Source organism: Ochotona curzoniae, unplaced genomic scaffold (genome assembly GCF_017591425.1).
Source record: "Ochotona curzoniae isolate NIBS_2020 unplaced genomic scaffold, NIBS_Ocur_1.0 scaffold_1852, whole genome shotgun sequence".
Classification (NCBI taxonomy): Eukaryota; Metazoa; Chordata; class Mammalia; order Lagomorpha; family Ochotonidae; genus Ochotona; species Ochotona curzoniae.
This window is the reverse complement of record NW_024467087.1, coordinates 29,562,598-29,808,933: the sequence shown is the minus strand read 5'-3', so window position 1 is coordinate 29,808,933 and position 246,336 is coordinate 29,562,598. Positions and strand designations below refer to the sequence as shown.

The 246,336-nt window shown below is 38.9% G+C and overlaps 1 protein-coding gene across 3 annotated transcripts; it reads right to left on the bottom strand.

Annotated features, from left to right (window-relative positions):
• Nucleotides 1-2,989: 2,989 nt before the first annotated feature.
• On the bottom strand, nt 2,990-125,438 carry AMMECR1 (AMMECR nuclear protein 1). 3 transcript variants are annotated; one of them, XR_005885826.1, is made up of 7 exons: nt 124,814-125,283; nt 64,956-65,066; nt 25,528-25,642; nt 11,708-11,798; nt 10,242-10,338; nt 5,504-7,507; nt 2,990-5,343 (listed from the first exon to the last, which is right to left on the bottom strand). XR_005885826.1 is itself a non-coding variant. In XM_040999735.1 (6 exons), the coding sequence occupies exons 1-6, from the start codon at nt 125,275-125,277 to the stop codon at nt 7,393-7,395; spliced, it is 993 nt and encodes a 330-aa protein (XP_040855669.1). In that variant the 5' UTR covers nt 125,278-125,438; the 3' UTR covers nt 2,990-7,392. The 3 variants fall into 3 exon arrangements, 2 of the variants coding, with proteins under 2 accessions (XP_040855669.1, XP_040855670.1); XM_040999735.1 differs by having other exon boundaries at nt 2,990-7,507; nt 124,814-125,438; XM_040999736.1 differs by lacking the exon at nt 64,956-65,066 and having other exon boundaries at nt 2,990-7,507; nt 124,814-125,313.
• Nucleotides 125,439-246,336: the final 120,898 nt, after the last annotated feature.

The window sequence follows — 246,336 nt, the reverse complement described above, 5'->3', positions numbered from 1 at the left end:
AGACATTTTTTTTGCAGTAAAATATACTTACGTTTAATTCAGTTTTCCCACAAACTTTGTCAAGTTCCCTTGTACTCAACCGCTTCCACAGAATTATACAAACAGGTGACCCCTCTTCTCTGTGCAAATCAAGGCTTCATTGCTGCTGGGCAGCCAGAACAAATGATAGAAACAGTGCAGAAAACAAGTTCAACTGGCATCCATTTTTCCAATTAGAAACTTATATGATTATCCAGACAGCTTGATGTGTACATAATGTTATAGCTGGTATACATTTTACTTTACAGCAAACAAATACTGCTTTAAGTCTCATATTTTTAACACAATGAGGTGCCACCTAAGATTTTGAATAAAAGACAACCAGAGGGAGACTAATAGGTGAACAAATGGCCTGTCCCTTGTGACTTGGACGTTCCCTTTTGGAACAGCCCTGTGAGCTCAAGGACACCATGGCAGCTGGTGAACAGCAAGGCTTGTCACACAGCCACCGCCCAGCTGCATGATCCATCCAGACTTAGCAGGAGCTGCATCGTACCCCTCTCGAACCAAGTAATTATCTGTCATAAGAGAAGTCTGCAAGTTTTGGTCTGTGTTCCTTGGGCGGGTCTATTTAAACACTTTGAGAGATGTAGTCAACACCTGCCAAACATAATACAGTAGCCACTTTCTGTGGCTTCAGTTACCCACAGTCAAGTGCATTCCAAAAATGGAGAACTCCAGAAATAAACAATTCCTAAGTTTTAAATGGTGTGCCATTCTGAGTAGCATGATGAAATCTCACACCATCCCTCTCTGTTCCACCCAGGACATGAATCATCCCTTTGTCTGCATATGCACATTATATAGGCTCCGGGGCCATTAGTTCCTTACTAGCTGGCTCAGTTAGGATCTAGATTGCCGTGGGTTTCTGATGCTTGTATTCAGGCAACCTTAGTTTGGCTTTAAAATGGTCTTGAAATGCAATATTAATGACACTGCAATCTGAATAATATACTGTAAAGACCTATTTTATGATGAACGATTATTGTTAATCTCTTAATATATGCAAATTCAAACGTAGCTATTTAATATATAGGAAAACAACACAGCCTATATAGGGTTCCATAGTTTCAGGCATCCACTAGAGATTTGTAAATACATTCTGCTTGTATACGTGGAGGGGGGACATTGCTATACTCGGGGAAGTCATTTTAAAAGGTGGCTTTTATTAAAGTTCTTGGGATAAGGAAGTAGGCTGGTTTCAGAATAGCGCTTGGTATCTAAGGCAATTTCCTTCAATTCTTGAAAGATTTCTTCAGCAGGCTCAGGGTGTGGAGCACAAGAGCCTGTCCTGTAGGGCTGCTGATATTAAAGAAGGCCTTTAAATATATCCACCAACATTACTCCCAGGGCTTGCCTCAGCTGCACCATCCCCCATCGTCTCCTCCTATAGGTGAAAAGCCTAGGCAAACAGATGGGAAACTGCTGTCAGCATTTCAGCCACACCCACAACCTGTCTTGGCTCACACAGTTGGAGCTGCAGCCAAGTGGGAGAAGCCTGTCTTGAGTGGGCCGTCCTTCACTGGATTTCCCGGCTGGCAGCTCAGAATCCAGGTGTGATTTTGGCACAGCAGGCTTGCTCCTAGCTCACACCATCGGGACCCCTTGGAGATGATAGTATTTCTCATCCACAAAGAGGAACTGCCTCGTCCCACGCAGCCATGCTTATCCTCTGAAGCAGCAGAGCTATTTAAAAAGTGTTCAATGGGCCATGAAATCTAGAGAGAAAATGCTTAAACTCTGGGAAGAATTTAGGTAGGTGGAGTGTGATTACTGAAGTTGAAATTTGTCCAGACCATTGAGTTAACCACTAATGCTATAAAAAAAGAATGCTGTGGGCTCATTAAATTATTTCATTGCACCTGAAACTATTAATATTGCCTAAATCATTAAAAAAAATCTTATGTCCCATTAAGCACAAATGATGAAAATGGGTAAACCCTGAACAGATGGCTGCTTTAATGGAGCACTATTCGAAAACCACAATAGTTGCCTAGGATCTGCATTGGCAGTTTTTAGCCGCTGTGACTGACACAAACACGTATCATAAAATTCACATGGCACCAGGGTTTTGGAGCAATGCAACAGAAAATTTTCTCCCATACATTCAACTAGCAACTAAACCTGAAGTGTACATAAGGAATCTGAGATGGCAAACTATTTCGAAAGAGCCAGAGGTATTTCCACAATGTCCAAGGTAGCCTTTCCCATAGACAAAGACTTCAGGCAGCAGCTGACAGCAGTAATCCCCTCCCCCAATTCCCAGGCTCCTTTCTTGCTGCACACTCTCATCTGGCCCTTGAAAGTTAGTAGCACCAGTTGCCCTATTCTAAATGCAGGCATTTGCCCCAGGCTCATATTGAGTGTCCCAATCTGGAACTGGAAATGTGACTGGAAAGTAGCAAGTTTAAGTGCGTGGAAATGCCTACTATGTGGCTGAGTAGAAACAAGCTCTGGGTGGCCACATCTTGGTCATTTTCTAAATTCTATCCTGAATGAGAATATGGCCAAATCTTGATAGCAAAAGGAAAGGCTCCCACCTTATCTCATGGTTTCTCTGGGGAGCACTGATACTGTCCCAGCTGGCTGAAAAAGATAAATGCCCACTAGCCGCTAACTCACTGAAAGGCATCTAGAGTGAACTAACACATGGCTAAGCTGCCACCAGAATTCAATTCTTGACACTTGCCTTGACCTGTGGTCAGATCAAACTGTCTAAATACAGGCCAAGGCACATCACCAAGCCAGGATTCGGTGTAAGATAAAGGGATGACGTCAGCACATCACATGGGAGCACCTGCAGCCATGTGCTGTCTCCTACATGATAATTTGAAAATAAATCACCACCAGTTCCTAACTGTGTTACTTCAGAAGTTAGCCTTTCAGAAGTACCACCGAGATGAAGATCCCAGGATGAGGCAAGTTAAAGAAAGAAACAGCAAATGACCAATCAGTTTTAACATTTTATTGGGTAAATGATTTTAAAGGTAATAACAATAGTGTCAAAACTACTACAATATCTTTCCACAGCCATACCTTACAGGCCCACATAAACCTTCTTTTACTCTTTTTATTCATTTTTTAAAAATATTTTAAAGCCATACATGTCATATAAAATGCCCATGTCCAATAGTTTCTTCAAACTATTAAGCAATTCAATGTGGAAGGAAAAAGGACCTAGTGATACTGGAAGGGGTTTCAGGTAATCCGTGATATTTTACTGTAATCAAAAACAGGTTACTAAGAAAGAAGGAAAAGAAGAGCTACTCCAGGTAGCTTTTTGCTCATTACAAGTCTCACCATTGGATCACCAAAAACTCATTATGCTGGTGACAGATTCAAAGAAACTTTGGGGAACATATAAAACACTAAAATAACTTAGAAACTAGTTCCAAATATTTTAAAAGTAATCGACTTTGATATACAAAAGCAGTCCAGGGTGGTTACAAAAGTTTATTTTTTCAGTGCGTCTATGTACCAGCACATTTACTGGGTCCAGAGCAAAATAAAAGATTCATTTTCTTCTGAAACAGTAATAAAAAACAAGAAAAACATATCTTTGTATATAAAGGATCGATGCTGGTCTTAAGAATAATGTTTTCAGAAACCCTTAAATCGAGAGGCACACAATGGGTTTCCACTTTTAAAAAATAAAAGGAAAGTCACCAGTTTATTTAAATGGAAGAGGTGTTCACACCCCTCAAATAAACTTAATTCAATTTAACATCACTAGCAAAAATCACTTAGAAACTGTACAAAAATAAAAAAGTTAACACATTTAATCCTGCAAGTTTTTTGTAAGGACTGGAAGGCAGGCTTTTGGAGCAGCATTTGGGCATGGCTGGGGGCTTCTTTGGTTTGATCTAACACACGTAAGAGATGGAACCTATTCCAGATAACAGTTTCAAATTTCCTGCACATTTGAAGACAAGAAAATAGGCCAGTATACAAACTTCTGGTGTGCTGGGCCTCAGGACTGTATACTCTGGCCTGAAAAAATCTTAAAACTGCCTTAAGTTGGGCTGGGGGAAAAGGACAAGCCTTGCACTTCCTCCATCAATGTCACCAACCTCTCACGGTGGGGGGAGATGGAGAGGGGAGTAGCACGTGCTCGTGCAGTCAGAAGGCCACTTGAGGGGGGGGAGGGCATGTGTGTGTGTTTGGGTTGGGGAGGAATTGTTCTTTTAGAATCTGGTACCTGGCTGACCTTGTTTACGAACAAGAAAACCCTTCCAGAAATGGAAGCCTTTGCTACATACCAAAGTAAAATACAAATACGTACTATTTTCCAAGAGGAAAAAAATACCCAGTTGCATTTGAAAAGAGAAAACTTAAATGGAACTAATCAACATTTAAAAGGGGCTATGTAAACTTTGTGCTACTCAAATGAAGTTCAAGTATTACTTCTGAGCTGTTCAAAGATCACTGAACTTATACAATATTCTGGTGATGAGTGTAATTCACATTTGTGTTTCTGAACAAATAAACCACAAATGGCTAGAACACAACCTGTGCAATTAGAATCTTCGGCAGAGTTAAAGACACATGCTACATATTTCAACATGTTCAAAGTTAATTCAAACCACATATTTAACAGCTTTGTAATACATGACAAAGGTGAAAAGGTGTAGCATTTGTTTGAAGCACACCGTTACAGTTTGTATAACACCCTTTACACTACAAAGTCTTGTAATCAACAGCTACTTAGAGACAAAAATGCACTGTGCATTAACTTGAATACAAAAGGAGACAAACTATCCTTTTTCCCCAAGCCATGGTGGGAAATATTGCTGACCTCGTCCTTCGAAGCCTGCAGGATGGTTACATCTTCAGTATAACATTATTACACTGGTAAGAAAATCTGTATAACATCTGCATATATCAAGAATTTATAAAAATCTGATATGATTTTAGAGTCCGCATGACCAGTCACGTGACCTGCTCAAGACTGATTAGCACCGTTAAATACATAAGCACACACATATGTATGTATGTATCTGTAAGTATATGCATACACACACATATATGCATGTAATAGATCTTTTCTTAAAAAAAAACAAAAAAAAAACTTCTAACCATAAGCTCATCCAGGACGAGGAGCCTGTTGAACTGATGAGATGATGGACATGATGGATTTCATAACAATATTGGTCTATTTTGTCTATCTTCAGTTTGTTTTTTTTTTTGTATTTTTTCTTTTCTTTTTTTTTTCCTTTTTCTTTTTCTTTCTTTCTTTTTTTTCTTTTTTCTTTCTTTTTTTTTTTTTTGCAGCAGATAATATCGGTTAACTTGTGCTCAGTTTCCCTATAAGGGCAAAAAGTTTCCATCAAGTAGCCATTTGTTTTTTGTTTGTTTGTCTGCTTGTTTAAACTGAAAGACTGATCTGCTTCAAAGTACTCCCAAGCAGAAATGACAGGACTCAGATCCCTTTCCAAAATCCAACATCAAACTTTTTCGGACTCACCTCTCAGCTCAATGGAAGTGGCTACCTAGATCGCATTTCAGGCTAGCAATTGGCTTCTTAGTTAAGGCATCACAACTGAAAAATAGATATTTCAACAATGGATGCTGTGGATGAAGGAATACCAACAAACATCTAAGGACTCGCACCAAACGCTATAGCAGTCTGCTCTGTCCCAGTGGCAAGCAGAAGGTTGCGTAGCCAATATCACAGACTAGAAAGGAATTTTTGAATTCTGAACTAGCAATTTCTCACTTGACACAGCAACTAGGTACATAAACTATATCAATTTGATATTCAGTGACATTTCTTAGCTTTATACTATTCATTCTGCAGCATACTTTAATTCATCGCTTGGTATATTGTTTTCCTTTTTAAAATGTATGCATTTCCCCTAAGCATATGTATTTATTACCATACAATGAAAAAAATCACCTTTCTCTATAATCATCTATTTTTTTTTTCTCGGGGAAATACATACAGACCGTCTCTATTGGCATCAGTTAAGTTCTCTTCAGATGCACCATGGGGAAGCCTAGCCCTGCCAATGAGCTGGGCTCTACCAATAGCATATCTGAATGCCAACTCTATTTTTACAGCTGTAACACAACATGCTAAACACATGGTAAACATGACTCAATCAAAAAATCTGTAGTGCAGAAAGAGATTCAAACTATTTTATAGTATCTCTGAAACTAGCAATATTATCCCCATGATAAACATATCTGAAATCACATCATATATGAATTTATATTGTATTACACTATCTCTATCATATTCTTGGATGGCAGCTAAAATTGTCTCTGGCCAATTATGATTTATTGAAACCTAAACCTAGCAAATTTAAATTAATATAAAATAGACAAATGTCTCTTTTTGGTTATTTGCTCAAAATAATTTTCTCCACCTTAAAAAAATACTTAAGAGTAAGGAATTTGTCTAATCTGTTGTTTCACATATAGAAACAATAAGCCTTTACAAGAATATTTCTCTAAATTGCCTTTTTTGTACCCCTCTTAATTCCATTAATTGTATTCTCAAAGGCACTAAATTCTTTATCTGCTCACTTCCTAATATTTGCTGTTCTTCAAAATGATTTCTGTAGCCTATTTGACTGGTAGCTTGTATTGTCTTCAAAGAGTGTTTCAGTTCATAAAATGATTTTATAAAGTGATGAGGCAGTTTCTCCTTTCTATGATAACCAGCACAGTAGGCCAAAAGGATTTTTCATTCTCTGGGACAAGGCCTATCAAGGACCTCTGAATTCTGACTATTAGAACCAAAATTCCTATGTTTTAACCACGGGAAAAGCACATACCTACAAAGTAAAGACCCCAAAACTAAGATATCATAGCAAAGTGGATTTTTGACAAAATTAAGAGTAATATACAAATACCTGAATTTGATATGAATGATTCCCAAATTCTGCTATCAAAAAATAACTATCTTACTGAGGAAGGCTAAACACAAACCTAAATACAATCCTTAAAACTGCATGCTTTCTTCCATCCACAGTCCAAAGGAGGAAAGAAGGGAGGAAGGAAGGAAGGAAGGGATGGAGGGAGGGAGGGAGGAGGGGAGAGAGGGACAGAAACCTGACTCAGAAAGCAAAGCAAAAGTCTATATAATATTGTAAGGAAAGAAAACCCCAAAAGCTATATATGCTGCAAAAAAAAATCAATGATCTGAAATAATAAAACATGATCTTAACAAATGCCAATTTTTATCCGTTACCATGATGATCTTAACCGACTATGTCAAAGTTTCACCACGGCAACGGAAACTATCATCATAAAATGGTACAGTAAAAGAGATAGCTAGACCAAGAAGGTGTAGGGTCTCCTGGGAAGAGGTCTGCAGAGAGGCCCAGTGACTGGCTGTGCGGCTCAGTGTCAGGAATAATGGTTGTATGGCGGAAGGGGATGCCCAATACCATTTTGGAAGTGATGATGCTGGCGATGAGCAAGGTATTCAGCATAGCTCAGGGTCATCTTTTCACTACGGTACCTGAAAGAAAGTCAAGGAAGGGAAAACTTAACATCAAGAAATAGGTGATATACCACGGTTAAGGTGAGGAAGGAAAAGAAAGGCTCAAAGGGAAGCAGTGACTTGCTCAAGGTCACACTGCTAGTATTAGAGAGCTAGGCCACAAAACTAATATCAGACCTCAGGAATCCAAACTCCGAGTCCATTCCTTTTTCCTCTCTACCACTCCCTGTTTAAATTGTTCTTCTAGAAACTTGATTTTTCTGTTAGCCCTGCTTTGCTAACAGGGAGAAGCAGGGAAGAACCAACTTTTACTATCATGTATACAAACTAATTTCTTCAGATGCCTTCCATTTCTCCTCCCTTTACCATTCCCTCTTCTGTTCGCACATCTACTTAGATCTAGTGGTTAAGCAGCAAGCACCACAGTTCCTCAATCCTGGTGTCCTGAACCCTCCATCTTCCCTGGGTCTAGTTTCTTCCCATGGTTAGACTTCTCAAAAGGGCAATGTACATTTTCTACCTTTTCTCTCTATTTTATACTACTCCTTGATTATTGCTCCTTGGTAACCATTTCCTCTGTCATACGTAATTGTTCTATCAGAAGGAAGCCCCGGATTCTCCTTGGTCTTTTGATGGCACTGCCACTCACTATTCCCTTTCTGAAGCTCCCTCGTCCCAAGTTTTAAAATAATATTCATATTTTTTTATGTTTATTGGAGAGTCAGATATACAGAGAGGAGGAGAGACAGAAAGGAAGATCTTCCATCTGATGATTTATTTCCCTAGTGACTGCAATGGCCAGAGCTGAGCTGATTGGAAGTCAGGAGCCAGGAGCTTCTTTCAGGTCTCCCACGAGCCATCCTCGACTGCTTTCTCAGGCCACAAGCAGGGAGCTGGATGGGAAACAGGGCTGCTGGGATTAGAACTAGCATCTATATCAGATCCCGGTGCATGAAAGGCAAGGACATTAGCTGATAGACTACTGTGCCGGGCCCTTAACTTTGAAATGTCTGTTATATAGATGAGGTGATTACAGCAGATGTGGGGTTCCAAGTGGGATGGAGAGGGATGGGGAAGGGATGCCCATGTATTCTATACCTCCATGAACTCCAGCTTCTCCTCTGCCTCTCAGATGATTCATCTTTTTCACTGCTCCTCCTATCCATGCCTCTGGGTTTTCCTGTTTTTTTCTTCAGTTCTTTATCCTAAGTCCCGTCAATGAACTCTCCTTACTGCTTCAAATATGACCCCCTTACAGATTATCTTCAAGCATCATTTCTAGCTGTGATCTCTAGAGGCATATATCTTCTGTAACTTACCAGATTGTTCTATATAGAATTTTCAGGAAGTCCTTATAATCCAGAATCAATGCATGCAGCTAACTTTCCTCATGTGGTTTTCATATTGGTTAAAGGCATAACCTTGGTCCCTTTTATCTAAACTAAAGCCTTGATTTCCTTACTGCCAAATAATGACCGGATCCTTTCATTTCTTCCATGTTTTCATATCTGTCCCCACCTTTCTTGCTGCGTCACTGCCACAGCTCCCCTTGAAAGCTCTATTGTTCCTTTGGTCTGTTGTCACAGATTCTTAGATAACAGCAACACTTCTTAGCTTATTTTCCTCTTTCCAATTCAACCTTACACATCTCGAGTTGAGGTGATTAAAACCCTTCGATGGTTATCCAATTGCCTATAAAATCAGGCCCAAATTTCTTAGCCTGGAATGTGAGATTCTCCACATTCTGACCCAAGCTACTTTCTGGTCCATATTTACTTTTAGTGACCACCCTTTCATTGTACGCTGAAAGCCAAGCCAAATCACATTGGCTTGCATGCCTCACGATTTACTTTTTAGTTTGCCACCTGCATGCTTTGAAACTCACAAGATTCTCCTGAAGGAAATCACTGGCTTCCTTAGCTGTCTACATTTTATCCATTCTTTAAGCCCAACCCTAAACTGAAAGGTCAAATTAACCTCCTCTTTGAAACTTCCTGTTACCCACTTACCCCACCACCTTGTGGAGTTCCTCTTTCTCTATTTTATGATCTTATATCATCCATAATGTTCTGTTTTAGATCAATAATTATCTTTCCCCATATGCTTGGCTTTTCTGCAAGCTCAAAGAGAGTAGTAATTTTGCGGGCCATTTTCAAATTTGCAACTTCCCTGAGCTTCCAGTTTTAGGCTATACACATTCAGTGCCGTTCTATGGAATTGAAACAACTCATTTTCATAAATTTTTTGATATTTGCCTTTTTAAATATGCATCCATATTACCCGATACCAAAATTTATTTAGTATTTCAGTTCAGCTCCTTTGTTTTTTACACTTGATCGTAGCCAAAAGGCCGAGAAGTGATCAGTTGTGTTTTACAGGAAGTTTTCATGATAGACTTCCATCACTGGCAACATTCTAAGGTAAAAATCAAATTTGAGGACTGTGATCAGAATTCTGTGGCCAAAAGCCAGCTAACAGCTGCTGTGGGTACTTTGTCTAGTAACAGTCTAACTTCTCAGATGGCTTGCCTGTATAAAGCAAAAATAATCACACATAGCTCAAGATGTGAAGGATGGGCATACAGCTTTTACTACCAAGCAGAGTTCCATCCCACCTATCTATCCCCAGTATGGCTCTTCTAATATTATTTCCACTATTTCAGAAAAGAGAAGCAAGTTGGTTAAACAGACCAAAAATTTCATCCATGTTACAATATAATGGTTAGCTTTGTGTTGGAGAATGCCTTCTATACCTGGTCAGTTTTATGGTTTTCCTGAATTCATTAGTTATTGGAGCCTTGTATCCTCCTTTCCTCAGTAAGGAGTCTATGGTCTGAATATGGTCCCATCCTGTAGAGAGCCAAGCAGATAAAATACCAGTTAAGCACATGCAACAAACACTTTTGGCTAAATACAAATGTCTTTGCAGAGATCAGCTATTATTGTCACCAAATAGCATCAACTTCTCTGGTCCTAAAAGCACTCATACAAAAGAGCTAAGAAACTGCATAGAAACTGGATCATCACCACACACTTTAAATTTTAGCTAATGATACCAGCTTTTAAAAAATCTCAACCACATATTTGAAGTCAAGGAGTCTAAGAGCCTGTCAGAAACTGCTCAGTCACAAATCTAACAAATCACAACCACTGTCCTATTTAAAAGGAAGGAAAACCTATATTTGACCATGACAATTTGGTGGAAGTTAGGATTCCCATGCCCCCTCATGGTAACTGTTGTTTGTAATAATATCGTCTCTAATCAACTGAGCATATTTGTATGCAATATTCAAGGGCATTTTTATTGATTCTGATATGGATGACATACATACATACATATGAAACCCTCTATCTCTTAACATATGTTTCATGAATTCAATGACATGACAAGATTAAGGCAATCCACATAAAATCTAATAGTCTTATATGGAAGTTTGATGACCTTATATTTTGTTGTTTTGTATCTCCCACGTATATGAACATACATGGGGGAAATAAGTGATGCTTTATCCTGATAATAAAAATCTCTGCAAAAATCACATTAAATAAAAATTATTTAATGAATGTAAAACTATGTTTTAAGTGTGTAATGAGGACAAAATACTATGGAGTGAAGGGCTATTTTCTGTGCAGATTGTAATGGTCTGTACTGTCTATGTAAAACAGGGAAATGTTGATTAGGAAGCACAAACTAATCTTATAAATTAAATATAATTTATAAATTTATATTTATAAATTAAATATAAATCTTATATATTTATAATGCTCCCAATCTTAATGAGAAGTCTATCATACTTGTATTAGCAGAACTGGATAATGGAAACCACCTAAGAATGAAACCTTTGATATTGACAATGACAATGAACTATGTGACTATCAAGCAAAAGGCTTGTTTTATCACAAGGCTAAAGCACAGTAGAATATGGGAAAATGACAATTGAAGGTAGCAACTTTTGCCCAAAGTAAAACACAATTTTTATTAATCTTTTTTAAAAAAATGCTTCTGTGCTTATGTTATCCAATTTCACAGCAGAAATTCAACTTCTGTATAATTCACCAACTTGATACAGACATTGCAGTGGCAGTGATGGAAATTCATTCCTTATAATTTGACATCAATCAATTATAAAACATAACTGCAAGGTCAGATGTCACACTTCAATTTGTGTACTTGTTTAAATTCTTCACCAGATTATATGAAATAAAGTACAACAATGACCTTGCTCCTTTGCAACCTCGGGTAGGTAGGTGGCGGTGCGTTTTGATCCTTTTTCATTGATGAATTCTATTCTAATGCCATGTACACCCACCTGAAAGAAATTGGCAGTTTTATTAGTACAGTCTTCTTTACAAAAACAGAAAGAAATGGTTATAACTGGGCTTTTGAGAGAATTCAGTTCCTCCTTTCCCTTTGTTTTAGAAGGGCATATCAGTTTTCTCTTTTCATTGATGATCGCTATGATGGACATGGAAAACGAAAATATTGATATGTGTGTGCCAAACATGCTGTGCAATTCCATTTAGAAGACTTGAACCACTCTGTGGTTGCACACAGGATAGGACAGTTTAGGGCAAAAACCTTGTCCCCATTCCCAAACTGCAGCTCATAACCATAAGGGTCTAGAAGAAGGGAACTGCCTTCAGAGATAGATAACCAACATCCTGTTTTGCAAGGACAATCATCACTTCAGAATGAGTTCCAACACATCTAGTGCTGACACCTTCCCAAACTGCCTAATTCCCTTCAACCTTGAATTACATGTATTCAGGAAAACAACCAGAGGAGATGGAAAAAAGATAAAAAACAACCAGATTCCACATCATCATCCAGTATAGATAGTATTTCTAAAACAAAACAACAGCAAAAAACACAACCATATTATGACTTCCTGTAGACCAGTGGCACTGCCTCCCAGTCCATCTTCATAGTTGCCCTTATACAGTATTATTCCACTTAAAAGCAATAAATGCTTCAAACCTCTTTGGAGTAGGGCATCTTCACAGTTTCTCTGTATCCTAGCCCAAAAACTTTACACAAAACAGGCTTCTGGCGATACACTAAAAAAGATAGTATTCTAAACAAGTGTAAGCAGCTTCTAGTTTTTTTTTTAATGATACACTTTTTAATTTCAATAGGGTTCAGTTAAAAGGAATCTATCCTGTTTCTTCATGTCTCATCTACAATAGTGCATTCCATATGATGGAAATCATTACATCATTTTAACTCTGCAACAGCGATAATAAAAACCAACTTTCCAAAGCATAACAGTTCATGTCATTCTCCCAAAGCTGTGGTTGACTTGGTTCCAAAGTGGCGTGTCAGGCTAGCCAGATACTGGAGGTGCATGTAAGATCAGGGGAACATTATTACCCATGATGGAGAAATCTTTTCAGAGATGGTGAGTAACATCACAGACATTTATTCTATCTGTATAGATGTATGGGTGTTGAAGAGGAAATGGGACAAATGAAAACCTCTTTTACATCTCCCGCCCTCAGCTTGAAATTTTCCAATTTTTCAGGAATTAAAAGGTCTTCTGGGAAATCCATTTAGTTCTTTCCCTAGGCCTTCACACACCTATCCCTTAAAACCTATCAAGTCTTCTGAACAGTTTCTGTTTTTTATTAAAGCATATCTCTATGGCTATTTCTCCTATCTAATAGCAGTATTCTTATGAATGTGCTTCTACTAAAAATACAAGAGCACAGCTGTTTAATGATGAACACAATAAGGTCTCCCTGTGCGCTGTGGGAAATGTCTGTAGGCAGCTGAGAAGAAATATGAGCGCTTACTCTCAGGCATTTTCAGGATAAAGGAGATCTACTAATCTCTTCATGCCTGACATAGCACTGAGACAATGATAAATTCACAACATTTTCTGTATACTGACTTCTTGATCGGTGACTTTGCATTTTTTCTTCAGCAACATTAGATTCTTCATAATTTGTTTTTTAAAAATACATAGTAATAAGTAATTTATGTTCCATCATTCAGTGAAGGGAATTTTGAATCTTTAATTTTATTTATCAAAGATGTCATGTTAAAATTGCAAAGAACTTATTGGTTTATTAAGGTGTCCAGTCAAAACTATGAGAGAATGTCTTCTTATCTGTGAGACAAAAGTGTCAGATGAAATCAGTGATATTTTAATAAGCATGGTGGGATGGATGGAAGTTGAAAAAAATTGATCAGAATTTCAGGAGGTTTAATGCTTTAGCCAAGTATAACCTGAGAAAAGAATAGCTCCCTGGGTGATTTTTATTCTAATTGAACTAGATAACTTCTAATAAGATTTCTAGTTCTGAAAGAAAAATTTGGCTACACATTATAAAAAAAAGTGATTTAAGCAAATGGGTGTAATTTAGACACATAAGTCCTTTCTTCATGGTAGCACATTCTGTGTTCTCCAACAAAAATGTCAAGAGATTTTAAAGCCTTATAATTTAACAATTAAAAAGGTTAGGACTAATTGTATGGTATGTGACAATCTGAATAAAGCTGTTTATACGAGGTTAGACCAAAATCAAAGAACATGTTGGTTAAAATAAAATTTACTCATGAATAACATTGCTTCATTTACTTTTGTACTCTGAGAAGGCTCCAGCAGCAACTTTGATTTAAAAAAAAAAAAAACTTAAAAATTTCCTATTTTGATTTAGTGCCACATTTGACTTTTAATTCTTTTCTGAATTCCTATGGTTAAGAACAATTAAAAGTGCTGTAAATTGAACTGCAAGTATAGAGATTTTAAAGTGAATCCTTTGTGAGAAACAAATTTTTTCATAGGTCAAAAGTCTCCTCCACTAAGCTATAAAGCCCAAATAAGAGTGACTCATTTTTTTTTTTCCTGCTGGCAGAATCAAGAGAAAGGTAATAATGTTCTTAGCAGAATGAAAGCATAAAAGCTTTTTGTCACTTGTTGAGCAACAGCATTTTATTACTCCTAGAATCACAGATGCCACCCAACAGTCATACCACACAATCACAACAGGAGAAAGGGAAATGGCACACTGTGGAGAATGACCAATTCTGGTCAACCTGTGGAAACCACTGGCTTTTAAAATTAAGTTATTTCCACTGAAATGAGCAACAAAATGCAGCCCATATTGTTTCAGGGAGGCACGGGTCACAGATACAGCTCCAAAATGGAATCCTCAGGCGTAACAACTGAGTCCTCTGGCACGTGGACTGAAGAATCCCTCAGCCTAAGGGCCACAGCAACCCTGGCTCTCAGCTCCATAACAGATGAGCCAGCTAGGGAGTTGGTATTTCCTAAAGCAGATCTGCTCTATAACTCTATCTTCAAAGCCCTTTAGCTTTGAACATGGATACAGAGACAGTATCTGACAAAACTGTGTCACCACACATATTCCTAACAAATTTTACAACTGTCCAAAGTATAGCCGAGTGAGAAATAACTGCAGACCTGCAAAGCTAGCCTTATGATGGAATCTACAGGTCGTTTTCAAAATGATTAGAAGGTCTAAGACAAAAAGGTGCATCCACGTGAGAATATCCTTCTAATCAAGACTGTACTTTTGCTAAGCAAAGCTATAAATCAACTGGAATGGTAGTAAATTAAATGCAGGACTTATAGATAAGAGGATATGGAATTAAACCAAGCTCTATTTGTGTGTGCTGTGAGAACATTAAGACCAGTTCAGCAGATTCCTATTTCGTGCTAAAAAGAAAGCCATATTTATTCTGAACCATTCCATAAAAAGTAATTTTTATTAATGCTATTATACAATATGTCGATTCCAACATTGTCCAGAATGATTAAATATCAAGATTAATGTTAAGACCTGAAAATACATCTTGATTACTCTCGAGTTGATTATCCAGTTTGGGGATTATGATTCCCCAACTCAACCTGGCTTTAGCCCCATCCTCTTCCCTCTCTCTTGTCCATTTCTATACGTGTTCACTCCTTTTTCAGAGAGAATATGGGATACAGAGAAGAAATAAATGCAAATTAGTCAATTTTGTTACACAGTAAATGGTTTGCTAGGAGAAGAGATTATAAATAATGGCTAAAATGAAGCTTTGAGACTGCCAGCAGATTTCATTTATCCTCATTATCTGGTCCCTTGTTAGAGATGTGGCTTTATTTAAAACTATTATCCTCTAATGCAGTGACCCACAATACACGAGCATTAAAAAAAGCGCTTTCTCCCACCCTACTATAATATATGGTCCATACTATGTTCCTCAAAATTGCAAAATCAAGGCATAACATTTTATCCAATATGCCTCTAAGGAGTGTATTAAGTTCTCTATTTCACTATCACAGTTGCCAAAACGCTTTCATTTCTTTTACCTGTGAGCCTCATCAGCAAGTTCACAACCAAATATGCTGAAACAAAAAAAGCCTCATCTAGCTAAAAAGCATAAATGAATATAATATGTGCTTTGACTAAGTAGGCTCCATGCATATATTTCACTATTTCAGGTTATAATTACCTCCATAGTTTTGACCAGCGTGATGGCTCAGAGGCTAAATCCTTGCCTTGCAAGTCCTGGGATTCCATATGGGCACAGTTTGTATTCCGTCTGCTCCACTTCCTATCTAGCTACCTGCTTGTTGCCTGGGAAAGCAGTAGAGGATGGCCCAAGTCCTTGGAATTGTATATCCACATGGGAGACCTGGAAAAGGCTCCTGGTTCCTGGCTTTCGATTGGCTCAACTCCAGCTACTTCAGCCACTTGAGGAGTGAACCAGCAAATGGAAGATCTTTCTCTTATATCTCCTTCTGCATAAATCTGCCTTTCCAATAAAAATAAATACATTTTTTAAAAAATTAAAAAGCTTAATCTGCCCCTATACACATCCTGGCCAACAGAAAACAGTCTCGATTCTTCAGGCTGCAATTACATCATGTATTAACAAATGTCATGTCAACCCTACTCTTTACCAATTTTTCACAGCCAAATGTTGGCCTCCACGTAACAATACGGCCACAGTTCACTATACTCATTTTTTTGAGTGTATTAGGAGGTCAAAGAAATTAACATGTCTTTTGGGATAAAATCATCTGGCAAAATATGCTTTGTGATGAAAAAAAGCATCTAGTTACTGGCCATTCACATGACTTTGACCTGCTAGGCTCAATAGCACAGTGCTATTAAAGTGAATGAAAGGAGTTTGTTCCTAATGAGAGGAGCTTGGGATGATTGGCATACCCCCTAACCTTTCTGAGCCTAGTATTTCAAAGGATACATATGCTCTCTCACAAAACAGCCTTGGATAGCACACACAGGAACAATCACTGCACTGGCAGCCCGTGGGTTTGTCCCAGCATCTGGAATGTCACATACTCTTTGGAGGACAATGTTGCTTTTCCTAAAGCATAAAACCTACAGTGCAGCATGTTCTACTCTTGCATTTAGAATACCACATTATTTTCTGTCCCACTCTAGCTCAAATTTCTGCCTATCCTCTTTGTTTTCCCAGTGAAAGCAAATTAAACACAGATCAGGAACAAACTTCACATTTGGGCCTACTCAGTGTTAATTAACTCTTTTTGTGGGTCTAAAAGCATTAATATAATTATAAAGTCTGGTATCAATTTGTGTGGATCCTAATGAGACCCTTCCACTAAATTTGACTATTTACATCTGTTCTTCAAATTCCCATAGTCATGGTACTGTATCACTTAAACCACCAACCTCAGAAGCAGGTCTGAAGTTCTGACAATAGCCATTTGATTAACATAACCCCTTATGAAGCTAACGAAATTGTAAATGTGAAAAACAGTGTTGCTGCAATTCATCTTTTGTTAGTAATTAAAAATTTGTTTAGAAATTTTATTTGACAGAGGGAGAAAGAGAGAGACTGACTGATTTTCCACTCACTGGTTCACTTCCGAAGGCATACAACAGCAAACCCCAGAATAAACCCAAGTTAGGGACTGAGAACTCATTCTGGGTGTTACATGTGGATGCCAGGGACTCAGTACTTGAGCCGCCACCTACTTTCTCACAGTGTAGGTTGTCAGAAAGCTGGAACTGAGTGAGTTCTCAACCCCAGGCACGCTGATCTTGAGTGTAGGTATCCCAAGTGGCAGCTTCATGTCTGTGCCAAGTATCTGCTCTGGTTCAGCAGTTTATATTTTTATAAACCTTAAAATTTATAAACATGAAACATTTTTTGTTTATTAAAAAATAGTACATATATGTTCCAATAAATCTTTAGGAAAGTGCACAGGAGAAAATAAGGATGACCTGTAATTTCTACTATAATCTAGTGGTAACTCGTTAGTGACTTGAAATGTTTTTCCTCTGAACCAACTGAGGCATCACCAAAAACCATATATTAGGCTTTTTAAAAATCTATTCTCAGGAACTGCACTTAACAGCCCCTGTAGCTATCTTTGCAGAAGAAATCCTAGAAGCAGAAATGAAAAACAATAATTGATTTCAAAGTCATCACTTAGACATAAGTAATCTTTAAACATGCTGTGTTGTAAAAACTATGCTTCATCTCTACATCAGCTAATGGGTTTTCCCTGTTGTTATTTTGTGAAAATAACTGCAAAGGCCCCCTTGATCAAAACACGTATGTGTTGTTCTTTTCCCAAATCCACACAAAATAGTCACCTTTAGCTTAGAAATCAGTTCAGTCTCCATGGACCACTTCCTGGCTTTTGCAGAGATTACTAAAGGCCCAATTAGTGCTCAGTATGTTTGGCACACCCCTAACCTTTTTGAGGCTCACAGGGCAATTAAGGAAAAAAAAATCTCTGTAATGATTAATTATAATGAGCATTCCACAAAAACTGAACATTCGGAAGCTTCCCAAGAAAAGTTCAGGCAACACAGGTGACCTTTAAATAAAAAGCCTGCTTTTCATCAAAAGTTAGAAAAATGCACTCATTATTATTTCTTAAAATGGGAATGAAGGTAAATTGACTCATAAGAAAATGAAAGTTGTGAAATTTTCTCAAAATCTAGAGCGGTAACATGGTTCACTTTCCAAAGGTTGGTTTGAAATTTAGCTCTTGGCAAAAATACCCAATATGCCTGATAAGAAATTTGGAAAAAATATTTTTAATTTAGAACTATACATTGAGTTATCTAAGTTCAACTCAATCTACAGAAGATTTGTGTCTAAAAAATTGTATGTGGCTTGAATTTATGTAAATGCATTATTTTTGTAAATGCATCAACCTTAAAATCATGAGAAAGACAATGAGACCTAACAGTGAATTCATCTGTAAACTTAATTGATATATAAATACATACTGTTGACTTGAAACAAAATGATAAAGTATTATAATAAATAAATTAATGGCTTAGCATATCTTTTCTAAAGAGAACTTTTTTGTGGAAAGGAAAGTTAGAATGAACAATATTAAAAATTGGGTTATTTTTCTTGTCTGTTGCCTATATTTAAGTTGATGGCCATTTTAGGGAGTTCTTCTTAGGACTTGAAAATGGTTAGTGGTGACTCATTTTCTGGATGCAATATAAAACCATTTTAAAAAAGTCACAGCACCATAATGTGTTGGGGTTCAAAAATATCTTAAAGATTACCTAGTCCAAATTTTCTACTTCCTGGTGAAGAAACTGAGGCAAGCTGGGTAGTGGCAGTTAGGAACCAACCCAAGTCTACCCATTGTCCAAATCACATGTTGGGGACACACACACACACACACACACACACGCACACACACACAAAACAAACATAAAACAACAGTTTCTAATGGACTGTTAAGAAAGAGTCAGGAAGAGTTGGTGGATCATGGGAGAAGAAACAAGAAACTTTCCGTGTCCAAACACTACCTTGGGAAGAAAGCAAGAACAGAAAGATACCTGAAAAATGAATTGAGGGGTCCAATTCATTAAGGATATAAACAGCTAATTCAAAATTAAGTGCATTCAATCACCTTCTAAGAAGTTAGTTTACTTTGTCAATTTTGCTTTCTCCCTGAACTTTGGCACACAGCAAATTTGTAGAGGGCCAATCTTACACTGCACTTCAAAACACACTTGTAGTAAGGCATAAAAACAAGGCTAAATTACTGTAATGACAGTGATAGCTTACACAAAACTATTAAGGCCTCTAGGAAAATATACTAAAAAGCACTTTCTAGACATAGAAAGCCCATTTTAAACAACGAGTGACTCTTAAACTAAAAGAAAGGAAAACATGGGGCGCTTATCATAGCTGGAAACAAAATCACCCAAGGGGGCGGGAGGGTGAGAAACAGAACATATAAAAGTAGAAGCTATTTTACTGGGTGACTTTCTGAGTCATGTTAGTCATCTGTGTTTGAATGGGAACTCTGTACTGGTAAGTTACTTTTAAGGGGAGAGTAAGGGTGAAAAAGAGAATAGATAATGATGGTAGCCAAATTATTCATCTTATCTGTTTATGCTCAAGAAAGTTGTTACAAACATGATCTATTATGAACTGCAATCCAAACACGTCCGAAATCGAGTTGTGATCACCCAAGAGGTGTGCTTTAGACGTGTGCTTTTCAAGTGGCGTGCAGCATTCTGGGTAACAAGTCCACCAGGCTCATGCACAAGGATAGTTGCTTTGGTTCTTTAGGGACTGAGTGAGCCTAATGGTCTAGATTTATAGTACAGGGACAGATTTTTGGCATCACATAAGAATCATGCTAGCCTGCTGCCCAGCAAAGGTTGGTTCCATGTAACTTTTGCATACCAAAAAGGAACAATTTGCCTTAGGACCACAATGTACTGCCCAGATGACACTACAAAGACAAGTGTGGTATCAGCAGTCCAAAGATCAGTTATAGGAAAAAATAGTGTTTATAAAAAAACGTCTTTAATTTACTGAAATATCATTTAAGAGCGCTATTTCAGAATACAGAAAATGTTTCTTCCCTCATGTCTTCAACTGGTCTTTTCTCTAAAAATACAAGAGTAAAAAACTGTTGACTAACACTTAGGCAATATTTTTCTTTCTGTCAGCAAATTACTAAAACAGCTCCCACAGAATCACTGGGAGCATACTTAGTATATATGCTTTCCTATAAACAAAATGTGTATACCCTGAAAATGAGCAGCAAGAGATGACACACCTAGAAACTCCAGTCAAACACCATTCACTATAATGCCATTGGGTCTTTATATTCTTCCGGGTTTTCAAAAAGGAAAAATCACTCCCAAAAAGTTTACACAAGTTCTAGGCTACATATCATTTTGGAAGGCTCCAATGTGAAACATGATCTATTCTTTCTGAAGAACTATGCCTGTCAACCATCTCATCAACATGCAATTGACTGAAGAACACGGAACAATGGTGTGAAGCTTCTGTGTTCAAACACATGTTGGATGTCCCTTAGCAGAGAAATTTTCCACATTTAACCATCATTTTAGCTTTGCAGGTGGATGTTTCAATTTATCAGTTAATGAATATTTTCCCCAAATTATTTGCTCATCATCCTTGTCATACATAACAGGGCAATAAAGGAGCGCATGAAGTGCACAATGACTGGCAGTTCTCTGGACAGTGCCACTGCCCCATTTGTCTTTCCAGCCTTTTGTCGATAGCTTTATTGTTTTAAATGAATACTCAGACTCCTTAAGAGGCTGCCTATAGACATTCATTTTAAATACAGTTTTGAGGAAATAAGACATTGACATCAAATTAATTGCATCTACTTGTGAAAACACTTATTAAGCATTCTTTTATATTATCAATGAGAGACTCTCCAGATCCTAAAACAAAATCTCAAATTCTATTTTTCCACTAACTTCAACCATAAAATTAAGACATGTCAAGAAAGGAAAATTCCTGAAAAAACTCTGGATGAAATGCAGTAGTAATATGGTAGGCAGTACCATGGCAGTTCATTTGCTTCCTGACTATCTGAAAATCAGGTGGATATCAGCACCATCCCGTTCTTCATCCTCAAAGCCACAGGGCTGTCTCCCTTGTTTTGGATGTTACTCATCTCTATGTTTTGGATTGGGTAGACATGACTCTCTTCCTGCATTAATCTGAGCATTTTTCATCCCTTTAATTGGGAATTCCAGTGCAGTAACACACTTGGGAGTCAACTCTGAAAATTGTACTTTCCACAGAAAAGCCTTATGTTAGAAGCTTCTACTTATACAAAATGTATTTGTTATCAGTTATTTCAAAATTTTCTATTAAAATTCTGTAACCATATCCTTATTTTCCCCTGTGGGATAAACATATATGACTTTACAGTTTAGGTTAAAGTTAGAAACTTGTGGTGAATAAAATATTTTATTCTTGGAAGAAAAAATTGCCTTTTCTTGACAGTGTGAATCATCTCAAAGTGAAACATATAGTTTTATAGGGAGGACAGACTTCCCAAAGGAATTTCACGTCACAAATAGTTAACTTACATACAAAAGTAAAGTATTAACGAATATTTTCACACAATCTTCTTTTAAATAACTATATATTCAATGTGATCTCTGTAACATAACCAAATATGCAGATTTGTTCATATACAGACACAGATAATGAAGGAAAAGAAATAAAGTCATCCCCGTGTAGTCATAGGCAATAGCTTCCAAAAATCAAGGATGTTCACATCCCTTATAGAAACTGGTGTAATATTTGCATATAACTTATGCATAGTCTCCCATATACTTTAAACCATCTCTAGATTAGTTATAATAGCTAATACAATGCAAAGTCTAGGTAAACAGTAGTTATACACTATTTGCTTAGGTACTAAATAGTACAATGTCAATTTTTTTTTCCTGAATAGGTTTGATCCCCAGTTGGATGAATCTCTGGATGTAGAACCCACAGATATGAAGGTTTTGGCTGTATTCCAAATTATTTGCACCAGTTATCTCACAACACTGTAATTATGAATGATTTGCATTTATTTATACATTTTGAATTTAAAATATTATCTTCAATAAACTAAAATTATTACTATGGGTATTCAGTGTGAGTGTGTATGTGCAGGTGCATAAAATTTACTTTCCATTTTTTTTGTGGCAAAATACAAATAACATGAAAATTATCACTTTAACAATTTTAGAATGTGCAACTCAGTGGCACTCAATGCATTCATAATGCTATACAACCATCACCACTATCTAGATGTTACAGAACCTTTTCATTAATCCAAATGGAAGCACTTTGCCAAATAAGCAGTACATTTTATTCCCCTCTTTTTTCTAATCCCCAACCACTCACATATATATTTGTGGATTTTCTCATTTCTGACATTTCATATAAATGGAATCATATAGTTTGTGACATTTTGTGTTTGGCCTCTTTTAACTAGCATAATATTTTCAAGGCTCATTCATATCACAGTATGCATCAACACATCATTTATTTTTATGACCAAGTAATATTCCTTTGAATGAATATACCATATTTTGTTTAAGCCGTTCTTCTATTGGTAAACACTAGGGTCATTTCTGCCTTTTGACTGTTGTGAAAAGAGCATGTGTGTACAAATTTTTGTGTGTACAAATTTTTACATAAAGATCTGTTATCAATTTTTACAGGTATATACCTAGGAGTGAAATTCTATCAACATAGCACTTTTAAAAAGCCTTTTATTTTAATTTGGCATATGGTTTTTTAAAATAAAGCTTCAGTATTACTAAGAATAATCTATAGAATACAATTCTCATGACAGTATCATTTCATTTTCAAGCACAATAGTATATTTTTTAAAGACCAAGTCACATTCTTATACTTGAAAACATAATTTTCAAACTTGCACTTTGGGAAAAATTCTGTTACACCAAATCCTTGAAGCAATGATGAACTAAAAAGGACAACATTATTTTTAGTATAAACCACTCCAGTAGTACCTAGCTCACATTATATAATAAAAATACAAAAGTATGTGAGTGTTGTTTTTTCAACAGACATTAATATTTAACATCAAATATACAATATCATGTGGGACTAATATAGACATTTCTTGAAATTCAAGCTGGCAGACAATGTTCAAATACACATTAAAAAGTACAAAATACTAATTCTTAAATGCTTTATTTCCTACTTCCTAAACAGAAAATTAATAGATTCCAATCACACAAGCACCCAACAATATCAAAGTTAATTTTAGCTGTAGATAGCACTTGAGGTGGGCTAAACAAAAGATGACAGAATCCATGGACTTATTCATACTTATGTAATAGTCGGTGGATTCTATTATTTTATTCCTTCCCCCGAAACATAGACACACATGTATGCAATATACATTCACGCTTGTGACACAGATTGGTGTGCACACAGTTTACCAAAACTTGTCTAACTTCAGTGATCCAATTAAGGGTGTAAGTGCTTTGGTGGCTTAGCCATTCCTAGATTTCAGAACTTTTCTACCTATTATTACCTTTGACCCTAGTTTTACAAACACAGTGCCCAACAATTCAGAAAGCAGAAGTGAAAATTCAGAAACAGAATTTTAAGAAACAGCCTTAAAATCGTAAAAAGAACCACCCAAACTTCATTTAAGCAAGTAGAAGAAGTGACCTGGGAACCATAAAAAAACAGTGGAGAATATTTAGATAATAAGGGGAAAATATGTACAACAAACAGAAAGTGATAAAGTAGCATAATTTAAATCTTTAAAATGTTTTAGACACTGTAGCTTTGCTAGGGGCAGCAATATATATTAATTTTATTATTATATTTTAATGTCTCCCTTCACCAAAATCCTAAAATGCTTTCAAATCTGATAATGCTCTAAAAATCCCTGTAACAAAACCCAGAAAGAACTCTTCAATCCCACTCTCTGTGGAAGTTTTTAAAATAGCTCTGGCATAACAACAATTTATATCATAGAGATTTTGTCAAGAGAAGATGAAGAACTATCTTGTTCTGTATATGGAAAAGCTAAATTGCAGCAGCGAAAATTGTCCCTTGTCTCACAGGGAATCAGGGTAAAGCCAAAACTAAAATGATTTGTCCATAAGGCAGAAAATCTCAGTTACCATGGAGGTATGATCTTTTAAAAATAACAAAATTAAAACATGTTATATTATACTGATACAATAGCATCATTTATGACCATGAGAGAAAACACAATGCACAAGGGTATCTCACAAAGCTTGTGGAAAATAGAAATAAAAGGTCAGTTTATTTTGATGCAGCAATTTTGGAAATCTACACAGTTTTTTTTTTTCACATGTATTCTCCATCAACTGCTAGAAGACACCTCATGTATCATCAAATTCTCCTGGTTTTGTTATTATAAAGTTGATTTATTTTTCATTTGTGTATATATACTCTCTTTGTGACTACAACGTAATATAATTCACACAGGCAACAATTTTTAACATTCTGTAGCAGTCACAGGAGTATAGCAAGTATTAACTAACGTGGGTTTATTTGTGTGTAAAATATAGACCAACACTCATCTTCTCCCAACCATCAATGCAAATCGTGATGAGGACCCTTGAACTTCATTAACAAGCCAGCTCCACATATGAAATGATAATAACAATATGGCCAATAAAGACTATTTTGAGAATGGCAATTTACATGTATTTACACCACAGACATATATCTTAATATTATCGGTTAGTTTTGTTTAAGTGCATAAATTAAGGTAGCCAAGAATGAGTCAGCATTATTTAACTCTAGTTAACCAACACTTTGTTGCTGCCAGGAGATGATCTCTCCAACTGGTGTTTTACCCAAACCAACTCTTGTCTCCTGTGTTTGAGATGTATCCTCTGACCACCTAATTGCCTGGTAGCAATTGTACCAGAGTATATGGAGAATGGAACTAAAAGGAGAAATGAATTTCAGTCACTCCTCCTTACTAATTCACAGCTTTTATGAATACTTTGATGAGGCAGTAAGATAAAAGTGAAGGCCAAATTCAGTTTGGGGATTCTAACAACACATGGCATGATGCCTTTTAAAAACAAAACAAAATGTCTTTACTTACACCTCATGGTTCAGTTGCAAGGTTTCTTCATTCGTTTGCTATCAACCTCTATTATAATAATGAATCAATCCAAGAGTTATTTCCTGAGTCCAATTTTAAAATCTACTGAGGAGTTTTTTTCATATCCCTCCCCCCAAATTTTCTAACATCTTACCTCCCAATCCAAATAATCACAGACATCTTCAAAGTTAGTGAGCAGAGACACTGAGCAGAAAAGCCGTGGCAGCTCATCCCTTGTCATTGGAGGGAAACGGCTGTCTTTAAGGGCACTGTTGAGAACAAAGCAAATATTAAGACAATTACTGAATATGAAATTTTCTGATATCAAATGCATGCAGACGATCATTTTAAAAAGGTTAAAAGATTTTAAAGGAACTACTAAGTTATCAAAAGTACTAATAATTTTCAATTGTATTCAAAGCTCCAAAGATTGCAAGTCATCATTTTTAAGATTTAATAGATTGCATTAGCTAGCTCATCCCATTATCACTTCAATTGTGGAATGAATGATCAATGACATTTGATGTACAGCCATTTTCTGATGTCCTTCTCTGTTACTTGTAGAATCTGAGAATGCTTTTTAAAAAATCTTTTGAGAAGAAAACGTAGACTGGTGGAAATTTGTAGGAAGACTTTTGGATCTAGTGTTGGTAGGAGGAAACACACACACAGATACATACACACACAGATACATACACATACACTTTTTAGGAGATTTTTAAAATGTCCCACTAGGTTAGCCAGTTACCATATAATAGCACTCAAAGAGTTTAAAAAAATCAAAATTTCATTTTCTACAAGAAAAAATGAAATAAGACAAAAATAATCATGCAAATTATAGACTAAAAGTACAGATTTCAGGCCTCCTATAAAGAACAATTCAAGATATGACTCAAAAATCATGAAACTACAGGAAATAGGGCCAATTTAAGCCATAAAACTATGATTAGGAGACCCTTAATCACATCAATGGATTTCTGAATACATCAGTTCTGATTGGATCCTATAATCAAGTATAGCGTATCACAGTGTCAAACTCTAGAAAAACCCTACTGTAAGGAACAAAAGTGTTAGAGGACCATTATGCTTCCTCTGAAAAGAACTACACCTCACATACACACACACATGCACAGGCACACACAGGCATTGCATGTTCCATGTATTTTTATAACATATTTCTTAGTCAAGAAAAAGAAACACATTTTTGAGTGCTTACTAAATTAATGGCACTATAGGTATTCACAGACATCCATAATCCAATGTTCTACACAGAAATCAGGATCAGAAAAGGTTTTCACAGATCAATCCTTAGAGGTTATAAACACAGATGCTCTAAACCACTTGGTCATAACAAAATTCCATGACCGTTGGAAATGATTCCTTTTTTATTGACTTTCTCATTGTTGAGTTTTTTTTCTTTTGCTTCATCTTTGGCTTTCTGAAAGTAATCCACCGTGTCTGTATTCACAATTTATTTTGGTGTTCATTGTACCTTGCTATACAAAGGAAAATGCTTACAGAAAGATGTAGAGATGATATATATTTCTAAAATATAAATGCTTTTCACATTCAAGGAGTTAAGATTAACCAAGAAAATCAGGAAATCTGTGGTAGCTCATAACTGTGAGAACAGAATTTCAATATTTTATAACTTAACAGCATAAATTTTCTATGGTTTGGCTTCTTTTATTTTCCTACTGGAAAATAAGGTTTAATAAATACTTTCAATTTCTCATTCAAAGCCAAGATAAAGACACATGTCAGTATGTTGTAATTCCCTCGCCCTGTCAAACACACACACATACACACACAGGAGAGAAATTCTGAAAAATATACCAAAAAATTCCATACACATTAAACCAAAGATCAGGCGAAAGAAAGAGATGTAAAACAGCCTTATATTTTAGACTACACCATGTAATTTTTTTGGTTACTGATTTTAAATTGTAGCAACATACATACAAAATTTGGCATTTAAAAAATTTTTTAGCGCACAGTGCTGTATATTTAAGTAATTCACATTGTTTGGCACTCGTCACCACTCATCATCTCCAAAGCTTTATCATCTTCAAGTGAAATTCTGTACCCATGGACCACTAACTTTCTGGTTCTCTCTTCTCCATAACCCTTGGCATAAAATGTACTTTAAATATACTTTTATGGTTCCAAATACAGTAACATAGTTGCTAAAGTTTTTATATACAATCATTTTGAGATGTAATTCATATACCATAAATATTACCCTCTTAAAGTATATAATTCAAGGGTTCATAAAATTTTGCAACCATCACTACTACATAATATTAGAGCATTTAAAACCATCACACAAAAGACGCTCTATTTATTAGCAGTCATTGTGCATTCTTTACACATATAAACACGTTACCCCCACTGCAAATTCTTGAGAAGCCCTAATCTACTTCCTGTTTCTAGGAATGTGCCTATTCTAGACATTTTGTGAATTTCAAATCAGACAATGATCATACAATTTCATCATTGTCACTGCTAACAGTGTTCCACTGAATATGCTATTCCACATTTGTAAGCATCTATGAACTGATGGACATTTTGGGTTGTTTTTACTTTTTATTATGGAAAACGCCACTCGGAAGATTTGTATATAAATTTTAGTTTGGTAATATGTTTTCATTTCTCTTGGGTAGATAACCTGGAGTGGAATTCCTGGATCATAAAGTTGATTCTATCTTTCACATTTTTGAGGAAACAATAAATGGTTACTCATAATAGCCAGATGATTCTTTATTCACATCAGCAATGCATGAGGGTTCCAATTTCTCCACAACATCTCCAAGGCTCGTTATGTTCTACCTTTTCCCCCACGTAATTCGAAATATAGCTTGAGGGAATGAATCACATATCTGCTGGTTCACTTTCCAAATGCATGCAACAGATAGGTTAGGCAAGATAGAAGTCATCAGGAACTCAATTAGAGTTTCCCATGCGGGTTGCAACAATCCAAGTATGTAAGCCACCACCTGCTCCCTTCCAGGGTACACACTAGCAGGAGCCAGGTTCTGAAGCACAGCTGATCCTGAAACCAGACATTCTGATGTGGGATGCAGGTATCCCAAGTAGTGCTGTGTCAGATGCTCACCTCTGTTCTTCACCCTTTTAACTATATCACTGGTCTTCCATGAGTGAAATGCTTTGTCTTCAGTTATGTTTCATTAAAACAATACACATACTGACTGAAGTTACAATATAGTTAATTTCTCTACACTATGAAACAGGTTATTATTGTGTTTATTTTCTCGGAAGCCTTTAAAAGGTAAATTGTTGCTCAAATAAATTAAAATATTTCCATGTCAAGGAAATTTGCAAGAACCTAAAATGTAACAGGGTCATGCCAGCAAGCTTTTCTCATGATATGGAGCTTTGTTGCTTAATCATTCTAGGCTTTAAAAAACAGACAGTGCTTAGAGCAAGGAGCAAATAAGGGAAAATGCTAGCATAGGTAATAGGAGAAAATGACAAGACGCCTCTCTAACGAAAATTCAAATGTACTGACTTCAAAGCTTTGAACTAGTAAAGGTCCATTAGTCATGATGGTAGTAGTTTGATTTCACAGAAACACTCAAATGGGACTTTCAATTCTTGCGTTTTCCATCAACTCCAAGTTAACTTTTCATCGAACTCATGAGCACAGAAATCCAAAGGGTAGGAAGCCCTCTATATCTCTAAATGCAAATTCCTAGGGAAACAAACTAGCAATGAAAGCCTAGCAAGGATTTAGGGGATTATAAAAAGATGAAAATGCAGCTGGAGACTGACCTCAGAGCTGCCCGGCTGGCGTGGATAGCTGATAAACAAGAGGATTCAGCTTTCTTCAACCATGCTCTCTTTAGTATAATGGAACATGCAATGCTAAAGCTGAGCCATTAGAGAGGCTATTTCAATTTGGAGATACAGTCAATTCAGTGACTGGCTTGAGGTGGTATGACCCAGCTTAGCTATCGACAGAGGTGATGCTACAACAGGTTTTCAGACTTAAAATTTGGACCTTAATGCAAAATTCTTTGTGGTAGTCACACTTAAGTTTTCTCCTTTGAATGGATTATGTCTTTAATGTTTTAAATGCTTGTCTTCCTTGGCAATTCTGATTTCAGACCTACAGTGACTCTGCCTACATATAATAAATAATAATCCACCAACATTCACTATAGCCAAAGGGTAAATACGGCCAGACTTCTGTCTATTAGAAATGTTCAGGAGTAGAAAGAATTTTTAAATATTAATATCGTCCATGGAAAGCATTTTATACCAAGTAATGTCTGCCAATTTAAATTCTAGGCAGTCTAAAGAACTCACAAGAGGATACTGTACTACATCCTTATGAAATTCTCTTTGCCAGAATAGGAAGCCACTTTCTTATATTTAAATAGTACTAGGAAAAACAAAACAAAACATTTATGCACAAAACCAGCCAGCTGCTCCATCATCTGTATAATGGATGAGAAAGGTTAACACAACAGTTTAGTTTACATATCATTCAAATATATTCAATATTCAATTCAAATTGGCACCTTCCCAAGAACATACTTCACCTAATTGAGAAACAGCATTAACATCTGCCAAAGGTAAACCTCACTTTAATCAAAATGAACATTTAAGAAAATAAATTAAGTTTTTCTCTCAAAGAATTTCTAACAGTGCCTAGAAACTATGCTAAAAAGAAAAAGAAAAAGCAGCACAAAAAGGAGGCAAAATCATGTATATTACAGGACTGATCAAAACCAATATAGCAGGCAACAAAAACTGTGTGCTTTCTGCAACACTGATGATCTTAATTGGTTAACCAGTGGAATGTTAGCAAACTGCAAGAGGCTTCAAATTACACACAATCATTTTTCAGGACAAGGAGGTAATTAAAACTAAAATTAAAAATCTGTTTGGAAAGGCGAAGAAGCGCAAATCAAGCACAAATTAGCCTTACCAGAATAAAACAAGAGAGAGACAGATCTTCATGAAGGGTTTCAACTATCAGGAAATTTCATATCCTGCCATTTCGCATTAGAGCTTCTGGAACAGAATATACACGTGGCATATCTGAACCCCACAAACTGAGAACACTACAATCTCAAACCCATATTTGAAAAATTACCCATAATCTCTCTTTCTCATTAAGTGGCAATTTTAGATTCCCAGAATTCAAGAAATAGTTGGCATAAAACAAAAAGTAAAACTGAGATTATTCAACCAACCTTAAGAGCAGAAAGCAACAACAAAAAACACAATTATGGTTAAGGAAGGAAGAGAATCTTGGTGAGGGCTGTGACTCAAAAGAATAGTTTCAATTGTAAGCCATATGTACAATGTTACCAAACCAGGAGATGTTTTTTCCTATGCAATTATAAATACAACCTACTTGCTGCTCAGTGAACATGAACTCTCACTAATTTTAAATTAGATATTTTAATATGATGAATACTTTGGAACAAACAGAGGAAACAATTAAGGGCTAGAACAAATGAAAATAAAGGTATAAAGGATAAAGAGAAAACGGAGGGGATATATGGAAAGAAAAAGCAAGAAGCAGAAAAAGAACATATGAAAAAGGGGGACACCAGGAAAGGGCTCAAATGAAGACACACACAAAAGGACACAGAGAGAAAACAAGGGCCTGGGGAGAATGAGTAAGAGAGAGGGAGATAAAGGGCATAGGTTCCTTAGGTTTTGATATCCTTTGGCTCCTCCACTATGAGATTTACTCAGGCTTTAGAGGAGTGTTATCGCCTACTGCCTTCTGATTAGCTTAAACTCCTTGAATTGCTCTAATCTTGAATTCTTAAAAGCCTCTGCTCTCCATGAGATAACCATAGCTGCCCACCAGAAGGGAAAAAAAAAATATTCTTTGGGCTGCAAGCCGTGATGACCAGAGCAGTATCTTCAGAATTTGCTTCCTAAGCTGGGAGTTCCTGCCCTCTAAATTAGAGAAAGGCATTGTGAATTTGATTTAGTGGAGCAGGACTAAAATCAGAAAATACAAAATTCATAAAGAAACAGATGGCTAAATGTTTGTGTACATGGTAAGTTTTTCTCATTTCCTTCCAAAGCATATTAACACAATGTTTTTCTCTGAAGAGTTTCTAGATTTACTCTAGCTTGTTTTCAGAAAGGAACTACTAGAAATCATTTTGCTTGAATTAGGTTTCTGATGAAAGTCTTTTAAAATATATTCCACCAAAGTAAAATGAGCATGATTCTTCTCATTGTAACTCAGGTTCAACTTGAAGAATCAATTTGACTTTGGGTTATTCATTACTTTACACAGTAAGAATAGTGCTTTCCTGGGTTTGGCAGGAAAAAAAAGTGTGGGTTTGGAAAATAGATTATGTATGACCACTAACAATTTCTTCAAAAATTTGAAAACATGAGATTGCTTCTACCTTTAAGAGACTGCTAACACAAAAATAACCCGACATAGATGTTCAAAATTTCCACGGTTTCTCATCCTTTTCTAAGTTACTATAAAATTGAGTGAATTATCTCTTAACTAAAATGGCTATTTAGAACTGTTGTCTACAAAACCGTGAATGAGTATTATTTCCCAAGAGCCACTGAAAGTATACCTACATTGTGTAGCAACAGTTCCCTAAAATTAATGCCAATAAATGTAGTTTCTAATAGGAAAACCTGAAATCATTATTAGTACAGGAACACTATTCCACAATTCTATAGGACATAGCACAGTAAAATGGCTCGGAGTTTGGGCACTGGACTCAAGACAAATTTACATTTGCAGTGACTTCATTATATACTACCTGTGTGACATTTAGTCATGTCATAATCTGTGGCAATCGTCATTTCCTCATCTATAAATTGGAGATAAGTTACCATGACAATTAGATTTTTTTTACCTGAATTTTCTTTCTTGTTATTGAAGATTTATTTATTTGTATTGGAAAGTCAGATACACAGAGAGGAGGAGAGAGTAGAAGATCTGCTGTCCATTGATTCACTCCCCAAGCGGCCCCAACAGCCAAAGCTGAGTCGATCCAAAGCCAGGAGCAAGGAGTTTTCTCCAGGTTTCACACGCAGGTGCAAGGTCCCAAGGCTTTGGGCCATCCTTGACTGCTTTCCCAGGCCACAAGCAGGGAGCTGGATGGGAAGCAGGGCCACTGGGATTAGAACCGCAGGGCCCATATAGGATCCTGGCACATTCAAAGCGAGGTCTTTAGCCACTAGGCTGCTGCACTAAGCCGCTATATTTTCTTTTTATTATTATTTGCCATGTATAGGGATTCCCCTCCTTGCCTTCCCCTTCCTCTCCATTTTCTCCTATAGTACTGTAGTATCGTTGTTTAGTGACTGTTACAAGTTCAAATTTCTGCTACTTAAGTACATCATGGAATCGTAAGTATAGACAAAGAAAATCTAGTACCATTCTGTTAAGATATTTAGCTGTTTCACTGGCAGTCATTTTATTCTGGAGCAGAGATGCATACCACAATGTATCTTCAATTCATGATATGCTAGTCTCCATTGTACAGTTCACCTATGAGAATACATACACACTTGTTCACCTACATATCATTTTGTTCTGTATTTTGCATGTATATTGGTTTATATTAGAGAGAACATATGATGTTTGTCCTTTTGGGATTGGCTTATTTCACTGACCATAATGGTCTCTATTTGGGGACCATTGTCTTGCAGATGGCAGGACTTCCTTTCTCTTAATGGCTGAGTAGTATACCATGGAGTAGATGTACCACCGTTTCTTTAATCATTTTTCTTTTGACAGGCGTCTGGGTTGTTTCCATGTCTTCACTTTTGTGGATTGTGCTGCTATAGATATAACAGATTGTTAATCCGTATATACATTTCATTTTATTTGGATGGAATATATTCCCAGGAGTGGAATAGCTGGGTCTTACAAATGAATTTTCAGGTGTCTGAGCACTCTCCATACTGACTTCCATAGTGGCTGCACTAGCCTACACTCCCACTAAGGGTGGAGTAGGTACCTTTTCCCACACATCCACGCCAGCAGGTGTTGTTAGTAGACTTCTGAATGTAGGGCATTCGCACTGGATGTGGAACCTCAGTGTGAATTTTATTTGCATTTCCCCAATCGTTAGGCAGCCTGAACATTCTGTACTTGCTGACTGTGACAGTTTAGAAAATGATAATTGCGTAAGTGTCTTGCATACATTCTAGGGCAAAGAAAACTTTTTCTGCCACAGGCCACTTGAATATTTTTACCATGATTGGTGGGCCATACAAAATTATCAACTTAAAACTTAACCTGCTATAAATTTACTGAGTTTTCAGTCTTGCCTGTGGTTGCCTTGGCAGAAGCAAAATTTTTTTGTGCAAAAAAAAAAAAAAAAAAAAAGCTTAGCAAGAAATTGAGCTCCCCAAATTGTGTTAAGTTTATCAATTTGATATAGGTATATCATTCTCCATTGTTTCAATTAATATTACAGTGAAATGATTACATAAAAAACAAAACAAAATATCTCTAACAAACTGACACAGAGATGAGATACTCATAAACAGAGAGCGGCTACTTTCTCCATTAAGCCAAAGGTCTCCAAACTACTTCAATAGAGTATGCTTGTCAGTAATAAAGTTTTAACTTACACCCTTGTGTGTGTATGTGTATTAAGTATATGGATATACTACTAGGAATTACTAATATATCAATGCCTAATATGTACTTAGTATGCTTGGTTTTTAAAGATAGTAGGTATAAAATCAATGTTCTTGGTTATTTCTTTTGTGTTTTGTGGATGACATCTTGTCAGGTCTGATTATCTTCATTTTTACTTCTTAACTTCGCTAATGAAATTACAAGGTAACTTACTGTAGAAATGTCAGCTAGCTATGCCATTTTCTTATCTTATCCTTGTGCTTCAATTATTATTGTATCAACAACTGTTCCTTTCCATCTTCTTAAGCTACTTGTCCATTTTGCATAGGTTAGTTTATCTGGCTTTAGCTAATCTACTTACCATTGTTAAAGGGTTTAGGAAGAGTCCTGCGAAGAAACTACACGTTGATGATAATATTAAGAATCATCAATCTACTTAGCTAGGGGCATGTAAGTGAAAATACATTGCAATGAACAAAAGGATTTGTGTGTTATTATCCACCCCCACCAAATGGTGGATCTTTCACTTCCTTCAGGATCCTTCAAATAATAACGTAACTGTGACCCCGCAATGTGAACCTAATAAGAGCAGCAAGGACAGTCCAAGTGTTATTACTGGAATTAAAATATTTTCTTATATTTTAGATGAATATTTACAAATAGAATTTTTAATATCAAGTTCTCACTTCACAATGGATTATTTGGGTACATTCCGCCTTTGAAGACTGGTAATCTAAAGCTCTTAGTCAACCCCTAGAAGGCTGGTTTTAGTATACTAGAACATGACACTATGAGCAAAAGCAGCTCTAAATACCAAACAGCCAATATCTGGCTAAGCACTTATTCTAATTCAGGCATTGCACATATATTATTTTAGGTCCTCAAAACAGTCCATTTTGCAGATGCAGAAACTGAGGTTCCATGATATTCAACAAGATTAAGAAACTTACAAAACAACATAAAATTGGCTAACATTTGAACTAAAAGGACTGTCTGCCTCTATAACCCTTTCTCTTTTCATAGTACCAGTGCTAGAATGTCATCAAATCAACATAAATGCATACATTTACTCACTTTAAGGAATTTTTCCTAATTAATGCTTCCTTTCATGGGGTTTAAATGAAAACTTTATGAATAAGTATAGTCAGATTCTGAAACTAAGATGAATAGTTCCTTTTAAGTGAAAGTATTATCTTGTTTTTCTTCCCCCTCTTCCTCCATTTTGATCTTGGTAATTCAGAGCTGCTCTCATTAAGTAGACAACTATTTTATCAAAATTTACTAAACCCCATTAGTGGGATACTAAGCCTTCCCTATTCTTAATCCTTTTCATAATGTGAAATTTAGTATTTTGAAAGTCACAGATTTACCAAAAGTACCAGGTTTTAAATATACATAAGATGGTAGGCCTGTTTCTGGTTTTAAACTTTGCTTTCCAACGTAACTGAATAAGCTCTCTAATACTCACTATAAGAGCCATAGACCTTTTCTTCCCTTTCTTTCCATGACAATTACAACTACATATTCAATTGTGAAAAGCATAAGATATATGTTGCCATTCTAACATAGGTCACATGTCAGGGTGCGTTTTAGCACTTCACTGGCTTACTGTCCTCGCTAAAATGATCAGCAGTGCTAGCCAGTACCATCCTGTTGAGCAGTGCTACGCTGAATCTTACAACTTTCACAGAGGTCCTTGGGACTAGACATAACTAACTAAAAGAACAATATCAAACTTAAAGACGTCAGTGGGTATTGTGGTGTAGTGCATTATGTCATCACTTGCAATACCTGCATCCTATATCAGAGTGACTTCGAAGGAATCCCACATTCCCCTTCAGATCCAGCTTCCAGCTAATGCATACCATAAGGGACAATATATGATGGCTCAAAGTACTTGGGGCTCTGCCAACCACTGAGAGACTCAGGTGTAGCTTTGGTCCAGCCCAGTTCTGGTTGTGGCAGGCGTTCGGAAAATGAGCTAACAAATCAATAGGTAGAAGAAATTTTCTCTGTCTCTCATGCAAATTCATGCTGTTACTACTGCTCTGCATTTTAAATAAAACAAAAAAAAATTGTGATAAGCGAAAAACAAGAGAGAATCTGATCCTTCCTTTTCCTTAACTGCAACACTATTGACTTTTGTTCACTTCTTCCTCTTCTCCTGCTCCATCTTCTAGATGCTTTCTTATTTTCTTTCTTCATTCTACTCTAGTAAGATAAAGAAGAAAGCATAGTAAAAAGGTCATCAAAGAAGGACATGAAAGAAAAGAACGGGAGTGTGGAGACAGAAGTGGTGAGTACTAAGACAGTGGTATACAGCCGACACCTCTGCTACTTGAGCAGCCTGAGATTAAGTCTTGCAAGCCAGCTTGCAAGTCAGTCTCATGTTCTCATATTTTGCTGTTGGGTCAAGATGACCCTTTCATTTCTCTACATGTTTTACTGTTCTATTTCAGTTTTCAGGGAATTGATGAAGGACAATGGGAAAAGAGAAAAGGACATGAACTGTTTTATCCTTGGGTTTTTAAGGTAACCCTGAGAAACAGATGGAGAACTGGGAAGAAAAGGAAAAATGCTTCATTCCTTCAATCTGGCTGCTTTAATCCACAAATATTAAGGAATATTATTGAATTTCTCTCTTGAAACTTTTAAATAGTATATAACACTACAAGTGTAATTGCATGTCTGTTTTTAAGGTCTCTGTAGTTTCCCTCATACTAACTGGAACAGAACAATTTCATTTTTCTATCACTATATGAAATCTGTGGTGCAAATTTCCTTTAAATCACTCAGACCATTTTTTGATATGATTTTTCACATGTTCCAAAGAATCTTCACATCTTTTATTCTGGCTGAACCTCAAAATTTCTCCATCAATTTGATAAAACTGACATGGAAGAATAAAGCCTTCTTATAGCCATGAGGTCGACCAAAGGGCAGAGCCAGCAGCAGAAGTACACAGGGATCAATTAGTCCATGCACTTCATTCAACATCTGGGGGAACTAAAAGCAGAAGGTGATATGCCTGACGTCAAACTATTATTGATAGGCTGAGTTTGGATCATTTGCTATCTCTTCTGACTTCCTTTGTCTATTCATTTACTGATCTTTCCATTATTCTTTTAGCTATTTGCTGAACAGTTCTATCTTAAACCAATAACACTTCAGAACAAATGTTCAAGAAGCAAAGAAGAAAATGATGCCTAGGGTTGCTAGGGAATAGCTAGAACACTGAAACAGTGAACCATCCAGCATAACTCACTCCTGCCAGGCACCTGGCACTTGTCAGCATGCTGGAACCAAGCAGAAGTGAAAAACTAAGCAGATTAGGGTGGGAGAACAGCAGAACCCCAGGATTGCGAGTGTAGCGAATGTAGTCTTAACTACTGTCCTCCTTTGCTTTTCTTATTCATTTCACTTGATTCTGACAAACTCCAAATAGGAGTCTATGTCAGTCTCACCTTATTTCACTTTTTCTTTGCTCTTCTTACCTTTGATCTGTTTTATTCCATCATTTCTCATTAGCTGATGAATTTTTATAATAATGGCAAATTCAACAGAAAAGTTACCAATTTTAAAAACAGGGTATTTGGAGCTCTTTTTATCAAAACTCCAACAACTAGAAAAGGTGTCTCTATTGTAAAAGCTGTTGTATGTTTTGGCTGTGTGTATAAATATGTCAAACTACAAGCTGGCCAGGGCAAGTTAACCTCAATGTTCATTTTCAAGTTAATAACACAACGGTATGAGGAGATTCTGTACAGAGGAAATGTGGTTCTTCATGTACTAACTCTGTGTTGAACTTTAATACAATCTATGTTCCAACCTCTTGACTTGGAACAAATTTTCCTTTATTTCTTTCAATAAATATGTTTAAAATGACCCTGATGAAACAGAAAAACAAATTTTAACTTTTTATATCTTGTGTAACCATGTCTTTAAAAACTTAATCTTAAAAACTCAAAGACAAATTTTAGGTGCACAGTTTCCAATTGTCTTACCATGAAAAATTACTTAATTCTTCCTTTTGAAAAAATTTGATTTTGACTTTGTTTCCATGAAACAAGTATGTTAGGGTAATAAAATATGCAGGGAAAAACCTCACAATGGTAAATAATGACAATCGCTGATTCTACACTATGGTACAAAGTAGCAAAAGCACAAAAGATACTGCAAAGAAATAGCATCATTTTGGGGGTGAAATACAATAGGTAAAAGCCACACAATACAAATCATTGTCATGTGACGACAATTCTATCTCCCATACTAGCAAAACTTGCCATGAGTCCTAAGAAATACGATAACTATGTTCATTTTTTCTTCCTCGGTATACCCAATGCTTAGCATACAGTAACTAGTTAACAGATATTTAATGAAGTTATGAAGATAGTCTCGGTTTAATAAACATGAATTGGCAGCATAATAAAACATGAAAAGGTCCCATCAGTTATACTTCAATGGTTGATGTTCCAGTATATTTTAAACATCCTTTTTCTCAGCAACTGAAAAGTGTTCCACTAATGTGTCTTCTCCTGTTTATACCTGTGAAATGCTGTTCATTTAGAAAGCAAAAACTGATCTTTTTTTAAGTCGTTAAACTACTATGAATTTACAGTGCAGCATGGTTTGGCAAATTTTTAATCTAAAACTCAGACTGCTATAAACAGATCATATTCTACTTCTTGGGGAATGAAAATAAATAAATAAACAGATAAATAAAATAAATAGGTATATACACATAGATAAATTTTAAAAGACTCTACTTCCATGACCAGGTTAGAGCTACTTTGATCTCGCAGCCTCATCCTCCTGAGGCAATCACAGATGTTTTGCATCATGATGGAGCTCAATGGCCTCTTATATTTGTGGTATTATTTTTACTACTATTTTGTTGTAATTTTGAAACATACAAGGGCCTATGTTACTAGCCTATTTTATGTTTTCACACTTTCTTATAAAGGAACATCTACGAACGTCATGAATCACAAGACATTAAGGGCACAAAAATTACATAACAACTTCTTGAGGTGAACGTGGGCCTAAAGGAAATTAGACATTAGTTCAAAATTTTTTTAAAAAAAACCATTTTTTAAATCTTGTGCCCACTCTTTCTGTTTCCTGTGGGAATTCAGGTTAGTACGTGTTTAGGAGGGAAATGGGTCTTGCTGAAATTCAACCCTGTGAAGCATTGAGAATTATTTGGTGGGAGCAGGGCTGATGATGGTGGGAGCAGATAGGTGTGAATGAGGCTCATCTGATGGGCTGCCAGAGCATTTGTCAAGGAAGGCTGATGGGGGCAAAAGTATTAGGACGCACAAACATACATTCTCTCAGGCACATTAGACTTTAAAATTCCAAGATCTGGTTTGCCTTTGGTAAAATGTTGCTTTAGAATGCTGTTGAGAATCTGTTCCACCAATCCCGGAGAACAGGTTATAACACCTCATTTTCGTTCGCCACTCCCATTTCTTCTCCCTCCCCTCTGTAACTAAAAGCTACTTCTTAGACTTTTGTAAACAGCAGCAAGGAAATGGATAAAATATTTTCAGTGAACTTAACTTTCCTGGAAATAATCATCAGTGATGGAAAACAAACTCTTCATAACAGAATAAAACCTCATTAATTTGAGCTCCACTATTTTAAAATTTGTGCTAATTCAAACAGACCTGGATCAAAGGTTTCCCTCAGCAAGCCTGGAAGAGAAGGGTATGGTAAGTAAATCAACTTTGTGATTAAGGGCATACAGGAAGTAAGCCACTTGTTTAGAGAACAGATTATTTACAGGACTTTAGAATTACCCACTTACAGGGACGGTAGCATCATCATTACAAATCCTTTGTGTATGTTTTAAAAAGCAGGTGCCTTCTACCTTGTACCAGCCATTTTGAGTTATCTGTGTCATTAAAACAAGCAAACTTCACTCATTTATCATTTATTATACTGATTTTCCTGCAATCATTTTGTATCTGAGGGCTTTCACTTCCACTAGTCACTTGCCTACATCTTTGTCACAAAAACTCTTAGGTGTAGGTCTTGTGTCATGTCACTAATGATTGAAGCTGGAACACATCTCAAGCCTCTTTATGGAGTGAGTTACCCACTGGCAGAGCTCAGAACCAAAGCTTTGTGTACATCTGGCTTTAAAATAGAGGGAGTGGAGGGGGAAAATAATTACATTTCTGAGGTGATAAAACTACATACACACCAAAACAAAAAAAGAGAAAGTCAAAACAACAAATAGAATCCTTTAGAAAGCTGTGACTTAAGTGCTAACAGTATGAAATATCAAGTGAAAGCTCAAGAAAACAGCATCACTGTGCAAAAGAGGCTGGTCTGCTGGAGGCTGGCATGCTTCACATATGCACACTTGCCCTCACTTCACTGGCACACAGGGCGGCCTTCCAGCTCTCCTTAGCCACTCCCTCTGCAAGCAGGGCTCACTGCCTCTGAGGCTTAGCTACCTTGCCACAAAGACAGATCTGCCCATTCCATTCCTATTTGCAAGCTCCAGGATTCGTAGAGGTTTTCCTCAAGCACAAAGCACACAGAACTAGCATATCAGGGTGCTTTACTAATCGTTCTTGGTTCAAGGTGATAAAATTCCTCCTTTTCATATGCAGAACAATAAATCACAGAAATAGAATTTTTAAAACATGGCTTCAAGATTTCTATTTTCTATAGAAACCTTCAAAATACCAGAATCACCACAAATGTGCTTGCTTAGGAAAACTCGGGACACTAAAATTGATAGGTATCCTTTCAAAGGACTTTACAAGAATGCAGAATAAAATAATCATAGGCCAATGTTCCAACAACAGTAAAATGTTAGTAACTTTCATAAGGAAAACATTTTTTCAAAATGGTTTGGGGCAAGAGATTCACAAAAATGTTGTCCCTTTTAAAAATAAATTTTTGTGCTCTTAAAAAAAAAAACAGAAAAAAAATCTTCCTTCTGCTGCTCTGTCCTCCTTAACAGCCACAACAGCCAGGGCAGGAGGACGGGTTAAAATCAGAAGTGCAAAACCCAGTTGGGTCTGCCATGCAGGGAATAGAGACTCAACTATTTGAGTTATCATCTGTTGACTTCCATGCTAAGCATTAGCAAGAAACTGGACTGGAAATGGAGAACTCGGGATTCAAAAGGGGCATTCTGATAGGGGAAATGGGTATCCCAAGTGGTAACTAAGGCTGCTCCAATGCTTCCCCACTGCCCTCAGACTTTAAATGTTAGTCTGTTTATGTGCTGAGTTAGTCATCTGTTGTCACCTCTGTAACATCAGTGTTAATGAGGAGGAACAAATCATCAACACCTGGACACTATAAGCTTATGACTTTTCAAATGAGAATTTTGCTTTTTAAACTGTGCTTGGCTTATGCAAATATTTACGTGAGTCATCAAACAAGGGCACAGACCAACTGCTGCACAGTGAGGTAGTCAGGAGTCCACCTGAGAGTGCATATCTACAGGACATTATAAAAGTTAGAATGCATATCTGGATAAAATTCTACATGTAAATACTGAGAAATAAATGTGGTCTTTCATACAATGTGGTCACTTCTTTTAAAAAGTTTTGTTACTCAATGCTACAGTATTATGTTAGCATTAAAATTAATGCTTATAATTTGGCTATTTGTTCTTCTGACATTGTATACAAAGGTGATTACCCTTTAATACAGGATAAATTTCAAGGAATCTCTTTCCCTTCGGAAAACAAGTCAACATTTACATCCAAGCACCATTCAAACTGTTTTGGGGTACTCGTTATTCATTTTCCCCATGCTATATGAACATTACTCAGAACTGATTCCAACTAAGATCTGGAAATATGTTCTTTGTTCATGCAAATTACTTCAATGGGGGTTGGAATCTCTGCCTCCAGTAAACGCCTCCCACCCCCACCATTCACCCTCTGCCCTCATAGCTTTGAGATTCTAGGCAAATCAAGGGAACCAATGTGTCTTGGGGTACTCCTCCAATGCTGCAGAGAATCCCTTGGATGGAATGACATCAAGCTGACTTTCAAATTAGGACATCACTCTGCTACAATAGAAAAATATCTTTTGCAAATTGGAATCATATTCACAAAACATCTGGAAAGTTCCCCAAAGAACAAAAAGATCACCCTAAAGTATTGCTAAATAGATGGAAAAGAAGTTGCTGACTTTTATCACATTCAAAATTCAGTCAATTTCCACCATACTAGACAAATCAACAGATGTGTTGTTTACCTTTAATGGAGCCTGGGATCTATTTTAATTCAGCCTTGAAATCCAGGCATCCTTAGGTAGTAAGTATAGATATTTAAATTCCTTAACAATGGTTCGATGTTTACAAACATTTATTTCTTTACAGATTTCTCATCCACAAAATGTATTTTTGGTTCAAAGGAGGAATTTTGAGGGTGTAGCTGTACTTTAACAAATGCTACAACATAGAAGCAAGTGCTAGCCTATAAAAATTATTTTTAAGCTTCTCTTTATAGCCTGAGCTAAGAGAGAACAACTGTAACAAGGATCTTTTCCTCCATTTTATTTATGAAGCTTTTAAATAAAATAATACAGTTAAAAATATAAGATATGAAATAATAGATAATATAACCCACTCTCACTACATCCTGAAAAACAATTTACAATTACTCACTTAAAAATGCTCCAATTCAAAAAAATGATAATCTACAATCAGTTAAAAATTGCTTTCATATTAAAAACACTTTCATAAATATTCCTCTTCCTGTATCACCAATCACTTTTACCCATATATCACTCTTCATCATATAAGAAAGAACCTTGGTGCCATCTTCAACTCTTTGCCCTGCCTTGTTTCCCCTGTATGATCTGGTCTTTTCTATGATATATCTTTTTAAATCTCTCCTCTGAGCTAGCCTAATTCAGGTGAGCAGCATCTTTCATTCTGAATACTGAAAATCAGCTTCCGAAATGTCTATAATCTCTATTCCACCCTTCCTGGTACACAGGCCTGAGTCATTCCTGATGACTGTATGCCTCAGCTGAACATCTTTCAATGATAATTCAATACCTACAGAAAAAAAAATAGGCCCCATCTATTATTTTTATTTTTCACTCTTCCTACTAGAGCTCAAGCATGCATAAGGTTGGTAACATTTTTCCCTCAAACTATGTATTTTTATGTTTCCTCATATTTGATTTGTAAGTTTTTTGAACACATAATGCATACATTTCACAGCTCTAATTTTAAGTGTTGAAATGAAGTCTTTTTAAAAAGATTTATTTATTTTTATTGGAAAGTCAGATATACAGAGAGAAGGAGAGACAGAGAGGAAGATCTTCCATCTGCTGGTTCACTCCCCACGTGGCCACAACAGCCAGAGGTGAGGAGAGCCGGAGCTAGGAGCCTCTTCCAGGGTTCCCACAAGGGTGCAGGGTCCCAAGGCTTTGGGCCATCCTCGACTGCTTTCCCAGGCCACAAGCAGGGAGCTGGATGGGAAGCAGGGGTGCTGGGATTAGAACTGGTGCCCATATGAGATCCCAGGCATGTAAGCCAAGGGCTTTAGCCACTAGGCTACCTCATCAAGCCCTGAAATTAAGCTTTAAATATCCACAGATGAGGTGGAGATTTAGGCAGAGTAAGTGAAGCTACCACATGGGATGCCTGCATCCCAAGATCCAGCATTCTGCCAATACACACCCTGGAGGGCAGAAGCCCAGGTACTTGGGTCTCTGCCACACACATAGAAAAATTCCCAAAGAAGTTCAATTGCAATATCATTTCATCTGCAAAATTTTCCATAATATGTCCAATTGAGCTTTTACCTACAGTAGCACTGTTCCTACATTTAATGTTGTACTTATTATTCTTCCTTCTACTTCGTTTGTGTACATGCCAATCTCCAATATCCTTTACCAGAGTACATCTTTCCTTAAAAAGATTTACTTACTTATTGTTAAGTCAGACATATACAGAGAGGAAGAGTCAGAGAATGAGACCTTCCATCCACTGGTCCACTGTCCAAATGGCTCAACAGTCATTCTCAGGGGTCCAAGTAGTTAAGGCATACTCCACTGCTTCCCAGGTGAACTAGCAGGGAGCTGAATCTGCAACGGGGCAGCTGGGATTAGAACCAGCACTCATATGTGATGCTGTCATTGCAAGGCAGCTTAAACTGCTGTTCCAAAATGCCGGCACCACGTTACAAGTTTCTTGATGGTAGACAGCACATAGTGTTCATCTTCATTGCTCCACAGAACCTAATACAGTACCCTGCTTAGAGTTGTGTGCTCAACACATGGAGAACTGAAGTGGAGAAACCTTGCAGCCTGATGTAATTATGAAGCAACACCATCAGGATTTATAATAACCTAACTACAGCTGTGTTTTTTATAATTGCTGCATATTTAGACAAAATACTGAATGCATCTTTCAATCAAGCCTCACAACTGTAGTAACTATTCTAAGTCTGAATTACCTTATTTAAAAAGTAAGTAGAAGAGTGAGAACAAAGAGAACTGTAGTAACATAACGCCAATGAGAAAAGACCTTTTAGAGTAGAGTCAGCTGTATATGTTCAATCAATAAACCACAAAGGCTGTCTCTTTTGTTAAAACCCAGAAAATAAAGAGGGAGACTTTAAGCATATTAATGAGAACTAGGCAGGAAACACTGGGTAGAGCACGTTAGCTCTGAATTGGTCACCATTCCTTGTTGCAGCTGGATTTGGATCTTCTCCAACTAGAAGGGCTGAGTAGATCTGACCCCACTTAATTTCCAAGTCTGACAAAATCACAACTTGGAAGTGGCTTAGCCACTGGCACTTGTTAAGCACACAGATCCTTCTCCCTCTGTAACCCCTTCAAATGTCCTGCATTCAAAACTTATCGTAACAGATGTTTTGTAGACATTAACACATTTCCTATCAAATACATATCAACACAGCTGTCTCTCACGACTATATTTTATGAAGCATTCCATTTAACTTCCAAACTGTTGTTTATTCATCACACAGAAACTTACCGTGTTGTGTTTGTTGTAGGTAGAGTGACAAGGAAAGTCAGATTCAGATAGGGTGGGATCTATTTGGGAGTGAATATTCCTACAGTTAATGAACAGAAGCCCTTGGAGGCTCCATCTCAAAAGAACTTTTCTGAACTTGATAAACACCATGATCAAAATATTCCAGTCCTTAGTCCTAATCTTCTTCCTTGAAAATAACATTCCTTGGTAATGTCTTGTTTGTTGAATTCAAGGGTTTTTTTTATTAATTACATATTGCACTATGTGACACAGTTTTACAGGTATTGGGATTCCCCCTACCCCTCCCCAAACTCTCCCCCCATGGTGGATTCCTCCACCTTGTTGCATTACCACAGTTCAAGTTCACATGAGATTCTTTCATTGCAAGCATAAACCAAGCATAGAGTCCAGCATCTTATTGTCCAGATGAGTTCAACGGCTTGTTGGGGAGACCTTCTCTGGTCTGAAGGTAGAGCCGGCAGAGTATCATCCCGATCAATTAAAAGCCCCAACTTAACATCAGCAACAATTTATAAGGTTATGGAATTAATTGACATAGTATTGAGTAACCAATATGTTAAAAAAAAAAAGCAAGTTCTTAACCACACCCTGTTATTACTTCATTGACATTTCAATTTTAGTTTATATACAACTGGGTTCTATACATCTTAAAATGGCTATAGATAACTGTTCAGCTGTCTTGTGTTTATTTTCATTATAATATTTAGCATTTTATAGCGTTGAAGCATAATTTTGCTAAACCTGGCTTTTTTTGGGGGGGGGTAGTTAGCAGAATCAAGTACAATCAACCAGATAGTAACAAAGAAAACAATGTGGACCCATGACCTGGGATTGCTCCTCCAAAAGTATTCAGCCATTATAGAGGTCATTCCTGAAAAAGCTATCACCCACTCAATCCAACCTCTTTAGGGCTAGGAACCAAAAACAAACCTTCACAGAAACATATCCTCATTTAATTTTGTGTCTTAACATGGCTTTGCAAATTACAGGTATCTTGAACCCAGAACACAACCAGGTTAATGTGGCTTTACAAGTTTATTGCAGACAGATATCCTGAGCCAATACCACCAAGTTTCATGCCAGTTTAGAACTTGCTAACTTTTTTACAAGATTTTGTTGTTTTTGAGGAAAATATATTAAAAGCTGAATGTATAACAAAAATATCTAAAGGGCTGAGTTGCAGAAAAGAGAGGAAGAAACACACACACACACAATCTTTCATCTGCTGGTTTACTCCCTCCAATGGCCACATTGGCCACAACAAGGTCAGATTGAAGTCAGGATGGAGGAACTTCTTCCAAGTCTTCCCTGAGGGTGTAGGAAATGGGCATCTTCTACCACTTTTTCAAATGTGGTGTTAGGGAGCTCTATGGTAAGTGAAGCCAAAGGGACATGAACTGATCCAGTGTCAGCCAGCAGCTTTACTTGCTATACCATGATGTCAGCCCCTGTTCCTTCTAATTTTCATATGATTGCAGGACTTCAGGCTAAATGTTACATCAGTGGAACTGTGCCATCTGTGCAACTTACCAATTATCTTCTTCAGAACTGAAGGACAGTGTTAACTAAAAATTTGGTGTCATAGGATATTGATGTATAATTTAAAAATTAAACTATTTAATAAATCTTATTAACAATGAATATATTAAATATTAATTTGTTAGTATGACATTGCTAGAACAAAAGTATCTGCTCCAATTTTAAAAAAGTAATTTGTATCATAAAATTCAAAAATTCAAAGTAAAATTTTAACAAGAAAAGTCTCTCACACACACTAAATAAATAAATAAATAAATAAATTTCCTGGCTCTTGTGTGTTCTTAAAAAAACAGTAATGACATTAATATGTTAGGTAAATTTAAAAATATATAGGCGGGGCTGGTGTCATGGTGTGGCAGACTAATCTACCTGAAGCACTGGGACCCCGCATGGGTATCAAATTCATGTCCCAGCTGCTCCATTTCTGATCCAGCTTCCTGCTCATGGCCTGGGAAAGCAGCAAAGAATTATTCAAGTCCTTGGGCATCTATGTGAGAGACCCTGAAGAAACTCCTGGCTCCTGGCTTCAGATTCGCTTAGCTCTAGTCATCGCAGCCATCTGCGGAGTGAATCAGTGAATCAAGCTCTCTCTTGTCTGTCAGAAAACTATTCCAACAAGCAGCCTTGTGGCACCTCAGAACCGCTTGTACATTTCAGCTGTGTGCTACAGTTAATGTAAAGGACATTTCATAGCACCTTTTTTTCCTTTTTGTGTATTTCTCATTCAAATTATTTGTAGATTTATAGGGTTATATTAGAATTGCAGGCTTCTCCACAGAAACACATTTCAAACTTGTATTTCAATTACTTCATTTTTATAACAGCAAAAAATTTAAGTCGTTTATGTAGAACACCTGAATATTTTATCTACCTACAGCCTCCCCTAAGAAATGACTGTTTACATCCTTTATTAAATGATAACTGATGACTGTTATAAAGTAAGTAATGAGCAAACATTTCCTTAGTTTAAAACTGAAAATAGGAGCTGACATTTGGTCTCTTGGTTAAGATATCAATATCTCCCACTGGATTGCTGGGCTCCGATATCTGGCTTTTGCTCCTGATTGTAGTTTGCCAGTAACATGCGTACCTACAAGGCAGTAATGGTGGCTCAAATAGTTGGAATCCTGCCACTCATGTGACACACACCTGGATTGAGTTTCCAGCTGCTGGCTCTGGGAGCCCAAGGAACGGCTGTTACAACAATCTGAGGAGTAAAGCAGCAGGTGCAGCATGTGAAATATCTTTGTGCCTCTCAAATACATAAATATAAAATGAAAAAAATATATAAATAGACATGTGGGCATTTGGCTTATCTGCTTGGATAGGACCTACTGCAATGGCTCAATTGGCTAATCCCATACTTTGAAGCACTAGGATTCCATACAGGCACTGGTTTGTGCCCATGTGCTCCACTTCCCATCCAACTCCCTGCTTGTGGTCTGGGAAAGCAACTGAAGATGGTCCAAAGCCTTGGAACCTTATACCCATATGGGAGAACCGGCTGAAGCTCCTGGCTCTTGGCTCCTGGCTTCAGATTGGCTCAGTTCTGGCCATTGCAGCCACTTGAGGAGTGAATCAGTGGATGGAAAGTCTTTCTGTCTCTTCTCTTCTGTGTAAGTATGAGCCACCTTTCAAATAAAGAAATTATATATATATATAATATATATATTTGTAATATATATATAATATATATATTTTTTCATATATATATATATATATATATATATGAAAAGCTGCTTGGATAGCCTGCCTCACCTATTGGAGGACCTGATTTCAAGTCCTGGCTCTGTTTCCAATCATAACTTCGTGTTAAAGCATACCTGGAAAAGCAACAATGACAGCTCCAGTACTTGGATCCCTGTCATTCAAGTAGAAAACCCAGATGGAGATCCTGGCACCTGGCTTCAGCCTGGCCCAGATCAACTGCTGTAGGCATTTGGGGAGTGAGCCAGCAGATGGAAGATATCCCTCTTATACACACCATTTTAAATAAATAAAAAACAGACAAAAGTCTTAAAAATTATAAATAGAAAACAAAATATAGATGCATAAGTTTCTAACAGTGAAAGCAAATAATTATTACGAATTTAATTGACTATGACATATTTTGAGAGTTGTTATAATATTCATTTCTCTCTGCATAGGTTGTGGTTCCTGACATTTTCTTTAATTATCCTACTCATCTAATAAACAACTACTTCAATATACTAAGGGAAATTATTGTCTTATTCAAACATTTATTTTGATTTATGCCTAATTCACCACAGCTAGTAGGGGTTGTCAGCATATGAAAAAATTTAGTTCAGTTCCTTAAGAGATTCCAAATCACAGTCAGGCAAGAAGTTAAATACACTGAAGGGCAAGTCAAAGCAAGGGCTGTCAACAAGGGTGGTGACAGTCTGTTCTAAGTATACAAAGCAAGAGCAGTAGCTCTGGAGAGTTGAAGGAAATCCCTAGGTGACTCCTTCGGGAAACAGCAAAACTCCGTATTGCGAACATGTATTGCCAGGGGCATTTACTTATTTGTCTGCTTTGACAAATTTTAATTTTCTTTTGGAAAGGTTTTCTTAGTCATGAAATTAAAATGGCATACATCTCAGTCAAGAAACAGAACATCAGCAATCAACTCTGGCATTTGTATTTGACAGAATTTCTATTCTATCATGCCCTATCTCTCTTTGGATTTGCCTCTTCGGCTGATGACTTCAGCCTATCAATGACACATACATACACTAGATAGAGTCTCTGACATCTCTAAGACTAAAGGTTACTCATTTGGGAGCTACCTGTTCCAGGAATTCGCCTCGCTTCCACTGACTCATTAATGCACCATGTTGCCATGATCAGGTGTATGGGACATCTTATGTACTAAAATTTTTTGAAATCCTGTTAAGAAGGCCAATAGCCCATCCAATGCTACTACCAATTCTATTATAATAATCAGGTAGTATATGCTTTAAAATTTTGTGAAGTATTTTCAGATTAAATTTAAAATTATCAATGTTGACACAGGTTTCCAATTATTTATCATCTGCCTCAATTAAAGGTTTTCAAGTGGCTTAGGACAAAGCAGAATATAATCTAAAATTTTCAGTACTGTTTACCTCAAAATTTAATGTAACACACTAAATATTTATACAGTATTAAAAAGTACATTTCAAAAATCTTTTTATTTCACATAGTTAGATCCCCACATACCAGAGAAAGAACAAGACATGATTTGAATAATTTTACTATTTTTAAACCTTAGGCTTATAAAAAAAAATGTAAGTATGGTTAAAAGGACATAGTCCAGGATCACATACATAAAATTCCTTCCTGTGACTCTTTCTTTAGTTCCTTTGACAAAAATATCATCCATGGATATGTTTGCTATTTTTATAGCTATTTACCAGTTTATATGTTGCCCTGAGGAATTTTTAATTAAAAAAATTGAAAATGAAGGTAAAATATCTATTCTAAATTACATGTAAATTTGAAACTTATTTCCTTAGTTATAATTCTTAGGGAACAGACTGATTTATTATCCTAGAATGATGCCTCACTTTTGGCTCATTGTAGAGAGTAACAGAGCCAGGATTTTTTCTTAAGATTTTATTTATTTTTAATTGGAAGGGAATTTTTACAAAGTAAAGGAGAGACAGAGAGAGATCTTACATCTGCTGGTTCAATCCCTCAAGTGGCCACAACAGCTGTTGCTGAGCCAATCAGAAGCCAGAAGCCAGGGGTTCTACCTTCATGTCTCCCACACAGATGCAGGGTCTCAAGGTTTTGGGCCATCCTCTATTGCTTTCCCTGGCTATACACAAGGAGCTAGATAGGAAGCAGTTCAGCTGGGACATGAACCAGCATGCCCATATGGGATCCCAGCACTTGAAGCGGGAGGATGAGACAACCAAGTAACTGCACTGGGCCCACGCCAGGATTTTTCCATTGTCCCATTATGGTGAATCCTTCCCCAGGCCCTCGATTAGTCATAATGGATTTCAAAGAGCTTTGCCTGGCAAGAACCTAAAGGTTGAACTAGTATTCCATGTAAATGTACTGATGTTAAATGCAAATACTATAAAGAAGCAAAAGCGTGGGAAGCGCATATTCCTGACCAAAGTAAATTCTCATGGGATCATTAGAGTTCAGAATACCAAACTGGACTATCAAGATAGAAGTTTAAAAAAAGGTACAGTGATGGAGACAGTGCCTTGGGATTCAAAAAGGAAAGATAGCTCAGCAGAAGGTGAGTGACTGAGACTGGAATTAATAGGTTAGGGGTTTAAGGTTTAACAGTGATTTTACAAAACCGAAGTAAGAAACTAAGTCTTCAGATAAAGAGAAACTTGTTATTTGTTTTTTTCTGTGAGCTGTGACCAGTTGAGCTAGTCAAGCAAATGTCTACAATCAGCTTTCACCCAGGGAGCAGAGGTGGCATTACTGGGGCAGGGCGGGAATGGGGAGGGAGAGCAGTTTGGCAAATGTTTGGGTATACAAGGTATAGAGTTAGAACCAGGTTCAAAGTCAGCTGTTGTCATCTAATAGCTGTCATTTTGCAAATTAATTAACTTCTTCAAGTCCTGGTTTTCCTTAACTATAACATGAGTGTAATATCTTCAATCGCACAGGTTTGAAAAAAGTAAAAGATTGAATAAAGTAACTTTTATAAAATGTTTAGGACAAATCTATCACACAAAAAACATAAGTTATAATAATCAGGAAATATTACTAGTAGTACGTTAGAGCTGTGTTGAAAGAAATGGGAAAAGTGTGTTTAAACAATAGGATAAATCTGTTGTACTTTGAATTTTGCTAGGACTGTTATTTGGGTACTGCAGTTTTGGTTGAATAGGTATAAAAGTATTCTTCAACTTATGGGAATATGACAAAAACCTGGTACAGAACAGATGATTTGATACTATGCCTTTAAATTATAAAAATAATTATGCTACTTTAGGGTTCCTTGAAACCGTATGCTTCTTAACATAAAGCTAAAACAAATAAATTAACATCCTTTGATGGATACATTCTATTGTGGAATCTATGGTAACAGTCAAGAGACTTGTGTTTTAGTTGGAACTCTCACTCAATTCTACCATTAATTGTTGAGGAAACTAAAGATCTAGTATCAGCCCTTCTTGGAATATCTGAGCTTTAGTGCCCAGCCAACTGCAGAAGTCTGGTATAGGCAGTGAGATACACTGTAGCCGCAGTAGCGTCAAAGGTTTGAATAAGGGGCCAGTTAAAAAAAAATTTTTATGGGAGGGTGGATTGAAGACAGTTTTAAAGCTGTGTATCATACCACTCCTAAACTTCCAAAGGCTCATGACATTGCTCAGAGGGGAAGTTTAACCACTGCTGGTTAATGTGGCTTTCTATAAAGAGTAAAGCACTAAAGACAGGTAGTCTTTGACTTGTGGCATTTCAACCATGTGGTAGTTGAAGTTGCAGCAGTGGAATTTCCATATGTATTCAAGTGAAATTATAACGAGTGCCAAAATAATGGATACATTCAGATAAGAACTAGATGTGCCTTTCTTTGGATATTATAACAGCAACTGATGTATCTGATACAGTTAGACTACATGATTTCTACCTCTATGGGTCCATAGCAAGCATCAATTCATACTTTGCTTCTTCAACCAATTATAACACTTAAAATAAGATCAATTATATATATATATCTGCTTTCTAAAGTGTTCTGTATTAAGGATCCCTGTCCCCTGGCTCAGCATACCTCCAAGTGTTCCTAAATTATCCCTCTCACTATCAATCAACATTAGTGGCCTCTTAACTGCCTTAAGTAGACTTGCAGCAAGAAAAGATGACCAAAGTTAAGCTAGCAGAAACAGAAAAAGGGCAGAATCACTGCAGTGACCAAGTGAAGTTTCTACAAAGCAATAAGATTCTCTTTTTTATGTATTTCCTTTGATATGGCTTGTTAAACATCTGCTGAGCTCAATTTCAAAAGGAAGACATGAACATATAAAGTTAATAATTATAATTCAAGCGTATTAAGTGCTGTTATAATACAGGCCTGAACAATGTGCTGTGGGAACATAGAGACTGGCAAGTTTGGCCTGGGAGTGTCAATAAAATTTATAGCAGAAGTAGCACACAAACTGAGTGTTGAAGTACAAACAGCAGTTGACTGGGTGGAAATGGGGAGAGGCATGGTTGGCAGTGAAGAAAATTCCAAGGCCAGAGACTTGCAAGAGTATATTTGAGAAATGATGAATAACTGTATTTGACTCGAGTATGTGGTAAAGGCCTGAGTTGCCATACTCAGATGGGATTTCTTCCATGATGACGTGGTATAACAGGAGTTCTATGAGTAGAGTGCCATAGATTTGTGTCAACAAACATAAATTTAATGACTGGTATAAAATGGCTTTTAGGAGACACAAGGAAGTCAGAGAGTCATAATGAGAAGTCAGATTTAGGCAGTGGCAGGGAGGCTGAAGAGTAAGATAAGGATTCAGGAAATATTTGGGGAGTAGGACCAATCAGAAACATCCAGTGACAACATTAAGCTTAAAGGTCAGTTTTGTGTATGTATGTATTTTTTAAGGGTTACATCAACAAAAAGGAGCCGGTGACTAACTGTACAGTTACTGATGATTTTGCAAGGATACTTGTTTCTTTTCATATGGAAACTCTTGTGTATCCAAGAGAAAAAGAACTATTCAAACTAATATGTTTTAAGTTTCACTTGCTTTTCTTATCAATTTCTTTATAAGATGAAAATATAATAAAAACAGTATGTTTCAGATACTTTCTTTACATTTATCACTTAATCCTTACAACAAGTCTACTATATTGGTATTAACCCACTGTTAAGTTGAGGAAACCAAGTTTTGGCAGCAATCTACAAAGTGAAGAACTGGGGGATCCAGGATCAGAACCCAGGCATAGTTGAATTTGAAGGCTAGGATTTTTTCTGTAATCTGACATTGCCCTTGCAGTGAAAATCAAATAAAAAAGATAATTAAAACAAAAAGCAAATATCACTATAATAAAAATGACTGAATTACCAGAACATTCTTTTTGTGAATATTGGAAAACATTTATAAAATGAATTTGAAAAGGGTATGTAATGTCAGTTAAAATATTAAAACACACAAAAAAGTACATTTGATAATGTGTTCAAACAAACTATTATTAAAAATCATTTAAGAAAGAACTAGCTAATTTGAAACCTAGGTAAAGCAGTAAGATAAAGGCTTAGACAGGCTGTTTCTAAATTATAACATCAGTACCATTCAACTAAGATTTTCTGAATTCCTTTTGTGACTTGAGCACTGTACAGGCTTGGGAAATAATATGTCAGTTTATTACATCACTGAGCTGACATTACAGTTGAAAGAGTCAAACAGAACAGTAAATTTATAGTATGCCAGTGTGGTAGGGTCATGAGTTCACCCGATTTTCACTAAACCTTAATCCTTCCCACCCTGATCAACCATGGAGTCATTATAAAAAAAAAAAAAAATTAAAACAAATAATAAAAAAATGAAAAAATAATAAAAAAAAAAAAAGAAAAAGCAAGGAGAAGCCAAATATCAAACTGGGGCCTACCTATTTTGCACAGGGTGTCTTTATTTGAATCGAGATCTGAAGTGAGTGAGGGAGTCAACCTATATGGTACACAGGAGATCATTCTGGGCAGAGGAAGTGGCAAACGCAAAGGGCCTGAGAAAGGATCATGGTTGTTGTAGTCAAAGGAAAACAAGGAAGCCTCAGTGGCAAAGGCCAATTGAGTGCAGGAAGGAGAAAGGCAGGGGTAAGCATGGTGTGATGGAGAACACTGATTTTACTCCAAGCTAGATAGAGGTTTGAAAATGACTTTGACTTTTACTTTAGGTTAGAAAGCTAGACAGGCAAGGACTTGTGTCAAATGTACGGATTGACACTGAGGGGCACTTACTCATGCCAGTGGATAATTTTTGTTTAATGGGACAAGTATGATGCTCTGGGCAATCACAAAATCTATGTCAGGAATATATAACAGCATGGGAGAGCACACAATTTTGGAGCAACACATGCATATCTTAGCTGAGACAGGAGGCCCGGGAACATCCTGATACAGAATATTTAACCCTTTCATAATGCTACCTTTAAAGCATTCACCTGTAAAAAAGGCACTTACATTTTAGAATACATATTTACAAACTTGTGAATTTAACATAATCATCCTTTACCACTGAAACATTTGAGTTGCTTCAGATGAAATTTAGAATTATTTGAGGTGATCCCATTCCTAACCATCATTCCGTATTAAAGATAGAGATGCAAAAAGGGTAATTAATAGAATGGTTTGTTCAGGTTGTCTTGAGGCAGGGTTTCCAACCAGAAATATCCCCTTTTTGTCCAGAATACTTTTAGGCTTGCTGAGGCCCAAGTTGTGTTCTCACTTCTACTGCCATTCTAAACAGCTTCTCCAATATCACAATGTCTCTCTTCAGAGAGCTTTAGAAAATAAATTAACCTATTTTAATATTGTCCCTTTTCTTGTAGGTTCAAAGCAACTACAATTATTAACTATTCATGAGAGAGCTAAGTTTTAGGCACTCAAAATCTAGCAAGTTTTGTGTGCTGAGATGATGGTGATTCTTGGGTTTGGTACTGAATGCTCCCCAAGCTCTGTGTGAGCCCTACTGTAATCACCTGGCTGGGTGAAGATGCAATTTGTGATGTACAGCAAAACAACACAATGTGGTATAAATGGAGATTGAACCCATGACCTGTTAGCAGTGGAAGTCTAACCAGCAGTGAAAAGCTATTTACTGTTCTACACATGTAACGCAGCTCTACTCCTTTCAAAGGCTTACAGACTCAGGTAAACAAATCAATGCCCCTTAGCTAGGAGGTAATGAAAAATCATCTCAGAAGAATCACTTTAGGTAAAAAGAAGTCTGAGATTAGAGAACTTAGAGATTTCCTTTCCTACAATGTTAGTATAAGTGGCAATAGTTGGAACCTTTTAAATCAGCTCTGTGGAACCATACAAAGGAGTCCTGAAAGTTTCTGGAAATAACAGCAGGAAGCCAATTTTGGACAATCCCTCTAATTAAAGCATCTGAAGAATCTATCTTATGGTCTTTTCTAATTTTTTCTTTTGCCAAAAGGAAGGACACAAATGTCAAAATTTCGATGTATGAATAAACAAAGGTTAAAAATGAGGACAATAATATGCTAATTTAATTTGAATGGTGGGCTGATAGTTTCAATATGCATATTTACAGGACAATTTCATGCAAAGAAGTTGTAAAAGTAATAAAATGAGTTTTTGAATATGAGACTAATTGTAAATTTTGATTTTATGAATTTAAATGTATTTCTTCATTTTTACATTTAAAACTTACTGAAAAATCCACTGTATATTGATAGTAATAAGGCATTTCATCCTCAACTGAATGTACTAAACAGTCTTCCATCTTCAAAAGTTTCAGTCACCTATGAAATTCTTACTGATCGAAATTCTTTCAAAGTCACATTATATTCATGTATATATTTAGAACAAAATGAAAGAATAGGAATTTTATCCATGAATTTTCTGATACCGTAACATATTTTGTTAACAATATGCAAATTAGATACTGTATATAATTCTTCAGTACCAGAATTTCATATTGAATGTTTTAAAAAATGAGAATAAGCATTCAAACAATCTGCAAACTGCTTCTAAGAAAAACATTTATAATGTAAGATAAAGGTCTAATAATGTTTAACCTTTAAAGAAAAGCAAATTAACATTAATCATGAAAAATAATTCTTTTTTTTAACAATTATTCCTTTGGATGTTCACATCTACAGCAGTTGAAAGTTTGAAGAGAGGGCAAAGATCACAGAGAAAGGCTTTCATTGCTTTGGCATTTAAGGAAATCTTTCAAAAAGTATTTTCTCATGCTCATAAAATAATAAATAGAAATGTAATATTAAATTACATCATGCAAAACCTCAACATTCAATTATTTTAAAGTACAAATTAATAGCAACATTGCTCCCTAGAAATGGTAAAAACGTATTATTTGCATGGCATTGTAGACAAGAATAATCTCCATCTTATTCTTCCAGAACACTTGGATGCAAATCTGTTCCCCTGTTCACTCATGTCCTAATGACTCAAATACTTTATACACTTAGAACAAGATCCAATTTTTAGCTTATAAATGTCCAGACAAAAAGAACTTCATTGATATAGGTCTACAGTATAAGTTTAGGCCATAAATAATGCAATAATTCATGATATAATTGTGCTACAATTTAGCTTCATCATTGCAATTTTTTACCTGACAACATGAAGACTATCTCAGGCAATGATTCTCAAGAAAAAGAAGATACCATTTTCCTGAATTGAAATAAAATAATGAATTCACTGTAATAGGACAACAAGAAAAAACAATCTAAACTATTAGCTTTTAAATTTATTCATTTACCAAGCATCAGGGCTATTATCCAACTTAATTCTAGGTACTCTTGTGAGGATGCTATATGTGTAGGTGGGCACATGGGTGTGTGTGTGTGTACATGCATGTACATGTATATGTGTATTTTAATTTAAATTTATTGGAAAAGCAGGTTTACAGAGAGGAGGAGATACAGAGAGAAATATCTTCCATCCACTGGTTTACTTCCTAAAGGGCCACAACTGCTGGAGCTGGGCTGATCCAAAGTCAGGGGCCAAGAGCTTCTTTTGGGTCTCCCGCACAGGTACAGGGTCCCAAGTCTTTGGGTCACCCTTGACTGCTTTTCCCAGGCCACAAGCAGGAAGCTGGATGGGAAGTGGAGCAGCTGGGTCATGAATCAGCGCACCTACGGGATGCTGGCGCTGGCAGTTAGAGGCTTAGTCAGTTGAACCATTGCGCTCTCTATTTGTGTAGTTGTAAAAGTTCTTTATCAGAAGTTCTTTTTATCTTTGCTGTAAGTTAATTTTCACCTTTAAAATACATTACTAATCTCAGAAAATATCTAATACCTTATATATATGGTCACTCCAACTGTACACACACACACACACACACACACACACACACACACACATCTGTGATTTCACCGTTTTTGCCCATGTAGGATTAAAAAAAAAAGGTAGCACTTAAGTGTTTTGCTTTCATACAAAGCAAACCAAGGATGGATCAAATAACATCATTTCAAATATTGTTTTAAATACATATCAGCTTTTACTACAGATATAAAGTATCTGTTTATCCACTATCACTTTCCTTGCTTCTTTGGCAAAAATCACATTTTATCAAGGACCATAATTATTTATAAACTTCTTATCTCTATCTTCCCACTATTATTATAAACTTTAACAAAATATTTTGACCAGATTTGCAGCATGAGCTGCTTGAACATGATCAAAAAGGGAAGTGGTAGCATCCTAGGAGCAAAAGATAGGACACAGGATGAAAAATAAAACAAACTGTACCTTTTGTCCCACCCACCTTCCTCCACACTTCAACCCTCCCCACACTAACTGGAGGTCCACATGTGTTTGCATCCCTCTCAACTATGGAAACAATATTAAATATAAAACTTAAAGAATCAAATCTCAAATCTTAAAAAAAAAAAAAGAATGTGGTCAGTTTCTTGGAATTCATACTCTCCCTAACAAACTCAGGAACCCAGAGCCCATAGTAATTAAGCCTACTTTCAGCTTCTCTCACACCTCCTTTTTAACAAGTGGCCTTTTCTGCCAAAAAGCATCATGCCTGAGGCTCTTAATCAAAGCAGCAGAGGGATTTCAATGGGAGATGTTGAAGATCAAAAGGATGTGCTAAGGAATTAGAACCTGATATACTCCTTCCACTTTATTTCTGCGGCAGTAGGTGTTCTATGGATTCAATTATCTCACTGTGGGGCTAATACGCATACCGAGAATCGTTCTTTATTTTTTCTTCCAAATTTTACTCATGACTCGGGCCCACATCCTGGCACATTTCTATAACCATAGAATAATGAAGGTATGCACAAACCTATCAGATAAAGTTCTGGTTTGCAGGCATTGTAATTAATAATTCCAGGATTGTTTATGGATAATTTTGAGTAAATTTAGGTTCCAAACTGTACCTTAAATTAATTGTTCATAAAATCTGATAGTAATTTCTCATCTGATAATTACTACGGTGAAAATATCAAATTAGGTAGAGGTTTTACGATCCAGATGATTTCCGTTTTGTAATAAGCAACAAAATGGGGATAAAAATTACATTTGTTTTGCATTATGTTTTTAATAAATTCAATTTCCCTGAAAAACATGCTTTTAGCCAGAAATCTTGCCATAGACACTTGACAAAAATATTCTGATCCTAACATTTCCAAAATGAGCTTTCATAATATTGTACACTCAGAAGTGACTCATGTATATCTTTTCATTAAAATATCAGCCCATATGATGCTATCATAGCAATATTAAATGAGCATGAGAAACATGTTTAATTACTTATAATGAGGTTAGCGTAGTTACCTAAAATAATTAAGAATGAGAATTATCACACAAAATAATTTGTCCAAGAGGATGAAAATACAATTATGCTGTTTACAATGATTTTTAAACTCATATTGCTCTAGAAAATGCCAGATTACGGCATCAAAATATCAAAGCAAATTCCATTTACAATGAATGCAATCACTCAGAAGTACTCACAAGGACCTTTGCAAATATTGAAATACATATTTATTGACTATTTGCAGGATTTTGAAAAAAATCTAAAAGAAAGTTAATATCTGTAGCATGTAATTTCTCTCTCTCACAGACACACCAGTCACTTTAACACATTAGAGCCGAACAAAAGAAAACGAAAATTTTTAAATCAAAACACATCACCTTTTATGTAGTCTTCTTGTTCACTAAAAAAAAAAAATCTCCATTTTTAACATCTCTGAGTTAAGCAGTACCACAAAAGTCGGATTGCTGAGAATCAAGCTTCGGATACAGCTTGCACCTGTATAATTATTTCACTGCCTCTAACTTCTCTGAGTCAAGCAGCACAACACAAGTATATCTTCTCATTACTAAAGGAGGGGAAAAATGTCTCTGCTTTCTAAACAAATGCAAGAATAAATATTAGACATTATTTACAAGTAACTGGTAAAATGGTAGAAATTATTCTTGAATCAGAATATAGAGTAGTTCTGAGTACTTGAAGCCTTGAGCACGGTTAAATACATTTATTGGTAGACTCTGTTACCTACAGACCTTTGTCAATAAGCTCTCCATCTTGTTTTATACTTGTTATCCTTGCTGCTTCACAGAAAGGTGCTAAGGACAAGGAAAACAGGGGCCCAGCGCAATAGCATAGTGGTTAAAGTCCTCATCTTGCATGCCTAGGATCCCATATGGGTACCAGTTCTAATCCCGGCAGCCCTGCTTCCCATCCAGCTCCCTGCTTGTGGCCTGGGAAAGCAGCTAAGGATGGCCCAAAGCTTTGGGACCCTGCACCTGTGTAGGAGACCTGGAAGAAACTCCTGGCTCCTGGCTTCGGATTGGCTTAGGTCTAGCCATTGCGGTCACTTGGGGAGTGAACCATCAGACGGAGGCTCTTCCTCTCTGTCTCTCCTCCTCTATGTATATCTGCCTTTCCAATAAAAATTAAATAAATCTTTAAAAAAATAAATAAAATAAGGAAAACAGTAATTAATAATTCCATGTCCCAATTCTCAGTTTTCATACTATCTAAACATAAATTATGAATTTTTATTACCAGAAAAAAATGCTTTGCCCATCTTTAAAAAAAATTTTTTTAATGTATTTATTTTTATTTATTTGAAAGGCAGAGAGAAAGAAACAGGTTGAAAGAAATCTTTCACTTGCTGATTCACTCTCCAGATGCCTACAATAGGGTCTGGAGTTGTGGCACACCATAATTAACTGCCACTTGTAATGCCAGCATCCCTTAGGAACACTGCTTCAACTTCTGGATGCTCCACTTTTGATTCACTTGTGCTGTCACTATGCACAGCCAAGCACAGGAAGATGGCCCAAATATTTGGGCCCCTTCTACCCATGTGGTAGAACCAGATGGTTTTCCTCGCTCCTGGCTTTGGCCTTGCCCCAGCTGTTGTGGCCATCTGGAGAGAAAGATCACCAGATGGAAGTTATCTCTCTCTTACACACGTATGTATATGAGAGTGTTCTCGCTCCATAAAATAAACTAATTAAAAATGCTTGCAACAGTTATTGCTGGGCCAGGACAAAGGGGGAAACAGAATTCAATCTGGATTTCTCACACTGGTAGCAGGGATCCTAGTAGTTGAGCCATCACCAATTGCTTCCTGGAATATGCATTACCAAGAAGCCACAATTAGCAGCGCTGAAACTTGAACACTAGCACTCCAATATGGGATGTGGGAATCTCAAATGGTATCTTAAGTGCTGTGCCAAACTCCGGCTCCAATTATTTAAAATATATTTATTTATTTATTTGAAAGAGGTGGTGGGAAGGGAAAGAAAGCGAGAGGGGGAAGAGGGAAGGAAGAGAGAGTGTGTATGACAAATTGAGAGCTATCTTGTGCTGGTTCACTCCCCAAATGCTTGCATCAATCAACCAGGGATGAACGAGGCCAAAGGTAGGATCTGGGAATTCAGCCATTTTGTCCGATATGGGTGGTGGGAACCTGAGCCAATCATTAGAGACATCATCACTGCCTTCTGGAGTCTGTGCTGGCTATAAGCCAAAGTAAAGAGCCAAAGCTAGACACCAATTGCAAACACTCTGATATGTGGTTGGGGCATCCACACAGTAGGCTAAATGCCCACTTCCACAGTTATTGAGAAAAGAGTTCACACACAGATATTTACATAACCATGTACATTGTAGCATTTTTCACAACAGCCAACAGGTACAAACCAACCAAGATTCCGTGAGCAGATGAATGGATAAGCAAAATGTATTACAAACATAAAATAGAATCATATTTGTTCTGAAAAAGTATACTCTGACACATACTACAACATGGATGAATCTGAAGACATGTAAAATTCAACAAGCCAAATAATGATATATATTGTATGATTCCACTGACGTGAGGAATCTGGAATAGTAAATTCACTGATACATGAAATAGATTTGTGTTTGTCAGGTATTGGAACATGGGAGTTAGTGATTAATGAATATGGAGTTTTACTAGTGGAAAATCAAAAAGTTCAGGGAGGGCCTGGCTATCCTAATGGCTGAATCCTCACCTTGTAAGTGCCTGGATCCCATATGGGCAATGGTTCATATCCCGACTGTTCCACTTCCCCTCCAGCTCCCTGCCTGTGGCCTGGGAAAGCAGTAGAAGATGGCCCAAAGTCTTGGGACCCTGCACCCATGTGGAATACCCGGGGAAAGCTCCTGGCTCCTGGCTTTGGATCAGCTCAGCTTCAGCCACTGCAGTCATTGGGGGAGTGAACCAGTGGATGGAAGCCCTTTCTCGCTGTCTCTCCTTCTCTTTATGTAAAATCCGGCTTTCCAATAAAAATTAAAAAAAAAAAGAAAAGAAAAAGAAAGTGAATCTATGTCAGCAGCCTTTGATTTCACTGTTTGTTCTACTTTCTCCATCCTTAAGATCTTAACCCCTAAGTGATTTTGTTTTTTTTTTTTACTTCAGACCAGACACCAAATTCATGGATTGTTCCAATTGAAATTTTAGAAATCTGGCCTATGCAGCCAAGGAATAGTACTTCATATTATATGCTGGTCTATTTTGGTAATAACCATTATCTTCTTACATAAAATTAATCCATAGGAATTTTATCCTATACAACCCTGGATTATATTTTTTCTATACATATTTTCTATAATCCTATCTATAGATTTTTTAGAATCTTAAATAATGTTTCAAAAATATCATAATTTCTAACCATCAATGCTTAATGATTATTGACCTATGATTTATAAAATTTGCAATAATTTGTTTTCAAGGTCCTTTGATTTCATGGCAAAGACAGAAAATAAATTACCAAGAAGTAATTTTTTTCTTATCTTAAATATTGTATTTAAGCGTGTAGACTTCACAGTCATTTAGACTGGGTTTGAATCCTGGTCCTAACACTTCCTAAGTATGTGAGGGGGTAATTTAAACTCTATAACCTCAGTTTATTATTTGTAAAATGTGGCTATTTATAGTAAGAATCATAGTGAGGAGTATGCATAGTAAGCTCCTCAGTAATGTCTTATATTCAGTGAATTTTACATAAATTAATAGCAACAACATAACATGTGGCAATGTTAAGCACACCTAAACACAGTATTCAACTGAATAACAATACTGCATCTATTAAAAAGGACTCCTTTCATTGATTTTAATGTAAAAAAGAATTGTACTTTTTAAAACTTGTTTTCTTTGTCTTAATCTCTTCCCAATAACTTGTCTCTTACTATCATGTTAAACAAAATAAGTCAAAGTTGAGAGAAAACTACGAATGTGCATGTGTGTTATACCTATAAACATAAAACACACCCTCTCCAATGTGCTATATACAATTTCAGGAAGTGGTACAGAAACATTAGAAAGAAGTTGAAAAGTAAACAGGAAGAGCCACACACTAACATGAGGGTTAGAAAGTAAAAGAATTGCAGGCAAATTTCCAAGTTCTACTATTGGAACAAATCATTCAGTATCACATTACTATCACAAAAATATATTGTAATTCTTCAGATAATATGCTATGAGATGAATTCACAAGTCCAGAAAATGTAGCTATTTTTGTCCCTTGTTGTCAGTGTGTAGGCAAAAGAATTTAATATATTTAAACAAAGCCAAGTTACTATGATAATTGCCATTACTGAAGAATTCCCATTTGATAATGGGTTTTCTGCCACAATTTCACTAGAAAGCACAGAGAGTTTCTATATTATTACTATACAATCACAAAATAAAACTTAAATGAAATACTGTTCTATTCAAAAGGTGTTCCTGAGAACACCATGGGCATATGACACGAGGAAAGGCTTTAGTTAAGGGAGTTGAACTCTGGAAAATGCTGCCTTTCTTTCTTTCTCAGAGATTGATAATGCCATCAATGGAAAAGGTTCTGAGAAGTCCTATGATACACAGAGCTGTTTACAGTTTTAATCAGTGTTTCCCAAACTCATCTAGCTATAGAATTGTTTTCCTCAAGCAACATCAAAGAATTTATGTTACTGATTTTTTTAAATGAAAACCATTTGCTTTAGTTAGTATGTGGCTAGTTATTCACAAAAGTTCTCAAAACAGCCATTGTATTTCATGTTAAAGAATCTAACTCTAGATTACCATTTATAGTATCTTTAGAAAGATTTTATTTTCTGAGTACCTCCTAAGACCCCGGACAAGCCTATCTGTGTTTAATGAAGTCCAAACATCCAGTTTCTAATAGCTGAGAAAAGCAAAACACAGATGTGATTTCTATTCTCTGCCTTTTTTTTCTGGGCATCATTGGAAGCTGAGAAAATGTTGCATGACGAGCTACTGCATATCTTCAAATATGAGAACACTAATCTCAGTGACAGCGATTTTCATCAGTTGGTGCTCTGAGTCTTCACTTATGCAATTGCACAGTGAAACAATGAATGTTCCACGACATTAACTCCGAAGCAGAGTAGTGATTATTAACTATTTTACGGTTGAAGGTTAAGCAACTTGTCCCAAGCAGCAATAGTTAGGAGGGACCAATTTCCTTTGGACAGACTGTGTATCTTACAATTATAGAAACTGTATCAGATAATCATCCTAAAAGATGAACAAAAACAGGAAATTCTTTTGCTAAAAGCTTATTATTTAAGGAATTTTCTTCTTTTGAAATAATTTTGGAACACAATTTGCTAGAATTCTAAACCTGAACAAGAAAAATCAGATGGTATGGTGGAAAACTTTTTGTGAGTTTAGAAATCAAGAACAAATTCTTAACAACTGTAATGAGGCATTCATTACTTTGTCCTTGTGTTAGATGAAACAAAATGAGCAAGCTACAATCAATCCTGGTTGTGAAATGTGAATGTGAATGATTATGCTGTCAGACTGTGGCATCACTTTCTTTCTAGGCTCTCCCTCCAATTTCAAAAGTACATAAAAGCAGAACATTTAGCTTGAAAAAGACATCAAGTATTTTTAAAAGGTCTAACAGCAAAGAAATGATGACTATTGTTATAGAAATCATATAATTTGAGCATTTGGTCACTGATTTTCAAATTAAATAAAATTATATCCACTGGAAGAAGAAAAACAAAACACTTCAGAACAGTTATGGAAGGATACATCAATCTGCTCATAGCATTTTACATTATGACAGTATATACAAATAACATTATATCAGAGATAAGGTAAATGGTCAATGAGAAAGAAAAAGCTGGTATGAAAAGAGTAACAAGGTAGTTAAGTAAGGAATTAAAGTAGCAAATTCAAGTTTCACAGATTTTTGAATGTAGAAGCAGAGGTAACAAAAATTGGTCTTCACCTGGTAAGTGTGTACTCCCTGAGTCCTGAATGCAAATTCATGGCAGAAAAAGTACCTATGCATCCACGCAATCTTTTGTCTCGACCAATCTTCCATGTTACAAACAGTGGGCTGTAATGGGAGATAAAAATAGGGTAAATCAGTCAATGCAATTCAAGCAAGTATTTACTGAGAATTTACCATACGCCGGGTTAGGTGTCTGAGATATAAAGACCAAAGGACAGGTCCCACAGTGGCTCAGTGTAGCCCAATGCGACACCACTGAGCAAAGAGTATACTACACGGCACTGAGTGTGTGCTGTTAGGCACCACAATAAATGTTTTAAATAAATTATTTGTGTTAATCTGCATCAACTCTGGAAGGTTGAGACTAACATGCCTTTTTATTGCTGAGAAAGTTCCACATTATACATGTAAAGAAGTAAGCATTTCAACCTGGGCAATCTTTACTATCAAGTTTTAACCATTCTAGAATCCTCACCTAAACCTCAAGTTAATGACTGACGCATAACTTGAATTTTAAAACCAGACAAAAAGCAAATAATTTCAATACTTCCTGAAAATACCATGGAAATATGTGAAATGTGCTTTGAGGGATATAAGGATACTTAAAACTCGGTCACTGCTCTCTAGGACTCAGTATAGGAGGCAAGCAAGTTCACAGTCAACAGAAGGCAAAAGAAAATCAACACAAAAAATAAATATTTGAAAGTAAATAAATACTGGATAAATAAAGGAGAGAATAAACACTATAAACTATATCCAAAATGTCATAAATAACCTATTGGGATAGAAGGTAACTACATCAAGCTCAATAATCTCCCACTTGGCCTAGAAAATTACGCAGGGTTTGGGAAGGTAAAGGACAACAGGAAACAGGAAACATTAACAAAACAATAATACCCTGAAACCAGAAAATGTATTGTCTATAAGCTCTTGAGCAGCAAAGAACAAAGCATAAATTATAACAACATGCATCAAGAATAATATGCTTTTTAAATTATATTTTGACAATCTTTACATAGTCAATTAGGGTAAAAAGGTTCAAGGGCTTATAGGAAAGTGGGTAAGATTATTATTTCCATATTGTTTCCTTCATGTTTAAAGGGGAGTATTAAGGAAGAAGGCCCACCCAATTTCCCACAAGAATAATATGTTTTAAAAGAAGCTTATTACTGTAGATGTTTGGACTCAGCATCAAACCAAGGACAAGCTCAATGTCTAAGTGTAGAAGCAACTATGCTCTAATTGGAAGTAATTTATACCTCAGTTTTTATGAAATAAATTGATTTGCACATCTTAGGACTTTCGCAAAGAGACAAATAACCAAATATTAGAAATGATCTGTATGAATATTCACAGCAATACAAGTGTATTTTTGCTTTCTCCAAACTTAAATTTTAGGGGGACATATTACTTTTTTTTTTTTACAATGCATTGGTGAATTGGATAACACATTTTGAAATACTCTAGGCAGTCACTGGCAATTAAGTGTAATGATATCCCATTCAAGCACTTAAATCATTCACCTCACACACTTAAATTATGCTAAGTATTGACTAGTTGCCATAATGACCAAGAGGTTCCAAAATAAATAACTTACATAAGCCATAGAGCAATATTAAGAGTTACCTTTTTCCAAGGTATAGTATAGTATAGTATAGTATAGTATAGTATAGTATAGTATAGTATAGTATAAGGTCTAGTATAACTTAAAAAAAAACCGTCTTAAGTATAAGGCCAAGTTTTTGTCATCAGTAGAATTTAAGTGCTTGATTACCTATACTAAAGGTAGTAAAATCAGAAGGTAAAGGCCAGGTTTTCTTCTTTCTACATCATATGTACCAAACAACCTACTACTTGAGACAGTAATCCAATGTTCCACTTAGAAATCTTTCACTAATTGTTAAAAAATTGATCAGGGAGACAAGAATTAGATAGAATTATTTTCTCACCAAGTCTTGCATTACATTACTGACACTAGTATGCTAAAATTCACACACTATCTTTAAAAATGAAGGCCACCTATTACTGTTCACTTTCTAACTTTCTAGAGTCAATATCAGCAACCATTTCTCTGGACAGTAACGTATCAATTCTTTCTCACAATAATGGCCATACATAGTATATCCTTGTATGCAAACTCCTTTGGCAGCCTCAGAATGCAGAGAAGCACACTGTAATATGTGTAATAACATGTCTTTAAAATACCATGGTGACTTCTTCAAAACACAGAAATATTACTATCTCGTATTCTGCAGCAGTAACTTGAGTTAACCTGAAAGTGTGAGTGAATCCATTTCCTATCAAAAACATCAGAACTGAAAGTCATTTAAAAGTACTTCATATTGAATTCTCTTATCTGCCCTACCAAAATATGAATATATGCATACATTTTATTTACTATAATGTAACCGTATCAGTAAAAGTAATCATGGAAAATGTAAAGTATAAATAGAAAAATACACAAACTACACAGTATATGATGAAACATTGTGGGGGACATTCAAATGCAGGGTAGAGGAAAATTCCTGTAATTTCTTAGAATACTATACTATTGTTGAAGAGGGAACGATGTTCAGGACTTAGAGTGCAAAAGGGTAAGCTACTTTTGGCAAGGCAGCATGGTGAACAATGGCACTACAAAATAAGCAAGGACATGGTGATAGAAAAGTTCACAGCATATCCAGGGCACAGGAGGCAATGTGATACTCCTGGTAATTACTACGGTCTCTTCCAGATTCAATATTTTTTGAATCTTAGGCACGGCTGAATATGTATTCTCAAGAGCCTTCAATAGAGGTACAGCAGGGACCAATATTGTGGCACAGTGGGTTAAGCTACCATTGGAAGACAATAACATCACACATCAAGAGTACTGGTTTGAGTCCCATCTGCTCTACTTTTGATCCAGCTTCCTGCTAATGCACCTGAGAAGGCAGTGGATGATAGTCCATGTACTTGGGCCACCCATGGGAAAGACTGCGTTGGAACTCCTGGTCCAGGTTTCAGTCATGCCCAGCCCTGACTGTTGCAGCCATTTGGGGAGTGAATCAGTAGATGGACTATATTTCTCTATCTGCCCTACTCCAACATCACTCTACCTTTCAAATAAATGAATAAACAAACAAATCTCAAAGAGGAGGTTAATAAGATGCAGGATCATCTATACTTTCCCTTTTCTTCATTTGTCCCAGGTAACACACCAATTCTGAAGGCTGAGATAGCAGGTAGTATCTACTTCAAAGATGGGAGTGCCATCCTACAACTCTTGATGAGGACAGATGTCTAAAGATGGAAACCCACCAGGCTTTTAGACATACACCACAACCATTCCCCATAAAATCAGAACTCTTGAGTTCTCATTTTCAATGCTCACCAAGTGTTTTATAAAGAATGCATACGCAGAACCAAAAACTATCAAAATACTCAAAAGCAACATTTAATAAGGAAAAGAATCCAAGAAGTTCTGCATTTTAAAATAGAATGAAACAGAATAAACATTGCTGAATACAACAGATTGCATTTTGTGGGTGACAATTACTTCATGCAGAGCAATGACTACAGGGGAATTCAATATGTATCAGCTTTAAAAAGTAACACAAATTTTTTGTTCACCCAACACACAAAGACATAGGCAATTTCAATCTAATGTGGTATTTAAACATGTGCATGTTGTCAAGAGGATCTAACACATCAGCATAATCACAGATCAAAGCAGAAAAAGAATGTTAAGCCTGTTGAGAGGAGTTTTTCTCAGTGACAAGAAAATAACTAAAATAGTTCATAGTAAGACAAAGATTGAATGATTTTGGAAAATGCTTTTGCCATATGGTTTGAGGCCACCTACATACATTGAAAAAAAATACTACAAACTAGAAAAGTGCTCAAAATAAGATGAACTATTAATGGAAACGTCTGCTGAGTAACCAGATATAACTTTTTAAGGAATTTTCCTACCTTCTGAACATTCTGTACCACTATGTTCAAAGCAACCTTTGAAGAAAAGCAAATTCTCCATTTTACCAAATCTGTAGACAGAAACAGCAAGTAACTATCTGATCAAGGTGAACCTTCTCTGCCAAATAGCAGCCAATAATGTCAGGTCAACAGTGGCTCTTAGGGAAATGTACATAAATGGAATCAGCAAAACAATAAACAGCAATGCAGAACTGCAGAGTACACTCCACCCTTGTCCACATTGTCTGCCACTTTCTATGCCCCCTTTTAAGAGACTATTTCATTGATATAAGTAAAAACAGATTATAAATATGTTTGTGTGAGTGAAGAACAACTAAAATAGATGGAAAAGGTGTATTTACTTAATATTTACTTTAGATACTTTCTCCTGCAGTAACATGAAAAAAAAAAGAATTTTAAAAAAGATCAACTTACACTCTTGCAAGCTTCTACTCTGTGGCAATTTGCTCTTCCTCAGAATTACAATGAAATACATTAGTGTTACTATTAACAATATATTAACTTCTACCATCATGATAATAATTTGCTGTTTCAGGGGTTCCTGACATGGTTACTTATACTGAAGGTACATTTAGGAAAAGAGAGAAGCCCTCATCTATAATCAAAGAACAGTTTGTAACTTATACTAGAATTTATTAGCAATTCTGCTAAAAAAAATCCCACTATAATACTCATAACATTCAACTAAGCTCAATACCAAATTCTCTGGGAAAGATTAAAGAAAAATAAAAATGGTGATATCATCTGTCATTAGTTTAAAAGCTTTCACTTCCTATTTCAACTGAAAAAAAAAACTGCATTTCATTGTTAAACCATAAAAGCTAAAATGGATCTAATATGTTTAAACAACTTAGTTCAGGCTTTAATAGTAAAATACTATATAGTGAGTGCTCTGAACAATAGAAATTTGTTTTCCTATTGTTCTAGAGAAAAGAACGTTCAAGATTAAGTTTATGGAAGGGTTCACTTGCTGGTAAGAGCTCTGTTCTGAGCTCTTGTTGGTTGTCATTTTGTCCTTTCAAACCTTTTCCTGTGAAGAGACACAGGGAAGGAGTGACAGGACTAGCAACCTGGCAACTGTCTTTGTAAGGCTGCTAATCCTACTGGATCAGAGGCTCATCAATAAGACTGATTTAACCTTAATTACTCCTGTATAAAGCAAGTCAAACATATTTGTGATTATAAATCCCACAGGGGACTAGGGTTTGAACACACAAATTTAAGGATAGCAGAATTTAGTCTATAACATATCCCTAACAAAAACCTTAGTACATAAAGTTTATATAATAATATATCTAAGCTCATTAGCTAAAGCAGCTTATAATAGATGATACTTTTCCTTTTCATTTTACAAGTGAAGAACAAAGATGTCCAGGGAGTTAAATGCTCATACTGGTTGGTGTTAGAATCTAGCAAGTTCTATAATTTTAATATCAACTTTATAATTTTTTCCTACCAAACCCAGACATCTTTCCAAAGACCAGAGAGCAGGAAAAGAGTATTAAAGTCATACAGTACCACAAAGGTGAGCATAAACACAAATATCTTCCTCCTCCTATTTCCAGAAGGACTGACACAAAGAGGAAAGGGGAAAAAGGGGCGGGGGGAGGGAAGGGGAGAGGAGAAGCATAAGAAAAACAGATGGAAGAAATTGAGAAAATGGGAGAACTGGAAAACCTGGATCAGCCTAGAAACACTAGCCCCAGGTTTTTATATGATTCTCATTTTGGAAGCCCCCAGCAAATTCAACCTTTTTTGGTAGATTCTTAACACTTTTTCTTTCCCTCTCTCACTACCCAGCTGGTATTAATTTGATGTTGGATTAAATAATTCATGTTATAAAATAAATAATGCTTAACTCTTCCTGATAATTTGAAGTTCAAATTGATCAGAAAAGCAGAAATTTAGAAAGAATTAATCTTGGAAGAAACAGGGTAGAAAAGGCAAGCTAAGGATGAATTTTATACTTTTTCTAGTCCACACTGATTTTTGACTGGAAGTGAAGAAAATATACTGCCAAGCTCTTAAGTTTCTTAACTTAGTGTAAGTGAAACTAAGAAAATCAGAAAAGGTAGGCATAAAAGTTTCAGAATGATTCATATTCTGGATGTTTTTTATTGTTACTATTTTCCAGGATACAGTTTTGTAGGTTTGGGAATTCCTTCTCACACTCCCCTTCCTCCCTCCCACCATTTTCCCCCCACAATATTACCTTACAGTAGTCCTTCAATACCACAAGTTTAACATTCTGCTATTTAAGCACATCATGGCACTGTAGATATAGGCAAAAGCAGAAAATCAAGTATCGTACTTTCAAGGAATATTTAGGTATTTCATTGGCAACCCTCCTTTTATTCTGGAGTAGAGACACATACTGCAATACATTTTCACTTCCCAGAATACTAGTCTCCTTTACACAGTTCTAGGAGAATTCATGTATATGCTTGTTTATCTATATATCTATTTGGTTTTTTTATTTTGCATGAAGGTGGTCTTATAGCAGATCAAACATATATTTGTCCTTTGGGGACTGACTCATTTCAATGAGCATGGTGGTCTACTGGGTAGGATTTCATTCTTTTTATTGGCTGTGTGGCATATCATGGAGTAGATGTTTTACAGTTTCTTTACCCATTCCTCATTTTGATGGGCATCTGAGTTATATCCACGTCTTTGCTATTGTGGACTATGCTGCTATAAATACAGAGTTACAGGTTACTAACTTGGATGAAAATTTCACTTTATTTGGATATAATATATTCCCATGAGTGGGATAAAAAAGTCATATAGATGAATTTTCAGGTGTCTGAGCACTCTCCATACTGACTTCCATAGTGGCTGCACTAGCCTACACTCCTACTAAGGGTGTACTAGGGTACCTTTTCCCCACATTCACATCAGCAGGTGTTCTTAATAGACTTCTGAATGTAGATCACTCTCACTGGACTTAGGTGGGACCTCAATGTGTTTTACACTTGCATTTCCCTGACAGCTAAGGAGCCTAAGTATTTTTGGTATGTCTATTAACCACAAAAAATTTCCTATTATCCTTAATTCAGTTTAAGCCAAGATAAGAAAAACAGAAGAGGTAGATATAAAAGTTTTAAAGTGATTCATACACCTGATGCTTAGATTTTTTTTTTTAAATGATTCATTCCAGAGCGTCTAGGGTTTATCTTCCTCCCTCCCTAATCCCCCTTCTCCCTTCTCCCCGACTCCACCATATTATTACAGTAGTATAGTTCTTCACAGAGACATAAGTCCATCATTCTACTCTTTAAGTGTATGCTGACATTATGGGCATGGCCAATAGCAGAGAGTCAAGTTGTATTTAACAATTTCATTGGGAGTCCATCTTTGATTTGGAAGTAGAAATGCACACTGCATTGTATACTCACATCTGGATAAGATAGTCCCTATTACACAGTTACTATATATCCTGTTGAATGAAAAGCCACAAAACAAAATCAACAGGAGGAAAAAGAGGAAATTTACAATATGAGATTAAATAACATGCTACTGAATGACCAATGTGTTGCTGAAGAAATGAAAATCAAAACCCTTCTTGAAGAAAACAATGTTACTCTATGACATATGAGTGAAGAAATTAAGAAAAAAAAGCCTTTGAAATGAAAATAAAAATTTCAAACCCCCTGAGACACAGCAAAAACAGTACTGAAAGGGCTACTGAGTTTATATTTTGCTACTGAGTTTATATATGGTTGCCTTATACCAGAGAGAACATATGACATTTGCACTTCGGGATTGATTTATTTCACTGAGCACAGTGGTCTCTAGTTGGGACCATCTGGTTGCAAGTGATAAAATCTCATGCTTTTTAATGGTTGAGTAGTATTCCATAGAGTGGATTCACAAAAGTTTCTTTATCCACTACTCTCCTGAAGGGCATCTGGTTGTTTTCATGTCTCCACTACTATAGATTGTGCTGCTGTACATACAGGATTACAGGCCCCTTTCTCATATGTAGATTTCATTTCCTTAGGATATATTTCCATAAGTAGGATGGCTGGGTCATCAATTTCCAGCTCTCTTAGCACTCTCCATACTGACTCGCACAGTGGTTGTACTAGCCTACACTCCCACCAACAGTGGAGTGTACCTTTCTCTCCACATCTACACCAGTAGGTGTTGTTAGCAGAGACTGAATGCAGGTCAATCTCACTGGAGTTAGGCAGAACCTCAATATGGTTTCCATGTGTACTTCCCTCAAAGCTAGGGAGCTTGAGCATTTTTTCATGCCTGCTAGCCACCCAAATTTGTTCTTTTGAAAAATGTCTGTTCATTTCCTTCACTCATTGCTTCACAGTGTTGCTTGTTTTTGCAATTGTTGAGCTTCTTTCTTTTTTAAAATACCATTATAGACTTTCACAAAACCTTGTATTAGTACTTCCACTTGATTACATATGTCAGATGGTCAAGGAATGCGTAACACTTTGAACAAAATAATGGAAATAACTAAGGATTTCACTTTTTAAATTTTTGTATATCTTACCTCTTAGGTAATGACTGCTTACTATCTCATCTTCCCAAGAGAACGCACTTTAAGTAGAAACACAGAAGATGAGAAATAAATACGATAATTGATTTAAGTGTTAGTGTAAACAGAGACAGTCACCCAGTCTCTTCATTCTAGATTTTTATCTTGTTTCTCATTCCAAAGATATCTGATGTAACATGCCAGCTTAATAAGACCTACAATAAAACTGATATATGTTTTTCACATGTTTTCTGAGCTTAGAAAAGTAACTGTTTTGATTTAAGGGTCCTTTTATTAGATAACTTGCTCTCAGTGGAGAAAGGACCTGGAAAGACTCAGGTTTATGGCAAGAATTCAACAGGATCTTCTCATTAGAGAAGAAAGAGGACAGGCAGAATTGAGGAGCAAAGTAGTCAACTGAGACCTCTTCCTCTCTCTCTTTTCTCTCTCTCTTTTTTTTTTTTTTTTTGGCCTATCAGAAAACAGTTCACTTCTCAAGAACCTCTCCCACAATATATCCAAGAGGTCAAGGTATCTTAAGGATGGAATTTATAGCCTTACCTCTACACAATACGTCTGTCTAGATATCAAACTTAGTGACTTATAACTGATGAAATCACCCTTTTAAGTGTAAAAGTCAATGGATTTTGACATATGTATACATATATGTAACCTGCTATTATGGTGCACAACGTTTTCATCACCCTGAAGGTTTCTTATGCCTCTGGGCAATCAATTCTCTCCACACAGTCCTGGAACCTTGCCAACTAGAATCTGCAAAATTTCTTAAAAATGGGATCATGCAGTATGTGGTCCTTCACGTCAGTCTCCTTTCCTTTAAGCATAATGTTTTTGCTATTCACTCATGTTGTTAGACGTTTTTTGGTTTGTTTGTTTGCCAAATAATGCTGCACTAAATAGAAATATAATTGTCTATTCAACTATTGATAGTTTTGTGGGTTGCTTCCTGTCTGGGCTATTATAAATAAAGCTGTTGTAACAATAGGAGTACTGAGTATGAGTTCAAGGCTTTTTAACAGTTTATTGACATATAGTTCATATACACAGAACTGCATACACTTAATGTGTACAATTTGATGAGTTTGGACATATGCTAACAACAGCAATGTCATCACTACAAGCAATAGGTGTATCCAATATTGCTTGTTTCTTTGTTTTGTGATAACAATGCTTAATATGAGATCAATCCTTTAAATAATATTTGAAGTTTACAATGCTTAATTGTTATCTGCAGGCATTACAGAATACAGATCTTTAGAGTTTCCTCATTTTGTACATCTGAAACATATGTTCAAGGCACTGGACAACCCCAATCCTTCTACTTCAGTCCCCAGTAAATATTTTCTACTATAATAGTTTTACTGTTACAGACCTTTAACATAAGAGAATCCGTTCAGTATTTGTCCTATGACTGGATTCTTTCTTTTAGCATAACATCATTGATATGCATCATTATTTCAAACAGCAAGATGTCTTTCCTTTATGTGGCTAAAATATATTCCATTCATTATATGTGTTAACACATTTTCTTCATCAATTCATCTGGTAATAAACATTTGGGTTATTTCCATATCTTGGCTACTGCAAACAGTATTGCAACAAACATGACACTGGATCTTTCCAATATCCTGATTTCAATTCTGCATATATCAGAAATCTTCATTCTGTTCTAAATAACTGCTATATAATTTTATATTTTCACTGATGGTATTCAAGGGTCTCAATATCTCAGTCTTATAGAATGAGGTAGGGAGAAATCTATCCCCTATGAATCTGGTTTACTTGAGCTTACATACTTGACAGAATTCACCACTGCAGTCATGGAACCTATTGTTTTAATTGTGTGATGTATCTTAATTATAAATTTAATTCCTTTAATAAATATAAGGCTACTCACAACAGGTACTTAAAAGTCAATTTTGGTAAATTGTACATTTCATGGAATACTGTCATTTCATCAAAGTGATAGAATTTACTGGCATAAAGTCACTCAAAATATTATCCTTCTAAAATCTGAAGTTATGCCTACTTTTTCATTTCAAATTTTGCTAATTTTTGTGAATTTGTATCTTTTTCTTTTGTTAATTTAGCTACAGATTTCCAGAGAGAGGTGTTTTTGAGTTTTCAAATTGTTTTTCTTATTTTACTGATTCCTAAATTTCTAGTATTTCTCTTCTTTGCAATTTATTCTTTTTCTAGCTTCTGAAGACAGAATTTCATGGATTGCAGGTCAAATTTCTTCTGAACCTATTTCCTTCTAAGCAAAGGTGAACTGCATCTCACAAATTTTGTTATATTTTTTATCATCAGTTAAAATATTTTCAAATTCCCCTTGTGATTTCTTCTTTCACCTATGATTTATTTAGAGGTATATCGGGGGGGGGTGGATTTTCCAGGTATCTTTTTGCTACTGATTTCTAATTTAACTCCACTTTGATCAGAGAGCATAGATTACATAATTTTCAACTTCATTAGAGGCTCCTTTTGTGGTTCAGAACAAACATTCTTATTGAATGTGCCAACTGAATGCAAAAAGAAAATCAGTGTTAGGTGGCATCTGGCAATGTTTGGTGTTTCAGTTCAGTTGCTTGGTAGTGTTGATCAGGCTTTCTAACTCCTCACCGTGTGTTTTTTTTTTTAATTTATTATTAATTACTGAGTAAAAGTCCAGAAATATTCAACCTTACTTATGGTTTTGTCTCCTTATTTCGCCACCTGTATCTTTCCCTGTGAATCTTTAGGCTCTTGTTTGCAACATGCATATTTAGGACTGTCAGTTTCTTGATGAACTGACCACCATATGGAAAGGCCCTTCACAGTCCTGCTCATTCTGTTGTCCTGAAGTCTCACTCTGGATTTCTTTCAGCTAGATTGCATGATACATCTTCTTCTTTTTCATTTGACCTACCTATGTCTTCATGCTTTAAAAAGGTTTTGTGTATACAGCATACAGTTGGTACTAGTATTTTTACGCAATTTCTTAATTGGATTACTGAGATTATATATGTTTATTGTAACTACCTGATATGGTTGGGTCTATTTTTTGCCATTTTTACATTTGGTGTTTGTTATATTGTCTAAACATTCTCTACTTCTCTTGTTCTATCTTCTTTGGGATTAAATGAATATTTACATTAGTATGTTGTCACCATTATTAACTTACTATGCCTTTTTTAGATGCTGCTCTAGGTTGTACAAAATTTATTTTTTAAGAATTTATTTTATTTTCATTGGTAAGTCAGATATACAGAGAGAAAGAGAGAAAGATCTGCTGTCCAATAATTCACTCCCCAAGTAGCTGCAATGACAGGAGCTGTGCCAATCCAAAATCAGGAGCCAGGAGCCTCTTCCAGGTCTCCCATGTGGGTGCAGGGTCCCAAGGCTTTGGGCCAACCTTGACTGCTTTCCCACGTTAAAAGCAGAGAGCTGGATGGGAAGAGGGACCACTGGGGTTAGAACCGGTGCCCATATGAGATTCCAGCATGTGCAAGGCAAGGACTTTAGTCACTAGGCTACTGCGCCAGGCCCCAAAGCACATTTTTAACTTCTTGACATACGCCTTCAAATAACATTATATCAATCCTTACATAATGTAAAATATTTATCCAATTGGGTCTATTATCATTCCTTTCACTCTATATACCAGTAAATGCCATAATAAATTATTAGTTTTTTTAAAAAATCACTTAAATTTCAAAAGACTTTTTTTAAAATTAATTACATATTGCACTATGTGACACAGTTTTACAGGCACTGGGATTCCCCTCACCCCTCCCCAAACCCTCCCCCCATGGTGGATTCCTCCACCTTGTTGCATTACCACAGTTCAAATTCAGTTGAGATTCTTTCATTGGAAGCATTTACCAAGCATAAAGTCCAGCATCTTATTGTCCAGATAAGTTCAACAGTTTCTTGGGGAGACCATCTCTGGTCTGAAGGTAGAACCGGCAGAGTATCACCCCAATCAATTAAAAGCCCCAACTTAACATCAGCAACAACTTACAACATTATGGCATTAATGGACATGGTATTGACTAACCAATATGTTAATAGGAAAATGCAGGTTCTTATCTACATCCTGTGACTTCTTCGTAGACATTTCAATTTTGGTTTATAATCAACCGGGTTCTATATACCTCAAAATGGCTATAGATTACTATTCAGCTGTCTTGTGTCTATTTTCATTTTAGTATTTAGCAATTTATAGCGCTGAAGCATTATTTTGCTGAGCCTGGTTGTTTTTCGGGTGGTCTGAACTGGTTTATAACAGGACATGTGTCAACAGTTTAGATGCAGAACATTTTTAGGGGGCAGAGAAATCCTCAATACTCCAGTGAGGAGTAACTGATCTTTGTGTCCCACCTATTGAGGCATGAGTTTAAAGACATTTTAAAACAACAGAAAAAGAGCTATATTTTCACCAAACCTCATCACACTCTTCATTATTTCTGTAGCAATACAAGCTATCATTTTCCTTTAACCTGAAGAACTTCCTTTATTATTATTCAGGTCTTCTGGTGACAATTTTTTACTTATTTGTGAAAAAATGCTTTTCAACATCATTTCTTTTTACATCCATTTTTTAAAAAGATTTATTTTATTTTTATTGGAAAGGCAGATATACAGAGAGGAGAGACAGAGAGGAAGCTCTTCTGTCCGATGATTCACTCCCCAAGTGAGCGCAACGGCCGATGCTATGCCGATCCCAAGCCAGGAGCCTCTTCCGGGTCTCCCACACGGGTGCAGGGTCCCAAAGCTTTGGGCCGTCCTCGACTGCTTTCCCGGGCCACAGGCAAGAAGCTGGATGGGAAGTGGGGCCACCGAGATTAGAACCAGCGCCCATATGGGATCCTGGGTGTGCAAGGCGAGGACCTTAACCACTGTGCCATCGCAGCGGGCCCTTTATATCCATTTTTAAAAAAAATATTTTCGTTGGATATGAACTTTGAGGTTGGCGTAGGTACTGTAGTGCAGTGGATTAAGCCACAACTTGGGAAGTATGTATCCCATATCAGAGTGCTGCCTTGAGTCCTGACCATTCCACTTTCAATCATGTTTCCTGCTAAGTAATGCATCTGGGAGGTAGAAAATGATGGTTCAAACACTTAGGACCTCCACCCATGAGTCCTAGATTGAGTTCTGGGCTACTGACATTACCTTGGCTCAATCCTGAATGTTGCAGGCATTTAGGAGTGAATGGATATGTCTCACTGTCCCTTTCAAATAAAACTATAAAAATTTTAAAAGTTTTACACATGGAAATTGTCTCAGTATTTTAAAGATGTTACTCCATTGACTTCTGGCTTTCATAATTTGATGAGACATATATGGTTTTTATCTTTGTTCATCTATATGTAATATGCTACTTTTCTCCAGCTTTTAAAATGTTCTGCTACTTGGGCCTGGCACAGTTACCTTGTTGCTAAAGTCCTTGCCTTGCACACGCCAGGATCCCATATGGGCAGTGGTTCTAATCCTGGCTGCCCTGCTTCCCATCCAGCTCCCTGCTTGTGGCCTGGGAAAGCAGTCAAGGACGGCCCAAGGCCTTGAGACCCTGCATCCACAAGGGAGACCTGGAAGAGGCTCCTGGCTCCTGATTTGGATCAGTGCAGCTCTGGGCACTGCAGCCACTTGGGGAGTGAATCAATGGACAGAAGACCTTCTTCTCTGTCTCTCCTCCTCTCTGTATATCTGACTTGCCAATGAAAATAAAATAAATCTTAAAAAAAAAAAAGTTCCGCCACTGGTCACCGACAATTGGATTATGTCTTAGTGTGGTTTTCTTTGTAGTTTCCCTGTTTGGGAGTCATTGAGCTCCTTGGACCTATACAGTTACAACTCTCATTCCATCTAGGAAATGTCTACCCATGATTTCTTCAACCATTTTTCTGCCTATTCCTCTTGTATGGGTTTCCAATTATATGTATGTTAGCTGGCTTGATATTGTCTCACAGTTCACAGAGAGCTCTCTTTTTCCTATTCTGTTGCAGGTTGGATAATTCCTATTGTTAAGTAATTAAATTCATTAATTTTTTTCTACAGTATCTAATTTACTATTCATCACATGTGGTTAATTTTTCATTTCATATAGCAGTTTTCAATTATGATTATTTATATCTTCCATTTGCTCATTACATTAATGCATTTCTTTCAATTGTTCACCGCTGTTATACAGCCATTGCCTGCTAATTCTATAACCGTAAGTTGTAGCTACATTTCTATTGACTTGTTCCTGGTTATACATCACATTATGGAACACATGATGCCAAATTTTTAGATACTAAATATTGTGATCATTATACTTGTATTGTTGAGTATTCACGTTTTGATAGCTTCCTTCAAAGACTGTTAACATTTGTTGTGTGACCCTGTGTGCAATATAAGGCTTCACAACTATTACTATAAGACCTCAAATTTCCCTATATTCTGTGTTAGCTCCAGTAAGTTTTGTACTTATAGTCCCAATAAGTTCTATTTATGTTCCTTTTTTCTCTTAGCCTCATCACTTGATACATACACAGATTCATTTTCAGCCAAAGATAAAGAGGACATCCATGAAGATTTCTGAAACTCTTTTGCTGAGTAGCTCCCTCTCTCCAATGTGTTGCTTTACAAATTCTTATCACCTAGACTTTCCTGATGCCTTATTTCTGTCACATTAACTCAGCAAGACAGTAGCCTCTGCTTGCATTCTTCCTCACAACGCCTTGGTCTACAAATGGCCTGCAAACAAAAAGCCAGGGTGACGTTACGGCTCATTTCATATCTTCCCTTTCTCTCGGAGACCATAGCCCTGTGTTCCCTGCTGCCAAAGATTTAAAAAATGTTGTTTCTCACATACACACACACACACACACACACACACACACACACACACACACACACACATATATATTTTAGAGTTTCCAGTTGTTTACAGGGAAAGGAGGTAAAAAGGTATAAACCCAGAACCAGTCATTCTTTCATGGATAGAGCTGAAGTCTCAGAGTCTTTTAACCCTGAGTCACTTTAAGGGTCAACCTCTGTGGGAGGTTTCATATATTAAATGTGGAAAAGCTTGCCACAAATAATAGAAAACTGCTGCCAACAGGAAAATGGTTCCGGAAGCAGACAGCAAAAAGGACAGATCTTTTCAGCTTTGACAGGTGGTGAACTCTTAGAGAATATGAAGTGACTCAACCAATTTCAGGGGTGACACAGTGCTCAGAACCCAAAGGTTAGAGATGTCACTCTCAAAAAAAATTCATATAAAGGACTCTAAAGTCCAAAGTAATGAAACAAAAAGTCAAAGCAGTCAGGTAGAAACTGAACTTGACAAATGTGTCAGTGCCAGTCACACTGTTATTTCCTTCTTTAAGACGTGCCAAAAATATCTCAGTCCTCTATTTTTTTCTTTACAAGTAAAAACAAATGTAAATGCATTCCAAACATCCTTGTTTATGAACACCTAAAAAATGTAAGGAAGTTATTAACAATTGTGAATTATGTGTGAGGCATGTGTGCTTTGTTATTGCTATTTTTTAAGGTAAAGGGGGTATACTTCAGCCAACAATGATTTAAACACTCTAACAGCACAGTTTTCTACCTCTGTTATTTACCCTAGTCTCACTAGGACCAATCTTGCAATAACAAGGACATACCTATCAAATCATCATTGCTTAATCAAAAAAAAAAATCCTACAATTAAAGAACTCATATATTCAAAGGTCTTTCACCACACAACAGATAGGTATGTTATGTACCATTAAAATATATCAAAAATTTATTCTAAGAGAATTCTCCACTAACACATTAGGTAATGCTATGATAGCTCAATGTTCAGAAAGCAAAATGAACTACTAGTATGGGAAATACAGAAGTACGTTTCCACAGAAAATTTGGGTAACACTAAGTAACACAGGTCAGAATCCTAGGAGAGAGAAGGAAGATCCATGAATTATACTGAATGAAAATCTGAGGGAAGGTAGTGAAATTATACAATAGCCGTGAAGCAGTGAAGCAAGGGTAACTGTTCACCTATAAAGCCCCCTTCCTACCCTTCTCTCAGGCGGTTCAATGCAACTGCCTACTTCAAAGTCTGCAACTTTGTAAACAAATGAAACAGAAACTAAACAAAGGGACCAAACCTGCGAAGATAAGGCAGCAGCAGCCATACCAACAAGTACTTGCACAAAACTTCCTAGGGATATTTAAATGCTTTGGGTTTAAAAGCCTCCAGTTGAATTACCAGGTACAGGGCAGGACACAAATCAGCCAAAGGTGCTGTATACAGAATGCAAATGATGGTAGCCCACTCTGTTTCATGGTATCAATACAAAAAGAAAGCTAAATCTGCTACCTCAGCTAAAAGCTCATCCCCAAATGTTAAGCTTTCCCCAGTTTTGCCTCGAGTCCTCTTTTTTAAAACCAGAAAAACAGTACCACAAATGTCTGCTTTTTCAATAAGTCCCACGCACAAACAATATTTTATTTGAAACTAAAGCTCTAGATCAGAAATGCACGTATGGAGCCTCATATCCAATCCAGCTTCTTTATATAGTAGTGAAAACAAAGACCAAGGGAAGTGTAACTTCCTACAGGGACAACCTCTCCCATCTGTTCCTGCCATTAAATACTAATCAAATTGAAGATGCGGGTCTCTGAACTGAACATGTCTCAGACTGACAAAATAAACCTTTGTATTTGGAGAGTGTATCAGTGACTAGCTTCAGGCTTTCAAACTCACCGAGTGTCTTTCTTCATTCTGCCAATGCAAACATTCCAAAAAAGACCAGTTCTTCAAAGAAATGAAATTGAGCAATGTTCAAATTTTTGTAATTAGTTTTGAAGAGCAGATGATCAGCTAAATGCAAATTGTGTTCTGAAAATATTGTAATGTAAAATATAAAACTGCCAAATGATTGTTTTAGATAAAATAATTCTCATATTGGGCTATAACACTGTATAGTACATGTGTCTAACCTGACAGCTGATTCAATAAAAGGTTGCTATTATTTTCACCCAAACTTCTCTGGGAAGATCAGTTTGAAAAAGAGAAATCTGGATTACAGAGTTTTGAAGGAAACAAATGTAGTTTACTACTTTGGGGGCCAATCCTCCTCCCTGTCTACTAAGTGGTACTTTATAAATTAGCTAAAAAGTAGATGAGTGTAACTTTGAATGAATACAGCAACTTTTCATATGTAAAGGGAAGCTTTTATAACTAGAACGAAGCCAACCTTCATTTCATCCAATCCACATCAATGATCACCAATTCCACACACGGAAGAGGAAAATATGACTGGAAAACAATTAACAAAATTTCTACTGCTAAATATCTGGAAAATTTTTGAAATGATTTCAAAGCATAAAATGAAAATTATCAGATAATAACGCAGAATCTTCATTTTAAAACCGTAATTGTACCAAAAAATTTTTTAAAAACCTAAAGGAGCATTTTACAAATTATCATAATACATATATGTGTAATAGCTAATGTTTAACAAATAGAACAGAGATTTTTAAAGCAAGCGTTTATATGTCCTCCAAACAGTCTTACATGGTAGACACTGTTGTTCTACACTTTAAAGATAGGGGAACTGAAGATGGCAGAAAGAGCACTGATTAGTCAGTGGTTACACAGCTTTAAATAGTGGGGCCATGATTTGGAGCCTGGTGTTTTGGCTTCAAAGCTAACTCCCTTTACCATCTACATGAGTGTGTGAGTGTGTTGCTTGCTACAAACAACCTGAAAAAGTAGTAATCCAAAACTTAACAGGAAAAAAACCCACAAAGGAAGGAGAGGGAGTAAGAGACGGAGGGAAGTATGGTTATCTTTTCAAAATTGCATCTATGAAACACTTGGAACCTGTTATATTTGCATTAGTAAAGTTTCCAAAACTAAAAAAAAAAATCAATTTGGATCTATATAAAAACAAACAAAGAAGCCTAAAGTAGAACAGAATTATTGGCTTTAAGGACCACCACCAGGAAATTCGGGCAAGCATAGTAAAACTGTTTACATAGTGTAGATCATAAAATTAAAATAAATAAATTTAAAGTATACAAATTCACAAGAAAGAAGAAAAGCTCTGAAGATGAAAATGCGGGAATGCATGCTATAATAAAAACGGACTGGATGTTAGCAAAATATTCCATTGGCAGAAATGATCAAAACAAGTTTTTATTTACTGTATGTGTAATATTTGTTCACATATTTAGAAAACATAGGAAAGTAGAAATAATAAAATAAAAATCACACATAAAATCTCAAAACCCAAATAAAATTGAATTTTATCCTGTTTCTAACAGTGTTTTTCCTATGGAAATATTTTTACATAGTTAATTAAAAGCATGTGGTACGGTTTTATACATTTTATTTTTCAACTGAATTGTATAAACACTTTCCTACATACTTAAAATTCTTCAAAACCGTTTTAATGGCTCCATGATATTTCATCGTGCGAGCGAACCATATTTTAGGCAAATCATTTCATTCTCATTAAACTGTGGGGAACATCTCTGTAAATTAAAGTTTATCCAGAGCTCAGATTTATTTTTTAAGTATAGATTTTGAAGAAACAGAATTCTCAGGTCAAAGTATTTGAACATTTTTTAAAGCTCTTGATGCATTTTACCAAATTGCTCTTCAGAAAGACATTGCAACTAAAAAGATCAACTCCATTGAGTTAAAACTTCAAGTTTATTCACAACCAGCATTTATGAATCATTTTAATTGGTGGCAGCTGCTTTAAATGTTCTCATTGTTAAATCACTATAACGCCACAATGGAAACAGACTGTCTTAATTTAAGGTCAAACAGCAGTTACAGTTTAAAAATTAAACTCAAGCATATTTGCCTCATGGTAAGAATGGCTCCTTTCCAATTTCTAGCCTTCTTGTTCTTCAAAACTTGAAAAAAATACTTATTTCAAAAATATTCATCTTATGGTTTTATTCCATAAAAGTTGAAATAGTTGAGGGGGCTGCATTTCATAAAGAGTTTTTTTTATAAAGAGTTTTTCTATAACACAGCTTCGTAAAACAGATATATAAAAATATATTTTTTTATATTACTCATATAATGCACTTTAAAACACTACATTTGAAGAATAAAGATAAACAAAGCTCTGAGAGTTTCTCGGAGTTGTTTCTCGGAAGGTGCTAGCAGTACCCCTCTGTGATGTGCTTTTGCTTGACCATGGCCTCAGACTCTTAACACCAACAAGGCTGCTCACAGCATACAAGAAAGCAAGGTCTAGTTCAAATAATGTAAACGATTGGAATTCCAAAGGGCTGTCAGATACAAATTTCCTTACTTGAAGCCATCCTCCCAATTGCTAACTTTTAAAAGGGGTCTACCAGCAATCACTGACACCTATTAAAATTCTGAAATTCCATGGCTTGAGCAAAAAGTAAATGTATGTCTGACTTCAAAGTACATTTCACTATTTATTTTTGACCCACTGCTTTCTAAGCCCCCAAATGAAAAAGAATTTGTCCTATTTCTGGCCGTATTTCTAGTCTTATGTTTGTTGAAGGAGAGAAAAAATTAAATATTTTTTTAAAGATTTATTTTTATTATTTTTTTATTGGAAAGGCGGATATACAGAGAGGAGAGACAGAGAGGAAGCTCTTCAGTCCGATGATTCACTCCCCAAGTGAGTGCAACAGCCGATACTATGCCGGTCCCAAGCCAGGAGCCTCTTCCAGGTCTCCCACACGGGTGCAGGGTCCCAAAGCTTTGGGCCATCCTCGACTGCTTTCCTGGGCCACAGGCAGGGAGCTGGATGGGAAGTGGGGCTGCCTGGATAGAACCGGCGCCCATATGGGATCCTGGGTGTGCAAGGCGAGGACCTTAACCACTGCCGCGCCAGGCCCAAAAATTAAATATCTTAAGCTCTAATGAGGATCTGTTGCCCTACAATAATGTTTTATTGCAAACCTACACTCAAGAAATACTAGGTTCGAATGTGTTACCCAAGACTATTTTAGCACAAAAAAATCTACATCAAATGCATATGGTGCTTTCTCTGGCCCCTAGGTAATTTAAAATCCTCATGCTTTATAACTATCTCTTTTTTCTCTATTTCCCATTGTTTATTATTAATATACAGAGATTTCATGCATTCTAGAAATACAATTCCAAGAAGACGACCCACTTTCCTAACTCCTGTCTCCCTCCCTCCCCTTTCTTTCATCGGGTTTTGCAGATCTAATATTAATCCATTCTATACTCACAGGCTTAATTCACCACCAACCATTATAATCCCAAAGTAAAAGCAGAAACACCATAGTTCACAGAAGTATAAACAAGGACAAAAAACAAAAAATCAAATCACATAATGTCCATTTCAATCTTACATATTTTTTGTATTCTATATTTACTGCCACAAATCAGAGAAAAATCTAATACTTTTGTTACTAGCTTATTTCACTAAGCATATTGACAACTGCATACATATTGCTGCAAAAGATGTCATTCTTTTTTTTTAAAGATTTATTCATTTATTTTTGCATTAGAAAGTCAGATATACAGAGAGGAGGAGAGACAGAGAGGAAGATCTACCGTCCAATGATTCACTCCCCAAGTGACTGCAACAGCCAGAGCTGAGCCAATCCAATGCCAGGAGCCAGGAGCGGCTTCAGGGTCTCCCATATGGGTGCACAGTTCCAAGGCTTTGAGTTGACCTTGACTTCTTTCCCAAGCCACAGGCAGGGAGCTAGATGGGAAGCAGAGCCACCAGGACACAAACCAATGCCCATGCCCATACGGGATCCTGCTACATGCAAGATGAGGACTTTAGCCACTAGGCTGCCATGCTGGGCCCACAAAAATTTCATTCTTTTTTACGAGTAGCATTCCACTATGTGTGTGTGTTTATGTGTGTATATTAACCCCACATTTTCTTCATCTAATCATCAGTTGATGAACATCTGAGTTGATTCCATACCTTAGCTACTGTGACTTAACTACTATAAGAAAGGGGGTATAAATAATTGTCTTGCATGCTGATTTGATCTCATTTGGGTAAAATCGCAGGAATGAGATGGCTAGGTCATACTGTCCATCTATTTTCAGATTTATGAGGCATCTCCATATTGTCTTCCATAATGGCTGTGCTAGCTTTTACATTCCCACCAATAGTGAATCAGAGTACCTTTCCACCACATCCTCACCATGCAGCTATCTCTCTGAGTTGATAAAAGTCTCAGGGTAAAATGGAGAAGTGAAGAAATATTTCATCCTTCAAACTCCAGTAATTGGATAAATCATGCATCAGAACCTCAAGAATACAAACCAATGTGGTATAACAATGCAAAAATGCTGGACATGGCACAAAGTAGAGGGATGTCAGAAGCAACTGGTCAAGGTTCAACTACACCATTTACTAGTCAGAAGGCTGTAAAGGAGCCTTTCAATTCCATTCGTCCTCAGACACGGACATACAAGATGAACACTACCTGCTTGGTCTATTGTTATAGGAATCCAAGGACAATGCCATCAAAAATAATCAGGAAAATGTCATGTATTTTAAAATGTGTACATACTAACCTTAGTACCATTTTAGCCCAATGAGATACCTTCTAGGCAACATCACCATAACCGTTAATTTTTACCCTTGCATATCCAGGAGAAGTATGATTAATCTGAGTATCATAGTTCATTAATAATTAGCATTATAATTTAGCAGACTGCTCCTTTTTCTAAAATTATTATTTATTTGAGAGGCATAAAGGAAAAAAGCAGAACAAAATGAATGCATGACAATGCTTCCACCAGCTGATTCAGCCTTCAAATACTGCAATGCCTGGACCTGAGTCGGGACTAAAGCCAGAAATTGGGAACTCAAGCCAGGTTTTCCAAGTGAGTGGCAGGAATCAAAACATCTGAGTCATCATCACTGCCTCCCAGAGTGAAAATCACAATGAAACTTGGTAACATGAAGCAGAGCAGGGACTCAAACTCACGCACTCCAATATGGGATATGGGCATCTCAGCTGGTACCCTAAGCACTAGGCCAAATGTCTTTCCTTAGAAGGTGGTTCTTGAAAGGATTCCATATCTGGAAAACTTAAGACTCTGGCTCTGATGGAGTACAAAGTGAGCAATTGTACCCTGCTCAATCAAACGGTCTAGAGATTTAAAAATATTGAGGAGACAAGACAGAGTCAACATTTGGTGAAAAAATATTATGAGTCAAGTACCATTAGGTGCTTTCACATGCATTTTAATCTTTGTAGCAAGATTGGTTTACCTGTTCAAGACACTACCAGTAAGAATAATGCACTGCTAGCATGTTACTGACCATGGCTATGTGACTCTAAAGTACAGAAAAGGTCTATCATCTCAAGATGTGAGCCCACACATCAATCTTTTTGTTAGCTATTTCAGTCATTCTTGTTCTTGATGCATAGCAAAAACGATGGTTCACTCATAAGGAACCCGACTAGCAGAAGAAAATTCTAAGTCCACAGGGAACAGATATGCTATCTAGATAATGTGGTTAAATCTTGTCCCCAGGTGCAGGTGGGTAGAAGAAAAATCCTAACTCATTAAGTATACACTGGATGATTGTTCAAAACATTTCACAAGTAAACACAAGATATCCTTGCCAACCAGAAAAGTCAACTTCTAGATTCCCCATCTGATTAACATTTAATGGTTCTGGAGTTTCCAGGGTGACTAAATAAATCTGTTATCCAAAATAAGTATATTTAAATCAAATGAAATGCTCTGCCCAGAAATGCCTACAAATACCTGGTGTATAAGTCTCTTCAGGCCACTACAATCCAATATTATATACTAGGTAAATTATAAACAACAAAAAATGTATTTCTCTCAATTCTGGAGGTTAAGGCACTGGATGAGCCCATACCTTACATACTCACGATATAATCACATGGTGCAAAGAAAGAATGATTTCTCCTTAAAAAGGCACTACGTTTATTCATAAGGGCTCCACCTTTATAATCTAATTGCATCCCAAAGACTCCACCACTTAACAACATCACCTTGGGGATTAAAATTCAACATAAAAATTTTGAGGGCCCAGCACGCTACCCTAGTGGCTGAAGTCCTTGCCTTATATGCACCATAATCCCATATAGGCGCCAGTTTGGTTCATGTCACAGCTGTTCCACTTCCCATCCAGCTCAATGCTTTTGTCCTGGGAAAGCAGTCGAGGACGGCCCAAAGCCTTTGGACCCTGCACCCATGTGGGAGACCCAGAAGAGGCTCCTGGCTTCAGACTGGCTCCAGAACGGCTCAGATCCAGCCATTGTAGCCACTTAGAGAGTGAATGAGCAGATGGAAGATCTTTGTCTGCTTCGCTCTGTAAATCTGTCTTTGCAAAAACAATAAACAAAATATTTAACAAAATTTTTGAGGCAGCACAAAAATTGACACCACAGCACCTCATAAGAGCAATCTTTCCTACAGGGCAACAGATTATCAGATTAAATTTAATCAGGACAATAGAAGGAGCAGGTGTTTAGCCAAGTAGTAAAGATGCCCATATCCCTCATCAGGGATACCCAGGTTTGCGATCTACTACAGCTCCCGCCTCCACCTTCCAGCTAAAGCAGATGCTGGGAAGCAACAGAGATGGCGCAGGTAACTGGGTTCCTGTCACCCAATGCAGAAGATTTGACTAGAGTTCCCAGGCCGTGGCTTTGGCCTCAGCCCAACCAGCATGGCAGGTATTGTGGGAGTGAAGAGATAAGAGCGGGCATCCATGCTTGCTTGCTTGCCCTCCTGCTTATACTCTGTCACGCTCTCTATTCTCCTCTTCCTCTAAAATAAAAAGCTTTAGAAGTGGAAATATTGTAGGCATTTATTGAACATGATATACAAAGGTCAATGAGCAAATGAAAAAAATGATCAGTATCCATAATCATTAGGGACATACATGAAAAACCATACTGAAATATCACTTCACACCTGTTACAATGCTTTTTTGACAATAAGAGGAAAGAATAAGTATTAAACAGGTTACAGAGACATGGAAGTTGTGTACATTGTTGGCAGGAAGGCAAATTAATAAAGCCATTATGGAAAATGATATGTAGGCTTTCAAAACTAAAACTAAGACTATTACTCAAACTAGTGATTGCTCCTCTAAGTACAAATCTAAATGAACCGAAATCAGAGGGATATGTGCAGTACTATTCACAATAGCTGAGGCATAAAAAAACATTAATATTCATCAATGGATGACTAGATAAAGAAAATGTGATACACACACACACACACCAATGCTATTCAGCTTTTTAAAAAGAGGGGGAGGGAATCTTGTCATTTACAACATCATAGATTACACTAGAGGACATTATGCTAAATGAAGTAAGCCAGGCACAGAAAGACAAACGCTGCATGATCTCATTTATACGTGAAATCTAATAAAGTTGAATTTATAAAAGTAGAGAGTGGAATAATGGGCATCAGAGGCCCCGGAGAGGGAGAAAGGAAAAAATGGAGAGTTCCCATTCAAAGGGTATAAAAGGTCAGATAAACAAAAGTAGCCTTGAGATCAATTGTATAGCAGGATGAGTATAGTGAATAACAATGTGTTACGTAATTAAAAGAAATTAGGAGCACGGCTCTGTAGCCTAGTGGCTAAAGCCTTGCATAAGCCTGGGATCCCATATGGGAGCCAGTTTATGTCCCGGCAGCCCCTCTTCCCATCCAGCTCCCTGCTTGTGGCCTGGGAAAGCAGTCGAGGATGACCCAAAATCTTGGGACCCAGCACCCGTGTGGGAGACCTGGAAGAGCTCCTGTCTTCTGGCTTCGGATCGGCTAAATCACAGCCATTGTGGTCACTTGGGGAGTGAATCATTGGACAGAAGATCTTCCTCTCTGTCTCTCCTCCTCTCTGTATATCTGACTTTCCAACGCAAATAAATACAGCTTAAAAAAAAAAACTTTCAGATATCTAAAGAGCAAATGATTGGCCTAAGGTATATATGCTTTATCACAAATCAAAGAAATTATCAGAAATAGATGATAGTTCAGTGCAAAAATTTTTTTAAAAGACTAGAATTTTTCAAGCTTTAGTAAACACATCTAGAAGCAAGATTAGTTTTAGCGTTGCTCTCCCACTCTTTTGGAAAGCAGATAGCATACTCTTAGACTGCAAGAATCGAGGAATCTTCCTTAAAGAAATGCAACATTATGGTGGCTAGTGGGTTGTGAAGATTTCCACAATGCCATTTTTTTCTGTGAATAGTTGCATGTTGACAAGACAAAACCTTAAGAAATCACCAACTAAAGTTATATATATATATATATAAAAGGGCAATAGCCACAAATGACAAATTCATACATGGTTTCAATCACTTGGCATTTATTCTTCCCAAGTCATTAGAAATCAATGTGACCTCAGTGGAGCCCCAAGACAAAATTAGTCTATACTTCAACTTCCTCTGACCCTGTATCTATATTCAATGGGGATGGGCTTGACAGGAAATATTCATGGATGAAGTATGCAATGACGTTTTGCCAAGACTACAGAAAGTGCCAAACAAGTTACCCAGACGTCAGTCTGGAATTTCTGGAGTTTCCTAGAATATGGCAGGAGGTTCCAAATTTGGACGCTAAGTAAGAATCTTAACTCTTTAATGTTTCCAAACAGCTTTGCAGTAATGGAATAATAGCAAACTCACATGTTGTTAGGATAATTGAGACTTTAAAAATTCCAGCCTTAGTCCTCATACACAGTAAACATTTAACATGTAGCAATGGTGTCGCTGCTTCTTCCTGATCCTGTTTTCGGAGGCCACTGAATATTGATCATCTCGCAGGAACAGCTTTCAACCTCCAAGAGTATCCAGCAAATAAGAAAATATAATATTTTCAAAAGAAGTGTATCCTACCATCCAAATGCTATGATCCAAGTAGCTTTTTTTTAAAAAAAATATTTATTTATTTTTATTGGAAAGTCAGATATACAGAGAGGAGGAGAGACAGAGAGGAAGATCTTCCATCTGATGATTCACTCCCCAAGTGACTACAACGGCTGGTACTGTGCCAATCCGAAGCCAGGAGCCAGGAACCTCTTCCAGGTCTCCCACACGGGTGCAGGGTCCCAAAGCCTTGGGGCATCCTCGACTGCTTTCCCAGGCCACAAGCAGGGAGCTGGATGGGAAGTGGAGCAGCCGGGATTAGAACCGGCGCCCATATTTGATCCCGGCGCATTCAAGGCGAGGACTTTAGCCACGAGGCCACGCAGCTGGGCCCGATCCAAGTAGCTTTGAAAGAGTGCAAGGATACACTATTTACTGGACTCCAGGTACAGATTTGTTACAGAAAAATAAAAGCTCAATTAACTCATAGGAGGAGGAAACTAGCTGGGAGCAAATCAGGGACTACAGGCAGTGGAATTACTGGAAGTTAAAATGGCAAAATTGAAACAGCAAGATTGTACTATGTTGGACTTTTCAGTCGTCAAGAAGGAAGTTCTTATATGTTTGATATTCATATTTTCCAAATTAAAAAACTGGCATAGAATCTGATAAATAGATTTATGAATACACTGGAACAAAATGAAATCACAACCATCCTGGAACATCCAGAATGCATGGCTATTGCCTAGAAACAGTCTCATTCTAAAAGAAGTCAACACCAGCATAGCTAAAAGATTGCACAGAATTTTACAATGCCCTCTCACAGTCTCTGGTTATGACTCACATTGAATGATGCAGGCTATATGGACAAATGATATTTTAAAAATTCAACATGTATGAAAAGTTAAATACGGTGATTCCTTCACTCCGGTTCTAATAAATCATATTGGTTCACTAAATTCATTGGCTAATTTGGAGATGTTATTAAAACAACAAAGGAGGATTATCCCCAGTTTCTTAAGGTTGGCTACCACATACTGCATTTTGATAGAAGTGAATTTAAGGGTTCTTTTGGACTTCTTTATTACCTTATGATGGCAAGGAGGGCATAACATCCCAAGACACTAAATTGTGTTCATAAGTTCACAGTTTCTTGAGATCCAGTATACAGTTAAGTGGCAAGTTCAAGAACCAGGTAGAAAAATGAAACTGGTTGCAAGACTTAATGATCCTACTTCCAATGATTTTGTCAATTATGAGACCTGTTGCTACCAAGTCAGTCAGACATAGGTGAATTTAAACAATTTACCATCCTGAAAAGTAGAAGGCTTAGAAAAGATAAATGAATTCATCGAATGGAATTCAAGAATAGACTGTTAAAAGTGGGGATGAAGATAAACTGCCATTTGCTGTTGTACCATTTTTCCTTCCAGGGATGGTTTTCCCAGACAGAACTAAAATGCAGAGATGTTCTGACTGCTCTGTCCTCTAATGTGATGGAGACTGAGGAGCAGTTGATGAATCAGAAGATCCTCCCCTTACTAAGGAAATGCTTGTGCCTTCAGACCTGGCTGAGTAGGAGCTGTTGAACTGTTCTAGTTTCCTCTAATCCTGGACAAAGATGTTATCTTTCTGTTCTAGTTGTAGAGAGAAATCTAACTTCTAAGCCTCGGCAAATGAAATAGTGATTATCAGTTGTCCCAATTTCTATCTCGATTTGTTCACACCTACTGAGGTAACCAGAGACTCCTTGGTTTCCTGAATTTCATTATTCCAGAGGAGAAAATTATTATGTATACTGATCAAAATTTCCTACCTCAACCATTTCTTGTACTTCCGTCTTGCAAGTTACCAGTCTATGTGACACCGTCCATTAGGGTTAGGGTTGTGAACATTATGCTCTTAGTCTGCTATCTAGAGGCAAGTCAGAACTAGGTTTGCAAGATGCAGAACTGTCTGGATTAAGAAACACTACAGGGCCCGGCGCGGTGGTGCAAGTGGTTAAGGTCGTCGCCTTGCACGCCCAGGATCCCATATGGGTGCCGGTTCTAATCCCAGCAGCCCTGCTTCCCTTCCAGCTCCCTGCCTGTGGCCCAGGAAAGCAGTCGAGGATGGCCCAAAGCTTTGGGACCCTGCACCCGCGTGGGAGACCCAGAAGAGGCTCCTGGCTTGGGACCGGCATAGTATCGGCTGTTGCGCTCACTTGGGGAGTGAATCATCGGACGGAAGATCTTCCTCTCTGTCTCTCCTCCTCTCTGTATATCCGCCTTTCCAATAAAAAAAATAATAATAAAAATAAATCTTTAAAAAAAAAGAGAAACACTACAAAGTAAGCAAAGATTTTGCTTGCTTTCCTCTTTCTCGGGAGATAGTACAAGATAGAGACTTTATAATGTCATCCTATATAAGGAAAGGATGAGAAGCCAAATTGTAATTGACATGATCAATTTAGTAGAAGGAATCATCAGTAAGTACCTTCTCTACCACATACCACTCACTGGAGATCAGAATTTAAAAAGATCATCCCCCATTCCTCAGAAGCTGACAGTCTAGTAAGTGAAGGAGTGAAAACACAGAAATTTACTACAAAGGAGTAAACAATGAAAAAACAGGATATGATTAAGGAGAAATGGAACATTGAGGAGGATTGCTTATTTGAGAGGCCAGGGAAGAAAAGGGAGTATCACATGTGGAGATAAAGCAGTCGAACTCAGAATCTAACCATCAAATAGTATATACTGAAGATGTAGCAAACAGAGAGGAAAGGTTAGAAAGCTCCTGGCAAAATGCTGAACGGAGACCATGATTTTTTGACTTTTTAGGTGACCAAGACTTTTACAGGCAGAGATTTCTCCCTTATCCTCACACTCACTCAAAGGATTTGGTTTGGACTCGGCGCAGTGGCCTATCCGCTAAAGTTCTCGCACGCACCAGAATCCCATATGGGTGCTGGTTCTAATCCTGGCAGCCCATCTTCTCATCCAGCTCCTTGCCTGTGACCTGGGAAAGCAGTAGCGGACGGCCCAAAGCCTTGGGACCCTGCACCTGTGTGGGAGACCCGGAAGACACTCCTGGCTCCTGGCTTCAGATTGGCTCAGCACCGGTCATTGCAGCCACGTGGGGAGTGAATCAGCAGAAGGAAGATCTTCTTCTCTGTCATTCCTCCTCTCTGTATATCTGACTTTCTAATTAAAAAAAAGATTTTAAAGGTTTGGTGAAGCAGGGAAATCTAAGAAAAGGTTTGTATACCCTATGTTTGTACACCTATGTTTACCAATATGTTTTAAGCTAGTGTTATTTCCCTTGAGTTCTCCCCCAAAGGTACACTAGGCTTTTAGGTGTCAAACTGCACTTTCTGAAGAACTGATAGAAAACTGCAGTCCATCACTGTACACTTGGGGGTAAAAGTACAGAAACTACACAAAAACAGAGGTTTCCAAACTCCAATTGGTAATGGTAGAACCCTTTTGATGCACAGCAAAAATCTGACACAGACCTTTAGATTACCACCCACATTTTTCAGTTCAATGCCAAACTACCATTGCTTTGCTCTCAAATCTAATTTCACAGAGAATCTTTATGTAGAGCAGTGTTCTCTCTGGGCTAAAACTATTCCCACCTTGAACAGTAACTGTTTTAAATAGGACCACTCTGATTCAACCACATGACTTCCTCATAGGTTTACAACAGGCCAATCAAGTCCAAATGGATGAACCAAGGCTTTTTTAGCAACTCTATTCTTCTCTCTCCTGATTCCAGAATTCTCATATGTCCTCGTTTCCTGACAGCTCTGTGAATAAAACTACTCACCCAGCATCAGTAATGATCCTCACTCTCTTGAATGTCTAGTCCCTTCTCCCAAAACCAGATTCTAAAACGTTTTTATGTGAAACATAATTCAAAATCATCCATGAATCTTCCTCCAGCAAATAAGTCCCTTAACTTAAAATGACTAATATGCCTTCCTATTTCCCATTATTATAAATACTCCATTCCCCATTTTTCATGTATGACTTTTCCCCTGTTTTTCAGTTATTAAGTTGTGGTATAGCCATTCCAGTGAAGGCAATGAAGAAAGGTAGCAAATGTACACAGAGCCAGTTCACAAGATGAAGACGAAAGTTAAAAAGTGTAAGAAAGTAATTACTATTCTGTACCAATAGCATTACAGTCTCTTACAGCAGCTGGAATAATAAGTGACTATCTCTCACTATATACCCACATACATATAAGTTCAATTTACCATGAAAATGAATACAATCACATTCACAAAATTTAATTGAAACATATTTCACAGTATATTCAACTCAAAAGAGAATTTTTGTATGTCCTAGTGGAAGAATGAGCTGGGAAATTATTCCACATAATTTGAAAATCTGTAGACCAAGATCAACATTAAATTTATGTATGTGCACATAAACATCCATCCTTAGAAGTTAACTTGTACTCCATCTTTAATCATCAACTGTCAGAAGACTTGCAAAACTGCAAAGGCCCCATTCTATTCTGTAAACTTCTTTGCTGGTTTGCAGTAAACCACGAAACATCTATAGAGTACTCAAATGGTAGATGGTGTTGATCTTTACTACTAGCTGAATGAAAATCTATCAAAATTCAGAAGGAGGGTCCAGCACAGCAGCCTAGTGGCTAAACTCATTGCCTTGCATGTGGGGATCCCATATGGGTGCTGGCTTGTGCCCTGGCTGCTCCACTTCCCTTCCAACTCTCTGCTTGCGGCCTGAGAAAGTAGTAGAGCCTTGGGACCTTGCACCCATGAGGGAGACCCAGAGGAAGCTCCTGACTCCTGGCTTTGGATTGGCTCAGCTCTAGCCATTGCAGAGCTTCCTCTCTGTCTCGTTCTCTCTGTATATCCGCCTTCCCAATACAGTAAATAAATCTTTTTTTTTAAAGATTTATTTTTATTATTTTTTAATTGGAAAGGCGGATATACAGAGAGGAGGAGAGACAGAGAGGAAGATCTTCCGTCCGATGATTCACTCCCCAAGTGAGCACAACGGCCGATACTATGCCGATCTGAAGCCAGGAGCCTCTTCTGGGTCTCCCACGCGGGTGCAGGGTCCCAAAGCTTTGGGCCGTCCTCGACTGCTTTCCCAGGCCACAGGCAGGGAGCTGGAAGGGAAGCAGGGCTGCTGGGATTAGAACCGGCGCCCATATGGGATCCTGGGCATGCAAGGCGAGGACCTTAACCACTGCGCCACCACGCCAGGCCCCAGTAAATAAATCTTTAAAAAATTTCAGAAGGAAATTAGTCTTCCATTATCAACAAAAAGCGCTCAAGAAAAGCATCCTTCCTGATACAACCTTTGTATAACAGTACTGGTAAATATACTGTAATTGACTTAGTAAAGCCAAGAATTTATAGAACCATGATTTAGAGTTGCACACAATCTGATTTTAGCAGTGAAGCTGAAAAGTAAAACCTACTAGAACCAACCCAACAGGCTTTCTTCCTGGAATACAGGTAAATCTCATCATACTTAACAAAAGAATGAGTTTCTACAAAATCATGTTCTGCCCGATAATGAACCCACAGCACTTTGCTGTTTGGGTTACCAAGCAAAAGCCCTTACAATAATCATGAGACACAACGATTTTTCTCCAATTATCTACCATAACAGTGATTCACAATGAAAAAATACTTAAGTGCTGCTAACAAAATAGTTTTCACTTGACAGTTCACTGTGAACATTGGAGCCAGAGTACTTTCCTCCATAACTGAGTTTGGCACAAGCTCCACATTCCTTACCTCCTTAGATTTTACAGACAGCCAAACACTACACAACATGCCAAGTAAGTCCCTGCTTTGTCATGGGCTTAACTTTCCAAATTAAGATATATGTAATTACTATTATCTATTAATTTTATTTATATTGATAATAAAAATTATACACATTAGAAGATATATTTCAGAAATAGTACATTTTCATCCTTCGTGTTTACAGCTGTCCTGATATGCATCACATATGGCTCTAATGCTGTCAGTTTTAATGAAATATTTAACGTAATTAAAAATTCATAAAACATTTCTAGTACCTAAAAATAATGAAAAGCCTAAAGTGTTCCAATGGACAATTTCCCTTTTAAATCAACGAGACATAGAAAATCTGATGAAATGTTATATTTTTAAGGCACATGATTCGTGCAACTTTTCCAAATCATACTTATTGAACATAAGTATACGATACATGAAACACATTAGGTTCTTTTGAGTAGAGCTTAAATGCTTTATTTTATAACACTGTAAATTTCTTTTGTATGTACTATGAGACCATAAAACTCTTATGAAGGACTGTTCTAATTCCCATGATTTACTATTCAGTGAAGCCAAAACTCAATAAGTTGCTTACAAAGCCACAAAGAGTTAAGGTACTCTATTTTCTTCCTTTCAGTGCTTTAGTGCTTAATGTTTTTTAAACCTGCAGTACCCCATCATTATTTAGTTTACTTGATAACACATCCTTTTTCTCTCCTACAAGTATGGTATTTTGATTGAAAACAATTCTGGTTTGAGAAGTAGATTTTAGAATACACTACTGCTAACTTTACTGTCTTACAAAACCTTTGTTTAAACAAAAATCCACTCAGCAGCTTCACATAAAGCAATATTCTATCCAACAATAATAATAAGGTTGGAAAGAAGATACAAAGATGAAGACACAAGGTCTCTACTACTCAGAGTTTGCAGTTCAATATAGACAGGTATGTAATAGGAAATATACAATGTCTGGAGTAGTGGGAAAAGATGATTGAGGATTATGGTAGGAGAGAAGGGTAGGAATACGTGACAACCATGAAAAGAACAGCATCAAAATTTCAAATTGGAACATCGATGCCATGCAACAAAATTTAACTTACAGCCCATTAACCTACATACAAATTCCTATATAGGTCCAAAGAGATACACACACAAAGGTGCTAAACGTACACTGTGCTCTTCTTCCCAAGCCATATACACATAAGGGATTGCATCATCCAGAAAGCGTATTTATTTTACTAATTCACAGAAAGGCAACATATATAATAGCCCAGAACACATACATACTAATGTCTCCTATCTTTCTATACCAACAACGCTACAATTTAACTGACTGGCAATTGATAAATGGTCAGTGAAATAAATTATAGCATATCCCTACAACAGTATACCTTGCATCCATTAGAAAACTGGCTATGTAGTTTTTAAATTAAAATCTAAACAATGGGACCAGCTTGGTGGCCTCACAGCTAAAATCCTCACTTTGCATGCAGCGGAATCCCATTTGGGTGCTGGTTCTAATCCCACCAGCCCCTCTTCCCATACAGCTCTCTACTTGTGGCCTGGGAAAGCAGTCAAGTATGGCCCAAAGCCTTGGGACCCTGCACCTGCATGGGAGACCTGAAAGAAGCTCCTGGTTCGTGGCTTCGGCTCAGCACGGCTCCAGCTGTTGTGGTTACTTGGGGAGTAAATCATCGGACAGAAGATCTTCTCTGTCTCTCCTTCTCTCTGTGTATCTGACTTTTTAACAAAAATAAATAAAACTTTTAAAAAATCTAAACAACAAGAACAAATGCTGGCAAGAATGTAGAACAACAGGAGTTCTCATTCATTGCCAATGAAAATGGAAACTGGTGCAGCTACTTTCAAAGCCAGTTTTACAGCTTCTTCTATTTTTTAAGAATTATTTATTTATTTTTATTGCAAAGTCAGATTTTCAGAGGAGAGGAGAGACAGAGAGGAAGATCTTCCATCCAATTATTCACTTCCCAAGTGACTAAAGGCCAGTGCTGCACCGATTGAAGCCAGGAGCCAAGAACTTCCTCCAGGTCTCCCACGCAGGTGCAGGGTCCCAAGGCTTTGGGCCATGCTCAACTGTTTTCCCAGGCCACAAGCAGGGAGCCAGATGGGAAGTGGGGCTGGTAAGATTAGAACTAGTGCCCATATGGGATCTCAGTGTATCCAAAGCAAGGACTTTAGCCGCTAGTCCACAGTGCCAGGCTCAGTTCCATAGCTTCTTAAAAGACTAAATACATTCTTAACATAAGATTCAACTGTCACCCTTGACATTTACCTAAGACATTTAAAATTTATGTCTACACAAAACATGCACAATGAGTAATGTATGAATTTTCTTTTTATCTCAATAGCTGTATTCTGAAGACCAGATGATTCATCAATTATCTTAGTTAAAAATCTCCCAAACAACAGCCACACCCTCTAAATTCTATAGGTTCTATTACTATTTCTATAAGGAGCTTTATTATTTGTACTATAATTATCTGAGTAACTTTTTTCCTTAATAGAGTATAAACTTCTAAAGGGCAGGGAAGCCTTATCTATCATATTATCCCCACAGTAACTATTATCTAGGTCAACTGTCATTAAAGATAGTTCATTTCATTAACATTTTATAATTTAAAAATTAAATAACTTAAAATTCAATTTAAAACTGAACGAATTGGCTTAAAATAGTTCTATGGGGGCATGTTTTGAAGATAAATAAAAGATTCTTATAAATATATTATAGAACAAAAAAGAAGTAAAGCAAGTATATTATAGAAAAAAAACATGCTATCAAAACAAGGCTTGAGGATATCACCCTAACTTCATGGAAATGAGACCAGTCTCTTCATCTATATACTAGAGTTGGGTCCAGTCTCTGTTCCCCAATCCTGTATGGCTTGCCTCTAAGCTAAAACACTACAACAAAATTGCTAAGCTACTTGCTTTAAACTTGGTAAACAAATGCTAAATAAGGAGACTAACATCCCTAGGGGCAAAGGGAAGAAGATGGTAGTCCCTTCTGAGAGCACCAGTTCAACAGCTTCCTGCTTACAAGGAATCTGACTTTGACTGCTGCACATCTGTAATCATGATAACCAGCCCCTAGAAGCACTGCAGTCCTTGTTTGGTATTACTTGCAGGCATACATTTCAACATACACTAAAAAAACTGTTCAGAGCTTTTATTCATTTTGACTGCCAAATTAATTCTTCCTCAAATAAAAATGGAAAACAAGTCAAAAGAGCTTTCTTCCTCACAAGAACAAATCACTAACACTAGAGTACTAAGCTACAACAGATATAAAACAATGTGTACGTACATAATTATATCAAGCACAAATAGTGATTTTATTGCCCAACTTGCTCCATGAATTATTGCTGAATTTTCTTGCTAATAAACTACATGTGACATAGATATAAAAAAAAATGTGTACAATATACAGAACTTTATTAGTTTATCCTGCAAATCATTAGGTTAGAATGCCTTAACTTCCAAAAAGGTTAGGTACACTAAAATTTCACTTTAATATTTTTTCACAATAACCATGAATATAAAGGTAATCATTCTTCATATTACAACTCTTGACACTGTACTTAAGAGTAACCCTTGGTGAGGACACAACACATATCTAGTCTATGTTTCAACATCCCATACTGCCTCTGGCACAGTAAAGTCATATGACATATTTATCTGTGGGCTGACATTTTTTTAAAGATTTATTTATTTTTATTGCAAAGTCAGATATACAGAGAGGAGGAGAGACAGAGGGGAAGATCTTCCGTCTGATGATTCACTCCCCAAGTGAGTGCAACGGCCAATGCTATGCCAATCATTGGCTATGCCGATCCAAAGCCAGGAGCCAGGAAAATCTTCCAGGTCTCCCACGCGGGTGCAGGGTCCCAAAGCTTTGGGCCGTCCTCGACTGCTTTCCCAGGTTACAAGCAGGGAGCTGGATGGGAAGTGGGGCTGCTGGGATTAGAACCAGCACCCATACGGGATCCCGGGCTTTCAAGGCGAGGACTTTAGCCATTAGACCACACCGCCGGGTCCCTGTGGGCTGACATTTAAGATGCTACCTGACACACCACATCTCATATGACAGTGCCCAATCTGATTCTGGCTCCACTTCCAATTCCAGCTTCCTGCTGATGTACATCCCGAGAAGTACTAGAGTCACTGCCACAACTGGAAGGCCTAGATTGAGTTAAACGCTTCTCATTTTTGGCTGACTCAGCCTTGGCTGTCTGGGGCACCTAGGTACTGAACTAGGGAATGGAAGCTCTCTCAATCTAACTGCTTCTCATTGACAAATTATTCACTTCTAAAATTTAGAAATCTCTGCTAAAATATTCAACATTTTATTGGTGTGCCTTATTTCAGAAAAAAAAAAAAATCCCTGCATTGGCCTCTTTAAAATCTCCATCAGAGCTAAAAACAACGTTCTGGGCAATAGATGCACAGATTTCATAACGGATAATTCACATACACTTGTGGATTTCTTGAAATTGTTCTGAAAGAAAGAGATGTTCAGACAGTGATTTATAAAAGCCTTTACTTTTACAAGTGGTATCATGAAATTCGTAAACATTCACTTTATTATACCAATGCTTGAATATTATACTTCCTACAATGGTAAAAGTCATACTGAGAATAAACAGGCATGCCTCAATTTCTCTTTGGTATATTAAATGAATAAGAAAAAACTCATTTAAAAATATTTATTTGAAAGGCAGGAGAGTGAGACAGAGAGAGAGAGAGATGGAGATCTTACACACACTACTTGACTCCCCCATGGCTACAACACCCAAGCCTGGGCCAGTCTTATGCCAGGCATCAGAAACTCCTTTTTCGTCTCTCATACAGGTGGCAAGCCCCTAAGCATTTGGCCACCTTCTGTTGCCTTCCAAGGAGCATCACCAGTAAGCAGATCAGAAGCAATGTGGCCAGGACTTGAACTTTCACTCTGATACGGGATGACATCACAGTGTTTTAACCTGCTACAAGACAAGCAAGCCCCAAGGACAATTTCTTACATCACAAGAATATTCTGAGAACTGATGAGCTGATTTGATTTGATTAAAGCTTAATCAGAAAGAGACCAAAGTGGTCTACTTAGTCAATATTTGTAGTACTTGATTACAATAGATGAAATTAACTGTCAAAGCTTAATTTGGAATCAGTCTATAACTTCATTGTTAGAACTGTACTCTCATGCTAAAACACTTAGAGCTTAACAATTCTTTATTCTACTTGAAGTCATTTTCTTAATAGCCTTCTTGGGAATTACAATTTATATCTGAATCAATCAGTACCCCCAAACTGCTCCCCTTCTTATTATCTGTATTACTACCAAATCTCATCTTGGTAATGTGATAAACCTATCAACAGCTTCTTAATTAGTGCTCTATGCAACTTTCCAAAACTAGCTAGAAGGAAATAAATGACAAAAAAATCCTTTATACTCTTTTATTCATGTAGTTACATTTACCTGTGCTCTTTATTTCTTCATGTACATTTAAGTTAATGTCTATAGATCCTCAAATATATATGTGTGTATATATATATCTATATATATATATATAATATATATAATACATAATATATAACATATATATACACACACAAAAATACATATACACACACACACACAAGAATATCACTGGGAAAAAAATCAAAATTCAAAGTACACTGGATTTCACACATTGTAATGTTGAAAACTCCCAAGTTAAATCTTTTTATGTCAGGGATTGTCAGCAGTTTCATTTCAGCCTCAATGATTCTGTTCTTATAAAGTTCTTATAAAGCAAATAAATCTAGTTTTATTTATATGGGAACATCTTAAGTATCTTGTGCTTATGATGGATAGTTTTGTTAGCTATAGTGGTTTGGCTGACAGTCTTTCATTCAGTACTATAATATTTCATTCTATTGCCCTTCTGGCTCCCATAGATTCTTATTAGAAATCAGCTGCTAATCTTTTTAATGGAGAGCCTCAGCCAGGGTTCTCCAGCAAGGAGTCCCTTCTTTGACATTTTCAAGATTCTGTTTCTCTGCCTCAACAATCTGACTGTCTTGTGTACAGGTGTGGATCCCTCTGAGTTTAACCTATCTTGAGTTCATTGAGCCTCTCAGATATCTACATTAATCTTTTCATCAAATTTATGAAGTTTTCTAAAGCTATTCCATCAAATATTGTTTCCTTCACCTTTACGCAATTCTAAGATTGTATTATGTGTATTCCATATACTTGATGGTATCCCACAAATCTGCTGGGCTCTGTTCATTTTTCTTCCCTGATTATTTGTGTTTCTCACATGTGATTATCTCAATTAACCTATCCTCAAATTTTTTAGTTTTCCCTCTGCTACCTCAGACCAACTTTTAGTAAAAAAATTTTTTTTTCATTTCAGCTATTGCAATTTTTGGTTGCAGATTTTCTGTTTAGTTCTTCAACTTTCTATTTCTATTGATATTTATTATCTGGTGAGCTATCACTCATATTTTACTTTAATTCTTTAAGTGAAACATCCTTTAGTTTTGTAATGTGTTTATAATATTCAAGGTAAAATTTAGTCTGATAAGTATAAATCTGTGCTTCCTCAGGAACAATTTCTACTGATAGTTTGCATCTCTCAGCGTCATATTTTCCTACTTTAGTGGGGCTTTTACTGCTGTTTTACAGCGTTAATTTTTGTTGCAAATTACACAATTTAAATAACATAATGCAGCATGTTTGAAAATCAAGTTGTACTCACGGCTTGTTGCTGTTGAGGTTTATTTAGTGACTTTCTTGGACTAAGTATACAAATTTTGTATTCCCTGTTTTGTGTAGTCATTGAACTCTTTGTTCTACTAGATTGGTAGTCAAGTAATCACCAAACAGATGTTCGAAAATGCTCTAAAGAGATCTTTCATCCTTTGCTAAGGAGCCCAGTATTGGGTAAGCCTTCAGTGTTCTGATGGTTTACAATTCCACGGTAGCCTTCACTTCCTATCAGCACAAGATCTCAAAATTGGCTATCCCAGGTAAATGCAGTATTAAACAATTGCCCCTGACTGTTCTCAAAAAGTGTCTTGGAGACAAGGCCTTTGCACTGAGTGAGTCTGAAGCAAATCAAATAAAGACAATCCTTGTGAACAGTGTTTTTCCAGGAATCTGCCAGATAGTCAACTAATGACAATTCTCTGGAGATTAGGGATATTAGGACTACTTGGGGAGTGTGCCCCCTCCAGTGACAAGTGCTCACAGTTACCATGGTTGCAACGTTGCCAGTTTCCAATCTAAGACCAGGGAAAGGGAGATAGGATTAGGATAAATTAAAATATAATGAAGCTCACTGTTCTCATGAAAGATCAGATGTCTTAATTAAATAAAATGCTTCCCATGTTGTTGAAAAGATTTCATTAATTTTTAGACTATATATATAATATTTTTGAAAACTGCTGTCAGGATCACAATGCTTTCATTTTCTCCTGCATTTAATGATCATTCTGGTTTTGCTTTCTTCTAAAAAGATGGTAATGTTGAGTTCTCGAGTTACCAGCAAAAGATGTCAACTCTATGCTAATCCGCACTTGAGCTAGTATTTGGGGGGTATTCATGAATAACTGCAAAATTAGAACAGTAAAAATTGATCAGTCTTGATTTATACTACATTTTACATTTGATGACTACAATAAATATGGGTTTGGTAACACATGCAATAAAAGGCATTTATTGTTACCAACATTTGATGCATTTCAAGTAAAAAGATTGCTTCCTTCTTAAATATTAGCATATTTTAATTTTAAATAAAAGGGCATGAAAGGCTACAGATGATCAAAGTCAACACCGGAGTGGCAGCACAGCAACCAGTTCAATACCAGACCAAAGGTTACTAAGAAAAGGTCCCAATGTATTTGTTTCAGGAAAAAAAAAATGTGATCATAAAATCTATGTCTTTGCCTTTATAAAGAATCACAAACACTTTAGACCACATTTTAAGAAAATACTATTTTATTACATAAAATTGACTATTCACCATAATACTGCCAAAATAAACTACAAGGTATGAAAAAGTTTTACAATGTATCAAACATATAAGAAGTGGTTCTTCTCTTGGAGAGTTCAGGGTAACTTGAAATTAGTTTAGTTGCAGGTATGATATGAAAACAATCTGTGTGTGTGTGTGTGTGTGTGTGTGTGTGTGTGTGTGTGTTCTGGGTGGGGGGTTGGGCAGACAAAGGGAGGGAAGGCAAACAGATATTATCCCCGCCTCTCTTAAAGTAGCACATAGACTTGTAAAAGAGACTCTAAGTCTGAAAATTATGTTGCAGCACACAGTCATGTTGCAGAAAGAAAAATGTTGAAAATCAATGACAGTCTATTAAACAATATAAGAGGGATTACAAAATCATTAAGCTCTTTCTTAGAAAAATCAATTTAAATACATTTAATACAGAGGAAATTACTCAACAAAATCAACAAAAGTAGCTTTGGTGATACCTATACTGCTATCATTTATTCAGTGTGTGTTCAATACCATTAAGTATTAAAAAAAAAAAAGGAATGAGCAAACAAGAAAGGTAGATTGCCTAGTACATTTTTTATTATTATAGATATTCAGGATTAATGGACTTAAAACTTGCAATTTCAAGAATTTATGAGCAACCATTAAGGTGCTTGATTAAATAATCTTTCATTTTTTTTCTGAGACATTAATTTTGAAGAATCTGAATCCTACAACTTTAACGCTAATACTTGTGAATCAGTTAGGAAGAGACCCAAGGTGATCCTATTATCTATCTAGCTTGGTCACTTTTTCTGCATTATAAACCATGATAACGCAAGAAGTGAAAAAAAGTTGTTTTAAAGATCTTCTAAGTAAAGTAAATTTATAGTGTAGATGATTAATGTAAGCAAATAGTTTGAGCCATAAAAATTATTGGTTCATAGCCAAGTTATAAATTTCAGATAAGTTAAAGATAAATGTGTTCGATTCAATTTTGACTCAGATCTATGAAATAAATAAGTCTTCCATAACACATTTTATGAGGGAAATTACACACTAATCTGGCATTTGTACTTCCAAAGATACCTTTTAATCCTTTGGGTCAAAAATCTTTAATCAGTTTTTCTTCATCTAAATTATATTACTATGAAAATAGGAACATCAAGATTTACCATAACATCAAAAAAGGTACATCATTTTTCAACTATTTAACTGAAAACTAAAACAATAATATATATTCACATTTCACTATGTGATGACTTAATATATACATTGTGCAATGATTATAAAAATCAAATCAACTAATACATCTATTACCACACATGCTGTGTATTAGAAATATCTCTCTTGGGCCCAGCTCCATGGCCTAGCGGCTAAAGTCCTCGCTTGGGGAGTGAATCATCAGATGGAAGATCTTCCTCTCTGTCTCTCTTCCTCTCTGTATATCTGACTTTGTTAATAAAAAATAAATAAATCTTAAAAAAAAGATATCTATCTTATTTTCCTCTCCCTTCTGGGCCTGCCAACCACTGTTCTACTGTTTCTTTGAGTCTGACTTGTATTGAAGATCACTCGCAACTGATACCGCACAGCATTTGTCTCTGTGCCTGGATTCCTTAACTTAGTATAGCTCTCCAGATTCATCCATGCAGTTGCAAATGGCATTTAACTCTTTATGGCTGAATAATATTCTTGTGTGTATGTATATAAGAATGTATGTATGTATGTATGTACCACAATTTCTTTACCCATTCTTCTCTCAAGCAGTGAGCTCTTCGGTTGAACGTTATAAGTACAGAAATCACTTAAAGTTACTGATTTTATTTCTTTCACCTATGTTCCCAGAAAGAGTATCACTGCATTGTATTGTAGTACTATTTTCAATTTTCTGAAGAAGCTTCAAAATGTTTTTCATAATGGCTGTATCAATTTTCGTTCCCAGAAAACCATGTACAAGGGTTCCTTTTTCTCCACATTTTGGCAATATCTACTATTCATCTTTTCTCTAACAGTAACAAGTGTGAAGCGATATCTTACTGTGATTTTGATTTGCATTTCCCTGATGTTTAGTGATGCTGTGCACTTTCTCATGTACTTGTTGCTTTTGTTGGTCATTTGTATGTCTCCTCTGAGAAAAATATCTATTCATGATGAAAGGATGCCTTTTGTTTACCAAATTTAGAATATTCCAAATGTGAAAACTTCATAATCATGATTTACTGATGTACCATGGAAAACAGCGTTCTATTACAATTATCTCTTACCTAGCACATCTTACTTGTTTCATATCAGTCAGCAATCAATGAGCCAATGAATGGTAAGGTGAGACTTTTTGAATTTTTCTTTTGAAGCACATTTTAGGCAAAAAAAGATTAAAAATATGAATGAGCAGAAACTGTAGAGTTGCCATAAATGGTTTATGATAATTCATAAGCTTCTTTATAGCCTCATGCTTTATTTTTATGCATTTTCTATTCTACATTATACTGTAGCTGTGTTTGTCAATAATAAAAATTGCATTCTAAATGTTAATTATGAAAACTGATACTCCAAGAAGAGATACTATGCTTACTCTGTGACTTAATTTATCCCCTATCACAGCACCATTGAGCTATAGTTTTCATTATGTCAGATAATTGCGTCTTTCTTAATATACCTACTGTCATAATGTCCTACGTTAGAATCTAAGGACAGATTTCGGGCAGCTTATGGTAATGGCACAGTTTGATAAGCAGACTTGCAAATCAATGTTAGTTGATAATTCTTGAGTAACATTATGACTCTAGCACTATTAAACGTTTCTATGGAAACTGGATGAAAGATATCAAACCCAAATAAAAAAAATGCACTTACAATCAAATCTTGCACACATTTTTCATTATGTTTACAAACCCTAACTATAGACAGACATATTAGGAAAGAAAGATGCGTTTATATAAACATATCTAAATCTATAGTTTAAAACAAAAGAGCAGGGAAAAGTGAAATAGAAGAAATAATTTCAAGCATTTTTAATCTTCCATAGGTATGAAATCACAGAATAAAAACTAAACTGGTGATTAATGCTATATCCCATTGAGAACCATAAACATACACTTTTGACCTTTTTACAGATACCTGTAGGGAAGCGAGTCTCCAACAATAAAATCAAATACATCCATTATGGTTTCAGAAGAGAAGCAGATACGCAATTCACAATACATCACTGGAAAGCGCATAAGGGAACTGCTCATTTATCCTCTGCTTTGAAACCTCCACAAAACAAATTCTAGAAACTTTTCAGACTTCTGCTTTATTCAATTTGGAATTGATTCAGTTAAGTAACGGATATACTCTCCTTAGAAACACAAATAAAAAAACCATGAATAGTTATAAATTTACATCCTCTCCATCCTCATCACCTCAAAACTTCCCACAAATGGAAACCAGCAGAACAAATAAATAACTTTCAAAATCATGTAAAGTGATAGGCACTGATAGAATTTTAGTAGTAAAAGTCCTATAAAACATGGGTTAACAAGTTTTCAGATATTCAAGACAGTTCCACTTGAAAATGGCACGGCTCTAGGGAAGTAACGCCAAGGATAGAGATAAGAAGGATCTTTAGAAATGTATACTTCAAAACAGGGGTTGGTGAGAATGGGAGAGAAAAAGAACTCAAATGAATATAACATTTCCTGGGAAAACAAAAGCACCGAAGTTCAAGCTGAGCTAATAACACAAATGAATTAAGTTAGTTAAGGTTAATGAACGTTTATTATGAGATGGTAAATACTTACAATTATTCATAAAACTGAAAGAAAGCTTCAAAATGAAAACACTCCTCTTCTCTCAGAACTGACTTCAATTTCCCTACACTGAATAGAAATAACCACAGCCAAAGGTTCTAAGTGCAATGCAATGGAGACAGAAACCAAGACCTGTTGGACCTCCACCACTTTCTGACTTTTAGATTTTCTTGTTCTATTGTCACAACCCAGAGAAGTACTGACTTGCCCCCCTGACTGTGCACTACATTGTGGAGGTCACTGCCTTTTAAAAATTCACATTGTTTGAAGCCTGTGAAAAATAAAGTTGCCTTCTAACAGCTCAACCCTGTATAAACAAAATTACCTGCCACTCCCTTGATGAGAGCATCCACCTTTGTTAATAAATTTTAAGCGCACTGCGAATGACTAGGGACTTTCGTGGATTCCACTTGACCTATGTCATCATGTACTAGGAGTCTGTAGTCACTACACAGTAAACATCCATCTGCTCATTTTAACTTAAATGTTCCACTGCCACTATTTTCTTTTAACAGAGGGATCCTTTTTATCTTGTTATAGCAATGTATAATTCAAATTCAGATTTGTGATTCTAGCAGATGAGATGAGAAAGAGTTCATTTACTTATAACTGCGTACAGAAACTGTTAGTGTGTTTTATGCTTAATGCTATGGTTTTTTGTTTGTTTGTTTGCTGAGTATGTTGACACAACAGCCATGCCTATGTGGTTCTAAATCATCAGAGAATGGCTGCATATTTAGGAAGTAATTTCCTTACTTTCTGAAACATGTTCTAAGGAACAAAGGGGGAAAGCTAATAAAATTAAATTAATTTTATTCAGATCACTGAAAAAGAAATTTTAGTTCTAAACTGATTTATTAAAATGATTAAAGACAATTCATCACCTTAAGAGACTGAAAATTTTGCTTCTGTTTTCTTTAAAGAGTCATCACTGTTCAACATAAAGTAAAAATTTGCTGCTCTATTGTAATTCAGCAAACTACTTTAGAACTTTGTGTCTAATAGTATAGAACTTTTACATCTTCTTTTCATACATTTTTTGTCTTATAGCTGTAACATTCTCTTATTAATTATTGGAGACAAAGATAGAGCAAAGAGAGCTCCCACTAGCTAATTGTCTTCCCAAATGTGCACAAGTGGCCAGGTTGAGGAGGAGTCCAGGCTGAGCCTGGTGCTAGAGCTAAGAATTTGAACTAGGCTTCCTTCTAGAATGCCTGGGACCTTGGGCCCAGTGGCGTGGCCTAGCAGCTAAAGTCCTCCCCTTGAACACGCCGGGATCCCATATGGGTACCAGTTCTAATCCCAGCAGCTCCACTTCCCATCCAGCTCCCTGCTTGTGGCCTGGGAAAGCAATCGAGGATGGCCCAAAGCCTTGGGACCCTGCACCCATGTGGGATATCCAGAAGAAGATCCTGGCTCCTGGCTTCGGATCGGCATAGCATTGGCCATTGCACTCACTTGGGGAGTGAATCATTGGATGGAAGATCTTCCTCTCTGTCTCTCCTCCTCTCTGTATATCTGACTTTCCAATAAATAAATAAATCTTTAGAATGGCTGGGACCCAACTACTTGAGCCATCATTTGGTGCCTTCCAGGACGTGCATGACAGAAGATGGAAGTGGGAACTAGAATGAGGAATTAAACCCAAACGCTCTGATATAGGACACAGGTGTTCCAACTGGTAGCTTAACTGCTACGCCAAATGAGCTACAGCCTTCTTAAACAGGATATGTTCAAAATCCATAAGCAGCATGTGCATTAGGCTAATTTAATGCTTAAGCTAATTTCATAAAGGATATCATTCAATAATTAGATACAGCCCTCACATAATTATCATAGTTTCCAATATCTGCTTTACATTCAATTTTCAATAATCAAGTAAAATTAATTCATTAACTTAGGGAGAAAAAATAGTTCATACCATTTAGTTCTAAAATAACTAAGGTAGTTTCTTTTAAAAATTACATAATCTCTGTACCTACACAATTTTTCCAAATTCCTATTTGAGATACTAAACTTTAGAAAAGAAGATTGGGCACAGGAGGCACTCAGGCAAAGTGTGCTGTAACCAGTGTTAATCTGACTTATGCTGAATGTCCACTGATGAATGAAAGCACTTTGTCTACACAGCAGACTCCTGCTTATGCCATTTCTCAGTCTCCTGATCAGGCTTCATGACATTAAAGAAGCTGCTGAGGCATAATTAACTGAACAAAAGAAAAACATTACCAAGAAAGAGGCAGTTTGCAAGCCACTAAAAGTTGAAAATTGTCAACAGGTAGACCTTCATTTCCTAGTACCTGAATTAGTTATAGGCTCCTGAGAGGTCCCCTTTCTTGCTTGATTTTTTTTCCCTTCATTTGGCGTTCATTGGTACTCAATGACCACTAACGTTCATTCCAACCTCTATGTCTTTAAGTTGTTTTCCTGCCTGGCATGCTTTTTTCCACCTATCAAAGTTATACTGAGCTCGAAGCTTTCTTTGGAAAGCCTTCTTGTACACACCCATCCTACAGTATTCTGTGCAAACTCCAATTGCCTTCATTGTCTCTAGCACTATCTCAGCTGTCGAATTGTATAAAGATACTTTAAAAAGTTTCTGGAAAATGGAATTTTAAAATGTAAGTTTATTTAGGTGCAAAAATAGTGCTTGGAATTCATGCAGCTTATTCATGATACACATTTTCCAGTAACTTTTTGAACTGATTTGTGTTATCTCATTATTTGGCTCATGAATCTTGTCTCCTCAATCTGACTACAAGCTGTTTTAACCCACTAAGCCCCAAGTTTTCAATTCTACAAACATGTCAACAACATAATGTTTATTTCAAAGTCAACATATGGGTACATTTAAGCCTTTATAGGTGTTCATATACAGAAAAATGGGTAACAATGGGTTAAGGACAGGAAGCTTGCCTATTTTATAGACACCTCACCCACACCGAAAAAGCAGCTTAGCATAGTTCTATGACCACAACACTTACGACGGCTACACTACTTGAACCGAAACAAGCCAGAACACGGACAGCGCTATCTCAGACTTAAAGATAAGCATTGTTGCATTACATACTGTCTTCAGCTAGTACTTACTGGCAAATAAATCTCGAGACTTGAACTGATATTCATTCTAAAACCTGTAAGGAAAGGGGTAATCACATAGTGAAATTCTTATTTCTTATATACAACTGCAAAGCCTCTCTACATGGAAGAATTTAGAACATTATTCTAAAACTCAAACTGATATATGACAAATTAAATGGTGATATTAAAAAAGAAAGCCTGTACCTCTGCTAGTGAAAAAAAAAAATAAAATAACACGCATACTGTGTAGAAAGCCAGCAAAGAAACAACCTTAAAACCCATGCCTTGACTACATCTACTATTTCACAGATGCACTGCCACATTTACATGTGACTTTTCTCTAGAAACAGTATAAGAAGAAATTACAAGAACTGCTAAATTGTTGAAACATGTATATATATATATATATATATATATACATATATATATATATCATCTGCACTTAAAGGCCTTATTTAGCATATGTGATTATACAGTTTTCTTTTAGTTTTCCAGTCTTTTAAAAGGGATCTACATTTTCTTAGAAATATTCCTAGAAATCATCAAAACGAACGTTATTCTTTATTGACTTAGTTTATCTATCTATAAAAGCAGATGAACAAAAGTGAAACTTCTGCTTGTCCAATACATTTCCTTTATAATAGGTACTTTCAAAGGCACTTAAAAGTGAAATTAAAAATAAGTTGATTTTGATGCAAAAAAAATTGAATCCATATGTAGCTTTTCATAACTCTCATCTTCCATAAGCTTCATTAGGACCTCTTACTGATTTATCAAAGAGAGATTTAGTTTTACTAAAACTTTTTGAGAGGCAGAGAGAGGAGAGAAGGAATAAGAGGGAGAGATTTTACCCTCCCTTCCTTCACTGGCCAGGGTTGTACTAAGCATCTCCAATGCTCAGGGCTGTACCAAGTTAAAGCTAGAAGGCACCATTCAGCTTTGCCACGTGGGTGGCATGCATCCAGCTACTACTGCTGGAAGCTGGAATAAGGAGTTGGAGCTGCAACTAGGACTCAAATACAGATACAACAAAATGGCATATGAACATCTTAATCACTAGGCCAATGGCCTGCCCCAAATCTCTCATATTCTCATTAGCAAATTTTTATTAAAAAAAAAACCCTAAGGAAAAGAACATGAACAGTGAAAGACAGAAAATAAAATTCTTTTAAAATGCAAGCAGATTGTATTAAGTATACTAATAAAAGCAAATGGTAAATACAAGGTCAAATAGTAATTGAAATGCTACCAGTTGAAACACATTCAAAATGGTTATTTCTGATTATGGTGTCTTTAATTCTAATTTTTGAAAATTTGGAAAATATATCAAAGCTTAATTTAGACTCTCTTGTACATATGCTCTGTGCATCTTTAATATATACTCATAATATTAATTTTTAAATGGTTCCCAAGATTCCTATAAAAACATGACTTTCTTTAAGCAGAGCCACTATTACATACCTTTAAAAATAAGCTCAAGGGTCTAACGTGGTGGCCTAGTGGCTAAAGTCCTCATCTTGAATGCAGCAGGATCCCATTCAGGCATTGGTTCTAATCCTGGCAGCTCCACTTCCCATCTAGCTCCCTGCTTGTTGCCTGAGAAAGCAGTTGAGGACAGCCCAAGGCCTTGGGACCCTGCACCCATGTGGGAGACCAGGAATAGGCTCCTGGCTCCTGGTTTCGGATTGGCTCAGTTCTGGCCATTGCAGTCACTTGGGGAGTGAATCATCGAATGGAAGATCTTCCTCTCTGTCTTTCCCTCTCTCTGTACATCTGACTTTGTCATAAATAAATCTTTAAAAAAAATAAGCTCAAGATTGTGGCTCAGCTTAATAGTATTACATTATACACTTTTAATTAGTTAAGAGTTCTCATGTTCTGCTTTCTGCACAATAAAAATAAAACTGGGTATCAGGTATATGATTAAAGAGAAGCTTATTAAACAAAAACTGGCTGACACTCCAGATAGCTGTGAAAATACAATTTATAAACTATGTAGAGCATCATAGGTCCTATAAGAAGATACTTGAAAGAAAACACAGACATGTGCTTCTCACCAATGTACTCTGTATCCAATCAAGAATCAGACTTTAGGGCCCGGCACGATGGCGCAGTGGTTAAGGTCCTTGCCTTGCACGCCCGGGGTCCCATATGGGCACCGGTTCTAATCCCGGCAGCCCCGCTTCCCATCCAGCTCCCTGCCTGTGGCCTGGGAAAGCAGCTGAGGATGGCCCAAAGCTTTGGGACCCTGCACCCACGAGGGAGACCTGGAAGAGGCTCCTGGCTTCGGATTGGCTCAGCTTCAGCCGTTGCGGCCACCTGGGGAGTGAATCATCAGATGGAAGATCTTCCTCTCTGTCTCTCCCCTCTGTATATCTGCCTTTCCAATAAAAATAAAATAAATCTTCTTAAAAAAAAAGAATCATACTTTAATATATCCTCTGTAACAGAATGAGAGCAAACTATGTAAAAGAAACTTCGTATATCTGACTGGAGGCTATTAATATATAAACACGTGGTTCTAAATATTTTATATATTTTATTTTACATATTTTGATATTTTATACCTGAAGACTCTTAATATGTACTTTAATGCTTGAAGATTTCTAATTATGTTCACAGACAAGTCAAAAATAAGGGTAATAACAAAGATATTCATGCTCCTTGGAGTATACTAAGGTAACTTGTACTATAGCTTCCAAAAGTCTACAGAGTCCTCATTCTGATGATAACACAAAGTTTTCAGGGTGGTTTCTTGGAAGTAATCGAAGAACCCACAGCAGGTTCTCTTTTATTATTAAAGTTCAAGCTGTGCAATTTGTTCCTGCCAGGACTTTCTTTTTTTCATTTTATCTGAAAGGCAGACAGAGAGACACAGATAGGCAAAGAGATAGCCAAAAAGATAGAGATCCTCCATCTGCTTGTTCTCCCAGTACCACTACAACATCCAGGCTAGGTCAAGCCAAAGTCAGGAGCCTGCACTCAGTGAAGGTCTCCTCCTTGAGTAGCAGAGACCCACCTGCATCCTTCAGGGTACACATTCTCAGGAAGGTGGATAGGACGTGAAGAGGCCAGGAATCAAACCAAGATGGAATGTGGGCATACCACATGGTGTCTTAATGACTGTACCAAATACCTTCCCGAAAAATAAACTGTTTTGATGCATCAGTGCTAGCACCAATGGTCCTAAAAGGGGACAGTTCCGTTTGTTTAATAGAAAATTACCATGCCTCTTGCAATATCATTTTCCAGTTCATATCCCTTTCTCTCCCTTTTCTACCCAGAATTCAAATGTCACCTCATTTTATAGAATTCATGTTTCTCCTTCCCTGATTCCCAAGTGACCTGTTTTCCTGCCTCCAGCCCTACATAACTCTATTTCTCCACACAACCAATGTTTTCAGTGTGGGAGAGTAGATTTCTACAAAACAATTTGCCAGACAGGGCAATAGCTGGAAGAGTTTGTGGAGTAAAACACCACAAACCACATAGCACCTCATTAGTGTCAGAGAAATAGAGGCAACATCACTCCCATTTGTTCTTGTGAGGTTTTTGGAACTGATGAGTAGAAGAATGTGGGGGTATATGAATCCATGAACTGAACAAAAATGTGTAACCACTGAATACCCCACACCTACTCCTAACATCAAAGAGCTATGCCACAAAATCAAGTTCCTGGCAAAACACTTGGTAAGTGTTTCCAGTTTCGTATTCTTAAAATGCAAAAGAACTCATTGCACAGTTCATATTTACATTTGTTCATTTGTTTGAATCCTACGGAAATTCATGAAATGTGTTTGGAGCACCACTCTAACATAGGAAAAGTTCAGAGCAGCTGACGAGACATTTCTTTACTGAATAGCTAACACCATTTTACCCTTTCCATGCTAGAAAAAAATGTTAAAAGGTACCCGTTGCCTAAACACTTACCTCACTGTTGTTCAGAAGCAGCATACTCAGGGTATTTTTCTTATGATAATGCCATAGGTATTGAAGTTCAAGTTTTACCAGCTACCTAATTTATTTACACCCCCAAACACCTATACGTAACATTATAGTTGTTAGGTTTCTATAGGCAATAATGATGTCAAAGAAAAAAACTACTCTAATGAGTATTTCTTTGAAGTAGATACAGTACTATGGGACCCCTTAGGCTGATAGCACCAAAATCAATCTTCCATAGATTCCATTCTGTAAGAACAACTCAAAGATCTACTAGCATCTGAAGCAAAGCAGAAAAATCTGACATTACCACCTTGCAGCAATCCAAGATCCCCATAGAAGATATATTACTATAATTACATGTCACATGTTTACAGATCACATTAAAAGTATATGGATGGAATGGCAAGGCAAACTATATAGACTGTTAAGTCAATCTCACTACTTTCCATTACTAGAGAGCTGGTCAGCATCTTCTGGCAGGATATTGCATAATACAGTCAACTGTGCTCTCCCAGCATGTGGCTTTGGGTCACAGTGTGGATTATCTGTAAAATGAAACAGATAGAGGAAAGGCAAGAATCATCAAGACTATCACACACCTTATTGAAAAACAAAACCAGTATTAGTAGGTCTGGACTCACAGGAGAACTTTTCATATGTGTTCATCCACTGAAGACAGTCAAGACCATAAAACAATATGGCTGATCTTGTCAACTGATAACATCTGCCTTTCATTATTGAGAAAAACAGCAAAAACAGATTCATCATGATATAATCTATGGTATTTTATAAGCCCAAGAACACAGAACCTAGAATGTAGTACAAGAAAGCCCTTCAGAAATTTCACTTAATTGAAATTATGAACATACAAGTTCCTCAGATGGTTCTTCCCAAGGCTCTACTGTGCTGAAGGCACTACTAAGATACACACAAAGAAATGTAAGAACCGCTTACTGCTTTGCAAATGGACAAATCTGAAGACTGAGAAAATGTTTAAGTGTACATCAGAAAAAAAAAAAAACAATGTTCTTTCTTATTTTTCCCAGCAATATAAACCTGAAAACTACCACTGACCTGTATCCATCTGAAGAGTTCAAAGTCAGAAGTAGGAAAAAGAGGCCAGCAACATTCCGAAAGACCAAACAACCAACCAAAACATCACAATAGCTTTGTTACCGCTCGTTTATTCTGCTAATTCAAAAGGAAATATCATTAACAACTGTCAAATCTTTGGAACTATATATTTTTACGAAATCTCATTTCACTGTTCCATCATTTACTTCTCATTCTTCACAACCCTGAGGTTTTTGTTTTGATTTGTTTTTTAGTGCCATCACCATCCTCCATGTCATCCAGTCCTAAAAACTCTGAATCATGCCAAAGCCTCTCTCTTTTTCACTTCCTCTGTCAATGTGGATTTGGTGGACTTACTATTTTTATCCAACAATGTCTTTTATGTAGTCACTTAATTTCAGGTTCTCATCCAATATTTTTCCCTGATAGTCTTAGACTTCATCCAAACTCTATAAACCAAAATTTCTCTTTTCTCTCAAATTAGATACAGTAGAGAACAGGTGACCAGAGTGTATGGAGGTTTCTTATAACTGTGATCAAATTTCACAGCAATCCCAACAGAGCTGTTTAACAAACTTCTGAGCACAAGAATAGCTTGGCACAAAGCCAAGAAAAGAAGAGGCAATGATGGAAGCCAATAAAACAGGTGAACTGCAATCTTTACACTCCTACACAAAACCTGGTCCTAGAGTACAAGCCCCTGCAAATGTTAATAATGTCTTCCAATTCTTAATTTTCAACATTTCAGCATTCACAAACTCTGCTCCTGATGTGAATTTCTCACTCTCAAATGGCAGTTTTTCATACTGCCCTCATAATCTTATGTCTAGCTGGTCTTCTCTACCCTGAGATTCTTTTTTAGACTGATCGCACCTTAGAGAGGACTCTTCTACAAATACTACTCTTTAAGATTTATTTATTGATTTTAAAGAATTAGAGAGAATGGAAGAGAGAGATGGAAACACAAAAAGAAAGAGAGGGAGAAAGATCTTCCATCTCCTGCTTCAATTCCCAGATGGCTGTATTAGGCCTGGGCTGAGCCAGGCCAAAGCCAGGAGCTTCTTCCAGTACTCCCACATGGGTGACAGGGGACCAAGTACTTGGGCCACCTTCTGCTGCTTTATCCAGGTCATTAGCAGGGGGCTGGATGGGAAGCAGAGCATCTGTAACTTAAACCAGCACCCACATGAGAAGCAAGCTTCACAGATGGCAACCTTAACCACTACATTACAATCCCAATCCCACTATTCTCTTAATATGATCAGGTGTAAAATCTCTTATTCAGCCTTCCCAGAGGGTTTCCAACCCAAGGACTTCTTTTGATCAGCTTGAAGTATTATGATCTTCAGAGACCAGAGAAAGGGAATGTTGGGAAGGATGTTGAGAGTGCAAGCTGCTGACTGAAGACAGCTGCTGGGAATCCCCAAGTACTGTGGTGAAGGGTGTGGCAGTCACAGCAACTGGTTTCAGAACAACTGAGTTAGACTCGAAAGATCTACTGGTCATGCACTTTTCACCAATAATCCCTGTACATTGTCCATTTAAAAGCCTGGCTCTATTTATCTCCTCACATGAGTTTTCTTCTGACCACTCCTTTATTCAATGTCATCTCCATGCTTACACATTTTATCTGTACGTTGCTAACCTACAAACATATATACATATCCTTAAGTATTTAAAGCAAATTCAATATCTATATTCTTTCTTCCACAAGAGTGGAAATTCTATGGACTAGTTCTTTAATTTCTCAGGTTTCAAACCACAGAACTCAGCATAATGCATATGCTTTAAAAAATAAAAACACAGTTTTTCCCAGTGACATATAATTTCCACTCAGCAATTCAACACTAACATCCTTAAGGTTGAGTAAGTTTGAAAGTATAAGACATTAAGAGCTGTAGTAGAAAATATACCCATACTTGCTATAAAAGATGCCACTTATACTTGGACCAAATATAACATAAGCACCATCCAACCAACTATACTATTACACTGTACTTCTGGTCTTTGGGCTCTCTTCATTATATTACATACATTTGCAGCTTATTTTTGCTCTTTGCAATACTCAATACAGAAGCTCTAAAGTTTACTACTGGGATTCTTCTTTTTCCACCTACACACACACACACTTGGTTCCAACATTGTCTCCAGTGTCCTACGAGTAACTGTCCCACTACCGACTGTAGAAAGACAGCTTGCGCACTGAAAGTCCATTCTCTCAAAACTCAGCGCTGAGTTTTGCTACAGCTCTTCACTTACTTAGCTTAGTTGATTCAGAATAGTATCAAAAAGACATTATTACACAGGTTTGAAAGAGAGGCTAGTTTAGAAAATTTAAATGTAGAAGTTCTGGTCATTGTGCCACTTTATAACAGGCAAGCACACAAGATCTAGTGTTTCACACATATACATTCTCCAAAGGTAAAATTATCTATAAATGGGAAGCTCAACTAACTTCAAAAATACACTCCATTGCAATAAACGGTTTTAGTGTAATACAAATTCAGTTTCAAAACTGGACAGTTTCAGGAAGACAACTATATGAATAGCATGTATACATATATATAATAAAAACAGACACCTTGTTTTCGTAACAATTCATGCATACATTAATAGCATTTTTGGTAGTTATCTTCCCATTGGGCTGAGTTTTCAACACAGATCCATTCTTGGCAGTCACCTATTAAAGGGAACCTGAATGTAGCAAAAACACAATTCATAAGCAAGAAAAATTATTGACTAGATTATCACCCTTTTTTGGCCATATGGGGAAGAAGGTAAATTAAGGATTGAATTTCCATTTTAACTAAATATACTTTGCCCTACATACACCTTTATACACAGATATAAAAATAATTTTGTAACTTATACTTCTACATCCTTCTATTTCAGTCACTGATGAATTTTACAGCAGAAATGACAAAGGGGATATGCCTACCCTCTTTTCTATCAGTAAGCTAGGACATCAGATTGTCTTCTAATGTAAATCAACACTGCTAGAAACACACACATACACACAATTACATTGAACCCTTAAAAAGCAACAACAGGTTTTCTGACAATATTTTTCTTTGTGAAGAAAGGCTGTACATTACAATCATAGAAGTTAGTAGCTTTAAATTAGCATGGATAAGGAAATCTGTCATGGCCTAGCAGAATGCTTGTCCAGCTATTGTGGTCAATCTTCATCAGAAAAAAAATATTAGTTTGTGTTTAAAATGCTGATTTAATATCACTTTAATACACTGAGCTGTATTATCTGTTTTACAGTGCAGTAATCTTGCTAATACTTAGGTGATACAAAGTGGCTATTTTCCCTAACACCACCCAACTTCTGGCAAGCCGTCTGAAAAACAATAATTAACCACTGGGCAAGGCAAGAGGGAGTTAACTGCCCAAGCATCTGATTAGTTTCTCAAAATCTGCAGGGTCAAGCAGTGAATTTTTCAAAATAGATTTTATTCACTGTAACAGAAAACTACATTTATTGACACTTAACAGTAAAGAATCTTCTATGTGACACATAAAATGTAGCATTACATTATTACATTAAGTTCAACAAGAGTAAGAAGGAAAAAGTATATGGTATGTGACATGCAACATAGCATTTAAGATCTAGGACTGAACAATTCCAGTGCCCTAACGGGATCCTTTTATATTTATTTCGGTTAATGAAAAAAAAAAATTCTTAAATGAAATGCAGCAAGCACAAGCATAAATAAGAGCTTTTAAAATCTTATCACAATATATTACCGAATGAGCTAATCATGAAAAGCATTTTTATGGAAACAAAAGGGGCTTTACTTACTACAATCAATACAATTCACTTTAAGATCTCCTATTTATGCTGCCTTTAACCCTTAAAATAGACCTCTCATATTTTAAAATGCCTGGGAAAGGACTAAAACCATTCCACAAGTTGCCAAGAATTGCTCTCTCTCCCTTGTATTGCTCATTCCTAGGCTAAAGCCACCCAAGAACCTCTGAATCTCCAGCTCTTGACAGCATTCAATCTCTCCAGAACTGAGTTGGAATGCATACGATAAAGGACAGTGACATAACAGCAAGTTTTATTCTAGAAACTGGCAGAAAAAAAAATCCATTCCCATGCAGTCACTCAAGTCCTAATTCAGGTCCCCCACTTCTCTCTGGCTCAGTGGTTCTCAACATGTGGTCCTGGGAACTGTAGCATCAGCACCAACAGGGAACTTGTTAGAAATGCAAATTCACAGCCCCACCCCAGACCAACTGAATCACCAACTCTGGGAAAGGGGCCCAACAATTTGTGTTTTCACAAGCACTATAGGCGATGAAGATGTTTGCCTAAGTCTGAGAACTAGTCCTCTTCCAAATTTAGTGTGCCTAAGAATCAGCTGGGAAGCTTGTTAAAATGCAGATTGTAATTCGACAGGTCTAAGGGGTGAGGTCTGAAAGCCTACACTTCTAACCAGTTCCTAGGTGACCTCGCCTGCAGACCCCATTGCAAGTGTTTTCCATACCAGCTGTGTACAAAAAGAAAGAAAGAAAAAAAAAACAGGATGCTCATAAATATATAAATTCCAAGGAACTACCCACTTCACCACTCTGGTAAAATGAGTACAGTTCTCCAGGTAAAGACACAGAAGGATGTAACTCATGGGTCTCCACATAGGCTAAATATTAGTATCATCTGAGGATGACTTTCAATAACTCTGATTCTGAGGCCTCACTAAAAATCAATTAAGGCCGACTTCGGGGCTGGGACCCGGGTTTCCATGTTTTTATTAACTTGCATGTCATTCCAATATGTGGTCAAGTTGAACATAACAGCTCTTGAGTCTAACTGGTTGAAGCCGCGACAGGAGCAGATCCTTTTAGTCTGCAGTAGCAAACATGTTCCTATAAAATAACTATGTGGACCCCCTAGAATACAGATCCAAGAGTTTTGACTTGGAATAAATGCACCTGAAGTTACATATTTCTTGCATCTTGAACCTTATCTCTGTGGACTAATATGCCCGTATAATGCCAACTGCAGTGAGGTAGAAACAACAAAAACAACGAAAAAAAAAAGCACCAATAACAGAGAAATTGTATTCACACAGCCTATTCCTATATGTAGGATCATCCAAAAAAGTTCATGGAAAATATATATTGTGAAAACTGCATGGATTACCTTTCAGAATGGAAAGGTCAGTAAAGTAACTGATGGATTTTGAACTTCTAAACCGAAGAAAGACGGGCTTTACCGTGTGCATTCTGACAGAAACGTCCCAGGAGATGAAAACAGTGTCTTTTGTAGATGACAATTTGAAATTGTCAAGAGCATATCTTCTGGTGAACAGATAAGGTACCTAAAACACGCTGCTGTGACATAAAACTAACAGGCTGGAGGAAATCAAACCAAAAAGCATGTATTAGGGCACCTAGTACAAAACCACACTAGTAAGTACACGATGCTGTTATGTATGTAAAAGAAAAAACAGTGTCAGGGGTCACCAAGACACTGTTAAACTATTAGTCATTTCACCCCTACATTCAAGAAATCTTGAAGTTTCCACAATAAATCTCAAAAATGCGCTTAAGATGCATTTAAATAGGATGCAGTCTTCATTCCACTTAAATGACCTGTCACTGTCCACTTGGTCATGTTCAGTGTCTAAATTAGTTGTTTTGAGGAATACATGACACATTTAAGGCCTGCTAAATGATACGAGCTATTATTCTCCCACCAGCATTTCAGTACATTCATAGCAGTGAAAAGTGTATCATATTCACCTGTTTGATTTCACAAAAAAGAAAGCTAGCAGCTGGGGTACGCAAAGAGAAGCACATATCTAAATATGTATGCCGAGTGACCACTGTGAAAATATATTTCCCATCCATTTTCTATATGAACTGGTCAAGCTCACTATCCTTTGAAAATTCTTATTACTGTCATTCAGTTGACTCAAACTCACTTTAAGATGTGTGAAAATAGCACCTCCTGAAAGTGTGTCCTGATACACTTTGGAGCAATGGAGCGTGAATACTAAAACAGCTTTTGTCAAACTCATGTAACAGCTCAAGAACTAAACAGGAGTGAATTGTTGCGGTCCTATGACTGCACAAATATCATCCCAGGACTAGCCTTTATGTATAACCAGGCAACCAGGAAAATACATAAAAGTCACAAATAAATTACAGACACTTCATGGATTTTTCTTTATGTGTTATTTTTCAAAATGAATTTTACTTCTTACCCAGAAAAATAAATAAATTGGCTAAATAAAGGTGTGGACTTAGAATTTAAGCTCCTAGAATTAACACTATGAAATGTATAAAGATAATGTATTTGACAAAGCACTTGTCTGTTTGCCCTTTCATGCCTTTCTCATGAGCCAGTGCCCATAGATAACCAAGTCTAAAAGAAAATGGTCAGAACACAGGAGAGTTACACAGAATTAAAGACATTTAAAGTATCAGAGAAAACAAACAATACAAACATGCACAATTTCCAGGACACTTTATTATACTTTCCACTTTACATGGTAACTTTATATTTTCCATCTAAGCAGAAGTGTTCACACTCATCCAAGTTCAATCCTCTAATCTCACAAAATGAAAAGCACAATTTGTAAAAGAAGATCAATCCAGGTATATACCATATGAGACAAGAATCACTCATCCTGACTAGAAAAGGGGTTGATTCTTTTCAGTGTGGGTTTTGCTGAAATTTTTCTCCATTATTTTTCTTGTGGCTGCTGAGTACACATAATAAAAACAATCACCCTCTCATTCTGCCCTCTCCTGGTATTAACATTCTATCTAGGATTTAACTCAAGAAAGGCCAGCTCACACTCAGTTTACACAAATAATACACATACGTGTGTGTAGCTCTCATCTCCCACACACCCAAACGGACAAGGATTGGAACCAACCGAGCTTTTCGCCATAACAATGCTATTTTAACCAGTTGCCGACCACACACTTGAAGGGTAAATAATTAAGAGTACAAAACCAAAAGAAACCATAAAAATTCCTACACATGTACTGCTGGACTGTTTAGCTGCTTCTCAGATCGTTTCAGTATAACACAGATTTCTTAAAAAGTGAAATGGACACAAAAGCAAATGTACGCTTAGTATCCAAACTGACAGTGGCTCTGTGGGGACAGCTCTCTTTGAATGAGCTATTACCCAGATAGTAGAATGAGGGAAAGAAAAAAAAAAAGAGGTCTCACTCTTCTCTGCTAGGAAGCCGGCAGTGCGCTCAATTCACTAGAAACACATTTTAACGGGTATGCTGATAAAAATACATCGTAAGGGGAAAGTGTGTTTTCAAACACCCCCACCCCTGGCAAAAGGAAACGCGGAGGAAAGGAATGGGTAAGACTTCTAACAAGCTCCGGAGCCAAGTTCCATCACTAACAGAAGAGAAGTTAGATAGTCGCTGTTTTTTACCCTGCTACGGGAAAGTAGTTCTGCAAGTGCAAGATCCGGGGAGCGGGAAGAGCGGCGGCGATATTTTCACACGGGGCAATGGAAAACCTAAGTGAGGAGAGCTCTACACCTGGGGTAACCGAGATCTCCAAAACTTGGACGGGGTAGAGAGTAGCGAAAGCGACAAGGAACCGGGGAGCAAAACTCCTGGAAGTTATTGCAAAGAGAGAACGAACACCTCTGGGAACCCCGTGCAAGTCGCTCGCAGCAGCACCCTGTTCCAAGTGTGGGCTGCCGGCCTCAGAGGGTAGAAAGCGCGGGGTGCCCTTCCTGAAGTCGAGTAGCTCCGGAGACCCGGGCAGCGAGAGGAGCAGGGGCAGCCGGCGGCGGCGAGGAGACGGACTCGCACTTTGCCTCAACTCTAAGCCCTATCCCGAGCGCAAAGGAGAGGGCGGCGGAGGGCACGGTACTCACTAGGGCTCATTGGTGAACCGGGGGGTCCGGGGCTGCTGGTAGCCGTACAGGTGACAGTAGAGCACATCGAAGCAAAAGCAGCACATCTCTGCAGACACCACCATCTTCCGAGAGCCCGGCGATGAGGACGAGGCGGCGGACGATGAGGGCGAGGAAGAGGTGGCGGCGGCAGGCGTGGAAAGTAGGGTTCCCACTCCGCAGCTCGGAGGTGGAGACAGGGAGATACCCCCGCCGCCGCCGCAGCCCTGGGGGGGAGAGAGGGTACAGCCGCTGCCGCTACCTCCTCCGGTTAGACCTCCCAGCCCGTTGAGCCGAGTACCGGCGCCTCCTAGTCCTAGCTCCCCAGCTCGGCACTGGCTCTCTCCGCTACAGTGGGAGGAGGAGGCGCCACTACCGCCACCCGTGCCAGAGGGGGGCGAACTGGACAGTTTCTGCTTCTTCACCCCGCAGCAACCCGCCGCCATCTTGGAACACTCTCCCCCACGCAGCGCTTCCGACCCATAAGTGAGGCGAGCTGGCGGCGGGGGCGAGCACGCTGCGGCCCCGGCCGCCGGGGGCGCGCTGGGGGCTCGCGGGACGCGCGCGCGCCGTTTCCTAACCGGCTGCCCGGCCACGAGGCTGCCCCGCGCGCGCCCTCGTCCCGGCGCGCGCCCCGCGCTTTCTTTGCCAGGCGTTTAGTGCCCGTCCCGCCCGCAGTCCTAATCCCAAACCCTGCCCTAGGCAGGCAGAGGATGGAAGACAGGAAGCCCAAAGGGAAAGAAGGCGAAAGGAAAGAGACCAGAAGCGTGGACAGGGGAGCAAAGAGAGGAGGAGGTGGGCATGGCCAGGAAGGAAGAGGGGAAAGGGAAGCTAGTGTGGGAGTGGAGGTGAAGGGAAAGAAAAAAGTCCGGAGTAAGCGTGCAAGTCCCAAAGCACAGCTAGGTGACCCTCGCTGCACGTAGCTTTAGTGACACTTGAGCCCAGTTACATGGAACTCGAGCCACGCGGCCTCAAATACTCTGGCCTCTGGACTGTTGGAGTGTGAGCAAGCAGGTGATCAGAGCTCCACACCTGAGACAGCCTTTGCAAAGTTTGTACAAAACCTTCGGGGAAATGGCCACAGTGTGGTGCCTATAATTGCAAGCTAAGCACACACTAGGGGTTTTCCAAGAATAGAGTTAAAAAAAAAAATACTCTATTCTTCACAAATCCTGAAGCCTGATTGAATATATATGTATTTTATTCTTGTCCCTCCAACGTCCCCCCTTCTAGCTTCGTGTAAGCGTTTATAAGCAGAAACCAAAGTACTACACGGCATCTCACTGGCTCAGAGATGTTCCTTATGCGTTGAGAATTGCAATGGGCTTTCAGCTTGTGTTTGTTTGCTTCATTTGGCTTGAGACCAGAGTAATTCCCAGTACACCTGTAGCAAACGAGTGTTACAGATGAATAGGGCAGGTAGTGTACTCAGTCACAAGCAGAAAGATTGTTGTCCAGGTGTATAATGACAGCGTTCTTAATTATCATTTTTTAAAATTTTTCAAGAGATTCTGGACACCTAATAAGCAGTTTAGTGGAAAATGAAAACAGTCAAAATATTAAGCTTTGGAAAAATGAAAGTAGAAACGACGTGTAAGTTATTGGCAGTGTGTCTTCCTCGTAGCAAAATATCTGGACAATGTCAGGTATCTGCATATTGGGGAATAGCGAAAGATTGATGTTTCACCGTTGCTCTACATATGCGGGATCTTGCAAATAGATAGGGGGTTGTTCATTCCACTTAGGAAAAAAAAAATCATTCGGTAAACACTGAGCCTCTGCACCATACTGTGTGCACAACAGTGTGCTTCTGTTGAAGTCCAGGGCATACACCGGAAACATGCTTCCCACTCTCAGGGTTTATAAATTAAGCCACGTCTGTGTACATACTCAGGAAGAAAGAAAAAGGGGCTACTATTTATTGAGCATGTTTTAGATGCTCAGGACCATGCTTCATCTTACTCCCACAGTCCTTGAGAATAATATATTATCTCACTTGATTTTTACATCAATACTCTGAGTTGTTCATTCAATCCTCAGCAGTAAGCTGCCCAACATCACACCCCTGGAAAGTGCCAGATCTTCGAGTTACATGAAGTCATGCCTAACTCAGAAGACTGTCAGTATTTCATACTGCTTCTCAATGGCAAAGTTATGGTGACAGGGTTAGTGATGGATGCATAGTAGTGATACTGAACTGTGGTAGGTGGAAACAAAATTAAGTAAAAATAAGAGCTTGTGTGTGTGTGTGTGTGTGTGTGTGTGTGTGTGTGTGTATGAGAGAGAGAGAGAGAGAGAGAAAGATTTAGAGACTTGTTACCAAGGAAAATGAAGAACCCCATTCCAAAAACATTGTATGGAATAGATCAGCTCTCTGGCCAGGATACATAAAGCCCAAAAACAAAAAAACAGGTGACAACTTTGTGATGTATGGTTTCACTCTCTCAAATTCATTGTCACTGTTAGAAGTATGTTTAAAATGATTAGTAATTATTATTAAATATGAATAACAAGTTATGGTCAATTACCAGTGGTGTAAAAAAACACATTTTTTTGGTCTAGGTTACAGATAGGAAAGCAGATTGGTTTTAACAGATAAAAGCCCTACAACGAATGTTATGATGTTAAAATGTTTTGTTTTGCACTTTATCCTTAGCTACCTTTTAATTGTGGCAAACTAGATCAAATATACTATCAAACAATAGATTCCAGTTTACTCCCTATCCACTAAAAACAATGATCACCTCTAGAGTAGGAAACCAGAGCCATTTAGTGATATCAAACAACAATTTAGCACAGGAAGCAAAATAGCATACGATGGATAGCTGCTTCTGCTAGGGGAACTTAAGAAAGCAGAATGTAATCTCCCAATTTAGAATTTGGCCAGTAGACAAGCGTCTAACGCCCTTATCCTTGTGAAAATAGCGAGGAATCTTTAATAAGCACCAGGAGTCATGTCCTTAGTGCTGCATTTCATGTAAAATACAAAGTACTCTCACGGTTATCTTGCCTGGCAAAGGGACTGATGCATTGGGAAACCCAAAGACAGGGACACCCCGGATGAAATTCGAAAATAGCTCTTCTCCCAAGAATTTTTAATTGCAGTTCCAACCCTCACCAGAACACTGAAAATAGACAAACTGAAATGTGATCATTGAAGGAAAGCCATCATTACCCAACCACTAGGAGTTACTATCTGAAATACTTCCTCCTATTAGCTGGCTCAAAGGAAGTGTGTGTGTGTGTGTGTGTGTGTGTGTGTGTGTGTGTGTGTGTGTGTGTGTGTGTGTAGGCAAATAGTGGTAGTGGTGGTAATGCCTCTTTTTTAGCCTTTGAGGAAATGCATTTCCCGGCCTTGTTTTCTTTCTTGTTTTCGGCCTTGTCTTCAAAGTCACTAGCAGCATAAAAGTTAATATATTTCATTTAAACCCGAGTGAAATCCACAGAACAAATGCGGTTAATTCTTTTTTACATCTGTGGAAAGTGCACACAGGATAGGAAAACTAACCTTGCTCAGGATTCTCTTGACTTGAAGCATAAAGGTCAAAGTATGATAAAGCACATGTGTTTCTACCCAGCACTGATACTGGAGTGTGGTGATAATGTTCTCCCGAGGAAACATTGAGGTGCTTTCTGCTCTTTGTAACTGACTGCTAAGCTGGGAGCTAAAGATTCCATGTTTCTTTTAAGGAAAATAAATAAGTTAAATAAATAAATAAATAAATAACAAAAAAAAAAACAGTAAATAGGCCACAGTCTCCTTGTCAACAAAACAATTTCAGCCTGTAAGCATTTCTGTTTTCTCAGCTGCCTTTACATTGCTATTAAGAGACTTGTTTTAGAACTATGGAAAAAGTACTCCAACAGTGGTTATGCCCATTATTTACATAAAACTGAAAACTGAATTGAACCCAAAAGTAACTGGTGCTTTTATCATTGCCCCAAGTTATTTCATGTTTATGACAGTTTATTTTTTCTATTTAGAATGTGAAAATAATTGCAATTTGATGAAGCAGTGAGCTCATTAATGTTGTAAACGTATTTTCTGACTTTTCGAGGGATGTAGGTAAAATGAGGAATGTTTATATAGTTCAATTTTTAAAAGTATCATTTATGCCCAAACAAGTGTTATTTTTATCCTGTCATCAAACTTTCTCAACTGTCATCCTTGAACAACTGCAGAATGTAATATTCTTAGCTACCACTTTGATCTAACCTTGTACACATATAACTCATGTTTGTGGTTGTGGAGGCGGTGATCAGTTCTCTCTTTTATATTTGCATGAATAGATGAGTAAAATTCTTTATACACTTCTCAGTTCCAGTTGATAAATCATTTGCTTGTTTTCCTGGTTATAAAGCCGGTGCTAAACTGTTGTGTGATGTCCCACTTAAAGTTCCCCTTTATCTAATGAATACATTTATGAGCCACAGCACCATGATCAACCTTGGACTGCTTTTAATAGTTTAATTTACATCTTCTATCATCAACTGGAGTGCAAACTAGTTGAATGTTGTTTGCTATCAAATTCCTGGAGACAAAATTATACTAAATCTTCGGTAAAATTTAGATATGCTAATATCCACCTTAAGAGTGGAAAAATAATGGAAGCTAGTTAGTTGTAGGTTGGAAAAGGAATGATATTGGAGCAACAGTAGTTGAGAATAAATAAAACATGAAGGTGTTTACTTTCATTTCAAAATCTTTGCTTGACTTTTTTCTCTTTTCTAATCAACTACCCTAAATGCATATTCTGGGTTGTGAAAACAGAGATACTACGACTCAATTGCGCCTCACTTCCAAATGCCACTATAAAAATATAGTTGTTTTTCATTTTTAAAAAGTTTTATCAGAAGAGTATAACTATTTGAAAGGCAGAGAGTGAGAAGCAGATTTCTCACCTGCTAGGACATTCCCCAAATGCTCACAATAGCCAGAGCTGGGCCAAGTGGAGTCCAGGAGTCAGGAACTCCACCTGCATCACCCATGTGGGTGGCAGGGACCTAAGTAGCTGTATAATCACCTGCTACTTCCAGGGGTGTGCATTGTCAGAAATCGGGAATGGAGAGCAGAGCTGGTACTCAAGCCGGACAATTTTGATGTGGGTTGTAGTTGTTTTTCTGTAGCTGATTTTATTGTCTTCTGGACCACTTACTCCAGTTAACTGGAGGCACCAGTTAGACAGTGTAAGAATTAATACTGTCCATTAAAATATAAAAGACTGTGAGAATTCAAAACATCTTATTGTATAAATATTCTATTTAGTATTCAAACTCTCATGGCACTGAGAAGCAAAATTTGAACCCCATAACTTCTGCTGGAAGTAGCTCATATTTGCCTCACTCTATCTCTTATTTTAAATAATCTGCAATTTATAACTTATGCTGTCGAGATGAGCAGTGCAGAATGATGGTGACAAGAAGCTCCACCTTTGCACCTTACTTACTTCCCAGCGTGCTTACCTCAGGTCCTTGTGGTATAACTGATGCTCTAAATTTCAGCCACAACCTCTATCCAGCCCCTGACTTTGGCCGTGTACTCCACATACTCCACTTAGGCCTAGTCACTCCATGTCGTAGCAACTGCCTGAAAAATAGGCTGCCTGTTCATTCTCATCTGCCCTCTAAACCCTCCACAGGATTCCACAAGGAGTTCTGTGTTTCTTTTATGTTACCTAATGATCCTGTCTCTAACCCTAACCTTCAGATGCCTCATGGCAGCATATGACTTTCTAAGGCGTTTGAAATTCTCCATACTACATTCTGTTCTATGGGTCTCCCAGACTTCTCTGTTTATCTTCCTTTTTTTTCCTACTGAGATTTAATTCACAAACCCTACACTCTACCCATTTAAATTTTGTAACTCGGTGATATTTAGAATATGAATACAGTTGTGCAATCATTAACATCATGACTTTTGAAACATATTCATCACTCCAAAAAGAAATTTTGAATCCATTAATAGTTACTCTCCATTCCATCCAACTCCTCATAGCCCCAGGCAACCACTAATCTAATTTCTGACTCTGTAGATTTTCCTATTTTGGACATTTCATATAACTGGAATCATATACTATTTACCTTTTAGGGTGTGAATTATTTTACTAAAGATAATATTTTCAAGATTCCTCTGTGTTGTAGCATATACCAATATTTCATTAATTTTTGATGGAATTGTGTTGTGCTACAGAGATATACCACATTTTACTTATTCATTTGTCAATCAATTAATATTTAGATATTTGTGGGGGTTTTTTTGGTTTTGAATAATGCAGCATGAAGATGTATGAACAAACTGTTATATAGGTGTATATTTTTATTTCTCTTGACTAGCAATGGTGTTGCTGAGTTATATGGTAACTGCAATGCTTAACCTTTTAGAAAGCTGCCAGATTATTTTCCAAACTGAAAACATCATTTTAGAACTGTGCCTGCAGTGTATGAGGACTCTGGCTTATCTTTTATTACTATGCTTCTTATTATGACTGTACTTCTGGATGCACAAAAGTATCTCATTGTGGTTTTTTGATTTGCATTTCTTAAAGTATCACTGTTGAGCAACTTTTCAGGTGTCGTTTATTTGTATAGTTTTGAAGAAATGTCTATTCAGATCCTTTTCCCATTTAAAAATTGTATTGGTTTCTTTTATGAGAGACAAAGAATTTTGCTTCCTCTTTTCACATCTGGATTTTATTTATTTATTTATTTATTTATTTAAATTGATATGGCTAAAACCTCCAGCTCAATGTTAACAGAATTGGTGAGAGCAGATGTCCCCTACCTTGTTCTTAGGGGAAAAATTTTTAGTTTTTTCTCATTAAGTATGAAGTTAGCTGCGGACATTTTTTAAAGATTCATTTTTTATTGGAAAGTCAGATACACAGAGAGGAGGACAGACTGAAAGATCTTCTGTCCATTGAGTCACTCTCCAAGTGGCCGCAATGGCCAGAGCTGAGCTGATCTGAAACCAGTAGCCAGGAACCTCTTCCTGGTCTCCTACGAGTTGTGCAGGGACCCAAGGCTTTGGGCCATCCTTGACTGCTTCCCCAGGCCATAAGCAAGGAGCTGGATGAGAAGAGGGGCTGCCAGGACATGAACTCGTCACTGTATGGGATCCCAGCACATTCAAGGCAAGGACTTTACCTGCTAGACTACCTTGCCGGGTCCAGTTGTGGATTTTTAATATATGTCCTTTTTGTATTGAGGAAATTATGTTCTGTTCCTTGTTTTTCGAATTTTTTTTTTAAACATGGCAGGTTGGATTTTTGGGAAATGCTGCCATGCAAATTTATCACTTTTCAAATGTTTAAAAATAGATTGGCACAAACATTTGAACATATTTATAAGGTATAGGGTGATGTTTTTTCTTGATTCTTGCTAACATGATGATTACTTATATTTTGATTCATGTCTAAGTTTGACAATTATTAACATACCCATCACCTAAAATCTTCACCATTATTTTATTTATGGTAAGTACATTCAAAAAGTATATACTGCATTATGACTCACCATATTCACCCTACTATGTCATAGAATACAGAACCTGTTCCTCCTGTCCAACTGGAACATGGTACTCATTAACCAATCTCTTCCCACCTCCACTTCCTCCTTTTGTCCCTAGTCTCTGGCAAATAGTTTTCTACTCTCAACATCCATTAGATCAACTTTTCAGATTTAACATATTAGTGAAATTATTTGATGTTTGTCTTTGCATACCTTGCTTGGTATCCTCCAGGTCCTTCTATGTTATAGCAAGTGATGGAATCACATGTTTTTTTATGGTCAAATAGTGCATATGTATCACATTCCTTTCCTTATCCACTCACTGATGACCATTCAAGGGGACTTGGTTTGAATAATGCTGTAATAAATACAGGACTATAGGTGTCTCAGCGAATTGATCTCATCTCCTTTGAGCATGTGGTACTCAGTAATGGGATTGCTGGATTGTACAGCAGTTCTGCTTTTCTCAGAAACCTTCATCTGTTTCCAAAATGTCTATACTAATTTGTATTCACACCAGTAGTGAATAAAGCTCCTCTTTCTCCACATAAAAAATGGCCATTCTAGCTGTGATGAGGTGATATCTCATTGTAGTTTTGATTTTATTTCCCAAGTTAGTGATGTTGATCATTTTTCCACTTATTTATTTCCTATCTGTATGTCTTAAGAAATGTCTACTCATATGTGTAGCCCATTTTAATGTTTAAACTTTGTATTATATTTATATAAAATAAAAAAATCCTATGTGTTTCACAATATAGATTTTTAGAACATAACAACACCTCACACCCCACCTTCTCTCCTACCTGCATATCCCATTCACCCTCCTTCTGCCATGTCTCCCCAGGTAACCCCCAATCCTTACAATGACATATTTTCATTTAACTTCACAATTGCAAGTTTAACACTCCACTAGGTAAAGATATCAACATCTGGCAAGTAGAAAAAAAGACGCAAAACATACTGTTTCTCAGGAACATAGACAAAGGCTGTAACCAAATTCCATGATGTCACTGATACTCATAGAGATTACATTATCTATACTCTGTGTGTTAGTTATTGAAGATTAGAATAACACGATATTTGCCTCTTTCAGACATTCTTGTTTCACTAAACATAATGGTTTACAGTTGAATCCATTTAGTTGTAAAAGACAAGTTTTCATTTTTTATGGCTGAGTAATGTTCCACTATATATAATTTATATGTAGCATTTAAAAAAATCCAGTCATCAATTAATGAGCATCTGAGTTGATTCCATATTTTAGCTATTGTAACTTCAGCTGCTATAGGCATGGGAGTACAGAGGATTCTCTCATATGCTGCTTTCCTTTCATTTGGATTAATTACCAGGAGTGGGATGGTTGGATCATTTTTTAAAAATGATTTACGTAATTTTTATTTGGAAGACAGATTCACAAAGAGTACGGGGGAGTGAAAGAGAGAGAGCATGTGCGCTTCCATTCCTGGCTCATTCCCCAAGTGGCTGCAACAGCCAGATCTGAGCTGATAGGAAGCTAGGAACCCCTTCCAGGTCTCCCATATTGGTGCTGGGGCCCAAGAACCTGTGTCATCTTCCACTGTTTTCCCAGACCATGAGTAAGAACAGGATTTGAGGTGTAGCAACTAGGAGGAGAACGGGTGCCCATACGGGGTGTAGCCCTTTCAAGGTGAAAGATTAGCCTGTTGAGCCATTGTACCAGCCCCTGGCTCAATTTTTAATTGATTTATTTGATCTTTTGTTATTAATTAGAATTCCAGATTCTGAGTATTAGCACTTTATTTGATACATATTTTGCAAATATTTTCTATTCTTCTTTTAGCTTACTCTTCACTCAATTGATGGTTTCTTTTGCCTGGGCAGGAGCTTTTTAGTTTGATGTAATTTCATTCACTATCATTTTTTGTTTTTGTTGTCTGTGTATTTGGAGTTATACACTGCCCCCTCACCGAAATCTCTTGGCAAAGCCAAGTCCTTAATCATTTTACCTATGTTTTCTCATAGCAGTTTCATTCCTTTTTGTCTTATGTAAGTCTTCATTCCATTTTGAGTTGATATTTGTAACTGGTAAGAGGTAGAAGTCTATAACTCATTCTTCTGCATGTGAATGTACAGTTGTCAGAACCACTGATGAAAGAGATTACTGTTTTCCCATTGTGGGTATTTGGCTCCTTTGTCAAAAGTTGGTTTCTAAAAATAAATAGGACTATTTCTGGGCTATGTATTCTGTTCCATTGGTGTGTATCTATGTTTTTACCTTTCCCTTTCAATTACTACAAGTTTGTACTGTATTTTGAAGTTTAGAAGTGTGATGTCCATAGCTTGTTCTTTTTCTCAGGATGCTTTGGCTGTTTTGGGTCTTTTGTAGTTTCCTATGAATTTCAAGACTGCTCTATTCAGTTCTGCGAAGAGTGACGTGGGCATTTTGATGGACTTTGCATTGAATGTGTTGATTGCTTTGGTTAGTTTGCATAGTTTAACAATAATATTTATTCTTATTTTATTTGAAAATAGACAGATGAAGGGAAATCTTGCATCTGCTGGTTTACTCCCTTTCAACAGGCAGGGATGAACCAGATCACAGCCAGGAGCCCAGAACTCCATCTAACCCTCTCAGATAGGTGGAAGTTCACAAGGTATGTTGGCCATCATCTGTTGCTTCCCAGGGTGCCATTACCAGGGAAAACAGTGTTGCTGGAACTTAAACCAGGCCCTCCCATGTGGGAGGAAGGCATCCTAAGCAGCAACTTTAACCACTTTGGCAGATTAGCAATATTAAACATAGGATACTTTCCAATTTATTTGTATCATCTTCCATTTCTCTCATCAATGGTTGCTAGTTTCATTGTGAAACCTCTTTTCATAAATCAACTCCTCAGTGTTTATTTTTGTCAACTGTTATACATGGAATTGTTCCTTTGATTTTTTTTTTTACATTGCTTGCCATTGGTATAAAGAAATGATACTGATTTGTATTCTGATTTTTGTATCCTGAAAGTTCAATGAATTTGTTTAATAGGTAAAATAATTGTTTTTTTTTTCCAGAGTGCTTAGGGTTTTCTGTTTACAAGATCATATTGTCTGCAAAAGGGGAATTTGACTTCTTTCTTTCTGATTTCGATGCCCTTAATGTCTTTCTCTTGCCAACAGATTATATCTATTTCAAATGCTTTTTGTATGTCTATTGAGAATCTCATGTGTTTTTTGTCTTCTATATTGTTGGTACTGTATGTTAACATTAACTGATTTTGGCATTGTAAACCAACATTTTAATCTTGGAAAGAATCCCATTTGATTCTACTATATAGTCATTGATTATATGTTGCTGGTCCTATTTACCAGAATTTTTAAAAGATTCATTTAGCCATTTGAAATCAAGCATTAGAGAGAGAAAGATTGGGGGCGGGGGGTGGGGAGAGAGAATCTTCCATCGGTTCTTTGTCTCCCCAGTTGGCTACAATGGCCGATTTTAGTCTAGGCCAAAGTCACAAGCCAGGAGATGCTTCTGGATGACAGGAAACCAAACACCTGGGCAATCTTTTACTGTTTTCCCCAGGCCATTACATTAGTTGGTGCAGAAGTGGATCAGTCACAACACAAACTGGCGTCCATACTAGTTGCTGGCAAACATGCTCCACCATAACGCCCATTTACTAGAATTTTTTAGAAGTTTTTTTTTAATTTCTCTATTCAAAGAAGATAATGGTCTGAGTTTTCTTGTTCAGTCTTTATTACGCTTTAATGTGAGATTAATGCTGTTTTCATAAATGATTTGGAAAGTTTGTTTTTTTTATTTTGGAACATCTAGAGGAGGATTCAATATTAATTCTTTAAATTAGAAAAAAAAATCTTTTAAGAGACAAAAAAAAAAAAGATAAAGATCAAACCTATCTACGGTTCATTTCCCAGAAGTCTGTTTCAGCTGGAGCCAGGAATGCAATCCAAAGCAATCCAAGTCTTACAGGTGGGTGTTAGGAACCCAACTATTTGAGCCATAGTTGCTGCTTTCAAGGGTGAGGGTTAGCACAAAACTAGAACCAGGAGTCAGAGTCAGTAAGCAAACTTAAGTATTCCAAATGGGACATGTGTATCCTAACCACTAGACTAGACACTTGCTTTTTAATTCTTCTCTGAATATATAGTAGGATTCACCAGTGAATGCATCTGCTCCTGAATTTTTCTTATGAATTTTTTAAATTAATTGAAGTAATTTCATTATCTATAGAAGTCTATTAAAGACTTTTGTTCTTTTTGAGTCAATTTTGATAGTGTTTTTAGGCATTTGTCCATTTCATCTATGTGGTCTAACTTACTGGTATATAAGTTTATATATTAGTTATATAAACTTATTGGTATATTGCTCATAGCATTGTCTCATAATCCTTTTTATTTCTGTTATATCTGTAATAATTTCTCTTTTTTGAGCTCCAGTTTACTAGTACTTTGAATCTTTTTTTCTTGGTCAGTCTAGTTAAAGACTTTCCAATTACGCTATTCTTTTCAAAGAACCAACTTTTTTACATTACCTTTTCTGTAGTTCTTCTAATTTTTTGTTTCACTTGTTTCCATTTTAATATTACTTATTTCTTGTGTTTGCTTTGTGTTTGGTCAGCCATTTTGTCCTGATTTTTTATGGTGAAAATTTAGGTTATCAATTTGAATCTTTTATTCTTCTTTTAATATACATGTTACAGTTATACATTTCCCTCTAAGCAATGAGTTAACTGTATCCTGCAAATTCTAGTATGTTGTGGCTTTGTTTTAACTCAATTCAATGTATTTACAAACTTCCTTTATGATATTTTTGATCCTTTATTTAGGACTGTATAGTTTAATTTTCACTTAATGATGAATAGCTCAAATATCTTTGTTATTTCTCATTTCATTCCATTGTGGTAGGTTGTTTTTTTAATCATTTCAATTCCTTTAAGTATTTTGAGGCTTGTTTTACAGCCTGGTGTATGTTCTGTCTTGCAGGTGTTTCCTGTGCCCTTGAAAAGATTATATATTTTGCTGTTATTCAGTGGGTGCATAGTGTTTAAATCTGTTTGCTTACTGAGTTGCAAATGTGGGTCATGCATAGCCATGATAAAGAATGTGGGTTTTATTCAAAGAGCAAGGAGAAGACACAAGTGAGTTTAATAAGATCAATTTGCAGCTATGCAAAGAAGTAATGGAGAACAGAGTAAAGATATGGAAAACTTCTGTAGGATACTTCTATAATCCAGAAAAGGCCTGGACTAAAGTGATAAAAGTTAAGATAAACAGGTGGTAAAAGTTAAGATAAACTAGTAGTTTTATGCATTTTGGAGGTAGATGCAAAACAAAATCCCTTACTGGTAGATTCAAGGGCTCTTCAAAGTTTCATAGAGATGTGTATTATACAAAGTTACGCATCTATTTCAAAGCATTTCAGCACCAAACTTAACTTATCTTTTAATTCAATTTTCCATAAATCATTTGAAGTATTGTTATTTTTAAACGAAGAAAAAGGACAGTTAATTATCATAATTAGATCTCTCATTTAAATAACTGAATCAGTGTGATGACATTAAGAAGACAGGGACAAGAACCTGTTGGGGGGATGTCAGCAATTCTTTTTTTTATTGGAAAGTCAGATACACAGAGAGGAGGAGAGACAGAAGAAGAGCTTCTGTCCATTGATTCACTCCCCAAGTTGCTGCAATGGTCAGAGCTGAGGCAATCTGAAGCTAGGAGCCTGAAGTCTCTTCCAGGTCTCCCACATGGGTGCAGGCTCCCAAGGCTTTGGGTCATCATCTACTGCTTTTCCAGGCCACATGCAGGGAACTGCTGGGAATAGAACCAGTGCCCATATGGAATCCTGGCACATGCAAGGCAAGGATCCTAGTTGCTAGGCTACCATGCCAGGCCCAGGAGTTGTTGATGTAAGTTTAGAGTGGCTGTTAAACAGGCAAATGGAAAAGTGAGTGGATAGATATGTATATTATAGGTTCAGATGAAAGTATTGACTTAGCAAAGTAAATTTGGAGTTAGCAGCATGTAGCTGGTATAAGAAATCATGGTATAGGTCAGGTAAAATGATATAAAGAACAGAAGCTCAAAGTTCTGAGAATATTAGGATAAATCTATCCAGCAGAAAAACACAAAAGTAGCTTGTGAGGGAACCAGAATAGCCAGAAGGAATACTAGCAGAATACTATATCATAACATCCAAAGGGGAGAAATGTTTTAAGATGGAGGGAATGTTTAATGGCATCAGAACTACAAGGAGTTCAAATAGGATAAGGGAGAGAAGTGTCTATTTGATTTGACAATATGGTGTAAAACATATTGTTGCAAAAACATGAGCAATTTAATTGGAATTGTGGGACCAGAAGCCAGATTGGAGTGGGTTGAAAAGGAATGCGGAAGAGAGGAACTCTCAAAAGTTTCTAGACAACTCTATTGAAATATTTGGCTGCAAAGAGAAACAGAGAAATTAGGGCTGTGATTTACTTAGGAATAGTTGCTAGAGCAGTTGAATATAGTTGCTATTACTTTAATATTATTTTAAGGTAGTCATTGTTACACTACAGTCTTTACTGAAGTCTACCTACAAGCAGTTCTCAAATAAAAACACTTCTATCCTGAAAAACATAAATATTGAGTTCTCAAAGCATTACTTAAAAAAATTCTAGTCTCACAATAATATAGGAGCATCCAGAGAAGGAGAATTGAACTGGAAGAACATGGGGAACACAAGAAGAATACAGGCAACAAGATGCCTGGGTTTTAGTGCTGCTTGCAAAATGAAAGAATAAGAGGAAAGTGTTGATACGCCAACTAGAAAGGGTGTGAATTTTATGAACTAGTCTTGGTGTTCCAGTGAAAACTTTAATTTCATGACATTTTTACTGTTTCAGAAAACTTTTCCTCTCCATAGCCAAAACAGCACCAGGTGATTGCTTCTGAGACGGTTTGTCTGGAGCTGTAGCACATACTTACTCTTAGGCGTTAAGCATGTCACCTGTTCATTCATTGCACAATTTTAAGGAAGTTATCTAACCTCACTTTCCTTATCTATTTAACTGCGCACAAGTACTTACCTCATAAAATGGTGGTAAGGCTTAAAAAAAAAAAAGAATTTGTCTAAAGTGCTTAGCATGGCATCTGTTTTTGTTAGGTGGACTAAGTTTAACAAATAGATCCAAAGATGCAATGGCACAAGAAAACAAAAGTTTATTTCTTGTTCACCTCACAGTTCTAAGTGGATATCCAATTTGGTCAGGTGGCTTCTTATGGGGTTATTTATAGATCCAGGCTAATTGCATTTAATGACTGTCCTGACCCTTGTTGTTATCCAAAAGACAAAAGGAAATGCTCGATATAGAGGCTTATTTACTATTTTAGAATCCCTAGCTAAAGTGGTACACATAACTTGTATTTGCTTACATTGGTTGAAAGTTACTCCTTCAGTTATACTCAACTAAAAAGAAGGCAAGGAACTGTCATGTAGATATTTATCTATCCAAAGAAAGAGAAAACAAAATGTGGGGTGAAGGAAGGGGTAATGTAAGTGTCTTGCTCTGGGTACCTAAGGGTACCTTATCCCTTAAATAGAAACCATGTGATTTTCCTCACAGGGAAATAGGATAGCATATGGATTAAATGACATCTGTAAAATATCTTGATCATAGTGTTGGACACAAAGTAGGTATTCAATATATGTTAATGATTATTATTATCATCATCATCATGGAAGCTTTTTGCTGTGGATAAATTCCCAAAGCAATGGATACTTTCCTAGGTGACTTTTTCTTAATTAAAAGGTAATTTTTACAAGTGCTTACTGTATACCAAGTTTTGTGCTAAGGATTTGTGTGTGTGTGTGTGTATCTATAGGATATTATTTCATCCTTACAATAGCTTTCTGAGATGGGTACAGGCTGAGCATCCCTAATCTGAAAACTCCAAATCACAGCTATTCCAAAACCTGAAGCTTTGTGACCTCTAACATGACAAGTGAAAATTCCAGACCTGACCTGATCTCACATGATGGTTCTCAATCAAAATGCAGGTACAGTTAACATGTTGCATAAATTTGCCTTTAAGCTATGTGTACAATGAACAAACAAAACAAATTTTGCATTTAGACTTGGTTGCATTTCCCAGATATCTCACAATGTATGTGGAAATATTCCTCCAAACCTCCAAAATCCAAAATACTTCTGGTCCCAGGCATTTTAGCTGAGGGATACTTAGCCTTTATTATCATCGTCATTCCAGTTTTACAGATGAGTAAATCAAGAATAAGCAATTTAGCCAAGATTATTGAGACAGTAAGTGGCAGAGCTACTGAAAGACCTGTTCTACCTGTTCTACAGAGGCTATTCCTAACTATGTCCTATACTGTCTTGTTGAAAACTGTTTCAACATTGACAATCCTGCTTCTCTCGTGACCCTCTTAGAGGTTTCTTACAACTCTATCATTGACTATATCATGCAATGAGGAGCTAGGAGCCATAGTCTGTCATTTCTGGACAACATCGCAACTTCATTTTGGAAATTCCTCCTACTTTGAATGACACCTGATGTAGTTTACACCACTTTTTTTTTCAAGTTTCTTTCTACTGACCTGTACATTACTCTCTGCCATTCACCAGAGATTGTTTTATCCAACTCAGTCTTTAACTCCTCTTACAAGCTTGTTGAACTCGTCATCCATGTGGATGACTCTTAGCCACCCTGATTGTAGATTTCCTGGACTTACTCTAATATCCTTGGCTTATGCAGTTCAACAATCATTTACTGAGAATTGTGTTATGCCAGACCCTGTGATAGGAATATACAAATGAACACGGTGGTTCCCTATACTGTATGATCTTAAAAACCTGAGTAGTGTAACTATTAGTATACATACAGTTAAAAAGACTTTACCACATTTCAGCAACCCATTTCATTGTCACGCTCCACATATTTTCTTTATTTAGAACTGCTTCATATATAAACTATTTTACTTAAAATATCATGTTTATTGGACTTGGCACAGTAGCCTAGTGGCTAAAGTCTTTGCCTTGTAAGTGACAGTTACCCCAATTGGGCCACTGTACCTGCTGGTACAGGTGAAAGCTGGGACAATAGGTGGGTCAGACCATCACACTTGCTTGTGCTCACAGGAAATGAGGCTAGGGACTAACTTGGTAGCGGTTCCAGAGGGGTGCCTCAATCATGCCAATACACCCATTAAAATGTACAGGAGATAGGGCAAGCAACCATATGGATCAGGCTGCAGTAACCACCAAAAGAGAACAAGAACCAAAGCTTGGGGCAGACTGGATAGTGTGACCTGGTCAGGAGTGGGCCCCCAAACTACATTGAGTACCTTAGAGTGACAGGATCCATGATCTCAGGGATGTCCCATTGACTCGTGGTCCTACCACAGAGGACATTCTGTGAGACTTGACCGCTCCTCTGAGACTTGACTCCATTCTGTAAGACTTGACTCCAGAGAAAGGATGAAGAGCACACCCAGAGGTCCATGGAAGACAAACAACCAGCTTCTCTAATCCAATAGAAGACCTCAAGGACCTCTTCAAAGGCCTGACTGTTCCTATCAATTTCTACAGAAAATGCCTTGAGGTATGGTCACTCTGAGGTAGACATGGAAAAGCAATAGGTGTCAGAATAAGAGAAATAGGAAGATTCAAGGAGAGAACAAATGGAATATGTCACTTCTTATATAATGACCACTCAACACTTTTAGGGCATTCCCCTCCCAGCCACCCCCAGCTCCCACCAGGCCCCTGAAGTGGCAGTCAAGAGGCCATTTTGGTTTCCTATCACTGGTGTAGTCTGACAACAAGGAGCAGTGTACCCTCTCCCCCTCAAACACTGACACATCTCTTTCGCCTCTCCTGTCTTCCATGACCCTCTATATCCCTACTAGAAGCCCACATGCATCTACAACTCCCACTCACTCACTCAATGAACATTAACAAATTAGTGGTTTTGTTATGAAAAAAATAAAGAATGAAAAAAATAAATGTTTTTAAATGTTTATGGCTTTCGTGGTTTTCATGTGGTTCTTTTCTGGCTGATTTGCATTGAGATCATTTTGATTGTCATTTGTGCTATTTCAGTACTTTGCTTTATCACTCAGTATGTGTTCAGTTTTGATAAAAGTTCTCTGTGGGTTTGAAAACAAATATTCTGTAGTTACTATATTAGATAGATTTTGTTAATTGTGTTATTCAAATCTTGCACATATTTACTGATTTTGAGGGTCAATTTGTTCTATCAGTTACTGAGAGAACTATATTAAGAACTGTCATTGTGATTGTGGATTTGTCTATTTCTATTTGTAATTTTTTGTAATTTTGCTGGTTTAGGCTTTATTTTGACATTATTAGGTTCCTGAAAGTTACACATTATTGTATCTTTTCATTGGATTGCATTTTTAACATGTTTATCTCATTTAATCTATTTGAAAGGAAGAGAGAGAGAGAGAGAGAGAGAGATTTTCTGTTCACTGCTTTAACTCCCCAAATGCTGGCAATGCTGGTAGTAGACAGTGTTGGGCCATGCACAATTCTCATCCTTGGGCTACATTTTTATATAAAAGAGCTGAGCCTTCATGTTCTTTTTGCCTCACGAACCATTTTGCGTGATATTAAAATAGCAGTCGTTGTATGTTTGGTTAGTATTTGTGTGATATAGATTTATTCATCCTCTTAATGTCAATTTTCCCACATATTTATGTATCAAATATAACTACTGTACATAGCATATAGTTGGATTTTTGAAATTTAGTCTATTGTTTAACACAAGCATTGAGTATTTAAATACAGCATGCAATACTTTGATATTTGAAAGCAAGCTGAACTTATTTTGAAATGTCTATGTCTTACATATCACGCCTTTTACTCTGTCTGCTGAGTGATTTTTTTTAAGATTTATTTATTTTTATTGGAAAGTTAGATATACAGAGAGGAGGAGAGACAGAGAGGAAGATTTTCTGTCCGATGATTCACTCCCCAAGTGACTGCAATGGTTAGAGCTGAGCCAATCCGAAGCCAGGAGCCTCTTCCGGGTCTCCCATGTGGGTGCAGGTTCCCAAGGCTTTGGGCCGTCCTCAACTGCTTTCCCAGGCCGCAGGCAGGAAGCTGGATGGGAAATGGAGCCGCTGGGATTAGAACTGGCACCCATATAGGAACCCAGGAATGCAAAGTGAGGACTTTAACCACTATGCTATTGTGCCGGGCCCTGCTGATTTTTAAGACTTCTTTATTGATTTGGAAAATTACTTGTGGGACTGACTACTTTGAGGCCTAAAATGAGAGTAGATTTTAGAAATCAGGATTTGCATTTTGTCAGGTGCCTGGTAATCTTATCCATCTGAGATCGAAAGCTTGGGATATTGGGAGCACCCAGGAAATGTAAACTTAGGTTGCAAACATTTATGTGATGTCATTGTGTTTACAGTCTCTCAGGGTGGACGTCTCCTCCCATCCACCAAGTACAATGAATGTTTTATTTTGTGTCTTATTGTGTCGTGTGTTTATGTGTGTGTATGTGCATGTGTAGGGGATTATTTCATTAGTGTGCTGATGGTTTAGCTTCTGATCATTTCTGTCTTATCTGAGGTGGTACCTAATCTGACTCACTACTTTGAGAGGTCTTTCACTTTGTCTTTTGATATCTGTGTGGCTTGTTTTGGTTCCTACATCTTAACATAGGGTCAGTGAATGATCTTAGAAAAGGATTCACTTCATAGCTCAGGCTTCCCTTCTGTCTGGGCTCACAATACCTTATGATTTTTCCATAAACTCATGATTTTTCCAAATGCTTCAAACCTTTAAAAAAGATACTAATTGCATTTTAAAGTCGTATATTTATTTATTGGAAAGTAAGATTTACAGAGAGGAGAGACAGAGACAAAGATATCCCATCTATTGTTTCACTCCCCAAGTGACTGCAATGGCTGGAGCTGAGCTAATCCGAAGACAGGAGCCAGGAGCTTCTTTCTAGTCTCCCACACGAGTGCAGAGTCCCAAGGATTTGGCCCATCTCTACTGCTTTCCCAAGGAACAAGCAGGAAATTGTATAGGTAGCAGGGCCACGGGGACATGAACCGGCACACTATGTGTGCAAGGCGAGGACTTTAGCCACTAAGCTATCATGCTGGGCCCTACTTAATGCATTTTTATCTGGTACTTTTTGTTTTTTCTGTGGGGAGAGTCAACATGCATACTCAAATCATTCTTTTGCCAGAACCCCCACCATAAGTTTACTCCACCTTTGCACTGAGGCTGCACAACTACTAGGAACAACACTTGCAGAAGTGATTTGATTGGCTCCATAACGAAGTTACGATTGCCAGCCAATGCAGGTACCTCTCAGTTGTCTTGTAACGCTTGCAATTTTGGGTTCCACCTAACATGTTTGTCAGGGACTGTTACAACCCGTTACTGCACCTTGTTAGCTCCCCCTCCGCAGTTCCTTCATCCTTTAATCATTTCACATAACCAAGCCTCCTGTTTCACTAAAGAAAAGTAATGTTGAGTTAGGAATTCCCTCAACTATCCTTCATCTCACTGCAAAGTTCTCGTTCTGCTCCCCTGTCCTCTTCTGCTTCTCTTCTGTTGGAAGGAAAGGTGTTCTTTCTTTCCACTTTTCTTGGTTCCTCTCCCTGCAGGGTCTTTAATAGTGCTACTAAATTTATGGCTATGATTCCTTGCCATTCCTCAAATTATTTGGTACTTGATCTTCAACAACATAACACTACAGTTGAGAGTAGGAATGTATATGTTTCTATAACCATTTAAATAATATATGCATTGGATCTCATCTTGAAAAATTTGGTCTGATTTTTTTTTAATGTCTTTGTTTTTGCACAACATTTTCTCTAACAATTTATTCTTACTCTATTTTACCAAAGTACCAGTCTGTAGCAAATTGGAAACTAAAAAGCTTATTTCTCAGAGACAGATGAAGTACTGGATGGAAATCCATCTTCTGCTAATTTGTCTGCAACTTGGGTTCCACGAACTGGGTTTCTCTTTACTTCTTTCTGCACTCTAAATCTCTTTACGCATTCTTCTTTATTCAACAATTTTTTAAAAAATGAAAATGTCACCTACTGTGTTGCCATGTTATTTCTTACCTTTTGTTTACTGCATCTTCCTGAAAGTATATTTTTCACAAATGATTTTCCATTATGTAGCTCTTATTTAATCCTCGGGGCACAGTATTCTCGCATATGCCACCACTACTGTTCCAATGAAAGTTACCAGGGACATCCAAACTGTCCAGTTCATGGTAACCTTTCCAGTCCTTATCCTATTGTCCTCTTTTCTGTATTTGTTACTCATGGAGCTTTTTAGTTCTACTCTACAGTTATTGCTTTGTATTCGTTCAGCACTTGATTACTAATGATCCCAATTATTTTAACAATTATGAATGTTCCAACCACACTGCAGGCTGATTTTGTTTTTCCAATTGGCAAAGACACTTGAAACTCAATATATCCAAAACATAACCTTGGTCCATCTGTATGCCATCACCATTTCCCAGGCTTAGGAGTATTCTTGAATCCTTATCTATTATTTCTTGTGCTTTGTCCATCAATATGTGTATTATTTCAAATCCATTCCGTGTCCTACCAGGAGCCACTTGACTATTCTCTCTATACCCAGTTGCACCCTGCTTCAGTACATTCTTGGAAGTTCTAACTGAAAGAACATTCAGCAACACTGTTCTAATCATGCTTATTCCTTGTTTCACAGCTTTGGGTAATTTCTCATTGACTGTAATGAGAATCTGAAACTTGTTAGCACTATAATAGAAACATTTACAACCAGACTAGTTCCCTAGCCTTGTTTTCACCTGTAACTCCCACGGACTTTGTACTCCACTCGGATTAATGACAGTTCCTTAAGTATGCCATATGTTTTCACTTCCCTGTATTTATTTTAATTTATTTCATTCCCTTCTTTGCTCTTGCAGGTTCCTCTTTCTGGAATGTTCCTCCCAAGACATTCTCTAAGTCCTTGATTAAATTTAACTTTCTCCACCAGGCTACTCTGTTATTGTAGGTCTATTCTCTTCCTCAACTGTTCTTTCACTTCTTGAGGACAAAGCCAGTGTCATTGATCTTTACATCCCTAATTCCATGACTTGTCAGAATATTTCTTGAGTGCATGCAAGAAAGAGGATGGGAAAAAAGGAAGATACGTTCCATAAAGAGAATTTTCAAAAGAAAAGTTTTATGACTTTCTTTCATATTCTGCAAGAAAGAACTTCAAGTTTTAGGATTTGAAAGTTACCAGTAGAAACTGTCAAAGAGAACATTGCGGATTCATTTTTTCCCATCTGAAACATAGAACTTAAATTTTATTTTTACATATCCATATAATGCATAGTACAGTATTAGGAGCATTATGTGTATTCAATAAGTACATACAAAATGGAAATCAACTGCAAAATGTGGATCCCTGGTTACGCTTGACTTATAAGTAACATGACTAAATTGAAGAAGCGACAATAACAATTATTAACAAATTTGTAGCAGGATTTTGAGATACTAACTTAATAAATTGTTCTTTTTGTTGTAGGTCTTTTTCCTTCCAGCACCCCCTCCCCATATTAAGACATAGCCAAGCATTTATTTGTGTCCCCTTTTCTTGATAACTTTTGTTTTACAAGTTTAAAACCAGATGTTGCAGACACCTACAAGATTAGCTGGACATAGAGATTATGGTTCCAAAAGTATAGGCTCATGGAGGGAAGTTTGCTGACTTGTTCCAGAAGGCTAACAGGTGAGTACTTTAGAGTAGAGATGGTAGAAGATATCTGACCTAGAAGCTGTGCTTCTTTAGTTCCAGACAGGAGATGAAAGCAATTCCCTTAGCATCAATGCTATTCTTGTTGCCTTTTTGTTTCTCAAAGAAAAGGCAAAATCTAAAGTGAGGATGAAAACACATTATGCTTAAGGGAGGCTGAGTAGTGGACCTTAAGGCTGCCAACTTCAGCAGAAACACCCCATTATCACCACCAATATGCAAGATAGCCCAGAAACAGCTAACCCATCTCCCTTCATGGGGAATTTGCATGATCAACACATCAGTAGTGATGCATATGAACAGAAGTGCAGAGGACATACTCTAAATTTCTCATCCATGTCTGATTTGCTAAGGCCTTCATACAACCTTGGAAGTGGAAGGGCCTCTAGTAACCATATATGAGATTAAATTTTTAGTCAGCTGGGAAAGCAAAAGGCTCAGAGCAGACTGAATTTGTTGTACTGATATAAAGAAATGTGACATTTTTGCACTCTGGTGGTATGAATCAAATTTTACTGCTACAGTTACAATTTAGTGTTCTTCGTAGCGTACTTGCCCACTTTATACATTAAGGGTATACTTTCACAAAACAAAAATAACACCTTCCCTCCTCTAGCTTACAAGATTTTTTTTATGAAGCTACAATGAAACAAGGTAAAGAAAAGTTGCTCTAAAAAGGAACAAAACAAAAAATTTCAGTAAAATATGGAATCAGTGTAAGAACAGAACATACTTTGTCCCTTTTAGATCTGTATTGAATGTAAGGGATATATTATGGTAAAATGATAGCACAAATATATTTATGACTTTAATCTGGGTTGCTTGAATTGAGATATGCTTTTAATATTTTCCACAAACTCACTAGGCAGTTTCCTTCAGCTCTCCTTTAATTGCTTTCTGTTTAATTATTTCTCAAAGAAGCACAAATATCTACTGTTTTTCTCGTGAACTGTATCTTCAGTACAGAAGTCCCCCTCCCCAATCAAGGTTTTAGATCCACAGCCAACCATGCTCTGAAAATAATAAGAAATTCCAAAAATAAACAATTCATACATTTAAAATTGTAAACTGTTCTGAATAGTGTCATGAAATCTTGCACCCTCCTACTCCTGTTCAGTATGTGACTCATCCTTATGCCCAGCTTATCCATACTGTATACAGTACCCCACTGTTAGTCAGATAGTAGCTATCTCAGTTTTCACATCAGCTGTCAGTTTCTGTGGTACTTGTATTCATGCAACCTTGATTTCCTTAATACTATATTTTTTCCCTATTTTAGTCGTATTGTAATCTGTTACTTTGCCTAATTTATGAATTAAATACTACCATAGGTATGTATATATCAGAAAAACGGTATGTATGTGTTTTGGTATCATGTGTAATTTCAAACATCCGCCAGGAGTCTTGAAATGTTCCCTACAGATAAGGGAGAAAATATTGTAATTGAATCTTTACAGAGGACAGTGTTATTTCTAGGGCATAATGAACTGTTACAGATACTCAATAATATATGTGTATATATATTGTTGTGGTATGTTCTAAAACACATAGGGTCAGCTATTGGAACACTTCTGCTTACTTCATTACTGGTCATTGGGAAAGTCCTATAATTTTTCAATGTGTTTCCAGAACGTATAGAGTTATGTTTCCCAAGTGAAAGAAGCCTATAAGTATTATATAAAAGGTACCATTACACACTTATTGTAAGGGATATGAATCTGGATGTTGATTGTATTGCAAAACTCTAGGGCACACCTGGCCTAGTTTTTAATCTATTCCACTGTATAACGTTAGACACATTGTTAAACTCAGTCTTCGTTTTCTGTTCTGAAAAATGAAAGTAATAATAGCATCTTCTTTGTGGAGTTGTTAGGAAGATTCAATCATATACTGTATGCAAATGCCTCAGCAAATCCCATGACATACAAAACATACTGAATAAATGGTAGCTGTTATTAATAGAAAAGTGTTGAGAAGGATGATTCCATGATCACTATAAAAGCAGATATATGAAATGGCAAAGGATCATTAGGCAATGCCATCTGGAAAAACATACCACATGGAGTTGGTTTGATTCTCACTAGAGAGCAAGGACTTCGTTCTGCTTGCTGCTATATTCCAGGACAGAACAAGGCTTGACATAAAGCAATTCTCGTGGAACATGAATTAAATGAATTGAAATGGAAAATTCCAATGGCCTAGACCACAGGTCTCAATAGCAGCCAGTCCTACAATGGACAGCTTAAGATGGAAATGTGTGGTGTAGCTACTGACATTTTTACACTTTCCAAGATCAGTGCTCATTTTGCCTTAGTTGGGCAAATTACATTAGCCAAAGTTCAGCTTTCCCTGTGTTGCCTCTGATTGATCAGCTCCATAGCCCTATCTCCAAGTTGAAATTCCTCATTGCCCATGTGTATTCTTTTAACAAATATACTTTGAGCACTTACTACATGTCAGACACTATGGAAAATTCCAGAAAATTCTTGGAGCTTATTATTTATTCTAGAAATTGGCAGCATATGGATCAAATAACAGTTGAGATGATTACAAATAGTGATAAATGAATGTTATGAGCAAAAACGGGTAATATTAGAAGGCATTATTTGTAATAAGCTGTCTCCAAACACCCTGCTCATAATTTACATGGATCTCAGATATGACATGAATTGTCGTGATCATACGCAGATGGTAAAGTAGATGTGACTCCTACTTTTGAATCACTGCTGTAAAGAAATTATTTGGCATTTATAAATGGAATGGCAGTCCCCTTGTTGGTTAATAGCAGGCCTTCAGAGTTAATCAGACTTGAATTTCAATCCTAGCTCTGCTATTTAATTGCTGTGTGATCTTGGACAAATAGTGTAAATTTTACTGTACCTTAGTTTTCTCATCAGTGAGATGAGGATTCTAGGACCTGCCTTTTGGGGTTATTGAAAGCAGTAAATAAGGTGATATATATACAGGAAATACTTTTCCCAGTGCCTGTCACATAGAAAGTGCTCAAAATACATTATAGCTATAATTGTACAAGTTTTCTGGGGCAGCTCTCACTTCAAATATTCTGTTCCATTTTCATACTATTCTCATTTGAAATTCCAAAAATGCGATCATTGTGCATTTCTCTCCAGTATTTGAAGGAAGCTTTGCTTTTTTAAGTTATCAAGACACATACTGTTTCATCTCTACATTTGGATTGAAACCTAAATCCTAGTTACAGGCATCTTATTAAGACCCAAAGTATAAGATGGCTATTATCAATGAACAGAAAATAGCAAGTGTTGGCAAGGATGTGGAGAAATTGGAACCTTTGTGCACTGCTGGTGGAAAATTAAAATGGTAGAGTTGCTGTGGGAAACAGTCCGGTGGTTTCCCAAAAAGTTTAAAATAGAGTTACTGTATGACCTAGCAATTCCACTTCTGGGTATACACCCAAACAAATTAAAATTGGAATCTTAAAGAGATATCTGTGCTTCCATGGTCAATGCAGGATTATTCACAATAGTTAAAATGTAAAAACAACCTGTTTATTAACAAATGAATGAGTAAAATATGCTGTACACATACAATGGAATATCATTCAGATTTTAAAAGAGGAAATCCTGCAATATGCTACAATAGAAACTTGAAGACATTTTGCCAAGTGAAATATAAGTATTGCATGGTTCCATGAGGTACTGTAGTCAAAATTACAGACCAGAAAGTAGAATGTTAGTTTCCAGGAGCTGAGGGGATTGGAGGATATAAAAGGGTTTCTTTTAGGGGGGAGGAATTTTAGTTTGACAAGTTGGGAAAATTTATGGAGTCACAGAAAAACATGATGGTGATGGTTGCGTAACATTATAAATGTGCTTAACATTTCTGAACCATACACTTAAAAATGGTTGATGTAAATGTTATGTTAGGAGAATTTTGATTCCGTTTTAAAAATTGAGAACAAAAAGACCTAGAGCAGACTTAAACAAATGAAAATTGGCAAAGAAAGAGACATAATCTTCAACCCAGAAGGACTCAGCAGTAAAGTATGAGTTTTCCAGAGAAGTACACAGAGTAAATAGACAGACTTGAAGCTGGAGGGGGAAATTCTTTCTTTGTGTGTGATCCTTCATTTCGTTTCCAAGATCCCTTGTAAGGTATTACTTTAACTAACATAAAGGTGAACCTCAGATTGTAGATGACATAATATTGCTTATAATCAGTCATTTTTCTAAATTATTCAAACTTCAGATAATTATACACATTAAATGCCCCATGGCAAAATTGCAAAATTGCATTATAATTACACAGCAGTTAACATCAGTATTTTGACCTGCAAGCTATTGCTGTCCTCTAATATTAATTACAATCAGGGTTTATCTATTTATATGCAGCAGGATGGAGATTCTGAGTCAGTAGATTTTGTTCTGAAATCTGTATGCCTATTAGGGCTATTATTGATCTCCCATTTTAACCAAAACGCAAATACACTACCCACATTTTTCTTTTTAATATAAACAATAGCCATAATTTAGATACTGGCATTTGTTTCTTTTTTATTCATATTTTCCATTATACGGCTTTGTAGGAATAGGACTACCTCCTTCCCTTGCCTTCTTCCTTAGTGTCCCTCATATTCCTTCAGTTGCATTCAAGACTAACATTCTGCTCTTCGTGTCATGACTTTTTAGCTGTAGGCAATGGTGGAGAATCTAGTATGTTGTTGTCAAGGCATGTTAAGTTTTACTTTGGGTCTTCTTTGTTTCCTGGTGCTCTAGTCTCTGTTACACTGTTTGTTTACTGAAATACACATGTGAACTTGTTTACCTAAATATCTTTTTGTTTTGTATTTTATAGGAAGGTTATCTTATATCAGAAAGAACATATGATATTTGTCCTTTTGGGATTGGTTTATTTCACTGAGCATAATTGTCTCCAGTTAGGACCACTTAGTTGCAAATGATAGAATTCCATTATTTTTCAATGGCTGCGTAGTATTCTACAGGGTAGCTGTAGTTTCTTTATACAATCCTCCTTCTATGGGGATCTAGTTTGCTTCCATGTCGCGGCTGTCGTGGATTGTGCTGCTATGACTATAGGGATGCAGGATGCTTTCTACTATGTAGGTTTCCCTTCTTTTGGATATATTCCGAGGAATTGGATTGTTGAGTCATGCAGTACATCAATTTCCAGTTGTCTGAACATTCTTCATACTGTCTTCTGTAGTGGCAGCTCTAGCCTACACTCCCATCAATAGCGAAGCAAGGCACCTTTCTCCCACATTCTCACCAGCAGGTGTTAATAAATTTCCAAATGTAGGCAAGTCTCACTGGAGTTAAGAGGAACCTCAATGTGGTTTTAATTTGTATTTCTCTTATTACTAAGGGGAAATTACTAACCATTTTTCACATGTCTGCTAGCCAATTAAATTTGTTCTTTTGAAGAAATGCTTATTTCCTTTACCCATTTCTTAACTGGTTTGTTTTGCTGTTGTGTTTCTGGAACTCTCTCTCTCTTTTTTTTTTAAAGATTTATTTTATTTTTATTGGAAAGGCAGATATACAGAGAGGAGGAGAGACAGAGAGGAAAATTTTCTGTCTGATGACTCACTCCCCAAGCAACCGCAATGGTCGGTGCTTTGCCGGTCCCTTCGCCGATCTGAAGCTGGGAACCAGGAACCTCTTCTGGGTCTCCCATGCGGGTGCAGGGTCCCAATGCCCTGGGCCGTCCTCAACTAACCCCCCCCCCCCCCGCCAGGCCACAGGCAGGGAGCTGGACCGGAAACCACATGGGATCCTGGCGCATTCAAGGCGAGGAACCCATTGCTAGGCCACACCGCTGGGCCCTTCTGGAATTCTTTGTTAAACTCTAGCTTTTAGTCCACCATCAGTTGTGTAGTGTACAAAGATTTTCTTCCATTCTGCTGATTGCCTCTTTGCTTTGTTGACAATTTCTTTTGCTGTGCAGAAGCTTCTTAGTTTTGATGCAATCCCATTTGTTTATTTTGGCATTGACTGTGCTTTTGGTAACTTTTCTAGAAAGTATTTGCCTATGTCTCTGTCTTGTAGAATATATAGTACATTTTCTTCTTATAGTTTGAAGGTCTCTGGGTACACTTATAGGTCTATTATCTGTTTAGATTTGATGTTTGTGCATCATGAAATGTGGGGGTCTTTTTTCCTATTTCTGCATGTGGCTATCCACTTGTCCCAATAGCATATGTTGAAGAGATCAACCTTTTTCCCTGGGGTTATTTTCTGTTCTCTTGTCGAATATCAGTTGGCTATGTATGTGTGGGCTCTTCTCTGGGGTTTCTATTCTGTTCCAATTATCATCCTCTATGTTTCCATACCAGTGCTAGACTGTTTTAATAATGACTGCTCTGTAATATGTCTTAAGATTTAGAATTGTGATTGCTCTGAGTTGACTTTTTTATTCTTCAGGATTGTTTTGGCTGTTTTGTGATCTCTTGTGCTTCCAGATGTATTTTTGTATCATTTTTTCCAGGTCTATGAAGAATGCTATTGGTATTTAATTGGGATCATGTAAATTCTGTATATTACTTTCAGTGATACGGGCATTTTGATTATGTTAATTCTGCTGATCCAGGAACATGCTGAATTTCTCCATCTTTAAATGTTTTCTTCAATTTCTCTTTTCCAATATTTCGTAATTTTCCTCATAAATATCTTCCATATCTTTTGTTACTTTTTTCCCCCCAAGGTATTTTTTTAAAAATTTATTTATTATTGTTATTATTATTATCATTTTATGATACAGTTCCATAGGGTCCTGGTATTTTCCTTATCCCCTCCCCAATTCCCCCTCTCACCTACTTCCTCTATATCATTACTTTAGCATAGTTCTTCATACACAGTCATATGTCCATCATTGCAGACACAGACAATGGCAAAGAGTCCAGCATCCTATTGTCAAGATACAGTAAATAGTTTCATTGGGAGTCCATCTTTGTCTAGAAGTGGAAATGCATACAACATTGTACCCTCACATCTGGATATGTTAGTCTCCATTTCACAGCTACTGTACATCCCCTTAAATGAAAAGCCACAAAACAAAATCAACATCAGGAAGAAAAAAGAAATTAACCCATTCCTAAAATGACAGGACCAAAGTACCACCCATACGTATTAACCCTGAATGTAAATAGCTTAAGCTCAACCAAACGTCATTGATTAGTAGGCTAGATTAAAAAACAAAACCCATCTATTTGTTGTCTAGAAGAGACACAGTTCACCAACAAAAATCAGCTGAAACTGTATCGCATGGGTTTTGATGTTTTCTGTTAGTTTCTTCTTTTCAAAACACTTTCTTCTGATTAAATTCTTCAGTAACTCAAAGATCATACAGTAACATCATTTTCTGCAAGAGCGTTCTTGATTTTCATCTCTTCACCTACACGTTAGTCATTTAGTAGCGTGTTATTTAACCTCATGGTGTTGTTAATTTCTTTTTTCTTCCTGATGTTGATTTTGTTTTGTGGCTTTTCCCTGAGGTACTTAAGGGTCTTTGACATTTAAAACCAATTGCTCTGACTAGTTATTTTTCAGCCCTTGAGCTATTTTGGTATAATTGGGCCATCAATTTATATTTATTTAGCTTTTACCATTCCACCTTGCCAAACTCTTTTATTTATTCTAATAGGCTCTTTATTGAGTCTTTTGGTTCTCCTACATATAGAATCATGTCATCTAAAGGCAGAGATAATTTGATTTTTTATTTTCCAATCTGAATTTCTTTAATTTCTTTTACCTGGCTAAAAGCTCTAGCGAGGACTTCCAGTTCCATGTTGAATGGCAGTGGAGATAATAGGCATCCTTGTTTCATTTGAGATGTTAGTGGGAAAGCTTCCAGTCTTTTCCCATTCAATATGATGCTGGCATTGGCTTCTCATAAATTGCTTTGATTGCACTGTGGCATGTTCCTTTTATATATATGTTGCTTAGGGTTTTTATCATGAAGTGATGTTGGATTTTATCAAATGCCTTCTCTGCATTTATTGAGATGATCATATGGTTTTGATATTTAGATTTTTGATGTGGTATATCACATTTATTGATCTGCATACGTTAAACCATCCCTGCATGCCAGACGTAAATTGCACCTGATCCTGGTAGATGATTTGTCTGATGTATTTTTTGGATTCTGAAGGCTAATATCTCATTGAGTATTTTTGCATCTGGGTTCATCCGGGATATTGGTCTGCAGTTCTCTTTCTCTGTTGTGTCTCTATCTGGTTTTGGTATTAAGCTGATGGTGGCTCCATAGAAGGAATTTGGAAAGATTGCTTCCCTTTCTTTTGTTTTGAATCGATTTTGAAGAATTAGGGTCAGTTGTTCTTGGAATGTTTGCTAAAATTCAGCAGTGAAGTGTCTGGTCCTGGACTTTACTTGGTTGTGAGGGATTCAATTGCTGATTTGGTCTCTGTCCTGGTTCTAGCTTTATTTAGATATTTCATTGCCTCATGATTCAGTTTTGGAAAATGGTATGTGTTCAGGAATGTATCCATTTCTGGAAGGTCTTCTAATTTGTTTGCATACAGTCTTTTGTAGTAGTTCCTGATTATTCTGTATGTCCAAGATATCCATTGTTATATTTCCGTTTTCATCTCTGATTATATTGATCCTTGGGGGTGGGAGGGAGGATTCCATGAACTCAAAGCAGATTTCCCTTTTTTTGCTACCTGGTGACAGAGACCCCTGCTGTGCATTTCGGATTTCCACTAAGGCTTTGGGCACACTGCTGGGATCCTATTCTCTTGGTGTTGGGATAGTCATCCAGGCAGTTGCCAGAGCAATTGTGGAATCACAGCGCTGCACCCTAATTTCAGTGTGCTACATTCTATCTCGTCCCACTCATGGCCCACTGCGCTGTGAAGCTTAAGGCAGGTCACTGGCTTTGCTCATTTAGGCCTCTCCCACTGCTGTGCCAAACTTCTCATCAACCGATCTGTGCTGGCTGCTTCCCTTCCACGGTATCCAGACAGCACAAGGTGCTGCGACTGCTCAAGCACGTCCAAGCAGTTCCTGCCCTGTGTACACTATCAACCCACACTTTCTTTATCATCAACTTTTGGGTTCTGTGTTTTATTGTGAAAATGGGATTAACCCTGAATTCCTCCTCAGCCTCTTTTAAACAGAGATAAAGATTAAATGAAGAGCCAACAAATTGCTTGAGGTAGGGACTTAAAATGGGCATTTAAAACTCCTGAAGATTAGGGTAGCTGTTTGGCACAAAGGTTAAGAAGCCTTGGACACAACCTGGTTCGGTAGCCTAGTGGCTAAATCCTGATCTTGCATGTGCCCCATACTGACACCACTTGGTGTCCCAGCTGCTCCACTTCCCTTCCAGCTCCTTGCTTGTGACCTGGGAAAGCAATATAGGATATCCCAAAGTCTTTGGTCCCTGCACCAGCATGGGAGACCTGGAAGAGGCTCCTGGCTCATGGCTTCGAATAGACTCATCTCCTGCTGTTGTAGCTACTTGGGGAGTGAACCAGCAGATGGAAGATATTTCTCTCTGTAAATCACTTTCCAATGAAAAAGTAATAAATAAAACTTTCTTTATATAAAAAGCCTCTTGGACAACACCTCCATCTTATATTGTAGTTTCTTGGTTCAAATCCTGACACTTCTCCTGAATCCACCTTCCTGCCAGGATGCACCCTGGTGGGTAGCATGCAATGGCTCAGGTCATTGGGACCCTGCCACCCACAATGCAGAGTCAGATGGAGTTGTAGGCTTCTGCTTTGATCTGCTCCAGGCCTGGAATTTACAGGCTTTGTGTGAATGAATCGTAGATGGAAAATTCTTTCTCTCCCTCTCTATTTCTCTCTCTCTCTCTCGGGTATGTATGTGCATGTGTGTCTGCCTTCCAAATAAAACGAAAATAAATAAATAAAAATTTCAAAACCTTGGAGATAGATCCTAAATATGTTGCCAGCTGTCTTGAGTTTCTGCCAGTGCTTCCCAAAGTAATTGGTGAGGTGGTAATTGGCTACTTTTCTGGCAAAGCTGCCTGGGGCCCTTAGCCAAAACTCAAAAGCAAAAGCAAGCCAGTTCTTACGGGTGCCAACCACATGGTTTTTGTGACAAGCAATTGCAAGTGAAAGGGTGTGCCACAAGCAGTGAGATTAGAAAACTGGGACTTGTTTAAAGGAGGCAACACTCCACTATCAGCTGAGATGGGGAAAAAAACACAGTATACCACTGTGACTTTTTAAATCAGGAATGAGAGATTCATTTTAAAACTTGATATCCTTTGGCACCTCCCCAGAAGTTGCCTATCTTGGAAAATTACAAAAGGAAACTAAACACAAACCAAGAAGTGCAGAAAAGTAGGAAATGGTTTGTTGTCAAGAAAACAAAAACACATAAATGAATATAAGGTAGGAAGGGACTCTACAATCTTTAAATGAGGCTTTATAATTGCATCACTGTAAGATGCCTGATTTTGTAAATATATACCTGTAAGTCATTGCCAATGTACTTGGTTTCAAGTGACAAAACAAGCAAAAACAAATGAAAGTGGTAAATCAGTAGGTAAAATGCCTACTTGAGATTTTTGCTATTGTTGAAAGCATGAAAAACATGATTAAGCTTATAGGCTTAAGCATCAGCCTACTTGAGCTTCATCCCTGCATACTGTGTGTGATCTTGGGTAAGTCACGTAACCTTTTGCAACCCACATATTAAATGAAGATGAGTGTGATGATGTCACCAACCTTCCAGCCCAAAATGAGATAATTCACATAAAGGGTTTAGAAATAGTTCCTGACACACTGTAAGTACTCAGTAAATAGTAGCTGCTATGCCAGTGTGTGTAATAGGTTCTCTATTTGGAGCATAAAGAGAAAAACACACATTCATTAATTGAAACTCAGGCTCTCCCTACTCCCATTAAATAAATGTGGAATAAATATTCTAAATATATTCAATTGAGGAGATACCAAAACATTAGCATACTCGACACCTGCACGTACCTCATCCATTGTACTGAAGGCAGTTATGGAAAAATCAAAAGAACAGGACAATTTTTGAGTTGGACTGTGTTATTTCAACTCCCATCTCTGTCGTTTTGAAGTACTAGTATGACCATGAACAAATCATGTCTCTGAGTTATAATTTCCTCAAGTGACATTGGGGATACCTATGTCCTAGATTAGTTGTGAGGGCTAGAAGAAAGATATGTGAAAGCATCCAGAACATATTAGGCACTTGGCAAAGACTGGCTGACCGAATAATGAAGCAAAAGCAACTTTATGGAGATTTTGATATTTATCTGTTATTGGGTTGGTTTATGTTACTGAGCAGCGTTGATATTGCCTCAATTTTGTTCCTGCCACTTTTTGTGAAAAGGTCAATATAGCTGTCATATCCATGATGCTCCAGGACTTAATTGTGCATGCTTGCTAAGATTTTGTTTTATAACAAAGTGATGAAGTTTGGTTTAGGTTCCAGTGCAGACCTTTCAAAGTCTATCTAGTATGAGAAAAGTACTGATATGTTTCAGAGATGGTACTGCTAATATTAACTTCAAGAATTATAACTAAGTTGAATGTGGCAATTACAGTAACACATGTTAGTGCATTGTTGCACTTTTGGTTCAAATCTCTGCCAAGATTATAGTACAGGAGAGAATCAAGATGGTGGATTAGAGGAAAGACATGTTTAAGCACATGGAGAAATATTAGCCAGTGTGAAGCAGAGAGGGCACATTCCAGGAAAAAGGAGAGGTCAGAACAACAGCAGAGGGGTACCTGGAGACTGACAGACACAGGAAAGCAGTGGACACAACAGTGCGGTATTGCAGTGACTGCTATCCCTGCAGCATTCAGCAAATGGTAATCTGAAATGCACCAGCAGCCAGAACTACACCAGCAACCAGGTGGGAAGAAACATCTACCAGGAGCTCTGGAGGTGAACTGCCCATAGTGCTGGTCTGTTTGATTTGACCAGGAGTAGAAACAGAGCAGCAGGTCCCACATGGGCGGTTTGGGAACGGGGTGGATTTCACAATCCAGTTGAATTAGGTGCCATTTTGTTTAAGGAGGCAAGACAATGGACAGTATTGTGTATGCACTGAACTGGGAATGAACTCATTTCTAACTCAGTGAACTGCAACAATGTGGCATCCTACAGGTTCCACCCAAGACAGGTCCAGATAGCCCTCAGATCTGACGGCCAGCAGATCAAGAACTCTAGAAGTGGCACATCAGGAGCCATTTCTTACAGTATGGCAAAAAATTTAAGACTGCAGAGGACAATAGTGAGCTGTGCATGTGCTGAGCTTAGCGAGAACTCACCCAGCTCAGTGCATTGTACTTGTCCCACAGGAGAATAATACCAACTATGGCATCGTATGGGTCCAAATAGGTCCGCAAGACCCTCAGACCTAATGGCCAATAGGTTCCAGCAAGCTCAGCACCGCCAACAACCTAGCTATCTAAAACACCTTGTGTCTCCATAATCCTGGGACCTGCTCCAACTGGAAGTGGGAGAAAGGTTGTACAGACAATGGTGCAGCCTCAGCACAGTATCACAGGAGGTGGAGACTGTTGAGCCAGGAGCTGGGACTAAGGCGACCATGGTGGAAATCTAACTAAGAACCCAGACCTGGAACTGGATGGATGGAGTGGCACAAGTGACTGCAAATAAAGAGCCTGGTATCAACTGCAACAAGTAAAACCAAACTGTAGACCTGTGGGTGACACAGCTTAAAAACCTGCCCCAAGGAGAAGAATCTGACAACCAGAAATACGATGACCAAGAGCAAAAGAAGAGACAGAGGCACAATGAATGTTACTGAAGACTCCCCTGCTAAGGAACAAAACCCTCTGCCAACCTCAGAGTTCACTGAGGAAGACATCGAGAAAATAGGAAATACAAAATTCAAAACACTTGTTATAAAACTTCTTATCAGTAATGAGAAGCACGTAAAGCAGATATTCAAGGAATTCAAGGTATATGTCACACTGGAAATGAATCAAATGAAAGCTGATTATAAGAAGTGAAGAACACAGTGGAGCAAACTAAAAGTGTAGTGGAGAGTCTTCAAAATAGAATGAAGGAAGCAGAAGAAAGAATCTCAGAATTAGAAGATATTTCCTGTCACTGAGGGAAATAAGCAAAAAGCTGGAAGCAGAACTAGATCAAACCAAAAAAAGTGTTCAAGAATTGAAGCATATGCCAAATATGAGTTATGGGAGTCCCAAAGGGTTCAGAATGAGAAGCTGGGATTAGCGCTGTATTAAATGAAATAATAAGGAAAAATCTTCCTAATCTAGAGAGAATATTGGGAAACAACATCCAGGAGGGGTACAGAACTCCCAACAGGGTTGACCAAAAGCAATCTTCGCCATGACACATGATAATCAAGTTTTCTTTAATCGAACCTAAGGAAAAGATCCTTAGATGTGCACATGAGAAAAATCAAGTGATCTATAGAGGAACCCCAATCAAACTCACAGCTGACCTCTCAGAGGAGACACTACAGGCCAGGAGAGAATGGAGCAACATATTCCAGATTCTAAAAGCAAAAATATTTTTGGTGCAGGATAACATACCCAGCAAAATTTTCCTTTGTCTTTGAAAATGAAATAAAATTCTTGCACAGTCAAGAAAAGTTAAAAGAATATGCCTCTTCCAAACTTGCCCTACAATGGTACTTAAAAATGTTCTCTTGACAGAGAAAAGGAATAGTACCCACCAAAACCAAAGGCAAATGCAAAGAACATCCCAGTAAAATAGCAATGGAAGACCAAATCAATGAACAACCCATTGCTAAAATGACAGAATCAACTTACTCCCCATTCATATTAACTCTAAATGTAAATGGTTCAAACTCGTCACTCAAACATCATAGATTAGTAGACTGGATTAAAAACAAAACCCATCTATTTGTTGCCTACAGGAGACACATTTCACTAACAAAGATCAGCAGAAACTATGTCTCATGAATTTTTATTTTTTTGTTAGTTTCATCTCTTCAAAACACTTTCTTCTGATTAAATTATTGAATGACTCATAGATCATACAGAAGCATCATTTTCTTCAAGAAGGTTCTTGATTTTCATTTCTTCAGCGGCACATTAGTCATTCAGTAGCATGTTATTTAACTTCATGGTGTTGTGATTTTATTTTTCTTCCTGTCATTGATTTTGTTTTGTGGCTTTTCATTTAAGAGGATGTATAGTAAACTGTGTAATGGAGACTATCTTATCCAGATGTGAGAATACAATGCAGTAAGCATTTTTACTTCCATACAAAGATGGACTCCGAATGAAACTGTTTACTATATCTTGACAATAGGATGCTGGACTCTGCCATTGTTTATGCCTGCAATGATGGACATATGATTGCGTATGAAGAACTATGCTATAGTAATGATATAGGGGAACTCAGTGAGTGGGGAGGGATCTGGACTGGGATAAGGGAAATCAAAGTGCCCATCGAACTGCATCATAAAATGATAATAATAAAAAGAAGTAAAAATTTAAAAAAGAAGTGCTGATTTGAGTCCTGGTCACTCTGGTTTTGATCCAGCTCCCTGCTAAGTCTCCTGGGAAGGAAGCAGATGATGGCGTAAGTAGTTGGGTCCCTGCTACCCACTTAAAAGACTGAATGGAATTTCTGGCCTCTGGCTTTAGCCTGCCCTAGCCTTGGCAATGTGTGGAATGAACCAACAGATGGGAAGATCTCTATCTCTGTGTAGTTCTGCCTTTCAAATAAATTTTTTTTAAAAGAAGAAAATATTATAATACAATTTGTTCCTTATTTGCTCTTGAATAATGTTGCTTGTTGAGCGCAATTAGAATCTGTTTAACTACAGCATAACCTGATTATATGTAAATAATCGTAATGTACTGCAGAAACAGAAGTAGGCAGGGTCAAAATAATCTGAGGATACTCACAGATCTTACAAAAATATTTGAGAACAGTAACTCTCTTGTACTATGAAATTTACAGAGCAAATTTAGCTATCTGTAGAAACTCCTACTCAAATACAATAATGTCAACTAGGTGGTACAACGCTATATAAAGACCCTGTACAGATCAATAATATGCCATTAAACAGTAGTCATAGGATATAAACAGATTATTTAAAAAATATAATTGCTCAATAATCCTATGCAAAAGAGTCAAATCTCACTATGCCATTTTCAAAGATAGGATATTTTTGAAGATATTTTCAAATATGTCGTTAGAAAGACTTAGGAAAACTGCATTCTTATAAATTGCTGGTACTGTTTTACTAGTACTTATTAAGTGTATCAATTTCTGGCATATAGTATTCCCTCAGTAAATATTTCTTCAATGGGTGAATAAGTTTTTGCTGGAATTTGATCCATTTTAGACATTTAGAAATGTTTTAGCACAGAAATTATCCAACATGAGGAGACACAATTCATGGACTGTTAGTTTTTTGAATGTCAACATTTGAAGCAGATAAAAAAAAAACTCAGGCACTTGATTATAACTGTTCTGATGACATGCCTTGGTGCAATGCTCTAAATTTTAAAATTTGCCAATGAATCAGTATAATGTACCAGTCTTATCATCATTAGTTCCCAACTTTTGTGGAAGTTAATAATACCCTGATATTAGCTTGCTTTTGTATCATTTTTCCCTTTTCTTCAAAATGCTATATACATTTTTGAAAATAAAATTGCCTGGTATTTAATTTTGTTTTGAGAAATTCCAAAGGCTCATGAAGATCCACAAGATAATTGTAGGCACCCCAAAGGGTACAAATTTAGGGCTGGGAATCGCTGCTTTGCAGCCATCCGTATGTTACTTCTCAGTAGCTCTTTTTCTAGTTCCATAATATATTCCTCTCACAATGCGAAGAGATCTTTTCTGTCAATAAGGAAAGCATAATTTTGTTAATGATAGGTAAGCACCTTATTATCTGTATTTGGCAGGCTTAGACATATTGCTGTCTTTTGGGGAAAAACAGCTATTTCCAGATGTCATTAAAGCAGGCATTACAACTGACAAAGCTTTCTCACAGTATCTTAAAACAGTGCTGTGTGCTGTCAGAACTGCTTGTATCAAAAATTCTGTGGGAGTTAAGGCCCTGGGCTCTCTAATTGCCAACTACTCTGATTACAACCTTCTGCTCAGATATTATAGTGAGTGACATTTCCATCCATACACATGATTCCATCCATACACAGTTTCTTCTCTTATAACCATATTGCCTCCATGTTATGACACTTTTGAACTTTGTAAATACTTGCCTAGAATTCTGACACCACCATCAATCTGGGTCTGTTGTTAAGTGGCACAATATGTTTTGCTATGTTGGAAGCAATTATTTCCATTTCTCCTTTGTGCATTTGTTTATGTAAATGTGACCATTTTGAGGAGAAGATTATAATTTTTTGACATTTATCAATTATTTATGCCAGTTTCCCATCCAAAAGAGTAATTATTATAGTAACCTCACACATAAAGGATTGTTATAGTAACATCTCACCAAAAAGAATAGTAAGTCTAGCAACTTCAGTGTTTTCTCCTAAAGATCAAGAATTACTTTTCTATTTAGGCAAATTCCCCAGGTTATAGTTGAACTTTAGTCAAATTGGAAATTATGAACCAATATATTTCATAAGGTATAATTTATATAGAAATATATTTATATGTTCTTACAGATACTCACATTGCACATATTCATAGAAAAGAGTCTGGATGGTTGAAAATAATTTACTTTTTAACCATCCAGACTCTTTTCTGGGTCTGTTGTTAACTGGCACAATATGTTTTGCTATGTTGGAAGCAATTATTTCCATTTCTCCTTTGTGCATTTATTTATGTAAATGTGATCATTTTGTGGAGATGATTATAATTTTTTGACATCTATCAATTATTTATTTGAAAGACAGAGAAACAAAGAAAGAGAGAGAGTGACTGAGAGAGACTTTATCTTCTGGTTCACTGCCTATACCGGCTGGGTTTAGGTCAGGCTGGAGACTGGATGCTGTTCAGCTAATTCAGACACTTATAGCAGGTTACCTTAGACTTGGCCGCTTCAGCAACAAACATCTATTTCTCACAGAATTGAAGGCAGAGAAGTCTGAAGCCAAGATGGTAGCATCTCAAGCCCTGGATTCCTCACATAGCAAACTCAAGCACCTCTTAAAGGTGCCAAATTCAAACATCCCCACATTGCATATTAGAGCTCAAGTATTTGAATATGGCAGCGGTAGTCACAAGAGGTAGGGAAACACACCCAGCATACACCAGCTGGTGAAAACAACAACAACAAACACAGTTGAGTACAGGGTCTATGTGGTACAGTAGATTAAGCTGTCATCTGCAATGCCAGTGTTCATGTCCTGGTTGTTCTGTGCCTGATCTGACTCCCTGCTACAGCTGAATATTTTTGTAAAGTAAGAAGCCAGTGGTAAAGGAGATTGCCATGCACAGAAAAGAACTATAAAGAGGAATGTAATAAGTATACATTGGGGGCAGAAACAATGCAAAAACCTATTTGCAAATACATAGAGTTTACTATGCTGCCAGCAACCCTTCTAAACATTTTCATATAAAATGACTCATTTATTGCTCTAATAACCCTGTGAGTTAGACATTTTTGTCATTATTTTCACCATCTTCATTTTTCAAATGAAGAAACTTATACACAAACATACTATGTTACTTCCGAGTATGTCAGTGGTAGAGCAATGATTTGAACCTATGGAGTCTTACCACACATTTCACTGTATCTCTAGGTATCTTGAGTTAGAGTCATCTGTACTCTCTTCCATTTTCATTTTTCCATCAAGAACATTAAAGAAATGACGAAGTGTATTGAACCAATACTCAATCACATAATACAGTCATGAATCAAAGAAAGCCTGCTTTCTGATATATTTCAAAATTATTGCCTCGACATCTGTATAGTTCTCAGTAGGCCATATTTCAGACACTTCCACCCGAAGTGAAATGTTCCCATTTTGAAATCCAGAACAAGGTATACATCTGTCCCATTAAACATTTGTACTGTTTTGAGATTTTGGAATAGAATTGAACCAAGCAAAAGAGATAAAATATGAGGCCTGAAGTATTCATCATTGGTGAAAGACTTCTAATTCCAAATAAAGCTTGTCTTAGTCCTCAACCTGTGGCACCCACAAAAAAATCTAGAGCTAGAATCATCCATAGCAGGGAAAGTGTAGGAATTCTGCTGCTGAAATTAGGAACAAAAGAAGGATGTCCAATCTCCAGACCTTTAACACTGTACTAGATGTTCTCACTAGAACAATTACACAAGAAAAGGAAATAAAAGGCATTCATACTGAAAAAGAAAAAGCAAAGTTATCTCTAATCAAGGGTGGCTTGATCTAAACACAGGAATCCTTGAAGTATGTACACAACAATTAATAGAGCTAATAAAGGAATTTAGCAAAGTGTCAAGATCACTGTACAAAATACAGTTGTAATCCTATATACTTGCAGCAATCTGAAAGTGAAATCAAGAAAACAATGTTATTAGCTATAATAACATAATAAAGGGCAGATATTTGATGCAGTAATTACATCTGCCTATGGTATGTCTATATCTTGTGTCAAGTACCTGGCTCAAGTTCCACCTACTGTACTTCCAATCTAGCTTCCTGCTGATGCGCAACCTTGGAGATAGCAGATAATGGCTCAGGTAGCTGGGTTTCTGCCACCTACATGGGAAACTCAAATAGTGTTCTGTATTCCTGATTTCAACCTGGCTCAGACATGGCTGTTGTGAGCATTTAGGATGTAAGCCAGCAGAAATATATTATCTCTATCTCTCTGTCTCTCTGTCTTTCAAATCAAATCAAAATAACTTTCGTTAAAAAAAAAAAGAGGAATATATTTTTGTAACATTCTTGTCTGAAACCATAGGAATGCCTTGTCTGAGTTCCAGCTACACCATGTTTGGCATAGCAACTAAGGTGCTGCGGGGACATCCACATAAATGTATTCATAAAAAAGACAACAGACTTATACAATGACAATTACTAAACATTGTTGCATGAAGAGGAAAGAAAAGATAAGTGAATGAAAAGGAATTTTGTGGTCATGGCTCAGAAAACAATATTTTCCAGATCACAATACTACTATAACTGATATATAGATTCAGCACAGTGCTTATCAAAATTCCTGTTGCATTCTTTACATAAGTCAATGTTAAGTAATCTTAACATTCATGTAGAAATGCAAAAAACTCAGAATAGCAAAAACAATCTTGAAAAAGAACATAGTTGAAGGACACACACTTTCCAGTTTCAAAACATACTACAAAACTATAGCAATCAGTGTACTGGCAAAAGGATAAAGACATAGATTAGTGGAATAGAATGAAAGCTCCATAAATAAATTCTTACATTTGTTTGATTGATATTTAAAATGGCGCCAAGACATTTTAATGAGCAAGGGAAAGCATTGTCAACAAATAGTACTGAGAAAACCTGATGTTCTCATGCAAAGAAATGCGTTTGGACCACTTTCTTACATTACATACAAACATAAAATGAAGATTTAATTGTAAAAACTAAAATTATGGAGCTAAAAAAGAAACATAAATCAAATTTTCAGGACCTGGAATTTGGTGAAACTTTTCTCAATATGAAATCAAAATTAATGAGAAGTAAAAGAGAAATTAGTCAATTGCTTATATCAAAATTTAAAACCTTTAAGAATCAAAGGAAATGAAAATACCACACACAGGAGAGAATGGGGGAAATACCTGCAATCCATGTGTGTGATATGGCCCTTGTATCTAGAAAACTAGAAATAGGTATATGTGTGTGTGTGAGTGTGTAAAGAGACAAATGCTCCAGTTTACAAATGGGAGATTCAAAATGCACGTTTCTGAAGATATGGCTAACACATGAAAAGATATCAACATAATTAGCCAAAAATTAAGTACAAATAAAAACCATGGTGAGATACTACTTCAAAACCTCTATGATGGATTTAATAAACAAAATAACATGCATTGATGAGGACATGCAGGAAAGGGGATCCTTGCACGTTGCTGGTGGGACTGTAAACTTGCAAAGCCATTTTGAAAAACAATGCTTAGAACTACCATATGATCCAGCAATTGCTACTGGGTATAAATCCAAAATAAATGAGATCAATATGTTGAAGACATGCCTGCACTCCCAGATTCATTGCCACATTATTCACAGCAGGCAAGATGTTGAACCAATCTAAGTTGATGAATGCATAAACAAAAGTACATATACGCAATGAAATACTATACAACCTTAGAAAGAAGGAAATTCTGTCATTCACAACACTATGTTAAGTGAAATAAGCCAGGTACAGAAAGAGAATAGTTAGCAGACTGGTGCGTGGGATGCGGAGAAGGAAAATGTTGATCAAAGTGCAAAAAGATTAAGTTTGGTAACACATTGCACTGTGTGGTAACCACAGTTAATAATAACAATATGTATATTTGACACTCTTTAGAAAAGAAAATTTCTAATGTTCTCAGCACAAAAAATTAGTGAGATGATGGATTGCTAATTAGCTTGATTGGTTTTTCTATAACATTTGTGTAGGGCAAAATATCATACTGTAATCTATAAATCTATATAATTGCTATAAATAAAATGTAAAAATAGTCAAATTTTTATTATCTCATTTAATCTTGCAATAAACCTTATGACACAGGAGTTATTATCCTCATGTTGTAGACGAGCAAACTAAAGATGAGAGAAGCAATGTAACATGCATGGAGTCATGTAGGTAATAAGACAGCAAAACAAAATCTGAAATAATTCTACTCAACTTTAAAGTATGTGTGCCTAAATGTTAGTTTTTAAATTTTGCATCATTATATGGAAATATTATAATGAATGGCTCAATCAATTTAGTGTCTCTTTTTGAAGTACTCTTTTTCAAACTTCATTTCTTTGACTATAATTCGTTCTTTAGAATATTCTGAATGTAATACATTGCAATGGATTGTAATGCCCATTAATACATATTTATTAGTAGAGGTTATATATTTGAAATTTGTCATTCTATTCATTTTTTTAATTTTAATAATCTTAGTTGACTAGGGTACAAAGGGTCAAGGGCTACAGGGTGAAAGTGGGTAATATCATTGTTTCCACACTAATATAATCATTTTTCCTTTTATCTGGGGTTAGGGGAGTAACAAAGGGAAAAGCCCCACCCAACCTCCCACCCATCCCCGATCCCCAACATGAGGCGTGCTCCAAAGGTCCTGCTCAAACAGTTTTGATAGTTCATCAGTGCTGGATTGCTGCCAATCTCACCGTCCCAACTGCAATGAAACCTATTCAGAGTCCACTGGCTGACAGTCTCTTGATGGTTGGGGTTCCAAGATCAGCAGTTCAGTTGGAAGGATATCCAAAAAAACTTCGTCTGAGTTGATCTCAGATCTGATTCTTGCGTGAATTTGCTAGTACAGACTCCAACACCGTTTGTCACACCAATCAGCTTGTGCACATGCTGGTCGTTGCGATTTCTTGGTCCGTTCGGTTTCCAGCCCCGATTTCCTCCTGAACCAATGGCAGTTGTAGTCCAGCTCGATCCTACCCACTTCATATTCGGTCTTCATGCAAACCAGTTGGAGCTGCAGCCTAGTTGGGGCGGCTCCCCAAAACCCCTACCAGTTCTGCCCCCTACCCTGGTTCCCATGTTTGCCAGTATGTACCGCAGGCTCGTTCAGTCTGTCCCACATCCCATTTAGCTCTCGCACACATCAATGGACATTGAAGCCTAGTTCAACCCAACCAACCTATTATCCAGCCCATATACCTACTGGCAGGTGCCTTTCTGTCTAGCCACCCCTGCCCCTATCCTGGTTCATGCTGCCCAGTGAGGGTGGTAACCCTGAGGGAGGTGCCCACTATTTCCCTACTAGGCCACACCCACTCCCAGATTATGCAGTCTCCAGGTGGTTCTGGCATTTGACTTGACAGAATTAGCTCCCAGTACAGCCTCTGCCAGCTAATGCTGTGGCTAAGCCCAAACACCCCTCAATCCACTCTAATTTTTACTTGCACCAGTCGGAACAGTCAGCTCACCGTGAGGCCCACAGGTGGTATAGCCCTGCCTAGTCTGAACTGCCCCCATCCCAATTCACGCTTTCCAATGGAAGTAGTTATCCAGCAGTTAAGGTTTGTTCAGCTCTGCCCATTCTGCTCCCTTCCAGTGGCAGCCCGGCCCACTCCACATCCTGTTTAAAGATGCACATTTGGGTGCTGCTGCCTTGACCTACCCTGACTGTTGTGGGTTCCTTTACCCATGAGTGATGGCAGGTGGTGTGGTCACACCTAGCTTAGACCATTGCAACCCCTGCTTGCGAGCTAACCAGGGGGACTTGTATTCCACAGGGTTGGGCCCACACAACTCCACAGAGTCTACCCCCAGACCAAGTTCTCTTGCGTGCTGGATAGTGTCTTGATCCTGCCAAATGTGACCACTCCACAACTCCACCACTCAGTTGGGTAATGGTACTTAACACTACCAAAGAGGCCCCCATCCATAGCTTTGGTGTGGGCTAGTGTGTGGCGATCAGTGATGTTCTATACTAATATCCCATCTGTGTATTCATAATTGAGTTGTTGCATCTGTCTAACTCAAATTATCTTCTGGATACTTCCCTCCAAACCACCAGGTCTTGGTCCCCATGCTTGCTTAAATCTTTCATGACCCTGTCACTGAGAATACCCGAAAATTCACTTCTCACCTACACTCAAACTAGTCTCAGTCATGAGTGACCCCAGGCAGCAACTATATATCTTGAAAACCCCAGAGTTCGCCCTGCCGGGCAGCCAGCAAACAAAGCCTGGCACCACTTGGAATTTTAAACCAGTTCCCAAGTTCCCTCATGGTGGACATATCCTGAGGGAAGAGCTCTCTTGGGTCCTGGGGGAGGCCAAGGACTGTTTCTTTTATTGAAGTGGAAAGAAGTGCTGCAACATATGGTAAAACAAAACAGAACAAAACAAAACTTTTGGATATGTGACTGAATATTGAAAATGTTCAATCTATGTAATGGTGTCACGCATTCTGCAAACTACTAGTACTGGATTGCCAAGCTGGGTGTAAGTGTATCCCTATCCAGTGGTAAAATCACACTGTCATCTTTGTTCCTGTGTAATATCTTTTCTTTGAGTGAAACTCAGAAGTCTTCTTTTGGTTCTCTATATTCTTGGATATCTCTGATTGGCTTTTGTTTTATTTCTTTCATTCCTTCAGAAGGAATTTTCAATTTGTCAACATGTTCTCTCAACATCACTTGCCCATTTCTATAGAGAATCCAAAGTAGTTTAAGGCCGTGACTTCTCAACAATCAGCATCATTAGAGTGTTGTTCAGAGAAATGGCATTCAGTACAAATGTAAGGAGGTCTTTGTAATCCAAATCTCCATCTAAGATCCATGTTTGCACCCGAGTGGATCATCCCTTGTCTTCGTTGTGCATACTCAGGTACAGATATTTCATTCCCTTGTTGTACTCCTCCATTTCCTATTTCTTGTGAAGCTTGGTTTCCAGCTCCATCTTTATCCAGCTGCAACAGTTTCTTTCCAGCAGGGGAGCTTAGAATGCAAGCAGGTGGAGTCCTCAATGCAGAGGCAGGACCAAAGGTTCTGTGTGTCCTCATCTTTGACTCCTGGGGCACTGCCATGGCCCAGTTCCAGTTTGCTGGCTAAGCAATCCTGTATAGAGAATTCTAGCAGGAAGAACTTCAAACACCAAACTTGCCCCATACCTACCATCTTGATTTGAATTCTGAACTTACTTTTAATTCCAGTTTTCCACAAACTCTTTGAAGCCACTTTGTATACAGTGGGAAAGTAACAGCTTCATACATTTTAGGCATTTTACACTTCCTTTTTATTTTGTGCTTTGTAATTATTTAAGCTTTTGTTGTATTTGATTACAGTTATTTGAAAAGACTGAATTATTAATGTGAAATGCAAGCACACTCATTAATGATAACAATTAAGGCCAAATGGTTTTTGCTAGCAAACAATTCGTTTTGGGAATAGCAGTGTAAGCCAAAAATAATTAAATTATTTGGTAATTATTCTTCCTTGTTTTTGTTATCAAATAATGTTTGAGCTTTAAGCAGGACATTTATTAATTCAGCAACTAAATGAAGTCACATTTTTGAAGCATGGGGCAAATCTTTATTCTCACTGAGTACAATTCTGCAGTTGGATGTCAAGGATGATACTTGCGTATCTACGGAGAGAAGTCTTTCGTGATTAATGCACAAGGGAGAAATTACTGCGCTCTCTCGCAGTAGATACAGGGCATGACACAACACGCCCACTTTGTGTGGGAGATGGAGTGGTTATACCTGACCTTTTTGGATTTCTTTTCACAGAAAGGTCCAGATCTTGCCCTTAAACCTCCCTTTGCAGCACACCTCTCAGAGCAGAGGATGTTTACCAGGCTCATCTGGATAACTTTTGCAAAATACATTCTTTTGTCTCTTTGTCTTCTCACTGGAGCTTCATTTCGATAGGAGTATCATTTCCATGGCAGATAGAAGTATGAGCATTTGGGAGGAAACTATTTGCCATTTTCCAAGAAGAAGTATATTTACAGTAGAAGTATGAAAACAGAAGTATGAAAACAGGTGGTGTTGTTTTTTCACTTTAGGATAAGAGTATGCCACTGCTTTTAAGGCATTCCCAGACACATTGAAGTTTGACTGACATTTTTCTCACTATGATTTTTTTTTTAAACTGGAAAGTCAGATACACAGAGAGGAGGAGAGACAGAGAGAAAGGCATTATTATTTTCTAATTTTTTAAGGATTTATTTATTTTTTATGGTAAGGCAGATATACAGAGAGGGGGTGAGACAGAGAGGAAGATCTTCCAGCCAATGATTTACTCCCCAGGTGAGCACAATGGCTGGTGCTGCGCCGATCTGAAGCCAGGAGCCAGGAACCTCTTCTGGGTCTCCCATGCAGGTGCAGGGTCCCAAGGCTTTGGGCCATCCTGGCCTGCTTTCCCATGCTACAGGCAGGGAGCTGGATGGGAAGTGGAGCTGCTGGGATTGGAACTGGCACTCATATGGGATCCTGGTGCACACAAGACGAGGACTTTAACCACTAGGCCACGCTGCTGGGCCCTCTATGATTCTTTTGAACCGTGCATATGCCTCAAATGGATATAAGATGCTAAGTGTTCTCTGCTTAATGGAATATAGGAATATTTTATTGTATCTTTTTTAGTATGGAAGTGGGAAATAGGGATAATAGGAATAGTGGATAGTTGCTATATGTATTTTGGCTTACATATACAAGTGCTGAGAAAATCAAGACTCATAATGCTAGAAATATTAAAATTAGGAACTAGGACTAGGAGAGGTAGCCTAAATTCTCGCCTTGAACACACCTGGATCCCATATGGGCGCCAGTTCTAATCCCAGCTGCCCTGCTTCCCATCCAGTTCCCTGTTTGTGGCCTGGGAAAGCAGTTAAGGATGGCCCAAAGCCTTGGGAACCTGCACCTGCATGGGAGACCCGGAAGAGGCTCCTGGCTTTGGATTGGCTCAGCTCTAACCATTGCAGTGACTTGGGAATGAATCATTGGCCAAGAGCTTCCTCTCTGTCTCTCTTCCTGTCTGTATATCTGCCTTACCAATAAAAATAAATAAATCTTAAAAATATTAGGAACTAATAATGCCTTTTGAGTGTTCATCACTTGCTAATCCCAATACTGAAGGCCTCATGTCCATGTTCTCATTCAATCCTGAGAATTAACTTTTGGTCTCATCTTAGAGACAAGTAAGCTCTAAGATCAGCTTGTCCAAGATCATCCAGTTAGTCATTGCAGAGCTCTGATTCAAACTCATTTTTGATTTATTGCAATTACTGGTTTCAAAGATTAGGCTACACTTCTCCCATATATTTTGGGGAGAAAATGGTGTCCACTCTATCCTAGCCTCGTAATGAACTCTACTGGGCTTTGAGAAAGGCTGAAGACTGGAGAAGAGGCGTATACGTTGGAAATCCACTTTTTGAGCAATGCGTTAAGGTAACTCAAGCACAATACTAGGCTCTTGAATGTGGAAAGGGGACATGAGCACTGGGGAGCCACTCAGAGCTTCTGTAGCCTTGCACCAGGCCCAAAGTGAAGACCCAGCTATGGGTATTAGAGTACTGCACAGCGAAAAAGGACAAGACCATTGTTTTACCCAACACACCTTTCTATATTATTCTATGTGCCAAATGCTGGTTTACACTTTTCTATGCACTTTACAGTCACTAATGTCTTTAAATATTACTGCTGTCTTGAAATAGGCACTATCATCATTCCTATAACACAGGCAAATACACAGAAGTACAGAGACTTAAGTAATCAAGACAAACACAAAAGCAATCATAGACTATATGTATATATATATATATTTATATATATATTTAATATGCCTGGCTATATTCTGAGAAAACTCTATTTACCAAAATCAGTGTCAGGCCATATTTGGACTGTGTGGCACAGTGTGCTGACCCTTATTAGAATATAAGTTCAGGGTGGCCAAGGGTTTTTGTCATTTGTTGAATCTTCAACACCTAGCGTATTTGATCTGTTTGTGTTGAATAATAAATCAATTGTATGCTGGAGGGATGTTAGAATAAAAGAATTAAAATAGAGCCATTGAAAGCACAGAACTGTGAGCAGAAGCTGACACTGGTTAGGTTTATCTATTTTCTCTCCTCCCTCATCCCTATACTACCATTTAAGCACGTCACATGAAGTAAAAGTTCCTTTCTTGGTGCGACTTTTCCAGTGTGTGAATTTTGTCTGACTTCCTTTAACATTGTCATTTGTCTATTCAATCCTCTTGACTCAGAATCTAATAACAATAATTCAAATGCTCTGTATTGAAACCAAGGTGACAAAAATACGTATTTTTAATTAATTTAAAACAACTGCAGTGATAGCTAGCTAGTAATAGCTTCTATTGACAACTCTACAACTTTCAACACTTCATCATGTTTTGAAGTTAAACAACTATTACTAACAGTAATAGTGAATTGAGACATCTTTGAATGTATTTGATGGCAATGGTTTGTTTTGATAAACTTCAGCTTCTAAGTACCCCCAACAGAAGGAAAAGCATGGTAACAAAAATGATAAGTGAAGTATTCATCAGTCCTGGCAGACTGTTCACTCATCCTTTCCTGGATCTCTTACAGACACTAAAAATGTCCTGGGGTAGTATGTCTTCTTGTTGTAAATGCATATTCACTGTTTCATATAGCTTTCTACATTGCTAAGAGATAGGTATTATTATTATTCTACATTTGGAACTGAGGCACCTAACACTGAAGTAATTTGCTCAAGGTCTCACAACCAGCAAACTAAGAAATTTTCTACTTACAAACTGGCAAGAAAGTGGATGTAACAATGTGAATTCATTTAGCTTTGAGAAACAATGCACTGTAGACTGAAAGAGAATAGAGCATCTAATCTAGAGTTAAGGTCAACAAATCAGGAAAGAAAATGGCACTTTCAAGGAACTAAGTTGACAAAAACAATGCCCACATAGAAAATATGTCCTCAGAAAATTGTTTACTGATATAGACCTCCCTATACGTCCTTTTGAAGCAATGCTCTAAACTGTAATCAGTTAAAGCTACCGTTGTAGCCTTGGAAAAGTCCAACACAACCAATTAAGAGTCCATGCTATCCTCACATGTACAAGAAAGTTATTTGACCTTTGTTGATAAAAAGAAAAAAACAGAAATAATTTGAAGGAAAAATTGTTTCTCTTACTCTGTGTGCTGACTTGCTGATGTATTTGTTGTCTTCTGATAAGATGGATGATTGCATCAGACTACATAAACACTGTGATGACACTTTTTAGGTCATTCTACACTCTATGTTACCTCTTTACTTAAAAGTAACAACAGCCACCATATGAACCTGCCCTGAACCAAGAACTGTATGTAAAATATATTATTTAGCCCTGATAACAATCTTTTTATCTCACGATGCTGCATTATTAGTCCCACTTTCAGATGAGGTGCTGAGGCTAAAATAAATTTTATTTATATATGTTTTTATGACTTGTCCCACTCCAACTGTTGAAATGCATAGTATATGAATTCCCTGTGGATGCCATAACACATTACAACAAACTCGGTGGCTTAAAACAACTGAAATGTATTCCCTCATAGTTCTGAAAGCCAGAAGTTGGAAATTAAGGTATAATCAGGGCCATGTTCCCTCTGAAGGCTCTGGCAGAGCTGCTGCTTAACTTCTTGGAGTTCCAAATGCTGCTTGGCTTGTGGCAGCATCACTGTAATCTCGGCCTTGGCCTTCATACAGCCTTCACTCCTGAATCTCTGTCCTCTTGGCTCATAGGACACTGATCGTTAAATTTAGGACTCATTCCAATTCTAGATGATATCATGCAAAGATCCTTACTATAATTATATCTGAAAAGACTCATATTCAAACAAAGCCACATTCTAAGGTTCTAATAGGCCATATCTTTATTTATTTATTTATTGTAAACAGGGCGTGGGAGTATAGTCCAGCTAGGATGCTATCCTAGAGTGACAAAACTCCAAAATCCTAGCTCTTCCTCTAAAGCAGGTTGCTTCCATCAAATAATCTTTTGTCTTTGCTCTCCCTCACATATTTACAACTGGAAAGAGGGTTCATTGAATGATACAAGTTTGCTTTGTAGCTAATTATCAAGACAAATTAATAATTGACAGTTTTGGCTTCCAAAATATTGTCTCATGAGCTTTGATTGTGTGAAATTTGTTCCCTAGAGCCTAACACTTCCTGATTAAAACTAGGCAAGATTGAGCTTTTGAACCTGCAAAGTTGAATTTTGGGTCCTATATAAGATCAAAATTCCTTCAAGGACAGGCATCTCAGGACCTGCCAGTCATGCTATGTTTCTTCACTGCATAAGTGAGCATGTGATAATGGGATACCACAAACATCAAGTTATACAGAAGAATTTCTAATTACTTACAAGCATCCAGGAAGAATTTGATGTTCATTTCAGTGTTATATCCAAGAAAGATTCTACATAAGACATACTGGGTCTACTACTTAGCCCAGCCCCTACCATCAAGCCATAGGAAAGGAACTTTCTTTAAGAGTCCATTATCACAATAATATGAGGATTCTATAGAAAAAATAGGAGTCTAAAAACAGTAGGTGTTTCTTGTACTTCTAAACTGATGAACTTTCAGGGCAATTGTCAAATTGACCAGTTGACACTGAGCTGGTCATACCTTGAGCATAAAGAGACTATTCCTAGAGATGTGTTTTTCAGATTGTGGTCAAATTGTGGGCCACCCACAGAGGTGATTCATCGAGTATAACCCTGGGAGCTTGATAGAAAGGCCAATTTCCTGGTCCTTGCACCAGGTTTACTCAGTTCGCATTTCTGCAGATGAGATCCAGGAACCCATCTTTGTAACATTTAAAATAAGCATCCAGAATATCTGATAGATATTCAAGCTTAAGAACCATTGCATTCTGGTGGAATCAGGCTTCCACAATATTGGAACACAGATTAAACACCAAGTGCTCAACTGTAATTCTAGCCAATAACTGATTACAATATTGCATTCTTGCAGCATGATCCGTGTGCTTTACTTCATGCGACAATATCGTTTTATATGGCTTGATTTAAATCAAAGCAAAATCTGTTACAGAAAGATTTCTTAATCCTGTTCTCCTGAGACAATTTACGTAATAACTTTTGATGAGAATGCAATAACCTCTCCCTAATATCTAAAATTGATCTCTAAGGCCCCTTTCAGCTCCAACATTCTGTTTCTATGACTATTCCTGGGACTTTAAATCTATTTGTGACAAACAGATTGCTTGTTATAGACTAAACCTATTTTCCTTCTAGCAGGCAACAGCTTTCCAAAGAATACTTGCTGCTGGTGATCTTCCTGGATGTTTTCTAATAACATTTGCTTTCTCCCAGTATTGTCAGGAGTGAAAGAGATGCTACATGTCAGGTGTCACACATAGCGCCTGATTCAAAGAATGATTAATAAATATCAGTGCTGCTGCCAATGAGTTACTATACTAATATCTTTTGAATTATTGAAAACATAGCATCATAGAGCTGGAGCTGAATGAAAACAAGGGAATCAGCTGCATTGAGAATATTGGGTTGTTTGGCTTTAGGGGAACTTGATAGAAGTTGGATCTCTATGGACTAGCACAGCTGCAGAACAGTGGGCCTGGGAGGGTGTGGATTCCCTCCACATGTCATTGCCTTGGAGAAAAGCTGTGGTGACTCTGATCTTGTAAAGATTTTGGCCTGAAATTCAGATTCAAATCACTATCACTTTAAGTTATAATTTCTCCTTGCAAGGGTGGTGGTGGAAGACTAATGGTTCTGACAAACACAATTATGAGAACATTACAGCAAATTAAAGTGACTTATTTTTTTAAAGTTTAATTTTATTTGAAAGGCAGCTTTACAGACAGAAGGAATGGGATAGGAAAAGAGAGAGAGAGGGAGAGAGATATTCTGATTCTACCCACTGTTTTATTCCCTAAATGGCCTCAAGGGTTGGAGCTGAACCCATCTGAAGCCAGGAGATTCCACCAGGTCTCCCACAAGAGTGCAGGGGCCCAAGGACTTGAGCCATCCTCCACTGCTTTCCCAGTCCATAAGCAAGAAACTGGTTTGTAAGATGAGCAAGCAGTGGGGATTAGAATTGGCCCACATATGAGATGCCAGAGTTGCAGGTCGAGTATTGGCCTGTGAGTTATAGCACTGGCCCCAAATTAGTGACTTCATCACAACAATGGTCATTTTTTAGTTATTGCAGGACAAAAAGTTAAAACAAGGAACAACTATGTGCTGAACCATTTAGAATGCTGTTCCTCAGTTCTCTTATATTTCCATGTGTTTTTAACAGCTTAGATCCTATGTCCATCATTAAAACCACTTCAATGCATTCATCCTAGCCTCCTTTGTTCCCTCCTTTCTTCATCATATTTGAATGCTAGACATCTAATCTCAGTTAAATCCAACTCTGTCTGTTCCAAATCCGTCCCAGTACCTGAGAGATCAGATAAAAGCTTTGAGTCATGCAGACAAGTCTTACTTTAGGGTTATGACTGCTAACTTCAAGAAGTTCGTTAGTGCTACCCTCCAACTTCAGTACATTTGATTCGTCTATTCATTCTCAAAAGCTCCTAGATGGTTGTTTTATACCTTCCCTTTCCTCCGATTTCCAACACCTGTTCCCATCCTGCCTCTCAGCTGCTTTTCTTGCTTTCTAATTCACTGGGTAAACAGACACATCATGTTAGAATTCCCACCATCACATCCAGCAACCTAATCATATCTGTATGCACATAACTGCCTTCCCTTGTGTCACTAGCAATAAGCAGTGTTTCCATTGGGTGCTATTTCCTCTACCTGTACATTAGGTAGTGACCTTTTTGCCTAATCAAGGTCATTGTGCTAGTCATTTCCCCTCACTCTATGACTTCAGCAAACCAAAGAAACATTTGCAGTGTTTTTCAAAAAGTGTTCTTGCCAGCAGATGGAAGATCAATTGATCTTCCCTCTCCTGCCCTCCCTCCATTCCTCCTTCCCTCACTCTTTCTTTAGTTGTCTCTTTCTCCATGCCTTCCACCCTCAGCTCTGCCTGTCAAACAACCTTTAAAAAGAAAACTGCTCTCATGCAGGCTATAGCCTCATTTCTCTCCTCAGAGTGAAAATTTGCAGAGTGGTTTCTGTTCCTTAATTCCAATTGATCTCATTTCCCCCCTCAAATCCCTTTCAATCAGGCTTTTACTACGAACACAACATGAAAATGATTCATGGTTAGGTCAACAATATCTCCTCAGTGTTAAGTACAATGTCCATTTTACTATGCTCATTTTATACTACCCAATAGCAGGATTTAACACTGTTGATTACTTCTGTCTTGAAACGCATTTTTCATTTGACTTCTGAGGAGCCACATATTCTTGACTCTCTTATTTCCTGGTTATTCTTTCTTAGCATTATTTAAGGCTCTTTCTGATTTTCCTGGGACTAGCCTAATTGGCATCTCAGCTTAAAATTCTTCAAGATCAAAGTGACTATTTTGCTTCTACCTGCTTTTCCCACAGTCTTTATTTTCTATGTTTTTCTGGCTTTTCAGACTAAAGCCTTCAGCAAATTCCACATCTGATATGTCAACAATACTTTTCAATCAATCTTTAGAAACATATTTAGAATGCAACCACTTCTCACATCTCCGTTGCTACCACCTTAGTCCAAGTCAGCATCATTTCTCATGTGGATACTTGCAGAATCCATTTAACATATCAATCAGATCATGTCAAAATACTCCATCCATTTTCTTTTGTTCATGTTGAAAACCAAAGTTCTTAGAATGATCTCTAGGTTGCTACATACTCTGTCTTTTTCTCAATTACCCCTACAATCTCATCAACTACCATTTGCTTGCTTACTCAGTCCCAGCCACACAAAGAACCCCCATCCCCTCCCACCACCGAGGGTTTCTTCTTTCTTTTCTTTGACTGCAGAGTTCTTTCACAATAGAGCAAACAGTTCACTTAATTGCTTCCTCAGATTGCTGTGCCAGTGAGACCTTATCAATCTTATCAATATTATTTTCTTGATCAATTTGCTTAAAAATTACAACCTTTCTGTAGGCTTGTTTCCACTTTATTTTTCTCCAAAGTGCTGACGTTCTGCTGTATTAATATTTGATTGTTTACTATATTTGCCACTAAAATATAAACTTCAAGATGTCAAAAGATTTGTTTCGTCACCTCTACAGCCTTAGTACCTAGCTTGATTCATGGCATACAAGCAAGCTTTGAAATGCAGTAGGAGTGCTAAGGCTCCTGGCATCTGCAGGTGCACACAGTTCTCGCTCATCATCTAAAGCAAGCCTCTCTCCCAAAGTAGCATTCCTCAATGCCATGTTTCTGGTGGCTATGTATAGTCTTCACATGAGGACTCCCTAGAAATCCCATGCATTGTTAAGTAAAGCAATCCATATTTGAAGTTATTTCATTCCTAGGAATATCTTTACCAGTGGCTCTCTTTTGGGACACTATTTCTGAAAATGTCTTTGAAAATGTCTTCAACACACCTAATACAACATGCCACATGTTCAAAGAGCCAGGAGTGAAAAGCATGCTCCACCACCTCCCAGGGCTACTAACATATTCCAAGGCACCATTATTATTATTATTAAGTAGCATGGTTCAAGCTCACAAACATAAGTCAGATTATGTCACTCCTTGAAATAAGCCTTAGGTATCTCATCTCACTCAAATGTGAAAATCTCCTTCTACTTCCAAAGTCCCTCTCCTGGAAGTAACCATTTTATGTTAGTTTAGTACATATTTTTTTCTCCCACATGAGGGCAGGGTTTCAAGGATCATTAACAGGGAGCTGGATCAGAGATGGAGCAGCTGGGACATGAACCAGCACCCTTATGGGATGCTGACACTTGAAGGTGCTAGATTAGCCTGTTGTGCCATAATGCCAGTCCCTACCTAATTTTTAAAACTGTACACACAATTTTGTACTTTTCTTTTGTCCCCTCACTTGGTTCAATGTTATTCATCTTGTGACTGCTGTATTCTCAAGAAATTCTTTGGTTGGCATACATATATTCGCATCATTCTTAGCCTGGAGTACTTGTGTGGATATCCTGGAAGTGCATGGTGGTGTTTGTGTGTGTTCTATACAATATTCTTTTGATATCCCTGTGGGACACATTCCAGGGCATACATATGGAAACTGCAATCCATGGGTGTTCAAGCATCTTTTACAAAATGATGTTGTTCTTACATATAGTCTATGCATCTCTGTATAATTTAGAAATCATCTTATAATGCCTAGTAGAATGTAAATGTAATATAAACAACTATACCATACCATTCAGAGAATAGTAACAAGGAGAAATATCAGTACATATTCAGTAGAGATGAATTGTCAAGTATTGTAGAACTGAGGATGGTAATATCTCTACTTGTGGAATCTGTGATTAGGAGGGCTGGCTGTGATTACACCTGTCTGCAGAGCGGTCCATGGTTATTTTTTGTTTTTGTTTTTATCAGATTCTAAATGATCTGAGACCCAAAATGGTTCATAAACACTGCGCTGAGCCTGAATTTGCCTTAACTCTTCTGTTTGGTACAATCTGTCAGAGCTGGTACCTAAAAGATATGCAATAGCTATCTGATGAAGGAAGAGACAACACAAACTGAATCGATGCCCTCTTCTCTGTTTGGTTAGCTTGACAAAAATCATCACGTCCTTCTAAGTCAACTCTTTCCCTTAATTTTCTCTAATTTAGCATGATTTTCAAATCCATATACTTTCTCTTTAGTTACACATGATGTAACATGAATTTCCCACTTGCATGTCTTCAAGGGTAAGAAGGTGAAGCAAGTAATAGTAATAGTAATAGTAATAGTAATAGTAATAGTAATAGTAATAGTAGAGTGGACCAAAGATGTGTGATACAACAGTAAATGGTGGGAACTATTGTCCAAAGAGCCATTGAAACTCATAACAGCACACACACTTATGCTTATAGAAACAGACAAAAACATTTTTAAAAGATTCATTTATTTGGAAGTCAGAATTACAAAGAGGGAGAGATATAAAGAGGAAAATCTTCCAACCACTGGTTCACTTTTCTAGTGTCCCCAACAGCCAGGGCAAAGTCCAGAGCCAAAATCTTCATCTAGGTCTCCAACATGTGTGTCAGAGTCCCAAGTACTTGGGCCATCTTCCACAGTAGTTCTCAGGGCATTAGTAGGAATTGGAACAGCCAGGATATGAACAGGCACCTGTATTGTATGGTGTTGACAGGTGGCAGCTCCAACTGTTATGCCACAATACCAGACCCTGAAGGCACTTTTAGACCAGTTTTTGCCCATGGGTTGAAAGTTTGCAAATAGACAAATTTGGAGCTCATTCAGTTCACACTCCTTCCACATCTTCTTCACTTTCTCGCCTTACCTTTGTGTTCCCCATTATCCCAAAAATTCAGTTACATCAAGCTCATATCAGCTTCCCAAACACCCCTATAATCTCTTGCTACTATGTATCTGCCAATATGGCTCTCGCTGCATGGGACACATCTGTGGAATATTCTTGATATGCCCTTCCAGATCCACTTTTTAAAAATAGGCTTTATTTTTTTAGAGTAGTTTTAGGTTTGCAGCAAAAATTTAAAAAAATGTACAGAGTTCCCAAATACTTCCTATAGAAGTATCTCTTTCTGTAGTCTCAGAGGCTGACCTTTCTGGGATGTGTTAATTGGCTTTCTTGTCCTCCAGATGATAGTTGAATCTGGCCAGCAGAAAGCACTAGCAAAACATTACAGAATAGTGACAGATTAAAGTCTGGGTATTTATTCTCTCGGCTCCCACGCTACAGAACATTTACAGCTTGGTTATGTTCTTCTATAAAGATCTACCACAGTCCCCATACATATTTAATGCCAATCTTCTATAGCTGTAGGTAGCCTCTGGGAAATGGTAACTGCCCCCTTTCTTGGACTCTTCGGAGCTCAGGCTGGTAAAAACTCTCTAGAGTGCTTCGCCAGCCTTTTTGGTTTCTATTGAACCTACTCACACTGTGGTCTCTTATTTCATGCTTTCCCTCACTTACCCTGTTGAGTGGGTCACTGATTCCCTACGAGACCTTTCACGGCTACAATGCACTCTCCTTCACCGTCTGCTTGGTGCACCCCGCTTTGCTCAGGCCCCTGTTCCGTTCTGAAGCTTCCCTGGGGACCTTTTCATCTTGTACAAGTTAGTTATTTTTCCACCATGTGGAGAACATTTCTTAAAGTGATGTGTTTTTAGACCTCCTGCATGGGGACTGAAGCTTATGCATCATTACTTTCTCAGCTCCTGACCACAGCAATGCTTGGTAAATGTTGGTTATCTTTTCCTTTGCAGTAAGACTGTTGTCAAGAAGGGAAGGCCTTCATTTTTCTATTGATTTGCAATTACTTGATTTTTAAAAGAAGAACTATACCTTATTGTTTTCAAAATTAAAATTAAATAAAGCAGGAGTGAAACTTAATTCCTCCCACACACATCCATGCTAAAGGTAACTATGGTGATACTCTGTGCTATGCATTCTTCCAGTACCTTTTTATTCATAAAAGGCACATATTTATGCACACAAAATACAAATAAACATTTCTCTGTTCGTTGCTATTTTACTTAACAATATAACATACCATCTTCTACATCAGCTCTTATAAACATACATCATTTTTCACATAGATTTCATCATGTTTATGGCTTTATTGTATTCCATAAAATGAATGGGCCTTATTTGATTTAACAAATGTATTACTGAAAATCAGATTATCTAATATTTTTCATTATTATAACCCACACAACTCAAATATACACTCTAGAGGCTGGGGTTTAAGCCCTTTTCATTGGGTGGTAATTGTACTTCTCACACAAGACAAAGAGCAGAGGAGAGCTCTGTCCCATTTATGAACTGAACCATGATTTGCCAGATACCCAGGGAGACAGTAATAACATACCTTATTTCATATTTACTATTTATCAAATGCGATTATACATGTATTTAATTATTTAATCATCTCAAAGACCTCATGACTATTATAATTCCCACTTTATAAATAAGGAATTAAACACTAAAGTACCTTTAAAGTTACATAACCAGGAAGTAGCAGATCAAAGATGCAGACCTAGGCATCATGATTTCATGGTCCATGCTCCAAACTAAATATTACTGCTTCTCTACAAACAGCATGAAGGCCAGGAAAATAAATTCATCTGTTAGAAGTTTCTTTCTTTTGTTTTAAACAACAATGATAATTTTTTAAATTTTATTTTCATTACAAAGTCAGATATACAGAGAGGAGGAGAGACAGAGAGGAAGATCTTCCATTCAATGATTCACTCCCCAAGTGACCACAATGGTTGGTGCTATGCCGATCCAAAGCCAGGAGCCAGGAACTTCTTCCATATCTCCCACATGGGTGCAGGGTCCCAAGGCTTTGAGCCATCCTGGCCTGCTTTCCCAGGCCACAAGCAGGGAGCTGGATGGGAAGTGGAGCTGCCGGGATTAGAACCGACACCCATATGGGATCCTGGCATGTTCAAGGGGAGGACTTTAGCCACTAGGCCACGCCTCTGGGCCCAGAAGTTTCAAACTTTAAACTTGAGCCACACACTTGTAGGAGACCCAAACTCATAGAAACCACATAATGCAGAAATCATGAACTGACAACTTAACATAAAAACCAGAAGGGGAAAAAAATCACCCACACAGCCACTTCTGAAATTTAGAGTCAAATTCTCACAAAAGGGTTTGTCAAAATTTGGGCAAAGGATATTTCACATGTAAAAATGGTGACGCATATGAGGAGAGCCACTAGATGAAAACTGGCCAGCATGTAAAAAAATGGAAAACTCCCATTCCAAGAAACTGTAATAATACATAAATTTGAAAGGACTTTAAATGGAATACGTTGAAAGGTAAAAGAAAACACAAGGGAACATGATACACAAGGCAGGAACATAATTGTGTACATGGGTATACCAATGAGCTATTCTAGAAATAAGGAATACAAATGATACATCGTGAGCATTGAGAGGTCTTAGTTTTGGTTCCACAGAAGTGTTTCAGTTTGGAAGGATAAGCTACAAATAAAGCATGAGTGGAGAGAGTGCAAGTGCAACAGCAAATAGAGCTGAGATAACAGAATACCATCAGAAGACCGCTATAAAAATGTTAAATAGGAAAGAGCAAATAGAAGACACACATAATAGAATAAGCTTCACAAACATCTAATAAACGTTCTAGCAGCAAAAATAGAAAAAGGTAATGTTCAAAGCAAAATGACTGAGAATTTCCCAGAACTAAGACTTATGTCCTCAGGCAAAACTCATGTTCCTAGTCCTAGGGAAAATAAAGGAAGACAAATTGATAGCCTTTAGATACAGCATGGTGAAACTACAGAACATCAAAAATAAACATCTCAAGAATTTACCAGACACAAACATGCTGCAAAGTATTTGTGCAGAACAGCTTTCTAAATGTGGAATTTCTGTATTTTAGATGATGCAGTGAGGGCATTTAATGAGTCATGCAGTATTTCTCTCAATCTAGACATATATTTCTTGTACTACAGCCTGAGATTGCATCCTTTAAGCTACCTATTTGTTTATGTATTTGCAGTTGCATAACTACTATTGATTTATATTGAGCATGAGGCCAATGAAGATCCCCAAGACTTTTTCAAATGAAGGGTTATCAAATGAGGTCATCTTTAGCATGCATTTGGGCAATTAAATTTTAGAATTAAGATGCAGGACAACTCGGAGATCATTAAGAGTAGGAGCTATTAAAGAAGCTTTCATAGGAGATGGACCTGTAGTGCAGTGGTTAAGTCTCCACTTGGGATGCCCATATCCATATTGGAGTACCTAGCTTAGGTTTCTCTGCTTCCAATCCAGATACCTGCTAATGTCCAAAGACATGAGTCTTTGCCATCCAGATGGAAGATTCAGCTGGAGTTCTGGATCCACAGCTTTGGTCTGATCCAGCCCTGGCTATTGTGGGTATTTGAGAAGTGAACCAGTGGATGGATGAAAGGTGTTTCTCTTTCAAACTCTCTTTCCCTCTCTCTCTCTCTCTCTCTGTCATTTTCACATAAAATGAAAATAAATTAAAATGTTCAAAATTATGCTTTATAAGGAAAATAGGGTTTATTTCAGGTGGAGAGAACATAGGTGAACTTTTAAGTTTGTAGGATGTAGGTAAGCAGAATAAAAAGTGGCAGGAACATGCTATAGGATAGGATGTGAATCCTAGATGCATATGCTGAAGGTGGGGAAAAAGATAAGTTTTGAGGGTAGAGTGGGACTTGATTATGGAGAGCTCACAAAGCCAAGTAGAAAATTTGGATTTGATCTCAAATGTGACTAGATGGGAGCAACTTTTTTTTAATGGAGGTTTTGTTATCTGGCAGCCCGAAAAGGTTGAATAACATAGAAACAAGCAGGGAATCTAGAAGAATAGAAGTCCCTAGTTCTCCTGCTTCTGGACTGCTGGACAGGGTATACAAACAGGTAGCCAAGATCAATAGTCACCTCAAGGACGTTAGGGAGACTTGATGTTGAACAATGTGACTAGTGGGTACTACATATAATACAACGAAAGTGACAAGACTAAAGGTGGTATTTCAGCAGAACAGTCTACGAGCAAATTTGATATATCCTAGAGCTAAATGGGATGTAAGAAGAAAGGAAAACACTGGATGCAAGGGATAAGAAACAAAAAGATGAGAATCAGAGAACCTTAGTTCGAATCTTCTCTTTACTTCCTACTAGCCACATGAGTTACTTTAACAACAGGCTAGCATCTTCATGTGTAAACATACTAGAATATCAATTCCACAAGGCTGTAGTTAGGTCTGCTTTGTTCATCACTGCATCTATGATCCCTAGTACATGCTCTGGGACATAGTAGGAACTCAGCAAATATTGATTGGATAGATGGATGGATGGATGGATGAATGGATGGATGAATGAATGAAAAAAAAATGCCTATTCTGCCTGGATCATAGAGTTATTATGTGCTTCAAAAAAGACCAAGCAAAGAGTTAAAACATTGAATAATCTTATGGCAAAATACTAAAATTCCTACTAGCAATGATTTTTTAAATTCAATAGGAAAGCTATTTGCAATTCTTCACACTACAAATGTAAGACACTGTAAGTGAGGGAAGAGCACATTGGGGTCTGTGTTCTGAACCATGCTCTCCTTCCTACTCACTGAGCTCATGCTAGAGATAATAATGATGTTAGTCATGGTTACCATTAATGGATGGCATACAGTGGGCCATGTCCTATCTGTCCTTAGAAACAAACAAAATAAATAAACACAGGGAACAGAGATTTTGAGAGGTTAGTTGACTTGCTGAAAAGCACATGAAGTGTATGGGAGAACTCAACATATCACCCTGAGTACATCTCTGAAGCCAGTGGGAAGAAACTGCAGATCAACAGATTTTTTTTTCACTCTAAGGGTACATTGGGTAAGAGACAGAGTCATCCAAAGATGGAATGGTTTGCTTCCTGAGCTAATGAGTTTGTCACCACTGAAAACAGGATTGATCCATAATTTGAAGATCACAGTACAGAGCACCATGTTCCTGCTTACAGCCCTGACTGAAAGTTTTTAAGGAAAAGTTATGCAGCCTCTAGATTAGGATGTTAAAGGGAGGAGTCAGCTTTACTGGACACCCACAGGACTAAGTGGCCTTCATCCGAGACCCTCTGATGGTACCCAATTAGCCCAAAATAGATTAGTAGTGTTTCCAAAGGTGGATGACATGACACCTCAGAAGACTTCCAGGGGGAGAGAATTTTGAAAGAGGATTTGGAGATCTAAAGTGCCATGATTATTAGGACAGGAAAAATATGCTGTGCCCTGTGAAACAAAGGACCCAGAAAGAAAAACATAAAGAGAAACTCTTATAGTGGCCTAGAGGCATAATAGAGCAGTCAGACAGATGTCAGTTCAAATCTTAACTAGCTAGCTGTGTATCTTTGAAGAAGTCACTTGTAGCGTTCTCAGACTCTTTACTTCAATCATCCAGAATATGATATTGGCAGCGGCATTGGACAGTTAAAACGATGGTTTCACTGAGTTGACGCAAGTTGAGTACATCCAGTACTTGATAAACACTTGATAAATGTTATCCATTAGTTTAAAAAAAAATGTTGTGAAGGAGGAAGGGAATAATTGTTTCATGTGACTCTCTTAGCCCTTAATGGCTGTCTTAGTCTGTCTTCTCTTGCTCTAATAGAATATCTTAAGACTGGGTCATTTAGAAGAAAGGAGGTTTATTTTGGCTCATGTTCTGGAAGTTAGCAAATCCAAGAGCATGGTGTAGGCATCTTTTCAGCTTCAGCACAGCAGAAAGTGGAAGGGTAAGAGAGAACCAGGAGAAAAGAGTAAAGAGAACCCATCTCCATTGATGACTGACACGTTGCCATGAGAAATGACCCAAGCAACTGGGCTTTACATCCCAATAGTGCTACAATGGCAATCAGATTAGAACATGAGTTTCAGAGGGGACAACCCATGTTCAAAGTATATGGCAATGGCTCAGGAGCAAAGTGTGCCAGACACTTAAGAACACAGAACCCCATTTCCACTCTAGTCCTGCAATCCACAATATGGTAGGGCTGGTGAGTGGTGAGCCAGAGTGGAGTGGGAATGCTAATAGATGATAATAATAATAAATCTGCTTAGAGGACAAGAATCGGAATTTCCTCTATCCTTGAAGACATTCCCTCACAGAAAAAAGGGTTTAAATCCAACTTTGAAATCCTGCCATGGGAATGTTTTACCTGTACTGACTTTTCAGGATCAGGAGTAAGAAAAAAGTTCACTCCTACCCAGTAAAGCTATATGAATTAGTCACTTGGAATACCAAGAAACTTAATACCTCTGTTTTTGTCTGCAAGAACTCCCATTCCACTGTTCACGATTTTATGAAATGGCCTGTATACTGTGTTGCAGATACTCACACTTTTCCAAGAACTTCATTGTCCCTTAGGCAGCACGGAAAGCATGGTGTGAGAGCTAAAGGAACGGACCAGGAAACCACTGAGTCATTTGGTTTCTTATTCTTTTCCCTTAGTAATCAAAACAACACTCGGATCAAAGTATTAATTAAGTGGCCAAAAGTCTGGTATTATTCGATGCTAATCCTCTTCCTCTGATCTCCACGTGCTGCGCAGCATTTTCTTACTCAAAATGGGTGGACTGTTTCTTTATCTTGTGTTTGAAAAAAAAAACCACTATATTTTTGTTGGCCTTTAGCTCATTTCATAACTTCTCTTTCAACTAGATTGCATAAGGCATACAAATGTGCACACTTTTAAAAAATTTATACACGAAGTCTGAATTTCAGTATCTACCCTCATGTCTGATCTCTTTCCAGTTTTGTACATTTATTCCAGACCCTGATTTCCTTGTGGACATATTCACTTTGAAATCTGATATACTTCCACTTAAGTTTTTTGGCTAACGAGGTCTAGCATTGAGGCCATAAGTATGCAATATTTCTACCACAACCTATCTTTGAGGTAAAGAGGTCCTTAATGTCAGATGAAGAAACAGGATAGGTTGAGAAAATTTATCGCATAATTTCTTATTTTAACAGGTGTTCATGTCCTCTTGCAGCCTCCCCTTACCCCAACCCCAGCCTCAGCCATTCCCTAACCTGCTACCCTAGCTGAGGTCTTCATCAACTCTGCCCAGGATTGTTGGGATAGTTTTCTAACCAGCTGTGCTGTGTTAAAGCCTCCCCCTCTCCAAACGTTCCTGACACAGCTATCAGCTATCTCTGAATTTCAGTTCTTGGCTAAAGATACTCAATGGCCTGCCCCTGCCTACTGAGTAATGAACAAACTCCTCTTCCTGACATCCAAGGCCCTGCATGGTTGTGTGTTTCCCTTTGTTTTGCAAGCTTCTCTCCCATCACTATTCCACACATAGCTTTGACTTCTGACTTGACCTCTCTGTTTCCAAAACATAGCTGTGCTTCTTACATCAGTGTTTCTTCCACCTGAAACCAGCCCTCCTCCGCAGAGCTGTCTGTTGACCATCCTACTCATTCTTTAACGACCATATCAAGAGTTTCTGACTTCATATTCTCCTTGACCCTTTAACTGGATATGAGTGTCTTTTATCTGAATTTCCAAGCAATTTAGCACTTTTTTTTACAATACTCATTACACAATGCTTACTGATTATGTATATGTATAATAATAAAAATCAGTTTATATTTCTTGAGCACTTGTTATGTGTCAGACACTCACTTAAATGTGTTTCGGGTATTATATGCATCACAGGCTCTCAAGTATTTTGACTTCAGAATGTTTACATACATACTTTTCCAAAACTATAAAAGTGTAAAAAGCATAGCACTGTGTTCCATTTTTTATAAATTTCGTTAATACTTCAAATAACAGAAAATAATGATCCTCATATCATCCTCTGATTCTAGCCGATTACAAGGACACACACAAGGAAACCTCAAGGAAACACCTGTACATGTGTGTGAGAAGATAATATAATGAGTAAAAATAGGTCTCAGTATTTTTATGAAAGTAGTTTTGACTTCAGAGACCTTCAGAAGTCCATAAACTACACTTCAAGAATTGCTAGCCCACGTTGAAGAGCTGATGTATATGAAGTGATTTAAATAGTGCCTGACACATGATAAGAAACATGTGTCTGCTGTTATCATCTCCTTTAATCATTACAATTCCCTCCTATATAAATTGGGTATTATTATTCCTGTTCTACAACAGGGGGAATTAAGGCACTGAGACATTAATGAACTTGTTCAGGTTTATGCAGACAGTAATATACTGAGGCAGATCTTGGATTTGAAGTCACTTTATCTTTTCATAAGACCTGGGTTCTTACGCACTGTGTGGTATTGCGTGTCTACATGCTCAGTGAAGGAGTTAAGGGTAAGGGCTATGTGTTGTCATCTCTATATTCCCAGGGGTTCACTCTGAACCCATAGAACTTTGAGTGATGCTGACATTTGTGGATAATCATTAGCCAGACCGTCTCTAAAAGTTGAATCTGGAGAGTGTTAATGTTGACCCTAAGGGTCTGTGGAAGGTCAAAATATTACAGAACAGAGATGCATAGGATATGTGGCCTTTGAAATAAGACAGACATGGATGTCTTCAAATGTCATTTTGGCCTCTACCATGCCATGTCATCCTGAGTTTGATTTTTAATCTGTTTGAGCCTTAATTTCCTCTTCTATAAAATGGTGAGGATAATCTTTCTCATTTACTGTTACTGTATTAAATGTGATTATGTGTGTAAAGCACTTGACAAAAAAGAAATGCTTGATAGCTACTTGTTTTCTTTTTGTTTGACCTCATTAGTATGTAAAGTTTATGAAAATAGGAATGTTTGTTTGCTTTGGTCACTGCTATATCCTTAACCTACAATCCTGCCTGGTATACAGTAAGTGCTCAATGAATAATCCTGTCTGGGCTAGCTCAGTACGGATAAATAGCAGGTGTCTCAATGTTATGTAGTATTTACTCAACTGAATACTGGTACCGATTAGAGAAATTTTGGCTCCCCAGGTAATTCCATTCTCATCAATAATAAATACTTTATAAAGACCATATGGTGGGCATGATTATGTCCACAACTGTCAACTACCAATTGTTCTTTGTGAAGACACCTTGGCATTTTCCTTTGGGACATTGAAATGGCACTGCTGACCCCATCTGCTGGCTCTGCCAGTTTTATGGAACATGAACTCCTCTAAGAGCAAACACAGCTTCTCCGTGGGCTCCATTCACTTGGCCTCTCTGTTCCCATCAGTTTGCTCATCACACAGTGAAGTTTGGAGGCTCATCCCATTTTCTCTTAACAACAGGCTTGATCTCTTCCATAATGGTCTACAGCATATTACCTCCACCCCTTTGTCACTGCACCTTTGAATTGCTCTCCAGTGTCCATTCTCGATTGCTTTCCACTTCTATGATAGCCTTTTAAGGAGAACCTTTCTTTACTCGGCCTACTTTCTAAGGTGAGATTCTGATTTTCATCTAATTTTAATTCTTTCTCCATGAAGGACAGAAAGAAAACAAGGAAGAAAGATCCTGCCTTTGGCTGTTCTTTTGGTATGCTTTTACATTCTAAGTCACAGCTTCTATCAGGCTGCTGCCTTCATTTTGATGATGAGATGGGACTTCAGCACTAGGAACATTGCCACCTGCATGACTTTCTGCACAATCCACTTCTCCTCTGGGGCCACTCCAAGCATTCCTTGGAGTGACTCAACTTTCCAGATATCTGATTTTTCCATTTTGAAAACAAGTTTTATTTTTTCAGCTTCACCCAAAAAGTAAATATCAAGTAAATAGCCTTTCTCCAACACACATATACTGTATTTTACATACACATACACAAAGCAATATACTCTTGAGGGATGAGGGAAGCAAACATATTATTATTCATTTTAATAAGCTTCCTGATACTGATGAATTAAATTTAGGGGTTTATACTTGGTTATGTGTAGATGGCCTCTGGGGTGGTTGGCTAACGTACCCAGTTAATAATTTGGTGAGTATCTATTATGTCATACATACTGTGTAAGATGTATCTACGTATGTCCCATAATCCTTATGTACCATAACTTTGAAAAGAAATTATGAGCCTTATTTATAGATGAAGAAGGTTGAGTCTTAGAGGGAATTACTTGCCAAAGATTGTTGACCCAGTAAGCAGTAAATCTGAGTTTTGGGGCCAAGTCTAATTCCTAATCACCAATAGGTAGAGGCACAAAGGAACAGTTGATATCTGAATACACAGGGATGGGACAGAGTGGAACAGTACAATAGATAATATGAACAAGGAATATGAACATGGTATAGACACAGGGCACAGTAGGTAAACAGGAGAGTAGTAGGAATTCAGGTTGGAAAATTGTTGGGGAAAGAACATAGAAGGTTCAGAAATTTGAGCCTGTCTCCTTTGGCCTGAGAGAACAATGACAAGACAGAAGAGCACAACCAGAGATGTGTTTTAGAAAGCATGATCATGGTTATATATGATTCAGATATGCTCCTCTATGCTGTTGGTAATATTTTTAAATATTATTAAGAATCCTTTATAATCCTTTATTCATTTGACCTACTTATGATTAAAATTCTCTGTTTTGAAATACTGTAGTGAAAATTCAGAAGGTTATGTGGAACAAGCATAGAAAAAACACACCATACACAAACACAAGATAATTACAAACAAGTCTGGGAAGAAAGAGCACAGTGGGTCATGATGAACTTTGTTGAACAAAATGTGACTATGTAATGCCCCAGCTGTAGAAGGGGGAAAAATAAGAAGCAACAAAACATTACCACCAATAACATGAGACAAAGGCAGCCAGGATCCGGGAGACATATATGAAGGGTATGGAAATGGCACTTTCTATTTCCTGATTGTCCTTGAAAATGAGACAAAAGTTCCTGGCATGATGGACTAGTGGGAAAATCCTCACCTGTACATGCTGAGATCCCATGTGAGTGCCAGTTCACATCCTGGCTGCTCCACTTTCCACCCAGCTTCCTGCTTGTGGCTTGGGAAGGCAGTGGAGTATCGCCCAAGGCCTGGGACCCTGAACTTGCATGGGAGACCTGGAAGAAGCTGCCAGATTCTGGTTTCGTATTGGCTTAGCTCTACCATTGTGGACAGTGGGGGAGTGAGTCAGTGGCCAGAAGATCTTTCTGTCTCTCTTTCTGCAAATTTTATCTGCCTTTACAATAAAAATACATAAATCTTTTTAAAAGGTTATAAAAATGAAACAAAACAAACACGGAAGAATTCAAAAGGGATAGAGAAGAATCATGAAATAGATTAGAATAAATGAAAAAGAAGAAAACAAGAAGCAAGGGAATAACCCAAAACTGTGAAGCATCAGCCCAATCAAACTACTAAGGCAAGCTCATTGGCATCATAAAGCCACACTAAATGTAGATAAAGGGTTGTAAACAAACCCCCCGATGGCAGTTTACCAAATGATTTACTATCCCCCAGAGTCATCTTTCTTTTTCCTCCTAATGTCATCAAACTCCTGACAGTTTACCCCAGAAGGGTAGAGTCTCCTGAAACTAGACCATTCTCCATACTCTCACAGGCAGAGGTGCTGTGCCAGTTAAATGCCATCTTTCTCACTGGGGCCAGGATTTCTGCCTCTGGCTAAACTCTTTTTTTTCCCTCTGTTCAAGATTTCAGTAGGCCTTGCTATTGAACCTCCCCAATATTCTCTTATGTCCAAACCTTCTTTGGAGGACGATTTTCTATGGGATCTGGTAGAATTCTCTTAGTTTTTGCACAGTGCAGTTACAAAGGAAGAGAAAGGTTCTACTAGACACAAGATGAAGATATTACCAAGGAACGATGCCTGGGATGAGAAAATCTTGAAACAATCCATGTCATAGCTTTTTCTTCCTAATCTCAGAACCATGCCTTTTTGTACAGAGTGTGTACATGGGAGGTGCGTGGGTGCTGGGTAAATTGTGCTGCCATCTATCCTAACTGTAGATTGGAGACAGCTATTTATCCCTCTTTCAAATGAATGCATGAGAGTCTTCTACTCTTCAGAGTCTTCATTCCAATCACGGCCCATCTCCTCCCCTAACCTCCATCTTTCAAAGAATTCTTGTTCTTGCAAAGCAAAATTTGCTTCTCAAGATTGAAAAACAGAAAGCAACCTTTTTCAAAATTGAAGGTAAATAAAAGAAGAATCTTAAAGGTAGGCATTGTATCTGATCCTATTTTTAAATTAATTCTTCACTTTCTCATTATCAAATCTACTACACCAGTCACATCTCTCATTTTTACCTCTCCTCCCACCCCTTCATAATCTCAACATACCCTAGGCTCTAGTCATACTGAACTTTTCAACATTCCTCAGATAAAAAAGGCCATTACAGGAACTCTTGCACATGATGTTCCTTCTGCTAAGAACATCCTCACTCCTCTTATCTCACCAGTAAATTCTTACCTTCAAGGCCCTGCACAATCGTTGCTTAATCTGGGAATCCTCTCTAAACCACCTCGGGTGGAATTAACATCATCTTTCTTTGGGTTTGTGTAACATTTTCTTCAGACCATTATTACAATCCTTATCATGGCAGCACAATGTGACAAGTGAAAAGATGGTCTCTGGAGGTTAACTATCTGAGTTTAAAGTCCTAACTCTGCCACTAAAATGTATATGATGTGGGAGAGTCCAGTAAGATGGCTAAATTGGCTAATCCTTCCCCTGTAAGCACCGGGATCCCATATGGGCACCAGTTTGCATAGTGGCAGCTCCACTTTCCATCCAGCTCCCTGCTTGTGGCATGGGAAAGCAGTGGAGGATGACCTGCACTCATGTTGGGGACCCAGAAGAAGTTCCTGGCTCCTGCCTTCTGATCTGCTCAGCACTGGCTATTGTGACTATTTGGGGAGTGAAGCAGTGGATGGAAGATACTTCTCTCTGTCTCCTCTTCTCTTTGTAAATCTGACCTGCCTTTCCAATAAAAGTAAATAAATATTTTTAAAAGTATATGATGTGGGGCCAATTATTTGAGCTTGCTTTTACTTCACCTTTGTCACTTATAAAATGAAGCAAATGACAGAGTAGTTTTGAAGCCTTTAGCAGAATTTGCCGCATTGCAAATATTTTTTATTAGACATAATGGGATAGGTGTTTGGTCAAGCAGTTAGGATGCCTGCAGCCCATATTAGAGTTCCCAGGTTTGCCACTCAACTCTGGCTCCTGTTTCCAGCTTCCTGATTATGTGGATCCTGGGTGATAGCAGTGATGGCTTAAGCAACTTGGTTCTTGCTACTCATGTTGGAGATCTAGCTTGAGCTCCCAGATCTCTGCTTCAGACCTTGTCCAACTCTGGCCGCTGTGGACATTTGGGGGAGTGAATCTGTGAATGGTAACACTCTATTATATTTCTCTCTGTATCACAAATAAATAAATAAATGAAGTTTTAACAGGAGATAATTAGACAATAATATCTTTGTGTTTTATTGTATATTTATTTGTATGTGTAATATATATTATATTATTGTTGTATTATCATCATAACATTATTTAAGTTTTACTCTGTTTATATCTTTGTTTCTTCAACTTGCTTATAAGTGTTTTAAGGGTAAGACACTTATATTTCTCTTTTCCATAGTGCTTTGTGTAAGTAGTCCATTAAATACTTACCCAAGATAGTATGTTACAGCACAAAGAGTACTCGAGTCTAAGAATTGTGGATTTGAATTATGACTTTTCTTAATTGTCATAGATCTCAATCTCCCTGAGCATTTGTTTACTCATCTGGAAATTGGGGATGATAACAATAGTACCTTGCCTGTAGGACTGATTTAAGGATTGAGTAAAGCCATGCATGCAAAGCATAGCTCTCAAAAGGGTGCTTGCTGCTATCAGCTTTGTATCCCTTTGCATTTAGCTTCATTAGTACTTGAAAGAATGAACTATTTAGCCCCTGAAACTTGGGATTCATGGGAATCCAGGCATATCAATTCACTTACTCTTAGGAACCCAGAGGAAAATGTGGGTCATCTACATCGTGTTGCCTGGTTCACTCTGAACCAGACATCATCTCCCAGAAGGCAAGAGATGTGTCTGGCAGAGTTACTGTAAGTGCTTTTCTGTAAGGATTGCACACCTACTGGATACAGCACCTCTCATATTCTGTGCAGGGTGAATTCTCTTCTTGTTGTGGCCAGAAGAATTCTCTGTGTATTCACTCCTCTTTGTTTCTCCCATAGCCTTTTCCCCTTGAATCACTTATCAGTTGCCCTACACTCATGTCCAGTGTAGCCCATGTGTGTGTGTGTGTAGAAGCATTATCTCCAAAGTCTTAGACACTCTTCATCGTAGCTCCAACAGAAAAAGAGAGGTGACTCATTTTGTCTCCTTAGGTCCACCATAGTGCTGTGCTGAGGGGATGAGCACTCAACCCAAGAAGTCTGGATTTGAATCCCTGTTCTTCCATATAGTAGCTGTGAGATTTTGGGTGAATAACTTAATTTTTATGTAACTCCATCTCTCCAGTAGAGACAATAAAGGAGCCTATCTCCCAATTTTTTTTTTTTTGAGAACTAAATGAGTTCTCACTTCTTTTATTTAGAAGAGTATCTGGCACATAGCAGGTTCTGTGTATTAGCTATGTTTTAACAGTTTTATTGAAATATAGTTCACATATCATTTAATGCACCCATTAGAACATTTTCATCACCCCAGAAAGGAATATTGTGTCCAATGGCCACCATTTCCTTTCCCGTAGTCTTCTCTCCAACTCTAGGCAACTATGAATCTATTTAATATCTACATCAAGTTTGCTTCTCCTGGACGTGCTTCATACAATAGGTCGTCTTTTGTGACTAGTTTCTCTCACTTAGTACAATGTTTTTAAAATTTATCCATACCACAGCGTATATCAGAACTTTCTTTGTAAGGTTGACTTATATTCCATTGCGTGAAAATAGCATGATTTTTAAATCCACTCATCAGTCAATTGAAGTTTGGACTCTTTCCACCTTTGAGCTATTGTGAACAATATTGCTTGAAACTTTCATTTACAAGTTTTCATTGGAAGATGGATTTTCACTTCTCTTGGGACTATACCTGGCAGTGGAATTGCTGGATCATATGGTAACTGAATGTGTAATGGTTTGAGGAGCTGCCAAACCATTCTCCAAAGAGGTTTATTGCATTTCAAATTCTCACCAGTATTGGAAATGGAAACAGCAGCTTCTTCAATGCTTTACCAGGATTGGTTTAATTTAATGAATTAATGGCTTGCCTAATAATCAATTAATTTTGTACCTATCTTCAACATTGTGAAGTAATATTTCATTGTGATTTTGATGTGCATTTCCTTGAGGGATAATGAGAGTGAATGTCTTTTCATGAACTTCTCTGCCATTCTTATGACTTCCTTGGAAAAATGTCTGTTTAAATTACTTGCTCATTTTTAAATTGAGTTTTTTTTTATTACTAAATCACAATACTTCTTGATATATTCTGGCTAGAAGTCCCTCGGCAAATATGTTTGTGAATATTGTCTATCATTCTGCGTACTGTATTTTCACTTTCTTGAAGCTTTTATTAAATCTAAATGTGTATATTCATGTGTACTAAAGAGGGCAGAAAGGAGAAGAGTTCAAATCAGCGGGGAGACACCCTTATGTACACGACTCTGCTCTACTGCTCTACTTTGAAATTAAATCTAAAGCAGATTAAACTTCTGCTCAGAGCTAGGCACTGTGGGGAATATGATCTGGGCTCTATCCCCAAAGAGCTTACTAAGAGGGGAGAAAAGATGCAAACATGTGGAAATCTAAACTCAAAATAGCATGTTTAAATAGCAGCACAAGACCACAATTTAAAAAAAAAAAAAGATGCCACAAGGCACTGTGTGATTAATTGTCAGATGAATTGCACACAAAATAATTGCTATGGGAACTCAAAGGAGGGAGCGAGCTCTTGGGGCTAGGGTGGTCAGGGAAAGCTTTAAGGAAGAGGGATCTAAGCAGTACATAATTGACTGCAGCTATGTCTGTGTAATACTAAACAAAGACTCGGAGGGAAAAAAAATTGACTTTGGTGGAGGTGAGGCATCTTGGTGATTAAATTTCAATCACTGTAGAAATCCCCACAGTCCCACCTTCCTTGTAAAGATGAATGTGGCCTCTGCCTAGTCCAGAGGTTACCAATTAGAACTGTAACAAGCCACATCTGGATCACAGGCACATTTAGTTTGGCCCAATTAAACAAACTAGAATTAGCTGAAAAAAAAATTAATGGGCAACCAACACATAAAATGCTTTTTGTTTGCAGCTTCTTTAGAAATACCAGAAGGCTAGCACAGTCCTGCCTGGAGCATATACTCTCCAGTGCCCTGGTGGGAGTATGCTTTTTCTAGTGGCATGATGCATTTCATTGCTGCTTTCACCTGCAGATTGTCAAGTTTTGAACTTTCTGGAGTCACAGATTTGAAATGGAAAGATAGCCCAAGAATTTCTCTGTTTCTGTTCCCTGGATTTTTGGCACATACAGCATTACTACCCTTAACTATAGAATGTCAACTGAAACTTGTAGAGGCTGTGACTTTCCCAAGGTCACAAGGGAGAACCACAGCTCATGCTTTCTTTCAACTCAATGATTTCTTCAGCGATATATCTTTGCAGTCTAGATGTACATTGTTCAGTAGTTTTCTTCTGTCACTTTCTCATCACCGCTTAGTGTGATTGGACGGATTTTGACAAAAAAGCTGTTTCTATAAAATGACATTGTAACACTCCACTGTGCACAGCGACCCATCATGTTCTTTGAGATTCCAAAGTATGGAACCAAGTGCCCTGGATGGGTACTCAGGAGATATTTCTTGGATCATTGATTGATAGATTTGTAAAGAACTCACTGGCTAACCCTCCTTTGAAACCTGTGTTGACATGTGTTTGTTTAGAAACAAATAGATCTAGTAACTTTAAAATGTCTGAAGTTTATAATGACTTGATGGCACAAGCTGCTTGAAAAGAACAATTTTTACATATTTCAGGCAAGCTTGTCATCCTAAATTGAAGATATCAAGGGAAGAATGAGTGATTTGTTTGCAAAAGCAGTCCTTTTTTAATCTAGGGTAGAGGCAGAGGGAAAACTATTATGCAGGCACATGTCCCTGGGATGTACCTTAATTTATTTTGGCTGTTTTCAATGAAAAGAATAAGATGAAATAATAGCAGGTGTAGCAAAAGTGATTTAAAACCTTGTCTTGAGACTATCGCTGGTTTTCAAATCTCAGGGTGCATGCTCACCTCCCCGGAAGGCTTGTTAACACACAGAGCGCTGCACCTCATCTCCCCAATCTTCTGATTCCATAGATCAGAGGCGGTTGCAGAATTTTGCATTTCAGCAAGTTCCCAGGTTATGCTGCTACTTCTTGGCCAGTTCTACTTTCAGAACTCGGATGAACAAGTTAGCTGCCTTGAGATGAGCAGATTAGCAAAATTTTAGGATTACTCAGCAACCAGATTTTTTAAAAATTATTTTTACTGGAAAGTCATATATATATGTATATATATATATATATGGAGAGAGAGAGAGAGAGAGACACGAGAAGAGACAGAGAGGAAGATCTTCTGTCTACTGATTTACTCCCCAAGCAGCTGCAATGGCTGGAGCTGAGCCAATCCGAACCAGGAGCTTCTTCCAGGTCTTCCACACGGATGCAGGGTCCCAAGGCTTTGGTCCCAAGGCCATCCTCGACTGCTTTCCCAGGCCACAGATAGGGCGCTGGATGGGAAGCAGGACCGCCGGGATTAGACCTGGCGCCCATATGGGATCCAGGTGCATTCAAGGTGAGGACTTTAGCCCTTAGGCTACTATGCCAGGCCCAGCAACTAAAACTTTACAAGAGCATGAGGAAATGCGTATGATGGTTGTAGAGGGGACAGCACAGACTGGCCAGGTAAAACCTGTCCTATCTACTTAAGTAGTGTCCAAAGTATAGTAAGTATAGTTTTATGCGCATGGTTCTGATTCATTTTGCTACTGTTTTGCAAATTAGGAACTGAGAATCTCCACAAGATGTTAATAGATATTTATTGGAACACCCCCCCAAAAGATGCCTAGTCGAAGAAGTTGAAACATTTGAAATTACATAAAATTGAATGATTTTCTTTACTGCAAGACTACCCAGAACATTGAAGATGATATTAATGCATTGCAAGTATCCAAGGATATATGTTAATATACATGCATTCTGAAATTTATTTGCACCAAGATAAACTCATTTTTAATTCCAATTCCCATGAACCTTTTTGAAATGTCCTTGTAAACTGAGCAGCATTTATTTTAGTTGTTTATACAGAATCTTCAGGCAGTTGACCAAGGATTCTCTATCAATACCTGGGTAGTTTCCATAGAGAACAGTTTATATCCAGAATGCCAAAACACTTTACCAACAGGTGAGACTGCTTGTCACAATCGAAATAGCACGGGACCAGCATTCAAATGGTCCCTCGGGTTTTACCTTGTCTCTGCCACTTAGTTCTGCCACATGTTGACTTGCTTCTGCAAAGATGGGTGTGGGTGAAATTTATCAGTCCTTTGCAAATGGTGGCAGATAGCAGTTCTAGCCCCACCCCCAAAAGGCACAAGCAACAGCACAATTTTTGAAGTCTAGGCTTCACCATGTCCTCAGAGGTAATCAATTTTTAAAGCCAGAAAGATGATGATCTTCTGGTTGAGTTGTAAAGACGGAAGGGGAAAGCAGACTTGGATTTTCCCTCACCCCCACCCCACCCCCAGTCCTGTCCCCCACAGCTCTCCATCTTATTCAGTGCCCTGCATGGATCTGCAACCTCCTCACCTTTGTAACAAACATTAAAAAGCAATAAACAAAGGTGGGAAAAAAGAGGGAAAGAAAAATTGGAAAGAAGGGAGAGGGGAGTAAGAAAGAAAGGCGGGGGTGGGTGCGGGAAGGCAGTTTCAGACCTTGGATCCAGCTGGAAAGAACAGGCTGGGAAGCAAAGACACATCCTGTGTTTATTTGATTCCTGGCTCTTGGAGAAAATTTTGTTTCACCAAGGACAGTGAGTCAGCTTGTTTGTTTATCACAGAATACTGGAAGTGTGTCTGGCCTCCAATTAATCATTAGTTGTTTATTTTTTGATTGAACGAAATACAAACTTTACCCAGTGCAGAATTTTATAATGCAGCAGGATACTACAGAATATCTACAATGATATAATGATAAATATATATGGCCAGTTGAACAATTTTTTTTTTGGAGAAGAAATTGGGACTAAGAATCAGTTAATACTTACCGAATTGCTACAATGTAAATAAATATAGATGCTCCCTGGATTATGAGCCCATCATAAGTTGAAATGCAAACCAAAAGTGCGCTTTCTATGCCTAACCTACCTAACATTTTAGCTTAGCAATACAGTATGCTACAGAGTGTCTATCTTGTGATCTCAGGGCTGATGGGGAGCTGGGGCTGGTACTGCCGCTATCCCCATTGTGGGAGGATCACATACACAGTGGCAGCCTTGGAAAAGATCATGATTTCCACCATAATTTCCACTGAGTGATATTTGTTTCATGCTACCATAAAGTAGAAAAATAATAATAATAATTCATTCTAACTATCTTGAGTCAGGGACCATCCATATTCTAGTAATTCTAATTGCCTATTTTCCAGGAGGAATAATGATGATAACATCAGCACTGCTTAACCAGAAATATTTAAAAATACAGCGACTCAGAGGCAGCACGTTAATTTTTTACCCAGAAATAAAATCTTGTATCTTGATACCAGGTGAACTGAACATGCCCAATGGGTCTCTGAGGACCTCATGGATAAAAACAAAACAAAACAAAACAAAACAAAAAACAAACAAACCCGAAAAGCAAAAAACACATCTCCCCAAACCGTAATTAATTAACTGTTAAACAGTAATCACGTTTGCCTTACTACAGCAAGACCTAGGTGGCTCTGTTGAGTTCTTATATCACATTTGACTTTGAGAAATGTTGAGTTCTGTTGACTCCATTGTCTGGTCACTCCAGCTAAGCAGCTCATGTATCTAGTCAAACAACTTCATTGGTGAGGCAAGAAGGTGAAGTCACTTCTTCGTCTGCATTTTAACTATAAAACTACTTTCATGGTAGAAGCGACTTGAGTTTCCCTTGTAAACACTTCCTGCAGTACACCTCTCTTTCCCCTGACGCTTATAAGTTAATTACTCTTTAGTCAGCCTCAGTGGCAAACAGCAGCTGCTTGCCTCTCTCACATCCACTTGTTGTCAACCGGAGCACGGTTATTCAGAATAGCCTCAACTTCAAAAGGAGGCTGGATTACTCTGGCATGGGGAACAGAGAGAATCATGTGGAAGCTCTTGTTACTTGCCCATTTCCTTCCTTCTACAATTTTGGGTAATTTTCTATTGATCTGCGGTTTTAAAAGGTGTGCTGAACGCCCTTGCTCTTCCAGGCTGCTTTTTGGTGTGTCTATTGAGCCTTTCTGGGTTTGCTTTTACAGAATGAAAGTCCCCTTGTTAGGTTTTCCCCACATCCACACTGTGCCTGTGACTCAGTTCAGAGCTACAACTGAATACTGTGTTAAGAGCACATGTGACAGCCATGTGAGCTCTGAACTGCTGACTTCAGAGGTGAGCCATTGTTTCCCAAGCCATCATGCTAGAAGACACTGCATCAGCCTAAGGGAAACATGGATTAATAAGTGCTGACATAGACTGAACGGGTATCTGATAAGTGGTGCCTGAGAAATAGCCAGGATTCACAAGATTTCTATGTTAAAACGGGACTGGGAGGATGAAGTAATAAAATAGATAATTGTGGTTACTGTAAGGAAGCTTAGAAAGGAGGAAGACAAATCATCAATAGCGTACCATCCCTTCTAGGAGCATCATCTGCTATGATTCTCCCTTCAATTTTCACTTGAAACTTCTGATTTCATAAAAGAGTTATCCAGGGCCCGGCGCGATAGCATAGTGGTTAAAGCCTTTGCCTTGCACATGCCAGGATCCCATATGGGTGCCAGTTCTAATCCTGGCCACCCCGCTTCCCATCCAGCTCCCTGCTTGTGGCTTGGGAAAGCAGTCAAGGACAGCCCAAAGCCTTGGGACCCTGCACCCATGTGGGAGACCCGGAAGAGCTCCTGGTTCCTGGCTTCGGATTGGCTCAGCTCCAGCCGTTTTGGCAGCTTAGGAAGTGAATCATTGGACAGCAGCTCTTCCTCTCTGTCTTTCCTCCTCTCTGTATATCTGACTTTCCAATAAAAATACAATAAATCTAAAAAAAAAAAAAAAGTTATCTCAGTTGTTTTTCTCCAATTGTGAAACCATATCCAAATATATACATAAAACCATAACATGTAAATGAAAAGGAAATACTATCAACCTTTTCATGCCAAAAACTCAGATGTTGACAAGCAGTACTTGGACCAAATAGCCTAGTCATTGAACAACATAATCTCTCCCTCTGTTGTTCATCCAGATGTTTTGGCATCACACAGACATGAGCAGTTTCTACCCATGGTGACTTTGTCAAAGATTGAAAAATATGAAAAATATTATGTTTATCTTCTTATCAACATTTTCCAATGAAGTCTGTCCAGAAGAAGAACCAGATACTGCTTCATGTAAAAAGACCAATAATATTGAACTAAAATAAATGGCCATGAGAATATATTTTAGTCTCATGAATCACAAATGAGTTTGTTATGATCCGTGCTTGTAGAAGAGAATGACAAATGAATTCGTATTGATTAGACGTTTAAAATAACATGTCCAAAAATGACAGTGTCACATTAGGTATCAAGCACTTATTCACTTACGAGCTTCAACTGTATGTGGAAGGAAATTGTCCCAAAGCCCAAAATGCAGTGACAGATTCGAGTTTCTACTATGAATGTTTAAGAAGCTAAAACTTACACTAATCCACTCAAAGACTCACATAAAAGTGCACTTTGAGACTGTATTTGATTAGAAGTTTATAGTCAGAAATTATAATCAGTATATAAAAGGTATCATGGATTATAGTTAAAGTGGTTGAACTGGTGAACCAACAGACCTGATCTCTTCAATCCTCAGAGTAACTGGGTTGGCCTTGAGACAGGAAGGCCGGCCGTTGGGTCTAAAAAAGCTATACTTTTCTGTCTATGCTATAAAATTTAAAAGGCTGAGTAACACTAAGAAGGCAACAATAAAAAGAGTTGATGCTTGCTTGCTGTCAGTTTGAGTGTGTTAGCTGGGGTCAGAGGACTGTGGGTGGATTAAGAAGCACATGCCTGGAGACTGGTATGAAAATTATAAGAGCCTAGGCGTTGGGCTCCTCCTTGAAATTTTGCAGATATATATGCCCCCAATGAGCCTTGTTTCCCAGATTACGACCGCTTTTGACTGTTCGCACGCTGTCTTATTCCCGGGCCTGCCTCCCATCAGGGATCACATCTTTTTGAAAACAGGGAGGCATTCATTAGTTGAGTAATCTTGCGTCAGTTCACTCTCATGACCCTGGCTTTGCTCACTTCAACAAAGAGCTGGTAACAGTTCTTACCTCATGTTGTTTTAAGTAACAAGCTAGTTAAGGCATGTAAAGTGCTTATCACAGTTCTTCCTATAGAGCAGGCACCCATGGCTATTATGGTTCTTGAGCAATCATTATGTGCTGCATGCTTTATCTTCATTCTGGATCCTCACAGCAGCCCACAGGCAGTTACTGTCATTCCTTATCTCCATTTCCAAGTGAGGAGGTCGGGATCACATGGCTAGGCACAGCAGAGGCCATGCTTCAATCTTCCTGCCTCTCTCACTTAATCCCAAGGCCCATGTCCTTTGCCATATTTCCACCCCACCTGGATTTCCGGAGTTTCCTCTGCTTCATGTAAAACACACTGCTCTTGTAAAGGGAAAATCTTTTAGAAATCACTCCTCTTCCCTCTTCAATCCCCCCTTGGCCGACGTTGGCCTGCAAAGTGTTTGGCACAAGGCTGTGCTCAGAGACAGCAGAAAGTCAAGGCCAGAGGGCTGCTGGAAGGACAGGGCAGCCTTCAGCCCCTTGCCAGCTCCTGTGCATATCTCAGATCCTGGCAGATGACCCACTTATGCTCGCCCAGCTTCTGTCTCTTCAACTGGAAAACGGAACCTGTAAACTGTGACATCTGTGCTGCTTCACTGACACTTCGCTTGGTCTTCTGGAAGGGCGGGCTGTCTCTCCATATGCCCTGTCAGCGTATGTGGAGCAGGTAGGCGCTGCACTGCATGCCAGTAGTTGGCTATCATGGGCTTATTCTCCCAGACCCTGAGCTTGAAACTTGCATGTGTATATGTAGAGCAGTTGCGGGGTCGAAGAATTTGCTTGATTCAAGGTCTCCTTCTAGATAATGAACAGATGTAGGCAAAGCATTTTGGCCCCCAAAGGCAGCAGGATGTATGGATTCACTTCAGAAGCTGTTTGGGAGGAATCAGCCTAGAGTCTTTGGAATGGGCTTAGAACTAGATTTCCTTATTGGGTTTAAGAGATAGTAGGGTGCTCTTAAGTGTTAGCAAAAGTCTGTCCCCAATCTCAGGGTGCTGATATAGATTGACGGCAAGGAGCAGCCCCCTCTGTCTCCTCCCCTGTGGATACAGGAGAAAAACAAGCTGAAACTTTTGTCCCACTTACGTTCCTCCATACCTGACCCTCCTCACCTTAATCAGAGGCTCACATGGGTGTGTATCCCTCTCACCTACGTAAATAACATTAAAACTAAAATAGAATATTTTTTTACAATCCTAAAGTATTCCCCACAACAGAAGGTCTCTACTTCTGTGCCACCCTCTAGACTTGGAGCTGTGACTCAGGTCTTTTTCCACAAAGTCCACATCAAAGAGGACTCCTGGGGCCATTGTTGTGGCATAGCAAGTTAAGCTGCTGCTCAGGACATCCACATCCCATACTGCAGTGCTAGTTCAAGTTCTGATTATGCTACTTCTGATCCAGCTCCCTGCTGCTGATGCACCTAGGAGAGAGCAGATAATGACCCAAGTGTCTGAATTCCTGTGACGCACATGGAAGAACCAGATAGAGTTCCTGGATCTGGGCTTCACCTATAGCCCAGCGTCAACAGTTAGGAATCTATGGAAAGTGAAACAGTAAATGGAAAAATCTCACTTTCTGCCTCTCTCACCTCTTTCTTACTTTGTTTTTCAAACTGGAAAAAAAAGAACCCCACTAACAAAAAGAGGTCCCTGCCCTTCGGGTCATTGGGCTGTGACTTAGAGACAGTGGTGTGTTTCAGCCCCTTCACCAGGGTGGAAGATGGGCCATCTTCTCCCCTCTCTCACTGCCATGGCAGTGCTCCCAGTGTTGGGAGGGTGTCCCTGGTACTTGGCAATGCAGTATGGACTCAAGCTCAGATCGTGGAGGTGCCTTACTCCGAGTCACCTTTTGCCTTAGGCTTTGGGATAACTTTCAAATTAGCTCCTTTCCCCCACTTGATTAAGATGACACAATGTTCTGCAGGTTTGAGAGCGAGAGACGCGTGAGAGAGACAGAGGACAATTTCCTGGTGGCTGAAGGAGGCCTTGCCAGCTCCTGGGAATGAGGATTGGGTGGGCCTACTTGTGTTTCTCAGGGCACTGGAACTGCAGTGGACCCCCCTGTGGAAGGTCGCTGGCCATCACAGGCTGCAAGATGACAGCTTTCATGTCCTTCTAGCTTGGGGTGGCTCCTGCCTGGAGGGCTAATGGGAGAATTCAGCAGTGCACTGCGGCCTTTCAAGCAGAAAAGTACTTTAGGAAAAGCACACAGAGGGGAAAGTGAACACTTGCCACATCTAAATGCCCACTTCATGCTTACAGATCCTGACCTGTGGTATTTTGTGCCCCCTCCACCCACCACCACTCACTGAGCCAAAGCTCTATGCTTCGCACCTAGTATTAGTCATCTGTCATTTGGTGCCAGAATGAACAGTCAGTCTCTGGTTTCATTTTGAAATGCATGCTTAACACTTTTATTTTGGAAATTCTCTCTCTCTCTCTCTCTCTCTTTCTCTCTCTCTCTCTCTCTCTCTCTCTCTCACACACACACACACACACACACACTAGAATAATGTAATAATCCTCCTATACCTACCAGCCATACTCAGTAGCTATCAAGAGTTTTCATACTTGTTTTTTTCTTTTTAAAGATTCTTTTCATTTTTAAATTGGAAAGTCACATTTACAGAGAGGAGAAGGGACAGAAAGACTTTCTGCTGGTTCACTGCTCAAGTGACCACATTGGCCAAAGCTGAGCCAATCTGAAGCCAGGAGCCAGGAGCTTCTTCAGGGTCTCGCATGTGGGAGCATGGTCCCAAGGCTTTGGGCCATCCTCTACTGCTTTCCCAGGCCACAAGCAGAGAACTGGAAGGGAAGTGGAACAGCCAGGATATGAACTAGCACCCATATGGGATCCTGGCATGTGCAAGGCGAGGACTAAGAGCCAATAAGCTACAGCGTTAGGCCCTTTTTCTTTCTTTCTTTCGTTTTTCTTTTTTAAACATTTATTTGAAAGAGAGTTACAGAGAGACAGAGAGATGGATCGTCCATCTATTGGTTCACTCCCCTATGGCTTCAAAGGCCAGGACTGGGCAGACCCAAAGCCAGGAGCCGAGAGTTTATTGCATGTCCATTATGTTGGTGCAAGAACCCAAGGACATAAGCCTCCTGCCACTCCTTTCCCAAGTATTAGCTGGGAGCTGGATAGGAAGTGGAACAGCCAGAACTTGAACCAGTGTCCCATGGGATAGTGGCGTCATAGTTGGTTTTATCAGAGTGGTGGCCCCACTTTTTTTTTCTTTTTTATGTGTTGCCTATTATTTTGAAAGAAATCCCAGGCATTTACCCCTACATGTTTCAGTATGCATCTCAAAATAATAGGGATATTTTTTATATACAATGACAATATTATTATCAACCCTAACCAAACTTAACAATATATATATTTTTTGAAAACCATGCTCTTGAGTACCACAGTTTGTCCATTCTACTCTGCCCCATCCACCAGTGTGAACATTACTGAAGCATCTGCTCTGGGCCTCCTCAGAGCTGGTGTACTGGGTATTCACAATGTGCCCTTTTAGGTAAGTGGGGGACCACATTGCTCTCTCCCTCTTGTACAAAGACGAATGGAGACACAGAGCCATTAAGTGCCTTGCACAAGATCGCACAGTCAATTAGAGGCTGATGAATGGGACTCAAACACTGTGGCTGGGTCTATACAGTCTCAAACACAGTTTGCAAGGAAATTAAGTGGAGGCACTCTTGTCCCAGGGACAGTACTGTACGATTTCTTTTGCTGTAGAAGTCATTGCCACTTAACCTCAAGCAAATCTTCTCTCTGGGACAGCCTGATGGATGGGATCTTTTGGATTCCTGTATTTGTTTGCTTCCATCTGATTTGGCTGCAGCTGACACCTATAGGCAGAGCAGCAGACACCCACCCACCCCCCAGGTTTTCTCTTCTTTCCACGTTCCTGGAGCTGAGGTGGTGGCCCACACCTTTTATCTCTTGGTAGGCTTGGATTTGCTCTCGGAAAGAGCAGAAGACAGCCAGGACACCCACAAGTCAGCGAAGGGCAAATGCCAGAAGCAGTGGGACTAACTTCACTGCTCTTTGGCTTTGCTACCTTCTTATCTCAAAGACTTTCTCCTTAGGTGTCAGGCTCTCCTGTGTTTGCCCTCCACATTGAGTTCCACAGACCACTTGGATTTCCCTGATCTCCCACCTGAGTCTTCCAGGAGAGTATCTCTGAGCCTTCCATCTGCAAATGCAAGGCAACTGTTGGAAGGGAAGGATCCTTGCAGAAGATGGGCTGCAAGCGGGGGCAGGGAAGCCAACCTTGAATGAGGACTGCAGACAGCTGTAACTGCAGCCCTGCAGCCACTATAGTCTGGTCAGTAGCACTCAGGAGAAAAAGGGACATGTTCAGCAATGGACAAATCACATGGAAGGAAGGAGGGGAGTGGTGTATTCCCTGATTCCCTGCTTACTCTTTTTTTTTTTTTTGTGAATGGGGATGATTTATTTATTTATTTGTAAGGAATTGTTATAGAGAAAACAGAGGGAGGCAGGCAGAGAGAGAGATGGGGGAGAGATCGTCCATCTGTTGATTCATTCTCCAAATAGCTGCAAATGCGGGGCTGGCCAGTTCAAGCTGGGAGCCAGGAACTCTGTCCTGGTCTCCCGCATGAGCGGCAGAGGGCCTGGTTGCTTGGGTCATTTTCCGCAGCCTTCTTAGGTGCATTAGCAGGGGTTCATATTAGAGCAGTTGGGACTCAAAGCAGCACCCATATGGGTTACCCTTTACTCCCATCTTCCTGTTTTCCAGTCCCCTCCCAGTATCTTCACTGACCAGACCGAACACAGTCTGGAAAACACCCTATTATTTCGTGGAACAAAACTGAGCAGAGAAGGGAAAAGAAAGGAATGGACTTGGGATGTTGTGGGGCAGCACAGGACTCTTACTGTCTCTGTTTCAATTAATTTATTTAGAAATACCAGTCTCTATTTGGAACAGTACTTTTGCCTGAAAAAAAATCATTGCAAAGCCATGAAAGTAAAGTTCCATGTGTGATGATGGAGAGTGAAGCTTGATTCTTCTTCCCTATCTACAAATCCTATCATCCTATCATCCTGATTTACACCAGTTTTCTCAGTTCATCCTTCCTCCACCCTCTGCATGCTGTATCCTGCTTCCTCCTCCCACCCCCAACACACAGAGGCAGAGGGTGCCAAAATCAAGCAGGCCACTCTGCTGACTGGCACCATGTGATGTATGCATTTGCTCCTGGGACTGAGCCGACTCAGTCTTGTTGGCCTGCAGAGCCTCTCCTTGGCAACAAGAGTCTGAGCAGTAATGCTGTCCAGCAGGTGCGCTTGTTGGCACCACGAACCAGAAAACACACCTCCTGATTCCTCAGGTGTCCTGCCAGTTTGAATATGTAGGTGAAGGGAGGTGCCTGGGAGAGGGAGGATAAAAAGCACCAAACCACACGCTTCTACACACCTTATTGACTCTCCAGAGTTTCCCAGGGCTGTTGCCCCTTCTCACCCATTTAAAAACAAAAAACAACAACAACAACAACAAAACAAAACCAAAACCAAAACACATGTTTTTACAAGTGTAGAACAATTCTGGATTTATAGAATAGTTGCCAAGACCATGCAGAGATTTCCTATATATCCTTTACTTTACTTGGCTCCCCCTCTTGTTAAAGTCTTATGTAATCATCTCATATCCATTTTTACAAATGAGGAAAGGAGGCCTCAGAGAGGTTAGGTGAGTTGCCAAAGGCCACAGAGTGAGGACATGGCAGAAAAAGCAGGCGTAAGTCCAGGCAGATCTTACTGCATAACGCACAAATTGAATGATCTATTTCCATCCCATTAAATCGGAAGTCACTCTCTGAATTGGAACCCTTCCCTTCCTAGCTGAGCTGCAACCATGAGCAGAGAGTACCTCTTACATTGAGCCATAGAATGTTTGCATTAAAACATACTTCTGAGACCATTTAATTCAGGGGAAATAAGTAGATTCATTTTATTTGCCAATTTCAATTGAGCAACACAGGCTATTTGGAACCCAGTGTTACAATAATTCTAAGCTTAAGTCTTTGCTCATTAGAAACGAATGTGACTGATTATTGATGCTTGTTGTGGATATTGAGGGAAAGAGGGGCGAAACTCCTCTCATCTATTAATTGTCTCTCAGCAAATCTCACTTTATAGACAATGCTCTCAGGTCCAGCGAGCAGACAGTGTCTCTGCCTGAGTAGCTGAATGAACAACTTGGGCTCCAGGCCTGTCCTCTTGTGTTCATGTTTTAGAATGGACTCACAAAAAATGACATGAACGAATGCCATTTAATGAGTGTCCACTGGCTGCCATGGACCCCATGCTAAACACTTTCCACTGTTGTCATTGCAGCATTCTCACTGGTAAATGTTTTATCTCCCACCATATGAATGCAGAAACGTCGGTCCCGTGTAGTCACAAAATTTACTTAGGACTCATAGCAAGCAAGTGATAAAGCTCACAGTTTAACGGAGACTCCTTGGCTCCAAAGTCCAAAGCCTGCTTCTTACTCTCTATTGATGCAACCTTGACTTTGCCTTCACAATCCATGTCAGGAGGAGATGACAACTGCCTCATTGATTTGATTAGAACTAAACCAGAATGAAAACAAAATCATTCTTTGTTATTACTAATTTTCTAAAAAAGACTTGCTTGCAGGTAGGGCCTTACCTAGGCAGAATTGATTTATATGGGCTATTTCATATTAGATGAGTTAAAAATTGACATTTTAGGAAAACTGACATGAAAGGTGACCTGGTTCACTTACAAATAAATGATTAATACAACCTCATTGTGTGGCTAGTCTGACTTGCCGAGTCCTTCACTCAGGAGACTCAGAAAAACAACAGGCCAGACAATAAAACCAATGTTAGCATGAGGCCATAGTGTGGGATGACCATGGATGAGTCAGGGAGAATCATAAGGTAATTAACTACTGGGGAGTTTTATAGAGCTCAAACATAATTTTAAAATGTTCTTGTTCTAACCTAAAAATGCATGATATTATTAGCTAAGGTGATGAACAGATAAGAGAAATGATCGGCTCCAACATTTTCAAGATATTGACAGGGATCAAATTTCAAAAGGAAGCCATTAAATTCAATCAACTTCATTAAAGCAAGACAACATTGACTGAGAAAATGTTGTACATGTGATTATGGCCTGGGTGCTTAGGGGAGCTATTGAGGTACTGTCTTCTGTCTTGATAATAATTTACTGAATAGATATCTAAGTCTCTGTGGTGAAGAATAACATATACAAACATGAGAAATAATCTATTTTTAAAAATTGCTTCTGCACAATAGCTTTATTTGCCTGTGTGTATGTGTGTGTGTCCATAGTTAAATCTACATGGATTTTATAATCTGTCTTATATCTTATATACCAGATATTACTGTTACTGTCAGGCAAAAATCTTCAAAACAATGTCAAATCCTCAGCAATAGCAAATTTATTAGTCATCTATAGGCCCAGGGCGATTGTTCAGTGGCTAAATCCTCACCTTGCACATAGGGCGGGATCCCATATGGGCATCAGTTTGTGTCCTAGCTGCTTCATTTCCCATCCAGCTCTCTGCTGGTGGCCTGGGAAAGCAGCGTATATTGGCCTAAAGTGTTAGGACCCTGTACCCACAAGGGAGATCCAGAAGAAGCTCAAGATCCTGGCTTTGGATTGGCTTTGGCCATTGCGGCCACTTGGGGGGTGAATCAGCAGGTGGGAGATCTTTCTATCTCCTTCTCTCTGTAAATTTGCCTTTCTGTTAAAAATAAATACATCTTTATTTATGTGTGTGTGTGCGCGCACATAAGAAATTCCTCGGAGTCCCAATATGGCCTTCCTTATTGTTCTGGATTCTTTATAACTGGCTGATGCCCAGGTACTATGAGTTATGGTTTTTGTGTATTATCTCTCTCCACCCAGAGATGTTGTTCAATAATACCCTAACTCTTCTGACTGCCACTACAACCCTTTACTAACCCCTCATTGTGTTCTGTACTTGATGTTCAACTCCAGCTGTACCTACCAGGTCTTATTCCTCAACACATGCTATATTCCTTTTATCTTTTATATATTCTTCACTTGTCTGCCCGACAATCACTACCTGTCACTTAAGTTCTATCCCAAATATTTCTCTCTGTGAAACTTTCTCAATGCACTTAGGTGTTCACATAGTCCTCCTCCATCGGACTTGGTTATGACATATTATTGTGTGGTAATAGCTTAATAGACTGGTGCCTACTTGAGAGCCCCTTGAGAACAGGGAGTGTTTAGTTCCTGTCTGACTCTTTAGGGCAAGTAAGAACTCGGGGCCCTTTTGTATTGTGTCTTTTGGACTTCAACTATGGGATGATACAGCAATAAAGACCTTGCCAGAAGGTAGTTCCTTGATCTTAGGGTAAGACCCATGAGCCAATACATTTCTGTTCATAATAGTTTTCCCAGGCTGTGCTATTCTTGTTACAGCAGCACAAAATGAACTGAGACACGTGTGAATGAATCAGTGAATACTCTTTGTTTTTAGTCATCTTCAGAGGCAGCTTTCAGGGCTTTTAAACTTGGCCTTCCTTTCCTTCCAAGGCATGGGCAGATTGACCTTATATTTAATGAGCTTTTGCTAAGAACCAATCATTACCTTGAATAATTGCTGTCATGTTTGAAGTAGATGTTTTCACATTTGTCTGTGTTTTATAGATGGGCAATAGTGACTTGCCCAAAGACATGTAGGAAGGAGGTTGCAAAAATAGGGTCAGAACTTAGATTGTTTGCCACCACTGCCTGCATTAGCCCCCCTGCACCCTGTTCTCTCTCTCTCTCTCTGTCTCTCTCTCTCTCTCTCATTTGTGTGGGTGTGTGTGGGGGGGGGCGGAGGACAGAGTCAGTTCTGGGCAAAATGATGATATTAGATAAATATGTCTTTAGTCTCTTCCAACTCCCGCTCTATCTCAGGGACCCAAGTGACACAGTGTCACCCACTTCTGCACCCTGAGGCCCCACTATAGGTAGGTGAAAGCTTTTCCTTTTCAACTTCTCCATGACCTTTGAAACAAGTAAGGCTTCTTCTCCGACTTCCAGGCTGTGCCTTTCTGAAGGTAAATCTCTTTGACCAAACCTTCTCCTCAGCACATATTTGCATTTCCTGGTGTCTTCCCACAAAACAATCCTATCTAGCTCCATCTCTGGGGCAGGCAATCCCCATGTGAGGAGTGGAGGTGTCTCTGTGTTGTGGTGAAGGGGATGGATTACCTGCAGACCTCTGTCAAGGTTTGTAACGAAGCTGCCTCCTTCAGCCAACAGGTGCACAGTGCCTGCCTCGGATATGCACACCATTTACTTCTGTTATGACTATCCAGAATCATTTAACCTAACTGGCCATATTTCCTGTCCTGTAAAATTAATCTAGAAACAGTCCATGACTTAGGATATTTTATGAGCATGGCATGAGGTAACAATGAAACAGTGTACAGTATAAAATGAGCACACAGAAGGTGTCAATGTTCCCCTTAAATTCATAATTGTTGGTTCCCCTCCTCGCCACTACTGCCGCCAATTCCTCCCTCCCTCCTCCCCTTACACACTGCTTCTCCATTTACTTCTCTTCCCCTCCTTGACAACAGTTCTCCTTTGACAGTCTCCACTTCCTTTCCCAACTCCCTTGCTCCAGCATACTCAACCTTTGGCAAGCTCACATCCCAGACTTTCCAGGTCAATTCCAATTCCAGATAATCTCTCCTGATGTCCATCCAATTGCATGACCTGATTTAAATTAAAAAAAAAATTCTATTCCACTGAGGAGTGTTTTCATACTCCACCTCAGATCAAGAAAGCAAGAGCTGACTCGGGTGGCCTCACTTCATCCTCTGATGGGTGCTGCTGGGAAAGCTGGCCTTGCCCATCATTAGCTCGCTTTTGCCACTGAGTGGTGGCCAAGACCTCTTGGTTAGTGCACACTGCCTTTGAGTCTGTTTGCACTTGGGTGGCGGAACCGCTCAGTAAGGCAGGGTTATTATTTATATCTTGGGGCAAACTTCTTTATCAGAGTCTTTTTTTTTTCCTGTCAGGGGGAGGAGAAGGAAGGCTTCCAGGGATCTGGTTCCCCAAGGAAGAGGCAGGCTATGCTAGGGCGTGGGGGTGTGGGAAATCAGTGCATTGAAGGCTGTGGCCCTGGCTCGATTTTGTCCAGGGTGGGCCCTTGTGTTGCAACAGATGTGTGCCTTGGAATCACTGAGGTTGGGAAGCCAGTCCTCCGAGGGAGTGGTTGTAGGCTGAGCTCATCCTGAAATGCCGTGGGTTTGCATTCCCTGAGGACAGGGAGGAGGACCAGGCCAGAGGGAAAGATGTGCTTTAGGCTGTTGGGGCGGGAGTGGGGGGGGGGGGGCGCTGCTGTTCTAGAGATGCAGAAAGAGCCTGAGAGTTCTCAGTGCTTAAGTGCACTCCTGGGTTGCCTGCAGACAGGTAGTAGGTAGAAATGGCCTTGTAGGCTTTTTTCTTTTCTTTTCTTTTTTTTCTGGTGAGGGAACAAAAAGAACAAGCTCTAGGCTAGCCTCCTTTTCTTCAGAAAGCAAATTTCTGAGGGTGTGACAGGGTTCACTGGGTGTTCCCCCTCGAGGGAGGGTGCCAGTAAGTGAAGCTGCTTGGCTGGAAAAGAGAATTGTGTGTTCCCCAAGCCAGATAAGCAGAAACCCGGGTGCCCCTCTTGGCAGGGTTTTCAGCTTGCTTTATCATTTACCAGGCCCTGTGGAGTCAGTGTAAGAGTTAGCGTAAGAGAGGAAGCAGGGTGGCCCGACTCTCATTGCACCTGCTTTTCACAGAATACAGTTTAAAAAGGCAGGTCAGAGATGTAATCCCCACCTCCCCCCACATCCCAACCCCATCCCCTCCCACACACACAGAGATTGTACTGCACTTTGCAAACCCCTCCTGAAGACTTTTGTTCTGGAAATGCATGGATGTGCTCACAAGGATGTCGGGGCCAAGTACTTAAGATCATTCTAATGAGAACAAAACCCACTTATAGACCATTTAGCTTATAAAGGCCCCACTCCTTCCAGGCACATTGCACTGACTACTTTATATAGATGTCTTGAAACTGGACATAATCTGGGGGGCAAGGAGGACCTTTGCCCTGCTGTACACACACACACACACACACACACACACACACATCCTTCTTGGCACATGGCAGCAGAGTTGGAGCATGTTAGAACCACATGACCCATGTGGAGTCTGTAGCTCCTCAGCCTCCCAAGGTCCTGGTGCTGAGCCAGAGCCCCATGACCTAGGCATACTGGCTTTTATCTGGCATTCGAATAACCCTGACACTATGGAAAACCGAGAGCCTTTGTATGTTTACAGACAACTAGTTTGGTAGCAGAATTTGAACTGATCTGAGGCTGTGTGCAATGTTGAGCAGCCCTTGTGTCAATGTTTATGTGTTTTTCCTTCAGAAATCCTCGATGACTGCTGCTTCAGATCCCACGGAAGGTGACATATAACATAGGCTGCACACATCCTACTGCCTTTCAAAATTCTTAAGCATTCTGAGTTCCTTCTCATCCCACTACTTCATAATAATGGTACTTTGGCATAATGATGATACTTTGTAATAAAGATATAGTGTGATATACGACATAGGTTACATGCACCCTATTGCTTTTCAATGATCAGTTTCCTTGTGTTGATCCCCATTATTCACCTGTGGACTACTCTGGTGCCGTGCACACTGTCCAACGTAGGATTAGCACTTCCCCAACATCAACATTGTAGGACTGAAGAACAAGCAGTCTTTCATGATTTACACGATTTGTTGTCATGAAGTTCTTTCTTACATGCAACCTAAAGTATCCCCTGCTGCCATTCATTTTCGTTATGCCATCAGGTGTGAGGAAAAACAGCTAGTCAACTTTCTTTCTTTATCTTTTCTCCTTTTGAGGCTAAATTGTCCTTGAAATCCTAATACCTTTAACCATTTCCCCCTAGATCCTCTTTTCGATCCATTAATCGTCTTTGCTGCTGTCTTCTGAAGCCTTTTACAGATTCTTTCCTTGGGAAATTGCGGCCTAGTGCTTAGGACAGGGTTGCAAAGAGCACAACTATTACACGTAATAGGCCCCTCGTTTCTATGGTGCTTTTCTAATCAGTTTCATTTGGCTGGACTAAGAAGCTTTGCTTTTTAAATACACTTACAGGGCAAACTCAAGGGGCTGTGAATGACTTTCTCCTGAGCTTGCTGCCTGGTAATAGGAAGGAAAATCAGTGCTGTCTGATCACAAGAAACTGTAATTATGGAAAGCTGAAAGCAACAGGTAACGCATGCAATAGGAACCTGCATGTAAAAAAGCCCTGCGGATAATGACTACACCCCAGCCTGTTATTTTTCCTGCAGGAGAGCCAGCCTTGTTTGTGTGTATTATGTGCCTTTTCTCTAGTAAGGTTGCTAAAGGCCATTTCTGACCACTTACTTCCCATGAAACGCGGGGAACGAGGCCGACTCTGTCAGGGTTGTTGCAAAATCGCTGGATTAAGTTAAACTCCTCACTAATTAAGCCTGTTAGATTTCCTGTAAGTCACGATTTTTCTTGGCATATGTAAAAAAAAAAAAAAAAAAAAACGTTCAACTTGGAGGCAAAACGTATTGTATTAATAGCCAAGCAACAAGCAAACCCCCCATGGTAGCGTTTTAGGAAGCAAATCCTGCCATCTACATTTGGTTGGAGCTGCCACGATGGTTTCTTCTAATGGCCCCAAGCATTTCCCTTCCGGGAAGAAACTAAATACACTGGGACGGGGGATTTTGACATACATTTTTGTCAGTAAGAAAGATCTGTTTGGGTGTGCCTGACACCTTCCCTAACCATGAGTCAGAGTTCTTCGTGGGTCCTAGGGGCACGGCTGGTATTTTATAGGCAGGTGATTTTTTTGGGGGGAAAGGTCACATTATAATCTTTTTGCTCCAATTCTTGCGTTGTTGTTGCTCAGGGAGAAGGACATGGGATGTCAAATTGCAAAGGGAGGTTGTCAGGAGAGGAATATTGAAAGTGGGTGGCCAACAGTTCCTAGAGAGAGGCTTCAAGGGCCAAGGACCTTTTCCTCTTGGGAAAAGGAGGTGGCAGCAGAAAAGGTAAACTCACCCTGCCAGGCTTGGCTGGGCCTGGCTCTTCTCCAAGAACTAGGTGGTCAGGGTAAACCTATCCTCATGGCTAAGAGAACAGTTAGGAATTTTAAGAGTTTCTAGATGTCTTTGGCCAACACAGGCGATGATTATTTTCTCCCTTTTTAACGGTTACTGTGAGCTACCTTTTCAAGCAACATTAAGTGTGTGGAAGGTTCCATTGCCAAGTGGGCTTACCCTAGCAATAATCCTGTGCAGGATATGTGTTTTTATCCTCAATTTCCATGGGGAAACTGAGACCCTAGGCACCTCGGGCAAGGTTTTCTAGCTATTAAGGGATAAGAGGCAGAATTTAGTTTGTATTGACGCTAAACTGGATTCTGACACACTTTGCTTTCTGTTTTTGATACATCAAATAGCCACCTGAACAAGTTCTGTCGTATTTTTTTCTTTTACTCTGCCAAATTGCAGAATGTGTAGTTGGCTTGGTTTTAGGAGACTACAATAATAAGCACTAGAAGGATGTCAGCCTACTCTTGAAACGCTTCAGCTGAAGGGCTTTCTATTTTTTGTGAAGGGATTTGTTGTTCCCTCCTCAGCCCGCCCCAGCCTCTGCCCTCCCAGTTGGGCAGCAAGTTCTTCAATGGAAGGATCTGGGCAATCTTACACCCTCTGCTTTCTAGGGAGCTCACTCTGGCAGCCACAGAGTATGTGTTCGATAAATCCCGACCGATTGATGCATGTGCTGGCTGTTCTAGTCAATACTTCCTGAAATGTTCATGACCCTTTCATCATGTTAAGAAAACAGGTTAGAACTTTGAAGAAGATTGTTGCTCTAATCTAGCTGCTTCTGCGGAGATGTTGTTTTAATGTCATCACTGCACAGGAGCTGAGTGCTGGATTTGGCACCTGGATGATGGATTGCGGTTTTTCTCTGGCATTATGCAGGCACTGTTCTTGGGGAGGAACGAGGCAGCCAACTTCCCCAGCCATCTCTTTGGACATTTTTTTAAATTGGATAGGAAAGCAGGGGTCCTATTTAAGGATTTTAAATAGGCTCCTAGGCAATTAATTTTTTAAGGCTCCTAGTTAATTCTGTTACACAGTCTTGATCTACTCAATGACTATATCTCAGCTTTCCTTTGTGTAATAAGAGAGGATAGAACAAAATAAAAAAACATCCGTGATTGACGGCTGGAGGAAGAGAGTCCTTCGTTGCTTTTGTTTGCTTTTCATCAGACAGGACTTCAACACAGGAATCCTGGGGTGCCAAGACATCCCAGTCAACCCCATAAAAAAACTGTTTGGTTTAGAAGATCAAGTGGAAATAGACAGGAACTGACAAGTCAATTGGCAGAGGCAATTTTCACTACATATCATGCAATTGCCAGAATCATCATCATCATTTGGAGAGCAATTACTATATGCCAGGCACCATACTAAGCATCTTATAAGCATTCATTATTATTGCTTTTTAGCTTGAATTTTCTAAATGCATTAATGGTAAAAGGTAGATCCTGGACCTGAACCCAGGTCTGACTTATTTCACAGACATATTCTCGGCTATGATGCCCAGCAGAAAGCTGAGTCTGTTTCTCAAATGGTATGGGGTGATCTAATATGATACTCCACCAGAAGAGACCTCAAGGGGTTCTGCCTGCCTATTTGCAGGAGAGAATTTTTTGTTGTTTCAATCTCCTAAGACAAGCATGAAGGTGAGTTACTGACCCAAGTGTCATCTAAGGCCCATGGGTTCATTTGGTCCCGCACTGCCAAGGCAACTGCAGGTGGAAATGGAAATCCAATAGAACAGGATTGACGATGTGGTACATCAAGTTAAGCTGTCATGTACAGAGCCCTGGTTTGCATCCTGGTTGCTCCACTTCCAGTCCAGCTTCCTGATAATGTGCCTGGGAAAGCAGTGAGAGATTGCTCAAGTCCTTGGGCCCTGTATCCCATGGGAGACACTGAAGAATTTCCTGGCTTCAGCCTTGGCTTGGCCCTGGCCATTGTAGCGATTTGGGGAGTGAACCAGCAGATAGGATCTCTCTTTCTCTGTGTAATTTTGATTTTCAAAGAACTATGTTTAAAAAGTAATTCTTATAAGAAGTACATCTTACAGCAGGCTAAATTTTTTAAGACATATTTATTTAACTTGAAACTTAGAGGTCCTGAGAGTGAGAGGTTTTCCATTTACTGGTTCACTCTCCAAATAACCCCAGTGGCCAGAGCTGGGCTGGTTTGAGGCTGGGAGGTAGGATCATCTTCCAGGTCTCCCACATGGGTACAGAGTTCCAAGGACCTGTAATATCTTCCACTGCTTTCCCAGGTAATTAGCAGGCAGCTAGATGGGAAGTGGAACAGCTGGGACACGACCTGGCACCCATATGGGATGCTGGCACTGTGGTGCAGAATTAGCCTGTTATGCTACCACTCTGGCTTCAAGCAGGGTGAAATTTTTTTAAAGCATGATAATTTTTTTAAAGATTTATTTTATTTTTATTGGAAAGTCAGATGTCCAGAGAGGAGGAGAGACAGAAAGGTCCTCTGGCCAGTGCTGCGCCAATCCGAAGCCAGGATCCAGGAGCTTCCTCCAGGTCTCCCACACGGGTGCAGGGTCCCAAGGCTTTGGGCTGTCCTTGGCTGCTTTCCCAGGCCACAAGCAGGGAGCCGATGGGAAGTGGAGCTGCCGGGATTAGAACTGGCGCCCATATAGGATCCAGGCATGTTCAAGACGAGGACCCTAGCCGCTAGGCCACGCCGCCGGGCCCCTTAAAGCAGGATAATTTTTAAGTTTATAATTTGGTAAGGCCTTCCAATGATGTTATAAATGTGCAAATGGTGCTTGGCAGAGGAAAGGTTCTGTAACCCTGATAAGGGCGTCTGGTTGTACGCAGAAGGTCACAGTGAGACTTTCTGTTCACAGGTCAGTTCTACTGTCTCTCCACAACTTGGCTCTGGTGATAGCGGGTGTGTGTGGCTGGGGCGGAGAAAGGAAGGACTGGCATCTGCAAGGAGGCACAGTCATTGAGATGGGGGAGGAAGTTCAACCTGCAGGGACTGAGCTCAGAATGGCACCGAAAGAGAGTGGCAACAACAGGTTGCAATCTAGAGAAGCTGTTGGCTTTGGTAGAAAGTCGAAGTCTTGCCAAGCCTAGCTGAGCTTAGTAATTTGGTGATTAGGCTTTGGAGTCTCTTCAGACGCTCGTAGCAAGTTTAGCATCCTGGTTCTTGAAGGCAGAGGTGAAGGGGATAATGGAAACCTGGAAAGAACTGGGGAAAGCTCCTAGTCCTACAGGAACTGAGCACCAAGACTGGTGGCTAGCGACTGAGACAATATTGCCCCCTAGGGGGAATTTTAGGAAATGCGTGAAGCTTTTAATGAACTACAATTAGAGATGCTGTATGTCCTGCCATGCTCAGATAACCTTGCAAAATGAAAATAGTAGTTTAACATCCTGCATGATTTTTGAACGTTCTGTGGATGTTCATGGAGGTGAAAACCCCATTTATCTGAACATATACTATAAAGGTTTAACATGTAAGTACAAAGTATTTTGCTGCAACCCCCTTCTACGGTTTTAATGTAACTACTAGCTAAAGAGATGGAGGATTGAACTTTTACCCTCCCAGAGGTTTAAACTAGAGCCATGTTCAAAAAAAAAGCAAACAACAAATGAGATGCTGCTGTTGGAATCAGAGTATTCAAAAATAGTAGCCCTTACATGGGGTTGGGTTCGGTAGCTGTTGCATTCGTGGGGATTACACAGGAAAGCACAGACCTCTGCCCACTTCCTTTTGCCCTGAGTGAACTTTTTCATGGTTAAATACATAGCACTTGCGTTGTATTAGGGAGCACTTTCATTTCCTCTATGTGGCAGGGCATTTATTGATCTCTTTGAACTTGTCTGTGTACACAGGTGTAGTATCTGTGGATTTAATTTCAAGGTAGTAAAGAGATGAAACAAAAATAGATTTCTTACCCAAAAAAGGGTGTATTGTGTTTGGTAAGGTCGAAAGCAACTGTGCTAGCCTGTTCTGAAAAGCTGAGTCTGTGTCAGCTTAACTTCCACTTGGCTTTAATGAACCAAGTGCCAGAGCAGAAGACGTACGTAATAGATAATGGGCAAAAGGGCTAGTAGTGAATGTGGACTTAAGCACAGAGCCAGCACTGGGGATCTAGGCCAGCACAGTGAGGGTATGCAAAATTGGCAGCAGGTAGGAGTTCTTGTTGGCCAAAAATAAGACAGGCTCCTTGTTATCAGATCTGCCCTAGTTCACAGCTTCACCAGGAGCTAGGCTGTTCTAAGGTCGGCAGCCAGATCCTCTTACAGTCCCCTCATGTCTAGAACTGGGAGACTGAGGCCAGATGGCCTTTTCCGGCCAGGGAGAGATGTGCTCACATCATCACTTGCTACTGTCAACCCTAGGAACCCTCAGACCTGACGATCTCCAAGGAGGGCTGTTTCGCAGCTGGGTTGTCTGTCTTTGCATTGTTTGCTCTGAGCCGAGACACAGACCAGCAAGGAAGATGAGCCTCGGGGACTGTCCCATCTGCGGGAGCCTGGGCCATCAGGCAGATCCAGCCCAGAGCATTTTTTTTACTGTTGCAGCTGCTGGTGCTATTCGCTCTCTTGCCTCTTTCTTCCGCTAATCATGTGTATACTGCTTTGCAATATCCACGAAGAGGTCTCTTTCCTCTGTATTGCTGATGGGACTAACCAACCTCATTGGTGTGGGGTGAAGGCCCGGGCATTTTCCCGCAGAAGCTGTTGTCCACTCTGCCTGCGGGTTCACTTGCCAGGTACAGGGATGAGGTCAAAAGGTTGTTTTACCTTATTATAAACAGTAAATTTACTTCGAGAAGTGACAAAATACTCAGCCAAGTGAGCCTAACAAGAAGAATCCTCTGGTGACTTTGGCTGTGTCTATCCACAGAAAGCAGAGTAAAATAATGGAGGCAATTACCCACCATATTTGTTCTAACATTTTGATCAAGGTAAAAAAAAAAAAAAAAAAAAAAAAAGAAAATGCCTGGTACTGGAAGAAAAATAAGAGACTAAAGAAATGTCTTCTTAAGCAGATTGTAGAACTCACTTCTTCTTTCCCCGCCCCCCCCAGACATTTTATTGTCCACCTCCTAGGTATGTATACCTACAAATGTCATGATACATTTCGATTGCAAAATGATGGACTTATGACTGTTGTTGAAGGACTATACTACTGTAATAATATCGAGGAAATCAGTGTGTGTGTGGGAGGGGAGGGGGAGGGTGGAGGGGAAGATTCCTGAGCCTAAGGAACTGTATCATGGAAATAAAAATTAATAATAAAAAAGGAACTGTATCATAGAAATAAAAATTAATAATAAAAAAGTGTCCAAAATTAGTGTCCAAATTGTTGTAAAAGCAGCAACAACAACCTTTTACAACAACCTTGGGAGATGTTGAGGGGGAGGGCGAAATCCTGCAGGGGAAACAGCAAAGGAAATGCACTGTAGGTGGTGCTTCCCAACCTGTCATGACCCCTTCTGCACCCAAGGCCTGTTCCAGCTGGGACCTTGAGGCTAGTCCTGGCAGCCTCCAAGCCCCAGCTTTGTGGCTTTGGCATCACTTGAGGCAGCCTCCCCCCCCCCACCCCCCGGAAAGCTGGCAAGAAGGCAGCTGCTCCGACTGCAGTGGAGTAAAAACACACGCCAATTTTTAAAAATTGAGCTTAACACTTCCTATTTTGGTTTCTAAATGGCAAATCTCTCTGCCCCCTGCCCCCCAGCCCTCTCAGTGGCCACAGCATCCTCTACATGAGGCATTTCAATAGAGAACAGCAAGTAGTGGCCTATTTTGTTAGTCCCAGGATTTCCTTGGGACACCACACTCCCATCTCTCAGAAAGAAAGGTCAAGGGATTTATTGGAAAGGGAAGATACTGTTGATAAAGGCAGTGAATCTTGCCATGAGCCGGTGCGGACAAAGTCAAGTACACCAGGAAATGGAGCTTTGAAGAGTTCAGTTGTGTATTGCCACCACAGCAGTCGGCAACCTCAGAATCTAGGATGCTTCTGGCACCACTAATTTGGTTCTTCATCTTGTGCACATTTTTTTTCTTTGAATCTCAATGTCACCACATCTGAGGGGGGAAAGGATGCACCATCGAATGCCTATCACAGTGACAACTGGTCCACCTTCAAAAGTAAGTAACAAAATAAATAAACTGCAGCTGTATCTAACTCCTTATTTTTTTTTAAAAAAAAACACAACATTCCTGCTAAGTGGCATATTTCAAAAGGAGAAATCACTAAAAGAATAGAATAGTGCATAGGAGGATATCTTTAAAATATTGAGATGGGGGAGAGGCATGATGGCTCAGTTCTGCACCTCATCCCGACTGCACCATTCTAAGCGCGGTGTCTTCTTCACAACAGTCACCATGGTCCGTAATTGCCCGATTCCATTATCTGCTTGCATGCGAACTATTGCTTCTGCTTACATGTCAGCCTCATGGGAGTAGAGACTTTGCGTGGTCACCCCTGCATTCCTAGAATGGTGCCTGGTGCACAGTAGGCGCTCAGTGAAGACTAGAGAAAACTAATGAGTGAACTTTTACGGAGCAGCAATGAGATGACGAACAATGCACTGGGAAAATGCTGAAAGAGTAATGAGCAGGAAATTTACCGGCACTATACAATCTAAAACGGTGCACAAATCAGTGATAACTAAGACATGCCAATTAAACAGTCCTGAGATGTCATTTTCACCTCCCAGATGGGGAAGAATGAAAAAGGTCACTAAAACCCAGGCTCTGCGAGGACACGGCAGAACAGGCTTACTCATTGACCTCAATCTAAATGCATCATCTAAACGAGCACAACTTCCGGAGAGGAACTGAAAATGTGGTTGGATCCTTGCATGTCCTCTCTTCGGAGTTTCCCCTTTCAAAATGCACCATGTAGAAGAAAAGTCATTCAAACAGGAGTCGAAAGTGATGACAAATCAGAAATAACCTGAGACTTTAGGCCTGGACTAATTCAAACACACGTAAGTCATCCAAACCACAGCACCCCTAAGGTTTATCAGGCCAGCGATCAAAGATCTGGGTTCTGTGGTCGGGCCTCCCAGGTTTTGAATTACTCCAGTCACCTTCACGAGCTGTGTGATTTTGGTCCAGGTTCTAAAGGTCTCTGTGCCTTCAGGATGTCAGGAAGCATAAATGAGATAGTCCGCAAGAATTAGTGCACTAATACCCGGAACAGAATATTCAGCCATGGCCACGCGTGAGCACTCCTCCTCCTACGCTCAGGGCCAGGATTACAACAACAGCACAGTAAGATAGAGTCAAACTGAAGCCAGACATGCGCATCGGCAGTGATGTCTCCCACACAGGACTGCATTGAAAGCAAGATGCGTTCCAGTCGGCACAGTGGGACGTGATTTGGGTTGAAGGTATTGTATGTTACACATAGCAACCATGTCAACAGTGGCTCCTTCCGGGTGATGAGATGTGGGAAGAGGTTTTCTCTTCAGTGATGATGTTTGAAACAAGCATGTGCTGCTTTTACAACAAACAAAAGATGTAAAGGGGGGGGGAATCTCCATTCTCAACTCTGAGGACAGTTAATCCCACCAGGCCTCACATCCCCCTGTCCTTGGCCACAACCCAGCCATGAAGCCTCGCAGCCCTGTACTGCTCTCTCTGCGCATCCCCTCCAGCCCCAGCATGCGCATCCCATCACTAGCGCCCTCTGACCTTCCTCTACAGCACTCTGCGGGGGTCCTACCGTTCGCTAGACCAATTCCCCCTGCACTCTGGATAAAGTTCTTTCATGCACACTGTAATCTTACCTCCGCGCCTGGAAATGCTGAAACCGGAGGCTTTCCGGAGGAGCTCGCGGCTGTTCCAGCAGCGCCCTCTAGTGGCCACTGTCCACGCTCGCACAGCAGAGGCCCCCCTTGGGCTAGGAGGTGGGGTCTGTGCTCTAGCTTTCCCTGACTGCTTCCAGATCGTTAGTCCTCCGTGCTCGGCCAACCACTCCTCCTCCTTATGCCATCTGGCCACAGCACCCTCATCTCTCTTCTCTCCTCTCCTCTCCTCTCCTCTCCTCTCCTCTCCTCTCCTCTCCTCTCCTCTCCTCTCCTCTCCTCTCCTCTCCTCTCCTCTCCTCTCCTCTCCTCTCCTCCTCGACTGTTCTTGTTAAACACCCCCTCCTGGCCAACCTTCCCTACCCCCACAGTCATCGAAGAGTTCGACATCTGGCTCAGTGTCTCCTTCTCCACCCCAAGTCCTGACATCATTCTGGGTGAGTTCTCCATCCATGCTCCATGTGCAGGACACACCCCCATCCCAGCCTTACCATACTGCATCAGCTCGCAGAACCCTGCCACCCCCAACCCCCATGCTGTGGACCTCAATGCTCCTGTCGGTACCTGGGGAGGATCTCCAGCTCCATTCATTCTCCCACCCCATGTACCCCTCCCACCCTGCTTCCTTCCTTCCCTCTCCATCCTTAAACATGATGAGGAGTATATCCATGACTGTGTTTGTGCCCGTTCCCTCCTGAACATCTTCCCACCAGCATCATTTCAGTAAGTACATGTCGTCCTCGTGGTGACTCTATGCTGTAGGTGAGTGCTGTCTTGGATCTAAGTGAGGTGACTGAGGATCAGAGAGGCTGAGTGATTTAACCCAGGTTCCTCAGTTAGTGCTGAGAGGAAATGGGACTTGAAGCCAGGCCAGGTTGCCAATGCTGTGAAGGACCAGGCCTTAGGAGCTTGCCCGTGTTTCCAACTCCCTTGCCCCAGTGTCTTTCTGTCACATCCAGGAGGCACCATGACAAGTCTGGATCAATTCGGCTCAGTCTCCTGCTCTGTGCTTCTACCCGGATGGAGGCACGTGGCTGGAGACAATCCCAACACTTAGTTGAGTTGATTAGTCCCACTAAAAGGTCATGCTTTCCAACCCCAGCGGGGTCACCTGTCCTTTAGTAACTGTCCTGACAACAACTCTTTCAGGCTGCCCTGGGCCACGTCCATGTTTCCTACCGTGCCAGCCCCTAAAGAAGGCTAAGAGTGAGGTGAAGGCATGGGCACACAGGGCACAGGGAAGCTGCAGTAATGAGTGGCTTCTGGGTACCAGTCCTCTGTCAGCGGCTTTGCATGCAGTGTCTCAACCCCTCCCATAGAGCCCTTTGTCTTCAGGGATCTTGGGGCTGAATCATCTGTTCTGTTCCTGCTTCCTGCCCTCCTTTCTGTTTCTGGGGCAATTTTCCAGAAACTGCTTACCTCACCTAGCTACTACCATGCTGAAGTCCCAGCCAGCTTTCAATATCGCACTCACTGACCTGTCACCCCCACTCAGCTGAGAGCTGCTTGAGGGTGGGGTCTCTGTAGGACATGGCACATGTATGCCCAGTGCAAGCCCTGTTTGTTGACAGACTGATTGACTGGCGTGAATGAGGGAAGGAACAGTCCTCACTTGGAAAGGTTAGTGACATGAGCTGTGTGGTATCTGGATCTTGGCCGAAGCCACTGCAGTTTTTCCCTATGACAGCAACAGTGCTGTAAAAATATGTCTGCACATGGATAAAGACTGGAAGAGAACTTTCCACACAAAATTAAGAGTTGTGAATTGATACAAGCTTTCTCCTCCCTCCCTCCCTCTCCCTGTTTGCAAAATGTTCCTTAGTGATGCTTTTGAAATTCTTTGGCAATGTAGCAGGTGTCCTAGAAATGCAACATGGGATTGCCAGGGAGGACTTGACAACCCAAATCTACTGATGCTCAGTGTACCCTGCTGGGGTCTGGGTGCTCTGGGTATGGCGGATGCTATTGGGCAGGAGCGAGTCATTCTGACTCAGGTCCACATGGCCAGGAGTCCAGCCAATATGGTCAGATTTGCTGGAATAAAATGAGAACTTTCAAGAATTTTCCAAGCTCCTGTTTTTTTTTTTTTTTTCCTTCCGACAAAGATGGCTTTTGTTTGCAGGGGAAAACTCCTTCGATTTTGTACTGTTCAGTAACTTCTGCTGCTCGGAGACTTGGGTGGGGGAAGGGGGAAGGGAGAGGGACTCAGGTTTTGCTGAGTGGGGAAACTGATCGCCTGGGCTTGGCTGGTTCAGAAGTGACAGAAAATGCTTCCGCTTTTCTGGCTCTTGAATACAGTGTTTAGGAATGTCATTGGCAGAATAATGGAATTATTCCTTTATTGCGGCAGAATTTCCAAAGCTAGATCCCGTGGGATAACTTAACCCAGAAAGGGGCCAACAGTCGGGGAGGCAGTGCTGTCCAAGATTCAGTGGACCACTCCTTCTCAGCAGTGAGTCCCGCGCCCTCTTACCCGGCTGCCTGTTGCGTGCGTATGTGCACGCGCGTCATGCAAGCTCTGTGTTCAGGACAGCAGAGAATTCTCATGGCACAGTCTGCTGCAGTCCTCAGGGAAGGGCTCGCTGTTGATCTCCAAGGCAAAGACGCCCCTCAAGGGTGAGATCCATCAAGGGTCACTTCGAGTCCTGAGACTAGCATGTTAATCCAAGTTCAGCTACGTCTGTAGGCGAGCTCTAACCCTTTGCCAACCCTGCCTGGAGGTCAGTCTGGCTCCAGAGGGAGGGAGGTATAGATCTATTTAACAAACAATTATTCGGTGTTTAGCAGGCACCAGACACAGAGGAAACGCTTTACAAACATGAGCTCATCTAATTCTCCCACACAACTCGGGGAGGAGGCGCATTGATTAATACCATGTGACTGGCTGAGCGAACAGAGGCAAAGGTTGGCTGGCTTGCCCAGGGGCAGGTAGGCTCGCCTGCGATGGAGCCAGAGTTATCATGCAGATGCTTGTATTCTGGTGTCTGGTTCTTAACCTTGATCCTGTGCTTAGAGGAATGCTTGTCCTTGTGCCTGGTCTGCAAAGCCCTGGCCCAGAAACGCTGAAGACCACGACACCTCGTTGTGTAATTTCCTAACCAGTTTGCAGTTTGGAAAGTATGTTCTCTGTTCTGCTCCCTGGGGTCCCTGGAGGGAAGGGGTAGAAAATGAGGAGAGGCAAAGGCCTGTCTCCCTAGAGACAAGCCTAGAAGCATGGTGGTTGCTGGTGAGCGGAGCTTGGCCGTACAGCCAGTTGAACTTCCCTCGGAATCCTGAGCTGATGGCTTCTGAACTGAACCTCTGTGTCAGCATCCTTGCCACAAGAGGAAAGAGCTTTCTTGGGATACCGTAGCCTTTTACTTCTGATGTTCAGTGTTCTCGGCTTCCTCCGTGGCTAGGCATTGTGCGCAGGTGAAGGGCTTCTGGTGAGACTCCAGGCTAGTGTCCTTCAAAGGCAGTTTGCTGCAGCTCACCAGGAGCCGCCTCAAGAGTGCTCTTCTCCATCTGACTCAACCACCTATGCCTTCTCCCCAGGGCCAGGCCCAGACAATGGCCACTGCTCAGCTTGGAGGGAAGGGGAGTGGAGGGGCAGCAGGCTCAGCCCGCCAGCTTGAAAGCTTCATTTGACAGGGGGAGGAGGCACATCTGGTTTGGGTTTTCAATTCCATTCAACAATGATTTATTGTAGGCCTGCCAGCTGCAGAGGTTCCGGGCTAGACTAGGCAGCAGGAGATGCGAAGATAAGTCCAATATTGTCTATGCCCTTAAAGGAGCTTTCTAGGCTGTAGGCTATATAGACCGGAAGGAACAATTTTTCTGTGACAAGCCAGGTATTGAGTGATGTCCTTGTGTACCTGATGGCTTTGAACTTTCGCAGCAGGTTCTTTGATGGAGCTAGGCAAGCTGTCATTACCACATGACTTGTATATCAGGCAGCTGGGCCTCAAGAGAACAAGTGAGTGGTCCAAGGCCATATGGTTAGGAAGTGACAAAATCAGGTCTGCCACTTACGAGCCTATGGGGGCCCGAGCCCATGCTCTTCCCCACTACCCTCCCCCTGCTTCTCAGAGACCATACAGACCCCAATGACAAGTAACACCTGCTGAGCTGTGGGGGCCAAGCCTTGTGCCCAGTGGTTGCACAGGCAACTTCCGGCGTCATTCCTCTGAAGTTAGCGCTGGTTATTCCAGCCTATACCATAAAGGAGGTCGACACAGGGTGCCACAAGGGTTCAGAGGCCAATGCAATGAATTATATCAGGCTTCAGGGCACGCAGGACATTTCAGTTTGGATTTGCAGAATGAGTTGGTTTTTTGATAGGTATTGTTGGGAGAGAGAGCGCCTCCTAGTGGGAAAGGATTTAATAAGCAAAGGGCTCAAAGTGTTGTTTTGGAAGGCTTTCCAATGAGGAGGCTGCAGGGTCAGCCAGCTTACAGGCACGGGGCTCTAGGAGGCAGGGAACTGGATAGCCTTGAGGGTTTTCCACATTTTTCTCATGTTGAACTTCTTGTTTTCCAATTAAGAGCAGACGCTCCACCCAAAAGGCTTTTTGGATGATACTGTCATGCAAGTCACCAGTGAAAGCACAGGGGACGCTCAAGGCCACCCCCACCCCCGCCCCTTGCTGTGTGTCTGGAGGACACTGAGCTCTGCTCCAGCACCAAGAGGGGCAGGCAAGCCAGGACAGTTGGTGATCAGGGACAAAGGAGTTTTCCTGACAGATTTCAAGGACCAGGAAGATGACAGTGGATTGGCAGGAGCTGCAGGGAGAGAGGGGGAGAGGAAGGCAGATGAGCTCAAAGCAACTGGGTGGGTCTTCAAGCACCTGCCTGCTGCATGTCAGTGGCTGTGGGGAGGCCACTGTGCCCCTGTGCACATCCATGGCTTCTCTTCCAGGACTTTCTGAGGGAAGATGAACCCATGGCAGCTGGGAAACAGAGCTAAGTACCAGAAGTTCCCGAGTCTCCAATTTGCTACATTTAACCTTGATTCCTGGCAGCTCCCCCAAGCTGCTGAATTGTCTCAGGGCTTCAGCTCATCATAAACATGCTGAATAGTTTCAGCCCTGGCCTGAGCCCACCCCCGCTGCTTCCACACAAGCAGCAGCTGGGGCCACTGACCCCACTCTGTAATGCGCATTGCCTATGACTCACCACCTCCAACAAAAAAAACCCTCTGTGTTCCAGTGTCCCCAGGTAGCTGAGTCCTAGTTGGGGTGGGGAGGAGGGGGGAGGAATCTCAATCTGAATTTGGAAGGCAAAGAGCCTTAGCCAATCCCTACTGGCTGAGCACTCCACAACAAATGGAGCATCTACCATATGCAAGGCATTATGGGTAAGACCTTGAATGTCTCCAGGCTCTCTATTGCTTCAGCTTCAGTGTGCACGCAATAATCCCACCTGCTTTTCTTCCCTTTCCAAGGCTGTATGTTGCAGTAGTAGTGCTCTTTTACTTTCACTTTCTGGAATATTCTCAGTCTGCCTGCCCCAGGGCCTTTGCACATGCTGCTGCTTCTGTCTGAGTTGCTTTTGCTCTTACTTTTGGCACAGGAGGCTCCTCGCTATTAGTGTTAGTTCCTGACATGAGCATTCTCGAGCCAGCAGAGTTCATCGCCCCTGCCTTTCCCTAAGATTCGGCAGGTAGTGGCTGGTGCTTCCGTCATTGCCATGACCACTCTGAGTGACTCTGGCTCCATATGTGTGTATTTATGGTATGCCTCTCCTACTGAAAATGCAGGTCCCAGCATGACAGGGACCTCATCTGCATGGCTCAACAATGTGCCCCTCTCATCTAGTGTATGGCACTTAGTAGGCTGGCATAAGCAAACTCAACTGCGAGATATTTTCTCTCTGTGATTCTTGCCAGACATATGGTTGCTGAGGAAAAATCGTGGCAGATATGTGTCATTCCATAGGAGAAAAAAAAAGTCATCCTAAAAGGGAGGCATTTGTTGAAAACAGTTCTGGTTTAGAAACCAATCCTTGCAGTCCCATCACCAGACACGGCTTTATGAAACTAAACAAAAGGAATAAAAAGCACAAAAGAAGCTGATTTTTTTATTGGGTGCTTCCTCTGTGCCAGAAACTGTTCTACACATATTCTTTTGCTTATTCCTCATAGTCACCCAATGACGTCGGTTCTATTATTAGCCCCATTTACCAGATGAGGGAATTGAGGCTCCTGAGATGTTGAAGGAAGTGCCCGCAGTCACACTGCTCAGGAGATACGGAATCCAAAGCGGAAGCCAAGCTGAACTCAGAGGGTGAGCCAGGGAACCGAACTGGCTGTTTCACCTGTGGTCCCTAGGCCACCCCGTGGTGTGCTTTGCTGTTCAGTGCCTACCACATTTCACAACAGGCTGGGGGATGGCACTGACAGATCTTCAAGCTGAGTCTCCACTTTGACTTCCCCTGTGCCTGGCACAGACCTTGTTCCACAATGAGTACCAATCAATGTATGTAGACTGAATGAATACGGAGGGATGGAGGAAAGGAATCCAGGTGATCAACATGCCTTAATCTGGAGGTGGGGGTAGCACATCAGGCTTCTGGGCTCTTGTTTATTTCCCTGGTAAAGTCTAGCACTGGGGACAAGGGTGTCCTGGTGCCAGAGGCCGCTGTCACCACAGGGATGGGGAGGACTAAGCTTGACCTGGGGAAATCAATGGTGTGTTCTGGCGAGCAAGCGGCTGGGTCCGAACAGTTTCTCATTTTGTCGTCAGTCTAAAGAGTAGTTGGAGCTGGTCAGGACTTAAACAAACTTTCAGTGTTCAGATCCCATCTCACATCCTTTGCAGAACGAGGCAGGGTGTGGGGAGGCAGAGCCGGGGGGAGTTATAAATAAACAAATGCCCACAACCCGGCTGGATTTTTAAACAGAATTTGCTTCAATCAGCGCTGAGCCACATTTTCCCCACTGGCCTCTGTCATGAGAACAAGTGGGAACTTTCATACTGAATGGCTCTATTTTTTTTTTTTTTCTGACCAGATGAATGGCAGGAGTTTTGGCTCGGGAGGCAGGTTTCCAGACCTCAACGCACAGTTTGCTGCCCTACTGTGCCCCAGCCAGCACACACAGTGGCCTGCACAACATAACCAGTCATCACATCTGCTACTTTAGGCCTTGAAAAGAATTGGGTCATTGTTTTTATGACACCAGCAAGAGAGCCACAAGCCTGTTAGGATTATGTCTTTGATATTTGCGTGAAAAAGCGATCGTGATACGCTGGTCATTTAACACACAGCTGGGAGCTGTGTTGTCATCACTCAGTCCCTCTCCCTCCAGTCCCCAGCCTTGTCGGTGGAAGTGGATCGCTCTGATGTATGTTGTCTTTAAAAATGTTTTCTAACCCTTCAAAGGACCCAGCTGGAGCTCCGTCTTTCCATGCACTTGGACTTCTCCGCTTTGAGGCACAGCAGTCTGGTGAGGGATGGTTGCTTTCATGCATGTGGGAGTTGTACACCCTAGTGGTAGGATGCTGTAATACAATGGCGTTTGGGCCCTCACTGCTGATCAGAGCCAAGGAGGCTTTTAGCTCAACAATAAACATGAGCTAGTCTGGTATGCAGAGAAACACTCCGTGGACTAGTTATGTATCAGAGTTCTGTTGAGATTGTTACTGTGAGCTAGTTTCAGTAGGTCCTAGGCTCTCACAGCACTTGTCGGTATGTTTAAGTGGGAGTCTCTGGTAATGAAATCACAGCATATTTTCATTTATCAACTGGCTTTCACTTTGGCAGTCACCTTCGTTCCAAATACCTGGATGATTAATATTGATCATAGAAGTATAAGCCAGAGGTCAGATTTGTGTGCCAATTTTTGCATCATAACTGATTGATCCCCTTCTCTCACCGGTATGTTAGTTGGAGTTTCATGGCATATACCCATGAAAGTACTCTCCCAAATAACCTATTGCTGACACCTGTTCATCTCCCTCGTGGTCTGTTCTTGCCAATCCATTGTCTGTGCCCTTGCCAGCCATGGATAGTTGTAACGGATAGAGTGGCCTGAAAAGATGGATTGGCTTAGATGTGAATCTGTAATCTCAATCGCCACACCTATAAAAGACTCAAGCCCCTGATTTTTTCTTGGCAACTGACCCCAACTACTTTGTCTTTGGGCTACTTTGGTATTTGTGCCATTTCTGGTTCCTGCTTTTGATTTCTATTTTCCTCCTGGCTATAGTTTCCCCTTCTCTCTAATGGGGCTCTTGCTGGAATCAAATGAGAAGATATAGCCAGACCTGGCCTAACGCCGGACACAGAGGAAGTGCTCCACAAATGGTGCCTGTGGTCTCCTTTTCCCTGTATAGGCTACGTCCCTTCTGGTTTTGTGCTCTGTTCCTCCAAGCTGCCCTAAACTGCAGCCTACCATCTCCCCTGGCTGGCAAGCCGGGTCACCCGCCCCTCAGACAAACTGGGCTCCCTTCGTGGACAGCTGTCCAATGTCCTTGCATGTCACCATGTAGCAACCTGTGGCAGCCACAGGTGGACCTTTGCCAGATGCTGACATTTAACCATTCAACTTCTGGCGAAGAAGAATATGCCTGCAGACAGGAATGTGCATGGGTGAGCCAGATACAAGACCAAGAGGCAAAGGCATATTCATGTGCCCTCTGCTACGGAGAGCAAATCACCCATGTTCTGGTTAAAACTAGATGTTTCAGATCCAAGACTGTAATAGCCCCATATCAAACAGTTGCTTATAAGGAACATAGATTGGTTTTCATATAAGAAATGTAACCTGTGGGTCACTTCTCAAATTTCCTAAAAGTAGCTACCACACCTTGGGAATTTTTTTCTTCTTGAAAGTAATAATATTGTATTGTGTCTTGCAGGGACTTTTTTTGTAGCCCTAGCAGCTTATATGCTCTTTCCAAGGAGAGTCTTTGATTATTATAATGTGCAGGGAGTTAATATATTGGAGAAGATCGGAGAACTTCCCTAAACTCACTTGCACTTTAAAAATGCTATTTAGTTGCCTTGGCAAACAGCCCAATCCAAATGCCAAAAAGAGAGAGTACAGGAATCCTAAATGCTACATTCAATGCATGTGCCAACAAGCATGGTGTGTGTGTATGTGGGGGGTGGGGGTGGGGTGGGAACAACAGAAAGAGGGAAAAGACAGTTTTCCTAGCCTAGACTTCTGGTTGATCCCCCAACCCCCACCACCTCATCACCTTCACCGCCCCCTACTCACATAATGAGGAGAAAGGATGTGTGGTGACATTGCCATAGCAGACTCCCTGCCAGGATCAATTGCTCAGTCTGGGAGGCTCTCCAGACTGGTGGCTACATGAGGGTCAAGAGCAAATAAAGTTGGTTCAGTTGAGGGTGTGACCATGATTGGTTCTCAATCACTTGGACTTAATTGTTCCATTTTGAGTGTGTTGCTTATTGGTTCAGCTGCACTCCCTTGGGGAGAGGGTTGGGAAAGAAGCTAGTGCAATCTACTGTTCTGTATGTGCCAGGCATTGCGTTCCCCCTTTCCAGTACTTAATCCCATTCTAAGTGTTTCCTCAGCCCAGCATTTGTGTGGTTATGATGTGAAACCATAGCTTCTTGCTGTGTTTTCACTGGGAATGGATTGTTTTGCTAATACTAATTTCCTAGTATTTTCAAAGGTAGATCTCACTTAATAAAACACAGGTGGTTAAATGTTGAACCAGTTCTTACTGGGAATTATCGCTTCCACTTTCAGATCTCACACAGATGCTACGGGGTGTCTGCAGTTTCTTTTATGTCATTTTACTGAAAATACACATTAATTCATCAAATTGCTTTTTTGAGTCCTTATTATGGGTGAGGTGCTGTGCTATAGTATGCTTTATATGGCATATCTTATTTAATCCTCACCACAAAGCTGTGAGGTAGGTACTGTCATTATCTCAATTTTATGAAACTGTTGCTCAGGATCACACAGGCAGTAGGTGGGGAGCTGGGATTCAAACCCAGAATTATATAACTCCACTACACCATACTTCTTTCTAATAGCACAGGGCCCTCAGGCAAAGGAGCACAATATTTATCTGTAGGACATTTGCCTCCTCCACTGTGTTCTGATAATTATGTTGCTGCTGTGACTGCTTCTTGCCCAGCTCCTCTTATATTTGTAGCCATCACTGCATTTCTTCCAGAACTGGTAGGCGTTTCATACGCAACCACAAGTTGTAGGGTTCCAACTGGGGCTGCATGAGTCTACTGTCCCCATTTCCTTTTTCCTGTACTGCTTGTGATGTAACATAGGGGATACTGGCCACGCACCACTTGAGTAGGTCACTGACTGCTGGGTCAAGGTACAGCAAATAGTAATTGAACATATATTAGATGAGGAAGACACAGCTCCTACCCTCAAGTTGCTCGTAAGGCTTTGTAGGCAGGCAGGCAGATGCAGGAAGCATACATTTAGATTTACTTTCCCTGATGTAAACAATAAGGATGATCTTAGTAGCTAGTATATCAAAATATGAATACATGGAAGACCTGAAGGGCTTTAAAGAAACAGGCCTAGTTTAGTGGTGAAGACAAATAGGATAGTTTTTCTGTAATGCATGCTGTGGAAAACTAGGCGTGGACTTACTTTTTTTTTGCACCAAGTAAATTTATTTTTTAGCTTCATTTTTTGCCATGACATTTTTGGAAGTACCTTCTTAGCTCTCTGGGTATCATGCCTTTTATCTTCTTGGGCTCCTGCTTTCACATCTGAGACCTCAGAAGAATAGTCGTTACCAACTAGTGAGCAAGTCTATTGGGAACCAGGTATTTATGTGGAGTGGCTAACATGTAGTTAGTCTTGACACTCATTGTCCCAGCTTTGTCCTTGCTAGCACGGAAGCTCAGAGACTATCAGGTCATGTGGCCCATGTCACACAAGTCTTCAATGGCCAGTTGTTTCATAGCTACTACATTGTAATGTCTTCCTTGCTTCCCATTTGGACTCCAAGTCAAGTATTTTCTGGGATGTTGCCTTAGAACTAAAATCAAGGACAGTCTTGTTCAACCGAGCCAAGAGAATAAACATTAGAAACAGCAATTAGTAGGTAGAAATGCTGCCAGGAAGGGCTATAGGAAATCAAGGAAAGGCACCAAGTAGTTAATAATGACAGGGGCAGGTCGTCGATTGTACCTTGATGGTTCATTGGGTCTTTGCCAGCTCTTACCTTCCTCCTTCACTTTCCTGCTCTGCAATTTCTCAGGCTTCTCTAGAAAGCACAACCCACCCAGAGAAGGCTCCAGCTGCCACAGAAGGGCACCAGGCCAAGAATGGCAGGCCTAGGGCAGTGGCGCTCTGAGCTGGGAACCATAAATAACCACGTTAATGAAAACCAGCTTTGGCCCAAAGCCTCGTTGTAATTTCTTAAGAGATTCTGTGTGTCTCTTATAACGACTTAGTTCCTCCAGTGATGCTAGGCCTAGCACATACAACAATAACAACAACAACTTTTGCACTTTAGTGAACACTTTCTATTGGACCATGGCTCATCCTAAACGTTGATTACATCGTCACACAACTCTATACAAGCAAGTGCTTTTATTTCTCCCTCTTTGCATGGGAAATATCAGGTTCAGAGAGGCGAAGTCATTTGCCCGAGTTCATGCAGCTGGTTGGAGCTGGAATTTGATGCCTGCAGCATCTAGTTCCAGTTCAGAGCCCTTAATTCCTGTATTTAATGAATGTCTGTTGGAGGAATAAACAGATGTATGAATGGACAAATGTATTAATTCATTTCACCTTCCTTTAACAAACATTTATTGAATTCTCTTTTTATGTATCAGCCCCTGTGCTAGGTATTGGGGAGTCAAAGATTAACACACACAAACATACACACACATATGCACATACATTCTATACTCTTTATTCTGGCATGATTACTTGTAAGGAGAAATCATCTGAGTTTCTTGAACTGCACTTTTTTAAAAAAAGATTTATTTATTTTCATTGGAAGGTCAGATATACAGAAAGAAGGAAAGACAGAGAGAAAGATCTTCTCTCCGCTGATTCACTCCCCAAGTGGCTGCAACAGCCGGAGCTGAGCTGATCCAAAGTCAGAAGCCAGGAGCCTCTTCTGGGTCTCCCATGTGGGTGCAGGGTCCCAAGGCTTTGGATCATCCTCAACTGCCTTTCCAGGCCACAAGCAGGGAGCTGGATGGGAAGCGGGGCTGCTGGGATTAGAATCAGTGCCCATATGAGGACCCTAGCTGCTAGGCTACTGCGCCAGGCCTTCGAACCACACTTTTAAATTATGCTGTTACATTTAACTCAAAGCGGGAATTGTGTACCAGTGAACGGGAAGTTTCCAATAAGATTGTCTTTGATTCATCATTGCTTCAGCCAGAGACCAATGACTACCAGAAACAGAGTTGCAACTCCTATGACATTAGCTAATTCTTCTGCCATCTATCATGCCTCTATCCTGTCCAACCTCCCACAGTACAAAGGTTATCTGTACCCTAGTGGACAATTATCCCATCCATCATCCCTGCTGGTCTTGCTGATGGCTACCAGGCTACTTGCCCAAATAGGAGACTTTCAAATGGTCATGAGCAATGATGCACTAGAAAATTGTTCATTTTTATACATTTTAAAACCACATGCAATGAATTCCTTTACAGCCACCCTTTAAGATGCAGTGGTTCTGTTGGTTATATAAGAGTACTTCATTTGCATGTGAAACATGCCTCTATGAGTATCTCAAAAATGCTTTAGGCAGTATCCTGCATATACAATATTTGCTAGGATGATGAAACGCATGAAGTAACCATACTGAGGGTAATGACAGAGCAGCAGGCCTCCTACCTGTGGCTCGTGTAGTTGGTCATCGTGCCATCTTCCTTTCCCTTTCCAAATATTTTGACGAGAATCCCAAGTCCGTTAGGGTTGATGCGAAAACTCATGGTGCTGAAAATAAGGATTGATTAGATGTTAAGAGATGCTTTTTGAAATCTCTGGGATTACTGCCATGACACTTGAAAGCAGAAATGCCCTCATCCTGTCTACCCTACATGTTTAACTTTGGGTTACAGTAGTAACCTATGTGACCTTGAAATTGGAGTCACCAGTTACCCAAGGCAAAACTTCAAGAGCTGTCTTACATCCATTTTTATTTGTCACTTCTACTTTCAGTCACTAATCCCAACCAAGCCCACTTCCCGAGCACTTCTAGATGGTGACCCATTTTCTCCATTCATGTGACTACTCCATTATTGTCAACTCTTGCCTCAATTCCTCCAATAGCCTCCTGCGTGTTCTCTCAGCTTCTCTCCACACCCAACTTCATGATGACCATCTTCTCTAAAGTAGCCTGAGTGATCTTTCTAAAATACAAATAAAATAATGTTACTTCTGCCTCTCCTGTACTGAATAGCTTCACAAGCACTGTGAAGGTCATCAGCAACAGGGTTGGCAACTTGTTAGAGTAGACACTCATTGTAGTATCTGCGGAGTCAAGCTTTTTAAGTCCCCACTTCATCTGTGTTCAACACACCCCTTAGGTGATTACAATAAAGACTCAAATATGAGAACCTAGCTGTGGTTCCCAATCTAGCTAGCTACACATTAAAATGAAGTAGGGGAGCTTTAACATAAAGCTGCTTTTGTGGAACAGTTAAACCAGAGCCCTTGGAGGTGTGATTAGTGCAGACTAAGCTGCCACCTGTGACACTGCCAGCCCAGATAAGCACCAGTTTACTTCCAAGTTCCTGACTCTGGCCTGGTCCAGCTCTAGTTGTTGCAGACATTTGGGGGAGTGAATCATTGGATGGACAATCTTTCTCTTTCTCTCCCTTTCTCTCTCTCTTTCTCGTGTGTGTGTGGGGGGGGATGGGGGTGGTTATGTCCTCTCTGTGCAAATTTATCTTTAAAATAAATGAAACAAATCTGTAAAGAAAAAGAAAGAAAAAAGTCTTACCAAAAAACTCCCTATGTGTTTCTAATGTGCATTCAATGCTGAGGACTACTGCTCTATAGTATGAAGTTCAAACTCCTTGGCTTGGCATGTAGCCTCTTTAGCTATTGTTCCCCATGCTGCCACTCTTGCTTTCATTCTAAAATTGGATCTTCCTTCTCCTCCCTCATTGCCATTGCTTAAATAACACATTTATATCTGTAGCACCTTGCTCAGAAGACACCTCTCGTGGAAAAGTTGCCCCTAGCCCCATTCAAATTATACACCACTCCTCCCACAGGGTCCAAAATTACCACAGTTAATGTATCATCTTGTGACTCTCAGATTACTTGTCTATTCCCCATCCCCAAAACTTTCCTGTCAGTCTGAGATCAAGAATTCTCAGCCCTGAAGTTCTGTGCCTGATATGCAGCAGATACTCTGTGACTCTGCACGTTCTGTTCCATCTTCCAGGAGTGCTATTCTCTGCCTCAGCCATGGTAGGATTTTTTTTTTTTTTACTTTCTCTTCAAGATGCAGCAGGGATAGCACATCTTGAAAATCTCTGAATCACCTGTCAAGATTCAGTAACCCTTTCCTAGGCTCACACAGGATCCTAAATGTGATCTGATCTTAGCCCTTAGAACATGGAGCTATGCTAGTTTGTCTCTTAATTTTCTCCCTCACTGAATCATGAGCATCTTGAAATTATTGGTGCAGTATTGTGCATCCCTGTATCCCAGCTTCTCCTGCAACGCCTAGCACATGTCAGGTGCTCATGAAATATCTGTGGTATGAGTACCTGTTACCTTTTCCATATCTTCTACCACTATTCTGTTTTGTTATAGCAAGACCCTCCTAACTCCCATATGTTCTCTCTCTAATCTAGCCGAACATCCGAAGTCACCATAGTCACCATACTCTCCTCCTGCCCAAATACAGCGATTCCTTGTTGTCTGCAGAACATATACCTAACTGACACTGAAGGTCTTTCCTTCCTTGGAGTACCCTTGATTTTCAACTATACCTTTTCTTTTTCTTTAAGATTTAGTTTTATTGGAAAGGTGGATATACAGAGAGGAGGAGAGACAGACAGGAAGATCCTTGGTCCGATGGTTCACTCCCCAAGTGGCCTCAATGGCCAGAACTGAGCCAATCCAAAGCCAGGAGCCTCTTCCAGGTCTCCCAGGTGGGTGCGGGGTCCCAAAGCCTCGGGCCATCCTCGACTGCTTTCCCAGGCCACAAGCAGGGAGCTGGATGGGAAGCGGGGATAGCTGGGATTAGAACTGGTGCCCACATGGAATCCCGATACGTTCAAGGCAAGGACCCTAACCACTATGCCATCGTGCCAGGTCCCAACCATACCTTTTCAACCATTGCTCTGTGTAGAGCCCTGCACTTTAGTTATGGGCCCTGGTATTAAACAAAAATGTGAAGCCCCACGTGAAAACATGATTAGGGCTTTCAAAATGGTGGTTCACTCCCCAAATGCCCCATAGCTGAGCTCGGTCAGGCAGAAACCAAAAGCCAGGAACTCTGACCTGGTCTCCCAAGTAAATGGTGGGAATGCAAGCACTTAAAGCTATAATCTACTAGAATACACATTGGCAGGGGGCAGGGGGCTGGATTGGAAATGGAGGCGATGGGTCCAGAAACACACAATGAGATGTAGGTGTCTCAAGCAGTGTTCCCATTCCTGTTTCCAGTGCTCATCCCTAATAGGTCTATGCCTATAATCTTGTCTAGTGCATTTAAAGCTACTAGAGGGCAGGTATCCTATTTTGATGATTTATGTGTTTCTTATAGACATAGTACAACACTTTGTCATTATCTCATTTGTTGAACAACTCAGAGAAAAAAATGCCCTAACTCCAGTCACTGAGTCTGCCAAAAGAACACGGGACATTGAAGCTTGATTTGAACCCTTCATTAATAGCTGTGTAATACTGAAGAAGTCACTTCACTTCTCTGAGTCCTAGCTTTGCCATCCACTAAACATTGATATTTAGAAAAAGTTATCATTTTCCCCCACTACCTTGTTCTTTGGTAATGTTTTCAAAACTTTTTGCTATTTGATGCACATAAACCTTATTTTATATTTTATATCACATAATTGCAATACCTGAGGTCTTTGAAGATCTAATTCTGTTTTTGTTGTTTCTGCTTTCATTGTGTGCTTTGTAATTTTGGATTATGAGTTCATGCTCAGCCAGACTTTATCCTTGGTAATCCTGTGAAAACTGGGTTGAGGGTGTGTTCCTCCAGGGAGGATTTGTGTTTGCTTCTTCCAGGTGCTTCAGGGCACTATTAATCCAGGATTGCTTTAAGTGAATTCTTTAGTCCCACGGGCACAGGCCAGGTCTTCTTTGTCTATATGACCCCAGGGCTTAGCTCAGGGACTTGTAGACACTCAGCATGCATTTGTTGATTGAGTGGATGAATGAATAAGGCACTCTACTACTTTCTCTTAGAGGCCCAGGTAAGAATCGGAACTTCTGGTTTTAACAAAGGCCACTAAGTCCATTTAGAAAAATAGCAATTACACAACATTCATTGAGTACTGATCGCATGCCAGGTGTCATTCAAAGTGCCTTGTACATATTAACTCATTTAATTTTCATGGTTACTATGTGAGGTAGGCACTATTCTTGTCCACAGTTTGTGGAAGAGGTACCAGACTTGTCTGAGTAACTTGGTTACAAACACACAGTTAATGAATAGCAGACTTTAGGTATGAATTCAGGCATTTCTAGATATATCTAATAATCACTCTATACTGGGAAAGAGAGTAATAGTAATAACAAAAACAATAGAGGGGGAAATTTCCGCTTTGCCATGGAGATTGTGAAAGCTGTCTAGGCCATAGGGGGTATGGGAAAGTACGTGGCATGGTCTTGTGCTGTCAATGAACTCTTGAATGTAGGGTTTTCCTCTTACCTAGAAGAGGATAAGTTTGAAGGCAGGAACCATGGGTGATCATTTTTTGGAAAGGTTCACTATCCATTTGCTGAAGGAACAAATCAGTGTTTGGGTATAAAAACATGAATGCTTTAAACAAATGACTTCACGTATTGGGTGTCAGGCTGAAAGTACTGGTAAATCTTTCACTGTTCTGCATTAAAATCTACAAATGTCTACATGTGAACATAATATAGCTGAGTATAATACATTTATAGCGGTTTGTGGTGCTCAGGATCTGCTGGGCATAGCCAGGAACAAACTTGGACTTTGCCTACATAGGCTTCAAAGCTGTCAGGATTGTGTTTGTAACCCAGTCCTTTGGCTGCTGTTCAAATCCAGGAGGGCCTGAAGGAGAAGGTGACTTTATTTGCTCTTATCCTTGCCAAGGCCAGGAAAGAATTTGGAAGTGGGCTCTCAGTGAACATTCTGGGTCTTCCTTCCAGGTTGGCTCTGATGGAATGAAATTCCCAGTTTGCAGCAATATTGATTCAATATTTGCTGGAGAGTTGTAGTGAACCTGGGGATAGGGCTTCAGAGTGGATAGAAATGGAGATGGGAAGTGAGTAGAAGGGTACAGGGCCAATGGTAGGATTATGAAGCAGTAGGAGTGGGTTTCATAGGGAGGGATTCAGGGATGAAATATCTCAGTAAGTTCCTGTTAGTCCTTTTCAAATGCATTTGTTTGAAAAAAAAAAGCAAAAACAAACAAACAAAATAAAACTCCAAAACAACCCTGCCTGGTTCCGGTTTTAGAAGCCCAGATTGGACAGTTCGACCCAGTTTGGCATCTAGTTTCCAGTTTGGTTTTCCTTCATGGGTATGGGGGATGACAGTGAACAGGGTGAAGGACAAGGACTTCTGTAGGTCCTGAGCCTCTGCTTAACTAGGGGTGCATGGCAGGTCCTTCTCTTCTCCTCCTCCTCCAGGTTCTTCTCTCTCTCTACAGGACTTGGGGCTAGAAAACCTCTGGGGAAGTCAGTTGCTGAGGACGATTGTGTGGGCCAGTTTGGGTTTGGGGAGGATGGGAGACATTGCAGGCATCTGGCCAGAGCTGGGCTGGAAGGAGAGATTTGAGAGCTAGGGGTATATAGGTGACAGTTGAAATTGTCCAAAGGGAGGGATCTAGAAAGAAAAGCGGAGGAAAGGGCTTGGAGGAGTGATTATGGTCTGTGAGGTGGAGATAGAGCTGGGGAGTGGTTAGGGATTGAGGAGGGTTCGTTTATTCATTCACCTTTTCACTCATTCTGCCTTGCTTGAGCTAGCTTTCTACCATATTCAGAGTTGAAGAGGAAGTTGGAGATTTAAGAGGGAGAAGGGTTAAGAGGGATCCCTGGGTGGATCCAGATGAAGTAGCAGGGAGGGGCTAAAGTGCCTGGGCTCCCTGTTGCCAGGAGAGCACATCTGTTAGCACAAAGCTGTATCTGTATCCTAGCCAGCGTTCTTGCGCATCAGCCCCTCCTCCCTCCTCAGCCCCACCAGCCGGGGAACCACATGGCGGCTTCCTAGTCTCTTCTTTGCCTCCCTCCAACCCCCCCTTCCTCCAAAGGTCTTCTGAAACACTTAGCTGTGGCGCCAGCACCACCCCTTCTTAGAGCTCAGGCAATCCTCAGCAGTGGGTGATGGGGCGGAGTGGGAGGCGGGTGCAGGGCACAGGCCAGAGGCCAACAGTTTTGGGAGAAGAACTGGAGAAGGCGCTGTCTGTCTGTCTGTAATTTGCTGCAGCTGTTGCAATGAGGCAGTGGTGGGGGGCCTTGGGAGAGCGAATGTGTGCCAATGAACCTGTGTGCATAGTGTCTCATTGCTAGTGCTCTGTTCCTTCCTGGATTGTGCACTGGCTATCGCCTGGCTGCTCTGAAACCTCTCTTATCCCTGAGGATCGGGGAAGGACAAAGTGTTCCACAGGCAGCACCAGCTTGCATTGCCAATGCTGCTGAGCAGGATGACAACCAATCCAGGCCCCCATATGTCCAGGCTGCACGAGTCCCTGCTTGCTCCCTACCCTCTCTTGCTGAATGTGTCCCCATGAGTGATTTTTCAGCACTTGAAATGAACAAGACTTCCCTGCTGCACAGCCTCTGGGTAGACAGCGTTCCCAGCTGCCATGCCAGAAACTTTCAGATTGTCCTGAGGCACACAGCATTTTACAAGCAAGGACCCTGGGGCTCAGGGAAGTGGGGGAGATTTGCACAGAGTAGGTGGTGGTGGTGGGGAAACCCAAACAGTCAGTGGTGGACCCACATCAGGTGCTTGGCCTCCTGGCCTGGTGACCTGTCCCCACACAGCACTGACAAAAGGGCTGTTGCCAGTGGGTTTGGGTGCTGCTGTCTAGGTGCACATGATAGCCTTGAGTCATGTCTCTTGTACCTGCCTTGACAATCTCTGAAAACTGGGGCTGAGCAACAGGGCCCCCGAAGTTGAGTTTAACTTCAAAGAGTTTAACTGGGGCCTGGCACCTATATTCTGCCATGTGCACACACCGTGCTGTTGTTTATGGCAAAACCATCAAGGGTATCCTGACCTCAAAGAAATGACTACTTGAAAAATGGTCACCCTTAGACATCGTCTTCATGGGCATTCCAAGGACTTCTGTCCTTGTTACTCAACAGGCTCTTAGCAGTAGCAATGATGCAGAGAGCCTTCTATATTTTCTTCTCCCCACCCAGTCCTGGGGTGGTAAGTAAGGGATGAGAAAGAGAATGGCGAAGGCAGTATAATGGAGAAGGCTATGGGAAGGTAAGTAAACAAAGAGAAACATAGGGTGCCAACAAAAATTCGGGCCCACTGCCAACTCTTGAGGTCATATACATGTTATCTATTTTATGCTTATATGTCTGCAAGGATACACATAATCACATATATAGGGACTTTGAAGACAATTAAGTATGAAAATGTTTATTTGGAAATAAGAACATTTTGAGACTCATGCAATTGAAAGACTTAGAAAGTTCATGGATAATGCACATTCTCAAAAACTATGCAGGAATCTCAAAATCTTTGGTGTCATAATTAGCTTATTCTTTTGAAATATATTTTAGATTTTATTTATATAAAGTGGACAAATTTCATGTACTTCACAATAGATGTTTAGGAGCATAGTGATACTTCCTACCCTACTTTATCTGCTATCAGTGTCCTCGGCCTACCCTCCAGCTTTTCTTTCCTTTTTAAAAAAATGTTTGCAATAACTTATTTTTAGTTAATTTCACAATCATAGGTTTAACACTCCGTTAGGTAAAAAATTCAACAAATAGTAAGCAGAAAAAAGTAACATGGTTCCTCAAAAGTATAGACATATGCTGCAAATAATAATCAAATCTGAAATGGTCAATTTTGCTCATATACATTACATGTTTGGTACTTTGTGTATTGCTACCCCCCAAAATGAAATCAATATATGAGAGAATTATCTGTACTGCTGTGTTTATGACAGCTTAGTTCACAATTTCCAAATGAAGAATCAACCCAGACATTCATTAACATGACACAATAAAGAAAATGTGATATATTTACACTATGGAATACTACACAACCATAAAAATGAATGAATTCATCTCTTTTGCAAAAAAAGTGAATGCAACTGGAAACCGTTATACTTAGTGAAATAAGCCAGACCCAAAAGTACAAATCTCGTATGTTTTCCCTGATCTGTGGCAACTAATATAGAGTAC

Coding starts and splice junctions, on each gene's coding strand:
- AMMECR1 (XM_040999735.1), bottom strand. CDS start 125,277: ATGGCGGCGGGTTGCTGCGGGGTGAAGAAGCAGAAACTGTCCAGTTCG. Junction 65,067..124,813: donor CGGTTCACCAATGAGCCCTA/GTGAGTACCGTG, acceptor CTCCCATTACAG/CCCACTGTTTGTAACATGGA. Junction 11,799..25,527: donor GTGATTATTTGGATTGGGAG/GTAAGATGTTAG, acceptor AATTTCTTTCAG/GTGGGTGTACATGGCATTAG.